Source organism: Myiozetetes cayanensis, unplaced genomic scaffold (genome assembly GCF_022539395.1).
Source record: "Myiozetetes cayanensis isolate MyiCay16 unplaced genomic scaffold, myiCay2020 scf6-25, whole genome shotgun sequence".
NCBI classification, from domain to species: domain Eukaryota; kingdom Metazoa; phylum Chordata; class Aves; order Passeriformes; family Tyrannidae; genus Myiozetetes; species Myiozetetes cayanensis.
In genome coordinates this window covers 27,876,578-28,164,935 of record NW_026087853.1, presented here as the reverse complement: position 1 = coordinate 28,164,935, position 288,358 = coordinate 27,876,578, and the positions used below count along the sequence as shown (strand labels likewise).

Sequence of the window (288,358 nt, the reverse complement as noted above, 5' to 3'; positions counted from 1 at the left end):
CTACCAGAGGCACCAGGCCCTGAATATTCAGTAATGCTAAAGCAGTATGTTGCATGAGCTCTGTGTTGTGAGCATTATTTATAATTCACTTGTGAGTCAATTGTTTGCAGCATTTTCTGGAGGTAAGTAGGGTTTTCAACCTTTAAAAGTAGATGGTAACAATAGGCCTAAATATTATCTTACATACGTATATAGATGAGTACCTACCACACAGCTGCAGTTATAGCCATCTGAACAGAAGCAAACAGCTGCATCAGCATGGTGCAGATCAGTTGATCACAGTGGTTTCAAATGTCAGGTGGTACATGAAGTTTTATTTCTTTTCTCATCAATTTTGGCCATTTCATCACATAGCACTGAAGGCATATCTGCCAAGTTTTGAGCGACTGGTTCATGGCTACTTATTGTTTTGCACCACTCTCCAGTCGTTCAGCCATGTACTGATCCAGTTGTTAAAATTATTAGAGAGATACCTCTGCCCGAATTTAGGTGCAAATAAGACCATATGCCAAAGCCAATACTATGCATTTTTATTTAACAGTAAATGTGAGGTAAGAGATAGAGAGAAATAGGAAAAGGGGCAAGGGGTGGAGAAAGAGAGTGACAGAGAGACAAAGTAGAAAAGTACCACTCTGTAGATTCCAACAGCACCCTACTGATCCTCTTCTTGTGAGGGTTCCAGTTTTGTCAAAGTAATGGTTTCAGTCTGGATCCATCGAGGGAAGCTCAGGGTGGTGAGGGAAGGCCCATTAAACAGAGTCCATAGGGGTTTTATTATGCTTAGGCTATGTGGGAATGCCCTGGTACCCACTCTGGGACAGGGAGTTTTACACTGGATGATGTAAAACTGGACACCTTCTAAGACTTTACAGCTGCCTGTTATGTCGCAGTTGAGTCCATTATGACCCACTATGGCCCATCAGCAGAGATGAATACTTTGAGCCCTTCTGTGAATGTTTAGTACTGCACTGGAGAAGAGTTATCATAGCTGAATCATTTGTGTAAGTTCAAAAAAACACTACCCCACCTCACAGGATTTGCCCCTTTCAGTATCTTATTCAACACTCATCTTGTAGCTCCCTGTGTCAGGTGTGCCTGCCCTCAGCACCTGGGTGGTTACTTGGCACATCGTCATCTTGCACCTGGATTGTTTGAGCCATCAGCATTCTTTGCACAGTTTGCTACAGTAGACAAAAAAATATTTTTTTATATATATGTATATATGTATATATGCTTGAAAACAGATTCTTTCCCCCAGTACTCTATTGAGCACCTTAAAGTGAATTTCTTGAAATACCTGACTCTTTGAGGAGATGTGTAACTTCAAGGCCTTAGAGTACTGTGCTGGTTTCAAGATAAACTGGCAGGAGAAATGAACCCAACTGAAAAGAGATTATAAATCAGAATTACAATTTAATAAAAATAATACAGTGAATACAATTGTACAGATGAACAATTGGTTTTAACCCACAAAACCCCAGATACATAACCTGGCACCCTGGGGCATGAACAGAATGGTGTCCATTGCCCCCTGTTCTGAGCCCCACGTGGTGCCCCTGAGTCCAAAAGTAAAGGAGAGGAAAAACCTGTTGGTGCGAGGGATGGTCACAGTCTGGTTGAGAGTGATGGTCACAGTCCAGTTGAGGTTCTAGTTCTTCTCTGGATCCCATGAGTGGTACCAGCAGTCTCAAGACCCTAAGATTATATACACTCAGGTTCAGGCAGAAATGCCCAGCACCTCCCCAGGTCAGGGTGTTCCACAGTGGGTGATTGGGAGTCATGGGTGTGAGGACAGGAACCTCCTCCTGTCTCCCAAGCCTCTTAACACCCAGCTTATAGCCTGAGGGGTCAGATGCGCTCTGGGCAGCTGCTGGTCTATTGCTAACTGTTTCTGGGAAATGGCATAGAGGCTGTAGAATACACAGTTTGGGTTACATCCACACAGCGATGAACTGGTCCCAGCTGTTCTAACTAGGACAAATAGTTACAAGGTTTTCATTCATAACAAGGCCTGCCACCCACAACTTTATTCTTGTTTTTCAGCACCAGGCAGGTAATGAACAAAATTCTTTTCACAGTTTGATTTAACATAAGGTTGAAAAAATATATTTTAATAATTTACAAGGCTTACGGTACAAAAAGACTATCACAAAGGCATCCTGAGGGGATCTAAATTAGTCTTAACCTCTAGAAATAATTTCTAGCCACCTAACTCATCCCAATGTGATTATCTGTTTCTGTGGAACATTTCATGTTATTAAGACATTTTTTAAGGTTTATTCCTACATGAGGATACATTTTGGGATGAAGATAGAAATGTCTAAACTGGTTCTTTTTGTCACACTAAGTTACCATCACAAAAACACTCTAGGGAAGATAACTTCTAAGTAACACAGTCTAGGTTTGGACTAAAATCAGCCTGGTTCTAATCAAAATCTCCAATCTGAGACTAATTATACATGAATGGGATCATCCTTGCATTTTGCGGAACCAAAATCTGACTCAGACCATGAAAAATCAATATCAATTGTAGGTCTAGCCAGCTGGACATTAGACAGATTAAATGACAGAAAATATTCTCAGAGGAATTCTTAGGGAAGAGAATTATGAGTTATCTTAATTTTTACCTTCTAATTGTTGCAGCAAAACCTGAAAATACTTGTTTCAACAACCATTCTTGACCCAAGTCCTCTTATTTCAGGAGAATACTGGAATGCTGTAAGTGTCAGGACGGATAACACCTTCACATGTATGCTGCTCACTGACCTCAAACTGCATGAATAAAAGGCCAAGAGAAATTGTGGTGGAATAAGATGCAGTGTTTTAGTAAGGAATACATGATTTATATTTTTTGGCATTATGCCACTCTGTTCAGAATTAAGGGATGGATTATTGTGGATTTGTTTTCTTTCAGGAATTAGGGCTGGCCCTGGCTTAGCTTCAGTACTGCAGAGGTATTAACTGCAATGCATTTCTGTCTTACAGTTTCATCCCATTTAGCCATTGTGACTTTGGAGTGACTTCCAAAGCAATCCAATCAGAATGAGTTGGCAGATTAATGTTAACTTTCATGTCAGGACTGAAGGCAATGCAAAATGAAAATGCTAAAAGAGGAGGCATTGCACCAGCCCTACTGTAGCTAAAAATAAAACCTAACTGTCTCATGTGAGCTAATGAGCCTTTGTTTAATTTACAAATGGGTAAAGCATTAATAAACTGCCTTTCTGTGTATTAAGCACTCTCAAATATTTAAATAATTTGATTCTATATCCTCTGGGCTGCCCTTAATTCATGTAAAAATTTGGATTATCACAGAAGTTTCCTTGGCAGACACCTAGTTTGTGGTAAATTCTATATTGCAGTTCCTCAGGAACAATACTGGAAAGATTAGAAGAGATTCACTATTTCACCTTTTGTTTGGACAATGGCTCAATTTGTGATTTTCTCCTTGCAAATAATCATTATGGAGTAGGTTGATACATTTTATGAATCAGAGGCCAAGGTGGGAGTTTGGAACAGTATAAATTACGCACATCCCAATACAACTGGAATATTTACTCTAATCGAAACATTAAAAATCACTGATCAGTTCAGTTCTTTGGCAGAACTGTGTTACAACTAATAAGAGCCTGTATTGTCATATGTGACTCAAGCTTTTAGTCTAACACATCCTCCTCAGTCTAATAACTTAATTTCCATCTCAGTCTAAAAATACTTCTTTCTTCTCACCTGACTTGTAGTAGATGTGGAGATGGATACGTTTTGGTCTCATGACTTTTGAATGCTGAACATGATTAAGCCTAGTTTTGGATTTATTGTTTCATAATTTCTGTTCTCCAGGAATGCAAACAATGAAAAAACACGCGGTACTCTTGGATTTCTGGTTGGACATCTTCAGCTGACTGGCTTAAGTGATATATGGCAAACAGTAAGCCTGAAACATGTTTTTCAGCCATAGTTGGTGGCTTTGGAGAGCCATTTCTTCAGTAGAACTTGTAAATCTTAGATTAAAAAAATAGTTAAAACTCAGTGATATAATTATACCCACATATATATATATCTTAGTCAGTATGTTCTTAACATTAACACAGTATATAACACCAGCATTACAGTACTGATCAGCACTAGCTCAAATTTTTTCTTCTCAGATCTGTAAATAAACCTTGTGAGTTCTTTATCATAATCAAATAAAACTAAGTTTGTTGTTTTTCTTGTAACATCAAAGATATTTTCTTTTCATCGTTACATTTTTTCTGTTTTATTGTTACCCGTTTTCCTATATGTTAGAACACAATTTAAAAAAATGGTCTTTCTATCTTTGTCCATACGATTTTTAATAACCCCTTGCTTTAATATGTAAATACACTTCTCTCAGTACTGTATGTGTTCCAAGATTCAAATATATTCTTTTATTCACAGCAGAATGGAAGTATTTGCATTTTTACATGCCCACTCATTTTGCTTCTTTTAAGTTGAGAAATGCAGGACAGAAAAAAACCCTAAATAATAAAAATGTCAGACAATGGAATTTTGGACAAATTGGAAAAAATATTGCTCTGATAATTTCTCATTCTCATGTACTCACATAGATGCTTTATTAAAAATATAGTGACACATTAAACAGCAAATAATATTAATATTTCTATAGACTCTTGCAGCTGTATTAAACATAGAGAAAACCTGTGTAGTCAAGTGGATGGACTTCAAGACAGAGACTGTGGGAGGCAGTTCCCTTCTACTGTAAGAGAAGGTCCCAGAGGGACCTGGAAAAGCTGGAGAAATGAGTGCATGGGAACTTCATGAGGTTCAACAAGACCAAGTGAGAGATGCTGCACCTGTATTGGGGAAACCCCTTGGATCAGTACAGGCTGGGGAATAAACAGATCAAGAGCAGCCCTGCCAAGAAGGACTCGGAGGTCAGTGGTGGATGAGAGGCTGGACATGAGCTGCCAATGTGTGCTTGCAGCCCAGAAAGCCAATCGTGTCCTGGACTGCATCCAAAGCAGCGTGACCAGCAGGTCATGGAAGGGGATCTTGCCCCTCTACTCTGCTCTGCTGAGACCCCACCTGGAGTACTGCATCCAGATCTGGGAATCCCAACATAAGGACATGAACCTGCTGGAGGAAGTTCACAGGAGGGCCACAGAGATAATTAGAGGGATGGAGCACTTCTCCTATGAGGAAAGCCAGAGAGAACTGGGATTGTTCAGCCTAAAGAAAAGCAGGCTCTGGGGAGAGCTTGTTAAAGCTTTCCAGTATCTAAAAGGGCCTATAAGAGAGCTGGAGAGGGACTTTTTACAAGGGCATGCGGTGACTGGACAAGGGGTAATGGCTCTAAACTGAAGAAGGGTAGGTTTAAATTAGATATAAAGAAGAAGCTTTTTACAGTGAGGATGGTAAAACAGAGAAACAGGTTGCCCAGGGAAGTAGTGGGTGCCTCATGCCTGCAAGTTTTTAAGGCCAGGTTGGATGGGGCTCTGAGCAACCTGGATCTAGTGAAAGGTGTTCCTGCCCACAGTAGGGAGCTTGGACTAGATGACCTTTAAAAGGTCCCTTCCCAGTCAAACTATTCTATGATTCTATAATAGGCACTAGAAAACACAAAGCTAGACTTCTCCATACTTACCATATGCAATTATTCTAATGAGAACAATCTAGGTTAACAATATTGTTAACAAAATGTCATCTGCAAATGTTACTGACATTTTTAAGAAGGTCAAACTATGAGAAAAATTTAGAAGTGCTGTCCCTAAGACCAGTTAAATTTCAAGAAAGAAGTCACTACATGCAGTTTGTTAAATATGAACTACAAAATGCATTTGCCCTACTTCCACTCTTGGCTTCTTTGATTCTTTCTTTTTTGCACAGTGCTTTACTCTGGAGGTGGTTGCTGTTAGCTATGGATTCACATGGGATGTCAAGGTGGTGGATGACTCCTGCTGCAGCATTTCAGCTGATGCCAGCAGAACTTGGACAAGCACAGTGATGCAGTTCTTATATAATACCTCAGGGTTAAAAGCTGAGTTTTCTCCCATTTCCAGCAGCACTCAGCTTACATTTCTTCTTCTGCATTGTCATAGAATACTGGATGTCAAACTTGACACTAAGGAAGTACTGAATAATAGCCACTTAATACTAAGGAACCTCAAACCTACTTAATCTTTAGGTAATATAAGCTGGACAAACCAATTGCATCTCTGGAATATTTTTCTGACATTTTTTCAATTACTTTTTCTTTTTCTCTAAGTTTCACCAGCTATGTACAATGGTGACATTTATAGTGAAAAATTAACTTATTCAAACGCCATACTCCATAATACGTGTTCACAACTCAGACATCAGAATTATTGCCAGCCCATGACACTGAAGTTTTACTTGTATAATGGAAATCACTCATTGGAAAAGTTTTCTTTCATCAACATAAAATGAAGAATAATATGTAGGACACCTTCCACAAGCCTAATATAATTTTGGAATAAGGAATAGCAAATTTCCTGGAAAAATAATTTTCTTGCCTTCAAGGTTTTTCATAGACCATCACTGCTTATACATACTGCTTATATATCTGATCCGTTTGAATTTCATAAGAATTTATTATTAACATATAGCAACATACATGTAGATTTCTGTCAGGTTCCAGCAATAAAGGAAGTGGTTTGCCAGTAAAAGTCACCCAGACACCTCCTGGGCCCATTTTAGGCATTTTTACCTACATGGTTGTGGAATGCAAGATTCCTATGGTATGGTTCCTATATAAGGGACTGTTAGCATATAACAGCTAACATTACTTTTACAATTAGAGCTGGTGATCTTAAAGGTCTTTTCCAGCCTACATGTTTCTATGATTAAACTGACCTAGAACAAGAACGAAGCCTGGACGAAACAGCAAAGCCACTCATAACTCACAGTGTAGTATTTCTTTGAACATTATTTTTTTCCCAATTCAAATAAAAACACCTTCTGCTTAAAATGATCCTATTGTTTGGCAGATCAGTTCATGTCATAAGCAAAGAGATTGCAGTGTGTTGTTCAAATTATATAAGGAGAATACAGAAAATAAAAGCATCGGTTTAGCTAGTGGTAGCGGTATATGTTACAGATTCTTCTTTACCCATAATTTCTCCAAGAAAATGAAAGACCTTCGCAAAATTGACTCCCTTATGCTCACAAAACCTGTTGTGATCTGACTAGGGCAAAATAGAGTAAGACGTGTTTTCAACCTTTCAGCTGAGCTAGCCCCAGGCTTGCTGATATGGTTCTTCTGCCCAGTACAAAGTTATAGCTGACACAGAGCTATCAAATAACATTTGAAAACAGTATAGCTGTGGTACTTTGGTTCTGCATCCAGGCTGATAGCTCAGACTGTAAACCAGCTTGATTAACTCAGTTATGGCATGGCACCAAAGTCAGCTACATTACTGAACAATCTGGAGTTGCAAATCTCTCCTATGACACAGTATGGGAGAGATCATAATAAATAATAAATACCAAAATGATCATAAAATAATATAAATAAATAATAAATAATAAATAAATAATAAAATAATACAAATAAATAATAAATAAATAGATAAATAATAAATTAAAGACATCTAAAATAATAAATTAATAAATAATAAATAACAAAGCAAATAATTTTGTTTTCTTCAGGAGAAAATAAAAAATAAAATAATCTGTCAAACTTTAGATAAAAAAAGTTACATTCTGCAGCAAGAGAATTAAAATATAGACTTGTAATAATTACACTTGAAAAATACGTTCATCATTTCCTCTTATGGGCTAATGTTATTCAGATATCTTAGTTGACTTTCAGTTGCTCATGCTCCATTTCATGTTCACTCGCTTTCAGTGTATGACTTGGAAATCTGCAGCAGGAATGATTATTTTTCTTAATTGTAAGTTTATCCTTGCAGCTATGGAAATAAAGTGTATATATTTTTCCAGAAATTCTTTTAAAAATAGAAAATATGCAGATTCCCTAACACCTCTAAAGTTAATAACGTTGTTTTATTTTTTTTTCTTTTCTATTTTCAGTCCAAAATTCTTCTGTGGAGTAACCTTTTTAGATCACTAGCAAGTTAAATCTCGGATAAGGCTAATCCTTGATTTGATATTTTTGCAGAGGTTATATAGTGGACTCCACTTTAACTGAATGCTAGTTGTCCAGAAAATCCTGACAACAGCTGATTTTTCAGACTAAATCCATTTTCTGTATAGCATCTAAACCCAGAAGAATGTATTTTTTTAATTCACTATTTATGGTCATTCATAACAAGCTCCTTTCATCTTCTAACAGTTTTCTCCATCCTCTTACAACCGTAATTTTTAAGTGCTGCAGGTGTGCGTGGGATGTTGAAAGGAAATGAAATACAATAATTGTCTAAAGGAGCTTATAGCTGAGGCTATGGGCTTGAAAATGGTTCTGCACCTTCTCATTTTCTATCTGTAACAATCCCAGAAACTGTGATACTGAACTACATCTGATTCCATATCATACAAAGCAGCAAGAATTTCGCTTGAAGAGGAACAAACTCCTATCTCTTGAAGGAATTCAATTACTGAAGTGAAACAGCAAAAGAAAACTGAGAGTAGGCAGTAATGAACAGCACATGGGACATAGAGTAGCAAGCACTTCAGTTTCCAAGTGGGATTAACTTTACTAATGCTGATTGGTAGGCACGTGTTCTCTAGTGAAATTGTCAGTCCAGATTTAGGAATTAAGGAATTTCTTGCACATAGAAAGTGTTGGGGTCCTATTTTTGGGCAGGCACTAGGAGAGTGCCAGTCTGTAAGAAAGACCAATGAAGAAAAATAAAAGGCTGCTCAGCAGCAACATTGTTACGGAAGTCAGAATGAAATTGCTTTCTGTAGTGTTGAGGAATTTGGATCTAAATTATTAATCCTAGTTTCTAATGGCCTTTCTCTGAAAAAACAGTCAGAAGAAAAGTTTGCCTTTTATACTGCATCCCAGTGAAAAGATTCCGATCCTCACTTACCTTGTGTGTCTGATTTGGAAGAGGAATTTGAAAACAGATCTTCCACCTCTTTAAAAAGATAAATACAAGTGAATTATTCAGAGATAATCTGACATCCCTTCCTCTGGCCGTAGGACATCTGAAATCTGCATTAATTGTTGGCATATAAGGATGTCTAGGACATTAGTCCCAACAGACAAGCCAATCAGCAGAATACCTAATTTCAGAATCTTCCGTGCTCACAATCGCAGTTGCTTGGAATTTCAGGATATGTACAGGATATTGGCACCCAGGATCTAGGCACTCCGCATTGGTAGAGTATTTTGATGGTGAGATAATTTGTGCTTTTCAGGTTAAGAAACAGCTAAGCAGGGCTTTCTGACGGTCTCACAGCTGGATTTGGACATGTAAAGTGGCAACCTAAATTTAGAGAGCTAAAGTGCCATCTAAATTCCATTGCAAAGCTATGTGGGAGAGGTAGGGAGCTAATCTTCTGTTAGTGAAGGATAGCTGTTTCCAAAGGCTTTGACCTAAGGAAAGCATGTGTTTTGAGTCACAGTGATTCAGTACTTGCTTATGTTCCTTGCTGGCTTGGGACTATGCTGGGCTAATCATGTGAAACAATTGTCTAGGTAGCCTGAAATGGATCACAAATGGGAGATCTGGTTACAGTCAGTTTAGTTTCTGAGTTTCTGTGCATCAATTTCTGCTTCCCAGTGTCTCCTTCCTTAAAGGAAGGACTACATGTCCTTTAAGGCATGTAGAAAATGAATAATGTTACCTATCTAAAATATGGTACCTTTCTTTTTGTGCCTTCTCTTATGTACTGCCTGAACATGAGAGTTGACTTTAACTCTGCACTTCTTTGCTAAAATCTACTTCAGAATTGCTCATCAAAGACAATGAATGAAAAGAATGATAAATAATATTAACCAAATGTATCCCTTTCTTTTTCTGTTACTAAAATGCTTTCCTTTTGAGAATTTCTGTATTAAATTCTAATCCTGCGAGAACATTCATCAATAAATTACAGTTAGCTAATAATTATACAAGTGAAATCTAATGGAAATATTCCCAGATATTTGGCTAAAAATGTAATCTATAAAAAAAATCTAATATAACTAGATAGTATTAATCTATAACTAATAAATAGTAATTTCACAGAATCACACAATATTCTGGGTTGAAAGGGGCCCACAAGGATCATCGAGTCCAACTCTTAAGTGAATGGCCCATATGGGGATCAAACCCATGATGTTGTTATCATTGTGCTCTGACCAACTTATTTGTAATAAAGAGGTAAATAGGATGAAATAGCTACAATTCTTGGCAGTATATACTGATTTGTAGAAACTCATTTATATTGCTGCAGCTTTCTACCGTTCAAAATTAATGGTACTATTTCACTGAATTTTCTACTAGTCTTTCTTCTGATGCAGTGGTGCAGTTTTTTCAACTCTGAAAACTTTTTCTAGAGCAGGGACTTTTCTTGTAAAAGAAAATTATAAACCTTTACACAACAGACGTGGATAGGCAGTAGACGACTGTGTTGGTATATGTATAGCAGGTAAACCTCTACTCAAAGGCTTACTCAGACAAGGAGAGTCATCCATGAATTGTTCCATACAGACAGAATCCCTCACAAGAAGCGGAGGCTACCATACACATTGCTGGTTTGTGTTTTTTTCTGTTCCCAGATACAGTTTAAATGTCATTCCTTTTCAACAATTTTTGTATGTGCTTATGGTTATGATATGTAATTGAAAAATAGCTTTGCAGAAAAGGACCTTGTGATCCTGGTGAACACCATGTGGAACACGAGCCAGCAATTCGTCCTTATGGCAAAGAAGGCAAATATTGTTCTGGGCTGCATTAGTAGGGGTGTTGCCAGCAGGTCGAGTGAGGTGCTTCTGTCTCTCTACTCAGCACAGGTGAGACCATCTCTGGAGTACTGTGTCCATTGTTGGGCTTTCCAGTAAAGAGAAAGCTGGACATGCTGGAGAGAGTCCAATGAAAGACCACAAAAATAGCTAAGGGACTGGAGCACCCTCTCCTATGAAGACAGGCTGAGGGAGGTGGTACTTTTCAGCCTAGAGAAGTGAAGGTGCAGGAGGATCAGTGTACGTAAATGCCTATAAGGATGCTCTAAAGAACAGGGAGACAGATTTTTTTTTTCAGTAGTGTCTGATGGCAGGACCAGGGGCAATGGGCACAAACTGAAACATAGGAGAGTCTGTCTGAACATCAAAAACTGCAAAGAACTGTCAGAAGTTGCTCAGAGAAGAGAAGTTGCCAATCTTGGAGACATTCAAAAATCATCTGAACATGGTCTTGGGCAATCAGTCCTAGGTGGACCTCATGAGGCATCCTGTAATTTTGTTATTTTGTGAACTCACAATACACCCAAAAAATAATTTCTCATTTAATATGATGCATGTTGCACCGGGCTTACTCTGCATCGACAGTTCTTATGTGTACTTGGGATTAATAGATTGAAAATCTTTATTACAGTATTCTGTATGAATATCTGAAATATAGTACACAGAGACATTTTTATTCAGACTAAAAAGAAATGTGGTTTTGGTTGTTATCAAGAATTTTAAAAATTATTGAAAAATTAGTTGAATGTTTAATTCCAATTTTTGTTACAATTGCACTATAATTTAGCCTTCTAAAATCTGTTTTGACCTGCATATACTTCATATAAGCATAAACTAACCATTTCTATTTTTGAGATACACTCTAGGGGTATTGCTAAATCTGACCACCATGAATAGTCATTAGTGAGAACTGTGATAATATATGTGATGGGACCATCCATCCTTTAGGTCTGGTCCAAAACTATTTACAAAATCAGGTATCAACTAGAATGAGGATTTTCTTTTAAATTCTTTAATGACATAAAAATACATCACACTGTACATCAGAACCTAAAATAGTAGCAAAGTATTTTTATTCAATATACAACTGGATGAAATGGTAAATATTTTAAGATGAAAGATTAATGGATTTGGAATATTGTATTGAAAATTCCTGTCATTGCTAGCCACATGAAGAATAATTTTTAACAGGGGGATAATTTTTTGCTCTAAATGGTAATTTTCTTCCTTTTCCTTTCCGTTTCCCTCTCCTTTCCCTTTCCATTTCTCTATTGCTCAGCAATATAGGTGCTACAACTGCTTTGCAGGAAAGAAGTAGAGAGATATCAGAAACAGTATTTCTCCCCTTCATGTATGCTTGCAGTATCTAATGGTATTGTAGCACTAATTTCCTCAATAGTGGTTCATTATCAGCACTTAACAACCCCTTCTGGCAATTAACTAATTATCCTGCCTTTGACTATGGTGAAAGGAAATGGCTATCAAGGGCATTGTTTGCTCAATTAACCAAAAGCAGTAGACACATTCTTAGTAATAATTGTAGAAGGAAGTCCCTCCAAAATGCAATCATCTTACTCAATTTTTTACAGGAGTTGTGCAGTCTGAAATGTTAAATTAAAGAAATTCAGAGGAGTTAACATGCAAGGTTGTGGGGTTTTTTATTTGTTTGTTTTCCAAAACAAGTGTTAGGACAAGATCATTCTTCTGTAAAATGCCAGTTCCTGGGCCTTGCCAAGGTTCATGGTATTTTCAGAGCACAAACCAATGCAGCCATGAGCAGGTCTGGCTGGTATGCTCTCAAGTGTTGTGGGAACTGGATGTAGCTCAGGGGGTGATTCTGCTTGGCCAGCTGCCTTTCCCCAGAAGAGCTGCCATGGCTTCTTCCACGTGGGCGGAGAGATGGATGGATGGGGATGTATGCCTCCTACAGAGGGCACAGCAACACCTCCATATGGCCCATGCAAAAAAGGCAAGACAAAGCTGGTTTCTCTCCTTACGAAAAAGATAGGGCTGTATCTCTCAGTCAAAATGTCTTTAGGTTTCAGCTACTCTAATCTGTGTAAGACTTGTAACAAAAAACCACCAAAAGCTCACCACTATAAAGCAGTTGCTGGCTAAAAGTTCTTCAGTGAAAGACGGCATATTGAGAAATAATTGGTGAAATAAAAGATATACCTTTTATTAAAATGACCAATGACATAATTTATAGTTTTTCATTTTCTTCAGAGGAAAAGATTATATTTCTTACATCTCATAATGTTAAATTAATTATCTAATAGGAACACGAGAGGTACAAACTTAATGGCAGTTCTTACCTTTTTCCCCATATTAATGATTTTTGTTTCTTTCTGTTGGCTCAGGCTGACTCCACACTTTGTCAGACAATCAAAATGCCACTGCAATGCAATGTGGGGTACTTTTTTTCCCATTTTATTTCCCTGCAGAAAATAATAATTTATACATTTGTAAATGACTCACAACTCTCAAAAAACATCTGAACAGTATCACTGGCTTTTCTTTCCTTTCTGTTAGTGGGAATGGAAAAAAAGCAACAATCCCCTCACCCCTCCCATCCCCGACTGTCGTTATTTACTGCCTAGGAACAAAAGCAGATTTTAGAAACCTGGAGATATGAATAACTGCCAATATTTCTACTCACTTTAGAAATAATAAAAACATAAATAGGCTAGAAGTTCAGCATTCTGGGACCTTGCATTGTAATAACAAAGTACCTAAGGAAAAAGAATGCCAGATTGATTTTTTTCCTCAGAAAGTAAATAGTGTTTGCAGCCTTTTAATGTAAAACTCTGTCTTCTCAGTGATCTCTCTTTAAACTCGATTACACTACTTATCTTTCTTACCATTCATGTAAACAAACAAACCCAAAATCCCCTTACATGTAGTTTCTAAATTCTTCAGGTTTCTCACCATTTTGTTTGATCTCCTAGCTCTGCATGAACAGGATTTATTTAACTTTTTGCAGTGGGCAAGGCTCTCTGGAAATATCCTTGTTGAATGAAATGCAAGGCATAAAATACACAAAGGTGGAGACATCTTACATTTGATTAATTTTATTAAAAATTACTCTTCACTGAAAAGTAAAAACTTTGTTAATGTCTAAAATCAAATATTTCTTTGATTTCATAGAAAACCTTCAATTAATTCTAATGAGTGATCAAGTCTTAAAGGTTTGTAGAAATGTTATCTCTTACATAGAGATATGTACATAGAGCACATTCTAATGTGTTTAAACCTGTAGTCACTGCTGTTTAGTGTCTCATTTTTCTTAAATAAATGTCTTAGTTATTATTAAATGTATGCAGCTGAGGTTAATTTGTTAAAACATATGATGTGAACCTGAATAACATTTCTGCTACCTACATAATGAGAGGAAAGTACTACACATTATTAAGATAACTATAAAGACCATATCAGTAGTTCAATATCCCTGTTTTCACCTTTCTTTGAATGCTTTGATTTAATGTGGAAGTACAGGCAATAACCCTAGCACATTACCTGATACATTAGAGCCTATTTGTTTACTAGCAATAAAATTATAAACCTGTCACTGTAATAGTTAATATGTTGCTTCCAACATAATGGGAAGTTTGGAATTTTTTATCACCCATCTTCATGAACTGCTAACCTGTTAAACAGGTTAATGGCGACCCAAAGAACTATTATAAATAACAGAGTAAGGAATTAACTGACAACAAATATTAATCTGCATAATATTTCAAAATCAACTGAATACCATGCCTGAAAGACCACTCCTACACTTCAGTTTAACTCTAGATTAAAAGCAGATGGATATGAATATCCATGTCTTGCAGATCCTATGGGCTCACCATCCTATGACTTTCTTATTTCTTCATGCTTTGACAATATCTATTATTTCTTGCAACTTTGGAGAAATAAAGCAAGCTTAAGTCACCAAAAAGCATCTAGATTCCATGCTTTTCTCAGTTAGAAACCATAACTAATGAACAAGAGTTTAGAAAATATTGTCTTCTATTGCTAGTGACCAAACTTCTGCAGGCAAAATAAAATGTTAATGTGTTATCCAAAGGAGGGAACAATTGACCAGATGATTAGCAATGAGAAAAATTATAATCTACCTATAAGAATGTGGTGGTTTGGACAACCACCAGAGAACTAGAACTCCAAATAAGTCACTCCCCTTTTGTTTTTCCTCCTCCCTCTCCACTCCAATAATGAAGGGGCAATACAGAGAAATATAAGGAAAAATAACAATTTATTAAGGGAAACAGCAGTAACTACAAACACACAGTGGAGAAAACAGTTTAAACCAAAAAGGCAAAGAAACGTTGCCTGGTGCCCCCGCGTCAAGACAAAGACAAAATGGCTCCCATACTGCACTATGCACTACACGGTCTCACCGGGACAAAGACCAGATGGTGGTGAGGCTTCCCCCTGAACCACACCACCAGAAAAACAAAGAAAAAGAATGTAGCAAAGGGTTTTCCATGGGACAACAGCAAGCAGTACCAGGGTACAGGCTCTCTCTTGGTGGGGCCAGTAAGTGGCAACAGTACCAGCAAAGCGGACACCCTGGCTGTGGTGTGGTGGTATTGAATATTCACTGCTGAGGCTCCTCCCTTACTTTGTAGCCATAACAAAGAATTAGATTATGCTTGTGGATAAAACAGTTTGTAGTAAACGAGAGATTTGTTTGTAGTAAAATATTCCATCTAGATGCCGTTCCCTGTGTTGTCTTAAAGCCCTTTTTAAAAAATCCTTTCAAATAAACAGGTTATGAATACAAGAAAAACTAAAGAAATGTACATTGCTGTACATTGTCTATGGTATAATATGAATTAAGACTTCACAGGACAAATTCATACATTCTTGCAAAACTCTCAAACTACATGTGCAGTATTCAATATGGAAATTTCTGCTGAAAAGTTTTATACATGTGAAAACCAAAGTTCAAAAGTATGAAATAACTATCACATGACAGTGAAATATTTTAAAATATATTTAACTAAATAAATATAAATATAAATTTAGCTTAAAGCAAAGATATAAGAGATTCCAAGCAGCTCCTGCTTGATTGAATTGAACTCTTGTATAATTAGCAGCAACAAAGAAAAATTCTCTGTCTATAACCTCCTCTATAATGCTGTGTTGTCAGAAAAGACATTTTGTCTGTGCTCTCCTCATACTCCAAATGGAGGATCATGTTCTGGCTTAACATAAAGATAGATGTAGTAACACATCATGCCTAAAGTAATATGCCGATTACACAGCAGATGGAGTCCAGTCCCTCAGACTAGTTGGAAAATGACCACAAAAGAAGTATTTCAGCATGAAAAGAGATCAATACAGCACAACAGCAGGAATTTTTATTCTTCCCAGTACATTCTTAGCAGACTTACTTCTTGTCAAAGGAAAAAAGCCCATTGCGATAATTATTTCTCTCTGGTCCACTGCAGACATGCCACTTGAAAATGTTCAGTAATATCACCACAACAAAACTTAGAAAGAGAACATTTGTGATTAATATTTTAAGAACAGCTTTTTCCATTTTAAAGCAAATAATTCATCTGTTCATTCTTCTGCAGAGTGCAGTTCTTTTTACCTTCCTTGTAGGGTTCCCTGATACCTAAGATGGAGATTTTCAAAAGCATTTCTTTGGAGGCCTACCTTCCTTTCTGCTGCAGTCAAGGGTAAAAGTCCTTTTGATTTTCACTAGGAGCAAAGAACTGTAAATTCTAGTTATAGTTTCTTCTTGCTATAGACTTTTGATTTCTGACATCATCATAAATTTTTAGAGTTTTTAAAAGAACTACTTTTTTAACAGTCATTCCACATATATGTGGAATATTTCCACAAAATAGTCTGCATATCAGTTTCATTGCTATTTCTAAATACAGAAGATATAACTTAAACATAAACCAAATTATTAATTATAATTAATTTTGAAATATCAGCATCATTAACTAGGCTAACCCCTCCTTTTTCAGTTTCTATGAAACTGTATGGTTGTTAGAATGAACATAGAAAATGTCTATGCCATTTTGTAGGACACTTCAGAATGGTAACATCCAGGCTGCACAGAAAATGGCTGATTTCCACTATAAACAAAAAAGGCATTAGCATTGCATAATAGCTCCAGGGCTGGTTTCAGCAGCATTATGTCACATAAGGATGAATGTGAGAATTGCAAGGTGATCTGGGGTGAAAAGCACAGTATGTTTCCTAAACTAGAAACAGTCAAAACCTATTGAGGCATCCTGAAAACACTTACTTTCAAAACCAGTCAGAAAATCAACATATCTCCTTAAAAGCCTTTGTAAATATTTAAGACCTTGGCAAGAGTATACCTATGCCCTTTGTACAGAAGGTTTTGTCTGGATTGCAAATTACTACTTAAGATACCTATTTTTCTGTCTAAATCTGCAGCACCCTTGGTGCTCACCCCTGTGTGTAGATGAAAGGCATCCTTTGACACTCAGTGCTGGCAATGTTTGTCAGTTCTGTGGCTCTGGCTTGAGGCTCTCAGATAGTCATGAGACAATCTGAGGGAGTAGCCAGAGGTTTGAAGTTAACAAAAAGTGACTGAGTTTATATTGAGGCCTATGTTAAATAAGGTTAGGTCATTTGGTTTAAGTAAGCACATTATTTATAAAGAATGCTGTTTTTAAAGTAAACATTTTTCATCAAAATACTTAGGTTAATGTCTCATTGTGTCACTCAATTTGTCCCTGAACTCAAAAAGGTTTGTAAGAGGTCAGTCAGAATTTTCACTTGGCATCTTTTTTTAACTTATTTTTCTTGTCTCTTGTCTTGCAGAGAACAAGAAAAGAACTTGGAAGACTTCTTTTGTAGCTACAGGAGGAAACTAAATGTGTACACTGACACTTAAAGCTATATAATGTTATTTAAACACTGAGAGATAATATATAGAAACACTAAATATTTGGCAAATTATTTGAGCAATCACTTTTGAGAAACCACAGCCTGTGTACATAGGCTTATAGACATAGCTAAAATTTATCTAATTATTTTTTTATCGAATTGTACCAGTGAATATCAGACTGCGAAAAAGGCAGCCCTTCCCCCCAAAAAAAAGAAATTATTATTTTAAGTGGCCTAGCAGTAGAGTTTGAAGGAAAATGTCATTTTCTTTTATTGTCAAGATACTAGCAAAGATCTATCTTCTTGGAGATAGATAGTATCAACTGTGTGACATACTGGGAGGTTATCTTGGAAAGAGACTTTTGAATGACGGCTGCTTGGTACTGAATGGAAAACTGGAAAATAAAGAACAAGGGGTATTGTCTCAAGATCAGTGTAGCTGAGTTCCAGGTACAAGTACCAAAGTGCCAATTCTGTGTTTTGTGCTTGGACTTCTTTTGATTAATATCTAAAAAGTATTTGGTATGAATGTTTATGTATGCAGTATTACATTATCAATTTTTTGTATGCAGCATTGCATACCATGCTCCTACTCAGTAACTATCAGCTGTGAACAACTGTTTCTGAAGCGGCTAATTCTGACAGGAATCACCAGATCTTCATGTTCCTCCAACATATATGATCCCACAGCCAGGAGAAAACCCAGGTGCAAGCTCTCAGAAGAAAAATAGACTGCTGTACTGTGTGGTCAGCCATGCAATGAATGGGACTCTCAGGAACAGCCCTTTTCACTGTGCCATTTATAGTTTCATGAATGCATAGGACGGATATTCATCCTGTGCTAGTTTATCAGTGGGACCACCTAGTTTTACTACACCCACAAAATTAATAGAGTAAATGTGACTGCATAGGATCCTTTCAAAATTTTTTAATTCTTTTAATTTTTTTCTTTATGCTTGAGATCTTTTTTACCTTGATCATTTACACAGTCATTACATGAATAAGTCATTGTAAGAAGGAGGAATTGCCCTACACTGCCTAAATATTTCTTAAAATGATCTATTTTTAACTTTTCTATACTGAAATTTTTCTGTAACTTTTCTGCACTGAAGTTTATTCCAGCACCTAAATTTTCCTCTTCTTCATTTTCTACTTCTTCACCCCAAAATAGTACACTGTAAACCATATACAGATAATTTCTGATATAATCAGAATTCTAAATTAATATCACCTACTTAACATCCTGCTATGACAAAATAGACGAGTAAATACGTTAGTGACTGATCTACAAACAGCTGCAAGTTAAGGGGAAGAAAAAAATTGGGGGAGAAAAAATGGAGCCTTTCAGTTTAAAGCAAAAAAAAAAAAAAAAGTTGGTTCTTTGGATAGCCCGGTATAAGAAGAGTAATTTCACTGACCTAAGAGAATGCTTAAAGTATTAGAGAAATAAAACTGACACTGGATGAAACTGTCTTTGAAAAGTCTTCCGATAAACTTCCCACTGAAGTGCTAAACATTATAGGCTACAAATTATTCTCTTGTATATGATTGCACTTGGTTAATTGTCAGAGTGTAGGTTAACTTACATTCACCTCCTAATTCCCTGTAGTGGCACTGCCAACTAATTTTTTTCACAGCATGACACCACTGCTTCATACCAGCTCCCTGATGTCCAAAATGGGAAGCAGAGAAGCAGATACACAGACCAAGAGGAACTGAGTTTAACCATGTGGTCTACCTTGTCTCAGTGCTTTTCTCTAATGAAGGACTGCAGCTACCTTGTTGAAAATGTACAAAGAAGGGTAAAGTACTGAATTAACTGTAAAATTTGCCATATTTTACACTACAGATTAGGAATAAAAATTTAATTCTACAACAGAGTCTAAGTGCATCTTAGATGAAGTATTTAGAAGCATGTCTTAGATGAAGTATTTAGTGGTCAGTATTTTTTTGTTCCTAAATACTCTGAGTTTGTTCTTCCATTTTCAGTAGTCTGATGAAGGCCATATGTGAATCTATTACTATTTATGGACTACTTATGAACTACTGCTTTGAATGAAAGCTATTCATAACTTATTCTTTATGCCACTTACTATCTGTCTTACCTCCAGATGTCAAAAATTACAGTGAAGGTATTTTCAGGGAAGCATGTTTGTATAAGCGTATGCAACTCTTTCTAATTCTACCAGCACTCTTGTGACCAGAAATGCATTTGTATATTTGCTCAACACAGACATTGAGGAATGTTGAGGGTGGACTGGGAGGGGGGACCACAGGCTAGAGAGCCTTTTCCTTTTACCTGTAGTCCTGGAGAGGGAAGGTGCTCCCCCCCTCCCCCCCACCATGTGGCAGCCTATGGCCCCCGCAGAGACCACAGGATGCGGCAGCAGCAGGCAGGGACAGCAGGCAGAGAGAGTTTATTGTTCTGGGTAACCACATAAATAGCTCTTGGGGGGATTACCAGGTGGCCATTAGAAGTTCAGGAGGTCTTACAAACAACCAATGACAATAAGAGGTTAACAACCAATAGGTGAGCTCTCAGTTATCTCTTAGACATTCCAAAGGTATAGGTAAGACTGAAGGAACCTTGGGAAGAAGAAAGGTTTACACAAAGAGTTACAAAGCCATTTTGGAAGCATGTTCACTTTAACAACATTAAAACTTCTGCCTTTTCTTATACACCAAAAGCACACTGCAACAAGACATGACTGTTAAAAAATGCTTGCCATGCCATGGATGTGGTACGTATGATTCACTAATCTTGTATTATATTTTTATGCATTAGTTATTTAACAATAGCAGCTGTGGCACTAAAAGGAATTAACATTCCATCATACCAGGTACTGCACCTGTTAGCAGCTGTCCAGATATCTTCAAAATAGGTGACGTATAAGTGCAACATATTTAACACAAGCTATATTCAGAACAATACTTCGAAAAATGTATGTACATGGACAATTTCTAGCAAAAAATGAGAGAAGCATGGATGAAAATCGTTGTGAAAATCCTACATGCTTTTGCTGGAAAAAAACCGTACATACCCTGCCAAGTGAAATAGGACACAGGTCTTTGAGTAGGTGCTGTTTTACCTACTGTTCTTCAACAATGAGAGGTAAATGATGCTCAAATTTGATGACCTGAAAGGGTGGTCAGGCATTGAAACAGGCTGCCAGGGAAGTGGTGGAGTCACCATCCCTGGAGTTAATTAAAAGACATGTACATGTGGCACATGGTTTAGTGGTGGACTTGGTAGGGCTGGATTAATGGTTGGACTCAATTTTCTTAGGGGTCTTTTCCAACTTAAATGATTCTATGATTCTGTGATAGCAGTATAAAGAACAACCCCAATAAAATCCATGAATTCAGTTATACTGAAAGTAAACTATTTTATGGTAATCAATTTTCAATTAAATATTCTGCATTGAGCCTGCTGCAATGGATGTCAGTTGTCATTTGTAAAGAGAAATCAATATTTCATCAAATATTTCTAGAAAATGTCATGCAAAATGCTACTATAAAATTCTCAACGCTGCAACCAGACTGTGGAGCATGTTACGGGGATTCCAAAGCAATGCTCAAACAGAACAATGGAACAAACTGACAGACACTGTCAAAATAAAAATAAACTAAATCTCCATGTTTTTTGACAACTTTCCTAAGAAATAGATACACCAAGGCTGAGCTGAATCTAAAAATGGGTTTATGGTATTTAAACGATACAGTTATGAGCAGTTAAACATCTGACACTTTGGAGTCCTGTTAAAAAAACCCAAAAAACAGTATCTCAGAAATTGTATAGTACAGTTACCTAAGAGTTCAGAAGTACAAAATATCAGCTAGATTTATAGACTGGTGAAACATCACCTGTTTCAGTGATATACACTATTATCAGAAAACAAGACTAGAAGGAATATTTTGCAGAACAGCTGATATCCAGATTTGACTGGCAGAATAGAAAGAAGAAAAGCAGATATTAAGTTGTAACATTCTTTACCACGGACCTGTAACTGCATCATCTGTGAAATTGTTCCCAGATGCTCTGTAGTAACAGGGACCTGTTACCCTGTTACCTATCAGGTGTCCAGTGATAGGACCCAAGGGAATTGCCCAAAGCTGTGTCTGGGAAGGTTTAGGTTGGATAATAGAGAAAAGTTCTTCATCCAGAGGGTGGTTGGGCACTGGAACAGGCTCCCCAGGGAAGTGGACACAGCACCAAGCCTGACAGAACTCAAACAGCATTTGGACAATGCTCTCAGGTAAATAGGGTGATTCTTGATGCTGTCCTGTGCAGGACCAGAAGCTGGACTTTGATTGATCCCTGCGGGTGCCTTCCAACTCAGGATATTCTATGATTCTTTTCAGATGGATAAAAGGATACCAGAGGAGAAGGTAATACCAGCTGTGACTAGGTACAACAAGTAAGGTCTGTCAATATCTACTTTTAGAGTTTCTTAAGAAAGGTCTCAGTATGGCAAATCGTGCTAAAATGTACGCTATGCCTATGGCTGGGGCAAAACAGTAAGCCAACCTCTGTTTAAAAAAACCTTCAAGTTTGCCAATCTAAAGGGTGAATTACTTCTTTAATGAAACAGTGGAAAGTACTGAGAAACATCCCAGAGAATGGGAGTAACTCAGTGGAACAGAGCAGCTCTAAAATTTAAATCACTTTCTTATTCTTATAAATATTATTCCTTGGTCAGAAGGAGTGACTTTTTTTGCTGTTTTAATTTCCTACTGATGCATAAGAAATGCTGTAAAAATGGAGTTCTGCATAGTGTGGGTCTTACCTATTACATGTTGAGCCTCTGCAGATTGAAGGAAATGCTTCGGGGATGATGCTGAGAATCTGGAAATATATTTAGAGCTCACATATGTTTTTAGTTTATCCAAATGTAGCAAAGGAATTAAGCCTGCATCTCTTAATTTTGAGAGTTAGATGATATATTGAAACCTCATGAAACCATGGAAAAAACCATGCTGGGAAGAACTCAGATCAGGCAGTCTCAGTATCTACCCTGACCCAAGTTAACCATGATTAATTTACCTTTATGACTACCAGAGCCTTATAAAAGACAACCTTCTCAATACATCAAGTGAAAATGCTGTAAGTAAGTCTCCCAAGTCACCTGGAATAGCTAGTTTATCTCTGCCGTAGTTGCCAGGCAACCGTCACAATCTTACAGTTACTAAAAATTGTCTGACTGGAGTTGACCTTACTTTTATGCTATGGTTACCCCTACAGCCTTCCCCAAAATAACAAAATTCTGTCAATTTGCCAGAAACAAATTTCTGTCATTACACTGAAATTTTGCAGCCCATTAGTCCATATTGCCTTTAGGTATCCCATTGGGATGAGCTGCTAAAGCAACTGATTTATTTCAGTTAGAAGCAAGATTTTTGTCTTTTAGCATATGTTCATTTCTTTCTTAATTTCTTTTAAATGAATATTCATATTGATTCTAAGGATGAAGTCCTAGGGACCTATTCTGCACTGCAGTCTTAGCCAAAACCTCAATTAGACCAGATAGTAATGTATTCTATTTTTAAGAATGCAGTATGTGGCCTTTGTGGCCTTAGAGCAACAAAATGCATGTCACTAATTACAGGGTGTCACTGTCAATAGACAGATCGGTATCAGTGCCAAACTGATAATCAAGAAATTACATGTCAATTAAATCACATTAGCTTTTAATTTATTTAGTATTCATTGCTTATATTGCAAAAGAGGCATCAAAATGTAACTGTTTTACAAAATGTCATGGTTTTACCCCAGACAACAGCTAAGTACCACAGAGTTGCTCTCTCCCTCCTCCCACCCCCTGGTGGGACAGGGAGGAGAATCAGAAAAGGTAAAATCTATGGGCTGATATAAGAGCACTTTAATAATTTAAATAAAGTAAATAAAGATAATAGTAATAAGCATAATGAAAAGGAGAGGGACAGAGAGGAATAAATCCCGAGAGAAACAAGTGACGCACTATAAAATTTCTCGCTACCTGTTGACTGATGCCCAGTTCGTTTCTGTGCATCAGTTGGCATGTTCCAGCCAATTCCACCTCAGTTTATATAACTGGCATGATGTTTTGTGATATGGAATATTCTTTGGGCCAGTTCTGGTTAGCTGTCCTGGCTCTGATAGTCTCAGTCACTTGAACTGCAGAACTGCAAAATGGTTAATATGGGCATGTTGAGTGCTGTTCATTAATTTTCCTTCAAGCTAACTAATTTTTAAAGAGTTTTACAAAGCTATATGATTAGCCAGTGAGTTATCAATCTTATGCATATGTTTAAGATTAGCAGATTTAGAGAGACCTGCAGGATTTTAACATATCAAATCACATGGGTATTTTGTTTAAATGGCAGCTGCTGTTTTTAATATCTGAGTGCTTTCAATGATGATATCAGCAGAGCAAGCAACTAATGCATCTGGTAAGACTGTACATTCAAAGATGAATGCTGTCTGGAAGTAGGACAACAGCAGAATGTAAGTAGATATGCTAGAGCGTGTAATGTCAGTGGCTGGAAGCTATTTGGATAGCAAATGCTGCAAGTTTTATGAATGGCTGTCAGGAGCCAATCAGATAAAATAAGCCTTACATAAGCCAAAGAGAAGCTTGGGAACCAACTTGTAAAATATTTTCTGCTCCCTCCTTTAGGATCACATGGCAGATCTAGATCTAGATCTGAATCCAGATGGGATTGATCTTGGTAGAGGAATAGAGGATCTCCCTGAATTAATTTCTGATCCTAGAAAAGCATATCTTTCTGAGATAAAAATAGATACATTCACGAATATAATGATGGAGAAGCTATCTTGACATATCATTCCAGTAACTAGATGTCCATATTTCTAAAAATGAAACCAAACCTACTTTGAAAATACCTATTTTCAATTTTCAGTCTTTGGATCCTTTCACATCTTTCTAGGCTAGCTTGAGTACACATTCTGTACTGTATTCTAGATTTTTACACCCTTGATCAAATTATACTCTAACTTTCTTGAAGTTAGTGTGAACACATATTTCTTAAAACTTTTTCCTACCAGGAATGTTTTTCTACCCTTTATATCATATTTGTGGTAAAGCTTTAGACATTAAGAAAATAGTTATGGCAGGTAACTGTTGTTATCAGAATGCCTCCAGGATGAATAGTTGTGGCTTTGCTGCTTACTTATGCTCTGCAGAAAGAAACAGGAGATCAATTACTTGAATAGTGGACTCCAAAGAGTCCAAATCCCCATTTTTCATCTAAACTCTCTATCTTTACCACAACATTTTTTTTTTTATTTGAAAATTTTCAAATATATGAGAATTTATAACTATTTGACTACTGGAATCTTATCTTATTTCTATTTTCTTTATGTCTAAGGATATTTGGTCAGGTGTGATTTCATCACCAAGCCCTTAGCATCAATAGACCTAATAAGTCTGACACTAGTGAATGAATAAATACATATTTGTGGACATCCCCTGTTCTAATTTCATGCAGCTGAAATTGTGGGTTTGCTCATCTGCTGCTCATATGCACCAATAGTGCCCTCTGCAGTGTTATAATGTAGCTGTGATGTGCATTATGATAATAAAAGTACAGAAGAAAAGAGTGGCAGAGCTCTGAATGTTAAGCAGCCAAAGTGTGAGAAGAATATGCAACACAATAATACAGTAACCAGAAGTGTTTATTTGATTCCCGTAGACTTTAAATCGACAGTGTGTGCAATATGATTGCAGTCTGACTTTGAATGAAGGTCTTTACTCATGCAAGCTGCTGCACTGACATCAGCTGTCAAAATAACTGTAAATTAGAAAGTTGATGCTGCATTATAATGGTTGCATGACATTGTGTGCATGAATGTGTGCTTGTGACTAAAGGGATTCAGCAGCCAGTAATGACCTTCTAAAGCCCATTCAAACTATAAATGCTCTTGATTTTGTGACAGTGTTATTCTTACTCTCTGTTTTGATCATCCTGTCATCATCTCAGCAATTGATTTAATTTACTCCACCAGCTTTATCCTGCTTAACCACAGTAATCCCAAACCTTCTTACTCCTACATACCTTTCTTCCATTCCTAATAAAGTTTTGCTGAATGCATGTGCTGAATATTTTTGCCACTAATTGTTTCTCATCAAAATTCTAAAATTGAAACTCTCACCTTTACAATATCAGCAGTGGAGAAGCACTCAGTGAAAGACCCCATAAATTCTAGCCTTATACCTGAGATACCAATGATAAGAGGCAACATATCTACTTGGTACCAACTCACACTGCTCAGCTTCTAAACTCTCATTCCTGGTGTCAGATTTTTCTTCCTGGATCTTCCTGTGTCATCTCTTCTCCAGTAACTTGTCCTAATCAAGGCTGGGAATGGGGAATGCACAAAACTAACAAGTCTGTTCCATACAAATAGATTCAAATTTGTAGGCTTTTATGTTTTAAAATTTTCTTCAGCCACCTATGGCAAATGTTTCGCATAATCTTCTCATTGGCAATAACTGAGAAGAAATCTCTAACACAGACCTGTTTTGTTTGGATAATAAAATGACAAGAGAAGTGAAATTTCAGATTAGAAAAGGCTTTGCAGAATATAAGAGATCGTACATGAGTGATGTTCAAAAGAAAAGACTTGGAAGACATTCTGCATTGGAGAGGCTAGTTCAGAATGAAGTAACTTGCTTATCAAGATCATTTACATATTTACATGTTTTTACATAGTGTTGTTATGAGGTCTTGGACATCCAAACAATCTGTTTACTACTATTGTGATTTTGTCTAAGCCATAATATCAAAAGGCAGAAATAGTTATTCACTTCTGAATATAGTACAGGGTTAATAGTGGTTATCTGGGAAGTAGTAATTTTATAGTGGTTCCAATTCCCTAGATCATTTAGAAATAAACAGAGATGATTTTTGATCTAGCTGATTGTATGATTAAGATAAGAAATAAAATGCACATAAATATTTGACAAATTATCCAGAACAATCTAAGAAATTAATTAGCTCCATATGACAGAAAAAAAAAAAAAAAGCATATTTCTGTTGTCAGCTGATCAGGCTAATCAAAATAACTTATTTGTCCTTAAAAGAGCTAGCACATTATTCCCAGAAGGATGAAAATTTGTGAAACATGCTTGCATTCCTTGGGAAAAAACCAAAACAAACCCCAAAACCAAACAACAACAACAACAAAACCAAACCAAAACAAAAACAAACAAGCAAACAAACAAAAAAAACCACCTAGCAGTGAATGTAGGAGAATGAGTTCCGTATTTTGTTTGGGTAAGAGGTTTTGTTTGAGCAGACCTTTCACACATGGCTGAATCCTGATGCCCCTATGCAGGCTTAAAATTTAGCTCTCACTCACAGGTCACATCCCATAGGACAGTATCCTACAGCTACCAGACAGTTTGTAATGACAATAACTTGTAGCAAATCCAAGTATTTGGAACATTTCACTAGACTGAGCATTTAAAATGGACTTTCCCTTTCTGAATATATACCTTTAGACTTTAATAGCTATTCTAATACTTACATTTCTCTATTTAGAATTGATTTTCTAAAAAGGCAATGATTTGGGAAAAAAAACCAGACAAACACCAAAAATCCCACTTTGTGAGACTACAAACAGAAGACCCTGAGATGATGGGGAATATTATAGTTTCTAGCCAAGTGAGTTGCCTCAGGCCTTGGCCATAGGATTTCTTTTGTATTGGACATAGGCTTTTCTCGGATTTTGGCCTAATTCTACATTATCAGCGTTTTTATTAAGCTGTAATATGTTCTAAGGCTAGTGAGAAAATCAACTTTCTGTCCCTATGTGAAAAAAACCCCCAAACCAGAAATCTCCAGACTGCCCTAAAATCCCTGTTAATAAGTTTAATGCCTAAAAATATTTTTGGTTTGACAAAATTAAAATATGCCTGCTCCAAGGGCTCTCTCCTGCACACTACTCATCAAGCTTTATTTACAGCTCCTGTTTTGTACATCGAGTGTAAATAGCCACTGGTAGACAAACTGGTAGATAAACCCGACAGCTGCATCAGAAGCTGCAGGGAAGGTCTGGTCAAAATACAATAATTTCCCTTGAAATTTTTCTGCTTATCTGAAGTTACACCTCTGATCAAACCAAGGGCATGTCAATGGATAATTTTGTTGATTTTCATTGAACACGAGTCAGCAGTGCGCTCCTGTGGTGATGGGGCTGTCTTTGTACCAGGCACAGGGAGGGACTACAGACAACAGGTCAGCCAAGTGGCTGCTCACTGCTGCTTGCTTGGTACCCAGGTGACCACTTCTGATGTATCCAGTCCAGGCTGAGACCTCAGAACAAATACATGGACCAACTGGAGGAATATCTCCAGAGGACTCACCAAGATGACAAGAGAGGATGTAAAGCATGCACTTGGACAAGGAGCTAAAGGAGCTTGAGGGAAAAGGCTGAGGGAAGAAGCTGCAATCTTCCTAAGGCTGTCTAAAGGAGAGTTGAAGAGATCCTGCAACCGAAAACAAGTCTGGGGTTTGGGTTATTAGTAAAAGAACTAGTACTTCCTTTCTGTGTTTTCTCAAATTTCAGAAGTATAAATAAATACAAAAAAGTAGATTATATATAATAAAAGATTGCCTGTCTTCATATTCTTAAATTTACTAAGCAGCACTGGTAATGAGCCAACAGCAGTCAGGCATCAGAGGCTGAAGGTCCTTTCTAATTAACTGACATTTGCTCATTTAGCTCACATTCCTGTCAGATACGACATAATGGGACAGATGGTTAAACTGAAAGATTGCTTTGGAAAGGACAATTTGCACTAGAAGTCACCTCAAGGTGGAGAGTATGGCCAGTGCTGCACTGCTGTTGGTGACAGAGCAGGAGTTAAGGAAGAGGAATGACTTAAACATACATGAAATAACTCTATGTCTGCTGATTTAGTTTTAACTCTCTGGTTCTCTACTTTAGGTATGTAGGACCATTTCAGTTTTGTCTCCTGTTATTAACAGTCTCTGAATTATTGTTGATACAATTCTTTGCAGCTTTCAGTTGACAGTCATTTATCTGCTTCAGCAAATATAACTCCCTTGTCTATACTTTCTAAGATCCAACTTATTGCCACCTATATTTAGTTAAAATGCCCTGTCACATATGCATAAAGCATAGAATGGAAGCTGTGAGCTGCTGGTGTCACTTATACGTCCATAACACTATGATTCACTGGCAAAGGTGCAGTTTCCTTATATTTCTTCTAGGTGAGGGCTATGAATTTATCTTCTGACAATATCCCTTTACTTAATTTTTTACTATCCTGTCTCATCCCTAAGGCACAGTATCTAAATTTGCACCTACCTATATTTGCTATGAAAATATCATCTGACACTGTGGCCCATTTTCTGCAGTAAAACTCTGCTGTTTCTGATGGAAATTAGACAGTAAGGCCTTCCAGTCAAGGTCTACCTTGTTCTACCTATTTGTAACTCACTAAGTGAAATAAAACTCCATTCCATTACTTCAATATGACTAGAAGAATTAATATATGAATTATATGTAACTTCTTAAGCTGGAGATTGCCGAGATATTAGAAGGAAATGCATCTACCTGTAATCTTCATCCAATAAAAAGCACTTCTGATGGCATCATCATCTAAGAATGTATTGGGATGGGGCTAGAAATAATGGTACTGGATGAATCCTTCATCTCTTTTCTGTAGCAGAGAAAGTCTTCCATTAAATGTTAGCTTTGATCACATCTGATGGAGAAGAGCAAGTGAGCAGCCTGATTTCTTGAGGTCTTTTAGGATACAGTAGATTTATACTATTTTATCTTCTCTAACATATTTGTACTGAAAAAATAATCAAGTTCTGGTTGATTTTTATCTGCAATAAATCTTGATCAATCTGAACCTGCATGACTTTTTAATGCCTCACATACTTTGAATTAGAGTGCTATTCTTTATTACTTTGACCTTTTAAATATTCAGCAACTGACCTGAGTGACCACTTTTGCTTTTCTCTGTTTACAGCTTCACTGACTTCCCTGGTCATTAGCCAAAGTAAGCAAAGGAAAAAATAAACAAACCTTGCAAAATTAAAATTAGATCCAAAATAAAAGCACAAAACTACTCCTGAAGTAGTTTCAGGCTGAGGCTGGATGTCATGTGTCAGAAAGTCTCAAATACTAACAATAAGCAGTGAAATGTCAGCTTCAAAACTGAACTAAACAGCCAGAAATTTATCTTCACTGCAGATTTAACTCTAAATATACTTTCAATATTGTCACCACGTGCAAATACCATCTCCATCTTATAAGATAACAATGAGCTGTGGGCTGTCTTATGTACCATGCACAAGTGTAATTCCTTTCTTTATGCAATTGTGTTCTAACTTCAAACTGATGGATCTGAGAGAAACATATATTACAACTTAATACAAACCACTACCTTGTAGTATGATACTGGCTTTTGTGAACACATACTGTTTCATTCAAATGCCATAGCTTTTCTGTACTTTCACACAATTTATAAAATAATTCAACTTACACCAGTGCAAACCCCAAGAGAGTAGAACCCCCAGGAGACTTACTGCCTTACACAGTTGAGTACTGTGCAGGAGCCAATGCCAGTTGACTTAATCAGGAAAACTTGATTGTAGATAAGCCATGATAAATATACAGTAACAATGTATATTAAAAACTTATTCCCTTCTCAAAATATCTAAAGATATTAAGGAAATTAAATCTGAGAAATTCATGGTGAGAAAATAGAAGAGTCTTTATCTCATACACTAACTGAGTCGGCCCTCTTGTGTATAGTCCCACTGAATGCACAGAAGAAAGAACAGTAAAAACTGAGGTAGTAGAGAGAAATAACAGGATGGAGACAATGGAAAATAACATCTAAACACATCTGTGCTATTTCAAGAAGCAGTATTATGTCTTGGTTGTTTGTTCATTCTTTCAGTTTTCCACAGAACTTTGTTTTCTAAGGCATATAACCATATATATGGCACCATCTAGTGGTCCCATAAAAATTTACTTAAATTTTGACCATCTTGAACTGTGTGTAAGTAGTTTTTAGGGACATGTAATGAGTTACTTGGGCATAGAAATCCGATTAGTGAAACCTTGAAATTTTAGTCAAAGCTGTCACAAAAGTTTCATCACTAATGAAAAATCACAACAATGTGTTAGAATCTTCTAATGTAATTATAATTCTTATAAGAATCTATCATATTCTGGCACTCTAGTCTTGGATATCTGAATAGATGTGTATGCAATGAGGATGCAGCATTTTTCTTTGAGGTGGAATTCCAAGTCCAAATAAATATCAAAGCTAAAGGAGAAGTCTACTACTCAGATTCTCATTTGACGTTCAGTTCTTTGATTTCTGCTGCAGTGAACATTGATTCTATTACACATATAGTACAATACATTAGAGATGGCAGCTTATGTTATCGGTTACTGGTTTCTGGGTTCATAGGACTTTCCTTACTTCTCCTCAGGTCTCCCACCTTTGAAGACTAGATTAATGCTTTAGAGTGGGAAGGTATTGGATTTCTCCCCCAAAATTTTTTCAGATCTGCCCCAAACTGAGTTGATTTGCAGGTCTGTAGATCTGTCCTCAGTCACTGAGTAGTTAGTGTACTTTTAAAATCATCCAGTTTTGATGCTGCATTTCCTACGTCAGCCCTTCCTCAATCTCACCTCTCTTCTCAGGTGGGAAGTGAAGATCTATTAGATAATTCTGTGTTTTACCATCTTTGTATATATATAGCACAAGCTAGATTACTGTTTTACTACAAAACACTGCTCTTTTTTTGGACTTGTAGGATTGCCTTTCTGTATTACGCAGAACAAGATGCATGAAAGTAAGAATGTGTTTGTACATTCTTGCAGTAGTAGATGAGGTTACAAGAAAATTTTCAAGCTATACAATAATGATCTGCAATAGATTTCATTGTCTCTGCAAAGTTCTACCTTTTAACTATTTTCATGGATGAAAATTACTCTCTGCTTTGAGTTGCATTAAGTCTGTGAGCCTTCTCCAAATCTTCAGAAAGCAAATGTATTATTCCTTGTTATTTTCTTACTTTTCTGGTCCATTTGTGGGGTTTACATGAAGGTGCCTGAAATAATGATGTTATCTATGGTCCTAAACAATTAGCAAGTGCCCTTCACAGCAAGGAAAAGTTTCTGAGCTGAATTTTTAAAAACATGTATAGCTATTATGTAACTCCTAGAAACTCTGCTAGAATGGTGAAAGCAACCTGTATGAAAAGGAAGCTTATAAATTCCTGGCTTTAGAAGGGCAGTTCACACTGACTGACACAGCAATAGACTAAGATTAAGATTACCTTCAGTAATAAAAAGATAGATTACTTAAACCTATGAAGAGTTAAGCAAGATTGCCTCAGTATTTCTGCTGCATGTGTACATGGACTGGTGCAGACAGTCCCAGTCTCACTCTGCTTGTTCTTTGGAGCAAGTTACCTTCAGGTTCATGTGATGTGCTACATTTACACTACTCTACTGCTTCTATCTAGCTTGGAGGTAGCTAATTTGGACATATCTTTACTTTGTCCTAAGCTATGAAGCAAGTATATTCTAAATGTCCCTATCTGAGTGAAGTACAGTAAGTGGATTCATCAGTCATGCTTGAAATAACAAAGATTGTAAATACCTGCTTTCTTTTCTGAAGAAAAAAAAAAAGAAATTTTACTCTGCTTTTTCTCATGTTTGCAGTCCCTACTAGTTTACAATTGACTCTAAATGTAATTACTGTACAACAATTTTTCTATAGAATTCCTATAGTATGAATATATCATGAAATGCACTCTGGCCAGATAAATAGTTGCTTACTGATTTCTAGATCTTTCTAAATTTGATCTCTAATTAAGATAATTTTCTTATCACTACATAGCTATACATTGTTTTCACAACACAATGATCAATAAAATTAAAAATAACCGTATGTAAAACCGTTCTAAAAATCAGCCTCTGTGTAGTGAGTCAAGCCTGCATTCTCCCCTTATTTAAAGCATCTTGAAACTAAAACAGCTGCTGTTGGTTTTGTTGCTACATCAGATTTAGCTTGGGCAAGGACATGGTAATGAGAGCTGACAAATGGGAATTCTCAGATTCAGAAACTTCTAGAAATACCCTGGATGGGAGAATGTAAATTATAGTGATCTGCAAACAGATGGCCAGATAGCCGGGCTGGAAAATGAGACTTCTTTCTGCCAGCAACAAATATTCATGACTTTGCCAAAGAGGCAATTGAAAAGAATGTTGAAACAAATCCAGTGGTGGCAAAATGTACAAGGTACAGGCCTCAGAAGTCTTTATGAATACTTAATTTTAGAAGGATATGAATACAGAATATCCCCATATGAAACCACAGGCGTAAAAATCAGACTGCAGAGTAGTGACAGTTAAGGAATTGAACTTTCCAAATGAAATATCGGTCTAATTCTTGCATATATCCAGTCTTACTAAAATTTTCCTTACTTGTCTGGAGAGAGTTTCAAGGAATACAATACTCGAAATTATTTTGCTAAGATACTTGAGATTATCCTTTCAAATCCCGATAACAATATATATTGGTTCCTTACAGCAGCTCTGCTCAAACTTTTAGAAATCATCTGAGAAAGCCTCATGTAAAGCTAGTGGTCAGTGAAGCTACAGGAATATATGATTTTCTCAGTTGTCAGATTGTGAGTCTAGGGAGATGGATGCATTAGGCTCTCACGAGTTCAGGATGCCGCCCTCTGCAGTGCTTTGTTTCTTTTTATCTGTCCTGCTGCCTAGTGCTATTCACAATGATCTTATAAAGATTGTGAAAGAGAGAAAGACTATCAGGGACTAGCCAGTGTAAAATGCCAAAAAGAAAAAGTAGGCTACATTCTCCAAAGAGTTAGTTATTTCTCCAATTCAATATTCACAAGCCTGAATCCCCTTTGTGAATGTCACTCCCAAAGCAACTCATCCTTTTATCCTCACCAAAAATTGATGCAAAGGAAAGAAAAGAAGGAAATAATTTTGCCTTTTTTCCCCCCTGAAAAGTCAGTAGTTAAAATAGTTAGAATATAGTTCATTGCCATGAAAGTGACTCAGAGCAGACAGTGCAATATGAGCATTCAGACCAGCAACTGTTAGCAAGTCCTTTCAGCTCTCAATTAAACTGGCTTTACTGGCAATGTGAGTAGGAGAGAGTCATCTTAGAGAGCAGCTAAGTCCTTAGTGAATGCAAACTGCAATTGAATACTGGACTTTGACATTTAATAGGCATCCAGAAGTCTAATGCCACCACCCTTTAATGTTAAACAGCAGGGACTTCTCCCACCCTGTAGAAACTTTGGAATTTACTAGCATGAGCTGGATAAAATTCAAGGAGAATTACTTTTGCAAAAACTTCAATAAGACTCGGAAAAGTTGTTTTGTCACCATAGATCTCATTAAAGATACAATATTAATTGAATTCTCTCTAATATCAAGAAAATTTTTTGGTTTTCCCATCACTCTTCCTTTACAAAGCAACATTTTGCATTTTGATCTCATTGTCACCTGTACAAAGTTTACGTTTATTAACTCATAAAATATTACATTTTTTTCCATCTACTGAAAACAGGATTTACCATTTAACATAAGATTTAATTGTCTTTATAGGGGTATAAACTAATATACAAATGAAAGCTCCTACACTTACCATACTGTCCTGCATGTGCCAGTGTGATACTTCTTAGATTAACACTAATTTTGGGTAGTGTTTAGCATGGTGGGAACACTGATATCAGTCCTAGCTCATCTTTCAGTCATTGAGCTGAGGTCTTAGATACTTCCACCTACCTAGAATTTAGGTTGCTTCTGTATTTACCCAGACTAAAAATAAAAGATGGCTAGTCTGTGGTAAGTGGGAGCTTGGGCATCTAGAGGGTGAGACCTTGTTATAAGAGACAGTGAACTTTTGGCTTGCCTATGCATGGGCAGTATCAGCTTTGTAAAATGTCAACAGACACTGTAGTGAGCTCCAGAACAGACCAATAGAAAGTTAGGTATAGATTGCTTATGGCTCATATAGACTGGGAAAGAAGAGAAACTGCACTTCTCATAGCTGACACCATGTCCTGTGAGGAGTTAACACCGGACAGCTCAGCCTCTTTAAAGAGGCTGAACTTTGACTATGTATGTATTTGTTCTTAACTCTTCCTTATCAAGGGTTAGAAGCTTATTTTCTGCAGGAGACAAACCAAGAAAAGGTGCCTGAGGACGCAGATGCACCTATCAGCAGAGATAAAGCTATTTTTCCTTTGTTCTTATGTATGCCAGGCAGAGGTCTTAAGATGACCTCTTTGACTTTGAAAGGAATGGGAACTTGACAACTTTGTGTTTGCAAGCATGCAAGTCTCACTCAGGAAGCTGCCATTATCTAATGAGAGACAAGGCTGTCTCTGAGCTGTGAGATGTGCTGCCAGTGTTTAGACATGCAGATTTTCAGTCCAGATTGTGAAAAGAAGACCCAAATAATGAACCCTAGACAATGCGGTTTTTTAGCAAAGAAGAAAAAAAAAAGAAATGTTATAGATATTATGTTTTTAAGGTATATCTGACAAAGCTTGGAGAATTTCCAAAGTATATTATTCATTCAGAGGTAGTTTCAAGGAAAAGAAAAAATAAAAAATCTGTATTTAACAGTTAATTCCTGTTTTTATCAGCAAGGGACAACTTTATAACCTAATTATGCAAAACATATTTTCAGAAATCATCCTCTATTTAATTAATAAACAGAATAATGTTCTACCCAGGCAGATGAATTACGTTCACGGAAAGATAACTTCCCACCTGAAAACTGGAATGTAAAAGTTCAAAATTGTTCATTACAGAACTAGGACTTCAAATGTCATACTTTCCTTTCTCACAAATACCAATTTTACAGGTGCTGGTGGTTGTGGTAAAACATCTAACTACATTATACTTTTTTCTTTTTTTTGTGATGTGGTATACCAAATTCTTCATTACTTTAACACTTATCAGAAACACCAGAGCAGGTACATTCAACCAGTAAGAAGTAGGTAAACAGGGCTATCAACTAGGAACTCTGTTCAACATTTTTATTTGTGGCATATGTGCTGTGGTTTAGGCACAATTCTATCTTTGGTGCTTGAGCAGTCAGCTGAACGTTCACACATATGTAATGCTATTTCTGGGATTATGAACCTTACAATAAAACTGAAAAATGGTTGTTTTAGAGAGTGAATCATTGTAAGTGAAGATTTCTTTTTACTTGCATGTAGTGCTGAAACCTGAGGAATAAAAACTGCCAGGCTGATTTGAAGCCTTGTTTATATCAGTAAAAATGTGAAGCTACAAGGATCGCTAACAATAACCAAATGAATGACTGGAATGACCAAATCCCCTAATCCTCAGGAGTTACAGTCCTAAATTCTGTATGGGAGTTCTAGGATAGTCCCAGCTGGCAGCTCAACCCTACCCAGCTACTTACTCTTTCCCAGTAACAGGGGGGAGAGAACTGGAAAAGTGAGAAAAATTGTGCATTGAGATTAAAACAGTTTAATAGGTAAAACAAAAGCTGGGTATGCAAGAAAAGTAAAATAAGAATTCTTTCACCACTTCCCATGTGCAGGTAAATGTTCAGCCATCCCCAGGAAAGCAGAGCCTCATCACATATAACAGTTTGAAGAAAAACACCACATCTATGAATGCTTCCACTTACTCCTTCTTTCCCCCAGGTCTTATTGTTGAGCATGATATTGTATAATATGAAATATCCCTTTCATCAGTTGGGATCAGCTGTCCCAGCTGTGTTCCCTTGTAACTTCATGTGCTTCCTCAGCCTGCTTTCTGGTGGAGAGGTGTGAGAAACAGAAAAAATCTTGATACTGTGCAAGCACTGCTCAGCAGTGGCTAAAGCATTCCTAAGTTACCAATGCTCTTTTAATCATAGATCAGAAACACAGTTCCCATACTATGAAGAAAAATATCTCTATCTTAGCCAAAAGCAGTACAGAGGTACAGAAATTATATAATAACATAATTATTTTTTGACAGACATACTCAAGGTTTTACAGCAGTGAATCAAAACTAATGATATAAAATTACAAACACCTGCTTGGACTTTCTAACCAAATGTAGCATGACTGCCTGAGAGAAGGGAGATGAAGGGAGGAGCGGTGAGTCTCCGGCTCCATGCTGGTATGTTTCCAGACCTCCTTTGTCTACCAGCAGGAGGATGAGGGAAAATAAAGCCAGGGAGTGGGATAAATTTTCTCATTATTGAGGCTAATAAGATCATATAATCTCTATAGACCAGGCCGCGCCTGGGGGGGCTGCTGTACCATCGTTGTGATTTTCATGTCTCTCTGCAGCTGCCTTAGGCAGCTGCTGTCTTAGCTACTTAGCCTGGACCTACAGCTGCACCTTGCCTTGGCAGATGTGCTCCATACAAGTCATATGCCAGGTTTAGGAATTTCATATGGGAGTGGTCTCATTGTTAATAATATTTTTGAGTTATAATACAAGTTTAAAAAACTGAATTATTTTGAACGATTATTTTGAATTAAAAAAGTTAACTTGTTTATAGAATATAGAATATCCCAATAACACTGTGGATACTACAAAAAGATAAGTGTTCATAGTTGTTAATTCTCTGTTAAGGAGCACTCAGGTTCCCACTTGCCAGCCTGACTTGACAGGGAGTCACTACAAGTGTGCTGCTTTCTCAGACCTGAGGTCAGAGGTGTTGCCGAGAGGGTACCACTACTTGTCAAGAGTGCAGACTACTCTCCATTGCCCCTCTGTAATTGGGGACATGAATGACACTGCAAGCTGGAACCTGGGCAGAGTCAAGACTACAAAGCCCTGGGAGTACAAGCATAAAATATTGGTGCCCAAGATATCTTTTTTTTTAATTTTTTTTATTTTACCAGTTAGAGGAAAGTGTGCAGCCAGAAATAGATGTATAATGCAATTTAACTTTTTGCTTTGTGGCTGGTGTTGTCATGAGGGTTTTGGCTTTTATGGCAATGGGAGATTCTGTGATGACTATAGCCTGTTAGGGAGGGATGAGATCCACTTGTCTAGAAGAGGAAAGGGAATCTTTCACATCAGGGTGGCCAACATGGTGAGGTGGGCTTTCAACTGAAGGACCAGGGGGACAGGGTTCGAAGTGGCAATGCTCATGACATTGCAACCAACCCAGGAATAAGTCAGACAAACAAGAGCACGTGTTCCTTAGCTACCTCCCAACATGAAACCCAGAAGACCAACCATCTCGAGCATATGCATACATGCACATACAGAACTATAGCTCTACACTCAGCCAGAAAGCTATGATCTCATACAAATAACTGAAACACAGTGGGACAACTCACTTGACCAGAGGGTCAGGATATATGGCTATACTGTTTCATAAAGACAGGGAGAGAAGAAGCTCCATGTTAGAAAGGACCCTGAATGTACATTTGTTGAAAAAACAACTAAGCAGTTCACCTGCCATCCATCAGGTTCCTAGAATTCATAGAGGACTGCTTCCTCATACAAATGTCAGATGCGCTAACTAGAAAAGAGGTCTGGACTTGCTACTCACAAACCAAGAAAATCTGCTTTGTAATATCTTGGTTAGTGATAGTTTTGGCTGTAGTGATCACAACAATGTGGAGCTTGGGATCCTGCTGAGCACGCTGAAGGCTTGTACTAAGACAAAAGTTTTAGATTTTAGAAGAGCAAATACCAACTCACTTGGAGCTCATACAGGAGGGGTTCCATGGGAAGCTTTCATGGAGGATAAAGGAACTAGTGTGCTGGGATTTTTTCAAGAACCTCTTCTGGAAACATAAACCCAGTTCATTCTCTTTAAAAGTCACGGAAGTAGGTGGAGCAAATGACCTCCTTGGCTTAATTGTGAGCTTCTGAGTCTTCTCGAAACCAAAAGAGAATCATATCAGAGGTGGACAAGCAGATGAATACTGTTGAAAACTACAAAGGCATTTTTGATCTTTCTGAATAGTTATGGATAGTCCTGTTCTCCTTAACTCTCTCCCCACTAAAGTAATTCTCAGTTATTATGATAATAATACTAAAGAAAAAAACGTGTTTTTTCTTTAAAACATGCTAAAGAAAAAAAGTTCCCAAAGCAATACAGATAAATACAGAGTCTGGGTTCAGATAGTATGAAACGGGGACTACACAAGCACTTAAATAAACAGATAAGACTACAAGTGGCTAAATCTGACTGGAAACTTTTCTTACACATTTTTCTTGTTATAATTTCACTATCTCAAAACACTGATGAAAGATCTACAGCTGAACATAGTGTTATGAATTAGTTCAGTAACTGTTCCTGTTTCACTGTGAGTGCTGAAGCCTTCAACACATTTCCTGGCAATTAACATTTTATGCAGAGCCATGAAGAAACAGCTGTTGAAGAACCAACAGCCTTTCTAAAAGTCAGCACCTTTTGCCTGTCTTTATGAAACCACTGGAATATAGAGTGACAATATTGCTGCAAGAATTATGTCCCTGTGTAATATTTGACGGGGGCGTCTGGCCATTACAGGAACGAAACTGATAACAGATGCAATAGCAATCTTCACCACTGCTCTTGGGTATGGTTCAATCATCTATTTCCATTTGGCAAATAAGTCTCCTTCAGGGCAAGTAGTCTTTTAATAATATTTTCCCTTTGAATTTTCTCCAGAGTTACTTGATCTAAGATATTGTTTTTGCAGCAGTGTGTACAGACTGGAGATTCCTTCTTGCTTTCTACCATGAATCTTCTCAGTCCCCCTCTGACAAAGTTGCAAAGACAGCCTCTTCATGCATGAAACCTGTGCATCCATATAAATGTTCCCATTGGCAAACGCTGAAATGTGATACTGTCTCAACAATATGGTCATGTGAAGCAGGAAAAAAGTGCAGCACTTCAATCAAAAGCTCTGCTCTGCACTCTCTCTGTGTTTATCAGATTTTTATTGGCCAACCTTAGTAACAACAGCAATCTTGAAACTGGGTTTTATTCCATCATTTGCTTATTTTGAACACAGTGAACAATTCTGACAGAGTGATCCTGCTGACAGCAAATGGCCTGAAAACATGTGACAGAACTACATATGAAAAGAGGAACCCTAGCCCATTCTGGAGTGCACCCACCAGTGATGTTACCTATTACCACCACAGTAATGTAACTACATCAGTAAAAGGAGGCTGATTTTGACATCAACTGATACTAAGTAGTGCTTGGGAGGACATACAATCAAAGAGAACAGACTTTGGAATTACTTGGAACATTTAATAGGCAATATGTTCTTCAGTTGTGACTATGAAACTCTGCAGTATTTTTCATCAAACTACAGAGCCCTCCAACCACGAGTCTCTTCTTGGAAGAGTCACTTTCCTCCAATCTGAGGCACACAAAAGTTTGATACATGTTTTACAACAAACCTAAGAACTACCTCTATTAAAGCAAGCCTTGCATGAAAAAAACGCCTCCACCTATTCATCTACACAGCTGGAATTAGAAGCATATGTTATGGGATATACAAATATATGGCTGGAGTTTAATGATTTTAATGAAAAGAAGAGATACATCTGGTTTTGGAAGGAGTCCGTGTTAATTCCTCTATTCCACTAAAAGCAGTGACAGAAATGAGATATTCACCATTTCCAAATGAAGGCCTAATTTCACATGAATGAAACCATTTCACAGGCTTGGTTTTCCTGATTCCTGCCACAACATAGATTTATTATATGTCCCAGAATCATTCTCTGTGTTTCCTCAGCCCTGCCTGGTTCAGGCAGTCATCCTGGGGCACATTTGCAGCAGCAGAGGTGAGCTGTGCAGCAAAATATCCTCCAGAGTAGCCGTGTCCTTCAAAGAATGTATTGTCATCATCATTCTTTGTCATAAGAAGGTAAATAGCACTTAAAAACTTTCTAGTGGAGATTTAGGTTATATTCATGTTACAGAGATCTGTAATAGATATTTTTTTTCTTTAAACACAAAGGCATCTCTCATGTTTCACTACATTTCAGAGTATAAGCTGAGATATTTTAACCCATAATAGCAAACTTAAATACAGTATCAGTGGGTTGTAGACCTCTTATTCCCAGGATTTCTTCATGCATATTAGCACTCTGAGCTTGACTGCTGCTTCATTTTGTACATCTGGACCCGTGCAATAGGTCACTGAGTTAGTTTCATGATATGTAAATATCCACTCTTATTTGGCAGCCAGACTAGGTTTTAATAAACACCACTTTTTTGGAACCTAGCATAACTGAAATGCGCACCTACCACAAGATTACTAATAGTCAGAATAAGCAGCTTAGAAAGCACAGAGTAAATAAGCTCTGTAATTGGAAATGTTATGTGTTCTGCTGGAAGAAAATGTGATTTTACCAATTACTTCAGTGTTATTGAACAGATTTCATTCCACAGGCCAGACAATATCTTTGCAGAACAAGTGTGCAGTAATAGATAAGTGACAGTAGAAGATGATGCCAAATTGTACATAGAAAAGCTTCAGGACAGAGCCAATTTCTGCTGTGTGCAATGGCTCCAATTCTCAAGAATAGTCATATATAATACACACACAAGATAAGGTTAAACACTGATACAGTTTTTTTCAGAGTTGAGCAAAGTGTTATGCATAAAATAGGCACATATTTGCATAAAACAAATTACTAAAAATAGTTACAATAACAGGAGCTTTGCTTTTAGTATTTTATCATAGCATAACTGAGCTGCTGTTTAATTCCAGAAAAAAGGCAGGTTTTAAGGGGTTTTTTGTTTTGTTTTAAATTAAGACACTAACGCATCTTTTATTATTTGGTTTTGTTCAATATTTAATCCGCATTGTTTTCCAGTTGTACTGGAGATATATCAACTTACAGGTCAAAACACTAACTTCAGAGATTTATTTTATTGCTCCTGGGCTTACAATCTTTATTTTATTTTACATTGGGTCTCCACCAAACACAGCTTGAAATGGATGAAAATTGAATAGAACTTCTTGTGACAAGTCTCTTGCTAAACATGCAAAAGCGTAATACAGTGAAGATGTCAGAATTTGTTTCTGATACCAAAATTACGTCTGAAGTGCCTTCTGAAAATAACATTCACTGACTTAAAACTTTTGGACAGAATTATATTCATGGACTTCACTTACCATCAAATCCTCTTAATGAATGGCCCATTACAGGATGGGGATGGTCACCTCACAAACAGGGACAGAGACAAGGCAGAAGTGTTTAACGCTTTCTTTGCCTCTGTCTTCAACACAAGTCATGAAGCAATGAAGATGGTGAAGGGTCTTGAGGGGAAGCCATATGAGGAACAGCTGAGGTCACTTAATCTGTTCAGCCTGGAGAAGAGGAGACTGAGGAGAGACTGTTGCAATCTGCAATTTCCTTGTGAGAGGAAGAGGAGGGGTAGACACTGATCTGTCGTGACCAGTGACAGAACCCAAGGTATGAACCTAGCATGAAGCTGAGTCAGGGGAGGCTTAGGTTGGATATTAGAAAAAAGATTCTTCACCCAGAGGGTGGTTGGGCACTGGAACAGGCTTCCCAGGGAAGTGGTCACAGCACCAAACCTGTCAGAGTTCAAGAAACATTTGGACAATACTCTCAGGCACATGGTGTGACTCTTGGGGATTGTCCTGTGCAGGTCCAGGAGTTGGACTCAATGATCCTTGTGGGTCCCTTTTGTTTTGAATCATAGAATTAACTGGGTTGGAAGAGACCTCAGAGATCATCAAGTCCAACCCATAATCCAACCCTACTGTGATTACTAGATCATGGCACTCAATGCCACATCCAGCCTCATCTTATAAACCTCCAGGGACAGTGAATCCACCACCTCTCTGGGCAGGCCATTCCAATACCTGATCACTCTCTCTGTAAAGAACTTCTAATATCCAACCTAAACCTCCCCTGGCAGAGCTTAAGCCCATGCCCTCTTGTCCTACTGCTGATTGCCTGGGAGAAGAGACCAACCCCCACCTTCCAACTTAGTATATTCTGTGATTCTGTGAATACTAATCATATTACTTTGGAATGAACCAGGAGCTTTGGGATGTTGCATAAGGTTGGGGATGTTGCAGAATTCATTTTGCTAAAATTCTGGTAAAATTTTAGACACCTAACAAAGATCTTTAAATTAGGAAGTTGTTGTCTCTAGGATTCTTTTAAAGTAGTAAGTAAGACCTCTGCTCTGAATTATCTTCTGGAGGACTCAGAGCCATTTTACTACAGCTGCACTGTGGAACAGGCAGAATCCAGTTCCTTTGCTATTAAAATCAGAGAGATGGCTGTAGTTCAAGACTTCCACCTTTCAGGTTCCAGATGTGGCCCTGTCACGCACTTTAACCTGAGCTAGACAATCCTCCCGCTGTTTTCACATAACTTCTAGTTCCTGTTCAAGGGCAGTAACCATACAAGCATCCTGAATTAAATACCAGTTTTCCACCTTTTATTATACATGGTTTTCCACTTGGCAGATACATGAAATGTATGTAGGCTTTTTCAGCCAAAAAAGCTTCCCCATGAATTGAAATGGATTCAGAGGATGATGACATTGGCTAGCAAAGATTATGAATGTTTGGAAGACTACTGTTGTCAGTAGTTGTCCCACATCACCACGCACTATTGCTTTAATGACCTTTTTTTCCAAGAGACCAAAAGAAAGTAATGATTTCTGTGCTAAATTTACAAGACTTATGTTGCTATAGATGTAAGATATTAAACTCACAATGAATTCATCCAGAACTATTAAATCACTTTTAAGGCTGTAAAACACAGTCCCTGGTAAACTATCATTGCTAAGGTTCTTATTGCCTTTTATGGTATATCCTAATGCAGTATATAATGTGTAGAATAAAGGTTTCCCTTTTTCCCTTATGTATTTTGAATAATTATTCTTTACATGAAAATATTTTCTTTCATCTCCAAACCACCATTTATTCTGTTGCCAAGGAAGGTTTTCTTTAGAGTACAATAATAATAATAATAGGAATCTATAATATTGTGTTTCTGAAAGCTCTAATAAATTACCTATCACTTTCATAGAACTGTGATACATGACTGATGGTTGGTAGAATAGCTGTACTATCTTTTTTACATTTCTCATAAGGGTAAGAAGGCCAAACATTGCCACAGGTAAGGGAAATATGGTTTACTTTTAAATTGTCAGATAGTTTTCTAATTTAAATCCAAAGATAGTATAACAATTTTCAAACCCACGAAAACCTCAATGTCTTTTCCATAAGTTACTTTTACAGTGGGAGCTATAACAACAAAAAGATGTTGGTACCTAATGTGACCACTTAAATGCTTACTGTCAAACTCGACAGACTAAACTGAGATGCAGTAGTTTTCATGTCCTCTTATTTCTGCCACAGGGCTTGCCTCTGCACAACTACTCCTTGCCAAACACAAGTAACTGCAGCTACAATTCTCATCTAACCTATTATGGTGAAAATATAGTACATTTCACCTGTGGCACTTGAAGAGCATTCCTGAGAATCATCTGTCCAATAAATATGAAAGAGAATGGCATTCTTTTACCCATAGCTTAATCCTCAACATTCGTATTGCGATGCAGAAATTCCAGCCCCCTTTTTTTTCTTCTCTCTTGTCAGAGAGGGCTTGATTCAACATCAGCCTTCAAGCAGAAAGGTGACTTTCCTGCCAGGCTAGAAAAATCTAAAGGAGCACAATCTCTCTTGCTTGAAGACTTTCCATTTTGTACAAAATAAATATCACTGACACAGGAACAGAACCAAGTATGAAAGTGTTACTACTCTGCTGGAGCTCTAAGGTTACAAAAGCCTCCTCGTAGTGCTTTTTCCACAGATAATCAAAAGGATTTTAAATGTCAAATTTTTATGTTCTCATAGAATATAAATTAGAGTTTTTAACATTTTAAACTGAGAAAAACTGAAGATGACTAGGCCACATGGGAAAGCATTTTAAAAAATGTCCAGCTTGATTCCAGATAACTTAGTGGCTTCCCAGGTCACAGAAAACTCTGTGTAGTTCTTGCTGGTCCTGAGGGAGTTCCTCCTGCCTCAACTTACCAGTCTGCTCTCTGCTTACCCCCACAGCAGTAGGATCTTCTCTTGGTCTTCACTTCTTTAGGCAGGACAAGTTCAATTTCTGCTACCTCTCCATCATATGCTAAGAAGTTGTTTTCATCCTGGATAAAAATAGAAAACATCAAAGGAGATCAAGAGACAGTCTGAGAACTTTTGTTACATATTCCTTCTGTCCCTTGTGCTTTGGGGAATATTTTGCAAGTTGTCATATTCTTATCACTATAGACCTACATTTTAGAGATGATAAATGGACAACTTGCTCTTAGATTATCTCTATAACAAAGCTACTAATGCACAAGAGGGCAGTGTGTCACAGGGAAATCTAGCAGTGGAGTTATAAAGTACACTGCTGCTGGTTTTGGCATAAAGATTATTTGGGGCTGATATACCAGCTCAGTTATTTTAAATCCAGTAATTGAGCCAATTTAATGAGCCCAGGGAACTAAGAAAATTAATCATGTTTTCCTACAATTTTCCAGACTTTACATCTTTATTGACTATACAAGCTTTTTATATACTATTTCACACTAATGCATATAGGGAATTCTGCCAGAAGTGACAATATTACAGTGCTGCTGTAAGCTGCAGCCAAAGGGTGATAATGGCAACGATTGACTCGGCAGCAAGTGCTGGCTCTGATACTCCAAGGTCACCTTTCAGTTGCAGCAGACAAACTTCCAAAAGCTGGTGTTTCATCACCCTAAGGATTCTAGAATAGAGTTTTTCCTCCTGTGTTATTTCAGGAGATGTAAGGTAGATTTGTGATGAATATGCAGATAGAGTATTTTAACTTATCTAGATATGAAATAAATTTTCATTGTGCCTGGGATTCAATATGCAAAAATAATTTAGGTCCTACTGCATTTCGAAGTCTCCTAAGACATCAAACTATGTAATTATCACCATCTAGTCTACACAGTGTTCTGTTTTACATTGGAAACATGACTGTAGTGTAGTAATGCATTGTTAATATGTCTGAGTTTATGGTATGTAAGAGCTGGGACCCACCATGAATGTGTTTGTGCTGCAGGTCTGGAGAACAATATTTGAATGCTGTCTTAGTTCATTATCTTAAAGGCCCTTGTAAACTCTTTAGCCACAGAATAAACCATCAAAGTACATCAAAATTCCTCATTGTGTCTGAAAGTCACTACTGAGTCCAGTAACCGGGATATTTCAGGTCAACATACCAGTGCATTAAAACTGCAGTGAAAGAAAGCCTATAAAGTGTCTTCTCAAAATGTTGGCTCACACCAACACTGTTATTCAGTGTACATTTTAATTACAACTGACTAAAAGGAATGAGTGTGCAAAGAAAACATGCAGCCTATATAAGAAAACCTTTATAGGAACCAATATTACAGAAGTGTAGAGCACTGATATGCTGGTAGAAGAAGAAAAGACAAAAAATAACCTATGAAACATCACTAATTTGCTTTTAAAGTATCTTCTTCCCAAGCTTCTCTCTTCATTGCATGTGGAGTCCTGACAAAAAAATAATGCTCTTACTGTTGTGCATAACGTTCATTATATGAACTCTTCAGTGCTTCAGAAGAGTAATTTTGTACTCTTCAAATTTTCCCTTAGCAAAAGAATATTGTGCCCTGACAATGAGGAGGGGGAAGGAAAAGCAAAGTCTGAATTTGTTCTGCTGTGTCTTAGGTGTTCGTGTTTCTGGTCCCTCTTTCAAAAACAGACTGGAGGCAGTACAGCCACAAGACATCCTCAGCAACTTTGGTAAGGATATCTTGTGAAACACTAATTTAAAAATATGCTTGAAAACATATTTGAAAGTATGTTCTTCAGCAAGAAAAAATCACTGAAATTGCCATCTTTCCTTCCACACAACCCTTTCCAGAGGATATATCCTCCACACCATAAAGTAATTTGTAAGATGCAATCACTCAAGTGCATATTGTTCATTTGATATCATAGTGTCTTGCAAAATAGACAGAATAAACCATCCAGCAAATAGATATGCTTAAAATGAGAATTAGGTTGCATTCTTAGATACCATGAAGCTGAAAAAACTATTGTCTTAAATTTCCTACTTCATTCCCAGGGGCTGGAAAATTTCTAACCTGGGCTGAAAAACCACTTTAGCTATATGAATGGAGTCAGTCTCTGAATACTTAGAAATATAACTCAGCCACCAGTTGAAACACAAGCCAGGTAATGCTGAGGTATTTTAAATGGAACTTTTTAAAAAATTTTAAATTAAAATTTTCATTTCTGTATGCTTTTAATTAATTAATTACATGCTGTTCATTTGCAAATATTTTCAAATGTGATATTGTGAATTTATTTTTTTTGTGGATACTCCTTTGCCCAAGAGGTAATTAGAACTCTCACTCAAATCACATTATCTACCATACAGTGCAAAACTGTCATCTTCATATCATACTTCCAGTATAGGTTCCTCTAAATAGTCTCCACTTGGGATACTCTGGGTAATTTGAATTGCAGTTTTTCAGTGCTTCATTTCTTTATCTTCAGAGAAACTGCTTTGAATTCAGTCTTAAGTTTATTTCTGGTGTGTGAGACCATAAATGTTTCTCATAAATCTAAAACACTATCATTTCTAAATTTTCAAGATTTATTCTCAAGTTGACAGAAAACTCAATCAAAACCCATACCCAAGCTTTTTCTTCCATCTCATAATTTGTGTTCAAACCTGGATGCAAATATAGCAGCATTTATCTTGGCTTAACCTACTCAATTTTAATAGGGACAAAACTATGACATCAAATCATGTGCTCATTGTGCAAAAATAATCAATACAAAATGTAATCTTTTGTGTATTAGTAGCAAATGCTCCATGTAACTGTAATGTAAATGTCAGTCAGCTAGAGGGCATGAAAATGCTGTTACACTGTAATTGGATATAAGCTTGAGCACGTTTCTATGGTTGCAAGTGGAATTTTCTTCTTTTTGCACACATACATTATAAATCACTTGTTGTTGGATAACTAAGACATCTCATTTTTAATGAAATTTTAAAATATTTTCAAAAACATAGTGAAATATCTATAATTTTAATTGTGTAAGTAATTTTAGAAAATATGTGTTCTCAATGCAATTTTTTTATTGTAGGACTAAAAATCCTCTGACATTAAATATTTCAGTAATGCTGACGTACTCCTCTCCAGCTCCTAGGTTCCACTTACAGTCTTCCTCCTCACAGTTATCTGCATTGATAGCCCCAAGGCATTAGGCCAGTGGCAATCTCAAAATAGTGAAAAGTGTGTGGGATCTCTGAGGAATCAGCATGTGCTGAGATTGTCCCAGTAACTCACTTGTGAGACATTTGACTCAGTGTCAGATGAAGTCTTCTTCTGTTCTGTTTCATGAAGGTTCCTGATGGAATTGCACTGAAACTTACCATTACCTACCTGTGCCTTTTAACAAGGAAACAGTTTCTGAGTCACCTGTAGTTCAGATGTAGTGCACTCGTACCAGCTAGAGCAGATTGTCTCCCTGGGTAGCCAAAATAGCTCTTCAGCCTTGGATCTGACTTTACCATCATGATTCTTCATTACCTGAAAGAAAACTGTTCTCAGACTTAGCCTTCATTTCTTTGGAGTTTTTCAGTCATATCCAAATGGCTAGTATCATTTGAGTTTTCTGATCAATCTTCCTTTGATTTTGTGCTGTACTTGGTGCAAAGATTTCATAGAGCTTCTTGAAAGTCTTATAACGCATAAACATTGCATGGATATACATACACAAATCTTTTTTTCAAAAGTAGACAATGTTATATTTACTGCAAGAAGCTGTTCAGGAAAACAGAAAAATTATTCCAATTTTGTTTTTACAATCTGTATTCTACAAAAAGCAGAATAGCCCTGGTTAAAAATGATATGTCCAAAACTGGTATTTCAGTGCCTCTGCACAGGTTGCCTTGCCCTGTGAGCAATGAAAAAACAACAGCTAAAGAGATGCAGAGTATTCCATGTTTCTTTCCCCAAACTGAGCAGTTCCTAGTGAACATGATGAGAATTCAGGTTGGGGCAATACTAGTAGAAAAGTTCTGCAGAGCTCACTTTCACTCAACCTTCATCTATTTACAAAGCAATGCAGTGTTGGCTGCTTGTATTGTATCATTCCTGGGGTCTTTGTATTCAGAACTGACAAACAGAAAATGCCTCAATCACATAGCACAGGCAGTTCACTAACAGAGGATTTAATGAAAAGCTTACTTGGTCTATGAAACCACCTCAGCAATCATGTCCTCAATAGCCAGCAGTCCATGAAAATGGCAAGATGCATGAATTTCTCAATAAGGTTACCAGGCAGAAATGTAGATCTCTCTGCTCTGGACATCATTCTTCCGTAAGAGACAATGTGGGGGGTTTTTGCACCTTCTTCCAATATAGTTTCATCGGTGCAACAATATTTCAAAATCCTGCCCCGCTGCTCATTTTCTTTTTCTTCAATATTTTGTGGCTACGCTTATTTAATGTGGAGGTACAGAGAACTGCACAACTCCTACAGTTTCTCCCACAGCTTTATCTTCTCTTGTATTTATTCAGTTCACAGCTCTTTAAGTGAAACTGGAAAACCTACTGTGAGACTAAAGACAGTCAACTGTGACAATGAAAACAAAAAGTCAGGGCATGTTTTATTGAAGCTCATCTTGTTACTTTTTAACGAACTGTAGTTTTGTTTTCTATGCACCCTGATACAAATGCTTATTGAAAACAATATTTAAAAGATTAGTGTAGTTTATTAGCATTAGTACTCATTTCCACAAATATGTGTTATTGTGTTTTACAAGGAAAATTGAGTTACCAAAAAGGATTTTGCAATTAGTCAAAATGAAAAAGTCATGTGTCAATTTGCAAAGAATCCTGTCCAGGTCCTAAAGTATATTCTGTTATCCACATTGCCCTGCACAGGAGAGAGGAATAATTACTTTTTTGACTTTGTCTTCTAACAATGTGAGTAGTACAGGATATGCTTAGGATAAAAAGCATTTTGGTGGCCACAAAATGCCAATGTAAAACTCAGTCCTACAGTTAGAAAGGTCCAGTAAATTACCTGTTGATTATTACTGTCCACACATCCTTCTCCTGAATACAAGAAAACTCTCCAGTGTGGAAACGATATGGGATTTTATCAGAAGAGATGCTCAGACACTGAAATGGGACTGAACAAAAGAGACACACCTTTATTCGTCGTCATATATTCATATTCAGGTACAATTCCTGTGCTAATGTATGAGCATGGACAAGTACTTTGTCACTGGAACATATCACAGAGCAGGATAATTTGTTCTAAAAAAAAAAAAAAAAAAAAAAAAACCACCACCAAAAAATCAGGTAACTAAAAGCTGATGAAAGGAATGGAAATTGTATAAACTCCCATAATTTCAGCTGGAAATGCATTGAATGAAGAGAGAATTGTGGCTAGGAAAGAAGGCCATCATTCACATATATTTGTTTTACATTGTATACATATTTTATTTTTATTATTGGTTTATATTTAAAAGAATCAGTAATGTGCTTTCAGAAAAAAAAGTCAATTAAATCTTCTGAATATTCTATTGCAGAAAACAAAATGAGAAACTGGTCAGGGGATAGCTTTTGAATTTCAAAAATAGCTCATGAATTTGCAAATGCGCCTGCTTAGTGCAGATAGCAGCAACACCTCCTCAGACATTATGCTCTATAATGCACTTCGACATGGTTACTTGAGAGGTAGTAAATGAACTGCAGTCCTTGTCCCCTATGTTTGATCAAAAGCAAACAGTCACAACTGTGCCAGGATTAATTCACAAAAAAAGGCACGGAGAAAACTAATGCAAGCGTATTGAGTCTCTAAAAGGATACTAGAACCTTTCTAGGACAGCAGCCTCTGCATAGCAAGTAATCCAGAGGCTGGAAACCAATTTAATGAAATAGGAAGCATCTATCATTTGAACCAGCTGGGCTGCGGTGTGCTGGCACAAGAACATTTTCAATTTGAACAGCTATTAGCGGGATGTCAAAATAGACTTTATTTCAGAATCTTCAGGACTTATGACTGTATTTTACAATAAAAAGTACAGTTAGAAGTTGAATCTTTCTCCATACAGAAAAAGATTAATAGCCTTATTCAGCTAGCCTTTTGCTTTACTCGTTATGTTTGGATTAAGTATTAAAATAGAGAGCTTCTGAACTATAGCTCCCAAATAGAACAGAAAAATCTCAGATGTGTCTCCCACCAGCTTCAGTGAGAGCTGTATGTAGTCCAAGTCCAAGTCCTTCCCAAATAGTATTGATTTTCACAGTACTTACTAGGATATTATTTCCCATGTTAGTGGTAAACTAAAAAACACCCCATGTTATGAGTTTTAAGTTCATTAAGTTAATTTTCACTTACATCTGAAGTGCCTGTACAGCAATGCACATAATTTGAGAAACAAGCAAGAGGAGCTGGAAGCCATCGTGCAGCAGGAAAGCTGCGACATAGTTGCCGTCACAGAAACGTAGTGGGATGACTTGCATAGCTGGAATGCTGCAATGGATGGCTACAAGCTCTTCAGAAGAGTTGGGCAAGGTAGGAGAGGTGGAGGCGTGGCTCTTGACTCTCTAGAACTTGAGGTCAGTGACGATAAGGTTGAGTGCGTATGGGTCAGAATCAGGGGGAAGGCCAACAAGACTGATATCCTGGTGGCAGTCTGTTATAGACCACCCAACCAGGATGAACTGGGTGATGAATTATTCTACAAGCAGCTGGTAGAGGTTTCAGAATTGCCAGCCCTTGTTCTTGTGGGTGACTGCTAGATGTCTGCTGGAAACTTAACAGAGCAGAAAAAGTAGTCTAGGAGATTCCTAGAGTGTATGGAGAATAATTTCCTGTTGCAGCTGATAAATGAACCTACCAGGGTAGAGTCCCATTAGATCTGTTGTTTACAACACCTCTGCCCTGGACTTCTGGATGGCAGACTTTGGCCTATTTAGGATTCAAGAATCACATTCCCCAAGGAAATCTTTATCTGCCTGAGCCCTGCAGCCATCTTCTCTCATTCTTCACCCACCATGTCTGAGAGGGTAAAAAGATGGATTTAAGTTTCATAGAGTTAGGTCTGCAATACTATCAGGACTGGAATTAAGCCAGAGATCTGTGGAGAAAAGTTGGTGACATGACTACAAATACAGAATCATAAACCTAAGAGAGTCAGTTACGAGTACATAAACAGTACGTAAACAGACTGCACATAAACAGACTGGCCCTTCCTAACTCTCAAAAGCCTGATGTTGCAAATTTAGGTTCTATCTACACATACAGATACAGACACGTACACATTATCTACATGTTTATATCAAACTTGAACATTTGCAAAAGCATCTCAAAAACACAGACCCAAAGGTATTTGTCCTGCTTTACTCTGCATTGATGCCGCCCCACCATGAATACTGTATGCAGTTTTGGTCACCACAGTATAAGAAAGATATTAATCTATTGGAGAGTGTCCAAAGGAGGGCAACAAAGATGGTGAAGGGCCTTGAGGGGAAGACGTATGGGGAGTGCCTGAGGTGACTTGATCTGTTCAGCCTGGAGAAGAGGAGACTAAGGAGAGACTTCACTGCAGTTACAACTTCCTTGTGAGGGGAAGAGGAGGGGGCAGGCACTGATCTCTTCTCTGTGGTGACCAGTGGCAGGAGCCAAGGGAATGGCCTGAAGTTTTGTCAAGGGAACAGGCTCCCCAGGGAAGTGGTCAAGGCACCAAGCCTGACAGAGTTCAAGAAGCATTTCGATGATACTCTCAGGCACATGATGTGACTCTTGGGGATGGTCCTGTGGCAGGGCTAAGGCTTGGACTTGGTGATCTCTGTGGATTCCTTCCAATTCAGCATATTCGGTGGTTCTGTGTTTCTCTATTAAAAAAAATTACAATTTGTTTACTGGTATACGCATCTTTCATCTATTTTAACATAGGTGATATCACAATGTCACATCCAATTAAAACTGCAGTGTGAATTCAATCAGAGAGAATGTGACGGTGTATAAAAATCAGGCCTGTTGAAGATGAGTCTTGCTTTTAAAAAATGCATACTGAGATCCCCCCCCAAAAAACAAATGTGATCAGAAGCTGGCTTGAATCTCCTGCCTAAATGCTACCTACAAATCTTACCATTAATATCAAGGACTACAGTGAAAATATTCAAGCAATTGAATGGGAAAAACCTAAAAGAAACTGAGAGAGCAAGCAAGAAAAATTGTCATATTTTTTGTGTTATATTTAACAGTTGAACTATATCCTACAGGGATGTATTCTTTCATTTCTGTCAGAATTTGCTTCTTGATCTATAACATATAAAATGCAATTTTATATAGTATACAAATGCAGTTTTCTTCTGCTTCTGCACAGTCAGCTGGGACGATGAAGCTCAGTTAATCAAGGTATCTTAAGCTAAATTCTCCACTCATATACATTAGTGCAAACACAGTCACTCACTGAAGATAATACAGATGTGTTTTTAATCATCGACACAGTTAATTAAAACCTGTGGGCTTAGTCCTATAAACCTGGAGGTGATTTATGCTGACTGATTTGAATTACTGCCTTCTCCTAAAAAGCAGGATCTGCTTTATGAAAACAGCAGGTTACCACTGACAAGTAAAAATCTAGAATCCATGAACTCTATAAGTATTATTTGACAAAATTATCCACTATCAGCTACAGAGCTGTATCAGGCAGAAATGTAACCCCTTAAGTATATTTCCAAAAATAGCTTTAAAGTTATCTTGTTAAATTTGAACATAATTGGTGGAAAGGACACTTTTTTCCCCCCCTCTTGATTCTTTTATATATTCTAACAGAAAGAGGAGAAATAGATTTCAGCAAAGGTACCTACTGTTCCAATCACTTGCAAAACAGTAGGAGTTATTTTAATGGACATGATTTAAACTAGACCTTTACCAAGCACGACCTTCTATTTAAAACTGAAAAATATAATGAAGTAATTCTGTTAAAATATAATGAAGTAAAATGTGTAAAATAAGAGCACAAAGTTCAAATATTTGAACTTAAGAATAATTTTTAAAGCAATATTTTATCAGGCAATTAATCTTGTTTTACTCAGAAAATGAAAAAAAACAATCGCAGCCACTGAATCACTCATTTCTAAACACTTTTGGTTATTTAAAATAAAGCTAAAGCAATTGAATTTAATCTTTTGGCATTCACTAATTCCCCTTACTTTCATTCACAGGAGTTAAAGATATGGTGCAGCTGATCATAGGTCAGAACCACATGTTTCATTGCAGGGTTAATCGGTTTCAAACAGGTATATAACTACAGGTATATATTGGATCATTGACTAGTTTTAAAACTTGATACAAAACACTGTAGGAACTAAATGCACAAGATGTAGATTGATGGTTGTCAGACTTAGTTAAAATAATCAACAAACAATTACTCATTAAAACGCATATGTGTGATTTAAGTAATCTGAACCATATTAAAAAAATAAAGAAATAATCCTAGTATTGATTGGAATGTTGTCTATTTAATTTCATTTTAAATAACAAAATTTAAGATTTTGTCTATTTACTTTAGAAAGTGACTAAGGCTGACCACACAGTATCAGATGTTCGGAAAGAAGTTAGATTCTTTGGCTAAAGGTCAAATACATAATAAGCAAAGCAAAGGAAATTTTCCTAATCTGCAAATCTTCAACTCCTGAAGTCCTGACGATGTGATAAAGATCCTCACCTTATCTGTAAGGTGAGATAAAAAAATTGAAAAAATTGGCATCAGAAAATCTTGTAGATCAAAATGTCTAGTTTACTATTTTCGACCCACTAGGTATCATCAGGCACCATTAAGCACAAATTCAAACATGTTCTGGAGCCATGTAACGCATCCCACTGCACATAAGGTAAGATAAAGGAATTTAATATGAATGTATAACCTTAAATCTTATATTTTTCTTTTGCTCTTCATATGTGGAGACAGAATGCAAAATACTAATTAATCAAAAACTCCTACATGTAGTGTAGAAAAAAGCAGCCTAGCAATTTCTTTCTGATAATTTTTACAATTGAAGATTTTACATTCGTGCTCACTATTATGTGCCAACAAAATAAGGAAAGTAGAGAAAAATAACATGCTAATGCTGCTAGGTGAGGAGTCAAGTCCATGTTTTATACTTCTGCAATGTAGCTGTTCAGTTACAATCACAAAGAACTTATGAAGTCAGTTTTGATTAAGGGCAACTGCCAACTTCAGACCCTGCTTACGATGTTCAGTGACATAGTCCAAGATTATTCAGAAGTGTGACAAGCCAGTCAATTTTACTTTTTCCCCCCTCATCTTTGATCTTTATATTTTTCATTCCTCCTCATTTTCAAGGAGCCTTAGAGAGATGTATTTCAGAATAACTTCAATAGATTTTTTTACTGTGCCCTGTACTGAAATGACATTTTGTAGCAGTCTTCAAGGAAAGGTCACTTACAATCTAATTTAATTCATGATGTAATGAGTACATTTTGGGAGCCAGTACAAGGATAATGATGATGTGAAATCCAGTTTGATTGAGTCTATTTAAGTGAACAGCTAATAGAAAAGAGATCAGGAGTCTTGGAACCATTAATGGATATTGAGATATCTGCCTCAAGAGAAATAAATCATAGCTCCATCATTTCTGTTTTTCAGAACTCTTATTAATGCCCATTCAACTGTATTTACACTATTTAGAAATATTATCTATTGTCTAACTTAAATCTCCTTTCCTGCAGTTGTAACACCATTGCTTCCTAAGCTATTATGAAACACTTTAATCCTTTGTTCTTTGTATTATCTTCTTATATATTTGAAAGTCATCATCATGTATTCTCTGATTTTCTTTGCTACAATAAATGCAAGGAAGAGTTCAGACTCTTCCCTTTGCTTACATTTTGCAGATTATTTTTGTTGCCGTTCAGTTCCAAGCTTCTCTCTGCTCATGTTGGACCTCTCTTTGTGCAAAAGAGAACAAGAATGCAAGCAATATCGAAAAGTATTACTTTTCCATAACAAAAGTAGCAAAAAGATTTTGGGACTTTGCAAACAATAATTTTATTTGCTGGGAAAACTAAAGAATATGAAAAAACCCAGTAGGAACTTTACAGTTTGTTTTGTAGTGAAAGAGTTGATGAAGAGGAGAATGTTGGGGAATGAAGGATGTCAAAATCATATTAAGCAAAAGAGATAAGAATAAGGATAATGTGGCAGCAGACGCTAGCACTGAGAGTTGGAATGTTGCATAGACTTGAGTGAAAGGAACTGCCCCAGAAAAACTGAATTATTACCAGAGCAAGGAAATTGGTCAACTAAGATATCAGAAAAAAAGAACGAGCAAAACAGGTAATAAATTTGCCAATAGAACTACTTTGGGAGAAAATTGCATATATTTGAAAAAATTTGTTACTTTGTGCAGAAAAAAAAATAAATTTGTTCAAATGTAAGAAATACTCCAAATGTTTTTATTTCACATTTTTTGTTATGGTAAAGCTTTGGCTATGATGCTTCCTAGCCATATATTCTTCCGCTGGTCAAAAATCTGGGGCAGTTTTTTAAAACACAAATCTCACCTTTGCTTCATTAAAAAACAAACTTTCACAGCAAGCTCAAGAAAAAACATTTGATGAAGGCAACATGGCTCTTTGGATGAGTGTTAGAAAAGTGTTAGTATCTTAAGCAAAATTCCCTGTTCAGTATTTCAGGTTCTTCTATATGGCTACAATCAAAAATGCAAAAGCTGGACAGCTTCACTAGCCTTTGTTCTTTTGGCTAACCAGACAACCTGCATGCTCATGAAGGCTTCTTTGGATCAAAACAATCTTATCACAGAAATATTCCTGCCTCCTCTTGTACATTTACCAAGCTGCTGGTCTTTCAATTTGCTGACATAGAAGATAAATCTTTCCCAAAAGTACACAACCAGGCAGTAATTGGTTTCTAATAATAGAACAAACCACAGAGGTTTTTTGCTGCTTAGCCTTGCTTTACAGGAGACAGCAGAAAGTTAGCCACCTGATAAATCACAGAAGTTTAGGCTGGAAAAGACCTCTGATATCATCATGTCCAACCATTAACCCATCAGAACCACGTTCACCACTAAACCATGCCCCCAGGAGCCACATCCACACATTTTTTGAACACTTCCAGGTATGGTGATTCCACTGCTTCTCTGGGCAGCCTGTTCCAATTCCTGCCCACCCTTTTCAGTGAAAATTTTTCTCTAATATTAGATCTGAACTGCCCTGGTGCAATTTGAGTCCATTTCCTCTTATCCTGTCACTTGTTACCTGAGAGATTATTCCTGACCTTGCTACAGCCTCCTTGCAGGTAGTTGTAGAGAGCAACAAGGTCCCCCCTGAGCCTCCTTTTCTCCAGGCTGAACAACCCCAGCTCCCTCAGCTGCTCCGCATAAGACCCTTCATCGGCTTTTTTACCCTTCTCTGGACACACTCCAACATGAAAATGTCCTTCTTGTAAATATATATCCAAAGTACTGTAAAAGGAGTAATAGTTAAAAAATATGATGAAAGCCATAAGGGTATGGTTGTCTATGCTCTAACATAGTGTTGGGGTTTTTTCAGTCACAGTATGACAATGATGTCAGGGATAAAAACCCTCTGCAACTAGTTCACGCAGTATTTTTCAGTTTGCAGCTTGGTCAGATGTGTTTTCTACAGCATTCAAGAACTCAGATTCATTTCTAAAAAAACAGTTGAATAATGTAAATATTTTCCATTCCAGTACACGCATTTCTTGGAATCAGAGCTGAAATTCAAAGATCTATTCTAAACATCAGGCAAGTATCAGCTAATGCAGTATATACTTCAAGACATCAAAGAAGTAAGGAATAATTATTTTTCTTTTTATTAACAAGGAAGTTGACCCACTCCTAATTTTCCACATTGTACTTTCTTCCAGTTCTCTTCCCACCTTTAATAGTATCCCCTCCAAGCCCCCTTTTTACATCAAGACTACTTGATGTAGATACCTATTAGGATTTCTACATCTCTCTTGTATACACCAGTGTCAGAGCTATCCAGTATTTACTAGTCACATGCAGTAAAAGGACCAATATGGTCATGAGTATTTTTTTCCTGCATCACCAAGAGTTCTCTAATGACTTCTTCTAGCTCTGAAATGAAGCTGTACGTCATCAAAGTGCAAGAACCAGAATAAAGGAAAGACAACTTTCTCATCTGCAGGAGAGCTTCCTTTGTCCTGTGACTAGTATAGTGACTTAGAGTAGAAAAAATATTTGAATTTTCCTGTATCTCTATATGGACAACACAGAACAGGAAAAAACCCCAAACAACCTCTTCCTTCCCTTAGAGCAAAGCAGGGGAGCTACAGCTTAGAATGAGACCTAAGCCAGAGGTAGTTTCAGCCCAGAATCATGATGTTTTGCTGAATAATAGCCACTGTCCTCCTGGAAAGAACAGGAGGAAGAATTATGGTAGGTGTTACTGTTCTCATCATAACACCATTTATTGCATAATACTGAAGGCATCAACAAATAATACTGATGTAAAAACAAGAGCATCTAATATTGCCACTTAAACAGATTCATGTGACCAGCATGATTAGCTTTATGTATAACAAAAGGAGCCAGCATAACCTAGGATACAGTAAACCAATATCCAGGTCTTTCTTGCCAATATCCTGTCTTTTGCTCACAGTGAGATCTCAGCAATCACAGAATTAGTGTCAGAACTTTCTATTGTTTGCTATGTTAGTGCTTGCTGGAAGTTAAACTCTATTACCATGCTTCTCTCTTCACCAAAACGATAAAAAAATCTCTGAACCTCTCTGAGCCTCCAAGGTCAAAATAGAAATTCTGAGCACACCAGTCCTAACTTTTTGAAATCTTTAGATGTTCAGGGTACAATCATATCCTGTTATAAGCAGGAAAATAGCTTAGGGACTTCTGGTTAAATTGTTCTCTTTGTCTTTCGCAATGAATCTTGCATTATTTCAATAATAGTAAGTCTAGCAAAACATAAAATAAATGGATAGAAATTGTGCTAAATTTATTTTTGTCTAGTTTTGACAGGGGCAGAGTTCTTTCCCTTTTTTTTCCTTCCTTATTCCTATCTCCTCCTTTTCTTTTGTGAGATACTTAGATGTCATTGAATATTCAATAAATACTACATTCACCTAGAGTGCTTTTTATTACAATTTTCAAGTTCTGCCATTTATATAGATAAAATATAATATCTCTTTTTTATTCCCATTTTTAACCTGTTTCACTCCCAAATATCAGTAGTTGTGAATCCAAGGTTCTTTTGAAATTTGTTATTTTGCATGTTCTTTCAAGAGATAATACCAACTCCTTTTAAACTCCTTTTTACCAATTTGTGTTAGTTGACTGCCTTGTTTGTCAGAAATTTTGCAATACTGTCAGATAAAGTTCATTATAACTTTCCTGGTCCTTGGCATTTGTCCAGGTTTTGGCTAGGACAGAGCTTCTTTTCTTCCTAGTAGCTGGAGCAGTGCTGTGTTTTGGAGTCAGTATGAGAATAACGTTGATAACACACCGATGTTTTAGTTGTTGCAAAGTAGTGCTTATTGTGCCTAAGTCAAGGACTTTTCAGTTTCCCAGGCTCTGCCATGGAGGAGCTGCACAAGAAGCCGAGGGAGCATAGCCGGGACAACTGACCCGAAGTGGCCAAAGGGGCATTCCACACACTATGCCCAGTGCATAAACTGGGGAGTTACCTGAAAAGGGGACAGTTGCAGCCTGGGTACAGGTTTGGTATTGGTGAGCAAGTGGTGAGCAATTGTATTGTTCATCACTTGCCTTCCATTTTACTTCCTTTTCTCCCTATTATTATTATTATTACTACTAATATTTTTATTATTTTTCATTCTTAAACTGTTCTTATCACAACCCAAGAGTTGTTTTTTTTTTCCTTTCCTGATTCTCTTCCCCATCCCACTAGGGGTGGCGGAGAAGGGGAAGTGAGCAAGTGGTTGTGTGGTATTTAGTTGCCAGCTGGGGATAAACCATAACAGCATTGTATTCCTATATTATTTCTAGGAATCAAATTTTTAAAAATAAGCTACAATTCAAAGTTTCAAAATTCAGGTTAGTTTTTGGCTTTACTTTTTTTTTTTTTTCTTTTTTTAGAGAGGGTGCAGGAGGAGGGGAGATGCTCTTTTTGTTTGCTTGTTTTTAGTCTGTTGGTTTTTTTTTTGTCCAGGCAAATTAACACCCCTTTGTGTAATTTTTCTTAGCATGTGTATATAGAAACATAAATGCCATATATATATTTCTAAAGTTAGAGAAAATATCAGTGCAATTACTTGGGTAATTAAAGAAAACAGTTCACACAGCAGTTTGGATTGGATTCTCAGTTGAAGGTCAGAATTCTCACCTTTTTAAACTTCATTCTGCACGTTCTAATAAATCTGTCAGAATACCCGTATGCTCCCTTCAGTGCTGAACAGAAGTTGAATTTAACTGAGAGCAGGTAATCAATAGCAGTTATGTACTGTAACAGGGTGAGAAGGCACATTATTTGTGAAGGATGTTTAGAGAAAGCCTGACCAGCTACCTCAGCTTTAAGAACAATTAATAAAATATAGTAGTTCAGAAACATATCTGAAATAGAAAATTAAATTCTGATGGAGAAACTGCTCTATTTTTTCTACATTTTTTAATTAGTAATGCATTAACTCCATACTAGTATTCCTATATTGCATGTAAAGAGTAAAACAACTTATCCAAAAGCATGAAAGGATTTTAGAGCTTTTTTCAATTAAACTTAATATCACTATAATAGGCAAGAAAAGATTTAATAGATGAATACATTAATAACACAGGCCATTGTTAAGGATTTATTACCACATAGACAAATAACCTACTGTTTCAGAAATAATTTTCTTAGACAATCTTTTAATTTTTGACAGTTTCCTAGTTTAGGTGACCTCATCATTCATCTTACTGAGATACAAATAAAAAACTGGGATACAGGATACAAAACTCTATAGAAAATAGAGGATTTTTATGTGAAAAATGAGTCACATTGTAGAGTCATATTGCAAATTAGAGATATAATGTACTGGGGTATGTTTTTACTGTTGCATGTGCACATGCAATAGAATTTCTACTTACTCATTTTGTGCATTTGTAAATTGTTTTCCTTTCCATACAAATCCATGAACAAGTAGTAGCTGGGTGTGAATGAGACTTGTACAAGTTCACAGTCAATTCCAAACTCCAGGGACAGTGCTAGAGAGATAAATATTTACATAAAAAATGATGTTATTTTCACTGAAAAATGTGAATACACCAGGGAGATGGGGATAAAAACCTGTCTAAACAAAAACAAAACTAACCTCCCAAATAGAGGCTCCCTCATGCCAATGTCACTGCAGCATTGTTTGTTGGTAAATCAATAAAGATGCCATTTACTGGAAAGTGAAACTAAGTACCATGCCTGCAGAGATTAATGATCGTGAAAAATTGAACCAGTGCATGCAGTGCTAAGTATGAACTCCATCATGACCAAAAGGGATTTTGACAAAAATTTGAATTTTTAATTCCTCTGATTTTTAAGTTGACATTGGAATTCTACCTTTAATAACCATTACAATTAATAAAGTAGATTTCTTCATGTCTCTTCCTCAGATGCTCCAGAAAGTTTGGGACTCCCCTTTTTACTCTTACAACAACTACCTTTGGTAATCTCTCATCGTTCAGAACTTAATCCTAGATCAGAAGGACCTATTCTTTTATTCTTCTTGCATTTCTTGCCTACACTTCTGAAACCATTCTAAGGTGCTCTCAGAAATAATCTATTTCTTGGGTTCTACTTCCTGTAGTTCACACTTTGAGACATAAAGAAGATTAACTTTTCAACCTTTTCAAACTTTTCAAAGGAGCTCTAAATAACACAGTTTATCATACTGGGCAGGTAAGTCTCAATCTTTTTTCTCTCTCAACACTGAAAAAAATGTGCTTTGCCACTTATTCCACCTTCTCTTTTCCCTGGTATCTCAAAAGGGCCTTGAAGTATGTGGCTCTCTGCCACCCTACATGGCCAGGTTTTGTTCTTTCAGAGGAAAACGAAGCGAAAGCAAAAGAGAAGGAACGCTTGTTATCTAACTCAAGGTATGTATCCAAGCTAATGTTTCACTCCACAAACTGAAATTTCAGATCCAGGGGTGGCCAAGGGTATCCTTGACCATAAATCAGTTTTAACTATCAGGCTAAGAACACCTACAGCAATAATAAATTTTACTAGGGAATCCCTACTATATTTATAGTTTACAACGTTTAAGAGACCAAATCAATAAACTGAAAGTTATTTTCTATATCATTGAATGAACTCGCAACATTACATAAGACACCATTGCAAAATTCCTTGTACTTTAGTAAAATAATCCTTCAAGGCAGAGCTAGTGTTAAATGCACCATTTATTTTTTAATTACTACAACACACACAGAAGATTGACAAAACATCTTTAATACGCAGAGAATAGCAGCAAAAACAAACAATTAAGCACACACTGCAATAAATAAAAACATTTCAGAGAATTTCTCTCAAAACAAGTGTGGTTGCTGAACACGAGTGCCTACAGGCACAAGAAGCAATGAGATTAAAATACTCTTTTTCAAATAGAGTTTGAAAAAATCTGAAAATGTGTAATATTTGTTGAAGAGGAAGAAACTTGTACTAATTCTGACACACATATGCCTGAGGGTATATATTGTTACACAATGACAAATACTGGGATGATAAATTAGTACCATGAAAAATGAGAAGGAATTTTATCTAATGCAAGTAAAAACATAGTAAAGAATATATATAATTTCTTGCAAAGTTTTCCCCTTTCCCTGACAAGTCATCAAGAAAATAATGAGTTTCTTCAGCATTTCCTCTCAAATGAATGGTGTTCTACCATGCAGTTGGCTTAACTAATTTTCAACGTCTGATAAATAATAAACTTCTAAAACATCCCTTGCACACTCTCAGAATTTTAAGCATAGTTGTACGTCCTTTCAATACCAGCAATTAAGAATTATTTTTTTCTCTACGGAAACAGTTAATGTAGGACATTAAAAGTCACTATGGCAGTATGTGCTATGTTTGCTAGTCAAGAGATTAAAATTCTTTTCTGAATCTCTTCTAGGATCCTATTGCCTACACAACAGAAAACAAATAAGGCACAGTATTATTATTGCTCATATTAATTGTCAACATTAAAATGAATTATAAGAAATTTTATTTTCCTTTTAGCTTTTGTAAATAGCCCAGTTAGCTCACTAAGTGTCTTTTGACAGTAGAAATGGCTTCTCCTCATGTTATTCTTTTGTTTGTGTTTTTTTTTTTTTTTTTAGTTCAGCAAACTTCCTGAACAGAATGCTTTTAATGTCATTCCTCAAAACCTTTCTGAGAGGGTCTTGAAAAACCCACAGAAATACTGGGCTTACATGAGCAAATAGTTTACTGCAGCAAAAGCAGCTAAGTGTTTATTTTGATTAAATTTCTGGCACTAATGTCTAGAAAGAATATACATAACTCAGGAAAAGTGCTCTCTGGACTTTTAGAGAACAGATACATCATATTAAGGGGAAATTCAGAAAAGGGAGAAAAAGAATAATGCAAACTACTTTATTTGCAATAACTAAAGTGACAAGCGTTAAGGTGTGGCTGTATGACTTGTGCCATACTGTGTCAGGCAATCTTAACTCATTAGTCAAGCTATAAAAACTGATCATGTAGATTCTCTTAGACTTACATTTGTGAAATAAACCACATTTACTTAAAGCACAAAGAATGGGTATCCATTAAAGTAATTTAAGCAAGTTTGCTTAATGGCTAAGCCTGAACCCAGGTAATTGTCAAAATGCAACGGATGAACTCATTACAACCTGGTATCTGAATTACATCTGATAATGTGCCTAAAAAATTCTTCAAGGGATCAGCTGGAGGCAATAAGATAAAAACTACTGGACTTGCATTTTCTTACTGGAAGATATCCTTTTTCATTCAAACATGATGACATTTTTATAATGAGTAGTTATTGCCTGGATATGTCTAGCAATAAGTATTTTCATATACCAATGTGATTTTACTCACTTGCTCCATTAAATATGTTGTTAATACTGGACTCTACGTATGTTCTTGTTGTCATGAGAAGACATGGTGTAGTTGCATGTTTTCTTTGTTTTGACATATGGTTTCTGAAAGGTTTTCCTGGACAGCACACTATTTTCTGTACATACCATTCAGAAAGTGCCTTAATGTCTTGTGCTCCAGCTTGTAAAAAATCTCAAAGCTGAAGCTGAGGCACAAAAATTACCTAGGGACTCTGTGATTATATAAACAACCCTTACTTATCATCAATTCCTAGAAACCCTTTGCTTTGTGCTTTCTAAGGATTCCAGCCAACCCTCCTCTTCATTCTCTCCAATTCAAAAAAATAAAAGACCTTATTACTTCCAGTTCCAAAGAATTTCCATCATTGTTTTACACTGACTTTCTTAGCAAGAAAAATCCTGAAGCTATTTTATTTGGAGAGATTTCTAGATTCCCCTGACACAAGTCAGTCATTTGCAGTCTAACTTGGGGACTCACTGCCTGTCTAGCAAAATGCTACTCTGTTGATTTACAATCCTTGGAATGTCGAAAGTATGACAGATTTTAATAGAAGTTATTATAAGATAGGAATTAATATTTACCAGTATAAAGAATTTGATTAGAACTTGATAACATTACATTGGTTTGACAAGTCATTGCAGTTCATAGCATGAGCTGTCAGTCACGAAACCCACTATGATGTACTTCAGATAGAAACTATGCTGTATAATAACAAAATTGAGATAAAGGCTTATTCCAGATTTGAAGGCAGCATATACAGGAAGTTTTCATTTAACCTCACTACAGAACAAGGAATCTTAGCAGAGGCAGTGAAATATTAAACTGCCAACACTGAAAAGATCTTTTGTTTGGAAGGGATAGCCAAGTAACAGCTTCTTGTATTTTCTGACCAGTTAGAATGAAGATTAGGTCATCTGTTTGCCATTCATTTGGGTTAAACTAAGCTCTATTACATTAGCATTTGATTAGGAATGGAAAAGTTGCTAACAGGTTAGACATGAAACTTGAAAATGGTTGAGTTAAAGCCATTATGAGCATACCTAAAAATGAAACCCTATGCTGCTCGCTAGAGACAGCTAAACTGTTTGGTGTTAAAAAACAAAGTCTGCCTACTTTTCTGTTTGTAAATTCTCTTAAACGTCCGAAGATCATACACTCTACATGAATGCCTTGCTTATATCTTTCATGACATCCTTTTACGTCTTGAAGTGGTTGAGTTCTGTTGTCCTTTGAAGGTCAAGGTGGCCCAGCCTACCCTCCTTTCTTTAGCATAACTTTTTGGTCTCTCTGTGCCTCCTGTGTTCACTGCATGACTCTCCTACTGGGTGACATCCATGGGCAATGGTAAGTCTTATTTCTAAAAGTACTCTCATCCTGTTTATACTATGTTGTTCTTTTGTAATATTCACTTCAACTGAGAATCAAATGCTCAATTTCTAAATTCCAAATGCAGGGACGGAAAATACTTTGAAGAGTGTTTTAAGTTCATTCTGCTGAGATAAGAAAACTGCTCAAGTTTGGCTACCCAAAATACTGTTTGAAGTATGAATTCCTATAGTAAATATCATTGCATAACATGAGTATTTATGATGTTTTATTAGGATTTATCTTCTTTTCCTTGAATTACTTTTTCCATACTTTTAGGATGGGGGGGGGATGTTGCAAAAGGGCAGTTTAATGAAAGCTGACACTCACAAGGCACTCTGCATGACTCTGGCACAGAGATGCTTTTGTCCTTACACTAAACCAGAGAATGTCAGAGAACTGTTTGAGCACAAGGCAATAGACAATTTTTCCAGTTGCTGAAGCCTGTGACAAAGGGCATACATACATAGTGTTCCCCCAGATATCTTAAACTGGGCTCTTTTATTGCATTGATACAAAAGCATTCAGCCTGAAAACTGACAGCTTCTTGCAGTGCTTGTAAAATCCAAATAGAGTAGCAATGAGATTTTATTGCTGCCTTTGCTCAGCTTTCCTCTGGTGCCTGTCTTTCTCTAGATATGTTTTGCAACAACAGATTGATCTTTGCAGATGGCATATACTGTACGTGATGAAAGATTCTATATTGCTAGAGCAGGAAGAAAAAAAAGTCTTTGTGAGTGTGCTGGTGGCTAATATGGGGCTGTGTTTTGGATTTGTGCTGAATACAGGGTTGATAATATAGAGATGATTTTGTTATTGCTGAGCAGGGTTTAGACAGAGCCAAGGCCTTTTCTGCTTCTGATACTGCCACACTGGTAAGGGGGCTGGGGCGCATGGGAAATTGCAAGGAGACACAGCCAAGACAGGTGACCCCAGCTGACCACAGGGGCATCTGACATCACGTGGTGTCACACTCAGCATATAAAGGTGGAGGAAGAAGGAGGGAGGAGAGGACATTCAGTGATGGTGTTTGTCTTCCCAAGCCACTGACAGGCATGCTGGAAACAAATCAAGAAACTAAAAATATTTCCATTATAATCCTGACATTTTCTATTAGGAACAAAGAATCTGGGGTTTATATTCTCAGAGCTCCATTCTATTTCTGCCTGTTAATTTACTGTAAATTACTTATTTCCATGCCTTAGTTTATATCTGTATGAAAGAAATTTGGTATTTCTCTTTGAATTCTTGTTACAAGAGAGTGAAACCCCCACATTCAAGATAAATACCTTCTATTATTTATTACAGCTTCACTACAGACTTTGGAGGAAAGCCTCTAGCAAGAATAAGGAAGAAACACCTAGGTTGGTGATCTAGCACTATGAGATTTCACATATTGTGAAACCTTCTCCCAAATCTTTTCAGACATGCTGAAACATCTTCATTATAACTTTGCCCTTGTGATGTGACGTACGCTTATTTTACCTGCAGTGCATGTCTACATCTTCATCTACAAACAGCAACAATCTGCAGTCAGTAAATAACACAACAGGAGCTGTTCAAACCCCAAAGGGTAAGAACTAAAGATAGTACTTCATGTTGGCCTTGAAAATACTGAGAGTTCAGCTGTGTAGCCACCCATTATGAGGAGATACTTTCAAGTGAGCAATAATAGAAAACCATTATTCTGAAAACTGTACAAAAGTGGGAACTAGGAAAGACAGTTGGGGTAGTAAGGAATTCATAAATAACTCTGCATGTGTACTGCGCCAGACAGAGATGGAGGAACAGATTCTATGAAACATACCCAGTCAGTGAACATGAACTCACCTTCCCACCTACTTTTCCTCTTTCAGTGCCATCGCAGAGATTGCCATATAGAATACTTAAAGAAAAAATATTTTAATCCAACACCTACTAAGTTGAGGTAATTAGCAAGAGCTAACCATTAATGATGGGATCCTCATGAAAGGATGCCAAGAGTTATGAAACCTTGCCTGGCAGATAAATGGTACCTTTCTCAGTCATCTGTCTTACAAAAGATCCTATATGTACAGTTATTATTTCAGTCAGTCACCGGTAGCTCTGCAATTGTTCATGGCCTCAGTGAAAAATAATACATGTCATACAGTTTCAGTGCTCTGACTTCTAACAGTCCTGTTTTCAGCTTGTCTGAAATGCTGTGCAACTGCACATGGGGAAGTAACAGAAAAGGACAGGTAAGATAAAGGGCACTCACATTTCTCTCCGTGTAGGTTTAAACTCCCTCAGAACTGTCTTGAAGAAATTTTGCTATAATGTGCTGCTAAAATTGCAGATGGTTCTCTAACCTACTAGTGAGAAAGCACTAATGGTCTGCTGGCTTTAGGTAGGATAATTTTCTACACAGTAGCCAGTATGGATCCATGTTTTGAATTTGTGCTGGAAACAGTGCTGGTAATAGAGGGATGTTTCAGTTATTCCTGAGCAGAGCTTGCACAGTGTCAAGGCCTTTTCTGCTTCTCACCCCACCTATAAAGAGGTTGAGGGTACACAAGAAACTGGGATGGGACATAACTGAGACAACTGACTCCAGCTGACCAGAGGGATACCCTATACCATAAGGCATCATACTCAGTTTATAAAGCTCGATGAAGAAGAAAGTAGGGCAGACACACATTTCAAGTTATGGCAGCGTTCTCTCAAGTAACAGTTGTATGTGTCCTCTTCCCTGGGAGTGCCTCAACACAAGGCTCTCTCAGAAGTTACCTCATCACCTCTTCTGACTTGCTCACCTGGTGATGCAGAAGTCTCCAACTCATCCTGCATCTTGCCCACCCTCACCTCAGGTTTAGGCACTGTCGACTGGCATTATGCTTATTATTGCTTACACTTCCTTATTCCTAAAAAACAGTATTAGAAAGCTTTCAGCTGAACGAAAGTCTCTTACAAACCTCAAAAAAAAATTGATTGCATCAATTTATCATTAAAGACAAATGCCTTTTTTATCAGAATAACCCTACTTATGGATCTAACAGCCTTCTCTTCTATGTCTTCTTCTTCTATGTTTTCTCACAGAAACAAATAAATGTTTCCAGATGCTGTATTTCATAAAACTGGTAAAAGTTTTGGAAAGAAGGATTCTCATTAAAATCTTAATAATTCCTACAAGTAAATGCACTTTCTGTAGAAGTCCTATTTTTCTGATCATGCCAATCCAAAGAAAGCTTTCCCAGATCTCTTCCTTCTGAAATAGGAAAAAGCCCTGATTTGGCTGAAAGCCAGCATGTGGATTATTACTTAGTTGCACATGTTGAAGATTTCCTTTTTGACATAGTATGCAACACAATCGACATTTTCTGGTTAAATTTTACCACACTTTATTTCTATTCTACCCAGAAAAGAACACTTTACACAGATGCAAACTCTGTCTTCCCATCTTCAGCAGCAACAGTACCCTTTTAGATACTAGAAACCTGTGAAATTGTTCAAAATATCAATTCGAATTTTGTTAGGTATCTATTCTCTCCACTTCTAAAGCAACTTGACTTGTCTAGTTTACAAGCTTACTTTTATACCCTGAATACTTTGGCCTGAACGCTGAAGATCTGTCATAATACTACGACTCCATGTAACAGATCTTTAGACTCAGTCTATTGTTGCTCAGCCATCGTAAAAAAAAAATAATGAATTACTTTTTGGGCCTGTAATCCCATGTGAACTCCTGCCAAAGCTAGCCACGTTAATTATTGTTTAAGAAAGGTTACCACAATTCGGACTGCATGAGGTGACAGCTGACAAAAAGACGTAAATGGCTCAAATAAAAAAAGTAAAAAGGAAACATATATCAGATACCATGCAGTGCTTCCAGATGATGCACAAAACAAGTCGCAATAATGTCCTATGAATTGGACACTGTGGTTTTGGAATGATTAGAAAAATCATTGTTTATGTAAGTTCATGTCATTACCCCACTGGTAATTGACCACTTCCATAAGGGACTACTTTTGAAATAAATTAAAGCAATTTTTAATCTGAGATATAGCAATCCTTCATGAGTACTGGACAGGACTACTGACCTGCTCACTACCTGAAGCAGTGCATGGATTCACTGTGGCTTGCAGCTGAAGGCGTCAGGCATCTTAGGTTTTTTTGTCAGTCAAATATTATGCCTTCAGGAATACGGCAGCAACAATATTCTCCAACACTAAACATACCAGTGTATCTCTTGCTTAGAAATCCTAACATATTGAATCAGATATTGAATCAGCAACCATTCATGCTTGAGCTTCATCCATGACTCAAAGATGACAAACTCCCATCATCTTTTCCATAAATTATACACAGCAGCAAATTAGGGTGATAATGATTTATGAAAATCATAACATCAATAAAACAATGACATCACAGTGAAATTGATCTAAAAAAAAGTTCAGAAAATGAACCAAAAATGTTATCATTCTGTCTTATAGGATAAATGTACAATAACAATGGAAAAGAACTGCCAAACAGTTATGTTCAACCTACAACAAAATGCTGTCTGATCAAATTAGTTTCTGATCCACCAGAGATCTATTTATTTTAATGAAATGTTCATAAAGTTTGGGCATTAGGCATATATGGCATTCAACACTGATGGATAACATGCATTCTAGCAAAACTTACCTAGTATCTACAGTAATTTAACTAGTTGGTAATATTTGTCAATGAGACATTTTTGAGGTTAGGAACACAGGAATCACATTAAAGTATGAAAAAAGAGATGGCAGCAAAGTCAGTTCATATCAGATAAGATTATTCCGCAAGTAGACCTCATACAAATCTAAGGGATTGCCTCTTTATTTATAGAAGAATTCTACCTTTTATTCTCGCAGGGAAATTAAAAATGCTTGTGCTTTGATAAAAAATTATCAATAAAATTAGATGGCCAAAAGAAAACATTAACAACTTGAGAATAAGTATTTCATAGCAAATTGAAAATAAATTAAAATAATTCTTTTTAACCTATACAGCCTTTAGGTAGGGTGCTAACTTTAATCTGTGTTAATTATTGCCTGGAATTTGCTTGGACATGCAATGCTTCAACCTAGTTTCCACTACTTCTTTTTTAATTACAGTATTCTAGAGAAAATTTTCATCATTACAGTGAAAACTAATCTTTATTCAGTTTTGCTAGAATGTAACATAATTCTGCTAGAATGAAAAATGTCATTTACAAATAAATATTTTGAATAGAAAACTCAGTCCAAGGACAGTTTTGTTTTCATCACAGTTGAAGTATTTAATGACAAAAATCAGGGTTTCCAGTAGTGACTCAAGAGAGCAGGTCCCACTTTTTTTTTTCACCCAGGATGGCACAAAATTTCTACATCTTTGAGAACTTTCAAGGAATTGGTTACAATATATACCAGCAAGTATTACAATTCTGGCAAATCACAGCAAAATCTACCTACCTTTAAGATCAATTTTTAGAGTACATTTTTGTTAATATATCACATAATGCACAACTTTTGCTAGACACAAAAGTAGCCTTTTAAGACAGTTTGCTGTACAGCAGTCAAGTCTAATAATACATTATTTTTATTCTGTTCAGAACTTTAAAAAGATAAAGAAACTACTAATATTCTTACAATTTACAAATACATTCTTTCATATGAAACATTAACCTGAATCATAGTATATGTTATGTACATGACTATCTAATGATACTACGTTGTATACACTACAAGCTAAGTTCCAGAAGGAAATTGCAATGCTTAAGATTTACCTTTGGATAAACATTTATACACCTTGATTTTTTTCTAAAAACTACCAAATCTTGTAGTTTAATGAACAGCAAGAACAAAGTAAACAGACAAACCACTTTTCCTTAATTCAAGAACACTAAGTCACTTAGAATTCTCATAGTAAATGGCTTTTGATGGTTGGATTAAAGTCCTGAGTTATGACAAAAAACAATACACCTAACTGGAGCATACAAAAAAATAAAAAATGCTGAAGAACTGTCAGTGGGACTAAAGCAATGTTTTAGTACAAACGGTCTGGAACTTAGCAGTGCAACTGTGGCCTTGTCCTGTCCAGCTGATATTCATGTAAACACTTGAAAATCTATGCCTTTCCATTTGAATTTAGACAGCTAATTCTTTTCAAGTCTATCTGACCTGGGTTCTAGACATTTCTTCTAATTATTTGCAAGCTTAGAAGACCAGCTAGATGGCAGCAGTTCCAAACCTACTCGTTTTTCCTCTCAAGACTTGTGAGGTTAGCAGCAGAATATAGGTAAAAAAAGACTGGAAAATATGATGACAGAAGTTAGCTATGTGGTCAAAAATGTACTCCCTCACTGATTTCTAATCAAAATTTTTTTTTTCTTTAATTGCCTAACATTTTGTACCTAGCAGAAGTTTAATTTCTCATGAGGTACTGTTTTCCTGGTTAATTTGCAGAAATACCCATAGTCATTACAACAGTGTTCAAACATTTCCAGGGTATTAATTATACATAACTCAACAGTGTTCAAAACTTGTGTAGTTAATGAACCTGTTCTGATTTATAATAGAAGTGGCCAAATTCCATTTCACTTGATAGTTCTAGATTTGGTAACAAGTGGAGCTGGTGCTAAATAGATCTAAATGATCATATGGTACTACACAGATGACCCATTCTCTCAATACCCAGTGTGAAATTAAATAAAAAGCTTCATACAAACCCGTTTAAATTACAGGAAAAAAACCCCAGATGTAAAATTTGAATGCAATCAGCTAAGTTTGAATGAGAATATTTTCCTAAAACCAAGCATATTTTTACAAAAAGGGTATTTCCAAGAGATTTTCAGTTATTTCAGCTTGCAGTAACTAAAACATTCTCAAGTACTACAGTAGCTTTTATCTCTCTTACAAGCACTGCTTTGAGGATTTCAGACTGTTATGTGTCATTAATAATGCAAAAATCTTATTCTACAATGAATACAGTACATTCATACAATGCCAGCTTTTCTGGTAAGACACAAAAATGAAGAGCAGCCATTTTCAGAAGATGAAGACTGTATCTTCTGCCAGGATTTCTTTTCTAGCTTACCAGTTTTAAAAAAGAAAAAACAGCATCTTTTTTTCCTTTTTTCTTTTTTTTTTTTTTTTTTCATTCTCAAAGCATATTAGGACATCCTAAAAATTTCAAGAAAACAGCTATGAAGGAAAAGAGTAATCTACTTATTTTTGTAAGAGAATACTGTGCATATATTGCATATAATGAATACAGAACAAAGTAGAGTCACTCTTCCAGTGACAGCACACTGGAAGCTGAGACCCAATCTAGAAGTTGATTCTAATGTACCAAGACATGCTTTTTGAAAGCCTCTATATTAAAAGTCAGACAACTAGCTAACACAAATGTATTTCTAATCAGACAAATCTCTGAATTGTTCCAAAAAAACCTCTTACTGTAGAATTTATGAAAAACAGATGTCTTGAAAATAGTGCATTCTCATTTTCCCAGGCCTTTAGCCACAGAATCACAGGTAAAAATAAATGTTATTTTATAACAGATTGCTAAATTCTAGATCATGTCTGAGGCACAGCTATGTGCGTATAGATGTAAAACTTACTTTTTCCTCAATTTTGAAACCTCAAGCATACATTCTTTAGGTTTCAGTATACAATTCAAATAATCAGTCTGGAAGGGAAAATTGAAACATGTAAAATGCCGATACGAATGAAACTCAGATATGCACTTCTGAATGCTGGTGCACACACAACACTTCCTACACTGTATAGAAGAAACAAGTTTTTCTGTTTTCCAGAACAAAGCAGTCTATTCTCCACTATAGCTACAACCCCAGGTGCTTAATTCCAACATTCACATTCTGCTGATGCTACATAAAATGAAGAAAATTATACCTCTTCTTTGGATTTTATTTTCACAAGCATGTTCACAATCAGTTCAGTAATTTTGTACAACCAGGGAAGAATATTACTATTTTAATCCTGATCAGGTTGTCATTTGGTCCAGTTCCCCTGCTTTCACTCCTGTAACAACTGAAATACAGGTAGAAAGTACTGCAGGACTTTGTAGCAATATTACAAAAGAGGAAAACAAGTAAGTCAGAAAGGCAGAAATGCAACACTTCTTCCTGCACAGAAACTGAAAGAACGCATCTCCACTGAACTGGAAGGAAAGAGCACACAGAAGAGTGGATCTCCTGTAAAAGTTGCTGTATGTAGTCTTTTCAGTTTCTCTTGGGAAGATTTCAACTTTGGGCAGTATCTCAGCATTTGTGCTTCATGGCAAGCTGAAAAAGACAGAAAAAATTAATTAAAGAAATATCACATGTAATGATAGCTATATCAAGCTGCGACTAGTCTGATTGAGAAGTTTGTAAACCAAATTCTCCAAAAGATGTATGAAATCCGTAACTTCTTTGCACACAGATAGGCAGTCATTCGCTTTACTGTGACACGTAAGCAAAGCTGCTGTGCTTAGGAGGCAGGATTTATCTGCTTTCATAGCTGTGTTTCCCAGTGTTCCATTATTTTTCTGTCTGTGAGGAAGGCTAGAGCAAGACACCAGAATGGTAATTTTGACCTAAGGATCTTGATTGTTAGCTACAATCAGAAATTCTACACAAGTAAGTGAAAACACCTATTCAGGAGGTGCCACTACATATTGATGAAAAACAAAGAACTGATTGCCCTTCCAACTCTGTGATTACCTAGTATTTCCATTGCAAATAATTAAAAAATGGACTTAATTTGGGAATGAGAGGAAGAAGAAAGATGAATTGAGTTAAATCCTGTATAAAATCTGTAGACAAACTGACTTTGCAAGCCAAGTAGAGAGCTTAGGTGTAAGTTGCATATAATAAAAAATTGCCATCTGTAGATAACAGCATGCTAACAAAACCGAATGAGTGAACCCTCTAGGTAGTCACCTAGAAAACAGAACTGGTAGAGGAAGTTAAAACGTCCTCATCTGCTGTTTCAACCAGTGAAATGCTAGAAAAATTACTCTGATGCCATGCATCTTCTACCACTCTCCATTATGTGTTTTGGATCTTAAAATAACCTGTCATATAGCTGAAGTGGAATCACGGAATCATAGAATCACTCAGCTTGGAAAAGACCTCTAAGATCATTGAGTCCAGTCATTAACCTAACACTTCCAAGTCCACCACTAACCCATGTCTCTAAGTCATAGACCTATGTTGCTTATCACAGGGGATTACCAGCAATTTCACTGTACTGCTGCATAAAGTATGAGGAATGGTACCAAACAGTAGTGGGAAGATAGATTTGAAATATGCCTTAGGAAGGTGAAGACAGGTAGTTTCGATTCAAGTGGAAATGCAGCAAACCTCATATCTAGGCACAAAGGAAGGTATTAATCAGAAATTTGCCAAGTGAGAAGCTGTCAAGGAAAACAGCAAGGTGTTTGTAAACAGTGACTGAATGAAATTCTTTCTAGAGCTTTCCCTTCTCAAAACAGTGTGTCACTCTAACCTACTGAGAATCTTTTCCTGACAGAATCTTACCTTATGTGCAGTTTCTGCAAACTGCTGAGCACTGTTTTTCAGCTCCTCTGTCTTTTCTTCTGCACGACCTAGCCTTTCACCACGCTCATTCAAGGCCTGGCTTGCCTTCTGTACTGCACTTGTCACACTGTCTGCTGCTGAATGGAGTATACTATTTCCTGCAATATCAAAAGAAACCATCAGATAACTCCAGTATATATACACTTGTAAAAATACAATTAATTTAATAATGTTCTAGAGCTGATGTGCCATCTGCTAGCTTATGATCTAGCTGCATTTCGGATAATGGGATAAGTTGCTGTTTTCTCATTCAAGCTGTATTATTGGTAAATTACAAACAAGTACTACAAAGCAACATAATACGTAGGGAATATATGGAAAAAGTGGACATAACTTAGGTATGTATTATCTTTTAAGGCTTATACTCATACATCATTTCATCAGGAAGCTATTCTACTAGAGCAATGAAACTGTTCACAAGTGCACACAGTTTCTTCACAACACAGATTAACTTTCTTTGGAAGTTGCACTGTTTCTCTAGAGAATAACTGAGTAACACTGCAGGAATTGTCTGTACGAAATCCATTTTTTTCCATATTATAATTATTTTAATAGTATATCATTTACAAGTTAACCCCAGACACTACTGTTATTTTATGCTGCTCTAATCTATCTACCTTTAACTCACAGACATGGTTCCTATGACAATATACTTTACTTAAATGTATTTCAAGTCCCATCAAGGTTCAATACCTTCTAAGTTAAACTTTAGCTTTACCATTCAAATTAACTTTGCATATCCTTTAATCTTTCCAGTGAAAGGACAAGTGAAAATTCAGCTTTTCACAATACATTAGCCTGGTATCTTTCAGAGGCTTTAAAACTTAATCTAACTTACAGGGAATGTGTTATCTAGAAACTTGTTGTCTAGACATACACATAGGCACTGCAAGAGTAAGTAAATCAAAACAGGTAACAATATTAACCACTAGACACACTGTTACTGTCAGTTTTCTAAACAGCTTTAAATATTATAATAGCACAGAGCCTTTAGAATCATAGAATAATCAAGGTTGGAAGAAACCTTGAAGATCATCAAGTGCAATCATCAAACCAGCACTACCACTGCAACTCCTAAACCACTAAACCACATCACTCACCACCAGATCCAGACACCTCTTAAACACCTCCAAGAATGCTGGCTTCACCACCTCCCTGGGCAACCTGTTCCAATGCCTGACCACTTTAACAGTAAAAACATTTTTTCTAATATCTAATCTGAATCTCCCCTGTCTCAGCTTAAGGCAATTTCCTCTGGTCCTCTCACTGTAGACACGGGAGAAGAGATCAGGCTTGACCTCACTACAACCTCCTTTCAAGTAGTTGTAGAGAGCAATGAGGTCTCCCCTGAGCCTCCTCTTCCCGAGACTAAACAAACCCAGCCCCTCAGCAGTTCCTCATAAGACGTTTTCTTTCACCAGCCTTGTTGCCCTTCACTGACACACTCCACAACTCAATGGCCTTTTAAATTGAGGGGCCCAGAACTGAACACAGTTCTCAGGGTGTGGCCTCACCAGTGCTGAGTAGAGAGGCATAATCACTTCCCTAGTCCTGCTGGCTACACTGTTCATGATACAGGCCAACATGCCACTGGCCTTCTTGGTCACCTGGGCACACTGCTGGCTTGTACTGAGCTGGCTGTCAACCAGCACTGCCACCTTCTTTCTGCTGAACAGCTCCCCCAGCCTGTAGCGCTGCATGGGGTTCCTGTGACCCCATGTGCAGGACTCAGCACTTCCCCTTATTGAACCTCATGCAGTCATCCTAAAGCCACTGACCAGATTTATCCAGATCCCTCTGCAGAACCTTCCTACCCTAGAGCAGATCAACACTCCCACCCAACTTAGTGCTGTCTGCAAATTTACTGAGGGTACACTGAATCCACATCCAAACCACCAATAAAGATATTAAACAGTCTACTGTTTAATATGACATACAAAGACAAGTGAAAATAAACACAAACTTATTGCTTTTATCACTAATCTGAGAAGTGTGTCTACTACAAAAATATTGCAGGTTAAAAAAGCAAACCCAAACGTTAATCTGAAGGACTATTTTGCTATTAGGCTGTTGTGGTTTAGCCCCAGCCAGCAACCATGCACAACCAATGCAGCCACTTGCTCACTACCCCACCAGCAGGATCAGAGAGGGAATGGGAAGGGTAAAAACTAGAAAACTAGTTTAATATGGAAAAGCAAAAGCTGTGTATACAAGTGAAGTAAAACAAGGAATTAATTTACTGCTTACCATGGGCAGACAGATGTTCAGTCATCCCCAGGAGAGCAGGGCCCCATCACATGTAATGGTTACTTGGGAAGACAAACACCACCCCACTTTCCTCCTTCTTCCCCCCACTTTATACACTGAGCATGATGTCATATGGTCTGGAATATCCCTGTGGTCAGCTGGGGTCACTTGTTCTGGTTGTGTTTCCTTCCAGCTTCCTATGCACCCCCAACTTCCTTGCCAGTCTGGCAGTATGAGAAGCAGAAAAGACCTTAGCTCTGTGTAAGCCCTGTTCAGCAATAACAAAAACACTTCTACATTATCAACCCTGTGCTCAGTATAAATCCAAAACACAGCTCCATAGTAGCCACTGTGAAGAAAATGATCCCAGCCAAAACCAGTACACACTTTCATTAGAAAAAAGAAGAACAAAAGACCCATTCAGACCCACAAATAATAATCCTTTCCTTAGAAACAGCAAACAAACAATGAATAGTGAAACTGAAGGTTGCCCTGAGTAGCCTGTGGAATAACAGTACAAGCTGTACATGCAGGAATTCCTGAGATAAAGAAAATTGCCTTTAAACTTTATTAAACTAAAACATAACCATCATTAAACTACGAAGGTGAGGGAGGGACTCAAGAACCTACACACAGTGACTCACAGATGATGAGTCAATCTGAAATAAAAAAGCACCCTGACCTTGTATATACCGATATTGTTACATTTTTCACATCAGCGATTAAAAATAATGGATGTATAGAATGTGGAAGAGATACAGGTTTGGGTTGTTTTTCTGTTGTTGCATGGAACAAAGAGGCTGGATTTAGAAAAGGAATATAACAGCTGGCATTAACGTTGAGGAGATTATTATCTAACAATACTGTGATCTGGAACTTTGCAGAGACAGAAATTAATCTTTTCAAGTGGCCTGTCTTCAGACACTGAGTTTGATAATAAAACTAAACAACATAATGTATTGTACACTTTCTTACTTTAAAATTTTTCAGTCAATTGCTATTTTGTTCATAATTTGGTTGTTTAAAGGCAGGTTCTTTTAGGAGATTACTTTGGCTTCTGTTCAGGCAGCTTTTCCAATAAACACATGTTCTGGGCAACACTGCACTGGAAATAGTTTCCCTTTTTTGGTGGTGTGATCTAATGACCTTAGCCTCTTGTACAGTGTTAGTTTTCCAGGATAAGATTTTTAAAAACTCCCAGTACTGAATTAACTCTGTTGTTGCTTTACAAGATCACAAAGCTTTTGCTGAGTACAAGGGAAATAGGCTACATGGAGAGCCTTATAAAACTAAGTATCTTTCTAAGTCTTAGGATGTGCTGGGAAGTAGAATTTAACACATTTCTGACCTTCTGTCAATGTCAATAGGAAACAGAACAAAAATATTCTCTGTACTCCTGAAAATATTTGTGGATTTGTAGTAGAAGATTGGTATCTATTTCTTCACATTATTTTCAGCAGAGAAGAACAAACTTGAAAGTATGGCACAATGATAGTAATTGTTTTTCTCTCTAGTTAACACAACATTGTGTTCTCTACAGGTAATATATGCTGTATTTTCCTATGGGCAGTGACTTGCAGAAGCTGCTATTCTGAGACTGTTCTGAAGAATTGCTTTTGGACAATTTTTTCAAGTGCAATGTCCATAAAACAATAAAAAAATCCATTCTAACCTATGAGCAACACAGAAACCTACATGTCAGTAGTCCATGGAATTTCATCAGTGTATTTCTAGAGCATGTGTAGGTGGTCGCTGGTATGACTGATTATGCCTCATCCTTATATTAGTATCACTGCAAGAATAGCAACATTTTACTGGATGTATTAGACAATCGTTCCTATTAATAAATCATCTACAACCTGCAAAACTTTTAAGCTGTTGTTCAGGAGGTTAACTCCTGTGATTCAAAATATTCTGAAAACTTTTCCCTATGTTCATGGAATTTTTATGGATTTCAGTAAAGCTTTCAATACTGTCTCTCATGGTATCCTTCTGGACAAAATGTCCAGCACACAGCTGGATAAACATTTAATGCAACAGATGAGCAACTGGCTCACAGGTCAGGTGCAAAGGGTAATAGTGAACAGGGTAACATCAGGCTGGTGATCTATCACTAGTGAGGTTCCACAGGGCTCCATTTTCAATGTCTTCATAAATGACTTTGATGTAGGACTTGAATGTAAAATAAGTAAGTTTGCAGATGATACTAAACTGGGAGAAGCTGTTGATTCACTTGAAAGCAGAGAGGCCCTGCAGAAAGACCTACCCATCACCAATCATATGTTTAACAAAGACAAGAGCCAGATCCTGCTTGGGGTGGGGCAACCCTGGATGTATGTATAGACTAGGGAACAAGACGCTGCAGAGCAGCATTGTGGAAAGGTCCTGGTCAATGTCAATTGAATCGGAGTCAGCAGTGCCCTGGCAGCCAGGAATGCCAACCGTGTCCGGGGGGCATCAGGCAAAGCATCACCAGTTGGTCAGGGTAGGGGATTGTCTCGCACTGCTCTGCACTGGGGCAGCATCACCTTGAATATTGTGTGCAGTTTTGGGCACCACAATATAAGAAAGACATTAGTCTATTAGAGAACATCCAAAGGAGGGCAACAAAGATGAAGGGCCTTGAGGGAAAGCTGTATGGGGAGCGGCTGAGGTAATTTGGTCTGTTCAACCTGGAGGAGACTGAGGGGAGACCTCATATTAGTCTACAGCTTCCTCCTGAGAGGAAGCAAAGGGGCAGGCACTGATCTCTTCTCTGTGGTGTTCAGTGACAGAACCTGACAGAATGGCATGAAGCTGTGCCAGGAGAGATTTAGGTTGGATATTAGATAAAGGTTCTTCACCAGAGGGTAGCTGGGCACTGGAACAGGCTTTCCAGGGAAGTAGTCACAGCACCAAGACTGACAAGAGTTCAGGAAGCATTTGTACAACACTCTCAGGCACTTGGTGTGGCTCTTGGGGATGGTCCTATGCAGGGCCAGGAGCTGGACTTTGATGATCCTTGTGGGTCCCCTTCCAACTCAGGATATTCTAAAATTTTAGCTGTATCAGCGTGTCCTAGTTACAGGGGCCAGTTTATGTGGGTATAACCAAAAGTGTATTCCATGCCCTCTATGCAATTTCTGATGGACTGTTACTAATGGATCATTTGAAGCAGCTGCCCAGGGCACACCTGACACCTCATGCTACAAGTTGGGCAGGAGAGTGTTTCTTTGTCTTCACATCAATGACTCAACTGTGATAACTCCTCTCCAGGGAGGCATTAGCACCTTCACACCCAGCCTGAAGGGTCATCTCTGCTAATGGGCCATACTGGACTGGCATAATAGGCAGATGCAATGTCGTAGACCATCAAAGACTCCAAAAATATCCCATGACTAGAGTTAAATCACCCTCTGTGAAACACCCCATCCTGGAGGAGGTACTGGACCTTCCCACTTGAACCTGAGTATATACAATCTAGGAGTTTCGGGACTTCTGGTACCACTTGTTGGATCCAGAGGAGGACCAGAACTTCAACAGTACTGGGACTGCCACTCTTAACAAGACTGTAGTTATTACTTTAATAAAACTGTGATCACCATCTGCACCAACAGGTTTCCTTCTCCTTTTACTTTGCCCCAAGGGGAACCACATGGTGCTCAGCACAGGAGCTAATGAACACCGTTCTGTTCTTGTCCCAGGGTGTGGGGTTATACATCTATCTTTGGGGGTTAAAATCACTTTTTCTCTGTATCACTGTATTTATTGTAATCTTTTTAGTAAACTGTAACTCTGACTTGTAATCTCTCTTGATCTGGGTTTTTTTCTCCCGTCCGATTACTTTTAAACCAACACACAGAGGGTCTTGCATCCCATGCAACCAGGTGACATTGCTTTAGGACTTGTTATCATGCACTGTGAAAAGTACATCCTTTAGCCACCGTACACAATACCTGAAAGATACAGGAATACTATGATCAGTCAAGCATGCAAAGAAACTAATTGGTCTCTAGAAATGCCATTATTTAGATTGCATGATTTGTTTTATCACACATTCATAAAAGGTTCATCGCATTCTCTATTTGCCATATCAAATATGTTTCAGTTCAATGCAGGGATGTATCTCTACATTAATGATAAGACTCTACAGTGACTAATTTGTAAATGCAAGCATTCATTTTTTAATTGTAAATGCATTAATAAAATATTTAACAACTACCTACTTCTGAGAAGGAAATAAATGTAATTAGGTTTGATAATTAAAAAGCTCTATCTATGACATTAATTTTTTTTTAATAATTTTTGGAAATTAGATATTTATGGATCACAGTTAAATGCATAGAACTGGATCTGTGTCACTGAATAAATATTGAAAGCTTTATGACAATCAGTGCAAGTTCATTAACAAAATCATCTACATCTCAACATAATTATTCTATTTGCCTACATGAATTATGACTGAACTATGAAAGACTGTTATTTTAGCATTTTGGTAGGTTCTCTCTCTGACAGAGACAATATTTGTTATGTTAGACCTGAAAATACTGTGGCTTAAGCAGCAGGCAACTGAGAGGGAAGAAATCCTCTAGTGTGAACTGCTACGTGGGAATCTGTACTTGTTCCAGCTAAGTACATACCTCCACCAGCAGTGCTGATCAACAGCTTGTGGGTAATCAGTCTGCAGACCATGAATACCCCTGACATAGGCTTCCCTAAATCTCCCTAAATCTACTGAGTACACACACAGGTACACTGCAAAATTCCTCTCCATATTCAAAGATGAGTGCTGGGATTTGCCCTACTGAAAAACTACCATGACCATATAAAAAAAAAAAAAAAATCACATGATTCCTACATTACTTTGGACTCACAACAGTTAGAACAAGTCCCAATAAGTCTCAATCCTAAGCGACAGCTACTAATGCTTGCCAATAGTAACATATCTTATGTCCACATTATTATTATTCAATTTTAATTTCACTTTAATCAACCGACCTACACATATGAACTATACTGAAGCCAGAATCACAAAATCACAGAATCCATCAGGTTGGAAATGACCTCTGAGACCATCAAGTCCAACCCATGACCCAACACCACCCTGTCAACTAGACCATGGCAATAAGTGCCATGTGCAGCCCATTCCAATGTCTGATCTCTCTCTCTGTAAAGAACTTCTTTCTACAGTCTAACCTAAACCTCCCCTGGCAGAGTTTAAGCCCATGCCCTCTTGTCCTACTGCTGATTGCCTGGGAGAAAAGACCAACACCCACCTGGCTACAACCTCCTTTCATATCCTTGTAGAGAGTGATGGGGTCACCCCTGAGCCCCCTCTTCTCCAGGCTAAACAGTCCCAGCTCCCTCAGCAGCTCCTCACAGGCCTGTGCTCCAGTCCCTTCATCAGCCTCATTGTCCTTCTCTGGACACTCTCCAGCACCTCACTGTTCTTCCTAAACTGAGAGGCCCAGAACTGGACACAGCACTCAAGGTGTAGCCTAACTAGTGCTGAGTACAGGGGCAGAATTACTGCCCTGGTCCTGCTAGCCACACTATTCCTGATACAGACCAGGATGCCATTGGCCTTCTTGGCCACCTGGGCACACCGCTGCTTTTAACCTGTTAAATGCTGTAAATATTTTGTTTAAGAAGTTGGTAATTTTATTCAGCAAATAATGAATTAAAGTGATCACTGCTTGTCCTGATTTTGGCCAATTATAGGGTTAATTTTTTGCAGTAGCCATGAGGGGGCGGAGCCTGGAGCCATATGGACTAGTGTTATTTGATATCATCTTTTATCATTGCCAGGGGCAGGGAAAAGGGACTGTCTTGCTTCCAGGAAGAAAGGATGTTTCTTTCCACAGTAAGACAGAGGGGGTCTGTCCGCCATTGTTTTTCATTGCCCTGGGCTTAGTGAGTATTTTGCATGCAAATCACCCTCTCTTTGTAAACTTTTGTTATTAATACTGTTTTTGTTAATTTTAGTTTTCTTATCTCTTTGCTGTTTTCAGTAAATTGTTCGTATTTCAACCCACAATCTTTGCCTTTTGCGCTTGCAACTGGAGGCGGAGGGGAAGCGAGTGCACTAAATTGGGGAATACTATTCCTAAACCATGACACTGCTATAAAAGACAAAATACCAGGCTAAATAGATTTGAGGCTGATCTGTTTTGAATGTTCATTACGTTTCAGAGAAAACTCCTGAAGACGTTAACAAAAATCAATGGACATTTAAGAAAATTACAAGAACCAGTAGATGCTTTCAAAAAAGTTTTAAAGCAAGGTAAATATATAGGGATATTTATTTAGTATATTTTCCAAGTCTCCAACTATTTGGGCCTTTGGGGATTTCTTGAGACAAAGGATATCTTTACACATATCATCTTGATTGAATTATTTTCATAAACTTCTCTAAGAAAAGAATTGTCCCTACTGGTCGAAGTATTATCTCCAACATATCAAATATATGCATCTGAATGATCATTGCTGTTTTAACTCCACGATTTTAACACATCCAAAACAGAAACACAGAAATTAAAGAAAAACAACTAGCATGAAACACAGCAGACAAACCGAAACCCACAACAAAATAAGTTAATTACCTTAAGGGTCCAACAGTTCAGTATTTTTATCACTTAGCAAGCAAAGTGCATTAACATTTCTCAGTGTGGCTTGCAAAATCTTAGATCTAGAAAGAGCTGTATTACCAAAAAAGAACCCTTGTTTTAGTTCTGCAAGGGATTATAAAAATCTCTTCTACAGACAGTTAAGTAGGACAAGCTTTCTTGTGTTATCTCTGATGCTAGTGACCTTTTATTTTAAATAGTGACATTAAATACCATAAGGGGCCATTAGAGTAAAACAAAAAAGAATTTTTCATTGATGAGATATCTTGATAATGAGAATACCTCCTGATCTACTGAGATTTTCTGGTTTTTTTCACTACTCATAGCAATGATATCAAGTAAATTATTCATACTTTTGAACAGCTAAACTAATGATTGATTCAAATTCCAAGCAGTAAAATTAGAAAAATGAATTTAACATATCTTTGCTTCATTTTATTATAGGAATTTTTCTCTGACCATTACTTTGCTCAAAATGTTTTTAATCTTTGGCGGGGGCGGGGGGGGGGGCAAGGACTGTGGTTTATGTTGTTACTTTTACTGTGTTGTCAGCAAATATATACTTTTTAAGCAAATATCTTCTTATAGATAAATCCTGACAAAATCAGAATTACATAACATTCAACAGTGATGGTTACTATTAGATGGAGGGGTTGAATTAGATGATCTCCAGAGGTCCTTCCACACCTAACAATTCTGTGATTCTGTCATTAGTGTTCATATTACTGACAAATAGTTACAGTCAAGATTATTACCCCAAATACAGGCCAAATTAACAGAAATTTGCATCTTTTGGAAAAACTTCGTATCTGACGATGCAAGATAGAAAAGACTTTCTATGTAATGGCTTTGAAAATCTTGCAGGAAGAAAGCCTGATTTGTTCTCTAAAAAAAATGTCATTTTCTTGGAGATTATAAAACCAGTAAAGTCTAAAAATCTTACTGGGCATTGATATTTAACCATTACAATAATTTTGGGTCAAAGAGGCTTACTCTGGAAAAGTTCTAGAATTCATCAGGACCTCAAGCAATACCACTATTATAGCCAATATGGCAAGAAGCCGAATGTGCAACTAAAACAAAGAACAGCAGCTATGTACCACAGCAAGCTTCTGTTTGAAAATGAGATGCCAAAATTAAAATTAATCTTAAATGCTGTTCCTCTGGGATCACAAGTGAGAGCTATGAGAGTTGTGAACACTGAAAAAGCTTGCAAGATTTGCTGATTTTGATCAGCTGACTGGTAAAATCACTGGAAATGGGATAACTCCTATATCAATTTTTATTGAAATTGATGCCATCCTATAAAGAAAAAGTATGAGGTTTTTTTGGTTGAAATCTTCCAGCCATTTCTGCCAGTAGGCAAAATGCTGTGTTTACTACACTTCTTCATGACCGCAAACTGAAATATCCAACCAAATTCTACTCAAAATCAGAATATTTTTTCAGTAGGGAGTACTCAGAAAGACCAAACCGATTTTATAAAGGAATCAAAAAACCCAAAACCAAACAGCGACTACTATAAAGAGTTAAATTTAATAATTAAAAAAAAAAATCTATTTTGAATGAAAGTCTATGGTGCGAATGATGCAAAACCACTCACTCACCACCCAACACTCACCACTGGTTTAAGGCTCAGCTAGTCCCTGATCAGTGGCTACCTTGGGAAAAGGTAGTTTCCCCTCCAGTTTTATTGCCAAGCATACTGTGATATGGCATGGAGTCAATTTTGGTCAGCTTCCCTGTTTGCGTTCCCTCCCATCCCATTCTCTGGGACTAGGCAGAATGAGAAACCACGAAGGTATTGATGCTATGTAAGCATTCCTCACCTAAAACACTGATGTGTTATCAACATGGTTTTGGTCACAAATCTGAAGTATAACACTATATTGGCTGCTATAAAGAAAAATCAGCTCCATCCAAGCCAAAACTAATACAAAGCCTAATACACTTTTTCCCTGTTAAGGCAATCCAAAGGGTTTACGTGTCTCCTGATGCAATTCTGTTGTTTTGTTTCAAACTGAATTCACCAAAAGTATTGAAATTTCTTTCAGGGTAGGTGGAAGAATTAAGTAGCAACATATCCTGAAGATGAAACACAGGATTTTTCTAAACATAGGTACTTCTTATATACATTGAGTCAATATTATTGACTGAGCTTCTGAATAAGTAGTGTTAATTATTACTGGGAAACATAATGCATTAACCTGCTACGATGGAGGCATGGAACACAGTGTATTTGTCAACAGATTCATACTTCTTAATCAGGTGACTTCAAAAATTCTGTGTTTGCTATTTTAAGCAGCATATTTAAAATCACCAACTTTTACTACCACATAGGTTGAAATAAAGCTGTGACTCACGAGTAAGAATGAAGACTGAGTAAGAACTGGTCAAGGTCAGGATGAAGTCAGTCAAGAGGAATAGTTTGAACACATCAAATGAAAAATGGAGTGTCTGGCCTGACTGATTGTCTATGCCAAAGGAGCTGCCCTCAGGGTAATCCCGCAGCTATACATTTAAGGGCAATATTTAGCAGCATCTCCATCACCCAGGACTATGTTTATGTCTCAGTGTTTGATCAGACAGGAATTCAACTGCCTAGAAATGGATTTTTTTTTTTTTTTCACCCAAAGAAAAGGGTAAAGAGGAAGTTAAAAGTTTCACTAATCTGAAAGTTATCCCTAATCTGTCAAGGTTCAGGTGACTCCCAAATATTAGGTATACTCAGCAATCAAAATAATACATTTTGTTAGAAGAAAGAATTATGCCACAAAACAAAAAAAAAAAAATTAACAGCTGCTCATTACTGCAACACTGTGCTGAAGACAGGAAGGTAAATCTCTTCCCCTGCTAAAATTGTTACAAAAACTGCTCACAACAAGGAACATCTGTGTCCGGAATGATCCCCCAGAAACACCGCAATAATAATAAAGGACTAAGCGAACTCTAGGCATCTAACTCGGGAAGCTTAGGTATTTCAAAATCAACATATTTCAACCGGTGAAGTTCCAACTGATGGTGGCATTTCACACACTCATAAGCTGCCTCTCCTTGCTGAGCACATTTGTTTTGTTAAAATCGTCATTACCAGAGAGTTACAGTTCCTCAGCTAACACTAGCCCAAGGCCTTCTACCACTTCTGTAACATAACAGCTGATTCTAAAGATCCATGACACAAGCACGTTCTTCCCCTCCTTCTTTATCCTTCTCACCACCCTGCCAACTAAATGTTAGACATGCTTTCACATACTTTGGTGCTATGCTGACAGCCTCATTTAAGAACTCTTTTGAATAAAAGAAGGGCTGCTAAAAAGATCCAAGCAGAAAAAAGATTTCTGACCTCTCTTAGCCATGTGAAAGCCTTATTAAACAGCTCAAGATAATAAGTAGAAAATCACAGAAACAGTAATTCTTTGACTGTAATCCTAGAAGATAATACTTTCTTACAAGTTAATGAATTCCTAAATCATATGAATGGAACGTTCTCTAGATATTTTCAGTATTTAAATTATCATCCAGAAAGGATGACTAAATGATCTGAAAGACTGAACATTCATAAAAAGTAGAATCTTTACTGGATTTATTAATTTAGTTATAACTTTGAATACTTGAACCTGAACATCAGCTTCTCAATTTATCTTTCAAGGATAACTTAATTCCCAACTTAAATTTGAACCATAAAATCTAGAAGTCTCCTAGCTCCTCCTGGACAGAAGGATTTCAGTAGACTCTCACCTTCTTTGAAAGTAAACAAAATGCGTCTATAAGTCTTTGCACCTGAATCTGGAAAGTTCATGGCCTTTAAAAGAAGAATTAATTACCAAGTCTGGTAACTGTTGTGATGCAGGTGGTATACATTCTGTACTTAATTTTGCTTTTATCAATCATGCAACATTAAGAATCCCTGTACTCCCAAGTGACAGATCAATGGTTCCACCTTAATAAAAATCTGATTCTGTCTAGGAGAGTAACACAGATTTCAGAGTAAGAAGTGATCTAAAATTAAGACTGATTGCATTAGTTTCCTCTGTATTGATGTGGTAGGCAATTTCTTCTCAAACAACTGGATCTTTTAATAACCATTAATACCAATAGTAACCAAGAACAGCTGTAAATATAAAAATGCAGGCAAATATTGCATATTATTTTGACACAGAAAGACTTCTGGATTAAAAATTCATCTAATCTGATATTTTGTCCAAAGCACAAAAGACAGAAAAAAAGTAAAAACCCCAGCAGATTGTAATCTCTCTTTAAATCTCAGATTTGGCTCCATACTTTTCAGTCTTCCTGATTTGCAACATCTGAAACAAAGCTATAATAATAATAATTCTAGTAATATAGAATATATGCAGCATGTTCTAATATAACTATAGTTTGTCACTTCATTGCTTCTGAATGTTATTTACATCTGCATACATTTATTTTTATATATCTGCAATCTTGTACTTCTAAGGCCAAAAAAAGGCAAATTTATCATTCCTTGCTCTCGTATGAAGAAAAAGCGTATTTTATTACTGCTATGAGCTAAGTAATACCTATACCCCTGTGTTAAACAGATGTTTCCAAGTTATTTCTAACAATAACAAACAATACCTTGTGAATCATAACATTATACTTTTAAAAAGGTCCTACCAATTATAGAGCATGTAGGAGGCAAAACGATAATCCTAATTGTTCAGCACCTTCATCAGCAAGCAACAAAACCAGATAAGCCTTATTGACAATAGAGACCAGTTTCTTCCTGTGCTCTCATTAGCTATGTCAGCTCCTTAGATTTACATGGTACATTTTAAGTGGGGAAAAAAAATAAAGATCAATCTAGTGGGTAACAGCCACTTTTTGTTTTAGCCTTGGGTTTATCCTATTTACCATAAAGAAAGCTAAAAAAGAAAATGACATGCTCTTCCTGTATTGGCTGACTGGAGAATATGTCTATATTTCAGATTCCTGCAATGACTGCAGCCTATGTAGCCATTCCAGATGTGGACAGCTAGCTATCCAGGTTTTGCAAATAATAGTCACAGCTGCACTCAGAAGAGGCTGCAATGTCTACCTGAGGACCTGAGTAAATGCTCTCATTTCAAGACTGTAATAACTAGATTATGGATAGTACTCTACTTACTAGCAGAATTGTGCTTGACTCGTCTACATGAGCTTTTTTGTCACAACTTTGTGAAAATGTTCTAAATAAGAAACTGATGGAATAAAATTTCTCCACTTTTGCACCACTACTAAGCATGAACCATGTAGAACAATCATCCAGGTGCTCAAGAAACAAATAACTTTGAGCTGAAGTTCACTGAAGAAGAGTCAGTTATGGTCCTGGAGGAGGGATAAGGAAAATCTGAAAGATACTACTGACCTTAATTTATCAGGAATGCAAGGATATGCTACTAAAAACCTGTCCAAGTTAGACAAGCAATGACTTTCCTAAATGGTAGCCTTGAGTCAACACCTGGGAGAACTTTACCCTCTGTATTTTCCTGCCCAAATCTATAGTCATCTTTAAAACATTATTTTAGCACTAGCCCTTTAAAGAAGGAAAGAGGGAAGAAGCAAACGAAGAAAGAATGGTGTTTATATAGGTGTGCAAATGGAGGGTATGTACTGGTAATGAAGAAAAATTTCTAACAGAATGACAAGATGAGACAAACGTCTCTACAAAATCTCTTCATAGCCTGATAGCAGCACAGGTTCTATCAGAATTAGCCAGGATAACTGGTCTTTCAGTGGCTTGGATCAGCTTCTAACCTTCAATAATGGGAAAGTTAAGTGATCTTGGGAATTATCATTTCAGATTTGATTCTTCTCTGGGAATCAGCTCAGTGCATCCAGACCAAGCCTCTTCTCCTCTCAAGATGTTCTACAGCTGCATAGATGCAATGCAATAAAGTCTACAGCAAGTTAAGGTGATGTAGATCCAATCTGTTTTGCCTTTTGTGAGTGAGTGTAAATACTGTGAAGAGAAAGACAGAAAATCAATAAACTATCTAGTTAGAAAATTACTATCATGCCACAGTGGGCATTCTGAAACAATCCTTTTCTAAGTAATTCTGAATAGCAAAAAAATCCAACACTCCGGCGTAAGATATCATCAAGACTACATACTGTGTTCTATTTCTTAGTATTTTACATTACACAATAACGCTAATCCATTAATTGCAACTAAATTTTATGGGTTATTTTTCAAATGGCTAAGTAGTCTGGAAGACATTTACCTCTTTATCTGCTACCTAGACTGATGGTCTACAATTTTGTATTTTAAATTCACTCTTCCATGTTAGAAATCTAAACAGTTTAGAAACCTGGAAAGGTCAACCATATTCATAGTTTGAACTGTGAAAACATAAATCAGGAGGAAAACAAGTTTTTCTCAGTTTTGTTTGCCCCTCTATTATTGAAAGGAGGCAGTCTGAGCAGTTCTTTCCCACTGAGTTTTCAAATCCACTACAATTTAGAAGACCAAAAATGTCAACACTAATGAAATTCCTGTTATTTATGACATACTACAACATACTAAGTTTAGAATGATGTTTGGAATGAAAATAATGCTGGACAAAAAGTATAAAATAATTCATACTTTCTATGTACTTCATTCAGATGTACAGTAATGTCATTGCCTTATGACTTTGATAGGGACTGATAATGAAAACAACGTATAGAGGATTTTTATCCAAAAGATCAAGAAATGATTTATTAGACAGGTCAAGTCCTATCCTTTCTGACAGACACTGGACAGAAAAAAAGTTAAAAAAGATAACAAAAAGATAACTGAAAAAAACGTCCAGCAATCCTTTAAGCACCAGATAGTTCTGAGCAACTCAATTCAAATGAGTTAGTGGCTCCGTGAATTACAAACAAGATGAGGTCAAATGATTGGAGAACTGTCATTAACAAAAAACTGTTATTTAATGATTCATTTGAGTTTTCTTGTCTTGAGCAGCTTAAGAATTTTATGCCAAACTTATTTTCAAGGGTCTAAGAAGCTCAGAAATATTGAGAATGGATCTGGATTCACACAAATTGTGTTCCAGAGAGGTATTTCGAATAGTTATTACTATTGATGCACCACTTGTATTCACTTTGCAGACTGGGAAAAATGCTGCACTAAATGAAGTAACAGTGAACTGAAGAGGAAACATAAGAAATACTGGGTTGCAGGAAAAGAAGGATTTTAGTTTTTGAAACAGCTGGGCATTCAGGTGGTGAATTCTCCCTTTTAGAGATTTCATTTGCTATCATCCAAGGCTGCTTTTTTATTTATTTTTTTTTTCCTTTTTTAAAAGAAATAGAAAAGCAATTCTGCTTTACATTTCTAATAGTTCTGCGGTCATTATGAAGATGGACAATCACCTTTCCACATCAAAAGTCAACTAGATCAAAGAAAGTTTGATATAGGACAAAGAAACTCTGGCTGGTCTTGCATGGTTACACACAAAGGTGACCAGAAGATAACTTTCACCAATCAGTTAATGCACAGCAGCACAAAACAGAATCAGCATCCATCTCATTTTAAGAAAGAACTGATGAATTCCAAAATGCTGTAAAATATATATTTGAACCAAATCTGTTTTATCCATACAGAAACATATCTGTATATGTATAAAAATATTGAGTATGTGTAAATCAGACTTATACTTTCAAAATGTATTAAAAACACTGAACTAATTAAGTTAGGCAAGATGAAACAGTAGAAGGTACCTCAGTAAAACAAATCAAGGTAAAACTGGTAGTGAATAGCTTTGCCACTATGATCACAAATTACATTCAAGATAAATTCCACCTCTAGGTAAGAAGCAATTTGGTAAGTCCTTGAGGTGGGGTTACAGGACTAACAAACTGAATATGTCATAACTCAGGTGTACTAAAACCAATCAATCAGTAAAGAAGGAAAACATTAACTTTTACTCAGCTTACTTATCAGCAACTTTCTTTAGGGAAGCACAGCAAGTATCAGCTACCTGCAGTGAATATTTAAAAGATGTTGCAAACTTCTTGTTGGTATCATTATTAGTTTATGAGTCCAGGCAGTTGTATTTCATCATAACTACAGTAACTTCATAGCTGGAGGATGTGATCTCTAGTGTTCATTCACTGTAAAGCAACATGGGACCCGGGCAAGTTTTCCTTGCCACAGGTATCACTGTGACACTGTGCTTCCTCCTGGAATCAGATTCATAGCATGACTGACATGCAGAAACTGACTTCTCTATTAAGTTTATTTTTACAGGCCATTCACTTTCATCCACTAAAGCACTTTTTCAAGCAGAACTCTAATGCACCAAATCCGACAGTGCAGTAACTTTCAAGCCACAATAAACAATACATTCAGTTTAAATGCAATTTGCTAGGAAAAAAATTACCATGGCAGAAACATAGTGAAACAAAACACACAGAAATGTATGGCTTAAAGGTGCTGGAATGCACTACAAATAGGACAGTAGTTCAGCAGAACTGCATTATAAACCAACTGTATTTTATTTACAGAGGAGAAAAGTAAATAGAATTGCCACAAGGGATCAGACTAGGGGTCTGTCTGGCTGCATGCATTAACACCTTTTCAAAGGAACTGCAACAGGCAAACTAGAGATAACTACACAAAGTCATCTTCTAAGCCTCAATAATTACTAGTTGTTAATCAGAAGGACAAGAGAATAACAGATTACTTCAAATCTTTACTCATTAAGAAAAATTATTATAGTCATATCTTTAGATAGCTAATATTTTAAGGTTTTGTTTTGTTTTTTTTTTTTACATAAACAACACACTGAAGCAAAGATTTTCATAGGACAAGGGTTTCTTTTAAAAAAAAGGATGTTACCTATAGTTTTTTAAGCCAACTATATTTACACACTTTGGTTCCTTCTAGACTTCAACATCACTATATGTGACGCCTTCCTGCCTACAAACTACAGTATTGAAGTTTAAAGTTTATTCAAAATTTACTGAAATTAGAAATTAATAAATAAAGTCTGGAGAATGTATAGCACAAGGGTTATGAGTCGAATGGAAAGGTCACAAATGTCTTTTAAAAAACCTTTTCTTCTCCCATTAATGTTCCTAAATACTGGCATTGATACCAGGGCAGGATGTTACTGTTTACTGCATATTGGTTATAAATGAAGAGAATATCTAATTAGGATAAATTTCATATTACCATAACCTTTACCTGCTTTCCAAACTGAGGAATTTATTCAAACTTGAAAACTTTAAATTCTAATTAATACATTTATAAATTAATGCTAACTTAAGTAATATTTTCAATAATATTTATACTTAATGAAAGTCTAACCAACCAGGAACTTTCAGTATCAGTAATTATAACAAAGCACAAAACTCCAATTTGGCTCTGTAAATATCAAAATCAAACAACTTGATGCAAAAGAAAGAATTCCCACTATTATGGCAAACAGCAATTTTGTGCATCTTGAAGATAACACCTCACTTAGACCTTCATTTTTCAGAAGAGGCAAACAAATATGTTGCTTAATGCTTTCTACATTATCTTATCTCAGTTATACACATCAAAAAAGGAACAAACCTTTATAATGTCCCTTCTCATTTTAGGTACCCCTATAGATTTTACAAGAACATAATGTACTTTTTTTTCTTACAAGATTTCCATTTTAGAAAGTTAATTTAGAGCTCTGATTATATCCAATATCTCTATGGAAAAAGCATTTAACTACTGTTATCCATTGTGATCTTAACACCTGGCTTTTATGCTTAAGATAACTAAAATACATCCAGTTAAATAAAAAAAAAAAATTGCAAAGCAGAATAATCTTGACATGAATATACAGTGCACAAAAACAAGCATCTGAAATGGTCCTTAGCAGCAGAAAATTAATTTCTAATATTTCAATCTCTAGACTGACAATAACTTCTTTTTTTGGTCAAATTCATTTGCACCAGAATTAATTTACAAGTGAAAGTCTGTAAGAATAGTAAGTTCAATTACACACTTTTTTCAGTGTCTATCAGGTAAGAACTGAAAGGAACAACCAACTACCAGGTATTTGACAGGACAGAGGGGAGCAATTGTCTTTCTTCCCATCCAAACTCATAGAATCACAGAATGGCCTGGGTTGGAAGGGACATTAAGGATCATCTAGTTCCAACTCCCCTGCCACAGAGAGAGATGCCACCCACTAGATCAGGGTGCTCAGAGCAATTTCTAACACAAGTTTTCATTCATCTCCTTTAGTCAGTCATTAATCTTGCTCAGTATGGTAAGCAACACTACATGCTAACCAGGTCTCATATGTGGTAAGCCAAAATGAGTCAACACTGTATGGGAAAAGTACTCATTACCATTCTTGCACTGGTAGTACATTCTTGGAGGAATAAAGAATGTTCCATTAATAACTCCTGCTAGCTGTCCTACAGAAAAGGTTACAGAGGCAAAGATGTCATCAAAGAACACTTTGATTAATTCAGCAGAAGAATGGTTAAAAACCAAAGCATATAGACAGGACAAAAACCCAAATGCATTTCTAATATGCATCTAAAGGTGGCAGTAACTGTTTGTTCTTTATTATAGGCCCAGAATTAATCTTTGAAGAGCTTGAAATGCTGTATCTCAAGGTGCTATTCAGAACTGAGAGTCAAATCCATCCTCAATTCCAGCTTACTGTTATGTCAATCAAATTGTTCTAATGAACACAACTTCTAAGTGACAGAATTTCTGCATACTGGCCATCTCCAACTTTGCTTTTCATATTACTGACATAAAAGCAACACAACCCAATTAACATGGCCACCAAATAACAACGTAACACAAAGATACTCCAAATTAGACATATTCCAGTATCACAATCTATATGTTATAAAGATACAAAAGGGGAAAATATTTTCTACCTCAGTCAAAAAAGTGCTCTAGCCCCAAATGCCTTTCTTTCCTCTCTAACATCCATAATGCACATAAGCTATGGAGAAGGTTCACCTAAATTCTAAACAAAAGACAAGCTTGAAAGATTTAGTACAAGGAATTAGTGGGAGGAATCTTACAGTATCCTTTAACTTTAAGTTGTTCTTTGTTCTCAGAAGTAGCACCCACACCTTCAATCGGTTCTCATTATTGCTGTAATTACTGATGTCATTAATCAAGTTATAGAAAATAGTCTAGCCTATTTAACTTTGTAGACAATATCCTTACATGATACTCAAATGAAAATAAGGAAAAAAGTGATTCTGAAGAAGAAGAATCAGAGGCAGGGCTCTGGCCTGTAGGGGAAAGTGCATGTGTGTGTGTGAGGAGGTAAAAGGAGGAAGGGCATGAAGAGGGTCTGCAGTTCCACAGGAACACCTTTATTTACTTTCAGCTAAGCACTGCCTGCAGAAATGGGAGCAGCATGAATTTCACTTTCTTCACTCTTACCCTTTAGGAAGGAATAAGGCTCAATAAGATAAGTAAGCTTGCAAGCAAACCCTTTAAGTTCTTTTATCTTCAGTTCCACTTGGGAAGAAGTGTTCTTTGGTGGCATTTTTTTTTATTTTTGAAAATATGCATTAGCTAGAAGATTTACATTACATACATGATGTGCATATCTATATAGTTACTTACACAAGCATGTGGGTGTATGCACATATATATATTGTAAAAATGTATTTTTAAAAAATTTGTAGTGTATCCAGAGTTAAACAGGCTAACTATCCAAAAAAAAAAAACAAAAACCAAACCAAACCACTACTTTTCACATTCCCCAGAAAGTTCACAAGACTATTACTTAAAACATAAATGCTACGTTGGTAGAGGGGATGAAGTGACAAGCCTCTTCTGAAATCTGACCACACTAAGATTTAAATATGATTTCAATATACTGCTTTGACTGGTTAGCAAAATACTCCAACAAAACAGTGACAACAAAAAAAACCCAAGCTGCAAATTCTCAACTGAATTTAATAAATTTCAAGCTATATTCTCAGGTATATGTTCTTTGGTTTGCTTAGCTACAGTTGGACCTTACTTTCTTCAGTGAGGATGAATTTGAGATCGACAACACATTTCACTGTATTTTCCATAAAAATCCTCACAATATTGCAGGTTTTGGACTAAATGGGTTTTGAGTTGGCTCAGTGAGGTTGACACACAGCAAGTGACTGAAATTTAGGGTCAACTATTACTTGGTTTACAATTGTTACAGTTTCTGTCAAATTTAAACCTACTCACAGAGAGTGTAATTCCCAGTGTGAGGAAAAAGTTGGCAGTGTAAAGAACAGCAAGAAGCACTGTATCCATGAGAAAATTTATTAGTCCCTATACCATGTCCACACTCTGTCCACACACCATGTCTGTGTACACACACAGACCGGATCTGTGCACAGTCAGAACGACATGAAAGGAATTTGGAAATGGTCACCATCTGGTATCAGAGGATTACTGAATACTCCCATTTTATCTAGGAAGTTGTAAAAAGGAGAATGTGGTAGGGCCTAATGTATGTTAAAAAAGCAGAAGTTAAGCAGATGTTTACGAACCTCAGTGGCAATGAGGTGTTTTTTTTTCACTATGATGACACTTGCTTAGGCTAAAGTTAATAACTGGGTCAGTTGAACCAGGAACTCAACTTTGAACAGGTCAAGCTTAGGAAAATAATACAAGTTCAGAGGTGAAATGTGTGCTGCTCCATTAGTAACAACTTATTCACAGGAAGGATGCAAGTGAACAACACGAGAAAACAGATGACAAACAGGAGATTTTCTGTATGAAATGGAAAAATTGTAAAGTATATCTTCTCCCATCACTGCTCTTCCCTCTTCACCACCCCACCATAAAGGAAACAAAGGAAATCCTATTAATGTGGAAATGGAAAGAATGAGAGAGGAAGCATACAAGAAATTTTGTACAATTTTTCTTTGTTTGAGAAGACACTAAAAGAAAATTATGATTGACAAAGTTACTTTTAGTAAAGTAAAAAAAATTAGTATACAAAGATACTAACATCACTGTCAGTAGCTAAAATGAAAGCATCAAACTGGATATGGTTTCCCTGTTCTTCAAGTTTACCTTTGATGTTTTAGAGGAGAGGGATTCAAGACAAAATAACAATGAGAAAAAAAGAACATATAAAGGTCTTTGCATGAAATAATAGTTCTGATAATAATGTACAGGTATGAATTCTAGATTTATGAGAGGTGAATTACAAGAAAAAAAAAATGAGTAGGGCTCTCTATATTTATAACTGATGTCTACTGGGGGAAAGAAACAACAATTAAAAGAAACCTGAATTCAGCTTGCACTTCTCTTTTACAGTTTGGAGGCTCACTGATAAAAACAAATTTTTATTCCAGTTGTGAAGAACAGAGAAGGTGTAAAAGTTTTAAAAGTATTCTACTTTAGAGCACACAAAAGAAGACTGTTTTCAGAAATTTCAGACTAAAGGAATAACTAAACAATTTTATTTTCTTAAAGAATACTTAGTGAAATATGTGAAAATCCTCCTCCCAAAATACTTTTTGTTACTCAGGAAGTAGATTGTAAATACTGATTTCACATATTGACCAAACTCTTTTTACCTAAGCAGACATTTTTTAGTCTGGTTCAGTTTTTAGAATTTGGAAATGCTCCTAAACATATGTGACTCAAGAAACTGTTGTGGTTTAAGTCCAGCTGGAAATTAAGCACCGTGCAGCCACTCACTCAACTCCTCTCTCTCTCTGCCACCCCAGTAGAATGGGGAGGAGAATCAAAGTAAAAATTTGTAGGTTGAGTAATCAAAGGAAAAGTAAAAAACAACAATCATGGTAAATATTAATAATAATGAAAACAAGAAGGGAAAGAAAAAAACAATCAAACACGTGATGCACAATGCAATCTCTCACCAGTTGCTGACCACTGCCAGACCCCACTTCCCAAACCCAGACTGACCCCCTTCCAGGCAACTCCCCTGGTTTATATACTGGGCATGACATTCTATGGTGTGGAATATGTCTTTGATCAGTTCGGGTCGCCTGTCCCAGGTGTTCTCCCTCACAGTTTTTGCATACCTCCTCACTGGCAGAGCATGAGACAAGAATAAAAATGTCCTTGACTTATGATAAACACTACTCAGCAAAGAGCAAAACATCAGTGTGTTATCAACGCTGTTCTCATTCCAAATCCAAAACGCAGCACTGTAACAGTTACTGAGAAGAAATCTATTCTAGCTGAAACCAGGACACAAAGGTAATAAAACTCTAAACTGAATGATTTATGTCAAGATGAAAGTAAATGCCAAAACATCCATAGGAATTTTAGTAATAAGCACTTTTTTTACAACCTGTGAGGAACCAGTAATGCAGAAGAGGCTTGTAGTAGATGTTTCAGACCACATAAAAATGTTTTTGGATGAACAAAAGCAGAGAGACAAATCAAAATCAAAGTTCCTTAAAAAGAGGGAGGCAAACAACTTCTCAAAAGGTGGGCAGGCGATATTGCCTCTAAAACTGAAAACCAGGGAAGCAAAGATAACAGAAGAGTGTGAAGTGGTGTCTGATGGAGAAATGCTAAAGCCTAGAAGTTTAGTGCTAAGTTAACATTTTCAGAACCATAATTTCAAGATGTCATTAGGCTACAAGCTTATTTGAACACAGAATAAATCACATGCAAATCATTTCACGTTCACCTGTACAAAGTATTCCAGCTTCAACTGACTTACCTCCCATAATTTTAGATTGGCAGTTGATAAATTCTGGTTTCTTATCTGTAAGGTATCGCTGACAAGTGTGATGTAGAACCTGAAAGAATGTGCATTTTTCTGAAGCTGTGCTTGCTACCCACTGGTCAAAAGCATTTTCAAATAGTAAATCGAATTCTGGGGAATCCTAGAAGAAAAAAAACCCACACTGCTATTATTCCAGTTTTATAAATGATTAGGAGAAAGATATAGAGTTATTCCTTTTTAAAATGCATTATATTGGAAAAAGCAGAAAGATCATGCAAATCAAAACCAGCCTGGTGTTACTGTATATTTTTGGATGAAAAACACACAAACAGAAAGTAAGTTTTGTTCTTGCTGTTATCTTTAATGAGGAATACTCAGCTATGACAAACATACTTGAAAACAAATATACTTTAGATGAAAAAAAAATCAAAATGAAAATCTTTTGAAAAACCCTTGTTATCTACAGATATATAGTTACCTGTGTCTTTTATATTATGCAAGCATTTATGCCTCTCAACACAAAATCTACTTTCACACTATTATAGAAGATGTGGTTCTGCTCTCAATGCTCCACTAAACAAATAAGCTAAGCAAATAAGCTAAGCAAATAACAAGTCCTAGTTACTGTATTTAATGCATTATCACGAAGTGTTGCAAAGGTCTAAGAACAATGTGAACAAAAGACCATTCCCAGAACATATCAAAACGCTGCTCTATACCATCAACTGCCAAAACAAATGGATTTTATGCAAGAAGTAGTGCTATATATTTAGCAATATTTGCTAAACATCGTTTTGTAATCCAACCTAGTAAATGCTGTTTTTTTTTTTTAATTGATGACAGTAGGAATTCATAGGAAGACAAGTTTGAAAGGAACATTTCTAAGCTTAAGAACTTGACAGAATTTATAATCCATTATGTACACAGATGCACAGTAGATGCCGTAAAAGGGTCTAAAACTCATTTCCCTTACCTATTTCTGATTGCTCTCGTTTTCATAGTCCCTTTACCCAGAGAAAATATAATTCCATTCCTTGCATTTCATAAGGCAGTGGCCGAGGGCCTTCCTTTTTTGTACAAAAGACAGAATTTGTACAAATCTGTCACAGGTTGTAACAGAATTTGGTGCAGCATGGTTAAGATGCTTAGGTGGCTGATCAGAGCACAGCTTTGAAGAAACCAAGGGAGTTAGTCACAAAAACATTTTGCTCTACAAGGAACACAGTAAGTCACTTTGTGATCACACAGTATGAGGCACATTTCTAACTGCTACTTATGTTGTTTTACTACTGGAGAATTGTATTCATAAGCTTATTGCATATTAGTATGACTTTGTCTTGAGACAGTTTAAAGTGGGCTGTATATTCCAAATTAAAGGAACAGTTCCAGAACTATTTATTGTGGGATTGTTTTGTTTTATTTTATTTTTGGTAGTTTTTTGTTTAAATCAGCATTCACTTGCCATTAGCAGCTAAAGGACACTACCACCCTTTGTACCAAAAGATAAGAAATGCAGAAGTATCTGAGGAGAGGACTGTCCTGGAAAAAATGCAACGTTTGCAATATTACACAAACTTGAATCTCCTCTGTCTTTATGTCTACCTATTGCTTTATCTCACAAAACAGCTGCATGCCAAAGTAGACCCCAAGAAGCTTATAGCTGAAGCAAAGGCAAACAGGGCTCTTATTTTTCTTTTTAAAAAGAGGAAAGTAGGAAGAAAAGTATGGAAAGACAGTAAGAAAAAAAAACGTACAACTGAGTTTTAGCCTCCTCTCATCTTTCTCATTAAAATTGATTTCACATATCCCATTGAGTTATTCCTGCATTGAGAATTTGCATTTAAATCTGTATCTTTCCACATGCCTTTTGAATAGTGAAAGAACTGATTCACAAATCAGTTACCTACGAGCTCATTCTCTAGAACTGTTAAAACTCACCCGATTAGGGTCTATACCGTTGACCTGGCGAAGCTGCTCGAGCATCCACTGTGTTCTCCTGACAAAGGATGTAGAGCCTTCAAATTGCTTCACCTTTGTTATAGATGCTTGAGCTGGTTTCTTATTCGTCACTGAACATATAAAAAAACATATAAATGAAATCAGCTTTATGATCCAGGAAGGTGCTGTTTACTTCACTTATAACTAGCTTGTTTGCTGGTGTATCTTCTGTAATGTCCCACGAAGTAAATACATGTCACCGATTCTGACAGTAAAACATATTCTCTTTCCTGCACAACATACTGAAAAGCTCATTCCTTATTGTGTCCCACTCAAAACTGGATTTCTTTTAGCCACTATCAGTGTAAGTTACCAATATCCTGTAAAAAACCCCAGAACTACAACATTTGCATTCTTAAAATCACAGAATCAAAGAATGGCTTGGGTTGGAAGGAACCTCAAAACTCATCTTGTTCCAACCTCTCTGCCATGGACAGACACCTGTCACCAGATCAGGTTGTTCAGAGCTCCACCCAACCTGTCCTCAAACACCTTCAGGGATGGGACATCCACAACCTGTTCCACTGCCTTTCAATCCTAGTAAAGACTTCTTTCTTCTTAATATCTATTCTAAACCTCCTTTCCTTCAGCTCAAAGCCACTACCCCTTGTCCGTGCTCTCATCACTAGTCCCTGTCCGTCTTTACTGCAGGCTCCCTTCAGGTACTAGAAGGCCGCAATGATGTCAACCTGAGGCCTTTTTTTTCCAGGTTGACGAAACCCAGTTCTCTCCACCTTCCCTCACAGCAGAGATCTTCCATCAATTACCCTACCGTTCTTTTTATCCCATGCCAATTAGATTAAGTTTCTCATATCCAGCCTCTTATTTCTTTCTCTTATTCTCACTTTAGAAAACACAGAAACCCCCCAAAACATATCACCTGTAAGTATATGTACCTTTTAAAAAAATCTGTTACTTTAGACTGAATTTCATGTTATTGACTGGGGAAAAAAAAAGAAAAAAACCCCATATTTTCCCAGTCTTTTCACAAAATGGCATATGTAGGTCATGCTTGTATAACATCACCATCATCTATGACATCGAATTCCCAGGCAACAGACAGAGGTATAGGTACATTGAGAAAGGAAATCCACCAGGTCAGACAGTAGTCTGTGAAAAATACAGCTATAATCATTAAGGAAATAAAGTTTGCTTGATGCCCCAACCCCCAAATATCAGGTGCCACAAACAACCACCATAAATAAGAATGATCCTATTAATTATAAACAAAATGTATGTTAAAAACCACAAAGCCATGGAAGACTGCTCTGCTTTTGGAAAAGAATAAAAAAGGCAATATAAATGCTCAAATTATTGTATCATTAAGTCAGAATCAGGTTTTCAAAGAGTACTTAAACATTAAAACTAACTTTTTAACAGCAGAAAACTTGACTTCCTGTATTAGATGTTTTCTTTAAACAAATATCCTTTTAACGTCCATGGAAGTTTTATAAGCAGTTTTAGACACTTTCTGTAGTCAAATGTGTATTTTGTTTACGTATTACTTACATGTTGCTGTATGTTAAGTCACTTCCAAACACATTTCCACTTTCTGTGAAGGAATAATTTGTATAATCATTGTACTGCATAATCTACTAAAGCTGGTGTGTCATCTTTTTTTCTACTTAAAATCCTTCCAAAAATAACTTTATCCATATGGTCTGCCAAATAGAGTATTATTGGAAAAGTCACTTTTCTCTGCTTTTACATGCTGGCAGTTACAGAAGGTTTTTAAAATAATCAAGACTTGAAAAGTAAGTTTGCTTATTTTTGTGCACCCCATTTACTCAAATAACTAGGAAAAGTAAGAGGCTTCCCACTCAGAAGATGCTTACTGCGTGCATTTCTGCACACAGGGGCATAGTTAAACAGTAAGTAAACACTGATGTAATACCATATCATTCCATAAAGTTAAAAAGTTAATATTGAACCTTAAGATGAAAATTTTAAAACACACAAATCAGTGTTTTGATGTTAAAATGTACTTTGGAATAGATTGGCAAATGCAGATTAATATGAAAAGCTCTTTTCAGTATCTCAGATTTAAACATTTTCAGTTCCATGTGTGTCTGTGAAAGTCCAAACACCCTTATCAGAACTAAACTTGATAAACAGAAAATTAATTTCTAAGGACATTTTAATAGGTAAAGAAGATTGGAAAATGATATACTAGCCTACCACATGGCACATCGTTGTTTTTCAGAAGTTAATTTGGAACAGAAAGCATAGCTGGACTCAATATATTGATCAGACTATTGACAAGACTGTAGTAAACAAATTGCCAGAAGTCTTCTCATTGGCAGTTGAAGTACTGAGAGTCAAACTGGTGCATGGGCAGTATGGGATTTAGAATTTTACGATAAATAGTACAGAACACAGAAGATCAATGCAGTATCAGAAAGATAGTAGCAAAATTTGACCAGATTAACTACTGAACTGCAAAGAGTACATATTACTAAGAAGTGAGATTAGTATGCATGAGCAGTCTACAAGTTTATATGTTTATCTTCCCAAAATTCACCCTTAACAATGTGTGTTCACATCTTTTTTGTCAACTCCAGTGATCACTTTGAAACACTTTATAGCATTCCACTAGACCAAGTTTCACATATCTTCTACAAAGCAGTACTAATTGAAGGCTATTTAACACTAGCTGAACTGTAATGGTCTGTGGATTTTTCCAAGCAAAACAGACAATAATCTACTGCTGATTGGGCCATGTATTAAAAAGAAAAAATTGTGCATACTATACTTAAGCCACATATATAATTAACACTAGAAGCATTGCAAAAAAAGCATTCAACTTTAGCAAGTACTAGACAAAACAATTGTGTGATCAAATGCTATTTTTTTTCTCCTCGGAATCTCATGGGTAACCAATTATGAAATGTAGAGCCTTGAACTTTAATTACAACAAACTTCTCATTGCTCTGAAGCCTTCTACATCACATACATTCTAGTACTCTTGAAAACAGGGGTCATCACATCTTTCAAGGTGAAAATATCAAATTTTACAGATATGACAGTTGAACAATAAACATCTAATCTCAACATCTCCATATATGGGTTGGTTTGACATCTCCGAAATCTACTTTTCCAAACTTCTCTATATAGCACTTTTAATAATCAATGAACAGCAACTTTGCTTTCATCAGGAGTCATTAGTGCTCTGTACTTCAGTGAAAGAAGATCACATTAAGTTTCTAAACTTTGGCAACTCCTAAAAATGCCTCTTATTGATAACTATAAAAACATCTTGATTAAATGATTGTTTCTATATCATCCACCAAACTAAATCTCCAATCTGGGAGAGGCCAAAAGGACAACTCTTCTGTAGAGGAGCTTATAAGGATCTAGGGTGTGTTAGTCATCTTAGGTAGAAATTCAGTCTTGAGTTGAATGATGCAATCCTCTTGGAAAATGGCAGTTCCTCCTTCAGATCTCACACTCATAATTATTGTGCACAGCCAAACAGATCTAGTTGCAGTTCATCTTTTGTGTTTTGGCATTTTAGGAAACAGCTAGCATTTCTACAGCATTCAGAAAAACAGCTACCCACGATCCCACCAAACATTCTTGAAAACCTTCACTTAGTCCATGACAGCTTGACAGTAGTATGGCAATCATTACAACTCTGAAAAACCCTTTGGCAGCTGGGAAAACCATCCTCACTAGCTGCTCATTATATTGCCTTAAAAACTAGAGCACTTCACCAGCCGCTCAGTGAGTGTGTGTGGGTGTAACCTTGCAAACATGTAACCACACTGAGTGGGTGTAACCTTGCAAACATGGAAAAAGTATTTTCTAAAACCTGGAAAAATGTGAAAGCAATTACATACTCCTAGTCACATTCCTTCTCTGACAAATCATTTGGGTGTTTTTGCTAAAATCCTCCACAATCACTGTCTACTTTACTAAAGGACAATATTTAAGTTAAGTTTCAATTTTAGGTGGGTTTTTTGTTTGCTTTTTTTTTTTTTTAAACCATAACATCATGCCTTCAAACTAAGAAGGTTCAGTACTGTAGAAAAAACCCGTTTATTTGGAATGCATCAAAAGGTGGTAGGTCAATATGGTATTTCTGTGTGTCATTAGATGGAAAGAAATAAGCTTTTTTTTTGTAAGCAACAGACAGTTGGTTACAAAAGTAAGAAAGAATGTGTGAGAAATCAGCTACAGCAATTTATAACTGAAGATGCTGTGAAGTTTGGCTTAGTGACTTTTGTGGACTTTCTGGGTTTTTTTTATGTGGTTTTTGTTTGTTTGTTTTTCAACATTACATTAACATAAAACCAAAACTTGCTGAGTCAGAAACAGTACTAGTTCTTCTGGGATTGAAGACATTGAGGAACTTGAGCACAGGTCCTGTGAGGAAAGGCTGAGGGAGCTGGGGTTGTTTAGTCTGGAGAAGAGGAGGCTCAGGGGTGACCTCATCACTCTCTACAACTCCTGAAAGGAGGTTGTAGCCAGGTGGGGGTTGGTCTCTTCTCCCAGGCAATCAGCAGTAGGACAAGAGGGCAGGGGCTTAAGCTCTGTCAAGGCAGGTTTAGGTTGGATATTAGAAAGAAGTTCTTTACAGAGAGAGTGATCAGGCATTGGAATGGCCTGCCCAGAGGATTCACCGTCCCTGGAGGTTTTTAAGATGAGGCTGGATGTGGCACTGAGTACCATGATCTAGTAATCACAGTGGGGTTGGATCAAGGGTTGGGACTGGATGATCTCTGAGGTCTCTTCCAACCCAGTTAATTCTATGATTCTATGATTATTAACCATTTTGCATCATAAATGAAAGCAAGTTACAGTATTAAGTTTTAAAGAGGTCTGAGAGGCATGGATGCATTTAAGTGAAATACTCCTGTTTCAAAAACAGATCAGAGAATACAAAGCAGAAACAGATCAGAATTATCTTTAGAAAATGCTGTGACAGAGTCAGGAAAGTTATTCTTCTCATCATTTGGAACACATGGAAACAGAGGTATTTGAATTCCAGACCTCATTTAGAATCCAGTCCCACATGCTTGTCTAGCACCTTAAGCATCAAATCAGTACAGCTCTTTATACACAGAGGGTGGTATTTAAAGTCATAAGCTGCCATGCGGTCACAGTTCCATCTCATCTGCAGCCCAGAATGTATTTTATTTATTTCTTCAGTCCTCTAAAATAACTTTATTCAAATGAAAAACATAAAATAATACAAAATGGTTAATCCTTTAAATACCTACACCACAATAGCTGGCCTTGAGAAACACTCTGAAAAGCTTTAAACCAATCCACTATGGGTTTTTATTTATTTTTCTTTAAATTTGGATCTGTGCATTTAATAACTCAAACTCTAGGTAATTAGGAACTTTATGTCAAATGGCTTAACTGCCCCACAAACTTTCTAGCAATATTGTGGATGTATTTCTAGAGTGCTGAATGATTGAAATAAATATTGAAGGGAGAAATTAAAAAGCACAGTCTTGAAGCAGGCCGTGACTGCTGCAACTCTTCATATTATAACAAGAATTTACTTTATCAGGGCAATATGCAGATTAATAAATTAAATAGTCTTATTGCTTTTGTGTCACAAGCCCTTGAACAAACAAATTAACAAAAACCAGAAAGAAAAAGCAAATAGTGCAAGTTAAGTAAGATAAATTAAAAAACCACTTTCACCTATGAAATTTTTCAGTTGTGAAAGTCAGACATTGTTCCTGAGTAGGCCTGCAGAAGTCTATTGAAAGCATTGGCTGCCTGCACAGTTTGATCCACAAGTATTTATCAATTAAATGTTACAGCATGATCTATCTGTATATCAAAACTTACACAACGGATACTCATCCCTCAATTCACAAGTAAACAGTTATGCTAAGTTCTCCAAACTGGCTCTTAATAATTAATGATGGGAAAAATCCTTAGAATGCACTCAAAGGCAGTGTAAAGTCTTTTGGAAAAAGGTCTCTGATGAAGGAAATGTTGAACTCAATTTCATGGCAGTGTGATGTGATTTCATGGCCACTGTGCCTAGAATTTAATCATTCCTATCTTCTTTTATATTTTAATCCTATGCTACCGTAAAGCAAAACTCTTCACATTGAGACTAAGTCTAAAACCAGCCAGGAATTCCCTAAAGAGCTTTTGATTCAGACAGAATAAAAAGAGCAAACTTAAAAGCAGCAGCACATTTTAATTAAAAATATTGTTTAAAGCCAACAGTTTTTATTAGGAAATAGCTAAAATAATGTATTAGAATTTGTGACAGAATTTTTCTTTTTTTTTAAGCCAGTTTTTAGGGGAAAAAGTAGGTTATGAACAGGCTGTGGCAGAGTTACTCCTCTATACTTTCCGGTTTTCAAGAGTTACCTATCGAAAAGCTGTCTTTTCCCTCTAGACTTCTGTTTGCACAATTACATCTAAGTCTCACTCTGCAAGTCCCTTCACTTCCGGCCACTAAGGAAGCAACTATTTCTTAAACTTGCAAATAGCTCATTAACTAAAATTCTGACAGTCACATAACACGATCCTGGTAAGATATGGGTACCAGTTAGGCTGATTATATCATAGAATCATAGACTCGTCTGAGTTGGAAGGGACCTTAAAGATCATCTAATTACAATCCCCCCCCGCCATGGGCAGTGACACTTAAGGATCTGAAGTTTCTGACATTAAAAAGATAGTGATGTTTTTGTTCCTTTGTCCAATTCCTACTCAATTCTGCAACATGTTTAACTTTTTGATTCAGAAGAGAAAGCACAAGTAACTTGTGGAAATGTCCCAAAGGTTTGAATAAACCCAAGAAATATTTCTTTCTTGCAGACATCAAAGTGCAAAGGCTGAAAGAAACAACATTAAGATATCCACAAGGACTGACCCCTATTTGCTGTTTTCACCTATGTAACTCCAAAGCAAGAGTCAAGAAAAGAAGATTTATCTCTGTTCCTCTAACATTACAAGCCTTTCCTTCTTTCACTAGAACAACTTTTCAAAAATCTTACCCTCCCTGTTTTCTTCCCAGAACAAGGAAATGAGGACTAGGCAGGGGAAATGACACTAAATAACACATCTCCTCAGCCCCTATGATAGTAGAAGCTTGTATTACTTTGTTTTGCAAGGCTCCAAGTAATTGAAACTACTACTGTTCAGGCCGCATGGTCCCACATGCAAAATATGGTCCCGGTGAGCAGTTTCTAGAATTTCCCACAATGACTTTCCAGTAATCAGAAAAATGAAGCTGAGAATTAAGATGGAAGAAATATATACATTTTGCCTTATTTAGGTATTAAGGAATAAGGACCGGATACATGAAACTGTTTTAGTATACCATGTGAATTTCAGGAAAACTGTTTCTAGTCTACTTCACATGATGGTTGTGAGTTTTGCTGTCTATTAATTCCATCCTTGAGTTTGAGCACCAAAACTTGTTTCATGTTTTCCAGAGCAGTTTCAACTTACACTGATATAATCTGCAGTCTGAATTAATTCTCAAACTCTGAGCCTTCCCACTCTGATTGTCCAACTACTGCCTCCTGCATACCTGATGCTCTTAGACATCAACTATCTATAATACAAAGATGCTCTGAGAAGTCTGTGCTAATAAGAACTCTATTTTGCCACTTTCAGGATTAATTTTAGGCACAAAGGAAAAATATATTTGCAGCAGAAGACAGCTAGCCTTACTGAAAATAATAATTAAAAAAAAAAAAACAGCTAAAATTGGGGCAGGTTTAAATTCCTGTTTGCTGGTCAATGTTTGTTAGGTGTTAAAATGTTGAAAAGTTGAGGTTTGACTTTTAGAATTGCATTTCCTACTTTTGCCCATATCTCCTCTTTCCTTCATTTGACAGTGCTGCTTTCTCACCATCTGGGATCTAAGAAGCTGAAAGTAGGGAGAAGCAGCACAGTTCCACCTTCTCCACTTGCCAAATAGGACATGAGGATGTTAAGTGGCCCTATGTACACAGCAGTGTAACCAAAAATTAATTCCTTCTGTTCCTTTAGACACAGTGTCATGGTTTTGCTCTGGGTCAATTTGCTCTCACACCCCCTACACAATTACTGTAAGTTGAGAGAAGGTTTATGCAGACAAAAGAGACTGGATTTGGGGAAAATAGTATGCATATTTATTACTAACAAGCTAAAACTAAAAAAACTATATCTACAACAATTTTACTTAAGTAAAAGTACTATGTATTTACAGAAATACTTTTCCTCCCTTTATATCAGTCCAAGGAGGAGAAGTAGTTTCTTTCTCCATTTCTCGGAGCTCCAGGTCTCTTCAATAACTCTGCAGCACTCTCGTTGCAGCTGGAACTCTTTCTCTTTTTCTCTCTTGCTCTGTGTTGGCCTCCAGGGCTGGGCCTACCCACCTCCTGGGCTAAGACCAGAGGCTGGGGGTTACCCAGGCCCTGAAGGTCTTCTCTTCCATGGACTTGCAAGGGGACACTTGCCTACCATGGATTTTCTTCCACGGAGTTACAGGGGATAATGGCTTATGAGTCCACCCCTGTTTCCCTATGGAGGTCCCTCTCCATGGCAGAACAGTCCTTGATAGACCTCTCCGGCATGGGTCTAGCATGGATCCCACATGTGGATCCCAACATCCCTACCCGAGCCGTTATTTGCTCTAGCTTAGGTCTCGTCTCTCTCAGAGTCACAAATCTTCAGCACTAGCAGCATGGATCTCTCACTGAGATCCCAAGCTTACCCAAGCTGTCTACTCCAGTGTAAGCCTCGTTCCTTCAGGGTCATAAATCTTCAACAGGACTCTGCCTCATTTCAGTCCCTCTTATGAAGTCTTGGTTCTCTGGTACATCCACAAGCTCCTCTGTGAGCCACATAGGGGGTCTCCTCACCCCAACAATCTTCTACAGGTGGTAGGGATTACTTTTCAGTCTTTTCCCTGCTGAAGGGAGAGAGCGAAGTGGGGGAGAAACAGCCCTCCCTCTTTCAAACTTCTCTCTCCTCCAGCTGCTAGCTTTGACCTTGGAAGTCCCTTATCTCTCTGCCAGAATTCCTTCTGCAGCTTTTCTGTCCAAGTAGTCAGTCTTCTAAAGTTGGTTTTTTTTTTCCTTCATTCTCTTACAAGAGAGAAGGGGGGCTTCAATGCCACACCTGCCCCTGGCCCAGGGCCGAGGAAGGAGGGGGCCTTGACCCACCTCGGGGCCCGCTGCCGCCTCTCCTACGTGGCTGCTGCTCTTAATATCAACTATGTCACTAGCCTTCTCTTCCGTTTTCTTAAATATGTAATTAGCAAAGGTGTTACTGAGAGTTTTGATTGGCCTTTTTGTCCGGAAATCCACCTGGACAAAACCATCCTCAACCCCAGGCGCTGACCGGTTGGGCAAAACCACGAAACACAGCATAATGTTTTGACATCAAACTGGAAACCAAGAAAAGAGAATCTTTCAGATACAACTCAGGTAAACTACTCATAAGTCTAAACACATATTGATTTTCCCACAGCCCTTCCCAACAATTCAAACAACAATTTGAATCATCTGTCATGCTTAAATCAGCATCTAGTGCATCAAGGTCTGTAACAAGCTGCAGGCCTCACTTTCACTGCTTCAGGATAAAAATGCATGAAATACATATCATTTAATAATGTATATTCATACACTTCTCAATATATATTAAATTTTATTTAATTTTTTTCAACATACATGTTATCTTTATCTGTTAAATAGTAAAGCAAAAATCAAATATAAAAAAAAATCAGTTACCCTAGATATTCAGTTTAAGATATATGGTAAATCTTTCCAAGATGAAAGACTAGACAAAAGAGTTTTCTGGTGCCTTCAATTGAAAAAAAAACCCCAAAATTAAAAAATTCCTAGAGTTGCAATGAAAAAACTTTTTTTATGGTGTCATATGCATGACCAAAAAGTGTTATAAGCCTGAACTGAGAACCTGTATGCTTTCCAAACATACCACTGACTGCAGTAATAACAAACTGCTGCTCATAAGAAGACTGCCTTGCCTTTTGGTTTGCACCTAGTGATATCTGCTTTTCACAGAACCATGTATATACCTGTCCCTAAAAACAGGTTTTATGACTATTCAAACACTTAACCCCCATCATACTACACACTTTGCAGTCCTTACAGACAGGCTTCTCTTTCATTCCTATCAAATTTGTAAAGCTCAAAATATATAAGTTTTGCAGTTACAAATTAACATTGCTTAAATTGTTCTTCAAATACTACAGTGATATGGTTTAAGTTATTGATATCAAAGCAACTGCTTTTTGTATTGGTAGTTATACAGACAGATGCAGTTAACAGTGGCAAGAGTGGCAGACTTCATTTTACAGCCAGAGAGAAAGCTTCTACTTCACTGCAAATATCTGGAAAGGGATCTTATTAAACACATATTCACTTCCAGAATGATGACTGAACTTCCAGGTTTTGTTTGAATTGCCTTGTACTACTCTATATTGCAAAGCAGCCAACTTTCAAACTTTCCCCACCTCCTTTTTCCTGCATACAGTCAGCTGCATTTGAAGACTCTTTAGATATTTCTAATCAAATACAGTAGATTTGCCAATTGTTGTTTTTAGTTAAAACCTAGCTGAGAGGACAGGATGCTCCGACAGATCTACCAAAGCACTGTTACTGTAGAGGAAGATAATAGGTATTCCAGCCAGGTCTCAGGGAAGAAGGATGACTTTCTCACAACCCAGAAGACTAAAATTCTCATTAGGGACATCTTAGTCAAGTGCAGAGCTCCTTCTGACCCTGGCCTAGAGCATTTTGTATTAGTAGTTTACCTTGTCGTGGTATGATAGAGCCTCATCTCTTAACTGGAAGCTATTTGGTAACTGAGAATTTCAGTCCACTGTAGCACATGCCATTCTGTTAGTCTGGATCATCTACAGGTTCAATCTTCTTTGCTCTCTTTTCGTTAAAAGGAAGGCAGTATCCTACACAGACTTTGCTTAAGAGGATACTTTAAATCACTTTGTAAGCATTTATGCACATTTCAGAAAATCTTACTTCAATGTAGTTTAGAAATCAAGGCTCAAGACACAGACCACAGTGAACATCCATGTGGATGTCCTTTTATCAAATTCTGGTCACTTCAGCACCTGTAACTATGGGGAACCAGTTAAAATTAATACCACAAAAGTACTTGTAAACTTAAGTGGAATTTGGCGTAATTCCCATACAAGTCAACAGATGTGCATCCGCATGCAGAGAGTACACTAGGAATTACCTCACTGGCCTGAAAACAATGTTTGAGCTTCACAGCAAGTGTCCTGAGAGGCAGGAAGAGGTTCTGGAAAATTAAAGTTTGAATTTGTTACTCAGTAACTCATACAAAAAGCATGGTATTAACAAATAGTGCTCCTTTTCTAAGCTTGCCTAGATAATTTGACAGACTTCAGGTTCTGGAACAAATTGCCCAATGACTTTTAAGATCCTACAGTCTAAGAGGATTCCGTTGTAACAGGGTAGAGGGTTTACTGGAGCTTTCAAAGTGACTTGGAAAACTGTGTTTTCTTGATTTTGCACTGAATCAATGACCTAAAATATAGCAGACAAGACCGATACTAAAGAAAATACTTTGCATGCTGCAAAAGATGTAAGAAAGGACTCTATTACATCTGTTCAAGACAAAATCCCTAGCTTTTGCTATACAACAGCCTAAATCAGAACAGCAGTGGGCAAATTATTCCATACTCTTATGACTGAAACTGTCGGACACAATTCTACTAAACCTTCCACATTCACATGGGGTGTAATAACACCTAAATCTCAATACAAGCAACTAAAAAGGCTGGTAGACCTTGACCACTTGACACTATGAAGAAATTAAGGAACACACATACCCACACAAACCAACAAACACCCCAGAAATATATCAGTGGGGAAGTACAGGGGGGGGGATAAAAGGAGAGGTCAAGAAGGAAGGAAAAATTTAACTGAAGCCAATTACTTAAATCCCATCCATTCAGCAACAACGAAAGCCAATACCACAACATATGAAATATTCTGTCCACAGTATATAGCCCACAATACATTTAATCAGCAGATGCCCCATGCCTAGCCTTTCTTGCATCTTATTGCTGCAAGTGTAATAATTACTATGAAGGGATGTTTTCACATGATGATGGGTTTTGCTGTCTGAATTATTTTTAATAACTAAACAATTAAGACGAAATACAGCAAGCAATACATAGATTTCAGGTAGCACTTAGCCTGAGATGTAAGAGTAGGGAAAAAAAAAAAACCTCTGAAGTATATTCTGATTTTTTTCTGAACTTCATTTAAGTTCATAAAAATAAGGCTACCAGAACTAACACTATTAGATCTGGGAGAGTGCTCATGTTATGTATCTTACACAAATCCAGTAATCTACATATCAGCAGTTCTCATTTCTATCCTAGGCATCCAGTAGGACTGTCCAGAGAGTAATCTTTTTTATTTCATATAAAACAATTCAGGAATGAAAAGCCTCCCTGAACAGTACTTTTAAAAGGTACTCAACAAAAGAAAGGTCCATCAAGGAATATTTTGTGGTGGGAGAGAATTGTGCACAAGTAGGTCTCACTTTGATATGCGATTAGAGGACAGCTGAAGGACTTTTCTAACAGCTTCCATCTCTCAGACCACAGACTATACAACTAGCAGAAAATTAAGGTGAAAGTCACCTCTGCAAATTGGAAGCTTACCTCCCCACATTTCTTCAAAACTTTACACAACAGGCTAACGTTCCAAAGTCATGTGGAGAACTGATTTATTATGATGTACTTAAACATCCAAGTATTTTGAAAAGGTACAGACTGCTCAACTGAACAAAATATGAATATCTAAAATCATAGATACAAGACATCACAATAAAATTAATTACATGGAAATATCCAGTATGTTGTCAGAAAAGCCAAAAGCTACTGTGACAAATGCATGGCTGTCTGCAGTTTTCTTCCATGAAATCTCAGCAAGTCAATTACAACATAGACTTTTTTTTTTTTAAGTGTCTGTATTTGTGCTTTCCCAGAACTAACTATAAGAAACTTCAGACAAATTCTTGGCAGTTCTGTTTCTCAAGGATTTTACTGATTTCATAGATCTTGAGTAGGTTCACTAAATTTACTAGATTTAAGATTAACATTGTAAGTGCATGACAATAGCTTTCTTTTCCAGTTTGAATTATTTTCCATTTGAAGAACACATAGTGACTTGTGTATCTTGAAATGTATAGCTTCTTATTTTACAGGACTAATTATTGCTTTTTGTAGGCATATTTCTTACAGGAATATACTCTAGGTAATCCTTTTAGGCACCAAATTTTCTGTCCAGTAATGTAGGAAGGTATGCTCTTCTCTTTATTCATAACTCAAATAAAATTTGGCTTCAGATTTAATCTCTCAGCTGTGAAGCCATGAATCACAGAACTCTTAGGGTTAGAAGGGACCTCTGGAGACTATCTAGTCCAGTCCCCCTGCCAAGGCAGGGTCACCGAGAACAGGTTACATAGGAATATGTCCAGGTGGATTTTGAATGTCTCCTGAGAAGGAGACTCCACAACTTCCCTGGGCAGCCTGTTCCAGTGCTCTGCCACCCTCAATGCAAAGAAGTCCTTCCTCATATTGAAGTGAAACTTCCTATGTTTTAGTTTGTGGCCACTGTTCCTTGTCCAGTTGCTGTGCACCACTAAAAGGAGTCTGGCACTATCCTCTTGGCACCTGCCTTTGAGATATTTGTATATACAAATAAGATCCCCTCTTGATCTTCTCTTCTCCAGACTAAACAGGCCCAGCTGCTGCAGCATCTCCTTGTAAGAGAGATGCTCCAGACCCCTCACATTTCCATGGCCCTCTGCTGGACCATCTCCAGTATCTCCTTGTCTTTCTTCTACTGAGGAGCCCCAAACTGGACACAGCACTTCACATGTGGCTCACTAGGGCCAAGCGGGAGGGTCACTTCCCTTGACCTTCTGGCCACATTCTTGCCAGTGCACCCCAGATACCATTGGCCCTCCTGGCTGCAAGGGCACTGCTGGCTCATCGACATCTTGCACATTTTAAATAGAAAATAGTATCTTAAAAGGCCTTTAATCATTTATATGCTAATGTATCATTATTTCTTCAATTTGCACTGCTTATAATTTTTCTTTGTGAAAGTTTTTCCTCTGAAAATTACTCTGAAAACTAGTCTATGCTGCCTGTGTTACAAAAGGGGTTTTCTTCATGTATTTATCTTAGAGTAGAAAAAGTAAAAGCCTCAACCTTATTTCTTTACACATTATTATTTCTTTGTCACCTTAGAGACATGTTATTAGATATAATTGGAAACAACTGTTTCTAGTAATTGCAACGATCACTAGCATTTTATCTTTACTAAACATCAAGATCATGATTTCCTTTACATTTTTATCAAACAGGAACAATCCTAAAAGCTGTGTAATGTGAATATGTTTCACAGTAGTATTTTTATATTCTACATCTGAAAGAATTCACTTTTTGCTCCTCTGCAGATTGCTAATAGTTCAGTTGGGATATGTCTATGTTTGACCTGCCTGAGGAGACAACTGTTTCCAAAGAAAAACAGAACAGAGGAAATAGGCCGCTGGCTGAAGTACAAAGACCACCTAAAAAGATTTTTAAAAAAGCCTCTTACACTTTTGTTATTTTACATACTACTGGTCCCTATATTGCTCCCTTTTGTACTTTCTGCTAAAGGAAATAAAAATCCCCAAAACCTAAAAAAACCCAAAGCAATCAACCAAAAAACCCTAAGCAAACGACAATCAACAATTTTTTTCTCCTCTTTAGCTTGGCTTGTAACAAAAGTACTTTTCAGGTTAACAGATGCTTGCTAAAGCCTTCCAAACACTGTGATCCTGTGATCCTACCAAAATGGATACAGAGCAGAGAAGGAAAACTAGCACACCCAAAGGCCGTGAAAGAATTTTTGACACATTAAGTCAAACACTAAGAAGCCAGTCCTAAAGGCACAGCTGAAATGTGATATGAAGCCAAAAGAGAAAATAGATTTCAATTTGGAAACATCTTAAAGTTTCATTTTTTGTTCCAGGTCAATACTGAAGTGTTATTTAACAAGACTGTATAGACTGAACTAATTTTGTTCATCTGGAAATGCTGACAACAGAAGCTACTGCAAACGTACGTTCCAATTTCACTCTACCAAGTACCAATTATCAAGTCACAAAGCTCACAATAAACAAAAGACAAAAAAAAAAAAATCATTAAAACAAAGGGCCCCCCAAAAGCAGATATCTCATTGATACCATAAGCTAAATAGAAATCCAAAGAACCAATTAAAAAATGAAGTCAGAACTTCCAAAATGATGTTTATACTATGTATCAGAGGTGACCGTTCAATTTACAATAAATAGGAGACATTTAGTAGTATAGCACCCAAATGCTGTATCCTAAATTTCTTTAACTGCCAAAGGCAATTTTGGTATTGGCTAGCAGATTTTACTGATATGTCTTTTTTTTCTGAAAGATTAAAACCAGTGACATTGTCTCTCTTCCAATATGATGCAGTTGCAAAAGTCCTTCTCCTCCTTCACAGGGCAAGAAATTAGCCACTATTTTCAACATTTCCAATATACAGACTAAAATGCAAGACCTTCATTTATTTAGAGGTTGGTAGATGGAACTAGGAAATAATTAGTGAAGTGTAGACCTCAAGAGCTACATAGAAGACATCAGCATCCATGTTCTATGAACTGACTTGGCCTTTGGAAAAGGTATCAATCATCCCTACACAGGGCCAGCTAAGTTGACAACTCAGATCCTCTCAGTTACGTTTTATGGACCGGGAATGCATACTAACACCTGGTTTGAAACTGATCAGCAGATTAGAGTTTGAATAGTATCTTAGCTAAGCTTAGTCTGCTGTGGTACACTTTGTGAAAAACAGAAAAGACAAAACTTCTTTCTCAGGAAAGTATAAAATGCATCAAAACTGTTAGACGTTTACCCCATATATCTGCTTTGCAAAACCAAACAAGAAAACCCAACTCAAAACAACAACAACAACAAAAAGCCACCAAGTCAGAAACAAATCCATGTCTGTTAAAAGCACTGCTTGTTTGGTTTGTTTGGTTTTTTTTTTTAAACTACCTGAACAATAGGATTTTATCTGTCCAAGTAGGTAAGTATGAATTATTTGGCTGAAAGTGTGTGTTTTGCATGACTGCTTCAGACCAATTTCCTAGCAGAAAAGAGCTAGTGAAAGTACAAATGACTTGACAATACACAGGTAAGGAAATTCACACTGAGAAAAGAGTACTTTCTTTGAAGCAATATCCATAATGTTCTGCAAAACAGTACAATGATAACAGTCTTTGAGAAGTGAAAACCAATTATTTTCCTTTGCAAATTGTGTGTATTAGTAATGCATTTATATCTATAGCCAAATTAAAAACAGGTGAAAGGAAAAACAAAAAGGCCCCCACATCCTGATTTCTTCTTCCTTCAAAGTTAAGACTAAAGGTATTTTGAAGCAGACAAATGCAAGTTTGAAAGATCCTGAAAGGAGAAAAAAACCCCAAAGAACAGGTATGAAACATGTAGAAAGTATAGATCACAGAGATCAAGAATCTTAAATATTTATTTCCACTATCTAGCAACAGTTTTATACGTAGGACACTCAATAATTTGAATTTGTGACATCAGACGTGTCCCCTTAGCTTCCAGTCATGCTGTGATTGTTGGTATGAGAGCTATAATGGGTGGAGCTACCTGCTATATTGGTGGGAGGTCATGCAGATGACATTAGTACTACTGCAATCAAACTAAAAAAGCTATTCCACACACCAGGAGAGGAAAAATACAATGTTACAATAGTGCAAAAAAGCCCTAAACCATGGTAGCATCTGTAGGACAGATAATTCTCCAAACTAGGAGAAATACAGCAGGATCGCTTTAAAGATGGGAGGGGAAGAAAAGGCACTAAGAAAGATCTGGGTATGAAGAAATGCTGAAAAATCCCCAACAATCTGAACATAAAGAGAACTGATACTACAAGTAGCATTGTAACACCTTGCAATTTTGTTCCTACTAATGTCACTACGTATTCATTGCACAATTCAATGAGAGAGATTTATTTTAAAGTGGATGAACTGCTCATTACATCTCCCTGTACTTAATTCTTCTGCTGATTTTTAGCTTTTGGGTGGTAAAAACTGACGTGCAGACCAGCATACAATCAATCTAATTTGGTAGCTGGCAAGACTGTTAGGATGTAAAAAAACCCACAACAAATATCAGCAAGTTTTCTAAAACTATATATTTGAATTTATGATCTCTAAACACAAGCACATTTAAAGACATGCACAAGCTGCAAACTAAAATCTGACAGTGCAGCTTTCTTGTCTCATGACCTTTTATCATCTCATGACTGATTTTTTCAGTCCTTCAAAGTGCATTGGAGGTAACAGAGTGGATAATATATACCATACTAGATGTTTTCCAAGAAACTCCAAAAACACACTTGATATGTAAAATGCATTTGGTTTCTTTCAGTCCAACATCAGAAGGGTCAAATAAAACCAGATGAAAATAATTATTCTAACTTGTTTAAAGCAAAACACCCTGAATGAGGCTACTTATTTTTTGTGCCTACAGTAATCTGTCCAGAAAGCTCAGCTTGTGGTGTAAGTCATGAGAAAATGGGTAAATTGCATTCACTTTCATACATCTGTCGCCACACTTAAGCTAAAGCAGAATGCATTAGGTCCACCCATTCTACAGCAAGGTACAGAAACATGCCAAATAAAACCATGTCCAAACAATAGTTACAGAACAAACACATAACAGCCATCACTGAAAAGCAAAGTAAGATTTAAATATCAACTTTAATAAATAAGAATTTATTGTGGGATTTCCTCATGAGATAGATTACCGTGGGAAGTTAAAATCAAGGGCAACTTCCTTCACAGTATGATATTGTTACAATCTTGCCACACTACACTGTTCTATCATAAATGACTTGATTATCTTTTCTAAAATTTAGCAGAGATACTTTTGGCAACACTTATCAGGAGCAAGGATAAAACCAGCTTAGTTTTTTCTTAATAGAACTTGATAGAAGATATATCTAAACTCAATCTTCAGGGGAAAAAAAAAGTGTCCACTGGTATACATGACAGCCTTAGAAAGCACCCAGCATATTCAGAAAGAGATTCCATCTGAATCTAAAATTTTGCTTTTCCTTCAGAAAAGTTTTTGTTGCTTCTATCAATTCCATCATAAAGCTTTAAAGAAGTTCCTGTACAGAGTACTAAGATTACCAAAACATTCCTGATTTAGTGACAGACCGCAATTACTTCATCTAAACATGCTGGAGTTCCTTCACTGCTGCCTGCTCATTTATACAATTCAGAAGCACAAAATTGAATCAGACCTCTCAAGGTCGTCTAGACAAACCCCTGATCAAAGTGGGGCAAACATTACCATTTAGCGAGGGGAACGGCAAAATTCATTTAAACAAAGTGCAAAACTTCACTTTCCTATGGTGATTTTTTTTTGTTTTGTTTTCCATTTTAACTGATTGAAGTTTCCCTGATTGTGACTTGTCACCTTTGCCTTCTAGCTTTCTACTGTATGCACCTAAGAAGGATCCAGTTTTACCTTCTCCTACAACCATGAAATACTTAGGGAGTGGAAGGCTGGAAACATAACCTTCCCCCAACCCCAGCCTTATCTTCTCTTTTGATCTCTTCTAAACAAATCCCCCTTTCCTCAGTCTCTCCTCCTACCACAGCTGAAGCTTCTTATGTAACTTATTTGACTTGTTCTGGACTCTCAAGTTTTATAGTATGGACCTTAAACTAGGAGACTGAAAACAGGTTTCCAGATGCAGTCCCATATGCCCTGCAGAGAAGTGTAAAAATTCCTGTTGATCTGCAGGCTATGCTCCTCTAATGAAGCTCAACATGCAGTTCATCTTTGCTGCTGCAAGGGTGGGTCACTGACCCCTGTCCAGCCTGTGTTTCCCACAAGGCTGCTCCAGACTTAACCAGGCAGCTCTCAAGGCCACACAGTGGATTATACCAGCCCAGGTGCAGGACTTCATGCTTGTTTTGGCTGAACATCATGAAGCCCTTCCTGTCATCCCATTCCCACATCTAATAAGACTCTAATAAGGAGTTCTAAAAAGCTGACTCTATCTCTCTCCCCTCCAGTTCGGTATCACTTGCAAACCTGAGATAAGTGCAGCACATCGTGTTGTCCTGGTCACAGAAAAGGACATGAACTAGGACTGGCTCCAGGATCAGCTTCTGCACCCACCATGCTACCAGCAGCTATCCAGTCAGACTTCAAACCACTAAGGAGACACAGAATCACATCTTTGAGCCCTATAGTTCTCCCAGCTCTTCCCATCACATCACAGTCCATCTCTCCCAAGCAAATTACCCTATCTGCCTGGGAGGATGGCAAGGTATAAACACTGAAAGCTGTGCTACACTTCTACATGACTATATTACCACATGATAAATGAGTGACATTAGATTTACTTGGGGATTTATAAATTCCATTACAAGCATCAATGCATTGCTTTACTGCTGTAATATAGAACAGTGAGCTACAGATATTCTTTCTTTTGTTGTCAGTTTTATGTAACACATAATTTTTACCCTAATCAATATTCTGCTTTAACATTACTTAATTATTCAAAGCCCAGGGTCTAACACTTAAAATCAGACCAATTCTGTAATGCCAAACATAATGTTTAAGGGCCTAGCACTGAGCAGATTTGCAAATTAAATTTCATTTGCAACTTTCAACTTAAGTAATTTTTACATAAGCTTATAGTGAAAACCTGAATAAACTCTAAAAATACACAGAAGTTACTTATTACTCAGAAGTACCTTTGTTATTCAATTTAACTGCCCTATTACTTGGTGTCAACATTTACTTTAGATCAAATTCTATATTCTTGACATTTACATCAGTCATTTTTACTATGCTGACCACTTAGTAAAAACTGCAAGCACTTTAAAGTGGGGGAATTAAGAAAAAAACCCACTGTATTTTTACAAAATTACCCATTCTTTCACATCTCTCCATTCAAAATTAAACTCATATCAAGAAACAGAAGAATCTCCAAACACCAAGACTAACAACTGGAATTTCATCATATACAAAACAAGTGATATTATTCCTGTATGCAATTTACTACTATGCAAATTACATGCATTTTTGTATTTGTACTTGTCTTTCTAAACAACTTTTTTTGTTGGTTGGTTATGAGTTCTTGTAGTTTCTTTCTTATTCTCTGCTTTACATACCCCTAAACCAGAAAATTTCCATCCTGAAACAAAAACTCTTCTGTCTCATCTGATGTTCTATGTATAGTAGAGCATTTGTTTGATTTTTCTGTCCTCTAATACACAGTATTAAAATAATCTATCATTCTAAGCCTCATTGCTTGCAAATTTGCTGTTAATAGCTTGCTTCTTCTTACTGCACAGTTCACAGCCAAGAATCACCATGAGTGTTGGCTTGTCTGCTACCTAGTCTAAGGGCTATCCTGTAATTACCCTGTCAGAGTTCTCCATAAATACTCATTGACAAAACCAGTTAAATGGTGCAGCAAACAAGAAAATCTGTTATGCTTACAGTAAATTGCTTAGTTTAAATGTATCAATGTGCTCCTCATGGGATTGAAACTATATTCAAATTTGTTTTTTAAGACATGATCAGAATAGCCTTGAACATCAACTACAGTAGTGGCAATAATAACTCCATAGTTTAAGTTTCCTTAAACCTTTACCCTTTGTGAAATAAAATTCTTTCAAAGTTTGCCAAATGTCTTCAGCATATTAAACCCTTATAGTAGTAGCTACAGAGACCAGTAGCTAGCCATGTTCTTCTCAAAAGACAATAGTTGGCCTTTTTAAAATATAAAAGTCCAATATAAAATTTTATAAAAATTATAATAAAATACAGTTGCATTTCCTAAATTATTAATAGCTGCAGACAAACAGAAAAAGTGGGACTGTGTCCTGAGTGATACATTTGCAAAGCAAATCAGTATCACTGCAACACATGCACTTGTATTTTAAGCTGAGGAAATTCAAAAAGTAAATTCTAAACACTGATCACAAGTTGCAACAAAGCACTTCCCCTAAGATATTCCCTAAACTATTTCTGCTTATGCTACAAAAATTTACAATATGTTTTAGAAGATACTTAAAGATTTTATCACATCCTCTTTGTTGTGAATCTCTATACGTGAGAAATACATGCAAGAGTACAAGTGTATAAAGTTAATTATTTTTTGTTCCAGATTTTTAGATTCTTCCAATAGTCTAAAAATAGTCTTTCCAATGATACTGCTGTAAATTGTCACTACTTTCTTCAACTCCTATTAGTAATACTATATATTATTATTGCAGAAGGACAACAATGAAAGTTCAGCCAACACAAGAGAAGAAATAACTTCATTGTCACTAGTGATTCCAGTTGGTGTTTTCTTTGATTTTTTAAGAATCCTTGTATTTAAAAAAAAAAAAAAATCCTGGAGAACACTGTAACAAGACAGTTACAGCATTACAACCAACGTATTTGTTTTTTAATGCCTAAATGTTACTTGAAGAGTTGAACCAGGACTTATTTCAGAGAATCACAACTTTATGTGAAAGCCAAAGAATGTCTATTTCCATTAAACAGATTTTTGACTGTTCTTTTCTCCCCCTTTCCCCAACCATCTCTATTTAGATGGGTTTGGGGGTTTTTTTCTGCATTTTTAACCAGGATACATATTTTTCAAACTATAAAAAATGCATCTCTTATCTTCTTGAAATGCATCATCTTCTGTATTCTCAGTATAACATGGTTTTATGTTTTTTCTGAATATAGAGAATTTAAAACTTAATCATCTGTGCTTTCTTTCCCCCCGCCTCCTCTCCCCCCACCACAGTTAGAGAACTTAGTAGGATTGCATAGACACAATCAGAGGCTTCTTTTCTCAGTGCAACTGTATTAAGACCACTCTCATCTACATAAAAAAAAATCCTTCTTGTCTTAACTAATATTCTTGTATAATACCTTTTTCTCATGCAGATACAATTTTACAGATTCAAGAGTGATTTTTCTAGCTTCTAGTTTGGAAGCTAGCTATACTGCTGAATCTTTTGTGAACAATTCATTATTGGTACCACAGCAACAAATCCATATAACTCCACTCAAAACCTTCAAGTTTAGAAGCAAAACCAGAAATACTAACCCCAATAAACAAATCAAAACGTTTGTAAAGACTGTGCTATCATTAATTTTAAAAGGAATCATTGACCATTTCAACAAAATATATTATCTAATACTAAAAAGGAAAGAAATACAAAATGGAAAGAAGATGAAATAATCATCATCTGACAAAGATGGACTTAAGGTGGCTAAAGGAAAATGCTGAGCAGTGAAAAGGACACTGTGGAAGTCTAGAGCATAATGGTATAAGCAATTGAAAGTCTCTTATTTCAAATCAAAGTTTATTTACTTTACTGGGCTCAGCTCTACGCAGTTTCAGGAAGTGGGGATGGGAGATTCAGGACTGCTGCCCATATATCACTTTCTTGATGCATAACTGAACTGCACGTTTGTATTACATGCCATTACTGTCTGCATAGTTCAGACCTGTTACACTTCACTTTCCTATCAGAGCACTGTGACAGGGTTATGACAATCTTCCTAAGTCAAGATAAAAGGAGAACAGACAAGGAGCTTTGTCACAATCTATTCTCCCTTAATGGTTCTCTTCCACACCATTTCACAGCCAACCACGTCCAGACATCAAGAGATAACTGGATCAGAGCTTCACCTCTCTGCCTAATGTTTCAGGAGAAAAAGAACTCCAAGCCACTGTCTTATATACATGGCCTAAAGCTAATAGGTTTTGGTTTTTTGTATAAATTGTGGTTCACTTGTGCCATGCAGTCAAACTCTGTCCTGCTTCAATAATAAATAACTGATTGGTTCAGACTGGAAGAAATCACTAAATTGTATTAGAAACTGGTTTTATAATTAGGGTTTACATTTTGCAATGGGTTCTCCAATGCTAGGAATCAATTTTTGTACAAAAACGCTCTAAACAATTATTCACTTGAATGTTTTGTTTTTTTTCAGAGAAGCACACATTTTAGAAAGATAGAAGTTATTCAAAACAAGTAAAATGTCATATATTCTATAGCTGGCTTCTATCTCTGTCCTCTACCTGCCAAGAAAGCAGCGTGCTTCCGTACCTTTTCCTTCTAGAAAACGCAGTATTTACTGAATTCCTTTGAAATTAAAAAATTAAACAATTATTTCTAAAGAATTTCTATTACAGAGGGGGGGAAAAATTAACTATTTTTCCACAGAAGAAGTAAAAAAAAAACCTCACAAATCAGCCTCTGCAAAGACAAACCCTCCTCAATAAACCTTTATTTTGCATAACAGAACTTTGATGAGCAAATAAAATAAAAAAGTAAAATATAAAGTGTTTGAAACCAAAATGCAAAAATCTAGGTACTTAAAAAAACCCCACCACACTGGGTTTGCTTCACACTATAAATTTGCTTTCACAACTTCAAACAATTTACAATAACAGCATATTGTTAACAGCTACAATAACTTCTTCACTCTGACTGTGCCTCCCACTCAAAGATGGAAAATCAGTTGGAAATTTCATTTCCCAGGACTTTGTAAAAAATAAAAATGGAAAAGAAAAAAGTAGCAAGGGAGATAATACATTATGTAAGTTGCTTTGGATTGAAATTTAAGAGAAATTTCCTAGAAACACAAGTTGAAAAAAGAGTTACCAGTATTCAATAACTTAATTATGTAAGTACAAATTAATAGTGGTAGTTAGACACAGGGAGCCCCTGGTGGTCTAGTGGTAAAGGCGCCGCGCTATCACCGCAGAGACCCGGGTTCGATTCCCGGTCAGGGCCACTCCCAGGCAGGTGGAGCTCGTTAGCCCTTGAAGGCAACCCACCTACGTCCTAAGGACCTCACTGCCACTGTCCAAGCCTCGCACTGGCCCCGGCAGATGAACCTTAGGATTAAAGGGTGGGCTCAGTTCCGCGCACACTGTGTCTCACCTAAAAAATCCAATGCGCAGGCTGGAAGGTGGAAAGACCTTCCCCGGATCTTCGCTCGCGAAGACTGGCCATTATTATTAGTTAGACACAGCACTTGAAAGGGAGAGGGAGGGGGAAGGAAGGAAAAAAAATCCACCACCCAACCTTACAGTCTAATTCTCCTACTGAGAAACCTTGCATTGTTTCATAGTTGGCCATTTCCATTACCTTTTCCATCTAGTAGTTATTCCTAGTTAGTGACCTGTTGCAAATACAACCATTTCAGTTTATGTTTGCTCAGAACAGCATTCTGCTGCTAGGTAAGATACTCTACCAAAACCATAATTATTTGGCTTCACCCCAAAATACATAAAGAAAAGATCAAGGTAGAACCCCTCGTTTTAAGAGGTTTAACCCCCTGTTCCATCTTTTCACATGATCAGTTGAGAAATCAAAAGAGTTAATGTTAAAATTACTCCTAAAAACCATTACAGCATTGCTATTTTGAGTTCTCCCCTACCTGGCACTTTATCACTTGCTTTTCAAGAAACAACAACTTGTCTTTCAAAGCATAAGTCTCTGTTCATGACACAATAAATGGGACATCAAATACTGGGAACCACTGAAACACAGTAATTAGTACCTATCCTTTGATCTGCCTAACTACTGCAAGAGCTACTGATAACGTTTGCTGCAAAATCTCCCATGGCACCAGAGAGAAACACTCAGTGAACTCTTCTGTCCTTCTCCCAAGCTTGAAAATACCAGAATGGTTTGATCTTACATGAACTAAAATCTTAAATCACAAGATTACCTACCAACCTAAAAAAAGTGTCTGCTCTAGAGAGCTATGTACAAGCAGTACACTGCTGCATCAGCTGGTTTAACACTTCTTAAGCAAGCACATCTGCATTCCAGTTCTTGGTTTCCACAGACTTACTCTATCACAGTTGTAAAGAATACCGTATTTGAAACTGAAGAAATGAGCACTACCCTAGCAAATTTAGATGGAATAGGGGCAGGTATTCAAGTACTTAATTATTTGGCACTGCTAGAAGTGCAGGGGTGTGTCCCTATTAGCATATCAGGACAGAAAATGATGGTAATGAGGTCTTCAAAAGGCTCTTTAGAAGTCAATTTAGCCTTGTCAGAGATTTATTGAATGTGGTATAATTGCAAAGACTGCCAACACAAGAAATTGAATGTGATCCAGAATAGCTGTAGAATCTACAGTATCAGGGAAAGAAAGTAAAGACATGTGGACTGAAAGGATGCAAGGACTAAAATTACAGGGGAAGAGAGCAGAGCAGCCGTATCCCATTCAAAGGTCTTAATGTCTTGCTCTTCCTAGTCAAACTCAACAGCATGATGCACAAAAAGTACAGTACTGATGAACAGACTGCTTAAAGAAGCATCTTAAGAGCTTAAAAATGCTCAAAGATTTCTGTACAGTACCATGGGGAAAGGAAGGTCTTTTGATTTTAATCACACTTTCAAGGGACATCTGCTTCAGTTGTATTTTATGTGCCGACTCAGACCAGATTATTCCCAGATTAGCAGGTATTGAATATGATCAGCAAGACTGCAAGAAAATAACTAGGATCAGATAACTTTAAAGCAAGTAATTAAACCACCTCAATTTATCTTAAGGAGAGCTGAAAGGCATCATGAGCCAAGTGATGTTTCACAGTTACAACACTCACACACATCAGGTATTTAAGAAGTTATTTAAAAAAAGGGTAGAAACATTTCCACCCTTCTGTGTTGGTCAAATTATCCAGACACTTTTAAAATTTCATTTCAAAAAGACCTTGCAGAAAGGTCATCGGTGTACCTTCCTACCCACTGGAACACACACACATTAGAATCATACTTCCATAAAAACCCAGGAAAAAGGATGCTACTCTGATGCAATACTTCTGCTTTAGAAGGAAGCAGTCCTTTACTTATATCCAACCCCAATATACCTTCAAGTATTAGAATATAATAAGAAAAATAATTCCATACATTCTCCCCAACTTACCTAATGTTGTCAATCAGAATCAACATTTCTACTGTGAAAGATGGATATATTATACAGCTGTTTTTGCAATAAATATTGTGTTAATTGTAATAAACATAAAAACGAAGTAGTAGTAAGTCTTCAATAAATGGTAAAAAAACCCCAACAGTATGAAGAAATAAATCACATATTTCAGATAAATCTAGTAGGAATGAATGCCTTAAGTCAGATACCATCTTTACAATGGGCTAGCCATCCTTGAGGCTTGAGAGACTGAGCTAGAATAGTTATTTGGGTTGTGACCTACAACTCTGTTGCTGAGAATGCTGTGCTGCTTGCTAACATCTGCTTCGGGTAATGGGCTGTCATGTCACTACTGCATGTATTTCTTAGCATATATAACCAATTCATCAAGGGGAGTCTACACAAATTACTGTTCGAGTATTTGTGTAACACCAGTAGCTGGTATTTAGGAAAACCCTTGCATATTACCTCAGCCTTGTGAATTTCACTTTGTTCCTGTTTTGATTATTTAAATAATAATATATAATAAATAATGGCCCGTCTTCACGAGTGAAGATCCAGGGAAGGTCTTTACACCTTCCAGCCTGCGCATTGGATTTTTTAGGTGAGACACAGTGTGCGCGGAACTGAGCCCACCCTTTAATCCTAAGGTTCATCTGCCGGGGCCAAGCGAGCTTGGACGGTGGCAGTGAGGTCCTTAGGACGTAGGTGGGTTGCCTTTAAGGGCTAACGAGCTCCACCTGCCCGGGAGTGGCCCTGACCTACTTTTAATAGATGCCTAACTTTCTTATGAAGACCTCACTTGGCATCCATAAGCTTAAATATGCTTGGCATAAACGCATGGAATCTTTGTTCAGGATTTGTACAAGCACTAAACAAGAATGGCAGTGCAGAGAGAGCAGAGAGCACGGGCAGAAGTTTGGTACCTCTATGGCATAAATCAGGTACTCCTGTCAGCTGTCTCCTTTCCTTGCCTTGGCTTTCACTATCTCCCATGCTGTGGCTTTCAAAGTCATACAGAACCAGACTGCAAAGTGAGCAGGAGAGAAAAGAACACAGGAGTAGAAAAATATTTTTCAGTTGAATCAGGTCCTGACCTAGGTCAGTAATATGGCTGCACAAACTGCAGTGCCACTGGAGAGGGAGAGAATGGCAACTCCCTAAACAGCCACCAAAACAATAAAAATAAAGACTTACGCTGAAGGACTTGCTTCGCAGACTCCTTTCAGACCTGTGTTACTTAAATTCTTATTTTGTGTGGGTTTTGTTTCTGCTTTGTTTTGTTTGTTTGAAAGAAAAAGTTAAAACAACCAAAACTCAGCAGCTTGAGAAAGAAGCCATGAAGTTGACAAAAGCTAGGCCACAGTAAGTCACAGGAAGAAAACAGATCATACTGACTAGCTTAAAACAGGTTTTTGACCTGTTTCCTATACTTTTCAAGATAGTATGTATGATTTGAACTCTATCCTATGGAATTTATTAATTTAAATATTTTACCTAGTGACTTTATCTGAAATTATAACAGCTTAATATATGAGATTAAAAAAGTGGTCTCTTTCTTTCAGTAAATACTTAAGTTTGAGCTATCACCAAACAACTCAATTCCTTCATTTTTACAAATGCAATTGCAGAGTAACCCTTACTGCCCTAGGACCCTATCCACTTTCCAATTCACCAAACAATGTAACAACAATATGCTATCATTACAAAAAATAGCATGTGATTTTTGTTCACATGTAATAGCTATTCTATCTTTTACAGCTAGGTTAATCAGAAACTATTCTCCTTAACAAAAACACTGACAACAGGGCATTAAAGTACACCTTCCAATGGCAGCACTACCAGTTAGGACTTGGTTATAACTGTTACAAAAAATTACAAAATGAAATAAATATAAAAGTTTATAACCATCAGAACAATAAACACCAATGGATAGGGCATCCGCAACTTCTCTGGGTTTCCAAATCTTAAAACACAATATATGAGTATACTTTTAAAAAATTCTACCTAAGTATCTGTCATCTACTGCAGATCAATTATTTTAACATAATCAAACATGAGTATTATTTCAGCATTTTCTTTATAAACCAAGTCAACCTCCAGAAAGCTGAAAATGGAACAAATTTGAGAAACAGCCTTGACTTATGTTAAGGTTTCCTCAGATACATCCTCCTCTTTTCCACCTGGAAGTCTTTCCTAAATGTAAGATGAAAACATTTTAATATTTTCAGGTTTCCCTGCACAATTTGTTGCTCTGGTAAGACTATGAGTCTGAGCAACATACCAGGATCCTGAGAAAACACCTGTACAGTGTGTGCAGTGGCTGTGCACTTACAGATCATCTAACACACTTCAGGACCTGCACTGTGTGTTCCTTCCTCCATATTTGTCTTGAAATCCCATGTATAAACACAGGAATTCTGCTTAAGAATGCTTGGAGTCCTCTTCAATACAACAAAAATCTCACTCAAATACTCCTTCACTGCAAAAGATAAAGACCTATCAGAGTTGCATATACTTCTCTTGATGAAGCAAACAAACATGGATTCAAAAGCCCATGGCCTGGAATAATACTAGCTATTTCAAGTATCTGGAGTAGATAGATAAATAATGACACTTGGCTGAGTTACCCTCCACCGCTGCTTGTAGCTGGTCAAGGAAAATCAACTATCTCAACATCTACTTAAAGTTCCTGTAATTCCTTAGCCTTCCACATACATAGTTCAGACCAATTTTTCCATTTAAAAAGTCTCAGAAAGGGTTATATCTTGAGATATTAGAAAATCTACAATATTATAGGCAGTATTTTGCTAGAGGGTAGCTTTATAAGATTTTCCATGAAAAAGCAAGAAATTCTAATATCCAGCATTAAAGATAATTAGGTTTTTAATAGATGATTTTTAAATCAGAATTTCATACTGTACCTACTACCACTGTTGTCAGATTAGTCACTTTAAGGCTTTCTTTTGCCCATACAGTTAGTTTTAAAAGGAATCCCAGACTTCATTCTTTCACTCTATGAGATCAGCCTTAAATTTAATTTTAGAGACTATACAACAAATTCATAGTGGATTCTTGGTGTATTAGTGATGATGAACTTTAAATCTGAACCTAGGATAATTCACAAGGCTACACAAATTGCAGTTGTACATCACCAGACTGCAATAAGTTCCTCTTGCCGTGGTTTTTAACCCTATTTGTAATTATGCTTTTATAAAGAATACATAATGAAAAGGATTTAATAACACAAGAAGTAGCTGCACCTTGAAAGCTTACACAAATGCTATCAGCAGAGATCCTATGGAATATGGAACATGTAATACAGACCAGATATAGCCAAGAGCAATTATCACATGGACGACCCTGTAGAGTTAAATACAACAATGCATAAGAAGAAAATTTACATTTTTATTACTGCATTATGACAATGCTATTCTGTAGAGTGAGGTTTTACAGATTACACAAGTGACCTTCTTGATGAATAATTTAATATTATGGGACCAGAGACATTTTTAACACGATGAAGGTTCCAGGTAACAGAATTTAGGACTTGGGGTTTGGTTTTCTAGTGTTTCCATATAATCTATAACTGAAAGTATACAGTTCTGAAATCATAGTCAAATAGGAATCAGAATAGCAGGTTCTAACAGCATAACCACCTTTCAGTTTTCAAAGGATGACTTTCCAGACAATATGTCAGAGTGCACTCAATAACCAAGCGTTTGGGTGCAGAAGTCCAGTATTCTTGGAACTAGGAATTACTGCTGGGAAAATGTAAATTTCTTTTCTCCTGGAGTGCATCAAGCCATTAATATGAAAAAGAGGTCAAAGTTTCCTAGAACAAAAATACAAATGTCTTATCTAAAAAAAAAAAACCCACCTAGTAAGTGTGTGATTATTCCTTTTAGCATTCCAGTGGAACACCAATAACCAAATTTAAACACAGTCCAACAGCAGGTACAGTACAACAGATACCTAATTAACTGTGTCATGATTTTAACCATGTTCTGTACAAATGCCAACACTGTATATAGGATATAAAATAAAGTAAAACTTTTTTCAACTGGATATGGTAGCATCCACCTAATTTTATAGATCATCTACACTGTCTGTCAGCAGGATACACTGTCTGCAGAAAAACTATAGCTCTTTTCTCTATTTCCACCCTTCCTTGCCTGGATTATGCTTCCTGACATCTCACCAACTTCCTTGTACAGTGCCTGCCAAACAACTAACACACTGCATCTGGAAGAAAGCAACACTAATTCTTTAGAAGTTATCAACTGCACATCAAACATTTACTGGCACAACACAAAAGATCGGGGAAGAGAACAAAGTCATTTTAGAACATTCTCTGCATTTCAGAGCAACAAAACTATCCCAAAGGTGCACATGTGAAAAGGGTATGATCTCACACTGCCCTTTCTTTCAGAGAACATCCAATTTTTTAGAGATGTCCATACTAATCACCTTTTACTGCTCAAATACTATGACCCCTTCCAGATTCTAGGCCTTATCAGTACAGGATTTGCACCTATTGATACACATTAGTTTAGTACATCAACCTCCTTTTACATGTGTCAGTCTGCTTGTTCAGTTCATTACAGTCAACACCAAAGGGAATGGAAGATAATGTATTTCTTCTGCTGTTTTTTTCTTTTTATACTGTATTACACTGGTGAAGAAAATCCTGCAGATCCTTATGATATTTGAAATAACCAGAAATAGTATCTTGACACCTTCCTTAATCAAATTTTGAATGTTCTGTAGCCATCATCATTTCCAGTGAATGATTTTCTTTGTGATGCATATTAATTTACTTTGTGACTATATTAACTTATGCCTGCTACTCCCTTAATCCAGATTCCATTTCAAAACAGTAACTATGACTACCAATAGCTAAAATACAAAATCTATGAACACATGCCCCAGAGGTTCTGAGCCTCATTTGCTTGTGGCTGATGATACGGCACTTAAAGATGTGCCCAGAGAGCAGATGCAAGCAGAGGAGTTGCACAGCTGCATCCTTGTGATGGAGGCTGCACATCATGCTGAGCACAGCTTGCAGAGTCTGGCATCAGTTGTCCCTTGAGACTCCCTGTCAACTGTACCTCATAAAGATCCTGCTTCCATTTGCTTTAAAAAACGAGACAAAGTACTGGTCAACGTTTTGGGTAACAAGAAAATACCTTTGGAAAGGTAATCCTGCAATCAGCTACATTATGATTTTGAGGGTTCTTGTAAGAAATCTTTTGGTACTCACAATTCAGTGAGATAAAACTAATTTCTACACAAGTTGCAGCCACATCAGTGTCAAAGAATGAACCTGCAAATTTAGACAAGAATTCTTAGTTTTATACTAGAAACATTAGAAGTGGGCAGTTTACCCCTTTTCTTTACAGTACTAATTACCCCTTTTGCAAGCTTATAGTCACTTAGCAACCTGGTGGTAACTGCCTTTGTTTCAAGAATATTGATAACTATATTACAAAACTACTGGTTCAGTAAAAATAACATCTTAAAATAAAGGACATGTCAATCAAGTTATTCCTATTCTAGGAAATTCTGTGTACTCTGAGTCAGATTGCTTTGACAGATAAAAGCACATAGTCACGACATAGCTTAACAAAGTCGCATGTGCATATATTATTTTAAGTTTTGAGAATTTGTTGAATATCTATTCTTTCCAATCCTTTAAATATTTGTAATATGCTCAAAATGAAAAAAAACCCCATGCTTTAAAAAAAAAATTCTACAATTAGGAAAATAATTTTAATATCAGCCCTTGAACTTGTCTGAATTGTCTGCTTAGGCAGCACTATAACGCTCAATGAATTTGCATTTCTTTTATTTTATTTTCTATATACATACAGATGTTTGACAAGCTGTGTTATTAACATGTCACACTATCAGAGATAAAGCATTCTACGAGAAAAAAATAAGGTACTATATTACTAAATTTTTATCTGCACTCTTTTGCAAGGAATCCTGTAAGACAACTTATAACAAATAGAGGAACTAGATCAAAGGCTAATTTTAAGACATATGAAGATGTATATGTTGAGATAAATTTGTATTCCTCTCTCCTGTGTTTACTGAAGCCTCAACACATGGACAATGTAGTAGACTATATTTTATATGTATACATGATAGTATTTATGGAAGAAAAAAAAAAAAAGAGGTGAAGAGTCTCTAAATTCTCTCTCCATTGAGATTCATATGCAAAAGAGAATGAAGCTTGAACAACAGTGAAGCCAAAAAACTCTCCTTGAAGGAAGGAGTAATACACTTCAGCAGGTGGAAAGGAAGCCAGAGCACAGGTAGCTAACTAGCAGAGAAGTTTACAGCTGAATCCCAAATACTTAAAAGAATGCGAAACACTTATTTCCAGTGCTCCGTTCCCACAAACGTGTTCTAATGAGCACTCATTCACAGCCAAAAATGCAGATCTACAAGACTGCTCTAGTAATCATTATTTATTTGCTATTCTGTGAGCTTCTTACTCTTTCCAAATAGTTTTAAAACCAAGCTCTATGACCGAAAAAATAAAAAAAAAAAAACTAAAACAAACACAAACAACAAAACCACAAACAAAAACCAAAAAATCAAACCAACCAACCAACCAAAACCACACACAATCCCCCCCCAAAAAAAAACCCACAAAAAACCCCAAAACAATTTCTCTGCCCTTCTGCCATGTGCAGAAGCTTCCTGCGCAGAGCTGACAAGCAACTGCCAGGACTGCTTTAATCAAGTATCAGCTGAATGATACCTTTTGATCTCCCAACAGACAATCATTAACAAAGCATGGAGTTTACAAAACCCAAAAGAAACAAACCATCCAACTGGACAAGCAGACAAAGCATACAGGGAGAATAAGAAATAGGAATTATGCACTCCAAGAGATTCCTCCTGAGCCTGGAATGAAGCCAAGTGATAGGATATCAAATTTTCACAGAAATGGCATAGCGGAAGCCTGGGTTTACAACTGCTGCAGGATTCTAGAAACAAAAGGAAAGGGAATGAGAAAAACAAAGCAAAACAAAAATATGGTCCAAAAGAGCAGATGAGATATTGAGAATTAAAGACCTTGACTGCAAGATGGAAAAGCCAGACAAGTGGACTCCTTAAAGAGAACAAGAAGATAAAAGGGAATAATCACATGAGTTTAACAGACAATCAGCAACATTACTAGTCTGTTTTAGGAACAGAAGAAGTTGGTATAAGTAATGGTTGACAAAAGAGGAACAGTGTTATGTTTTATTTGTTTCAAAAAAGGGTAGATTCTTGCATAGAACTGGACAGCTGGAAACTGAGTTAAGCAGAAATAGCGGCAAGTGGACAATGGCTTGTTACTAGTGAATATTCACATTCAGGAAGGAAGTGCGCAAAATTAAAACAAGAATTAACTTCAAGTGAAGCAACTATGTTTGTGACTGAAATTTCTCCAAGAAGCAATACCAATGTATGAATAACACAATTCATTAACTATAAAGAAAAAGTAATATTTTAAAAATAGAAGTTATAAACAGAAACCTTGCAAAGTAAAACTTCCACAAATCAGAAGATTAAAAGAAGCTGTCCACAACAGATTTGCTTTAAAATAGGAGCTACTTACAGAAAGAGGGAACTTCAAACTTTTTTCCCATTGTGTAAAGACATTTTAAATATTCAAAAATGGTAAAGCCACCACAACACCAAGTTGATTCCCCAAAATCACGCAGGTGGTTTTTAAAGAGAAAAAAGAGCAAATGGAAAGAATGAATATTTGAACAGGTCCACAGTGAAGCAGAGGTGAGAACAGTCTTTATGAAACCCCTTAAAAAAATTACCAAGACTGAGTTGAAACAGCATGAAAACCTAGTTATGGATAAACACAGTAAAAAAAGTACAGCTGTAGAAAGTCACAAATACAAGTAATTCTTAGGAGATTTTCTTCACATCACTAAATTTTGAGTACACAGTAGTAGTATACCTCTGGTCATTCAAGTCTTTGAGACTGTGCTACTTATCTAAATGAATGGTTAAAACTATTCTTGACAAGATTTCTACCATTGAGGTTGCTGCTCTTAATCCTTCCAGCAGACTGCCTGAAAGACACCAGTACCTCACTACACACTACATTTTTAAAATATATTATTTAACAAGTAAAGGTTGGACTAGGTGATCTGTCAAGGCCCCTTCCAACCTGGGTTGTTCTGTCATTCTCTGATTAGCGTAACACAAGGACTGAAAGATGAGTAAACAAAGGAAATTTTTGTCATATTTAAAAGGCTGTTAGAGCCTTTAATAAAATGTTATTTCTCATCACCTGGATCACAAACCTCCACAGCCACAAGAAGTTAGTGATTAAGTGCTTTAGTCCTCACAGTATGTCAGTATAGACTGAAAGTCCTATCTTGCAAAATAGCAAGATCATGCTCCAATACATCACTGGAGTCAAGAGAAGTATGTAGTTCTACCAGCTTGTGTAGCTGCAGGCGTTGATTCTTGCCATTCTGCTCTTCCCCTCCTGACCCTTCTCCCCGGCCAGAACAAAAGCTATTTGACCTGAGCACAAAAATGTTTTATTATGCTATATCAGGTTTTAGCTAGAACACAAACAAACCTCACCTTTGGTTAAAAATAATACAAACCCAGATCAGTCACAGAACACTTCCCTTGATGTGTTCAAGAAACAACGGGACATGACATTTAGTGCTATGGTTTAGCTGACAAGGATCTTAAAAAGTTTTTTCCAACCTAAATGATTACGTGATTCAATACTTCAAGGTAACACATCCAAAGGTAAACTTGCTTACTTTTTTTTATCTCTGGGGGCAAGGAAGAAACAGGTGACAAGAGGATTTTTAATCTTAAAACTACAAAAAAAAAACCCACTAACAAAAAAAAAACCTAATTAAAAAAAATATTTGGGACTCCAAACAAAGAAAACATTAATATTTCATGGCTTTATCAGTCAAGTGGTTTTCAGTTTAGAATCTTTCTAATGCCATTGTACAAACACTCCCTTTTTCCAGTTCCTAACAAATTTCAAAGCATCTCTCCAAGTCCTTTCCAATTTTGTGTTCCCTTAGTTAAGGACAACTTCTGTTCTTTTGCTTCCCAACTACTTTTCATTACAGACTGAACCCTGGGCAAACAACCAGCACTCCCTCAGACAGTACAGCTGAAGGATGGTTTGCATGTATTGGTATGCTAAACTTATGTGGGCTAAACCTAAAAAAAACTATTCTTAAAAGAAACCATAATATGTGAGTACAAAACAAACGCAAAATAAATCATTCCAGAACTTTTAGAAGTGTTCTCTACCTAGCTGTTTTCCCTTTTTAAGTAAATTCAATAAATTTCAGCTGTCTAAAATCTTGTCATTATTTTAGAGAACTTTAGATATTCCCAGACACTTGAACTGTCAAGTTTTCTTTAGGAATATGTCATTAATGTGAGTAAACAAATATAATAACTGGAGGTTGAAAGCTTTTGTTTATTTCAGCTTCCAATTTTCACCTCACTCAGAAAAAGTATATTTTGTGTAAATGCTTTAAATACGCTTTGTAAACACTTCTATTGCTACAAATAAAAGGATATTCTTTTAACAATTCTTCTCTCTTCCAAGTCATTGATTGACTCACAGAAAACCACTACTGTGTTCCACAGAGGGACACAAGACAGAGATTTAGGAAAACTAACACAGCAGGGGCTGGTATCATATTTGTCCATGAAAAGCATTTACTAGTTATTTCATCCAGCAAGAAGTTTATGTTGCAGCTTCCCTTCCAGCTGAGCCTGTGCTCTGCGGGCATGTCCAAGGAGACAAATATGAAAGGAGAACTAGACGCTTAATTTTCCAGTAACTGTTTAAATTAGAGGCTAAAACTGCCTAAAGAATTTCACTGCCTAAAGAATACGTTCCACAGTATTATAAAGTTATCTCAGACCCAGACCCTAAAAATTTTACCTAAATGAAGTTTTCCTTAAAACACTAATGTTGGAGAATTGGTGTGGTTTTAACTTGGTCATTCCCTGAGGCTACTGAAAGTTGCTGTGTGCTGCTGAGCTCTAACAGAACAGAAGAGCAGCTCACAGGGTGTGTCAGACTTTCTCTATGAAGTTATTCCAACTAAACAGTTACTAGAGATTGTTTTAACTTGGACAAATGTGTAGGCTCCTCCCTGATACAAGGCCAACAAAACTTTGCATAGTTTATATTCTCTCAGCCTCCCCACCCTTCATATGTTGTTTTTTCCTTCTTGTTAGGATATGCATTATCAGGGCACAAAAGCCAAGTTACGTAAAAATCTCAAGGCAAATAGACTGGAGAAAAAACAATGCCTGCTGTAAACGCAGAGCAATTGTTTACTGAAGCACATATACATGCCTACAGGAGATCATGAGCTTCTTTTTATTGCTACAGTCTGAAATCTTCGGATATTATACCAGTGAAGGAAGATTGGACAGAATTAGTTCATTAATTAATTCCCTCCCTACTGTGTTTTATAGGTATGTCTTGCTACTTAATCAGTGTCTGAGCTCCTGTGGTAGTTTGGATAATCTGAGGGATAAAGACAAAACACACCAGAAGAATCAAGCATCCGTTCTGACCTGTTCTTTTCCTATTTAACTTGCTTTAAAAGGATTTTTTACAGATTGCAGTTCCAAACAAAAAATATTTAGAGATCAGGACTGTATTATTCATCTTTTTCTTTGTCAAGGCAACAATATAACCTACCTAATGATAGACAAGCTTGATGTAGTATTCTAATTGGTTTAGCAATTCCTTTGTTAAGTACTTCTTATGTGCTGCTGTGCACTGGAAATCATTTGATAGTACAGTCTTTAAAGGTCAGATGTATGGTGAAAACTTACAGGATTTGACTCATACAGCTTGGAGTACTACAAAAGGATAAGATTTTAATCTGATGTTTATCTACTAAAAGAGTCTGTAATACAGTAAGCACTGGTCAGAGAGAAACAGAACTCCTGATTTTCTTCACAAGATGATATTGCTTCTAAGAGCAGATCTAAACAGCAATCGACAGAAATACTTTCTGAAATACAATGGCAAGGGAACAATCCAGATGTTTTCTGCCCAGTATGATTCAAGTTCAACAATCCATATTGCAGTGAGTCAGGGTATTACGCATACTACACTCCAGCATCATGAAAACTAAGAAAACTGTTCAAAATGAATCCTAGCTTCAGAGAAAAATGCACTGGTTTTAACTGTTATGGTTAAACAAGAATAGCTTCTGCCAAAGCTAGCAATTAGGGGATACTCACACAGGTCTTACATGCATGGTTGCTGTACTTCAACTTGAAGGAAGAGCTATCATGCAAATTTGTTATGTACAGCCTTACTTCTAGCTCTGCATTTTTATCACAAGATAGCAACAAACACTGCCAAAAGCCTCACTTGGAAAAAGAATGAACAAACCCTTTCCAAAGACACCATGACATTCAAACACTTCAACCTGGCATTAAACTTGATGCAAGCATCTGCCATGTTCTGGGCAAAATGTGGCACTGAAATACACTGTACTCACTGATGTAAGGTACTCTTTAAGAACACAAACCTACCCAGCACAAGTAATTACAAATTGAAAAAGCTCTCCAGAGCCCCCATCCTCTTCTGTACCTGGAGATAGGAAAGGGAGTCTTCAACATAACTACTTTATGTAAGCCTTCACAGTAATTTTTGCATACTTCCATGTAAAAAGGCTACAAAGTCCAACCTCATCAAGCTTTCTTTATGATGAATGGGGCAACTAACAGCTCCCACTGTAGAACTTCCAATGCACAGCTTCACAATCAACTTGTTCATGCATAAAAACTTACTGCATCAAAACAGGCTTTGTATTTATAAATATTAAACCTATTACTTTTAACTACTGCAAATTTACATCTTACTAAATAAACAGATCTGATACCTCACTTTTCCCATCAAGTTTTCTACAGTTTTGTTTTGCTCCCATTTTTTCCTTTTTAATTTCTCCAAGATGATCTCATTTGAGATATGGGAAACTTTTCTAAGGAGTTCTTATGTGGTGGAGGGAAAAGCAATTCCAAAAGATCAAGTCTGAATAAAACTGAAGGCAACATTAATAACAAAAGTTCTTTGGATTGACACATCATTTTAATAAAACTCAAAGTGATCACAGAGTCACAGAATCATTTAGGTTGGAAAAGACCTGAGATCATTGAGTCCAATCTTTGACCAAACACCACCTTGTCAACTAAACCATAGCACCAAGTGCCACATCCAGTTTTTTCTTGAACACCACCAGGGATGGTGACTCCAGCACCAACCGGGGCAGCCCATTCCAACGTTTAACAACCTCTTCTGTGAAGAAATTCCTCCTGATGTCCAGTCCGAAGCTCCCCTGGCATAGTTATGTTCTCTTGTCCCGTTGCTAGTTGCCTGGGAGAAGAGGTCAACACCCACTTCGTTACAACCTCCATTCAGGTAGTTGTAGAGAGCAACATCACTCCTGAGTCTCCTTCTCTCCAGGCTAAACAACCCCATCTCTCTCATCTACTCCTCAGAGCACTTACTCTCTAGACCCTTCACCAACTTTGTTGCCCTTTTCTGAACACACTTCAGCACCGCCATGTCTTCCTTGTAGTGAGGGGCTCAGAACTAGAAGGAGGACTCATGGTGTGGCCTCACCAGTGTCGAGTACAGGGGGACAATCACTTCCCTGGTCCTGCTGGCCACACTATTGCTGATACAAGCCAGGATGCCACTGGCCTTTTTGGCCACCTGGTCACACTGCTGGCTCACGTTTAGCCAGCTGTCAATCAACACCTCCAGATCCTTTCCCCCTGGGCAATTTTCCAGCCACTCTTCCCCCAGCCTGTAGGAGGGCACAGGGTTGTTGTGACCCAAGTGCATAACCCAGCACTTGGCCTGGCTGAGCCTCATACCATTGGCCTCAATCAGTTGATCCAGCCTGTCCAGGTCCCTCTGCAGAGCCTTCCTACCCTCCAGTAAATCAGTACTACTGCCCAACTTAGTGATGTCTGTGCACTTACTAAGGATGCACTCGATCCCCTCATTCAGAACGTTATAAATAAAGATATTAATCAGGACTGGATCCAATACTGAGCACCCCAGGGAACTCCACTGATGCACAATAGACTATTAAGCTTTAACAACCTGCTACAATTTTATTCTGAAGAGAAAAAAAAAAGAGCTGAACAACAGACACATAACTGCACACCTTCAGCTTGCAATTCTTATGCTATTTCCTGCATGTAAATTAGATCAAGTACTGTATTGGGAAGATGCAGAGGAGCACACATACATTCTTTCTCCACCTTAAGAAGAAGAAAAAAACCCAAACAAAACCCAAACACACTAATCTTAGACTAATGCTTTCAAATGTGTAATTCTGCAGCTTTGCTGTAGCAAGATGCCCTCCTAAACAAGATTCTTGTGAGAAAGACTGGTTACATTAAGTTGGACAACTCAGTCAGGAGGAATCAGACCATCAAGACATATTAAGGGTATTATTCTGGACACGATCAATAAATGCAAGCTACCCTCCAATCCAGTTCATCACTTGCCCTATTCTACTTCAATAAATAGAGAAAAATCAATAATGAAGAACAGAAGTTTAATCTGGCTTCTACTCAAGAGCCACCAATTTTGTTTTTCAAAGACCTTTAACATGACTTCAGATTTTTAAATTTTTCCTACATAATGGCAATTATTATCATTACAAGCAAGTGATATTTGGCCTTCTAAAACTTCTTGTGGGAACCACAGAGTTAAAATATCAGAAATACCTAACAAAGACAAAGCACGTTCTGACAAAGATAGGAAAAGAGGCCTGGTTAAGAAGTGTATTCAGTATCACAATCATTTATTAGACATAGATGAAGGCAATTATATTTTGAAAATTTAATATGAGTACTGCACACAAAATGATCATCCTAGCAAATTCACTGAGCTGTGATGCACCAGAGAGGCTGGTGAGACAAGTATTACCTTTGTCTGTGCTGCCAGTCTTCCAAGCTGCCACATGGGATATGCCTGAGCCCAACCAGTTACATTCAGCATTACTGGAAACAATATCTACAGCCCTGGGGGGAGCAGCTAAGAGTAGATGGAAGCTATATACGTTTGTGTACATTTAATATATATTTCTTTAGACACATGGAGTACACTACGTGAATGTAACCATGTTATTATGCAACAATTCAAAAAACAGCAGTGCTCTCCTTTATCCAACTTAGGGACAGTTTGGAACAGTGAATATAGGTCATTGAGCACACAGCAAGAGAAGCTGGACATTCATTTGCCCTACAGATACCCTAACAATTAAATCTTCACCTTAAAGAAGACATGACCAAGATGAGACAGTGAGGAAAGAGAAGTTTGTTTGGCTTTTTTTTTTAGCTCCCTGTTCTGGAAAAAAAAAAAAAAATATTTGAATTTTCACCGCAAAACAATACAAAGCTTGTTGCTTCAAACAAAATGCAAAAACCCCAGCTAACCCAAAGCAACCCACATGCAAGACTAGAGGCTCCTATTAAAGAAGATAATGTCCAAAATGTCTTTTATTTTTTATTTCCCATAGAACAAAAAAAACCTCAAGGTCGTAACAGGCCTTAGTTCACTCCACAGAAAGGCTGATGATAATACTATGCCTCTGTATAGATAAATTTTTATTTCCTTAATTTTAAAACAATAAAATTTATATAATTTTAAAAATTTTAACCAAAACCTTTTAATTAATTTTTAGGTAGCTATTTCAAAAGGGGATGTAAAGGTAGAGGAAGAATCACAGAACTCGTCCCAGCTCCTGTGAGGGTTAATCAAGGTTCAGAGAAACCCTGGTAAAGACAAGGTAGGGGTGATCAAGAGTCCTAATGCTTTTAGAAAGGATTTTAACTCCACTCAGGTTGACTTCCAAAGCGATGCTAATAAGGAGAAAATTGTACCCACCCATGAAAGGTCATAATCATTCTTGCGTATTTGATGTTGTAAACACACTTTCCAACTGAGAATTGACATTATGAAGAAATTGCCTTTATAGTAATCCTTACAATCAGTAAGCATGGTGGGTTTTTTGCACAGCATTTAATAAAATTTTTGAATTTGATACCACTACTGGAAATAACTTCGCTAGCTACAAATATGAGCACCAGTCTAAAACATACCCAGTGGTAAAGAAAATAGAGTAATCTGCCCCATACAGAACCCCAAGAAGGCATTATCTCATTAAGTAGAACAGATAAGCCCTGGAATGATCAAATAATTTTTTTTTAAATTAATGGAGCAAAGCCAAGAAGAAAGTGGAATGAGGCTATTCCACCATCCAAACATTGAAAAGTTTCAAGGTAAAAAGCATACCAGATGAGTAAAGCTGATTTTTCAAGACTGCACCATGGGTAGAAGGACAGAGTATTCAAATGTCTTCTATGAGTTTCAATTATCAACTAAGTTTTATACAGACAGTTCACAACCACAAAATTGTTTCACAGTTTTTTAAATTGAAAAATACCAAGAAATGAAAATGGACATGTGGACATGATGCAGCATATATGAAACAGCATATGAAGGTCATATACACAATATTTGTGTATATTTACTTACTTACTGGTGGTAAAACAATTACTGTATGAAGACTGAATAAAAATAAAATAATTTAGTATGATTACACTTTACACAGGTATACACCAACACAGAATGTAAGCATATCAAAAGGCACCCAGAAGTAGAATGGGGGGAAAAATAACAGGAGTTTATTCCTAAGAAAATAGTAAAATTATTGATATTTCTCCTCTCTGTGTTGAAGCAAGTCTAGAAAAAAATTAACCTATGTAATACTGTATTTTTAAAAAAATTAAATATGTGTATATATATATATATACACACACAAGTAAACTCAAGTGATCTCTCAGAGCATCTTGTTATCCTAAAGGCAAAACCAGTCACCTTAAATGGCATTCCTGGCATGCTTCCATAGCTTCTTTCCAAATGGCAAACTATATAACTTCTTATAGCTAGTTATTGCAATGACTTGCTATTCTTATTATTTAAAAAAGGTTCTCCTCCTAGCATCTTCATCACTGTACTTTATTTTTCACAATTGTAATCCTAGTTGTAATGGCTTCACGGGAATAAAAGTCAACCGAAGCTGTTTGTGTTTCTCATGTCTAGACATTCTAGAGCACACATCTGCATGAGACCAGCTGCATGAGCAATGGTAAAAAACTTCAGTGAGCACTTGCAAGGCAGTCAGAGGCATCAGTCCATGGAAATCCAGGAATAAACAAACAGAAGTTGCCATTAGACTGGAACTACAGAATGTTACATCAGTGTAACTCCACTCACTACCAAATTGTATGACTTTGACTTAGTCAACATGAATGAAAAATTTGCACAGTATCTGTGCAAGTTTTATCCCTGAGTAACTTGAAGCAAAAGCAGACAATGACTCTGCACAACCAGAAGGTTTTAGGGATCACTAGCCAACTGAAGAAAATCTCCAACATATCTTAACTTTGACATTAATAAAGCTAATAAAGAAGGATAAGAATTTTTTTTTTCTACATTTTCTGCATTGTAGAGTCCTCTCCCTTGAATTCTGGAATAGTTTCTCTGCTGGACATCAGGAAGTTTTATCAGGTATTTTCAGTTAAAATGCTAAGTGTTAGGCAGAGAATTGGTGATGGTAGCCACACTTTTTATACCAATGGTTAACATTCAAGGAACTCATCCAAGATATAGGAATACTTAACATTTGTCTTCCAAGGGACAGAATATGAGCCTTTATGTTAAAGCCAACATCTGCAATAGGCAGTATTAAGTATACGTACCAGAAGTTTTTTGCTGTGACTGAACATCCCAATCTAGTCCTAGATGTTAAGCTTGCAGTGCCAATTTGGGTGTGTGGGGCCAGGGAAAGCAGCACAACTGGTCTGCAGCTGCCTTCAAGTGGCTGATCAGGTTGCAGAAGACTAGACCACCCTTCAGTATGTGTGTTCTTCTGGGCTGATCGAATCTCTCATGTCAATCATGTCCTATTTTGCATAAATAATTAAATATTCAATGAAGACTCTCACATCTAGGCGGGTCAGCTGAAGGTGAGTATCATGAACGCTGAAGTATCATTCTCACTCCTTAATACAGCATTTACACAGAGGAAAAATACCATCGTCACCCACTATCCCCTCCCCAAAAAATACTGAGTAATACATTAATACACCCTATGGGCAGACAAATACAACATTCTCCATGAAAGTAGGTGGAAAATGAAATTTACTATGGTTTCTCATGTCCTGAACAGGAAACATGAGAATTGTCTGCATTACAAGCTCCCGAAAATTGGATGTTTTCTTCAAGAAGAAAATACAGAAAATAAATTGGTAGATTGTCACCTCATTATAGTAGCAGAACTCAAATAGAAAATAAGAGCACACTAGGAGAAAACTGAATTCCTTTGATATCAAGTTCCTTCTCACTACTTTCCAATTTTCGGTTCAGCCACCATGCTGAAAATTCAATTGCACTTAACCTGTCCTTGAATTCACCATGAAATTACAGCCAATTTCTGGTAGCCACATCAAGTGACCTTAAAAGGAGCAAGAGATATAGGTCATTCCTGGGTAACATTCTATTCCACGAACAGCCAGTACAGGAGGAACAATAAATTTGTAATTGGAAAAACAACTTCATGGTACCATGGACTCTACAGCCAAAAAAAAAAAATCAAGAGTACAAAAGCTCATGTTGGAAGTGTAACTGAGTAGTGTGGTAAGATATCAGCTGTAAGTGCATAAATGAGGATAGTCACAGAACTATTTAAGCTCATAAACCAAGTCTCTGTCTCTCTGTAAAAACAGAAGTGTGGGGAAATCAAACCAAACCACAAAGGTTTATCATGGTAAATGCAAACAGCTTTCTAAGTTATTGACTATCTTTTGAACAAGTCTGTGATACAGTCAATAAAGTTAACTTTTAAAGACAGCAAAGCCCCCAACACACTCTCCCCAGCATGTGCATCTTATTTTTGTGTATTATTTCTTATGATTTCTTGGCATTTCCTTTTGGCTTTTCTGCCACCATCCTTGACAGATTGTACTTCTGCATAAAAGCCACTCAAAAAAACCCTGAACTGACAATAGGCTAAATGAATTTGGAGACGGTAAAGAAAGAACACTATTAAAGTCATAATAGTGGGGAAAAGAGGGGAATAGTTTCACTTCCAGCTTTAAAGAACTTGAGCTTTATGCTCTAATCCCAAGCATTTCAGTAGGACTACAAAGATTGGTGCAACCTTATCTTACAGTTCTATGACACACAGGAATTCAAGATCTAGAGGAACCATCTGGTTCGCTCAGTTCACTGCAAATGCAACAGATATTTAACCCTGAAAGGTCAATACCACATCCATGTGTACAAACTGGAACACTTCCAATGCACTACAATATAAAAAACCCTTTTAAATAATAGAAGTTACTTAAAAAATGTAATGCTAGGGTATCAAAGGAAATAACACAGAACTGTGCACAAGCAAGTAGGCCAACGGCCTATATTTCCCAAGTGACCTTTTAAGTATTTTATACTTAACTCAGAATTCTAAATAAGGCTAGGAACTATTTTAAACAATTATGTTTCAATTATATAAGACAATGATGACAAAATTAAAACTTAGATCTGATCCAATAACTATCACTAGGTCTGCTAGTGTGGAGGAGGTGATAAATACCCACTTTCAGCTTTGAATTTCTTGTCTTTTCTCTGTGTTAAGTCTTCTGCATTAAAAAAAAAAAAATCCTAGTTTTCGTTTTCTCTGTTCCGCCTACAGCCACCCCACCTCTGTTTCCCATCTGTCTACTCATTTCTTGCTGTTCTTCAACTAAATAACTTCCCAAAGATCTGTCTTGGCTCTGTTTGCCTGTTTAACTTGGCCAGCCCCTCCACTACAGCAGGCTAGAAGGCTGCAGGTAACCCAGCTGCTTCGTTTCCACCAGTCTGTCAAGCAGGTTTGTTATAGCTTTCTTAACTTTATGTGTCTCCACTTTGAGATTACAAGCTTTAGGTATACCACTTTGGAGCATTAATGAATATTTCTTTCTAACCAATTCAGTATTTAATAAAGTAAAAGTAAAGTAAAGTAAAAAAAATACAGTACATACTTCAAATACCAATTTTAAGGAAGAATCTGCCTTATTCTTCCATCTTGCTCTGTTCAGTATTTGATGCTTTTAGTGCTTCACTATCCTATTTCTGAGGCTTAAGGGCTGCTCAGCACCTCTATCCATGCTTACAAAAATGCAAATAAACAACAATTATGATAGCATGTATTTTCAATTCAACACTGAAAACACTGAATTTTGATTACAACAATTCATACAATTTTTCAGTTACAAACTGAGCAGTAAGTAAAAGTAGCTATCACAATGGCTGATGTTTTATTTCCTGTATCATGCTTTGAATAAAATTACAACTAGACAAGATATTTTATATCCTCGAATATTTATATCCCTTAAGGAGCCAGTTTCTACATGTATTCTTTCAACCTAGAAATTCAGTTCTAAAGAGTAAATTATCAAACCCCGTTTAGCAAAGGCCAAATTGAATTAGTCCAAGGAAACTACGAACACAGAGATATTCCAGTCACTATGTTTACCTAATACATAGCAAACCTGGAAAAAATGGGACAAGAGTCAAAGGCCAATAAAGGTGTTTCCATGAAAGATGTTGCAACACTCGGCATTAAAGTATGAGTTTCTTGAAATGTAAACACAAATCCAGAGCTAGCCACCATTGTGTCTGCTTCATTGTACTGAATCACATCAAAAAAGGAAGGTCATCAAACATATTCTGTTATCCCAAGATAGACTGCTTGGGGCAAAACTGTCACACCCACATTAACTTACTCTAACTGAAGTGAACCTTCTTCTTCATCTCTAACATAACTTCTTGCTTCACAGCCATCAGGAATAGCAAAAAATCAGTTTATCCTTGTCACAGTTTCTTTTAAACACAGTAGCAGAAACAGTTGCTCCCTAATGTTTGGTTCTGTGCCTTTGATGATTCCCAAGTAAATAACTAATCGCACTTGACCCTATTGAATTGCATCATCTTTCTAAACAGACTGTTTGGAATTCTGGCACCAAACACAAACATAGCCAGGCAGTTCTCTCCCTAGTCACTTGGTTGCCTACTGAAATTACCACTCATACTGTACTTTTCATAATATAATCTATAAACATAAACAAAAAACCTGGTCTCAGATCCATGAAAAACCCCACTAACAGTGAGCCACATGTGAGGGTTCTTGCAATACCACTATGAAGCTTTTCAGTGCCTGCCACACAGTAGTTTTATTTAGATCCTGAATGCTTCTCTTTATCATCAGTGACAAACTCTGCTCAAGTCAGGACATTTGCTGTTTCTTCCTTACTCATAATACGCTATCCTGCTGCAGAAAAACAATAGATGCATTCAAGATCATTCAATGTCTTAAAATCCATGATAGCTACTACACATCAATATGGGGTGCAGGAGATGGAGAAGGGCTAAATTCTCCAGAACGGAAATTAAAAACAACCAAACAAAAACCAACAAAACCCAAAACAAACAAAAACCACAAACAAAAACCAAAACAACCCCCCCACACACACACATACACCCCATCTATTGAATAGAGGTAGACTAGTGAAAATTATAAGCACACATCACATCTCTAACCTTCAACCATGAACAAGGGTATCAAACACCTGTGTATTCCAAAACTTACTGCACAAATCCAGAACATGATTTAATGGAAGACAACTTAGAAAAAAAAATTGGACTGACATTTAAAAAATTGAATTTTGAAAGGAAGAAGTGAGTTTTGCTTCAAAAGGTTAGTGATTTGAACATTTCTTTAAGAGACAGGAGACCTAGATTGAGTTTTCGCTACAACTTGAGAGGATTGAAACCTGCAATCCTTACATCCAACAGAGTACCTCAACCACAAGTCTAGGGAATAGCCTAAGTGAATCAATTTTCAAACCCTTCCTTGAACCTCTGTATGTGGGAAGAATGGCTGAGGTCACTTGGTTTGTTCAGCCTAAAAAATAGGACACTCAGGGGAGACCTCATTGTGGTCCACGGCTTCCTCATGAGGTGAAGCAAAGGGTCATGCACTGATCTCTTCTCTCTGGTGACCACTGACAGGACCCAAGGGAATGGTGTCAAATTGTGTTAGGGAAGGTTTAAGTTGGATATCAGGAGGAGGTTTTTTACTCAGAAGGTGTTAAAGCCCTGGAACAGGCCCCCAGGAGAACTGGTCACAGCACCAAAACTGCCAGAGTTCAAGAAGCATTAGGAAATGCTATCAGACTGTGCCATTTTTGGGGTAACCCTGTGCAGGGCCAGGGGTTGGATTCAATGATCCCTGTGACTCTTTTCCAACTCAGGATATTCTATGATCCTATGACGACAAGCAGAACACTCAGCTGAATATGAAAAGTCTTCTGTTTTGTGTCACTGACCTCAATATGTACTTGCATATTCTCTGCAGCTTGTATTTTAACATAAGCATTTGCATATATGCAGACAAATAACATCTCATTCGATAAATGTACATTTTGTGAGCAGTGTGTGATGTGTTAGTCATAGGGTCACTGGGGTTTACTTCCTATGCTTTGAAAGTTTTAACATAGTTTAAAAAAATAAAATTTTAAAGAGTCTATGAAGCACTATCCTTCATTTAGTCCAAAAATAATTGCAGTCTTCTGAGATTCATAGAGCGCTTCTTCCTCTGACCACTAGTTGTACTTCCAGCAAGATGCACACACTCAAAGGGAGCAACTGACATGCCTAAAATCCTAAGTAACTAAATCACCATAGAATACCAAAGGTATTCACACATGCTCAGTTGTCAGACATTGAAACATGGCATATAAAAAACTGTATGCCATTTTAATATCCTGAAAAGTTCATCCTTCTAAGAAATATCTTAATTTCAATATGGAAAGACTGTTACCAAATACTCTATTTGTTCATGCTTTGCAGCTATGCTGTGAGAGAACACTTAGTCTTTTTTTAAACAATGAAACCACCTGTTCAATTTATTATACTGTATAAATATTAATAGCCTTGAGCATGTGGTTCTGCAAAATGAAAGCTATAAGTGCTATAATTCTCTGATTACATTTATTAAGATTTGAATCACCCAGTTCTTTATAGCTACAGATGACATCCAATCCATTAAACTAAGATAAGCCTAAACAGATCACTAGATACCCAAGTCATTAATCTTACCTGACAGGCAGATGTATGTTAAATATTCACCCTGACCCCCAGTAGCTAGGAAAGGAATCTTTTTTTTTGTCCTTCTTTTCACTTGAACGGCTCCCAGCATCCTTTCATCATGAGGGGCAAAAATTTCTTTGCTGATTGCAGATTTGGCATTCATTGTAGATCACAGGTATAGCAGACTGCTGCTCTAAAATAAAACCATAGACATAAAACAATATTAGAAACTCTGAAGTATGTGAAAGTCCAGTTAACTTACATGAGCATTAAAAGCCCTGAGTTTCAAATAAAGGTTTTAATGATTCAAAGAATTTAGAAGGTCATTTCACATTCTTAGAGGCAGAATTTTCAAATTATTCAAGCATCTTCACTGAAGTTGCTCTCCACATTTAAGTTTACTTAAACTAACTAGGCTTATTTTGGGCAGAAGCCATTCACACTAGAACTACGATTCGTTGCAAAATCTTCTCAGAGAAACACCCTGCAACTTCATGCAGCATAAAAGTTTCGTTAATTCCCCCTCTGACAACTGGAGAAAAATTCAGATTATGTCCCACACAGAGAGGGAAAACACTGCAAGGGCATAGGGAAGGAGCGCTGTGGTTGTGCTGGCAGACAAGTCACATTCACAGAAGCTATAGAAAACTTCAGATATGGTAAGACTGTTCCAGATATGGTAAGACTGTTCCAAGCACTGCTCTTGGTGACAGTACTTGACTGTACAGTACACAGCTCTGGCACCTCTTGCTTTGGCACCTCTTGCTAAAACACCTCATCCCCTCAATTCCTCTGTAATTACAAACTGGGCACCTGCACAGGAAACAATGTCAGAGAAACCATCAGGGTTAAGGCACACAAAACCACACCTCTACTTTTCTGCTAAGTTATCTTGACCCAGGTCAATTCCTCAGTGTGTTTCATAAGGAAACAACACAGTCAACTTAGGAGAGACACTTGGAGAGAAAAAAATTACTGTAGAGAACAGGGAGGGAAGGAGGAGGGAAGCTGCTTATTCATGTGCGTCCCGCAAAATAAAGTTCAATCTGACCACAGCTAAAAGAGAGAAAACTGAGAGGGCATATTAATAGGTTCTTTGTGTAAATAGCACCACAGCTGTAACTCCAGTTAGTTCTGCATTGAAATATTACACTACGTACACAGGCCACACTCATGGAAATCGTTAAATGCCACCTTTATTGTTCAAATATAATGACACTCCAATACATATACATTAAATTCTACATTTCTGTATTAAAGGCTTTCAAGCCAAGATATCTTTTCAACATCCTTTGCTTTCTTAGTATGAGTAAGATCATCTTAAGGTCTGAACTACTGAATCCAGTAATTCGGCCTGTGAGATTATTTGATATTTGCCACAATTTTAAATAAACATAAATAAATTGCAGACAAATTAGATTATGAAATCAAGAGAGTCACGGATTTATTATTTTTATTGTGCATACTACCAGAAAAGTACTTAACACTTTCAGTCTCAACATTTTGTTGTCACTATTTATGATATTCACTTATTTTTTAAAAAATGGGATGGGGGGGGGAAAGCTATATTCATTGATATGTGACACAACACAACTTAATTAAAACCAAATTCACCACCTACTAATTTTGGGAAACAGTACCTGAGCCAAAATAATCTGTAACAGTATACCTCAGTTATCTACCAAAGAGGTATTTGAATTCTGACATTTTAGCATGAGGTAACTTTACATACACCTTTACAGAAATCAACTGCATTTAAAAATTGGCCCCATTAAAAGAAAAATCCAGACCGATTTCAAAGGAAGAAAAGAATGAGCAGCTCCTGACAGGGTAACTCCTGACATGTAAATTAACCTGTCCTTTAATAACAAATACATTGAATAAAAAGAGAAGTAAAAGAATAAATTTACCTGATAGTTATTTAGAAAAGGTTGTTTTTGCATTCATTATACCCTACTTCTCTCCACTTCTGTATTATAGAAATATTTGAAGAATAACTTGTACCAGCATGTGAACTGCTAGCATATTCCAACTAGTTTTTGAGTTGAATTTTTTTTTTTTTTAAATTCAAGACCACTGTATATGACAATGGATTTAAATACACAAACTTCCTCCTGACTGAGATAGAGACTGATAATTTTCACAATAATAACTTCAATTCCAGACCTTCCTATGCTTAGAAAATTTTCAATAAATAGTTTTTGGAAAACACATATAAATGCTGTCAGGTAAAAATACACTCCAGTGACATTCTACTGAAAAAGTGCTCTCCAGATTGCAATGACCTGATACTGTTAAATCCAAGTTGCTGAATAGATGTTTTCAGACATTTTCTTAATGTTCATGCACTGCGAGATAAAGTGTAACTCCAAAGATATACTCAGTGATGTAAAGACTTCCTGGATTAAGAGAGAATGAAAGTTTTCACTACCTACAGTATCAGAAAATGTTACTGGTTTATAACTTCAAAACTTACATATTGTTTTTCAAGGTTCACTTTAAGGATATTAAAAGTAAGATGTCTCACTGCATTTGATAAGACTGCTGAACAACAGGCAAGTCAAACAAACAAGAGACACTATCCAAATACAGTTTCATAGATTTTCCAAATAATTTTACTGTATTTGTGCACTGCAACTTACAGCATGAAACTAGAATGTCAACCACATATGCAATAACTAAAATAAATGCAAACCTAGGAGATTTCATAACTCTCTCTATATACACTCATCCCTATCTCTTATGCAAGTGCTTTTATGCACAATCAACATGCAAATAAAACTTTAAAGTCTAGTTCAACATGGTATGCAAGACAAATTAAAACTCCTGTTTCATGCAGGCACAGAAGATAAAACATAGAACAATCCAACATTGCAGTTTACTGCTTCATGCTGTCACAGGCTTTATGGTTAAGCTGATTTTATATATGTCAACCAGAAGCTGTACACCGACACACACAGTAGATACCAAACATTGTAACTGGAACCTCCAACTAAAGCATGCACTGACTGCACCTTGGAGGTTGTGATCCTTCTGTTCCTGTACTTTGGTTTACAACAGCTTCAGATAGCATATTCAAGCAATTAATCTAACACAATGTGTACTTGACACGACTGCCAAATCTAATGTGAAAACTCACGCTAACACAAACCAGAAAAGCCTATTTATTTAAAGAAGAAAACAACCAATTGTGCCTGTGTACAAACAGACTTCTGAGATTGAGATGTCATTGTAGGTTGGATGAAGTAATTTTTCATAGGTCAAAAAATCAGCAGCTGAATTTGAATAAGCAACCTTCTCCCTATTTAGTAATGGATCTGTGCAAAAGACCATTGCTTAAATACGTAAAACATTCCACTATTCCTCTTTTTCACAGGGTGACATAATACAATCTTTCTCAGTTTTACTAAAAAAAAAAAAAATAAAATGGAAGACTTGCTCAAGGAATACAAATAAGTCTCAATTTTTCACATTCTCCAACAAAACCCCTACTCCCACAAAAAATCCTCACTGCCTGTACATGCACAACTTCATGTAGTATACACATACTTCTTTACACAGTAATATTTTTTCTTGGCGCACGTTCCAGGACAAATTCATCAGCAGTTTCCACTGACGGCCCATATAAACTCACATACTGGAACACAAACTTTTTCCCCTGTACTTAAATAAAAAACGACTTAAAGAAGAGACTTTTACTGGAGGATCTCTGAGCACTGCGTGACAATGCATTGTTTACAACATTTACCTCTTTGAAGCAAGAGGGATATACAGGTTCCAATAAATGTAAGAGTCCTTAAAGAGAGACTGCACTTCCCACTTCATGTTCTTTGTCCTACATATTTAATTCCACTCAAGTTATTACAAATTTTCCTCCTGTGATTTTTCAGTCCATCTGCCACAACATTATGGAACAGGACATCAGCATTTACACTGTGCGCCCAGCGCACAACAGAAACACCGAGAGCGAATCTTCCTGTGCGGCTTTGAAAAAGTGCCTGCAATGCGCTGCTCATTTGCATCTTCTCACATCTTTCTTTACTACAGTTCTTCTCCATCACATTTCTATCACTAAAAACTACTCCTATGAACAGCTGACTATTCCTCTGGAAGTGTATGAGAGGACAGCAATTAAAGGCAATTTCTTAAAAAAAATTTTAAATAAAACCAGAAGAATTAAACTGAATCCCTCATGGATCCCATACATTCAGTAACAAAAGATTGGACTGTTTTCTCATCAGCCTGAATCTCAGACTGCTTCCAGGCAGAAAGCCAGCAAGTGGCTAACTTACATCCACTTTATATCCACATATTTTACAGGACTCTATGCAAATAAGTGGAAAAAAGGAGATTTACAGTATCGTTGGTAAGGTATATGTATACAGAAGGAACTAGGGAAACTAATCCTCAGCAAGTTAGAAAGGAGAAATGAAATACAAAGCAAGAGAAGGAAGAGCATGTTATGTTTTCCAAAAGAAGACAAAATGTTCAGTATGTTAAACCTTGCTGTTTTCAAGGATCTTTAGTTTAATCACAAACAGGGATGGGCTCACAGGACAGGCTTACCACTGAAATGCTGCCTGAAGTGTGAAATCATCTGAGCAATCAACTATTGTTGGATGCAATTGTAACTCTAGCAAGCACTCAAATCTGCTTTTAATAAAGCCACTGTCCTGAAAGAGGACATCTACTTTAGGAAATCATTGCAGGACACTGTTGCCAAAAAGTAAAGCTTTTGCTATTGTGATAATTGTCTGCTTTTTACTTGCTGGAAGTGTTTAAACTACTTCAATCATTACTGGTCATCAAAATTCTGTATTTGCTGTTATCTCAAACAAATAGCTAGTACAACTCTGGAAAAAGCACAGAATCATTCAAAAACCAAGGCAACTAAGTTCTCTTACTTCCTACCAAAATAGGTTCATGACTTTTAAGGGAATTTACTGGAAAAAAAACCCAATCATGCTCCAGAGTTATTTGTAGACAGTCACATTTCCAATTTATTTTTCCAAATAAACTTTCAACTATGACTAGATCATTTGAATAACATATTAATTTTAAAAATATGAAAATTATAAACTCGTAACTATATTTGTAGCAATTTAAAATAGAAATAAGAAACATGGTTTTACTTGTGTATGTAATTACAAAGCAAACTGCCCAGTCAAGATGAACTGGACATAGGCAGACTTCAGAGAGCAGTGGTTCCTAAATTCAAAACTTGAATCTTTCATGCAGTGAAGTGACTTTTTGCTTTCTTGTAAGTGGAGCCTACAGAGGTTTTATATTGCAACCCACCTAATTCAAGACCAACACCTGGCAGAATTTACTGTAAATTACAAATACAAGCCTTCTTAACTTTGTCATTAAAAGCTATTCTTTGGTCACGGAAATTTAGCAGCATTGTTTACTGAACCCTTGAAGCAGCCTGGTTTGAATCTCCCAAAAACTCCTAGAATAAGCAAAAAGCACAGGAAAGAATATACTGGATATCGTACTGTGTGGTCTGAGAACACGTGATGCTTTTAGTCAACGAAAAAAAAGAATAGAAGAGAGGAGAAGCACACAGTAATAACATCTTACAGTCACAAAGAAGTAGTAAGTGCCTAAGTATTATGTTTGACACGTTTCTTCACCTGAGGCAGGTGGATTTGCCAGGAAGGTGATTAGAATTCTGTGCAAGTTATGCAGTCCTATAGACCTAAAGAGATATAGAGCTCTGAACGGAATATGTATTTATAAAGCAGCAATTAAAAAATGGATTAAAAAAAAGGAGGGTATCTTTCAGTTTATATCATCATACACAATACTTTAAAAAAATCAAAGTTCATTTAAAAGTTTTGTATACCTTCCTCCATCACACTCCAAACCCCTAAACATCTACTTACAATGAAAGTTTATCAGCGACATCACAGAAATCCCACAAGTGGGTAAATGAGAACCAGACCCACTTTCATCTAGAAGACAGAGCAGTTGTTTTCAGTCCTGCACTCTGCTCTGCTGAATTAGAGATATACATACAGCATCATGGTAACCAATATCATTACTTCCAAGCCAAATGGCAGCAAAAGACAAAGATGCAGTATCACTTGATTCTTTTGACATTGTGCCCTCAAATGGTATAGAAAATTAAGCAGGAGGTGGTCAAGAAGGCACCATCTATATTGATGGATGAGTTACTGCATAAAGCTTTCATATAGCTTTCTCTTGTTCTGAAAAGAAAACAATTCCAGATCTTGCAGCTAATGTCCAAATAATCAGTATCACAGATCCTGGCTCACAAAGGGATGCAATTCTGAAGTGAACCTAGAGTCCTGTAATATGGGAAAATCCAACTCAAATATAAGACATAACATGTCTGTACTGTGATTCTGTGTGTGAATGCCTGCAGACTGTTTGTAGATTACTTTAAACATGCAAGAAAACAATTAGATATTCAAGGAACTGCTGCATATGTTTTCATAGCATTCTGGATCAAGATTATACTCATAAGAAATTAATAAAAGAATCATGCAGGGATCAGCGGACACTGATTCTGTAAGCATTTTCGTAACTGCCAAAAGCAGCAGCATTCCATAAACGTGCCTTCCTCTGGACCTGGTATGGAGAGCTGGGTGTGTTTCTGGGAGTTGCCCAAGGGAGGGAAAAGCATCTCAACAGAAGGTGATACAGCACTGTTCTGGTCTTTCTAAGTAAAAAGCAGCAGTTGAGGACCCATCCAAAGAGGTTCTCATTGTAATGGTCTCGAAATCTGAAAGTCATCATTATTTGAGAATACATGAATTTGAAAATAAATATGGAGAACACCACATTAAGCAGCACCACCCAAGCAACTATTTACCAAAAGCTGATCAAGAACTACTTGGGAAGACTGTTGCTGGAGTTATCCTTTTCAAATGAGAACATTTGGAATCTCAGAGAGATTCAGAGAGAAACTTAAGAACTTCCAGATGTTATAACAAAGCCCCAAGAGACCAGATTTGCATTTGTGGAAAGTTATTTATTTATTTATCAGGACACTGGGACATTTATATGAGTAAGAACTACTATTTCTACATAGCAACATGAAAAAATCAGTCTTAAGAAGTCAGCTTAACTCTTACGACCTTTTAGATGTGGTTATATCTTATGACCAGTTATTATATCCACCCTTAAGATTTTCATTTGCAGTAGGAACAGTTTCTTCTGCCATTCCTCACAGATTTCTTCCTCCCGTCACTTCTGCTCTCCAGACTGTTCCCCATTGGCCTACATCTTTTTTGAAATGCCATCCTCAAATCTGGACTCATAGCTTCATTTATGGCACCAGAGTCAACTTAAAGAATATTCATGACAAGGAGCAGCCCATGTCCCCCAGGGAAAGGGAAACTAGTTTTAAAGACTGTAGTTTGAAACATGCAGAATTCCTTTCAGTAGTCTGTGCTGTTTCACAATTAACTTATGACCACCTTAAGCATTTGTACTCACAGAAGTTACTTATTTCCCTTTGTACTTTTCTTCCTTATGATAGCACCAGTGCTTCTGTGGTAGCCCTGTGAACTAGACAAGAGAATTAACCCAGTTTTAATCTAGTTTGAAAAAAAATAGTGATTTGTTTTTGGTTTTATTCAGATCAACTCCTTGACGCAGTGCACCCCAACAGCTGTGTATCAGCACATGGGAAGGAAGACCACAGGGTAAGATTAGGGCTGCCTTAGGCACCAGCAGTGTTAGTTTATAAGGATTGTAAAACTGTGGTTTAAAGACAGAACCTGAAATGCCAGGAACTTTCATCAAATATTGAAATCAGCTGACTGAAGGCATGGCATGGAGCCAATCTACACAAAATTTTTCAAAATCAAAACTTGCAACAAAGAACCAAACTGCATAAAAAGTGGCAAAACAGGAGTTCATATGGGGCAGCTCCTTAGTAAGAACAAATGTGTCTCAAGACAATAGAAAATTTCTTGGTATACCAACTCCATTATTTGTTGGATTAAATAAAGGGGTAGCAAAAGGGCAGGCAGGAAGTTAGGCTCTGTTATACTGCAACCAGAATCTGTTGCATATAGGAATGTACAATAATATGATATAATATGTTATTACTGCACTATAGCCCATGTAAGTGTAACATCCTAAGTCATGTCAGATACTCTGGCAAGACACATCACAGAAATCTAATTTTGCCTTATTAAGTACTGATCACTGAAAAAACACATTAAAAGGAATCAACTTTGTCCAGTAAGTATAAATAGATTTTTTTCAATCACTCCAAATGCCTGAGCAGAATAACTTACTAGTAACATTCATAATGCTTTTAAGAAAGAAATATATGTGGCTCTGGGGATATCAAAATCTCTGTAAGAGCAGACACGCCTCTATAAAATATTACACGAATGCTCTTCTTGAGGGAAAACAAGAACTACGTAAAAGTAGTAAACCATCTGTTGGCAGCATCCTGATATTTTGCAGCAGTTAACTAAATACAATTTTCTTTTTGGCAAATAACAGAAGCTGAAAGCATTTCTGACATGCTGCATAGTTCTTCCTAGAAATCCCCAAACAGTTACAAGCAACACCCACTTCAAAATGGGCAAGTTCCATAAAGCTTGCAAAATCGCAGAGTTCTGTAAACTTAAGAAATTATATTAAAAAAAAATAAAATAAAAATATCTGCTCCAGTGTTTTATTTAAGGGATGTTATCATCTCAGGAATTATTAAAAATGCTATCCATATCTTCTGGCCTCTTCTAGTTTGATTGCTTAGCTCTGCTCTCCTGACAGAATTCAGGGGGGAAAAAAAGCCAAAGAGACCTTGTACTCTTGAAGTTTTTTGGGGTTTTGTCCCTTTTTTTTTTTTTTTTTTTTTTAATGAATGACTTGTTTTTCAGTCTCTGAGAAAAATCTGAGGTAACCTATAAAAGGAAACTACTGGCTTTTTCCTCTCTTTCAATGCTTTCATAGTAATTTACAATCAGTGATAAAAGTATTTTATTTTAACAGCTAGAAAATTCTCATCAAACATGGAGATGGTGGGGAGAAATCTTGTCAAGTGATAGGCCTCTTGGGAACAAGATAGTCTTCTTTCAAAATGTATATTAAAAAACAAACAAACAAACAAAAAAACCCCACAAAAACCACAAAATGAACATACAGACAAATAAACAATCAACACACTTCTCCCGCTGCACTCTTTTTAGAGCACAGGCAGGGACTTCTGGAGGATGTGAAAGCTTTCATCAGGTTTATGAATCTGGACAAACCATTCAGTTTTAGATTAACATCTCCTACAGATCAGTATGGTGTGATACCTGCAAAAACACACAGTAACAACGTGATACTGATACAATACGGGGCAAGAGAAGGTGGACCAAGGAGTGACACCTAAGTTTGTCTAAGAAACATCCTGTCCAAGGAGTGGGGACAGGATAGCATAACACAGCACAAAGACCCTGTACCATTTATTTCATACATTTAGGAGTGATCTTATGCTTTCTGCACACAAAACTTACATTTCACATATCAAAGTAGGAGGGCTGTTTAAAAAAAAAACAAAAAACAACAAACCATGACAAAACATACAATTTACATCTTCCATTAGACAAACCTCAGATTGATACCACCTCAATCAATATATCAGATATCCTTCTAGTCTTAATCTTACTATGAATAAATTTCATTGTCTCTAAACAGTGAGCAAAGCTATGGACCCTGAAATAACATTATCTCTCACTATATCTTCACAATCTTACACAGACATAATTGTAGCACCAAATGCACACTGATTTTAGAAGTGTGTATTTTCAAATTGAGTAATAATCTCAGTTTCCCCCTATCAAATTCATAAGTATAATAATTGACAATGTCCACAGAAATGAATCCTCTGCAACAGTTCTGTGCAAAAATCAACTTAATACATCTCACATCTAGTGCTGAGCTGTAAACACTGATATTACAAATAAAATGAATACCCAACCTTCAAACTGTTTACTGGCAAAAACCATCTAAAAATACAAAAAGGTATTTCTCATCGCCATACCCCTAGATAAAACAGCATCCAACTGAAAGAACAAGCACATATCCCATACAGAATTATGTTTTTTATTCCAAAAATACTTTCTGCATGAACAAAAGGAAGAAATATTTTGCATCTTTAAGACATTTGAATAAATAATAATGGCCAGTCTTCGCGAGCGAAGATCCGGGGAAGGTCTTTCCACCTTCCAGCCTGCGCATTGGATTTTTTAGGTGAGACACAGTGTGCGCGGAACTGAGCCCACCCTTTAATCCTAAGGTTCATCTGCCGGGGCCAAGCGAGCTTGGACGGTGGCAGCGAGGTCCTTAGGACGTAGGTGGGTTGCCTTTAAGGGCTAACGAGCCCCACCTGCCCGGGAGTGGCCCTGACCGGGAATCGAACCCGGGTCTCCGCGGTGATAGCGCCGCGCCCTTAACCACTGGACCACCAGGGGCTCCTATACATTTGAATACAAGGTAAGGAAAAACAACTGCCAGTCACACATTCCTGGTTGTGGTGTGCACCTCAGAAAAGGAATTACTGTAGATACAAACATTTACCTCAAATGTAACATTATTTTTCTAGAATAAACAACATCATGAAAATCCTCCACCTGTGCAAAACCAAATCACCACACTATGCAACATTAGCAACCCACACAACTGCTCAAGGACAGAAACAGTCAGTTACAGGTAGGAAAACTGTTTCACAAATAAATAAATCTAGTCCTGTCCTCAGCCAAAAGAAGCTTTTCAGCAGCAGTTTATGCCAGTTTAACGGTGGGACGCTACCAAATAAAGAGGTCAACATCCTTCATCTCCCAGTATTTTGATGATTCATTAGAACACTCATCCTATACTAAAATTTGCAGCTGCACATCATTAGTATCAACACAATGAGACTGGTGGGAGGAATATGCACTACTTTTGGCAGTAATCTACAGTTCACTGTGTTAATTCATTCTTGAAACCTTACCCTCATCTCTGCACATTCCTTTAGAAACAAGGCTGAAAATTACATTCTTAAATTTTATTATTTTTGAATCCTAAATTCATGTCTCAGAGTCAATAATAGCATGTGCTCTGTTACAATGAACCTGTAAACTCTTTTCCACAGCTTTCATCTTTTTCTTTCTTTATTCAACAGGAAAACTCTACTAACCCTAAGACCACACTGTATTCAAAACTATTAAACTACTTTGCCTTTTAACTACATAAGTAGTTAAAAGCAATTAGGTCCAGTCAGTAATTAACTGCGCACATACAGCATCCAGAGAACTTTACAAGTATATCTTACGTTAAACCAAGTGATATCTTTGCTATAGGCTTTTCCTTTCATATATTCCACAGATATAGAAAAACAACAAAGCGTAAAATTCATAAAAGTATTGGTAGCATTATCTCCAGGCCTGTAACTCCTCAAAACTACCTACCTACAAAATCAGTTACATTAAAAGATAAAAGGTTAATTTAATAATATGAATGATGCAAATCAAACTTCACTTTACCCTTTACTTTTCATTTCACACAGTCACTATGTAAATAAACATTACTTCAGAACCTGATACTTGTTCATTCATTAGACTAAACCACTATAAAATTTACTTCAAACATGTTCATTTCATAGTGGCTAATAAGATTATGAAAGAAGCTCAAGAACTTACACAGGTGGCTTAAACTCACAATACACATTTACAACTTCCACCATCTAAGGATATGCTTGCATTTTGAAGATATATAAAGACTTAGTAAGACAAAAAAGGTACTTTGAGAAAATTACATTAAGGCTTATTTCTGTGCCTGGTTGATCCACATTGAAAACAGCACTCTGCCAAAATCAAGTGCATAATAAAGAAAAAGCTCACTGCAAATGCCTTAAAAGACTAGCTATCTAGATAGCAACCATGAGCACGGTTATAAGGAAGATAAAGGTGAAACCAAAGCATGTTTGTCAAAAGAGTATAGCTACAGTCATGAACCTTGAGAGTAATCCCAGCTTCCAGGGAATAAGGGAAGGGAGACGGAGAAGATCTGCTGAAATACCAGTAAAAAGTGAGTACAATACCTCCAAGTGCAAGAGGCCCTTGATTTAGAAGCACTTGGCAGGTGACAGTTATGAACTATTCTTCCACAAGAGATTAAAAAAAAAAAAAAAAGGGAAACAAACAGTATAAATTATGATAAAAAGGGGAGGGGAAAGCCCCACTTCTCAAAGTGCTATGATGACATCAGAAGGGAAATAAACACAAGCCTCCCCTCATGCACTGAGGAAGTTGTTTCATCACAGAAGGCAGATTGGTCAAGCCCAATTTACCCCCTTGGCTCATCCCACTCTCCTTCTTGTCCTTCATGTGCCTGGAAATGGCTTCCTCTGACAAAACACAAGAGCCTGGTATGATTTCTTACAATCAGAGCAGGAGAGGGTGAAATAACAGGGTAAGTATTCTGTCTTTCTAATTACTTACACTGTTGCCTTCACACTGTTTCTCAACTGTGACCCTCTGCATGCCCTAAAAGAACCTCACTGGTGACTTTGTTTCTCTACACTTTTTGGCAGAAAGACGCAGACCAATAAGGAAAAAAAAAACAAAACAAACAGTTAAAAAGGTTAGATCTTTAAAACTTACCCTGCAGAAATCAGAATTACTTGCTGCAGCCTTGCAGATACGGTCGAGTATATGTACAAGAGAAGCATAATATGCTCTGGTCTGATGCTTCTGAATTGCATTTTAAAATGAGAATACTTTCTACAAAACATTGAACCAACTCTACTTCTGTTACACACCGATACAATGTTGCAATTCCTGTGATTGGCATTCATTCTTAGCGTTTATTCTGTGAACAAGAAGTGAAACAGCTAATGATGGTGACAGTTCAGTGCCTCTCTACAGTTCTTACACTATTTTGTTTCTTAAATAATAATTTGCCATTTCTAGGTAAAAGGACTGCAAAGTGGAGAACTTCACTGAGAGTTATCCTTAATCAGTGACTTCAAAGTGAAAAAGTAAACCCATTGTTTCAAGGCTATTGACATAAAACAGATTCTAGTCCACAGTGTCTCTTCTAGGCATGTAAAAGGATACACGCCCTCACTTCCTTGCCTTGCATTCCAGGTACAAGAATAAACTCATTTTTAGTTCTCCTTCAACCTGACCCCCAGGCTGAGACTATGTGAAAAGGTACATCTCACCCATCTGAGTGCAATCATAGGTGCTTGGAGTCAGGAAAGAGGCTCCTCCTAAGGACATGAGCAAAACATACCAGCTGCAAGATTCAAACCCAGACACTTCATTCTCCTCTGTCAACGGATATGAAATGGGGTTGCAGAAGAAGGTGGCACCATCCCTGATTAGGTTTCATATATCCAAGAGGTTACCTGCAGAAAAGCTGTTGCCTCTCCAACAACGGACTGAACTTACAAAATGCCAAACTCTGATTTTCAGAGCCTAAGATGCTTTTTTTTTTTTTTTTTTTTTTTTAAACGGGCAGTGTCTAAACAAGACAAAGCTATTGCTTCAGGAGCTGAATTGCTTGTTTCTTTTACTGAAGAAACATGTGCCAGCAGAGGCCAAGCCTCCGCTCAGAAGTACTGCTCCACAAAGGTCATACCACGGAGTGAGGTCAGGGTGTGGTGAAATCCAGGACTGGGCTTTACCAAGCTGGACTACAACTATGCCAGGGGCTGGCTAGACAAGGGGATGACTCAGAAAGAAGTGGAAAGCAGTTCAGTGACACACTCTTGTGCCCTAATGGTGACACAGTCTTGTGTCTAAAGAAAAAAGTAATTTGTTCATGCTTCTAAAGTCTTGGGAGAAGCCTCCTTCCTCAATTTCTGTGCAGCTGCCTCTAAGACATACTAATGTAAATAAAACAAACTTTGAAAATTAAAACTTGCATAGAAAATCAGACCCCAAAGAGGAAATAAGACCATGGGAGGGCCTATGACTAATAGCTGGAGTACAGGACACCACTGCTCAGTGAGATTGTTAGATAGAGAATCTTAAAGTGGGAATATATCCTAGAGACATGGAGACAGGGTCACTGACTAGCACGGTAACAAAACATCTCAGAAAGTACATGGGATATGGCAGCTGAGATACAAAAAAATTTAGATTCTTTTAAGGGACTGAGACTGGATCAATTTCCATATAAATCAAATTTATAGAATTTTATAAAGTGTCAGAACGGAAAGCTCAAGTGCAAGATGATTATGCTAACACAACTGCATACACTTCTGACAACAAAATTAGTTATTGTTCTCACCATAAGAACTACAGTACCAAACCTAGAGAATACAGATACAACATCCTTGCTAGACAGTATTAAGGAACTTACAACTCCTACAAAAGTTAGAAAGAATGAACCGAAGCATTTAGTCACTCCAATCTCTTCTTCCTAATAAATCATAATTTAGTTAGATAAATAAACTAATACTTCACTAATAAAACCTCAGAAAAAGAAGTGCAGAAGAGAACAGCTTCATTTTCAACAATTTTCCATCTTCCAGTGCCACAATAATGATTTTCAAGCATAGTCTTTATTCTCTCTAGTTGCATTCAGATTCCTAACTTTTAGTAGTACAGAAAGTTTTGTCCAAGTCCCTACAATCCACTTAATGAGGAATAAAAAGATCTGCTCCCCTGGGAGAGTTTCTAGTATCATAAAGGCTCAGAAGTAGGTTTCCATGTGCAAGTGTGTAAAAAGAAGGCAAGTTTTACCAACTTCACAATATATTTTTTCTTTTTGGGAATAACAGCAAAAAATCCTTAAGTCTCATGGTGATCTCATTGCGCTGAGACCAGCACAGTTCCCAAACCCATGAGTCATTCCAATCCCAGCAAAAAAATTGCTGGGGAGACAGATGTTTTGTTTATGAATTAATTCCTTCACTACGTCTCGCTCATAAAAAAAAAAATATTCAGGCTTCATTTTGAATGCAAAAGATAAAGTATGACAGTCATGCTCCTGCACTACTTTTTTCTAAATACTATTTTGTTAAAACTGAAATGGCAATGGATATTGGTGATGCCCGAATAACTTGTTTAGGAAGAACTCTATCTTGCCAACGAAGACTTAATTTCCTGGTTATAAAGTGTAAAAGTGTGTAACTTCTAAATATTCAGGTTTCTGGCTTTAAAGTTTACTTCCATATCTCTTATGCTACAAAAACTACTATTTGTTTCTTGTGACATAAAATTAAACTAAGGCCCAGGTACTATAACAGATAATGAAATTGAAAGGAATAAAACTTCAAGCATTATTCAGTTTGACATCAAACCTTGAAACAGTAGATTGTTTTCATTTAGACAGTTTTGTTAGTCAACTAATTTTTAAAAAAAGTCTCATTACACACTCTAATAACATCAGTGGAGTTAGGCTACCTTAAGAGAAGTAACCATTACTGTTACAGAGGCTCTTTCCTCTGTAAATAAAAGATTTATTTTTGCCTACCCCTAAAATGCCCAGAATCCCAGTATCAACCAGTTCAAAAGAGGTAAGTTTACTCATGATGTGCACTTGTGTTCTCCTCCCCCACCCTCTGTAATCACAGTATCCTCCTTTGCACTTGGCTCATTGTTTTCTAACATAATACTTCCTCCTTCCCATCCGGCTTTCTTCTGTAACACTACTCTAAGGTGTATCTAATTTGTATTCCAGTGAAGAAAACTTGGCACTTCAAACCATTAATGGAAGCTAAGTATTCACACCCTAGTGAAGTCCACAGAACTGGAAACCAGTTCCAAATTCACTGTCAGAAACTCCTCTCTTTGAATTATTTTATTTAATCCTGAATATATTACATTTTTCTTTCATTTAAGGGGATCTCTGGTCTTTATTCAATGACCTAGATATTGTTCAATCCTGCAGAAAAAAAGACCCTTCTCACAGTTCTCACACCTCTTCATGCAGGAAGAGACATGCATCCATGCAGCTGAAATGTTAACAATCTGGAAAAATCCTATAGCAACTGACCAACAAATGTATGCCTTTAGTCATCTGAGCTACAGATGTAGCCCAAACTAAGGTTATTTAACTCTGAGAAACAGATGTAGCTTGATGTTGTGGTTTTGCTCTCACACCCCCCACACAATTACTATTAGTTGAGAGAAGGTTTATGCAGACAAAAGAGAGTTGATTGGAGAAAATAACATGAACATTTATTACTAGCAAAATAAAACTAAAGAACTATATCTACAACAATTCTACTTAAGTAAAAGTGCTATGTATTTACAGAAATACCTCTCCCCCCTTTTATCAGTTCAAGGAGGAGAAGCAGTCTCATTCTCCATTCTTGGAGCTCCAGGTCTTTTCAATAACTCTGCAGCATTCTAAAGTTCTTCTGTTATCTCAGGACAACAACTCCTTTTCGTCACAGTTAGAACTCTTTCTCTTTCTCTCTTTTTTCTATGTCAGTCTCAGGCAGGGCTGGGCATACCCCCCTCTTGGGCTAAGACCGGAGGCTGGGGGGTTACCCAGGCCCTGAAGGTCTTCTCTTCCATGGACTGCAAGGGGACACTTGCCTACCATGGATCTTCACCACAGGGTCCCAGGGGATAATGGCTTTTGAGTCCACCCGTGTTCCCTGTGAGGTCCCTCCCCCTGGGAGAACAGTCCTTGATAGACCTCTCCGACGTGGGTCTAGCATGGATTCCTCACTTGGATCCCAACATCTTACCCAAGCTGTTCTCGCTCCAGCCTAAGTCTCTTTCTCAGGGTCACAAATCTTTAGCAGCAGCATGGATCCCACACACAGATCCCAATATCCCACCCAGGTCGTCTCGCTCCAGCGTAGGTTTTCCTCAGAGTCACAAATTTTCAATAGGACTCTGCCTCATCTCAGGTCTCTCATAATGTCTCAGTTTCTTTATGCATCTACTTACTCCAGTGTAGGCTCTTCCACGAGCAGCATGGGGGTCTCCTCACCCCAACAAACTTTCATAGATCACAGGGTTTTATTTTTCAGTCTTTTTCCCTGCTGAAGGGAGAGAGAGAAAGTGAGAGAGGGGGGAGAAGCAGACCCCCTTCGAACTTCTCTCCCCTGCTGCAGCTTTGGCCTTGAACACTTAGTTATCTCTCCGCCAGAATTCTTCTGCAGCGGTTTTCGTCCAAGCAGTCAGTCCTCTAAAGTTTTTTCCTTTACTCTCTTACATGAGAGAAGGGGGACTTCAGTCCCACACCTGACCCCGGTCCAGGGCCAGGGGAGAAGGGAGGTCTGGCCCCCACCTGGGGCCTGCTGCCTCTCCTACATGGTTACTTAATTTCAACTGCTACTAATTTTCAACTGCACCATAGCCTTCTCTTCCATTTTTCTTAAATATGTAATTAGTAAAGGCATTACTAAACTTTTGATTGGCCTTTTTCTCTGGAAATCCATCTGGACAAAACGATCCTCAGCCCTAGGGGCTGGCTGGTGGGCAAAACCACAACACTTGAGCTGGTTATATAAGACTTTAGCACCACTGTATGATGCATGTAACTAATTCCTTAGTAAACTGTATGTTTATTTTTATATGAAAAATAATTAAAAAGCTATAATCATCACCTCCCTGCCATCCTTGATCTTCTACTTTTGCATCAAAGCCATCAACGTACTACTGGGTAAAATTCAGGCCTATTAGGGGCATTGTCAGCTGACAAAAAAACAAAACTACAGAATATAACAGCTAGAGATCACATCAATCCATGTACAATACCCCAATATATCCATCAGCTCGTAACTGCTGGGTTCAGAAAAGTGATTCTGTCACATTCCCACTGCATTCTTCCTAATAAGTTTGAGATCAATCTAGTTTCTGAGCTAGGAGAAACAATATTAGGATTACCTCACTTTCTGTCTATCTTAAATAACAAATCAGCAAACAAATTTCTCCCAAAAGAAGCAAATGGTTGTGGTATATGAAAGAAAAGATTTTCACCAAACCATTTGCTTTACCTTACACTCGTAATAAGATTAATATATAGCACTACTAACTTCCTTCCTTTATGTACAGCCAACAGCAAAAAACAGGTCTTATTATGCCACAAAATAAAATCAGTGTGGGTAATGTCTCAGACTTTCTGTTGTTCCTGTAAGCTATATGATCTTTAGCACATGAATTAGATGAACAAAGTTTTTCATATACTAATTCCTATTTAGCATAAAGGAGAAAGAAAAGACATAGATGGACAAGGGACTGGTGGAAGTAATCTGCTTTTCTCAGACACGTTTTAAATGTAGGCTACAATTCAGCAAGAAGACATCTGCAAACAAGCAATGACAAGTTGTTATTTCCATAACACTCAATCTGACCAAAAAAGAAAACTATGTTGAAAGTATCAGTGGGGGTACACGAGCAGAAATATTAAAATTCTTCTCATAAGAAAAGTTCACTATAAGCATGTTGAAGAAATAGCTAGCCACATTTTTTGAAAGCTACATTTTATGGTGTCAAAAAAGATTGCCAGTTAATTCATAATCTTTCTGTGCTAGAAAATATCTTCAGTCTAGTCTTCTGCACAACCACCTACCATAGGTATTTTAAACTGTTCTATTAGGTATTTTAAACTGTTTTATTAGTCATTTTAATTTTATAGCTAAAATCTTAGTTAATAAGCAGATATATGGCTAAATGCAGTATTGGTTTAGAAAGTTCAGCTATAGCTCAACTCCATCTCAGGGATACCCCCAGCACTACACACAGTTATTCCAAGCGTCATTAGGACAGGGAAAGGGAAAAACAAAGGAATCAAACATACAAAACTGATTTTTACTTGCTTTCAGAGGGTTTTAAGTAATGGACTGGAAAGCATGAGGGAGACTACCGTGGAAGCTACCAGCAGAGGACCAGCAAAGCAGTGAGAGCAGAGAAACACAAGGAAGGAAACAGTCAGGAACACCTAATCATTGCTTGCACACAGTAATATCTCCCATTCAGCAGCAGTAGCCAGCTGGAGCTATTTTTCTTCTTCAAATAAAAGGTAATTATGCAAGAGACTGCCCAGCTCAGCAGTGGGAAAGAAGACAGCATGCATCTGAAAAGCTATACCACTGAATCCAAAAGTCTGTGCTTATTTGTGGTTAGCAAGGGCAGCGAGGACTTCAGAACTGCAGATCTTCAGAGGAAGGGCTGCAAAACTTCTGCAGAATGACAGCAGTAGCCTGATTTGACTTTGACCTAGAAAAACTACACCATCTCCCTTAGTCACCATGCCTCCTGTAGGCAAGCCTCAATGCACAGAGCCAAAGTGACTAATGACATTCTTCAAAACACTCACCAGCATTGCAAGAACATACTTAGTCCTGCCAACAAGTTCTGAGCTGAGATTTAGTGGGAAAGAAAAATGATACAAGCAATTCTAATCTAATTAAAATTAAAAAAATTAATTTTAATCACATTAAAAAAAACGTTTCAGTGACACTGGCAAGAAATCCAAACTTGACTGGAGGCAAGGACCTGCCAAGCCTTACCAGTTCTTCCACTCTAAGTCAAGATAACAAGATAACTACTTCAACAACAGTGTGATAATTAAAGAGCCCAACACATCGTACCTGTGTCAATAAAAATTCCTGATTTTTCAAATACAGTAGGTCATGTATAATAGAACTAACTGATTAGACACTGCCAAAGTGCATAAATGCATTAAAAACTAGTAATGAAATTAGTAATCTGACATTTCAAAACCAGAAACTATTGTCCACGTGTTGATGTATTAGTTTGAACAGCATTAGAAGAAATACAGATCTAAATCTTCTAAATCCAAATTTAAAACTGAAAAAGGTAAGACCTTTCTATTTAGCAGTTGATAATCCTGTCATCTAATATTTGACAGATTAAACCACTAGATATCTGTCCATCCAGAAGATGATTATTTATTTGTGCTGGTTTCAGAATATCCAGCTCATGTTTCACAGACAGACATGTCCTGTTTGCGCCATGCTTAATTATGTTGCTCCACCAAGCATTCCTCCCTTACTTGAGCATTCCATATTGCACACCAGGTTCATGCCCGTGCTTGTGACACATAAGCATGAGGTAACTGAAGGGCTTAGGCGTAGGATAAAGGTATGCAACAGACTCATAAGTCACATGCATCCACGTTAGGAGAGCTCAGCACTGTAGCAGCAAACCATAGGTAGTACGATGGACAAATGATAAATGGTGATGCTGACAAGTGTTTTAAGACAGACTCCTTTGCAGCTCCTGAAGAGATCACAGACACATAAAAGCAATGCAAAGGGCTTAATACAATTTACAAGGAATTGGACAAAGTCTGTGTCTATTTAAAAGTGGATTTGAAAACTGTCATTTATACTCAAGTTGTCATTTTAACTCAACTAAAAATCCCCAATGAGAGCCATCAAGCATTCCCAAAGGAGAACAGAGACATGGTTAGAACCTATTCATAAAGACGGATCAGGTGAAGCAATAAATGAAAGTAGTCAGTCTTCAGTGACAGTTGAAATCAAATGAAAACCCTAAGATTCCAGCTCATTCTGAATTTCTCCTTATGCTTATTAATTTTTTCAAACACAAATTGCCTTTAGGTACAGAGTTAGCTTGCTTGCCCTGTATCAAGGAAGCTCCAGACAGAAAAAACCAGTTTTCCTTCTTTTACAAAATTAGGCTTAGACTGAACAGAATTTCTGGGATGACAAAATGCTTGCTAAGCACTGCCAAAAGACAAACAGCTATGTAACTTCCTTTCAGTTTCTTGTGAATTACTGAGTGTGTGAATTAGTTACCTTGAAGAACAGCAAAGGAAACTCATCAAAAGGCATCCTTAAATTGTATGAAAATGCAAGGTGCCAGTTACCACCTTCTAGCACAATCACACAAAACAAAGAGGCCATCTCTGAGCAGAGAGCACACTGTTTCCTTTAAATCAAAGCAGCAAAAGATATGATGAATTTCACTGACTAACAGTAGCATTTCAGGCTAACAAATGGTTTAATAATACAAAGTGCTCCAAAATACAATTAAAAACAAAAAAAAAATTGAATGGTCAACCTTAAAGTAATGAGTGGTAGTTCTGTTCCAGGTACATAAACAGATGCAAACTGAAAGCATACCGAAATAAAACACTGGATTTGGAAGCTCACATTCATAAATAGTATCCTTCTGCTGTCCCACATAAGTTTCCCTCTTCCCATTTTTTTTTTCTGAAGCAGCATTTCCACATATGATGACATAGGAGTTAACATGCTTTGTCTCCAGCTATTAAACCAACAAGGAAAAAAAAGGGGTAAAAAGGGAAAAAGAAAACCCATATGCAAAGGTCAGATTTCCAAGCTGTTCACACTTGGGTGTAATGACAGCATCCATAGGGAAAGATTGCCTTTCTCTTCCTGCTCTGTTTCAAAATGGCCTTTGATTACTTTCATATACTTGTTTTGCTAAATTGGAAATAGCTAGGAACTGGTGGAAAATGGCCAGCAAATGGACCTTCTTCAGTCACTCAAAAAAGTAGAAAAGAGGATCCATTTCTCTTACCAGTATCTGCAGATGTACAGTATCTGCACTACCAGTGAAGCCTAGAATTTAGGGTTGCCCATAGAAATAATGTGCATTAGGCAGCTACCACTGGTATTATGCAAGTTTCAGTGTGACAACAATGCCCTTCTTCTAAAACTCAAACCACTAAATAGGATTGACGCCTACTGACTTGCAGATTAAAAGAAACTGTTTTTAATGAAGCATTTGATTGCCTTAAGAGATGGCATTTTTAGAGAACCATTTCCTGGCACTCTCACTGTTGCACACGTTAACAGAAGATCTCAGAAGTCTTCTACAAGAGGAACCACTACCTCCACCTCAGAAAGGAAAAAAAAAATAAAATCATCCAACCAAATTTATCAATATAGTAATAACTCTTGTGTCTGCCAGGAACTGTCTGTCTCTTACTGCAATGTATGCTTTCATTATGCAGTTCAAGAAAAAAAAGTTTGCCTTCATGCTAGATCAGCACCAACACCCTTTAAAATTATTATGACAATCCGGGCACAAAATGAAAATACTTCTTTTTTTTCAGCACAGTACTGCATGCTGTTCAACTCCTCTACTCCCAACTCAGTTGAGCTGTAACTCCTGTCCTGTGCTTACTGCTTCAATATACTTTTGAGGAATGTCTCAAACAATTCAAATTCGCAGATTTTATCCCACAATGTGGATACACAAAAGTGATACTGATTTTAGCAGACTATAGGAGATTAAATAACTTATCAAATTCCCAATTTATGGATCTTCAGTATGTAATTTTGGGTTTGTTTTTTTTTGGGGGGGGGAAGAGGGGGCAGCACTATGCAGGTGATACAGAAGAAAAGGAATTAGAAAGGAAGTGTTGGATCTGAAAGCCATAACCTTGGAATATTACCCACTCTGATCCACATAAGGTTGCATTTATTGGCTTTTTTCGTGTGTTCCCTGAAGGAGGAGTAACAAAGAAATGACCAACTGCCGTTTCTTACCTAAACTTAGTATCAAATATCAACACTAACCAGATCTTTGAGCCTGTGTCTTCCAGTTCAAATATAGTGGTAGACTGCAGTTGTTAGTATTTCAGCTTTGTTTGAACAACAACGTTTCGATGTGAGAGAGATCTAGGACAGTTTTATAGCTTTAATAAAATGCCCTCCTTGCTATTACTTAACAACACATTTTCAACGAGAATAGTAATTACCTCATTTTCTTTACGTCTTTTTAAGGACAGGGAGGGGGGAAACCTACAACACCGCAATCACACAACTGAAGGTGGTGGTACAATCCCAGTATAATTTCAAAATATGAATGAAGGGGTTGTAGGTAAAAGGCAGAACAACACTCGCAACTTCAAATTACCCAAGCTTCACGAATAGACACGTGGTTACGTGGTTCCACATATCTTAGGGTTTTAAATCAACACTGAACAGTTTACTTGAAATTAAGACGTTATTCTGGCTATTTCCTCTGTAACTGATGATGATCAATTTCATTTTCCCTTCAAGCCTATGTAATTTTTTATTCATTCTCATATTTGTCAACACTCCAAACAAATTAAGACTAGACTTCAGCCCTATTCCCTGACTACACTATCATTCCACCAGAGAATTACAGGATTTTTTTTTCAAACCCAGTCAGCATGGCCTCTGAAGCTCTAACAAGAAGGTTGCACCTCTCTTGTGTTGCAAAGATGATGCTAACTATGTTTCACATACAGAGAGAAAGAACTAGGTCCTTCAAACATCACCAGGTTTTCTCTGCCTTCTGTTAGGAGAGCTCACTCTTCTCAAGATCTTATTTCTCAGTAGTCAACAAGCCAGATCGTACAGTTGTGTTCACACTAAGGAGATGTGTTTTCAGTGCACCAGCACATTTGCTGCCCAGTCAGTTTACTCTGAGATCTGTCAGCTTTCCTAAAATACGTACAAATGTTAGTTGAGTATTCAAATGTATGCAGTATTCCTTCTAGCTTTTGCAAATATATGTAACTGCTTTAAAGTGTTTGACACCCAGTAAGCCCAAGGTACAAACACCTGAGGAGGGCATAAATAGAAACTCAAATTGCTACTCACCTCATTATTGCCCAAAGTTCCTGTTCTTCTATAACAAAAGCAGGTAGCCTTGTTAAATAAGTTATGTAAATTAGATTCAAGATCAAACCCAAATGTTTACTGTCCTTTATTTGTCTTTCCTGCTATACAGTAGAACTATTTACTGCTCTGAGGTCTTTTCTCAACTGTAATAGGAACAATTCAGATCTAGTATTTCCTGGCACACAGCTCTAGATCTGTCTTCACCAGAAACACAATTCCCTCTTTATTCATTTCTGAAAGGAAAGAAAAATGGTTTAACTTGGGGGTGTAAGCCCTGTTACAATACAGTGGAAAGGATAAGAAGTGTGAGAATGTACACTGAAGTCAGAAGGAAAGTATTTTTAAACAGATTTGCATCAACTAGAGTCTTGTTCTAGGATTGTTAAAATCTTATTCAGATCACTGTTACTAATACTCTCCCCTGTGATCAACACTCTTCACTGCAATAAACATGGCATTCTACACCTTGTTAAACATCCAGGTTTCATACTTTTTTGCTGGTAGCTTCGCACTTTTCTTTCTTTGAAATCTTCTTTTAATATTAATCTTTCATACTGATCATGCTGTAACCTGAGTAAGCATCCTGCTGCAACTACAGTCTTTTTAACCACTCATACCTATGAAAAATTTGGTAAAGGGAGATAAAAGAAAGACAATCCAAATACATGACACCAGGACAAGGAGAAGGAAAACTGAGAAGAAGGAAAGAAGATAAGAGAAGAAAAGGAAGCAAAGTCCTACTAAGTTGTATGAAGACAAGTGTGCAACTGGGCAGACTTAAAAGAAAGCAGAAATGTCTTCCTTTAAGAGGAAGAAAACCCGAAAGTGTCATACATTCAAGAGAGTCTGAGAGTTTTGTGATGTACACAAGTATCTTTAAAGTTAATGAGGTTCTGTGCTCATTATGTTCAACAACTGGAGAAATCCCTGAGAGAAATCTTCAGGACAGGTAGTTAAAAGCCTCACAGATAATTACTTGTATTTAACAGCTCTTCCCAGAGCTCTCCCATTATGCAAGGAGGATTCAGCCATGCATTTTATCATAGATATTATCACTAATAAAATACATTAAACACAGTATAAATAAAAGACAAAAGCAAAGAAATCCAATCAATCACAAAATTTCCCATACTCTACAGAGAAAACAAGGCAGTCCATTCGATTTTGTACACATTCACTTTGCAAATAACATTTTCCTCCCAACTCTGGTAAGTACTAACTATTATGTTACCCTTAACACTAACTTTTTGACATTTGAATACAGAAAGTTTTAGTCTTTAATCAGACTTACAGAATTCATCCATCTTTGTCCGCACCTCAGGTCAAAGTAGGACCTGAAATTTCATAACTGGTTCTCAAGACATAGCAAAAAGAAAAACAACAAACAGACCAAAACTCAAAGGTCTGAATTCAAGCCTTGGCAGATACGAGAAATATTAAAATGTTTGGGCTTTTTCTTAAAAGCAAGTTATGTGCAATGTGTGCAGTATGTATTTGAGGAGTGACACTGAGCCAAAATATAAACTGAAAGATGATATTCAGCATGACAGATACATGAGGCCACCGATGAAACACAACACATACAGATAGGCAGGGAAGTTTCAAAAAAGGAGAACCACTAAACAACATCCTTAACAGGGTCTTACCCTAAATGGGTATCCACATATGCTTTCTTCTGGCCATTCACTGTTAAGGTAGCTGAACCTTGTCTTCCACAAGTTCAGATGTTTTTATCAAGATTCCAATAGCACTGAATGCTTTTTAAGAAGTGGGATACTATCAGGATTGCAATACTTAAAAGTCTTTACTATTCCTGTCTGCATGTTACAAAGTTTTCAAAAAAAAGGAAAAAAAAAAAAGTAGTCAACTACAGTTTAAAAGTTACTATGCCAAAATACTCGGGGGGGGATGGTGGGGAAGGGAGGTGGAGAGGGGAGGGAAGCTCAGAGGTTTTTTGCCTTCAAAAAATAAGAATTAGCATTCCTCCATTTGTCTGAAGAAAGAAAGAAGCATTCTATTTGCAAAGTATATATGTGTTATGGGCTACAGGATCTATTAGTATTTGAACACCTTCTGTCTCTCCAAGAAAATTTCATACAGGAAGGATTTCAAGAACAGACAGGCAATCCTGGAAAAATCAGCATCTATAATAAAGGAGCCATGAGTGTAGGCACACAGCACATGATAAAAATATTGTTCTTACAACTTCTTAAATGGCTTTCATCTAATTTTTGCAAGGATATTAACTTGTCAAAGGCTACATCATTTTAAGAGCTGCTTCTAAATCCTCACAACAGAGAAAGATTCTGAGACTGAGAAAGAAAGAGCTAAGTGTGTTCTGTGCTTTTAGCTACTATGCCTAGGGATGTTTCTTTCTTCGAAGAGGAATCTTTTGTATGGTCATCTGCACAGCAAGTAAAGAAAGCAATAGATGTTTTTCCAGATAAGGATATCTATGGGTATAGCCCTAATAACCAGATGCATACTTTGAAATCTTTGCAGCTCATTATTTTTAGTTGCCCACTCATCTTAACAATTCTAGCATTATTTATATACTTGAGAGACTATTTTATTACCATAGAAAAGAACAATTTCATAGGAACCCCAAACATAATTGAAAGATTTCCATCTGGAATCAATCAAGGATTGTTACACAGATAATCCCACACTGAAATCAATTGCTCCTTCCAATGAAAGATTAAAAGATAACTACCAGATGTATTCTCATGCCTTTGAACATGCACTGCTCAAATTTTACACTTTATTAAATACAGTATTAAAGTACATATATTAGACTTGCCAGCACCATAATCTTGAGGCAAACAACCACCCACCACCTCAAATTTGTCTTTTTCTATTTTTAAGGACCCCTTAGAACTGGCAGAGCATTAGCTTCTTTTGGTCCACTACAGCCTAAGAAGCAACCATTTAGTTTTCTATCTAATATAATTGTGGTGTCCTTATTCTATATGCATTTCTTCCAGCCTTTTATTGTAAGATTTCCTGATACAAGTTATCCAGCCCTGTTAATTTATAAGCATTTATTTATAACAGCTATTATTTACTCAATGTGTATGCCACAGAGTGTAGTAACATATCTGGAAAAATCCAGAACTTATTAGTGGCATTTACAGAACACTTACTTTTATCCCTAATCATCAATAACTTCAATGTTTCATTTAAAATATTCAACTCTCACAGAACAATAAGGAAACACTGTGAGAGGGGAGAAAAAGGAAAGCAGAGAGAGATGGAAGCTACAAAGTAGGACAGAGAATCATGGAATGGCTTGGCCTGGAAGGGACCTTAAAGATTATCCAGTTCCAACTCCTCTGCCATCGACAGGGATTCACTAGACCAGGTTCAGAATCTCATCCAGCCTGGCCTTGAACATTTCCAGGTATGAGGCATTCACAACTTCTCTGGACAACCAGTGCCTCACCACTTAAAAGTAACGAATTTCTTCCTAATATCTTATCTAACTACTGCTTCAGTTTAAAGCCATTCTCCCTTGTCCTGTCACTCTCCATCTTTCTTGTAGACTCCTCTCAGGTACTGGAAGGCTGCAATTAGGTCACCCCAAAACCTTCTCTTTTCCAGGATGAACAATCCCAATTTTCTCAGCCTTTCCTCGTAGGACAGGTGCTTCATCCTTCTAATCATCTTGGCAGCCCTCATCTGGACACACTCCAGCAGGTCAATGTCCCTCCTGTCCTGAGGACCCCAGAGGTGGATGCAGTACTCCAGGTGGGGTCATGCCAGAGCAGAGTAGAGGGGCAGAATCCCTCCCTCAACCTGCTGGACATGGTTCTTGTGATGCAGCCCAGAGCACAGCTGGCTTTCTGGGCTGCAAGTGCACATTGCTGGCTCAAGTCCAGCCTCTCATCAGCCAGCATCCCTCAGTCCTGCTCAGCAGGGCTGCTCTCCATCTGTTCATGCCCCAGGCTGTATCGATATTGGGGGGCTGCCCTCACCCAGGTGCAGCACCTTGCCCTTGGTCTAATTAAACCCCATGAGATTCCCATGGACCCACCTCAATCTTGCCCAGGTCCCTCTGGATGGTATCCCATCCTTCAGGTGTGTCAACCACACCACTCAGCTTGGAGGCATCTGCAAATTTGCTGAGAGTGCACTCGATCCCTATGTCTTAAATGAAGATGTAAATAACACTGGTCCCAATATAGACCCGAGAGTGACACCACTTGTCACTGATGTCCACTGGGGCTCTGAGGCATTGACCACTACGCTCTGAATGCGACCATCCAACCAATTCCTTATCCATCCAACAGTCCAACTCATAAAGTTCATCTCTCTCCAGTTTAGAGAAAAGGATGTTGTGAGGGATTGTGTCAAAGGCTTTAGAGAGGTCCATAAATGACATCTGTAACCCTTCTTGTCCACTGACGGAGTCACCCCATCACAGAAGGCCAGTAAGCTGGTCAAGCAGGACTTGCCCTTGATGAAGCCATGCTGCCTGTCCCACATCACCTTCCTGTTCTCCTTGTGCCTCAGCAGAGCCTCCAGAAGGATCTGTTCTATGACCCTCCCAGGCACAGAGGTGAGACTGACAGATCAGTAGTTCCCAGGGTTCTCCTTTCCACCCTTTTTGAAGGTGGGTGAAACGTTTCCCCTTTTCCAGTCACCTGGGTCACATCTTACTCTCCCACAAAGTTACCTTGTTTCTAAGACAAGCTAGAAATGTATGACTATTTAGATAAGGAAAGAATACATGAGGAAAGGTGAGAACTCACCTATAAGTGAAGGAAGTCAATCTCTAGTCAAAGCTTTTTGTCCACAAATGCCAAAGTTAACGTTTAAGGTGATGCACAGCAGTGAAATACGCACATATGAAGTCCCTTAAGAAGTCCAAGGGCACTGTTAAATGAGGTTTGAAAAAGAGCAGCCTCATGATTAAAAGACACATACAAAGGTCAAGAAGATGAGAAATAATGAGAAATGCTGAAAAAACAGGCAAAATTATAAAGGCAGAAAACAAAGAGTGATATTAGAGAGATTAGAGACAGCTGAGACCTTGTCCAAGGAGGACAGCTGAACCAGTGCTACTGGTTCATTAATCAGATAAACACCTCCAATAGCTTACACAGCTCAGATGACTACTAACCTCCATGTTTCAGTGGTACTTAACTCTCATTTCCATCTCAGATACGTTTCTAGAGTGACTGCTGCACTTTCCGGGAGTCATGTAATATCTCTTTTCCATTTTCAGAAAAGTTTATTCAGAATAGCTTACTACAATACATTATACACAGTTTGGTTTCTGCTTTTCTGATCCCTACTACCCCCTCCTCAGGATAGCTCGCTGAATGAAATAAAAAGGATTTTCCTCTTATTGCAAGCAAAATTACGTACTTACCCCTCCATCAGAAGAACAAGGTTCCCTTTCAAAGTTGTAACAGACATCAACTGCCAACCCTATCTCATACCAACCTTTTGGAAAGGGAGAAAGGGCAAATGATTAAATGAAAATGAAAAAATAAATATGAGTACTCACATCAAAACTAGGCACATCTTCAAGTTCAGACAAGCCTATATTGTAAAAACATTAAATAAATCCACATAGTGGGGAGTATATACAGAAAAATAACCCAGGATTTAGTGCTTTGTCACCAGCAGGACGTGAGCAAATGCACTCATGTAACTGGCTACCAAACCAGGTCCCTACGAAATACCCAGACACTACACTTTCACAAGGGTGGCTTTTATTGCTCCACCTGTGAAATTTCATTTCCTTCTGTGCAGAGACATGCACAGACTATGTGCAGGGTACATGCATGAACTATGTCAGACTCCAGAGGAAGTCGACAGGTGCACAACAAAAGAGATAGAAAAACAGTCTGCATACATCACTGCCTGTTTCACTTTAGAAACCTAAGTATAAGGTTTGTTATAAACTGGAAAGGGGAAGAAGTTTGTGTTACTCACTGGGCAAGATTCTCCATGGCATAAATCCACAAATTCTAATACTAAGGGTACTTCAAATGCACACTGAGTTGATTACAAGTCTTTCATCAAATTGCTTAAAAGTCTGATACACTGGTAATCTATAAAAAAGGAACTAGAAATGCATTGTTATCACAGTTTTACCTTAAACTATGACCTTATACAACCCACTTAAGGTCATTTCCTTCAGCAGCAAATGAGGGTTCACCACACCCAGCTCAGGGATGTATTGGAGAGTTCAGCATCTGCTAAGCACTTGTGGGACAACGAGGTCTGTGTTACAGAGTTGCACAACTGCATTCCTCAGCTTGACCACTGCTCAGAGAGGGCTGTAAGGAAGCCTCACTTAGCACTCAAAGCGGTACCGGGGTTACTGGTAAAGACAATCCATTCCTGCACTTTTCACTGTAACTTAAATGGAATACAACGATCAAAAAAAAAAAAAAAAATCAAACTGCACAGTTAGCTTTTGAATAAAAAGACTAGTTTCACACAAAACCCCAGTCTTTTAAAGTCATAATTTGAAGGTATCAGCTACTACTGTTTGAAACAAACAACTAATCACAAGTTATTTCAGCATTGTGACTATACCCTGCCTCACAAGCTTCCATAGGGGACAAATTTAAAATAAACAAGTGTCTGATACTACTGGAGAATTCCCAGTTTTATTTACACAAACATCCAGAAAACCAAGTCAGCTCTCTAATAAACTAGTGGCGAGGAACAGAAAGCAGAGGTGCAAACACGTTCTCATTATTGCCCTAATAGGAGTGCAGAAGGACAACAGGATCAGGCCTTGTCTCAGCCCAGACCTGCCCACTTTCACAAGTAAGCAGTCATTTCTGTAAGAAGGAATTAAAATATTTACACAGAAGTAACTAGAAGTTGGACTTAGAGATATGTGGAACCATCATAAGCACTTCTACTCTTACACCAAAACATTACTGTCTCTTTCACAAGAAAAACCACCCAAAAAACCCCCACCAGTTTAAGGCAGTGTTGTTTTATATGACTAAATCCACTGTGTGTATGTACACACATTATATGCAAATTAGATATACATACATGTTTTTCTTTCATGGAAAAAGGTAAACAGAATCAAGACATTTCTTAGCTGGTAGATGTTATCTTTGAAGTTTCCTTTTTAGGAGATTAAGATGTGCAATTTTTACAAAAAAAAAAAAATATTTAAAAGTTACCAAAGTCTAAAAGATTTTAATAGCCTACTTCTTGTCCCCTAAAATGAAACATTGTCTAGCAACTGAACAGAACTTTAAACTATCAGTTTATGTAATTCTTTTGAGGATCTGAAGGTGTCCTTTACATAGCTCACATCTACTACATTCCTTAATCAAGGTATACACATATTGGTTTCTTAATCCTTTAGGGGCAGGCGTATTAACCTTTGGTCAGATAAGTACCCTGAGTTCAATCATTTGACACACAGGATTTATTTTTATTTTAAGATGTTAAATGTCATATTTGAGATTCCATCACATCATCAAATTAAGTTACAGGTCCTAACTTCATCCTGAGAAACTTCACAGATAATCAATAGTCTTACCTTCACAAAGCCTTCTCAAGAGACATCCCCATGCAACTAATCCCCTGGGCTGAGGACAAGAACCATCCACAATTCAGTATCACCCTGGTCAATTGGGGCACACATGGACAGTCATGTGCCATGATGAGCTGTAACCCAACAGACACAGCCAGCTTCAGCTAACGTGGTACAGTCACAAAATTGTATTGCCTTACTCCCAACTCACATAAAATCTATTTCTGTTCATACTTTTTAATACTGCTTACTGAAGTAATGTCATTACTATTTTGTGAAACACTACAATGCTGCATTTCATGCCCTCAGGGCTTCAAACTCCTTCCGCTGACTATACAGGAAACATGGACACCTCAGGTCACAGGATAATCACATTCCTAAAGTAGGCAGTGTCGACTCACAAGAGTCAATGCAAGGACTGACATACAGGACTAGTTTGAAGCCTAGACTGAATCACAAATGCAATCTGTGTCTAACTGCAGGTTAATTAACAATTTTGCAAGATACAACCAATCACCTAAGAAAAATCCTTAATCTTAGATTTGGGTATTTCAAGAATAGATTATATACTGTAAGTACAACCTTAGTATCTAAGAAACTTAGAGTAAGCTTCACTTAAGTCCCACAGTTACATATTAAAGAGATGTTTGAAGTCTAAATAAATGCATAGGAAATAGGAAAGGAAAGCAACTCCACAAGATAAAGCATACCTAGTTGCTCTGTTCAAGACCCAGTGAACTCAACTACAGCCTTTAGTTTCCACTGGAGTTAAATAAAGCCTGAATCTTCAAAATATACACTTAAATCAAGAATTTTTGTATGTGTATTTCAGGTCCTGATAAATTGAAAGTGATCCAAATACCTTAACTTAGAGCAACCTCAGTCTGATATCATAGCCAAACTATTTTGTCATCCAGAAAAAAATATTTAAAACACGTAAATATTCACTCTTGGTTACGTTTTTCAAATACAGATCATACTACATTACCAGTGGTGTGAGAAGCATCCAGCACTTCATATGCTGTTGAATCACTTTGCTCCTCTGATAGTCACTTCTGAACAGCTGCAAATGCACACAGGCTACGGTAAAAATTGATGTTTTCAAAATTTAAATGAACAACTGACACATTATTTCAATTCTCTAAAGTTGAGAGTTTTACTAAAATCAGTCAAGAATAATTGTTGCCCAAAGAACATACTGAAAGTGAACTTTCATACTGATCAAAACAAAAATAAATACCTTGGGCTCAATATAAGATGGTTCTGAAAAGGTTCTCATTTAAGAAGGCTCAAAAAAACATGTTAGGAAAACTTCAGTTCTAGTAATGAACTCAATTACACCTGTTAATACCTCTTTGACCTCACTCAGCTGTCTCCTTACAAAACAAAGTCTCCTCTCTTTGATATCCCCTCATTACTAGTAAGCCTCTTTGTTTACAAGGAGCAATTTCCTTTCTACATTTCTCAAAACAAATGATAGAATATAGTGTGTGGGAATGGACCCTCAAGGATCAGAGTAAACCTCCTGGTCCTGCACAGACTACCTCAAGGATCACACCATATGCCTGAAAGCACTGTTCAAAACCCATTAATTTTAACACTGTTTTTCCTCTGAAAAAATGGTGTAATAAAACTGAAAAAAGGACTTCCAGAGGTCCCATCCAACCTCAATTGTTCAATAATTCTGTGTTGTTCTGGGTTTTTTGTGTTTTTAAAGTCAGACTGCTTTGTTTAGGCAAACACTTCAGGATAGATACAGATTTTAAAATTACAAAACTAATTTGTGAATTCTAAGTTTCAATATCCACCTTTAAATCTGTCCTTAAGAGATTAAGGGCAGCTGAATACAAATTCTTTTGTTGGTCCTGCCCTATAGAAAAACACCAGGCACTTTTTCTGTCTCTTTGCATCTTGTAACTTTCATTTAATGAAAAAAAGGTGTCAAAGGTCAGAGATACAAAGCCCATCTGCTCTGGATGCCTATCAGGAAGGAACTGACAGCCAGGAGGAAGCCAGAAAGAAGCCCCTTTGCATTGCCAGATATGAACAGAGCACATCTCCCCTGAGCGTCTATCCTTTCTCCACTGCATGTTGTCTGAAATACTAAGGCCCCAACATGGAATGCTACAGAAGAACAAGTGTATGCTATTATGGGATAGAGTTAATTGTTAACCTATATTGAACAAATTCCCACTCTACAAAAGTCTTTGTCATGTTTATATTAAAGTAATAAATGTGCTAAGACTAGTCACTAACCTATGGGCATATCAGAGCATTTCAACACTTTATTACACTGTCAGGAGCCTGCCATAAAAGCTCAAGAAAATAAATGAACTAAGAGGAACTCACTCTAACAGTGTAATTTTAATCAGTCAATAAGTGATCATATTCTTTCCTTCTATATGTGATTAATGATGTTGAACTGAGCATTGTGTCCCTTTAAGTGAATACAGAAAGTTGATATGCTCAGATAATGGCCCACAAAGGCAAACAATTCAAGAGGAAGCTTGTGAACATCCCAGAACATCTATTAATTACCAAGAGGGAGTTTCCAAGTGTGGATTGCATATGGCCAATTGTTTGTTCTTCTCCTCCTCTTAAATACACTAGCAAGTGGAAAGGTAGAAATAAAACTGAATTACTTTTCAGTTTTGAACTTCAAAAATCCTGAAAAAAACCCTGTATGTAAACTTAGGGAATTACTATTTTGGTTCTGTAAGCAAGTAATTGCAAGATACAGAAGAGTGTCTCCTAAAACAGCCTGCATAAAGAGCACAGAACTACTTGTAAAAAAGAGACCCAAACCCAAAATGAATCAATAATAAACTTGTTGGCCAGCCCAATTATCAAGAAGAAACTAGAAGTATTTATTTTTTGAAGATGAATTGCAGGCAAGCACCAAATTTTGTCAAAGTGACACTTCCAATTTTACCTTATGGTGATGCTTCAAGCAAAAGGAATTGTTTCTGCAGTAGCAGAATTTCATTAATAATTTAACCATGTTTATTTTGGTTCAGTTTTACTGAAGTAGTAGGTGACTTTCTTATATTGGAATCTAACCCAAGACAAGTTCATTATTTATTAGGGATACAGGTTTAATTGAACTGGTTTATGCACAGACAAGAAAAACTCTACCTACCCAGAAACCTGCTTTGCAAAGTCTCTCCATCCTAAGTGTTTCATACATATATATGTTATTTTGGGGTTTTCCTATTAAATAGATATGGCTATAACTACATTATGTGTTTTACGCCACTTGTAAACTTCACATACATAAAAAACACATGCAAGCTCTAAGAAAAGATAATGAAGTGAAAACACCTGAAGTTTATTTAAAGGGCAAGAAAAAACAAGTTCAGCTTTCAGTACTGGATTTTAATTCATATCAGTCCATCACAGTAAAACTTTTAATAACTTGCGTTCAGAGCCACTGGTAAGAGTTCTGCATCGCTGAGCAATCTTATACACTCCCAATGCTCCTGTTTTATTAAGGAAATCAAAATGTTACAGAATAGAAATGTCTAAATCTTTTCCCCTGGGGCTAGTGACATTGCATTACCACTATCTACACAAGAAAGTCTGAGGCTGACAACATTAAACATACATATATATAAACCGAGGTCTTCCAAGCAACAGAAATCCAGTACAAGCGCTATCTTGTAAAGGACATAGCTCACTCTTCCAGGAACATTATGGTCCAAACTGCTCCCAGACCTTCAGCACAGCAGAAATCCTTTCCCAACACTACATGCCAAGAAAAACTATGAAAGGGAAAGTATGCTATCCCATTCGCAAAGGAATTGCTATCTTTTATACTTAGGACAAAGAAGCCCCATAGCATTGTCTGTGTCAAAGACCTCAGCAGAGGATGTCTGCCTAAGCTTAAGGTGAAACAAAAAGCAGCTTAACGTTCAACTATGAGCTCTAGAGCACCACAATTAACAGCACATGCCAAAAGTCAACTGAGTCGCCAACAACTGTATGTTGGAAAAAGAAAACAGACTACCAGGAATAGATTTTTGGGATGGAGAGAGGGTAATGGCAGTTCTGAAAGAGTTTGAACACAATTATTTTGTTAAATGGTCTCTTTTCGGCCTTCAGTTATCCAGTGAATACATTTCATGAGTTTATTTCTGCTACACATAACCTCAGAAATCCATTTGCCTCCTGAGAAACCATCATTCATTTCAGTGATAGCATGTTACCCAGAGGAGTTAAAAAGAGGTAGTAAGAGGCAATGTCCTTCCTCCCACTCCCCTAAAACCAGCCTAAAACAGCACAGCCTAAATGTTCCATGACATCATTTGGGCAGGAAAACCAATAGTCCCTTCTCTTGTTAACATATTTTTTGGTTTGAATTATTGTTACTATTTTCCTTTCCTGTTCTCCACGTTTAAGAAATTTGTTGAGGATTAAAAAAAAAAAGGTTTAGTAGTTCCGTATTAAAGATATGTATAACCAAAGAATGCTACACAAGAAGCAACCAGAAACAATCAGGCACTGTTTGTTAGTACTAATAAAATACTAGATTAATCCTAGTTTGAACATCCTGACTCAAAACAACAAGTAGACAACCCTAAAGCCTAAATTTAAACAAGCTTCTATACAGTTAACACAGCACTGCCTGATGCAGTCATATGCAAAAGTGTATTAATGAATACACTGGCATATCTGGCTACAATACAAACTAATGCCAAGGGGTTTTAGTTCATACGTTTTTCAAATCCCCAACATTGCTAGAGACCGTCAATCAAAGACTAGGCAAACGAGGCGTTCTCTTGAAGGCCTTGGAACACATGGAAGACTCAGTACACATGTTAGCTATAGCATTCCTGTCTGGTTAAAAACAGAAGACATGCTTGTCTTACCATCATGCTATCCAAATACGGGCTTCCAAAACTGCGATTAAAACACTTTCTTACAACCTTGGCAACATTAGCTTAACTATTCACTAAAGCAGACATTAAGTTACAAAGGAACAAGTGCACTATTATTTAGACAGCATGCCTCCCCCCAAAACAGACTATTACTATTTTCCAGTCAGCCTTTCACAGAATTTCATTCTTAATAGAAGACATCCCATATAGTTTTCTAAGCAGTATTTTTAAAAACAAGGTCTTTTTAAATTCTCTAAAACATACACTTTAATCTAGTAACAACAATACAAATACAGGAAGTATCTATTGATGAATCCATCTTATTCAAGAAGTGAACTTCTAGTATAAGCAGCCTGAATTAGTGCAAAGGAAAAATATTCAACACGAAGGGAAAAAAAAAATCTTCATACTGAGGATTTTGTAAATAGCATATGCCCCACATGCACATACGAGTGAGATGATCTGAACATCAATAACTCTGGAAGAAAAAAAACATAAAATACTTCTCTCTTGGGCCTTCTATAGCACATATTACTATATTATCATCTCACTTCCCTGATTCTAGATGTTCATATCCAGACCACATCTAGAGAGACAGTTTGAAACTTGGAGACAAATGAAGTGGAGATGAGTAATCAACATGTACAAGTTAACAGCAACCTCAGTCTCCACTCTTACTCAGATGTAAAAGACCCCCTACTTTCCACAGCATAATTCTTTCTAGGCTTTTTTTCCACCTGGAAATTTCTTCACCTTGGGAAGCTACCTCAAAATGTCATAGTATTTTTTATTTTCATTCTTTACCTTAGTGCATCTTTAAAGGTGCCATCCAACTTTTAAGGCATATTCTTATAAAAAACCAAGATCGTACAGAAGGGAAATTAGTGTGGCGTGACTACACCATAACTGCATTCCCCCAAGCAGAAATGAGCTAAAACATTTCACTGAAAGTAACTTTTTCAAGTAATTATCAAGCAGATTAGCATCAACCCCAGAGGGGATCATTCTTCCTAGGGGCAAGAAGCTGTAAATTTATATTCACAGAGGGTGAGGGGAAAAGAAAATTCCAGCTCACCATTACAATTACTTGCACTCAAACTACCACAAGTATTTCTTCTGTGTTTGTTACTTATAAAAAAACTACCATGTTTGGAGTTCTTAGGGCCTCATTAAAATAACTTACTACCATTACAGAAAAAAACAGAGTTAAAGGGTGCTTGGAAACTACAGCATTGATTAGATGTCATTATCAAAAGAGAAACAAGATACCTTATTGCCATCTTCCAGTATTTCAGGATGGAAAAAGATAAGGTCCTGTCTGCCTCAGTAACAGGCAGAGTTCCCAGATGATCCTCATCACAAGAGCAACAATTCTGAAAACTCTTAGGAGAGATGTCATGGTCTATGAAGCCTGTTCAAGCAATGAAAAGCAGTAACACTAGCTCTGACTCACTAAAGGAAAACAGCCAAGTTGAAGACCTCCTCAAAGTCAGTTTATATTTATAAAAAGAGAAATTTGTAAACTGATGTAATTCCTAAAACTTAAGCTCTGGTTGACAAGGGGCACAATATGATGAAAGAAAAATAACACATTTCTCTAAATAATAGTAAATATTTCCTTGAACTTCAGACTTCGTCAGTATCAGCACAACACAAGTGGATAAAGACGACAGCTATTGCAGGTTTTACTTTTCCATTAGCAAAGCTGGTTCAAACAGAAGGCGGGGATGGTGGTGGTGGTCGTTTCACTGGACTACCAAGGTTACTCCTGAAACATCGTGTTGGAAGGGGACTGGTAGAGCTGCTTAGCGCCTGTTCTGTGCTGCTCTGAATTCACGGCCCGCCCAGCGGCTCCCGGCAGCGCGGACTGTGGGGCCGGTGTCCAAGCAAACCCTGCTGTCGAGAGGGCTGCAGGGCCGGGACACCCCGCCGCTCCGCTGCCGCCGCTCCGACGGTGCGGGCAGGGGCTGCGCTGCCGGACACACCGCCCGCCCCGGCTGAGCTCCGCGGCTCCGGCGGCGACTGCCCCCGCCCGCGGCACGGGAACGGGAACGGCCGCCTCACCCCGAGAGTGCAGAGCTGCCTCGGTCCGGTACCCCCAGGCAGCCCAGGCACTCCCGGCGTCGGGTCGGGGCGGAGGACGCCACCGCTGAGTTAATCGTTAACTCGCTGCCCCGCTCGTCGGAGAGCTCCTCCCGCGGGCGCCGTGGCAGCCGGCAGCGCCAACGGGGCGGGCGCGGCGCAGCACCGAGGGAGCCGGTGGGCACACCACCCCCGCCCACCCCACGGCCACCGCGACCCGCAGCAAGCGACTGCCGCCCCCACACCCACCTTTCTGCAGGCTCCGCTTGGCTCCTCTCCCTCTTGTCGCCGCAGTGCCGCGGGCGGTGCGCGGAGACCCGCGCGGAGCGGAGCACCGTGCGCTCCTCTGCCCTGCCGTGCCCAGCCCCGCCGTGCCGTGCCCCGCGGCCGCGGCAGCCGCGCTGCCAGCGCCGAGGCGGCAGGGCGGGCCCAAGTGGGGCTGCGCCAATCGGGGCCGCCCGCGGGCCGCCCCCCGCCCCCGCCGCCACCGTCCCGGGTCGCCCGCGAACCGCCGGCGCGGCGCGGCGCGGCGGGTGGTGCAGGGGAGAAGCGGCAGCAGCAGTAGCAGCGCGGGCAGGAAGCTGGTTTGGGAGGCAGGAGGAAATAAGCACGTTGACACGGAGTTTGGGATCGCTGGAGGGAGGGAACAACCAAATCCCAAACGCTGCCTATCGTGGGCTGCGTCGCTTCCGCGGGGCCGCGGCGGAGCCGGGCTGGCGACGGCAGCAGCGCAGGAGCGGCGGGGCCGGAGGGAGGCCAGCCAGAGCCTCTGGAGCGGGCGGAGACGCCCGGAGCCTGGATTTAAAGCTTAGACGAGCAAACCTCCAAAATTAATGCATAAAGCGTCCTTTTAGCTCTCTCACGAGTTTTGCAGCGCGAAACGTGCTGAGAACGGAAACACGTTCACACCTTGGCACAGAAAGCACACGGGGCGGGAGTCGGGTCTTGCTCTTCCTACTGGCCCGCGGGTAAAGCACTGCCAAAGCACGGAGAGCCTGGGATCGGTCAGGTGTGGCATGGCTGCTCGATCCCCCAGTGAATTCCCTGAAAGGCATTATCTTCTGTTAAAAGCTTCAGCCTTCGAATAAATGACAGCGGGCTGTGACTCCACACCCGGAGAGTAGGACTGGAAACAAATGCTGCTTCTGTACTTTCTACACTGAGTGTCAGTGAGGTGCCCAGAGCCTGAGCCACATTGCTGGAATTGCTTTGTGTTCACTGTGGCAGCGCTGGGAATGTAATGCTTGGAAACAATAAGCTAGTTAGTAAGAAAATAAACATTCCTAACATAGCAAAATATGTTTGTACTTTATTTTACAATGTTTAACTTGTAACACTGAGGTTTTGTATGATTGTCAACATGAAATGTAGTTGGTCTGATTTCTGTTAGTTAAAATATAAGCTGATTGTTCACTTGGGGTGTGTGTATTTTGATTCTGTGGTTTAATCTTACGTTGTTGATGTTACATAGCAGCAGTTCACTACAGCCTCAGTTTTTCAAACCATCACACTCAGTTGTATTGCTGTGCATTTAGATCTGTCTTGGAAAACTCTGAAGTCCATTTAATGACTTATATTACTTTCAATAAATTTTGCATGGATATCATGGAAACAGGCCAGTCTTCAGATATACAATGTCTTTCCGTTGTATATCTGAAGAAATTCAACCCCAGTGGCCCTCAGTTGGCCTTGTACATTAAAAACAAATTTTCAAATCAAAGCAACTTTTTTGTGTAAGTCTAGTTGCCGGTAGAGTTCGGTGTCTCCAGCATCCATGGACTTCAGGCCAGATGTACAGCCATGAACACAAAGAAGGGAGAACAGGCCACAGTCATGAAAGGCGAAGTTGGAAAAAAGGTTACTTTTTTCTTTTTCTGATGATTCTGAGCACTGAGACTTTCAAAGAGTACATCACGATGGTTTTTAGAAAGATAAACTAGGGAACATCCAGATATGTGATTCATTTTTATCTACCGTCTAAATACCAAGTCTTTTAAAATGTCATTTTCTAATTTTTCTGCAGCCATACAAACTAGTAACGCTGAAGTTGCAATAGTTATTTGATTACCTGATTCCAGAAACCAAAGAAAGAAAAGCTGAATATACATTCAGGAAAACTAATAATGAGACTTTTCAGCTCTTCAGCCTTTCAACCCTTTTTCGGTTCTCTTTCTCATGTGTTTTGGTGGGCTTTGGGGTTTGGGTTTTTTTGGGTGTTTTGTTTTTGTTAATTTGTTTTTTCTCTTGTTTTGCATTTTTGGGTTTTTTTTCCCCTGGTAGGTTCTCACAATGTATGTAATACATAGGCAATGTGTTTTAGATAAGAGATTGAAGTCCAGCTTTTATTTTTGCAGCTACTCAAACCTTTCAAATGTGTCTTATTTTTGCTTCCATCATCTTTTGAACTGATAGTATTTAATTTTGGTAACTAGATCGTTGCTACTAGAAATGCTAAGTTGGATTGGTGGGCTTGGGTTTGTATTTAAGCATATAGCCTGTCATTTCTAATGACATGTAGTGTTCCTGTAAATGTCATCTTCTTTAATGTCCTTGGGCTTGTCAGGCTGAGTGGCCTGCTTGTTCTTGGCCATTGTTCTCCTGCTACTACTGGATAAATTTATTAGTTAGACAGATTTAGCACATCAAAACTGTCCAGCAGACTTCAGCCTTCATGCCAAATGGGTCTAGGAAAGCAAGTGGGTTTACACATGGAAATAGCCCTAGACAACACAAAAAAGATCTGTCAGTCAACCATGTAAAAGTATTTGAGTGCCTAAGGGGTCCAGTTAGTTGAATACATTTGAAAGATTAATGCCCACAGCAGTATGCCACACTTCTTCACCATCTTCATAGTAGAACAGGACATGTGTTTGTTTCTATCCTGCTCCAATTCATAGTCTATTATCTCAGTACAAACAAACCTCACCTCTAACCTAAACGTTCCTTGCAGCAATCTCTGGCCAGGAGGCAGAGCATAAACCAGTGAAGTGATATTGTCTTAAACCATTTTAAATAATTACACCAAAGCACATCTCTGAGAACCATAGTGTTTGCACTACTGAGACCTGAGAAACAAACTGAGTTTGCCTGTATGTCCTGTAAGGTGGCATCAGGAGGGAGGTCCAGATTCAGAGAGGTTCACTTGCCATCAATTCCACCGGAATAGAGGTCAAATAGAGATACTGGTGGTTATCTGGGTTTAAGACTCTGAGTATTCAAAAGCAAAACTTATTGTTTCCTCCAGGAACACAAAAGGCTAGGAAAATGGCTTGTGTGCAAGATACTTAAAATTACATTTAGATAATAAACTGCTTCTGAGAAATGTGACCTCAAATTTTAGGCTTAAGAAATGTCATGCAGGCCTGGAGAGCAGGAAATATGACTGTTACAGTTGTGCAGTGAAACCACCAGAACATCACTGATAAACAACTTGATAAGGGATTAATGAGCTGGATGTCTACAGTCCCTCATAGCACTAATAGTGCAGGATACATGAAGTATTATATAGGGAATAATTTTTGAACATAATATATGAAGATATGTAGAATAAGCTGAATGTGCAAGGCTAATGGCAAGCCTGACATTCATGCTTAGTGCATAGCTAAAGTCATTAAGCAATTTAAGTGCTTCACACTTGCAAGGCAGAGATAATGACTTGTAAGAAAGCTGCACTATGCAAAGTATAGAGAGGGATACTGTGTCCTGTGCTTTTGGACTTCTCAGTCTGCAGTGCTATAGGAGCCAAAACTGTGTTCTGATGTCACCTGCATACACTGCTCCTCTAGCTAATTATTCTAGCCCTCAGATCACAAAACCCCTCATGGCCAATCCAAGTCTGTGATTAAAAGTAAGGGGAGTCAGGGGACTGGTTGGGTGGTGGGGGCAGTCTCTAGAGCAACCAGTGTTGCTGTTGGCTGGTGGGAAAGCAGCCAGTCTTGAAGAGTCAAAAAGGTGGTGTCGCGGGGGGGTTCTAATCCCCCGAGAACAGACCCTTGGGCACACTTTGTATAGGAGACAGGCACACAGTGGTGACCCACAAAATGGCATTTATTGAAACAAGATGTCAGTTTATATACAGAGGAGTATAGAAGAGTCTGGAACAAAGGAGGGATTCTTGATAGGAACATCAAATCCTAAGGGTCAGTGATAAGGGAAATGGAGGGATTGGCCACAAGGGATATGTCCAGCCATATAGGGAGAGTTGGGAGCTAGGGAGTAAGGGAAGGAGTGGTCTGGGGTACAAACAGGGGAATTCCACAGTGGTTTGTGAGGCTGCGTTCTGTGGCTGGGTCTCAGGCAGCCCCTCACAGCTGCAGTTGTTCTTCCTCTGAGGCTTCCTTGCAGCTTTTCTGCATCTCTCTCCATTCTCTGTAGGCTCCTGTTGGTCCACCTCCGACAAGGTGGGCTCTGTGGAGAGCTGATGGCAGGCAGGGTAAGACCTTGTCCAACATAGGTAAAAGTAGAAACTACTCATCTGTGAGAAATGCATGTATACTACAGAAATACATCACGTCCCCAGTGTGTCATCTGAAGAACCATAACTCTGATTTTTCTTTTTGCTTTAGAGTGAAATAAACTGTATTGCTTTTTCAAATAATGAAAGAATGCATCCATATGTACGAAGGTAAATGGACAGATTTGCATGTGTATTTTTGTAAAAAGTACTAATAAATTTTTAACATAAAAGTATACTTCCCATCACCCTTTCTGAGTTCTATTTTCTTCTGGAAGTTCTCAATATTAGCAAGTGTTGCTTAACAAAAAGAAATTTGGTACAAGCTGTTCCACAGAACTAATATGATTTACTAATGTTTGCAAGAAAAGCATTATGTATCTATGCATTGCAAAACTGATGTCTATATTTATAGATAGAGACGTTTTGGTGATAGTAAGGTCAATTTAACAAATTGCTTCTACCCCTTTCTTACCCATGAAGGGAGCATTCAAGAATACTGCACTTCTTTCAGCAGAAAGTATTGGCAGGCAGCAGAGGAGGCATTCCTTCTCTCTTATCTTTGGGGCTTTTCCTTTCCCACATGAAAAGACACCTCTCCCCACCTCCTCCTCCACTCCAAATACCTTCTTGAAAATATTCCTTCTATGCGGTTGAAAAACAACCAAATGGGTTGAGCCTGGAAAGCAAGCCAGACTGAGAAAAAAAACACCTGATAGAAAACAGAGTGGATATGGCATATTCCACAGCAGGATCTGTAGGAAACGTAAAGCAAAGCAGGTATTTCATTGTGGACCTCTCATCTTACAACACCTTAAAACAAGAGCAGAAATTTTCAATACTTCAAAATATCAATAAAAGTCTAGTATGAGAAGGATACTGTTCTACGATCGAAAGATGGCTTTATCTTTCTTTAAAACAGACAAAATGAAGCACCACAAAAAGCTAAATAATACTTCCCCATAATTTTTCTGTTCACTCTGTTTCTTCAATGATATCTTCTGACGTTTATTCATTTCCTGTTTACATTAAAAGCAGTATCTCTAACTGCAAACTCAGGCCTCCTCTAAGCCTGCCAATTGAAAATTAAAGTGTTTCATTATGTATGAGCACTGTCCAAAAGAAATAGCCCTTAATTCAAAGCTAATTAAGATAACATCAAGTTATGTGGAGACATAAATAGATATATGTTTGTATCTATGTGTGGAAAATCCCTGATTACTGGGATAGATTAGAACTGTCCTACTTCCTACAATGAAGGTACTGGAGCTTGTCACAGAACATGCATGGACCAGTTTAAAAATAACTATGTAAGAATGAGATAAGGAATGATCTTCATTGACCAGTGATATCTCAGAAAGCTTGCAGAGACACAGGAAGGCTGAGGAGGGGAGGTGGGGGCACAAGTGAGCCTCAGAGATCTTGGAAATGTTTGTGATATCTTCTTAATTTTTTTTAAAATATATACAGTGGGTTAGGCAGCGGTGGAAGCTTTAAAGGGGTTTGATTAGTGTATGCTTATAGGACTTGGAAGTCCCTATCATTTTATAAGATCTGGTTGGCCTAGTCAATAATTACATGTTTCTTTTGAATAGCAGATAAAATCTATGCAAAGTGTTAGTGATTATCAAGGGAGCGACAACACATGCTGCCTGGCCTAGCAAAGTATATGACCTGACCACAGAAATTCTACTGTGATTTGTAATATGCTATGGGGAATGCAACGTAGAATTATATATGATTTGCACACCATGCCTTACTGGTTATCATCACTTCATTGTTAGTATCATGGCAATGTGAAGACTAGTGTTGAACATCATAGGTCTGAGTATGACATTCAAGGAGTTTAGAAAGGTTAGAAACATGATTTCATGACAGTTAATTTAAAAATTTTTGCAATGGAGAATTATTTGCTTTAGTGTCAAGAGTAATTAGAAAGTTTGCAGCAATTATTTGAAAAATGCCGTTCATGATAAAGGGGAGAAAAAGCAAACAGCACTGGATAATTTACTGTGATGCCTGTACAAAGCACTTGCATAATGTTTTATTGGCTCTATAGTATTCTTTCCTAAATCATGTCCCTCACTAGATAATACAAATAAGTTCTTTTCTTAGAAACAAGTTTATTTTTCTATTCAACTTGCAGCTGTGAATAAAAAAAAAAAAAAAAAAAAAAAAAAGGAAAAACTGATTGATTTGAGAAAGTTTATTCTTCCAGAAAACCATTCAGTTTATTTTTTATTATTACAGTGATTATGGACCCTAATTTTGTTTAAGGTCTAAACCATTGTGTAGTTTTATATTTGAAATATAAAATGTACATTAAATATATTTTCCTTATATTAATATTATTTTTGAAACAACTTGATGATAATGAGCAGTAGTTTTAAAGACCATACACAGAGATAACTGAAGATACACTATGTAAAGGAGGAGGAATCGAAAATAAATTTTTGAAAACTGTAGTCTTTTTATCAATATATGATGTTTTCGCACTTGTTTATAAAGATGCAAAATTTTCAAAGGCTCCTCAATCTGATTTTTATTTTTTTATATGCAAATGATAAAATTAAGTTCAAATGACCTTGCCTTTCAGTTGGCTCTGAAAGCTAGCTGAATGTTTTTGCTTGTGTGTACAACTGTCTGGATTAATAGCTAATATACACATATATATAAACGTACACATATATATACATACACATACATATACACACACTCTAAATTCCAATTCAAAAAGAAAATCGTTAGCCAGAATCTTACATTCAGTTTAAAGTCCTATGAGAGAGTCAAGGCTGCAAACAGAAATCTTTAGAGATTGGCTATAACAAAGGAATCCATATTTTAGAACCCACTGTAACTGAAAAGAAGTATCTCACACTTCATATCTGATTACTACTCAGAAATACAACAGTACTCTGTACTTCCTAGTTGTGAGAATAACAGATATAAGTGCTGGTATAAGTAGAGCCCTGGATGAGAGCTGTGGATAACATATGCCCCAGGGTAATCATAGATATCTTTGAAGATGTAAAGAGTGTTTTTAGTGAAAATCCACAGGTAATGACAGTTTAAATTCAACATTCTAAATCAATAAGCAGAGTTATTCCAACTTTTGACAAATGGCACGCATAACAGTCTATGAAGTCTACTCTAGATTTTCAAGTGAAGAAGTGAAGCCCGAAGATACCAGAAACTCCATCTCAGACCTGAAGAACCATTTTAAATCCATAAATTAATATACATGAGAAAAAAATGTAAAATTAGAAGTAATTTTTAAAAGAGGGGGCATGATTGTGATGCGACTGTTAGGTTTGAAACAGGAAAGACTTTGTTATGCAAATGGGATTCTATATTGTTTCTTGTCCGTAACTTTTACTTTCTGCAAACTAAAGGAGGAAAAAAACCTAGTAAAACATTCTCTGTCTATGAAAGAAAAGAGATTATATGAAAACCAATCAATCTCTTGAATAAATTCTGTTCTCAAAGCACACTGAGTTGTGTTAGCAGAAATGTTTCCTGTGAGATATTTAAATTAATGATATAAAAAATATTAGAACTGCCTTTTCTTTAGTATTTTTTCACAAATTCTCTTGTTAATTAAAAGAAATGATGAATACAGTTAATGGATAAAATCTAGAATTTGTTTCCAATAAAACAATCCCTCCCACATCCTCAAACACCAACTCCAGATTTAGTAGCCTATCTCTAACTTGCAGCTAACACTGGATTCTGTTAACTGTTCTACATTTGGGTCCTACTATAGTAGATGATAACTAAGAAAAGAAAATCTGTGTAGAAAATGAGAGCATCCGATAAAAAAATGACTGTACATAGAATTCATTTCTATTCCATTTCTAGGCCATTTAGTTGTCACCTGGCACATTGTCGTCATGTGTTTTGTTTCACTACCATGCTATTTTTAATCTGCATATCACTGGCAAACAGTTAGCATAAGTTCTCTCCTTTATGGGCACTTTAGTGTCTAAATAAACAGCACTAAAATGAGCTTTCATTGACACCATCTTGTCTAAGTGAAAAAAGTGTTGGTTATTTGTTGTATTTGTTTGCTTTTGTGTCTAAAAGTAAACTTTTTTAAGATAGAAAATAAAAGCAAGAAAATATTCAAGTTATGCAACTCCTGTCTCTTAAGACTTGATTCCCTAAATGGGGAAGTAGAAGAAAGTAGTCAGGCAAAAATGCCTAAAATGAAAAGGATATTTAAGGAAAACCATTAAATGATACACTTGTTAATATCCAAACACTAGCTTTTGAAATTAGTGTTCTGTGAGTGAGAATATTACTGCAGCTACCTTGAGTTTTTCCATTGCATGATCCATGTTAATGATAAATATTCTGAAGGGTGTGCTGGCCCTACTCTGAAATGTGCACTCTGACTTTGCTCGGTTCTTGTAGCTGCCTAATTTCAATGAAGTTACTTCTTGTTTAAACTTGTATTCATCTCGTATTCGTCTCAAATTTATTTTTATCCATTTTCCTTTCATTAAAATGAATACTTTCCTTGTGTAGTGGTAAAAAATTCTGTCTACGACTGGAAAAAACATTTTTTTTTCAGCTGCCTTTTTCATGTATATATACAGGGTTTAAAAAAAAAAAAACCCCAAAACTCTCCTACTGCTTACAGTCTGTAAACCGTATCTTTGCTTTTCAACTGCTGTCTTTTATCTGGATGTGTTTAATATTCTTCTGTGCAACAGTGCAGATGCAAGTACTTATAATGATAAAGCCTTGTCTCCAAGAAGCACATTACACTGCAGTAATACATAGAATGACATACAGATAACTACACTGTGTCCTTTAAGAGGTTAAGACAGTTTAAATTAAGTAAATTGAAAACTTCACAGATTTCTCTATAGAAATGTTTTCAGAACATTTTATTTCAAAATACTGATTTGTGATTTTGTTCTCAGGTGTTAATACTGAGAACTCTGAGTCAGCAAACTATAGCTAGAACGAGTGCTTAATGTAACAGAAAGCTAAATTAAACTAGGGAAAAGTGTTTCAGAGAGAAAGGATTGTTTTAGTACCTGGGACCACACATCCATGTTCATTTAAAAGGGATCCCTATGCCCTCAGATCACCAAGTGGTGCAGATTTGAATAGGACCAGGTATGAATGCAGAAAGCACATACTGTGGCATTTATATCTGTGAGCATGCAGGAGCTATTCCAGATTGCCTGGTGTTTTTCCTCTGCTTATCTGCATGGCACATTGAGGAGGTTTTTGGCAGCTACTTCCTAGGCTCTCCTGTTTCTTAGCTCAGCCCTGCAAAAATAGCCCCTGATAAAGAACCACATCACTATCAAGGCACCATTACATTTCAACCCAGTTATTTGTGTGCTCTTTAGAGACTTTCTGGTCTGCAACCTGAGAGCAGCTGGACTTTGGGAATGTAGCTGTGCAGCCACTGAACACCTTCGAGCTCTCCAAAAATAGCAGAGTGGTAGGCTGGGAGCAGAGCTGGCAGTGAAGCTGATGCATCTGGCTGCCCAGTGTCTCTCTCATAAACATTCAGACACCAACACCAGGTAGTGTCTGGACGCTGAGGACGATACTGGCTGAGCAGTGTCGTTGGGTCATCAGTGAAGGGACAGCTTCTAGAGGAATGAGTCAATACCCATGCACAAAAATCTGTGCTGAGTTCACCCATTAACTGATAAGGTAGACAGCTGACATTTCTGGAATCAGCCCACTGTTTCTTATCATCTGACGTAATGTAACGGGGTGAGTTCGAAGGATGTCGAGATTGAAAACCAAGACACTGCTGAGAGCTCAACAATAAACCCAATATTTATTACAAAAGTGGTCAACTAAATGGGAACCCGAGAGACAGGAAAGGAGAAGAGTGAACTAAGCCCTCAGTGAAACCCCCACTCACCCAGGTGTGTTTTATGAGGTTGTCTTACCAACCCCAGAATAACCAGAATTCCCCATAGCAGAGGCTTCATCCTCGAAGGGTCAGCAGACTCACAAGATCGCGGGCGTCCCTGCAGAAGGCAACGTTGTCCTTCATGTGAAGCTTGAGAGCCCTGAGCAAGGAGCCACCTACATTTTTATCCAATTAGCCCGAGACGCCTCCCTGGGCTGGTGTGGCAGCACCGCCCAGCCAGAGGCCTTCGGTCCCTCCCCCTCTTATGTGAGTGCATCCCTTCAGCGCGTGCAGGAGAACTTGGGGATTCCCCTCTAACCTGCGCTGTTTCACTCAAGGGGTCTTATCTCTTTGGGTCTGGGGGCTTTACTTCATCCTCTCCTCTTCAGTTTCTCCTTCAAATGTCCTCTACAGACAATGAGTCAATCACAGAACACTAATTAAAATAGTTTATACAAGAAACTGTCTCTCCAAGGACGAAGCTCCTGTTTATCAGTAAACTTGGCAGGTAAAGAACAAAACTTTTGCAGGTGGCTGGGCCAAACACAGACCAAAAAATATCAACAATCCCTGATACACATAGTAATCCAGGAGGTGATATTCCTTGTTCAAAAGCTCTTGCCCGTAATCTCTGTGAGTGATGGATATAGAAGGATCCTCTCTTGTGTTTTCTTTTCCCAGTTGTATCTGATGCTACCTGTAGCGTCTGTTCTTTTTAATTCTCAGCTCTTCACCAATCAGCACCCAGAAGAGAGGTATCACTTACTCCTCAAAAACTAACTAGTTTAACCCAAATGTTATGGTGTTTTTTATATACTGCCAAGCTTTCTTGAAGGAACGCTCTTGAAGAACTACTCATCCTGACAGTCCAAAGCAAAGAAACATTAAAATCGCTCAATATTTATTGGGCTTTCTATGCTCAAGATGTTAGTTAAGTCAGTAAATTTTGCTATAAATCTATAATAAAAAGAAGTCTTCATTTAATATTTATTCAGATTGTGGTGATAAGAAGATTTTCAATACATAAGGATTGGTTAAAAAACCCCAAGATGTCCCTACAGCTTTGAGACTGTAATTAGATTTTGCAAAAATCAAAACCGATCAACTAATTGTTGAAAATTGAAAGCAAGCTGGAAAAAGTCTATATTGAATTGACTTATTAGATATTAAGTATTAGAACAAGCATGCTCTCTTAAGTTAAAATTATGGAAGTCCTTTACATGAGTGATACAGATATTGATGTCAGTGCTTTTGGACAATCAATAGAAGAAATAAGAAAAAAATCCCAACCTATTGATTTTTATGTAATTTTTATTTACAGAACTTCGCAGACAGGCTATAGCAACAAAGGATGATAGGTGTATTTCCTTAAAAATATAGTGTCACTTCATAGTGTGCACAAAATATTTTAAAAAATACAGAGTGAAGAGTGTGAAGACTTCAAGGTAGGTAGTTATTTTTAGGTAAAAACCCCACAGAAGAAACACATAACACTGAAAAGAACTGAAAATTACTCCCAAAAATATATTTTTAGCAATGTCATTTCAAGGAGAAACAACTTAAAATAGAAACAAAGAAGTCATGTTTTTAACGGTTGGGAACTGACATTTTGGTTTTTGACAGTTCACTTAGGAATAAAAATTGTACATACAGAATAAAAATTATTATGTAATGTGATTTTCATTTTAAAAAGCATATAAAAATCATGATTAAAATTATACTTCTGCTTCCTTAGATGCCACATTGCAGGCATTTGATTCTCATCTGAGGAGTAATTCCATTAGAACTCAATTTTGCTGACTGGGGTGAAAAAATACTTCTTCACATTACATCATATATGAAATAATTTCCAATATTAAAAATATGGTTTGTTTAATGTACATACAAGAGTACTAAGTCTGTGTTTTGCTTTTTTTTCTGGAAATGTAGAAACATGCAAATAAAACACACTGTTTATCTGATCAAATGAAGGATGATACAGAAACTTAGACTCAGTTTTCATTGGTAGACAAGTCTAACAATAGATTACTTTACATTATACTAAGATCACAAAACAATAAGCTAAAATTCCATACTCAGATAATGAAAAACATTTTGAATCAGAACTGTATTTTTACAACGTCTTCACAGGCTATTGTGTCTGACACAAAAGTAATTTCAGTATGTGGTCATACTTTGAATATATTTCTTGTGTTGCCTTAGATGATGATAGGGAGCAATCGAGGTGTATTTTTATTTACAGTGAGGAAGTTTAGATGCTGGTCTTTTAAGTATCTGAACTTCACACTGAAGATTCAGGTTTCTGAAGGAGAGAGGATGCTTATGCTAGATATTCCATTAGAGAAGTAGGAAAGACTGAGAAGTGTATAGGCGAATGGGAAAGGCCTGCTTTTTTTATTCTTGCTCTAAGAAAATCTGCTAATTTGTTGTGTCTAGTGAGAATAAACAGTAAGATCTCCCCAAGTTCCTTGCTGACTCTCTTACCATATTGGAAATTAGCATGAATATCTGAAATCAGTGTCCATACCTGAAACAGAAATACTTTGCATGCTTCCCTTTCTTAGGCCAGCTTTCTCATCACATGGATGACTTACTACTTGGGAATTTTTCAACTGTTATGCATTTTTCATACTTCCATACTACCCAGATTTTCTTCTACATGTGACATCCCTCTCCATATGGCAAGAGTCCCACTGCAGTCAAACAGTGGGGAGAAGCCATGAGAGACATTGCTGAAGTAGTTCTCTCAACATGTCCCCAACACACTGTTCTGCTTTTGGAAAAAAAATATGGGTGAGTTCTTCCTTGAAGAATTTGTTGCCAAATTTGGAGATGTGTCTTAGCCATTTTGGAAGTGAGAAAGAGAGAAGAGAGATTTTGAGAGAAGCATGAAAAGGCTTGTGGGATTGGCAAGGGAACAGAGAAACAATAGGAAGTTGTCTAGAACACATTCTGACACCAGCCTATGCAACATCTTCATCAAACATTAGGGTCCTTGGATGTATTTTTTATCTGCAGTCTCTGCATAGAGCAGATTGCTGCTGTACAGTTCAGGTTTTGGTGAAAGCTGGAGAGAAAGTATGGTGGTTGATCAAGATATCTGTGGGAACAGTAGACATATGATGGAGGCGTTCATAGCTTGAGGGAACAAAAAAGGCACGTGCACATCAGTCAGTTGTTAGATACCAGAAACTGGGGTTTGCCTCAGAAAGGAGTGGACTGCTTTTCATTCAGTTCTTGTGTCTTTTCTGATGCATGTAAGGACATCTGGGGTGGAAATGGAAAGAGAGGGGAGGGTCATGAGTAAGTCATAAGCCTTTGGGGATATTTCTGCAGAAAGCAGGTATTGTCAGAGGGATACTACTAACACTAAGGAGATAGACTAATAACCGTATTTAAACCTCTGAAACTTTGGTAGAATAAGACATAGCTTTTGAAGAAGATGGCAAAATTATCATTGATTTCACTAAAACAGATTTCCTCTTAATACTCCAGACTATTTGCAGAAATAAGCTAAGCAATCTCTTCTCCACTCTCCCAAACTGAGTGTTTATAGAATGGCATGGGTGGAGAGTCTGTTCACAGCAATTATCTCTGCTTCAGGAACAAGAACCACAATTCCTCACTCTCACTTTGCTAAGTGCTATAATTATCTCACAGTACGTGGTGACTAATTCAAAGCCGAGCACTCCTAGAGGCTGCCCAAGTAATATTTTAGGTGTATTTTTAGACTGCATGTTTTTTTTCGTTGGAAACAAAATTAATGAAATTCTGGTAGTTCTTACTACCTAACTTTAATACACACTCTGGATACAAATGCAGTAGCATTTGATTCCAGCTTGTCTATGAAAAATGCTTTATCCTGGCTGTATAAGCGGTAATTTCTATAATCAGTAAGGGTACTTTGTATTTCAGTCATATATTAATCTGAAGAATTCAGAAGCATGTTGCTAATAAGTCTCTGCTTAGAGCCTCTGTGAGAACAGATAGTATGGCTGTTTCCTAAGGAGCTTAGATTAAGGCATAAAGATAGAAAATGGGAAGAGAAATTAGAATTCCTTGAGTCGACCAGTAAACAATCCTTTTCCCTTTGTATACTTTGCAGACAGTAGAGGTGTGAAATACTAGCCTAAAAGGTAGTATTTCTTTCTAAATCCAACTAAAGCACAAATAACATTTTGTAACAAAAATCTGAAGAATTTACGGTGTACAACACAGCATAGCAGGTCAAAAATATCCTTCCACAGTTTCTAAAAACATCAGTGTAATATTTTCTTGTGACAGAAACAGAACCTTTACTTTCCCAGCATATATATATATATTTTTTCCCCAGAGTATTTGTAGGAGTTTGATATCCCTCTGTGAATACAAAGGAGCCAGAGTTTTTTGTTGAATGCAAGTTGCAGGCATGCAGCCTTTAGCAGTTTACACTCTACTGAGAGCAAAATCATAAATCTCATACTTCTTGAGAACACTTACTCTTCCCTGACCCAGAAGCAGGCCTTCTATGGTCAGAAGAAATTTATATCCAGATTTTGAAGCCCTGATAAGAACCCATTTCAGACTATAGAAATAGCTTTTTACGTATCAGTTTTTTCTAGGTGCTCTGACATCATCTGATAGATTCACTGCTTCTAGGGTTGTTCTTTTAGGAAAAAGAACAGTCATCTTGATATTCAGTCTCTTATAAACAGGCTTAAGAGTAATGCACTATAAGTAAAAAATAAACACAAATCTTTTTCATATACTATAGGAAAATATGAGAAGATAACTTTTGGAAGATGGTTCCATTTATATCTGTTAAACATAAAATTATACTTTTAAACTTGCAGCTTCACTGATCTTCTAGAATCCAAAAGAGAAAGGGTCATACAAATGCCCTGGTTTTCATGCTACTCTTCTGCCTGCGCTTTCAGCCACTGCAAGGATTAGACAGATGTTTGCACTGACCCTGTGGAACATTCCTTATATTTCAATTTTCAGTTCCCACATGAAAAGCCGAGTGAAGCACATAATAAGAAAACTCACAATAAGAAAATGCAAAACTAATAAATTATTCCAAGGCTAATGGTATACAAAACTGGAAAAATCACAAAAATTTGAAAAGGAAATTAGATTTACTTTTTAAATTTCATTTTAATGGTGTAATGAAAAAGTGTGGGGCTAACAGAAATTAAGTTTTCTTTCTTAATATCTGTAAGTAATTCTGTAAAGGCACATGTTATTGTGCAGGATTAAATTACTTACTTTTGAGATAATCATATTTCATTTCCTTTCCATGAAATTAAAATATTTTTTGTATGCCAATTCTTATGAAGCCCAGAGTCTGAATCACAAGTGATAGGAAAGACTTTCTATGAGTTATTGTAGTGTGAATCTTCAAACACTCTAAAGTACTGTAAAGCTCAACACAGTGACATACAGCTACTTATTTTACCTAGCATTTATTTTAGCTACTGTGCTCTGGAGGAGCTTACAAGCCAGGTAAAAGGCTCTATCATGATACAATATCATCTGGAAGTATATACATTTGTGCATATAGTATATCTATCATGTTTTGATATATCTATGATGTTTTATATTGTAGATATAGTGTATGTATGTCTATAGAAATATACAGGGAACACATCAGACTGCCTAGAAAATTAATTTAATTAAATAAAGTAAATTAAAATTAAATCCAGACATGATTAAATCATCATGGTCGGGGATTTCTCTTCCATGGTTCCCAAATAGGACTGGAAAGAACCACATATGTAATACAGTTTGTCTTCTAACAATAGCCTATCAGGCAGCAACATTTTATTTCAGAGCTCTGCAACTGCTTCACAAACCTGCTCCACACAGCCCCAGATGCTTCTGTATATCTCATCTGTACATGCTGCTGGCAGTAGTTTTGCATAGCAGCTTAGCTTGGATTTGCAGAGACCAATCCACATACTTTTTCACAAACTGATAAAGGAAATTTGGTTCTCAGTCTCAGACATTTCATAATGACATGCTAGTTGTTTTTTCCATGCTCTTTCCATACCTTTTGCTTTTCGGATATGTAGGGGAAATATAGAAATTGAGTGGCTTGTAGTATAAACCTTAGCTTTTAAGCTTTCAAACTGTTTTTTTCCACTGCCTCCAATATCTGCAAATGTGCAAAAGGAATACTAACTGTTGTATTTATTTAAGTCTGATTCATTTCAAGTAAGCAGCACAGATATGAAGCAAGCAAGCAGATAAGTATTGACCTGAAGCTACATAGCTACCTACTTGGACATCTGTGAGTGTAGTTTAATACCCATGTCTGGAAAATTGCAGGCTTATGCTTGCAAGCACACAAAGGAACCCAGCATATTAAGTTGTGCAAAATCTTAAAAATTTACGTGAAGAAAAGCAAAAAGTGCATTCTGTATGGACCTTATAAAGTTATTTTATGCCTGAAAACACATTAGATAATTGAATTTTAAGAACAAGCAAGTAGGCTGTAAGATATGTAAGATTCATATTTCTATAGCAGAAAAATATTTCATACATGGAGGAGACCGGAAAATTATGTGCAGATAAAACACCTAATAGCACAAGTCCTTATGCAAAGTAATCTCTTCATGGACAAGGATCTCAGCTGGTATTCATTTGATATATTTCCAGTTGAAAATTATCTAGGTGTCAGTCACAAGCATTTTTGAATGATTAACCCCTCAAAGCCTGTTATACTCAGAAAAGGTGTAATATACAACCCTATTTTATCCAATATTAATTTTCTCAAGACTTTCTAAGCAGATTTTTGTAATTTCAAAAGCATGAAAATTTTTCTTACCCACTCATTTCTCTTCTTCACCTGTCAGATTCACAAACTCCATCTGGAATTTGAAAAAAGCAAGCTGTTCATTCCCTCCACTCCCCTTTTTAATGAGGGCTCTGCAGACAGACTTAAGCTGACAATGTGGATGATGCAGAAGAAAAGCCACAGACCAGCTCACTCATTCTCCCATAACTGTATTGATGCTATAACACAGAAGCGAAAAGAAAAAAGTCTTTGTCATTAATGTAAGTATACCAGACTCCACAGCATCCAAGAATGTAGATTCAGAGTAATAGGACATTACTCTTTAAAATGTTATTTTTCCTGGCCATAACCTCTTCAGATTGGTTTGTTTGTGGATCTCATTTTATCACTTTCTCAAGACACCTACAAGTAATGAACCATGAATGAATATATTATGTATTTATTCTGCATCAAGAAGAAGATGTCTCTGTACAGATTCAACAACAATATAAGAAAGAGTGCTTTAGGAGACTAGAAAGTCTGTCTTCCTGGAAACGGATACCCTTTTTCGTTTGCCTATATAGCATTGTTGGAACATTTATCTGACTATTGAGCTCTACTGTGAGGAGGAATACTGCATTCAGTATTAAACTGTGAAAAAAAATTATCTGATTTATGAAATCACAAAATAAATAGGAAAGAAAAGATAGCTGTCATCCTAAATGACAAGCTTATAGCAGCTAGACTCTTTTGGGAAACTGCAAAACATCAGTTACCTCCCACATATGTGACTGCAGTTCTAACATCAAAAAAAACAGACATTAAAACCATGTAAATACAACCAACTCTCTGAGATACAACAAGTATTAACAGTTTCACATTCATTCATTTGAAAGCATATTGGAAAAATAAATCCAATCTGCACTGACATCTGTTGTTTTACAGTTTTTCAGTTAATGCGTTACAGCTAGAAAGTGGATTAACTTTCCTGTCTGAAAATTGTAAATATTCTATTAGTTATTAGAGAAAGCTGTAGCAGAATAGTTTACCTGGGTTAGCTAAGAGGCAATTAGGGGCTACTCTTTACTGTATTTAGTGTATATTTGTGGGCAGAATGTACATCATGGATCATTTTTAAGATGAGACTGGATGTGGCACTTAGTGCCATGCTCTAGTAACCATGGCAGTGTTGGATCAAGGGTTGGACTTGGTGATTTCGGAGGTCTTTTCCAGCCTGGTTGGTTCTATGATATAACAAATGTCTGACCACGACAAAAACAATTAATTAAAAAAAAATTCATAATGAAATTCTGTAGTCAGTCTGTAATTCCATAATGTGAACAGAGGTGATTTACATACTATAAGCACAGAGAGGCAGGTAAGAGGAGTAATTGGAAATGTAATAGGTTATTATTTGACTCATATCAGTAAGTAACAAGCAAATCGTTAACATATATTTTATTTTCCCATTTTCTTGATATATACACTACTGGATGGGGAAGGAATTAATACAGCTTCATTAAATGTCAGCTATTCCTGTCCCTGTACATGACACAAGCGTTTAAACTCAACAGGGGGAAGAGTGCCACCTTTTGAACTACCATGTGGTAAACCACACATGTTGGGTGGTTTTGTTAAAAAAAAAAAAAAAAAAGAAAAAAAGGAATGTCATGATCTGCTGAGACTTGACTGTAAAATTGAAGCTTTTTTCACTTCAAATTGAGAAAGAGAAATATTCCTATTAAAATTACTTTACGTAGGAAACAAGTTTTTTCCTTAGGAAAATGGACCAGAAACAGCCCCTCCTGCCCAGAAAAAAAAAAATTCCAAGTATAACAGAAAAAAAAGTAATTCTCAGCATGTTGTGTTTTTGTTTTTTCCCCAACACTAGATGATCTTTTCATTATGTACTTTCATTTATTTTCCTCTTTTTTTTTGGGAAAATGTATGTATGTACATGTAGCCACTTATTTTTTTAGTTTAATACCACCACCTCCTGAAAGTGTTGTCTGTAGAGTTTCATTTTTAAGCCTGTTTCCTCAGTCTCTTTGTTATACAGAAGAGAAAGGGGCCTAAAACAGAAATTTTGAAAAATTTGGCTACTGTCTAAAACTGCTTCTTTGTATTATTAAATTTGGCAATAATATATAATGTATGCATCACTGGTCTGTGAACTAGAAAGATGCTGAAACCAATTGTTTTTTATCCTTTGATGTCATATCAACTCCTTTTCAGTGGATGCAAACAGTTTTCATTTATGTGGACTTCCATATCATCTTTCATGAACAATGATGAATATATTATTAGCTAACTTCTAACAGCCATTAAGTAGTAATTTAGTAATTAATAAGTTGTAAATTGCTAATATTGCTAATAGTTCTTTGCAGATTTCTTCCACAGCATTTCGCCTATTACACAGACTAAAATAGTTCATAAAAAGGACATTTTAAGAAATTATTTGCCATTAGTTTCAGTGTGCCATTCCATTCTCAAGTCCCATGGCAATTAACATTTGTGGAAGGCAATAATAGACTAATAGATTAAATCGGGTTCTGAAGATATTTCTTTTCGTTATATTTAATGTCTAAGGTGTCAACCCCCTTCGAGGGATTAAACTTGATTTGTTCAGACAAAAAATTATTCTAATATTCCATATAATGTAAGGGTTTATTTCACCCTTAAATGAACAGTTGAACAGCTTTGTCATACTACAAATGACCTTTTTCAGCTTACATCTTATTATGATAGGTATTAGTAAAGGATAAAAACCAAAGGAAAAAAACTATTTGCAAACTCCTGTGTTAGATATTTATTATAAATGAACATTTTAAATTAATCATTTGGATTCCATTACCCAAGGAAATAGTTTTACTTCAGAAATATTTAAATAAAATCTGATTTGCTACAGAAATTAATAACATGAATTTATAAATATTTATACTTTCATTCCAGGAGACATTATAAATTTAAATGCGGTTGGCACAATTTTAAAAATAGTTTTATAACTAATCTTCCTTCCTTGTAAACACAGAAATGCCACTCTTTAAGTGTAATATCAAGCGCATTCAAAAATCTTTATTTTGAAATCTTTTTTCTTATACACTCATAATGTTACTGTTTAAAAAAGGTCAAGACTTGTTTTCTGTAGTTGCAGCTCATCTAGCAATGTAAGATCAACCCAAAGTTATCTGTGTTTTAAAAAATCCTTTGTCAAATGGTTAGAATTCAGCAAAGCTAAAGAATATGCACAAGTTTTTCTTTCTGACCCCATCTTTCTTTTAAAAAAGTGGAAAAAATCTAGTCAGTTCAAGAAATACTGCAATTTCACTTACTTTTGTCTAACTGCCAGGAGAACAAATTTTCATTATTCTCACCCAAAAATAAATGCAAAATTTAATACAAAAATTTCAAAGCCATTAGCTTTTTTGTGAGATAAGGCTGAATTAGCAAAGAGCCATACATGTAATTTATTCTTCCCACTATGCATTCAACCACCTTTTCATGTGTCAAGGCACAAGCAGGATGGACACAACTGTCAAGATATGACAAGAAGGTCGCTACTTATTTCAGAGTGGTTGTGTGGATGAAAGATGGTTCTACCGGGAGGAATGAACTGGTTTTGTTCAGCCTGGAGAAGAGAAAGCCTCTGGAGAGACCCTACAGCTGCCTACAAATCCCTAATAGGATGATGGAGAGAAGAAGCAATCAGACTCTTCTTGGAGGTGTGCAGCAATGCAATGAGAGGGCACAGGCACAGACTTGAACATGAAAAACTTCAGTCAGATACAAAGAAACCTTTTTACCAAGAGAATCAGGTTGGCCCCAGAGGCTGTAGAATTCCCAGCCTTCAAGGTGTTCAGGACCTTATTGCACTTAGCTTAGAGAAACCTGGTAAAATTAGACCTGCTTTGAGGAGGGGCTTGAGACAGATGCTAATGGAGGTGCCTTTCAACCAAAATTATTCTGTGATTTGATGTGAGAAATGGACAAATGACAGCACTCAGGAGGATGGGGTGGAGGGTTGCTTCCCTACGTGGCAAGGAAACATCTGGATGAATGGGTTAGTTGTTCTGGTATCAGAGTGTTAGTGCTCATTCCAGCAGCTACCCATAAAAATATCAAATGGCTCATAAAAATTATAAGCATTTAAGCCCTGGAAGAACTAAACCATGCATGAACCAGACACAGTTTCATGAAATTATCATTATTTCTTTCTTTCAAAAAAATCTATTAAATTATGATTAATGAGAAATTATTGGGGATTTAATTTTACACAGTATGAAATGTGGTTCCTGTGATAGATTGGAAATCTTGTTTATATGAGAGTGGTAAAACATGGTGCTCTACTGACAGAAGGAGCAGGTGCCATTCTCTCTCCCAGCTTCATACATTATCAGAGAACAAGCTGTACAGGGAGGAGCTCACTACTCTTCTTAAAGGACCGTGCTGCATCTTTGAGCATCTTTTCCTCATAATGTATGCGTGATCATTGTTTTATATGAGGAGGACTTGTACTTCAGTTAGAAGATATTTTTATTTTTAGCCTTAGCCTGAAAGATAGTGAAAAGGGGCTCCAACAGCATGTAAGCAATTTTGTATATTTTGAAGTATTTTAAAAGTGGCTTTATTTATTAAAACACAGTCTTAAAACAGAGCCTATATAAAAAGGTAGAATAGTATGTCCTGGGTGACTTCTTAAAAATGGGAAAATGAAACCAAGTTTTTATTTGAAATCCTCTTTTAAAATCTCAAAAAAAATATCAGTCCTTCTGCCACTAATAAAAAACATTCTTAAAGAAGTACTTCACCTCCAGAAAGCCCCACAGCAAATAACATTCCTTATATAGCAGAATGAGCTATTATGCACCTAGCCCAGACTGACCCACATCTCAGTATGGAAGACCTAAGATAACACCTTTCTCTGTATGATCAGGTATAGATCCTAAGCTGGGAGTAGAGACGTCCCACAAAATCAGATGGTCCTATAATTATTTGTGGCAGAGGGCAGAAGACTACAGAGGAGACTTGACATACTCCTTTGCATATTTTTTCCACTTTTGGAGAACTCTGATGTGTGCTGCTTATTCATACGATATTTTCTGGGCTGTGGTGTTCCACACCGTATTTCACTTTTCAGAGCAGACAGCAGGAAGGATCCCAAATCCGTTTTACTGTGGAACTAGGTAGCTAGTTACCAGTTCTGTTCTTAAGTACAAAAGACAAGATCGAGCTATGTTGAAGTTCAACAGTATCTTTCTGTGTCTTCAATGCCACTGAAAATCTCAGTAGGTATCTGTAATATGTTATATTTTATTGAAATCAGGTTTTGGCACAGAAGAGTCAAAATATACTTTGTTTAATTTCTTCATGCAAGGTTTTACTCAATAAAGGAGATGATTAACAGTATGAAATTGCTGTCTGAAGGAAAATATTTCCCTTCCTAAAGGAAGCTTTATGCCAGATTCAAGTAGCAGAAGAAAAAAGTGAATGTTTCAGTTAGATAATTTTGTAGGTTGTGCATTGGGCTGTAGGAATTGTACTTTGCTGTTGGAGCTGGCACTGTTGTGTTATCAAAAAAGAAGAAAGGAAAAGGAAAGACAAGTTATTTCTCTCTAGATAGAAACAGTGACCTCTGTTTGGCAGTTACACAGAGTGCAAATTGACCTCAAGATACGTTCTAACTTCTACAACTGCCAGAAATAAGTAAAAAAAATAACATCATATTATTGCCCTCTCAACAATCCAGTAGGAGCTACTAGAAAGCAAACATTAGTTTTCATTTGATACCTATCTGTTGAAGAAATTTCACTGTATTTCATTAGTCACAGCATTGGATTCTGAACTGATATTTATTTCCCTTTTGTGTCATGAGCAAGCAGATGCCTAGGTTCATTAGCTGGCTAGGCTAGGTAACCTGCATATAACTGAGAAGGTTAAAAAAAAGATCTTAAATCCTACAGTATCACTGAATAGATGAGAGTCATGTAATCCAGGCTAAAGTGCAAGAAAGAAACCTGCAGCATAACAGAAACCTAGCTGTAAGACAGAAATAATATTATTGTATCTTACCTATTCTGATCTCTACAGCATTTAACTTGCCCATTTAACTTGCTAAGATAATCCTGCAACAAATAAATGCTGCTAATAAAAACTTGATCTGTCACTTATTTTAGAAAATATTTGAACCACAAGAGTAAGCTTATACTGCAATCCGATTCTGGCATATTTCAGGTGGGAATTTCTCAGCAGCCATTTCAGCAGTTACAGGTCACCACTTCCACCTAAAGAAGTCCTTCTCGCTCCTTACCTGTGTACTCCCTGCTCTCAAGGCTCAGTTGTGTCCAAAAATTGTTCATGTGTCAAAGTAGTGAATTGGATGCAGGATCTGATCTGACAGAAAATGATTCCTTCCTTTCTTCTTCTTTCCATTTTTTTCTGTGCAGATATCTCACACAGTACACTGTATAAGCATACCCAGTCATTTGTGCTGCTATAAGGGATGAGAGGAATGAGAATAGGAGTGTGTTTTTAGTGGTGGTCAGGAATGCTTTTTTGTATCTGTGCCAGTTTTATATTTGCTGAAAGTACTTATTGAACTACCTAGTTGACTCTTTAATAAATTTGATGTAAAATTTAACTAGTGCTTTTGCTCTATGCTGATATATATTTTCAGTGATATTTTGGTGAAAAGACTTATAAAAGTAACCAAAACTGATTAAATGTTATTAATATATTGCAACTACGTATGTACCATATGTTTTAATATACAGTAATACTCAGAGGAAATATATGACCCATAATTTACCCTGTTTTGAAATAGCAATTTCTTCCTAATTCTAGGAAAAAAAAAAACAATTTCCTTTGCTGTCTGATGCTACCTGCTGAACCTTCTCAAAAAATAACTGCTCCAGAGGTAAGTCTCTTACTCCTCTTATCAAGCATTCACCCTTCTCAGTTTCTCTTCTGTCAGCATCATTTTTTCACTTAAGAGTCTTGAATGGCTATTCCAGTTTCAGAGGTGCTCTTTTCTATGTAACGTGTCTTAATTCAGATGAAATCTTAACTTCTCATGGAAACAAACAAGGAAAAATGAAAAGACAAAACAGCTGTACTGTGGAAACTTACATCTAGCATTGCCAGTTCCTAAAGCTTTCTAAAGCTGATAAATTGGCTTACAAATCAGTTTGGGTTCCAGATGGGTTTCTCTCCTTGGTTTGTTGGTTGTTTATTTTTTCCTTTTTAATTTACCTTTTACAGGGTTGTACTCTGATGGTTTTCACCAAATTAAGGAGAACAAGATCCCTACTTTTTACTCCATAAAACCTGAGGTGCCAAAGTAACACAGATGTTAAGTGCTAGAGAGTTAAAAAAACCCCAAACCCACTAGGTAACATAGATGTCAAGGCAAATCACATAATTGCAATTCTGCTAACACATTGCCTTTATTATATCTGGGAAAAAACCTCTAAAATTGCCTGGTAACCAGCACAATGAATACAGAATTTCAGATACTATCTGTAGATTATAATTCTGCTATCTTGGTTGCTGTAGTTACAGTGCTGCAAATGGTGTCCATCGACTGCAGTTATGGTTATGCACTTAAATTTCAAAGTTTAGTTTAATTTAAAAAAAGTTTGATCAGGTCTGAAATATGGGAAAAATATCACCCTGGAATGGGGGAAAAAGTAAAAGTATTCCTTAGGTGAGAGTACTGAGTATCTTACAGGATATCTCAAGAGAGAAATGACATTCAAGAAGCATTTGGACAATGCTCTCAGGCACATGGTGTGACTCTTGGAGCTTCCCTGCGTGGAGCCAGGAGTTATACTCCCTGTGAGTCCCTCCAACTCAGGATATTCTATGAATCTATGATTCTATCATGGTCATGTGATAGAGAGCAAATTGCCAGAAGATATACAATAAACACAAGATGAGTTATTAGCATTACAGAAGGATTCTTTCTTTGAACTGAGTTGCTTTAAATTTTCCAGAGCTCCTATGCAGAGTGAAGGTGTAAAGTTGAGCAAGGACAAGAACACTGGTGCTCTAGTATTTGTAGTTGTTTCTTATTATCTGAATCTACTTTAACGGGCAATAAATGAAATTAATTTTCTCCAAGTCAGTCATTGGTAAGTGATGTCTCTGGTTTTATCTCATGTCACAATCTTTCTTATCTTGTTTTCTCCCCATACTGCTGAGTAGGGGGAGGAAGCGAGCAGCCAAGAGGGAGTTTGGCCTTTAGCCAAAGTTAACTCACCATGTTAAAACCAGTTGAACATAGTTTTCAAATTTTCTAAGAATTCTACTTGTGGAGACCATCTGACTCATCACCCATCCTTACAAAACCTTTGAACAAATGTATCAGAGCATTAGAAAAAAATCTCCAAATTGTTACAGAGCTACATAATTTTTTTTCCCTAGAGTATTTATTGATATACTAAATAAGTTGATTAATAAACTCTAATAAGAACTAAAAATGAAGATTCAAAGATTGATATCCTGCAATTTGCCCTTCCATACAGAATTTCTTTTGTAAAGACAATGGAAAGCTAGTTTTATGCATATGTATATAATGGTGAGAATTCACTCATGGTGTTATTGCACATACTTTTAATACATTTCTCCTCCATGAATAAATAAATGTTTTAGTTTAGAGAACTATGTTCAGTGCTGTACAGAAACTGCTTGAAGAGGAAGCTGAGTCAAAGAAAATTGCTTTGTGTATATTCTACTTTAGTTTCTGAGCATATAGAGATTCTTGAGAAAGAAGTTTTCTGTTGGCATGAAATACTGAAGATGATCTGAGGTACCAGAGGAAAATGATGGTTTATTTGCTGCTTGATGCTGCTTGATGATGCTTGATGCTTGCATGCAAACTAAATGAGATTATATTTGGAATAAATTATTAAAATCTGGTACTGCCTTCCCAATAAGGGAAGAGTTGACTTTTTTTTTTTTCAGAATAAGAAGTGAAGAAGAGAAACGGTAGTTACATTTCTAGAGAAAATTCATTTGTCTAGAAATTAAAGTAGCTGGATTCCTCTTTCTTTTGGACTTGGCATTGGAAAACATTTTGCAAAAAATAGCACTGGACATATCTATTGTATGACAGTAAATAAGTCACCTAACCTATCTGTGCTCCTCTAGAGAGTGGGATAAAAATTGTCTCGACATTTATTTCTAAAAACACATACATGAATTAATTGCTGTTATTAAAAACGTCTTTTGTGTGAGAATTGTGTGAAATTTGTAAGAAAATTTTTGTGTGAAGACTAATGACAGACTACAAATCTGCAAATAGGTGATAATGAAATTAAAGATCTGTCTTGTTCTTTAGCAGAATTCCTGTTTATTAGCATAATTTAAACAAAGCAAAGAACATACCCACAAAAAGCAATCAAGGAAACCTTTTCTTCATCATATTGGAATTATACTGCATGATCAATCCTTCTCCAAGGCTCATAGTTAGAGATGAGATACATGAATATTGAATTGTCTGGAGTAATTGTCTAGCATTGAACAAAAAAACACTGAGTAGAAGATCAAAGGAAAATAAGACATAGTACTTAGAAATTTGCAACTGTTACTAAATTTGTTACAGTGAGGTCCTCCAGCAATGGATTATGGGCTCTGGGGACAGTTCTATTCTGCCCATCACCTTTACAGCTACTGCTTCACACTGAAAAAGGATACGGAGGGAATTAGCAGATACTGACAGGACATGAGGCCTAGAAGCTGTTGATGATATTTTACACATATAACTACACCTGAAATCTAATCACAAGCTATCACACATGTGAAGAAATTAGTAAATGAGTAATCTGGTGCCACAACTGGCCCGTAGCAGCTTCAAGTAATAGAACACATTAGGATGATAAATGTTTCATCAAAGTTTGAAAGACTTCTTTGAGGTCTCTTAAAATATTTATCCTTCTGCTTATATCATCCTGATTTAGCTAATACTCTTGGTTCATAGATGTTATGAAAATGAGAGACTGAATACAGATTCTATAAGAACTGTGTAAGTATACAAGCATGCTTCTTTGAGGTCTAACTGCAGCACTTTAATTTTAATTTCTAAAATATTGCTGCATTCTTGTCTGTTAAAAGCAAATGTAGAAGCTGATGTCAGATCAAGTGTTTTCCTGATGTAAGTTGTAAATATAGTTTTGTTAACTCATTAGGAAACAGCTTGAGGAAGTTAGAGTAATTTAAAATGTAATTTCAATTATTTTTTTCCATAGGGTAGGTCTCTAAAAGAAACGATTAATCTGCACCAGTTAGTCCTGTTTATTGACTCAGAAAAGATTTATGCTTTATTTCCTGCAGGTTTGGTTTGCTCATATGCTGGAAGTAGGCTAGTGTGAGAAACACCACCCCTTTGGTGATGACTTTTGAAGAAAGTCTTTGTGGAAAATCTATTATATTACATAGAAACATTTCCACTCTAGGTCACTTTTCTTAATAGCAGAGACATGTTATTAGCCAATAAAAATATTTTTTAATATTTAGCAATGTACTGAAAGCAATGCACAAAAAAGTCACTAGGTTCCATGCTTTTAAATGTTCATTGAAATAAGAGATTAAAGTTCTCAAGCTCTAACATTAGCAACTTTTGCAATCAAGTCAAGCAAATCCATTTGTGGTCATTAATTTCACTTATCACCATTGAAATTTGAGGAAGCTGAATGTGACTTAAATATGAAATGTGTAGTGAAGTTATTGGTACTATTTTTCAGAGAGAAATTAGGAAGCCTGTCTAATTGGGCTCTGGCACAATGTTCAGAAATGGCTCTTAGATAGATCTCTACTTAAAGAAATTTCCAAGGGATGGAAAGAAAATCTGTTGTCCAAATTGCTACTTACAGCTACTGCTGCTGAGCTTGGGACTTTTGCTAACAACACAGCTTCCCAATATAAGATCCTCAGAAAAAGATCAAGTCTATATTTTTCTGACAAAGAGAAGTGAAAAGTTATATTTTGTGTCTCCAACTGATGGTCTCTTTCAGTTTTTCCAAAAGGTAATATTCAAAGATGCCTTGCAAATTCCTGAGAAACTGTATTGCAAAGAAATCTACATCTGTGACTGCATTGGCAATTCCTTGAATTAGGCTCTTTTCTGACATTCTTCTTTAGTTTTCTTTACCCACAGAAGTCCTTCCTTTTGATATAAATAAAAATAACATATTTATTGCAGAAGTATTAGGTTGATTTGATCAGATAAGGATCTGGTCCTTGAATGTGTACGACTGCAGACTTGACAAGCACAGGTCACAATGAGGACAGTAGATTTCTGTTGTGGGGCCCGTCATTGTGGCAGGTTCACATGCACTGCCAGCAAAACAGGACTGTGACTTCTCTCTGGTGTTTCTGAGGAGTAATAATAAAAAGTCAGTGAGCAGAAGGTGTCTAAACTGACATATAAAGGTTTAGCTATTTACATACCCAGGCTCCCATCATGCTTGTTCTTGTCTGTAGGTGCTGAGGGTAAATTTTTCAGTGTTTCACTACCAAACACTTCAGAGTCAAAGAGAATATTACCTTTATTTACCTCAGAGCAGAGAAAGACTCACAGAAAAGTAAAAGCTTTATACCTATTATATCCGGCTGTCTTCCAGAACATCTCCACTTCTTATACCAAAATGTGTCTCCAGACACCTGCAAAGTCATCAGTCCCTCATGTTTTCCTCACTGTCCCTCCCATCCCCTGGGTTTACTTTACCCTTACGTTTTACTTGACAGCATGTTTAGGGTGGGATGGTGGTTTAGTTTTTGTGTAAAACTTGAACTAACAAAGTGATTTTGTTAATTATTTCAAATTACATCTAACAATTATCAAGAAGTCTGAGCAGGTCAAAGCTTTAACTATGGAATTTTACTGGGGAATAATGGCACATCTAGGAAACTAAATTTGATATTTAAGCACTTGCAGTATGCAAGGTTGATATTAAGAAGAAATGTTTCACAGACCTTTTAAATAACAATATGTGAAGTTACAGGAAATTCTACTGCAAATTTCTTCGAAACGCAAATGGTCCTCTTAGCCTTAGAACCGATAATAATTTACAGAATATACTTTTCAAACTATAGGAATACAGAATATAGAATTTGCACTATATGGACATTGTAGAAGCAAAGATTCACCATATTTTGAGGCAACCTTGGTTCATTTTTCAATGGCTGAGACTTTTGCAAATGGTAAACAGACAAATTTTGTCTTGAAGCATGTTCAAGTTAAGATAGTACAGATACTGCGTGAGTGTTCAAACAAACATGATATGTCTCCTAACTTGAAAAAAAATACTTTCTGCTTCCTATATATTTCTGGTAATTTTTTAACTTAAAAATTAGGTGACATATATCATTGGGACTCTATCAAGAAAAGAATGCTCTTTAAAAAAACCCAATGGCTTGGTCTAGTCTAATACAAATGAACCACAAGAAATAGGCTGAAAGAACATTTATGCTGTAAATGAAATTATGAGAAAGATTTCTAACAGCCTTTTAAAACAGTTGCTCTATCAGAGATTAAAAACATTGTGCTTGTTAACTAGTTATGATTGAAGATCTCTGTGAGTATCATAGGTTATTTCCATGTTTCTTTTTCCCATGTGATTTTACTCACCATTTTGATAAATTAGATAAATGAATATAATTTACCTAAAAAGGTACAATATTATGGTAATTTTTCAGATTATATTTTTGAAAAATTCATCTTTCTTGGCCTGAATTTTGCTCCTTAAAAGTAAGTTGAAAAACCTATTCTTTCACTTTGGTGTAATTGCAATTACTATTTAATATTCAGGTAGTAGTTTGTACCCATTAGTCCTTAATAGCTGGGCAATCACTTTCCTGATTCGCATTCTTCCTGATAAACAGACAATTTGGCAAGCAAATTACATACCATTATGAAGTGGAAAAGTCTTATTAATGGTACAGAACAGTACATTGAACACTGGTTTATATTTTGCAAATAAAAGGTAAGTTAGATGTGGGATGAAGATCTTACCCAAGACTGTTTCTCCTTCCTAATGAAAGTTGAGAAACTACTTTATTGTGTTTTACTTGATGATCAGTTAGAGGAACTAATTCTTTCAGAAGCAATTAAATACTTGCAAGTATAGGAAGACAGTATCAGTACAGAGTCATTATTGATTAAGTCTCATCATTATGTGAAAGCCCAGCATTACTTTCCCAGCAAGTACCTAGTTAAGATATATCTTGATGTTAAATGAAGTCTCCCAAAGCATAAGGAAACAAAGTAGTAGAAAATACTAAAATAGAATTAGAAGTTGCATACTTTTGTGGTAGTTCACAGTACAGATTAGAATTAGTTTTCATTCAACTGCTTCACAGAATCAATTATTAGCACATCAGTAGCAAAATAATTATTTAAGCTGAGAATAGTTTCTTAATGTCAATAACTATTTTGCGCTGCTGAAAAAAAAATTTAACAGTGTAAGAGGAAAATGTACAGATGTAGAGAAATGCAAATCTATGTAAAAAAGGCTTACCTAAATGTTCTTCCCTTGACCCTGGCTTTTTCATGACGCACCCTTCTGTCAACACATTTATTTTCAGTCCCAACACTGTCATCTATTTCATGGGAATTTTCCTGCTGGGTTGAGGAAATACAGTTATTTCAAACTCATTACTACAGTACCATTTTATATAGGAGAAGGATTAGTCCCTCTGGGATTCTGTTTTTTGCTCTGGCTGTTTCTCATGCTTTTAGTTCCAATGTTGCTTCACTCCTCACAGGTTCACAAAGAGGGTTTTCTGTACCTGCCTGCACATTCAGCCCAGATGAGCTGTCAAGCCTGGAAGTGTATGCTTTTTTTGGTGGTGGGTAACTCAAGAGAAAATTTTGTAGTGGATAAATGTATTCATATTTTTGTGTATTATGCAAGAGGTTTAAGAGATGACTATACAAAAAAAAACCAGTTTGGGTTATTCATCATCCAGGTAACAGCAAAAGATAAGGATATGTAGCTGCTATCAGTTAGAGAAGAAAAAAAAAACAATTATTTTTTGTAAAGGATATTGTAAAAAGCCTCCTGCAGACCTTGTTTCATGTACACTCTGAACGTGAAAACACCACATGTTCTTTTCTACAATACTAAGAACAAGCAGGAAGTCCTCCACTGAGGGCTACTGCACAAGTGCATGGATGCTTTGAGCAACCCCATTGTAGTGGGGTTGGAACTTAATGATCTTTAAGGTTCCTTGATGATGTGCTGTGGCAGATGAACTGGGCCACTCCTGGACTTCTGTCTACCTGGTTCCTTTGAGATAAGATTGTTTGGAATTTCTCACACCTCTTGTCCAAAAGATTTAAGAATATTGATATATCATGGTGATTTTTTGGGACTTCCTGGAAAAAGAATTCTGTAGTGCTGTAGAAAGTGTAAATAGAAGTATGGGGGAAAAAAAGCAGATTTTCCTCTGGTAATAGCAAGAACTGTACTGCTATCATGCTTTCTTTAAATCGGGAAGATGCATTTGTCCTCATATGAAATGTTACTGTTAGAGTGACTGCTGTCCCTTTCAAAGATGTAAACTGAAGGCCATATAAAAGACCTCAAAGAAATCTCTGGAAACAACAGATGTGACTCAACTAACCTATATTTCAGCTCAAATGCTTTCTGCTTCAAAGGCTTGTGGGTGGATGCATATGGAAATATTATAAATATTAACAGTATACAAGGAATAATAGACAAGGTATTGATTTGATTCAGTATCACATAAATTCCCAGTGAATGATAGAAACAATCTGTATTTTGCAGTCCATGTTCAGGAATGGGAGACTGATTGACGAGTGCAATCATAGGACAGTGAAACTTAACATTCCCTTCCTTGCTTTTGTACTGGCAGTGGCACTTCATTAGGAGTGATTGTGATATAAAAGTCAGAAGGGCAATTTAAGAGAAAGTCAGAAGGATAAATTCGAGAGAAGCAGGAAGAAACTCAATGCAAACTTGCACATTAAATTAAAAATCAGTGTGGGTATGGAAAAGTGATTAAATAAAATTTTTAAGAAGGAAACCTAGTGGTATATTTTTAGACTTCTGGTTCAGTTCTATTGACTTTATTTTCTTTGTAAATCAATAACACCACTGTATAACAAATCAGGAAGAAGAGTCAAAAAAACCAATGCACAAGAAATCTTCCCTCGCATCAGGGACTGCATTCGCTGCTGCTGGAGTTTCACTCCTTTGATTAAAGGGTTAGCTAGGTCCTGTTATTTTTCTGCTGCTGTTGCTGTTTCTTAAATTAGGCTGACAGCTCAGTTCCCACATCTTTTCATGCTGAGAAGCTCAGTGAAATGGTCCAAAAAGTGCACTGCCCATGCAGTGGTAAAAAATGATGTATAACTACCTGATCTTAAAACCATGAATGAAATGGAATGTTGACTGTATTTCCACAGCCCAGAAAAGTCACCGAAGACAATTAAATAGAAAACCAACTATAGAGTCAAAAAATATCTGTGAAAAATAATTTCTGCAATTTAATGGGCATGAATAACAGGACTTCTGTCAATAACAAAAAAAAATTACATTAAAACACTTAAGCAAACTGTTCCCTGCTTTCCCCTTTAAAAACCTGTTCTGTGACTTGGACATCCCTAATGGAAGGCAAAAGTGCATTTTTCTGTGCAATTTCTACAATCCAGTGTCTGAAAGAATCAGCCTCTGAACTGTGTTACCATTAGCTTTCATCTACCATTCTCATTTTCAAAGAGGAACTCTCTTTCGTTGCTGTTTCTGTAGTAAGTGTACAGTACTCAGAATACCACATGAATTGGCAGTCTGTAAATAGCTCACAGACACTTTTCAAAACTAGACAACTATTAGCTAGCTTCATGTAATGCCCACCATGCTGAGGTGGTGACTGTCATTCTCACCTTTGCTGCTCCCATTTGCCTCTCATACAGACTGAAAACATGATCAGGAAGGAATAAGCATTGGTTATATAGTTATGCAGTGTCTGGCACACTCTGCAGTGTATGATTGTGACAGATGATGACACATAATGATTTCTCCTCCACATTGATTATGAGATGATGAATTCTCAAATGTTGGTCTTTCATAAAACCCCTAGAGGTGCTGTCTTAAGATCTGCATTATATTCTAGGTGGTATCTATCCTAGGTGCTGCTGAATGTCTTACAGATGGCAACCACAACACTGCTTTAAACATGCAATCATTCTGGACTGTTGTCTCAGATATCTGATGGATAAGGAGGGGAAAGTACTATGGTTCTTTAAAATGTTATTTCTATTCTCTCCTGTCACCTAGCTAATTCTAATTCAGTCCAGTCTTGCTTGGGCAACCTTTGCTGAGCAGAAACTGGCATTAATTTCCAGATTTTTTTAATCATTAATGTAATCTGAAAATAGCCCTGATGAAGCCCAATGGCTGGAACTGTATTGACATTGGCCCTCTACTTCCCTCTTCTGTTTAAATATGAGAATCTCAGTGGATTTGTTTTTCCATTTTCTCTGTGAGTTTGCTCTTCCAATGAACAAGTCATTTGCAGAATGCTATGTACGTCTGTGAACGTCTTATTTACCATCAGAGATGACATTGAATAAAACATAGTCTGTGGCATATTTCAGGTAGATCTGTTGTGTCACAATGTTACATTTCAATGGGATGTGAATTTAAAAATAAGACAATTTAATACGGACTAGAATGAAGTGTTCCTCTTAAAAGATAACTTATGAATCTCTGATTTTGTTCTGCTCTGCACTGCTGAAAAGTAGATATAAAAAATATGGGCTCAAATTTCTATCTTGGATATTCAAATACTCCATAACATTATCCTTGGTTCAATCCTATATTAATTCAGGCTTGCATATGAACTGAAGCTTATATCTTCTTATGTCCAGGTTATTATGGAATTGGACTTGACCCCAGAATGACGAATCTGCCTTCTGAGGTTTCCAGAGTCAGGGCTGATTCCCTGATTTAGGGTCATATAGGGAATATAATGTCAGGTCAGATGCTAATATAATGTTACAGAGTGAAGTTGATGAGTTATAAATATTATTTTGTTGCTTCTTTGCTTCATATTACTTCTACTTCTCACAGTGAAGTCCTAACAGTTTTATTTCCTGTAGTAAAAATTAGATAAGAAAAGTCACACAATATAGTTGAAATAGATTTCAAACTTCCTGAACTGAATAACTGGGATAAATGTAGTAGAAATATTCACAAAATCAGTTATTTCCACCTGAAAGATTTAGATATTGTTAAATCAACAGTTTACAATGGAAACAATGAAAAATCTCTATGTGAAATATTTTAATCAGATGATTTGTAGAACTTGTGACAAAATCTAGAAACTGATTCTCTGTAAAATTTGTTTCATCTGAGTGATCAAAACATTATAATTGTCTTCTAGTTTTGCTGTTGATTAGCTGCTGAACTCCCATGCTATTAAGAATGTTTGGCTCTTTCTGCAGTCTTCAGAATTGTCAGGAATGATGGAAGTGGTTTCACTGCTTACTTGCCTGGTGCATAATCTTGAGAAAAGGTAAGAATATTGCAAGTAGCAGCTTCCCAGAAAATTCTCCTGCATTTCTCCAGCATTTTACAGCTCAGATATTTCAAAACCAGGAATGGATCCTTTATACCTAGTAGTCCTTAAAATTATTTTTAATTCCATGAATGCAAACTTTGGCTTTTTTGAATCTTTTAAACTTTCAGCATCTACAATTGCTTGTGACAATTACACATTGTGTGAAGAACCTCTTCTTGTCATTTGGAGTGTTGCCATAGTTTCCCTCAAAGCCCCCAGTTACACCCTTTTTGTGCATATTGTATCCTTTATTAAATTAGCATTTTTTTCATTCTTTTCTTTTCATTTTCCCTTCTTCATACTTAAAAAATATATTTTTCCTTGTTCTTTCCAGCACTCATCTTTGACTCCTACTTAATCTTCTTTAGTATCTTTTTTCTCTATACCTCCTTTTTTCCTCCCTGCTAGTTGCTGTTATCAGTTTAATGTCTCTAGTAATTAACATACTTTATAATAGTGAAAATATTCATCTTCTTTCCTGGAAGAGTGGAAAAATTAAATCAATCCAGAGAAATAATGGGGGTCAAAATTACAGGCACTGGAGATTTGTGGTGCTGGTCCAGTCATTACTGATATTTTTTCCATATTTGCAGAGATGTCCCTCTTTGCAGCCAGAGATATTACCACCTTTTGAAACTCGGGTTATTTGGTATGCACGTACCTGTGTAAGATCTGACACAAGACTTGTCCTGAGTCCTTTTAACGGTAATTGAGTTACCAAACGCAATGTAATGTCCTGTATTTTGCTCATATTTTGAAGAAAATAGCCACACAACACCCTGATCGAAGTGACCACAGAGATTCAAGGCCTATGAAAAGTCTCTGAATTTGAAAAACTTTTCGTGATGGTTGGGGCTGGTCTGTTAGACCTACATTCAGCTTTCATTAACAAGGGCGTTGAATAGGTAAAGCACACTCAGTGGGCACTTAAAAAAAAATATAAAGAAAGTAGAGTAAATGATATTAAGAATCTGTGGTTCTGTGTTTCCTGAAGAAACACTTTACTGATCTATAGCAATTCCTGAATCAAAGTAAACTTAAATGCTTTAATAGGTGGTGAAAGGTGATTGGCACTTTCCCTAACTAAATTTAGTACTGCAGTAAGGAATGTTTTCGGTCAAATACAAACAATTTCATTAATATTAAAGATGAAAATATTCAGTAAAAGGCATTTTTTAGGCAGTATGAGTTTAAAGCATTTATAGTGTAATGTTCTCATACTACAGTGTAGCTATATACATCAGTAACCTCCAGTATCTCTGGCCCAGGAGGATGGTAGAAAATGTTGTTAATGCAGTCTGGTGCATTTTGAACAGGTCTTGGGGTCCATATTTTTATTCTAATTCATTTTTGCCCTCAACAGATAAAAATGTGAAGTTTCAAGGGCTGCTTTAAGATAACATGGGTAACACCTTTGATGGGCAATAGGAAACTAACTTAGAGGTAGAAGTTTACACTATAAGTATCTACATTTCATCAAATGAGTCTGCCATAAAATGTCTGTACCACTGTGAGGCTGTGGTCCTTCCTTTATATTTGTCACCATATCATCTCATTCGTCATTTTCTTGTCAGTCATTAAGTATTATCAGTGCAACATTTCACTTTCAACTTAAAACTGATAAGGCTGAATAGTTTGATATCAGCAGCAAAAATTATCACCTCACTATTCCCAAATATTTTGTGAATGTGTTGAACTATGCAAAAGAACTTGATCCTTTGAACTCCCAAGGTAATTCCTCAGAGTACAAGAACTTAAAGATAACTTCTACAGCTGACATAATTGAAATTTTTAGGGCAGCTTGCTGTCTGAGCTCTTTGGTCACAAGGACAGTCTTTTAGATTTGACGGATCGATTCTACCATTACAAAAGGATAAGTATTTTTAAAAGGAATAAGACTTTTCCTATGGTCTATTCTTTTGTGAATAATAAATGTCATGTTCATCTTCACAAACCTGTTCCTCAGTGAGTTTCTCATATAAAATATTTCCTTTTTAATTTGGGTCAGATCAACTAACTTTTAAATTTCAACAAACCTGGCTATAGTTAGGAATGGTGATTAAGCAATATTGAACATGATGCCAGACAATTCTTCATCTATTAGTTGTGATTCATCCAGGCATACTAGCATAAAGATGGCTTGTCTGCATTTGTACTAGTGTTTAAGTTTAACGGTGAAACAACAAAACTGCCTGATACTGATGCTGGTAAGAAAACTAAATCAGAATTGAATAACCCAAAATCAAAACACTGATATCAAAAAAGAGATGTCTTACTCTTTCCAACAAGTCTGAGAATAGTCTCTTCTTTGATAATATAGCTTAGATATTGAAGCAATAAATTCTTGGTGGATGTTTCCATGAACACCAGCTCAATTTGTTTCACTTGGTTACGTACAGTATAAAGCACTATAATGTGTGAAGATCTTCCTTAAAAAAATAATAATAAAGACATAAATCAAATGCTACAAGCTATGTGTGAAAATGGACAGTTGCCTACTTCTAGCAAAGAATAGCAAAGGACTATACCATTATTTTTTTATCATCCACTACTTAATGCTCTGAGCATCCTTTTGAGAAAATTTTGACATCAGATTCTCACTGGCATTTGTTCCCAAGGCAATTGTTAGAGACGCAGTTAAGTATACTGTTTGTTAATATTGAGTGTTTTTCCTTTTGCTTGTGTCTATCACTGTCACTGCAAATCAATACTCTTTAGAAAGCTATGTTTCTTTCTCATTTTAAGACACTGAAGTATATTTTCCAAATAGCTATATTCTACAGCTGCTTTATCAGGAATACCTCCAATGTTAGTGGAGCACACACAAATAATATAATTTCCATGTAAAAACTATGTGCCTTGAAAATGGTAGTTTAGGAAAGTTCTGGTTTTGACACTAGAAAAACATACCACCAAGTGCTACTTATGTGATCAGACAGTGACAGTAACAAATACTTAACGAAACAATTCTGATACCTCTTAACATTATGGTTTCTTTGCTGGCAGATCAGGAAGGCTACAAGGTCAGAGTATGAAAATTCACCAAAAAATTGTTTAATGAAAAACTTACCACATAAAATCTTGTTTTTATATTCAATTAATGGCAGTAAACTCCTAAAATTTTTTCTAGAAATATTTGTTAAATGGAACATTACATACAAATACTCCATATTTTCTATATTAAACTTTGAGAAGTAAGTGGTTTTTTATAAATATTTTTCTATGGTTCATGATCTTTGAAGCATAAAATCCTTAGTACATCATTTTTGGCTACTAAAAGGCTCGGAACACTGTTTAAGTCATAGAGAAGTTACTATATACTAATATTAATATTATGAACAAAAGTAAATTCCAGTCTATAGATCTACAAGGCAGATATTTATTTTAAAATGCCACATTAAGTGACATCAAACTGCTGAGTCATCACACACAACTCATCCTTATTTATCAGAAACCTACTGTAGGCAAATCTCTTTTCATGGGGTTTTCTCAGGGCAAAATTTTACCTTTTTTAATAGTTTATATGGGAAGGACTTATTTGTAATTTTAATGGGATTTTTTATACTGTATGGAAGTGGAGGCAGTGGGTAATGAAGAGAGGTGAGTTCTACAGCTTTGGGGGAAACCTGAGGCAATATTGTCTGTTTTTTAAACAAGGGCTGTAATGGCACAGGACATACCCAAGGTATTTGTCCCTGACCAGATTGACGGTTATAAATCCCATAAAATACATTCTTTACTGAGACTGTTAACACATTTAATATCTTTTTTACACAGTTATGACTTCAGAGGCAAATAAGGATGATTTTGTAACACAGTGAAATTGCACTAGAAACCTCATGTGGAGATTTTTCTTCATGGTGAAAGAAGACAACTCAGAACAGATGATGTTTTTAACTATTTACATGGAGGGAATATGTCTAGTATTTTTTTACCACCAAGATTTTAAATAGAAAGGAGTTAGTTGAATACAAAAAACTATTCTGATTGGCTGAAAGAACACACTACTAGATAGCTACTATAAAGAAAGCATCAGTTGGTCACTGAATGGAAAACAAGATGTGAAAACTGTCTTCGCAATGTTTTTTTTCCTTCAGTGAAGAAGGCAAAAATTTGTCAAGGATAGAAAGGGCACTTCGAAAAATCTGCAAATATTTTGGAATGCAACAGCCTTTTAATATAAGTTGCCTTCTTACCACAGCCAGTGCCTATGTTAGGACTGTTTTTGCATTTGTACACTTGTGGTATGGTATGGCTAGCAGAAGTACCAGATTTTATTAATTTTTTTTTCTTTTCTGAGAATTATGTGTATATAAGCTGTCATCTAAATGTTCACATTAGATTTTTATATCTAAGAATCTAAGAGAAGCCTTCAGTTTTGTCTTGGAGAATTGATAAAGTTAATGACAGTTAGGGTCTGAAGGATATGGTTCTCTCTCCTTACTGATCCCTACCTTAAAAGAATAGTTGCCACTCTGCTTGGCTCCTTGTTCACATGCTGCTGAAAGCGGTAGGCCATGCATGCTGCAGGAGACTGCCTTGGAGATAATGCTTCATCATCTGATAGTTGAGCTCATGCTGAAGAGGAAGGAGAGAAGGGAAGACATTGAAGGAACAATCAGGATGCTTGGTAGGACCAGTGGCAATTTTTAGCCCATGTGGACTCCAGACTGACAGAAGCTTGGGAGTGGGAGATTCTGGAGAGTTGGCAGGAAGCTTTCTGTCTCCATCCAGAGTTAATACTGTTTTGGCGGGTCAGCTGCAGATGAAACAGAAGAGAAAAAGAGAGTGGGATCCAACCACTAAAGAGTTGTTGCTAACCAAAAGTATTACAACTTTTAGCTGTTTATATAGGTTGGAACTTTTGAAGTCTTAACTTCTCATTAAAATGCACTTAGTTGTAATTGTTAAATTAATTTAAAAGACATTCCAAAGATTAAAAGGGCTCTTTCACAGAGCTAGTTACCCTCTAATGCCCCAGAGACTTTCTCAGGCTACACAGACAGACTTATTCTGATCATTTTCTGTTCCTAAATGGAGAGTTTTAGACTCTTTGCAAATTCCAGATAAGCCATCAAAAATCTGAGTGTCTGTGAGGAATAAATTTCTGTGAAGAGCAAATTATCTGTCATAGGAGAGGTAGCTGTAGCTAGGATTCAGGACATGGCACATCTAAAACCAGGTGACTGGAAGCACCTATTATGTGTTAAGAAGATAACCACACACCCAGTGTGTTTGTCTTTCATGCAACTAGTTTCATACACGGGGTTCAGACATTTCCCTCCTGAGAGGTATACCTTTATCTTTTGCTATGCTTTATTTGTCAAGTCTTTTATTTCTCTTCCTTTTCAATGTCTTCTGATGTTTTTAACTTTCAAAGGTTAAAACATTCCTTAATAATACCTTTCAGACTGTTATCCTACTTTTTAGAAATGTATAGAACTATTTCAAATGAAATTAGCTCCTAGAGAATCATTAACAATTACTTAGCCTTTCCACAGGGAGCAGTAAGGCTAGAGCAGCTGAATTAGTGATCCTACATATGACTTGGGCTGAGCAAACTATTTTTCTTAATATTATGCCAGCATTTCAAGTCCATCTAGCTTGATGTAAAATTCTGCATTTAAAAACTGCAACAGCCCTGAAAACACTTTATTGCTTAGATCCTTTCCTAACCACTCAAGGAACAATAAATGTAGACAAATCAACTGTTGACATAGAAAATTTTTTTCACAGCATTATTGTTTTTTAGTAGCTTAATTTTTATAAGCAAATACAGAAGAAGTAAGGCAACTAATTTAACTATCATTTGAGTTGCTGATGAGAATTAAGGTATTGTCATGGTTTATGCAGCACAGATGATTGGTTATACACAGAAAGCCCCCATCCATATATGTTTACACATACACAAGTCGCTATTTACATTTTCAGCTAGCAGATGTTTCTTTCTCAAGTAGATACTTTCCATTTTCAAATATTCACGAGAAAAAATTACTGTATTTGAATTGTGCTTAAAAGAGCAACACTGATAGAAATACTGATGGTCATATCAGTATTGCTTCTTGCATTTGGGATAATTAATTCTTAAGTCTAAAAACATTGCAGTGCAATAAATTTTGCTTTGTAATATAATCAACATTGTGTTTGCATTTACTCTACTTTTAGAAAAAAGAGAAAATTAACATCTTGGAGAAAACAAACACATCCTCTCCTTACCCTTGACTTCTAACATCTATAAAATGTCAAAGTGCAACTCTAAGATTGTCTACAGAGACTCCAGACCAGGTGTTGAAGAAGTGGATCCCATGGATTTTTCTGGAATTGGATCTACAGAGATGACTCAAAGCACCTTTGTTCCAAAGAAATAAGCCATGATGCTGGATACTTGATTTCAGAAAAAAATATCTACTGAACTAATTGAAAGTTCATTGCCTGAGGAAAAAAAGATTGTTATAGTTGCTTTTATTGAATATAGATTTTGTAAAATGGGTTGTAGCTAACAAACTTGAAATGAACTTTGAGATAAGACCAACATTCAATTATTACTTTTAAAATTTACGTTTCTTAAATTAAAATTTAAGAGAGTAGAAGCACACAAACATAGATCTTTTAAGAACCTGATAACTGTGCTAGTGATTGGCAGAAAGATCTCAATAGCCATACAATGATATGTATGATTTGTATATCAATTTCATATGTTTTGGATTGCATGTCTGAGAAATAAGAAGAATGAGAAGACATTTAGTATTAATATATACTATTGACATGTTGTTCAGTCTCTTTAGTGTGTTTCAAATAACTGTTTATTAGGCATCAGTGACTTAATGATCAGTTTGATTTTGAGTTTGCAGTCAGGACTTGGTTCCACTTGTCTGGTGCAGTCTTGAGCAACATAAAGGACTGTGTATTCAACTACTGTGTTAGGAAGGAAAAAAGTTTTAAATTATTTATATGCAGTAAGAGACTTTTCTCTTTATATTGCAGAACCAGAGGTTTGATCTGTGGTCTAGCTCTCAATTTTTAATTACACAGTAAAGAAGAAGCCAGTTTATTTAGCTCAAAGGCAAGGAAGTTAAGGTGACTTATTTAGTTTGTAATTACTTTCAGAGTAGAAGGTATTAAGTACTATAAAGCTTTTTTTGTAGTAGTAGTCAAAGTATTTACAGATTCAATGGCTGAAACTTGAATTCCTTAAAGCTGAACTGGAAAGAAAATTAAAATTACACAATTGCCGAGAATGGTGTAAAAAGTGTAAAAGGTGCATCATTTGAATAGAACCAACAGTCTACTTCTTCCTAAAATAGAAGTTTTAACTTTAAACAGTTGTACAAGCTGGACAAGTCACTACATAAAATTTGATGTTCTGTATTTCTCTGATCTCATTAAGTAAATAAAGATACTCTTTATGTCTTTAAAATCTATTAAATGCTCAAATCTTTCAGTTTAGGGAAAGGTAAAAATCATAAGAGACAATGAGAGAAAGTTATAGGAAGAAATCCAAAATAATGCACTATAAATAGGTAGGCAATTTTTATCTTGATACTTATTATTTTAAGGCAATATAGAGATCTGAATATTAAAATAATAATAGAGATTGCATTCAAATTGTTTAGAAGAAAGAAGACTATTAAATAAAGTGAAAGGAAACACAGGACCCTAGATACAAAGATGTTTGGTTGTGTCAGGCAGAAATGAGAGGTTTAGATGGGGAATGAAATAGTAGGGCAGTAACAGACCTGTAAAAAGCCACCTGTTGGAAAGGGTGGTACAGTCTGGACTGTCTTAACTGACAAGCCAATGGCTGTATAATGTAAGACATATGGATATACTCATAAGAATGTAGGAAATATAAGGAGGAATTCTCCTGCTGACCTCACTTAATTACTGGCATCTGTGCTTCCAACTGCTTACCTTGCTCTGGCAATTTAACAGCAGGATAATTTTACCTTATTAAGCTTGTCAGCTCTGACCTTCTAAGAAATGAAAGAAAGGTTTTCCTGGCTACAGTTTTAGCAGAGCTCTAAAAGATGAATTTATTAATAATACTTACCTCAGAGGCCCATCCTGGGGCCTAATTATTTTTTGCAAAACATGTAGAAATAGGTAAATTTAAAATCATATCTTTTAATTGAGAGGTAACTTGTAATTATAGATTTTGTTTTTGCAATGTGACAGCACATAAACTAGTATAATATGATGGAATTTTTTTCTATTATAACTGTTTTAAATCAAAGGAATCCCAAAGGGCGGTAGGGAACATTTCAGTTTCACATAATCTTACTTTTTCAAAAGATGGTATCAAAAGAAACAAGTTTGAATTCTCTTCTACCATGGTGCCATTTGTGAATATATGTCACACTTCATATCAACTTATCAACTAAAAAATTAGTCAGCACTCTAAGACTGTTTAGATATGAATATAAATCTCATCTCCAGCTATTGGCTGCTTTTGTCTTTATTCCCTTTAAATATAGGAACATTCTAATAAATATTTTAAAAAATATTGTATTTACCATGAAAGAATGCTACGAAAATCTGCTGTGCTTTCCTGCGCTCCTCTATATTTTGATTTAGATGAGGAAGAATTTTTATTTAGTAATCCGTTAAATGCATATGAAAGTGTAATTTTAATTAAAACCTGTGGCACTGATTAGGATACATACTTCAAATCTATCCATGAATAAACAGATAAATGTATCTAATAATGCCTTTCAGCTTTTTCTCCGTTTAAAAATGCCCACTCTTACAGTAACTTTCTAGTTCTTTTTCACTGTTTATGGAAATATTGTTGTGCTTATTCATCTTCTTTAGGTTGCCACACTATTTATACATTCTGCTAGACAATTTTAAAAAGGCCTCAAAAATGTCACAAGAACTTGCTGACTTAGTAAAAATACCCTCTACTTTAATTATGAAGGTTGTACTAGTAAGAAATAATCTTTTCAAGCTATTATATTATTTTAGAACTGAACATAACTGTCTAGTTTGTATTAATGGGAACTACAAAGGAGAAAGTTGTGAACTGATGTGGTCTGATCTTTCTGGTCAGGTCACAAATAGTGTGTGAATGTCCACAGTTACTTCCATCAGCTACTTATACCACTTGCCTTCCATGAGGGGCATGTCACGGAAAGAAAGGAAACTCTCTCCATTTTGATAGAACATAATGAAATTGTAATCCAGGAATTGAGAATGTCACCTTAAATTTGCACTAACCAAACTTCAAACCCAGTTCTCCGCAACAGACTACAATACTTGTCAGAAAAGGTCTGGTAAGAGTTGGACAAATCATTGCATATGCACAGGGAAGTTATGGCAGGAGGTTTAAGCAAGGGAAACCACAAATTCCCTTCAATATTTTTCATCAAGTCTTTCACAAGCCAAAGAAAATGACTTTGTCCACTGCTCTCCCCTGGGACTAATGATAGAGCTTGCTCCCATAGCTGTTGTAGTCTCATACACGAAGTGCCCTAACACTCTTGCAGATGAGGCTTTGGGCACTGCTCTACGCTCCCACCATATTGACTTCCATTGGCCCTCATGGTTAGTACAGGAGAATCTCATCTTTGCATCTCCATGCACGTGCAAGGTTTTTTTTTCCATGATAAAAATTTCATGCATCATCATCCAGGGAAGGTCTTTACACCTTCCAGCCTGCGCATTGGATTTTTTTAGGTGAGACACAGTGTGCGCGGAACTGAGCCCACCCTTTAATCCTAAGGTTCATCTGCTGGGGCCAAGCGAGCTTGGACGGTGGCAGCGAGGTCCTCAGGATGTAGATGGATTGCCTACAGGGCTAACGAGCTTCATCTGCCCGGGAATAAAAATTTATTCATGTAAATAAAGATATTCACAGGCATATGTTTTTCTATAGTCCAGTGCATCCCACAGATAAAAATCCCACCTCCTTTTTGATTCAGCAAACCATGGAGTCATAGAATCATAGAACAGTTAGGTTTGGAAGGGGACCTTGAAGATCACCTTGTTCCAACCCCTCTGCCATGGGCCGGGACACCTTCAACTAGACCAGGTTGCTCAGAGCCCCATCTAACCTGGACTTGAACACCTCCAGGCATTGGGCATCCACAGCTTCCTTGAGCAACCTGTTCCAGAACCTCACCACTGGAAATGTAGGTGTAATTGACTTCAGCAGCTTCACTCTCTTCTTCTTTGGTCTTGTTAACAGCACTTTCCTTCTTTGTAAAGTTTTCTTATTCTGTAGCTGCAGAGGTAACTGCACTAGACATCCTTGCTGACTTCAGTTTGGATGAAAAATACTCTATTTAAATATGTACACTCTGGATAATCCAGTTTATTCCAGACAATAAATTTTAATGAAGGCTACAAAATGCAATGAATACATATCTCAGGTAATAGAAGAAATGTTCACTTGCTACTTGTGCTACCGAAATTATTCAGAACAGAGCTTGCTTTATAAAACATCAATATTTCAAGTTGTTTGGGAAAACTTAAAAGTAAAATTTCATAAAGCACAAAAGGCAATGACAGTGAGAGGACAGAGCATTGTTTGTTTCTAGAATGCAGATTTCTTTTGAGTGATTTCACAAATCACTCCAATTTTTATTATATAGGTAATAATTGTTGCTAAATTGTCGTGTGAGTTGAAATTTGAGAAAATATTAATGGAAAATAGTTGTTATATCATTATTATAATAGAATCATAGAATCATAGAATCATAGAATCAGATGGGTTGGAAAGGACCTCTGAGATCATCAAGTCCAACCCTTGATCCACTACCACCACAGTTACTAGACTATGGCATCAAGTGCCACATCCAGCCTCTTCTTAAATACCTCCAATAATGGAGAATCCACCACTTCCCTGGGCAGCCCATTCCAATGCCTGATTACCCTCTCTGTAGAGAATTTCTTCCTAATATCTAACCAAAACCTCCCTGGTAGAGCTTGAGACCATGCCCTCTTGTCTTACTGATACTTGCCTGGGAGAAGAGACCAACCCCCACCTGGCTACAACCTCCTCGCAGGTAGTTGTAGAGAGTGATGAGGTCACCCCTGAGCCTCCTCTTCTCCAGGCTAAACAGCCCCAGCTCCTTCAACCTCTCCTCATAGGACTTGTGCTTGAATCCCTTCACCAGCCTGGTTGCTCTTCTCTGGACCTGCTCCAGCACCTCAATGTGTTTCTGGAACTGAAGGGCCCAGAACTGAACACAATACTCAAGGTGTGGCCTCACCAGTACTGAGTACAGGGGAAGGATCACTTCCCTGCTCCTGCTGGCCACACCATTCCTGATCCAGGTCAGGATGCCATTGGCCTTCTTGGCCACCTGGGCACACTGCTGGCTCATGTTCAGCTTAAAGGAATTAGCAGTTATAAATTATTGGTGTAAGGAATTATTGAAAAGCAGGACTTTAATTTCCAGACTTCACAGATTGACTTCAATAGGTAAATTTACAATGAAAAATATTTAGAAACAGAAGACTACTACAACTAGTTCATAATTGTTTTGATTATGCAGTATGATTGATTATATATGGCGTAAGAAATTGTGATTTTTGTTTCATACTATATGCTATAGAAAAGAAATTAAAAATATAAGTAATACAGTGTTCTCTGCAGAGTGGCACTATTTTTAGCTCTAAGTAAACAGAATGTGTTGCGCTACCCTAAGAAACTTTTTTATTTTCATTAAATGGTACTATAAAAACAATGGTTCCTGTAAGACAAACTGCTGAAGAATGCTGGGTTTTTCTGACCAAGTGCTCACAGTAGAACAATAACAAAGTTTGATTCAGCCTTTTGCTAGCTTGAAAAGATTATATGAGCATTTTTGTTTTTTCAGTTGCATAGCATTTTTAACAAGTGATCTGAGATTTTAAAAATCGTCTACTATACATCCACATGCTTTGAAAACATACTAGAGTATTGTAATAGAATATTAATGTAATTTTTTTGTTTAAATGAAGTTTTGGTGACATTGATTAATTCCCAAGACAACCAGAAAAGTTTCCTCTTTGCTGTTCTACTCACAAGGGCAAAACCCATTAGTTGTATGTATGTCTAAATCCTGTAATTTTAATAATCTGTAAAAGATTGCGGGTTTTGCAGTTTAGCAGATTATGTGCTCCTATGATGTTCTTCAATATCTGAAGAAATATTCTAACTTTTGAATTAATGAGATTTTGAAAGATGAGCAATAGCTTTTATTACTTGTTCTTTTTGACAGGCCCAGGCCTGTTAAACTGATCTGAATCGGTTCTTCACCTTTATTCTATGCATACAGCAAAATAAGGTGTTGTGTTTTCTTATAATATACAAAATCAATGGTAATATCCAATCATTTAAGCCAGTACAGATCCAGTAATAATAGTACAGAGGATAAGTTCTGATAGGTGAATTGCAAGAATGTACTGGTTTGCATAGCAGGGCTCTGGTAGTGGGGGCATGGGGGTTACATGGGAGGCTTCTCTGAGAAGCTGCTGGAAACTTCCCCTATGTCCAACAGAGACATTGCCAGCCAGCTCCAAGACAGACCTGTTGCTGATCAAGGCCAAGACCATCAGTGAGGGTAGCAATGCCTCTGTGATAACATACATAAGAAGAAATAAACCACTACTGAACAGATTATTAACAAATTTATAGCCACTTCCACTTGAAATTGTGTCCAGAGAAGAGAGGAGTGAGACTATGTGAGAGAAACAGCTCTGCAGACACCAAGTCAGTGAAGGAGAAGGAGGAGGTGCTCCGGGAGATGGAGATGAGATTCTTTTGCAGCCCATGGTAAAGACCATGGCAAGGAAGGCTGTACCCCTGTGGCCTGTGGAGGTCCATGGTGGAACAGATATCCACCTGTGGTCCACAAAAGAAAAGAGACCCATGATAGGACAGTTTGTAAAGAGCTGCAACACGTGGGACAGACTCACATTGGAAAAGTTTGTGGAGGATTGTGTCCCTTTGGAGGGACCACATCTTGAAGTAGCAGGAGAATGTTCCTCTCTGTGGAGGAAGCAGCGGCAGAAACAACACATGATGAACTGATTGTAGTAACAATTCCCCATCTCCATGTGCTGCTGCAGGGAGGTGAGGAGGTAGAGAATTGGGAATAAATTAGGCATGTGAAGGAGGGAGGGGTGGGGGAAGATGTTTTTAGGGTTTATTTTCTCATTATCCTGTTCTGATTTTGATTGTTAATAAACTCAACCAATTTCCCTAAGTCAAGTCTGTTTTGCCCATAATGCCCTTATCTCAACTCATGAGTCTTTCATTGCATTTTCTCTCCTCAATCTAGCTGAGGAGGGGAGTGACAGAACAGCTTTGATGGGTACCTGGCCTCCAGCCAAGGTCAAGCCACCACAAAGAGAAGGCAAAAATATATGTAGAATATACAGAGAAAATATATGTGCTTAGGATGCATTTTACAGGGAAGCTAAACACACTGTGGTCCAAAGCTTCTTAGCTAGGACTACTTTTCTGTCTATTAAAATCAACTGTACTGGATTTGAAATCATTACCTTCACTTGTTCCTTTAGAGTATCTCGCATACCTGATCTCAAATTTTGTCATGTGTGAATAGCAAAACACATTTGAAGTTTCTGTGATTGGAATGAAATGTTAGTTTACCTGATACTTATACTTAGCTGTATAAGTATCAGGTAAAGTAAATGCATATAGGCAGCAGTGGAAATGTTTAATAGATTATTTGGTCTGTATTTAAAGATAGGCACATACTTACACTGTTGTTGAATTGAACATAAAGATTGTATCAGCCTTAAAAAAATTAAAGGCAGATTGTTCCATGTGAAATACCTTGATTTTCTATAGTAAACAGTCCCAATTCAATAGTCTAGGAATAAAATGAAAAGCCCACAGGTCAAAAGAATTGTACATGTTAAAAGAATTTTTGCAAAAGTATATCTGTAAAGGTGATATTTTGAAAATTAGGAATCTGTTGTTCTACCTGGATAAACTCTAAGAATGCTTTCTTTTTTCCTTTTTAGGCATTTTCTTCTGTATTCTTTTTTCTACCATTGGCTTTGGCTTTTCAAGAGATGCTCTACTTTCCACTATGTATTCATCCTGACTGGAAGACCATTGCATATCAAGAAGTTAGTAATCCACATCAGTTAACCCAAAGTGTGTCCAGACCCCTGCTGTGCCATACTGTCCATCCAGAAGGCCCTCGGGACTGTGTGGTGTGGCACAAATCCCTTGGCCACAGGATGACCTCAGCCAGATGGTGAGTGCACCATCTGTGTGGCCTTGCCTTTAGCTAAAAGGACATCAAGAAGTTCTCCCGTGACCATCACTTCTGTTTGACTGTAGAAACAATAGATTGAGTCATTTCCTTGTAAGAAAATACAATAATATCTCAAATGATCAAAAGAGGAAAATCTCTTCTTTGGATTCTCTCTTTTGGAAAATCTCTCCAGGGTCTGTCTTGCATGTGGATTGTCAGCAATTAAGGGGATGTAAGATTTTATGTGCTATTCTTTTCTTATAGTTTTAATTCTAATAAATGGCATTTAAAATGATACCTTATAGGTCTGAGTGCCTTTCTTATGGAGATCATAATGAACCAGCATCTCCTGTTGCAGAACACTGTAAGACAATGATTCTATTTACTCTTTTTCCCCGAAGTTACCTTGAAGGATTAAACTACTGTCACAGTTTAACTCCAGCTGACAACTAAGTACCATATGGCTCCTCACTAACTCCCCACCCTCCTCACCCCAGGTGGGAAGGAGAATTGGAAATAACAGGTAAACTGTGTGAGCTAAGAACAAATTAATAATTGAAACAAAATATAAAATATAAAGTAGTAACTGTATACCACTACTGCAAATTTTAATGTAAATAAGAGAGAGGAATAAAGCCCAAGAGAAACAAGTGATGTACAATAGAATTGTTCACCACCCACTTACTGATGCCCATCCAGTCCCTGAGCAGCAATTGGTGGCTCTGAGCCACCTCCTTACAGTTTATACACCAGGCATGTTATTCAACGGTATGGAATATCCCTTCGGCTAGTTCAGATCAGCTGTCCTGGCCATTCTCCCTCCCAGCTTCTTGTGCACCTCTTCACTGGCAGAGCATGGGAAATTGAAAGTCTTTGATTTAGAGTAAGCACAACTTCACAACAACTAAAAACACCAGTGTGTTAATAACATTATTCTCCTACTGAACCCAAAAGACAGCACTGCACTGGCTACTAAAAAGAAGAATTAACTCTATCCCAGAGAAGCCACGACAACTATAAGGAATTATTTTAAAAGTAATACTTGGAAAATATTAAATTTCAAGGAATAACTTAACAGGTAGTTAAAGAGATAGATTAAAAGTCATAGCAAAAAATTTTTACTTCTGAATACTAGTAAGTCAGTAAGGAAGGAGATCCCAGACCACTCTTCCTGGAATAGGAACTAATTCAAGACTCAAGACACATAACTTACTCAAATAAGTACCATTTATTTCCATAAATAAAAGAAGAAAGCCATGTGATAAGACCCGACTATATTTCATATCTTCCCATCTAAGTGCTGTGACATACTGAGAAATGCCCAGGATTTGGGCTGTTCTCGTAAGAAGCTAACTCAGCCAAAGAGATTATTACAGCCTACTTCAGCTTTTCTAGTTGAGGGAACTGTGTCCAGACTCCCAGGAAGAGAAGATCTGGGCTTCTACACTTGTGCCAGTTGTGTGAAGGACTAGAAATTAATTCCTTCTCAGGTCAGCAATAAAGTCTATGGCATTCCTATTTCCCATGGGATTCTACTGTGAACTTGAAATTCTGTGTGAGGTCACAAGTTCTTCCCTGCCCCCAGGTACCTCTGAGAAGTTGTCTTTTCTTATTAATAGGCTGTCTAGGTTCTTGTTCCCTTATTTGCTCGATGACTTTGAGGGTCAAAAATGAGCAGAGAACATCTTTAAATGAAATGTAACTGTTCATAGCTGGCAACCTTTTAATAACATGTAGAGTGGATTTTGCATCCATATTTACACTCTTCTAGTGTCAAAAAAGGACAAAGCAGTCACAGCTGTTGCTATTTTTAGATCTGAGTCAGGCCTTGTAGAGCGTATTGTAGAGCTGAGACTGCCACAAACTGAGGAATAATTACCATCAAGCTCATGAAATTTTTACACAGAAGTAGCTGCATTATTTAGGACACTAATGTGGTTTCATGAAAAAAGTGATTATTGGTTATCGAATGCCAGAGACATCATCTGCTGTCTAACTCCAGGGATGCTGTTTATGTAGGAAATAATGAAAATTGTTACAAATATTTTAAATAAGTCTACAGTAAATATGTTTTTGTGTGCTTCAACTGCCTTTGTTTGAAGAAACTGGACTGGTCCCAAACAGAATAAATGTAATTTCTCCTTAATTATGGGGAATCATATTTCTTTCAGTTTTCTAGAGTGATTTGCATTGCAAAATTTATCCCATTATAACAAATTCTTCCACAACTCTGTTAGTATGCCAACCTGAGAAAAATATTGGGCTGCTCAATACGTGAGGCTGTATCAGCTGTAAGAAAAAAATTATAGCCACTCCCGCTTGAAAATTTTGGCCACTGGAAAGATGAAGAAAATATGTACTTCCTTGTAATGGTCCAAGCCAAGCTGTCAGCAGAAAGAAGCTTGCAGGGTTTGAGTGGCAAATGTTGGAAAACAGAGGCTGACAAACGTCCCGTGATCTAAGAAGCTGGACCCCTGTCACAAGATCTGTCAAAGTAAAACCTTACGGATTAAGCCGGCTCCAACAGAATCAAGAAAGGGCTTTTTGAGATTAAGTTATTAAACTATGTCTAAAATCCCTTAATTCTTTTGATCCTCCTTGAAGAAAAATTAGCCTGTTTGGAAACTATAGTAAAAACTTGTTTAACTTCCTAATTATCATAACCCATCCTCCCATTAACATGTCTGGCCCCTGAGGCTCTTAAAAATGTGTTTTCTGTCCAATAAAGGATTCCAGTTTTACCCCATACTGGGACCATGTTAGTTTTGTTTTTTAGACCACCACACTTCCTCATATTTTTGTGTGTTAAATTAACATCCAAAGCATAGCATAAGATTAAAAGTTTGAAAGAAATGTAGCTAATCCATGTGCTCTGTACCACGGTGCATGGTAGGAGAGGGAGAAAGAGATGGTGCAGGGTTCTTTCTTTACTTCAACAGGAAAGGTCTAACAAGAAATGGTACAAAAAAATAGCTGTTTTATTAAGATACAATCTGAATTTAGATCGTGAACAAATCTTATCTTGCTTCAGATGCTGGGAACCCCATATTCACATAGCATCAGATCAACCCTGAATGGCTTTCCCGTGACATGTTCCTTTAAGTATTATATAATTTTCACGCAAGAGAACAGCTCCATTCATAAAGGATGTTTGCATGAGGACCTCTTACTGCACTTTTAAACTAAAACAAGGTAATTTTTAAATAAAAGTAAGACCATGGACATTCAATTTATTCCATGAACTTAACAGTTAAATGGGACAAATGGAAAGTCACCATTTTATTTATGTCCTTACTTGAACTGGTAGTTAAGGCCCTGAGCAAACCCTATGAGGTGTGTGTAGTGAGCACACTTTCCAGGGAACTACTCCCAGTAGCCACCGTAAAGCTGCTGGATCAGGCTTCTGGGATGTGAAAACAAGTCATTGCATTGCTATAGCTTCAGCTTAAATGTCACAAAATGAACTTCTGCATTTTTAGTAAATCTGTGTCTAGGTGCGTACCTGACCCAGCTGCAAGTACTCTACTGCAGTTTCTGTTCTATATACTAGAAAGTTGATAGATTTTATTCTGGACCTTCCTTAGCTTTATTTAAAAAAAAAAAAAAAAAAATCTTCATTAACAATATTTGTAATCTAATGAGGAGAATGAATAATTATGATGTCAAGAAAATAAAAAATTATAATGCTTGCTAGGGCTGGTTGAAAATATTGCATTTGGAAAGATTTCTCTTTTACTAAACAGAAACCTTATTAGAAGTTGCTGATTTTTTAAACTAAAACATTCCTAGGGAACATGTCAATTCAGTTAAAGTCAGAAATAAATTAAGTTGATTGCTGTTGGAAACACATTTTGATTCCTGATTGGTTCTAACATCAATAACATCCTGACTTTCTTAAATTATACATTACTTTATTTTTATAGTGACCTGTGGGGGAGCCCAGCTGGTTCTGGGCTCTCAGTAAACTGAGATACCGAAGATGGAACTTTTTACACCTGGCAGAGGGTTAACCATGGACAGTAGGGACTGTGACACAGAGTGGGCTTCCTGTTAGGAATGTTAACCTATTGTGTTAAGACATGATGGCTGTGTGTCCAGTCATGAGTTGTTATGTTAGTGGTAAACCAATGGTGCGTATACATGTGTCACCTAGAACGGTATAAAGTAGCTACACTGTTGTAATAAAGTGAGCTGGTATCCTGAAACGATGTCATGTACCACCCCTACCCACAACAGTGACCCAACTGTGCACAATTTATTATTGCAGTGGCTTTTATTAGCATTGGGTAGCATTTACTAAATGTGGGTAGTGAAGCAGTTCATCGAGTATTTCCAGTTTTCCATCTCTTATTCATGAAGTATCCTACTATCTCTTTTTAATTTATCATTAAAATGATTTTTTTTCTTAATACTCCTCTAAGTCTATTAGTTTCCATTAAATAGTTCTGCAGTCTCACTGTAGCAAACCTGTGAAAAATCCCTGTTCTTCAGTAGAGGTGAATTTTTAATATGTTCAGATTTTTTCCTTTGTCCTCTTTAAATTTGGCAGGCAGGAATTGTTGACTGAAACTTACCTTCCACTCTGACTTACCTTTCACTCTGGCCTCTGATATTGTTTTAGATATCCAAACAAGAATGGCAGTGTTCTCGAGCCAAAAAAAATTAGTTAACATTGAACATTCTCAGTGCAGCTAGAATGCAGTGTACATCTTCTCTAATATTTAAAAAACATTTACTGGTGTCAGGTAAAGCATACATTAGAGATGATATGAAGTTGTACAGAATACAAAGAAGAAAAGGAGAAAAAGTGGAGCAGAGAGATGTGTTATTCATCTTCATGAAATGTATGCCCTGTAAAGCGTCCTGTGTTCTATAAAGCTGTATACAGTTTAACAGACAAGAGTTCCAAGGTGTCATTCAGCGAGTTTAAATGTACCGTTACTTGTTAAAAGGTGTTATAAAAGATGAGACCACAGTTCATCACTAACTGTTCATCAGATTACAGTATTAAAATGTCACATAAATAATAGACCCATAAAAATTTAAAATGGTCAATAATGATTTGGAGTAGCTGCAGATTCACCAGTAGAGCTGATTAAACCCCTGCCAAGCATTATTTTTATCACCCATTTCAGTGTGATAACACACCAGTTTTTAAATCTGCATGGTGAATCGTCAGGAAACTTTTCTGTTTGAAAAATAACATGGCGGAAAAAAAAAAAAAAAAGATAATTTCCTTGAAGTTGTTTACCATGAGATCTTACAAATAGTTCCAGAAAAGCAGAGAAAATTGGGATTTATTAAATTAGCTTTTCTGGAAAAAAAACCCTCATGTGTGCAACTTCAAAGCAGAAATATTATGTTTAGATTTGACGTAATACAACACTTCTGACCATGCACTGTTAATTCTGGCATTCTTTTTATCTGTTTCGTTAGTCTTAAGAAACCTTTGGATTCATTTAAGAGATTATTAACTTTCCTTTATTAAAAAGAGATTTTTCTCAAGTCCTCCTGGCTTTAGAAACTAATCTCAACTAAGTAACATTTAATCCTAAGAGCAACACTGAAAAATAAAAAAAATATTCAAAACCTTGAAAACTGACTTGGGATTTCTGGACGTTTGGTGCTGGCAATAGTGCTGATGCTCATATGTGGGTGAACAGTTAGGTCAGAGCTATTTTATGGACTTGCTACTAGGAGAGCTTTATACCACCTGGACAGTTTCTTTCTGCCAACTCCTCATTGACAGCACAACCTGACAGGACCAAAGGAATAAAGACTCATTCCTCATTTTAACCAATTTAACAAAAAACCTGGTCACATCTTTACTGAATGGAAAACTCCTCTGTGACACACTCCCTAGTAAAAAGTTGTTGTTTTGGTTTTTGTGTGTGTGTGTGGATTTTTGCTTGTTTGTTTGGGGTTTTTTGTTTGTTTTGTTTTTGTTTTTTTAAAATTAAATATTGGAATGTTGATAAAATGCAATGACATTTGCAATCTGTTGAGGGGTTTCTGTCTTTATGTTGCCTGAAGAAACAAAAGGTAACTGAACAATTTTGAAATTTGAGCTTTCTGTGAACTCTAAAAAAGAAATTACTACACTGAAGCTAATTCCAATAATCAGGATTAAAGAAGCTACTAGTGAATTAAACAAAAATGAAACTTTTGATAATTCTTGCTGTTTAATTGTTTAATTGTATTACTGACATAACACTATTATGAAAATTTCCATTCCAATTTTGTAGCAAAATGTATGGTTTATCTTTATCCTTGTGTTTTGTGTTTTATATTTTAGTCTCTAATAATTTTTTTAAACTGTAAATGGTGAAATCTGATGTCTATTTTAAAGATGAGTGAGTAAGATTGTCAGAAACCAAACCTATGGAGTTCTAGGATACCAGAAGCAGGGCAGTATCTCAGAAACTTTTTTCCTGAAGCCATTGAAGATTAAGTGATAATGCAGCCCTTTTGGACAAAGAAGGCCAGTAAGGCAGACTAATGAATCTTGACACATGGCAGAACGAAAAAAGAAAGAGTTATGAAGAGAGGAAAGAAAAATATTTAGGTATTTTGGAAGATACTGAGTAGAAATTGTTCTTTCTTTGTACCTCATGTTGAGCTGATGATCAGATGTTCTATAGCCACAGAAGATAGTCAGTCTGTTAAAAAATCCTCAAGAACTGTGAAGAAAATGCATATATATTGTTCTTGGGTTTGTTTACCTCTGTATAGCACATTGGTAAGAAAGAACACTCCAGGCCTACTTTCATATTATGATTCTAGCCTCCACATACAGAACTTCAAAATACCTGTATATCTGGACCAGCACACAATTAAGAAAGTCTCACTTACAGACTTGATGTTACCAGGATGAATCTGATCTGCAACTCAAAGTCCCTGTGCTTAACAAGGATTGCTCACAGCTAACTATGTTAAATAGGAGCTTCTGACTTCATGTGCCAAGAAAGGGCACAGCGAAGGCTGGGCTTTGTGAAAGGTGGAAAAGCTGAAAGCAGATGGAGTCCATCAGATGGAACACAAATTACACAGATGATTGACTAATTTGCTGAAAACTTTTCACTGAATAGTTTATTTTGATCCCTGTCAATTTTATCTTTCCTGAAAGACTGCTTTTGTCTACAGTTATGCTTAGTAACATTGACATTTAATCTTCTTTTGTAATGTTCTGGAAGTACATTACAGTCTCTGGAAGAGACTGAAAACTGTTTGCGTGGAAGAAACCATACTCTTCTACTAAAATCAAAAGTTAGTTTGCATGTGTTTTGACTTCTAATGAAAATTGTCCTCCAGAATAGGAAAAAAACCTGTATGTGAAATTGTCATATGCTAATGCAAAAGACATTTTCAATGACTTTTAAAAGTGAAGTACTATTTTCCTACTGCTACAAACTGTGATATTTTCCTCTGTCAAAGAAAAAGAAATCGTCAGTTAGAAAAGAATATTTTATGTCAAATTCATGTTTACAGAAGTAAAAAAGATGTATTCATCCAAGTTGCTATATAAAGGATTTATTCTGATCATACTTCATGAGCTTCTGGGATATTTGAAAGACTACCTTTCCTCGGCAATTGAAAATGAGAGATTCCTGTAAAAGAATTGACAAAATGAAGATGCAGGAAAGGACTCTGGGACACTCTATCTCAACTGGGTGCTTTCAGGAGGTATTTGGATATGCTAAGGTCACCTACCTGCGGTATGCACATATGTAAATAAAGTACTGGAGGATACACTGTTTTTCTACAGATTAAATCTATTTTACACTTACGACATGCTGGTCCATAAATGATTTTGCCTGGTAGCATTGGTGGTTAATTTATTGTCATCCTAGTTTCCAGTGGAAAGAGTTTAGAGTTTATGGACACCATTTTGTTGTTCAAGTGATAGGGAAATATCTGACAAAAGGAAAAGTGACAATCTTCATATTAAAGGTTTATAAATAAAAGAGTACTGAATGACTGAGATCTATTAAGCACATTATAGAAAAATGTAACAGATTATAAAGCATTTATAAGCATAAAAGTAGAAGGTTTTACAAATATTAAAAACCATGGGTCCTGACTGATTATATACTCAGCACTATAAATATTTGACTTAAATTGGCTCATGCATTAGTATTTTCAGTACCTTTAAATGACACTGTACTCTGCTAAGTTAGTGCGCATTTGAACCTTTTCTGGCTGAGAGATCTGTAAATGTGTATAGAACATTTTGCTTAACATGTTAGATGGTCCTTTACAGGGTATATATAGTACAAGGAATTGTTTTAGAATACACATCAGTATTGAGCTTGTTTTAAATCTAATAGAGGCTCAAAATGACTGGGACACTTTCTGACTATTTTCATTTTTCTAGCAGCTGCAATAAAAGTGTGGTTCAGTAAGTGTCTGTGAGACACAGGATTATTGTATTAATTATTGGCTTGGACCAACTCGAGTGCATGTGTGTGGGAGGAAGGGACAGGTTGAATTTCATGAAGGTGGAGTAGTGCCCTGTTCCATAACCCAGCCCCTTGGATCCTCCTTGGGCAGCCTTGGAAGCAGCTGTCAGTGACTGGCACACTGGGAGGACTGTTCCAAACCGTACCTGCTGGAGCCCCTGACCCAAACCATGCCTGCTGGAGCCCCTGACCCAGCCCCAGATTAGCTGGCACACTGGAATTCCTGCCTGGGGCAGGGGATGTGGCCACAGGGGGACCAAAGAAAATAAAACCAGCAACATGTCTTCCCTAAGTTTGTTTGAAACCTGCCAGCTGGACACATGGAAGATGGACTTGCTCAGAACCCCAAGTGGTAGCTACAATTTTCTCTTTTGCTCCCCTTCTTATTCTCCTTCTCTTAACCTCCTTTCTTAATATTTTGGATACCTTGACACCAGATAGGTTGGATTTTGCTCAGTTGTATGGATTAGCATGTGCTAAGTCAAGGCTTTGTGGAATACTTAAGTTTGGTTGAATGTTACCATTTAAACTTTTGCTAAGTACTCTTATTTTCTAAAGCTTACCAGTAAAAGTACCTCCTGGGATAATGTATGCAGCTTTTCTCTTGTACACTCTCTCTTAAGGTTTTTAAAAACCAAAAGCTCTTCTCATATATTCAGAGGGTCGATATTGTTGGAACCTTGTATATTTTTAAAGTACAACCCCTTCAGTGAGCTTGTAGCTCAGGTGTTGGGGTCTTACAGCTTTGGCTGTAGATGAGGAAAGTAAATATATTTGAATACAAGTCATTACTGTAATTACAAATGCAATTGAGACACTCTAATTATGATTACCATATGACACAGATTTCCATTGGTGATAATTTTTGGGAGTTGTTTTTATTGAATGAATATTAATAAACCATGATTTATTCTTGCAGAGATGATTAACTAGCAAACAGTTGTCTTTGGCACTGTTATTGTTCTGCTGCGTGATTTACAGTTAAAAGTCAAATGTATAACCTGCCTTCCCCACAGGTCTGGTTCTCAGTATGTACACATATCTAGATAAAAGAGAGGAAACTTTAGCAATGGCACTGAAGTAAAGTGATGCTTTCCAGTGGTTCTGGTGTTGTGTCTCATGGCACTCCTTACTTCCAGCAAAAATTCTTCATTGCATACTGATGTTCATAGGTTTACCAAGAGTGGCTTTGCCATTGCTGCATGAAGGAAGAGTTCCATGATTCCTTTGTTCTGCTTTCAATGCAGTTGATTAAACTGACAGACTAAATTTATAGATGCATATTGACAATAACTTGTTTCAATGAAGGAGCATTCCTTTCCTGATTAATTTACTTTGTACTAACTTTCATTATTACAATTTTATATCACTGTAGGTTAATAACAGAAATGAGTTGGACTTGTAATTGAAAATACATAATTTACCTAATTTCCTAGTATATAAAAAACTGATACAGTTTGATATAGTCCAATTCTTTTTCTCATTGAATTTCTTCTGAAATAACAACACAATTAGACCTCAGATATTAAGGAAGTTTAAAATGTAGAATTTCTGTAGAACACAGAATAGATTCAGGTATCACTGTCCTTCCTCTTAGGGAAGTTCCAAAAGACCTGAAAGAGTTACAGGCAGTTCATTTATGATAAAAATAATAAGGTCCGAGAGTGGAATGTCAAAACAAACAGTATAAAGAGGGCTGTGGTATATTATTCTGGTTATCTCTCATAGATTGGAAGATATAATACGTATTTAACCATAAATATTAATTTGCTAGGAAGTTCCAAATAAATCCAAAGAAGTTTGAGTACCTTAGAAAAGTCTTGGATTAAAATTTTATTGAAAAACAGCAGCGTTTCAGCTTGTACAAGTTTTATATAATTAATATTTCAATTAAAACTTTGGTTCTAAGAACAAATACTCCATTGCAAAAAAGTCCCAAGCTTTTCTGACAAAATAGGTAACAATCCTGAGGACTGAAGTCTAGCCTACAAATTCTTTCACAGAAGAACACTGTGAATGAGAATATATCACTCCATCCTTAGAAGGAATAGTAGCTTCTTTAGTAAGACTAAACAGACAATGCAAGTACTTGAGGATTTCAAGATTCAGAAATAATTTTTTAACTTGAGGAAAAAATCTGAACTAATTCCTTTCCCATTATTCTAATCAGTGATTTTGGGGGGATTGGAAAGGGGGGGAAAGGGCTTAGATTAATATATGTACAATATAGAAAGTTCTTCCAAAGTTAGGTTGCTACTATGGTATCATAATACCAGACTTCAAAATTCCTGATTTGCATAAAAAGATGGGAAGAGTTTCAGTCTGACAAAGTAATGTGAATGTGCTTTTTTTCTAGGGGTGATATTAATACATGCTTTGCCACAAATAGTAAAGACAATTATCTCAAACAAGTTAAAGAAAGAAATAAATAAATTAAGACTTGCAATTCTTTATATAAAACATGAAGAATTATATTATGCTGCAGAAAGACTAAAAAATAAAATTAAAAAAAAAACAGGACAGAAATAAATGATGAAATGCTTTTAGGAACACTTTGTACCAACAGATCTACTGATCCCTGTTGATACCTGTGAGAATTTACTCTGATGGACCTGGGAGTATGCTTTTGGGTTGCCTAGTCATGCTTTAGTTAGCCTAGCTTGCGAGACACCCCTGAAGGCTATAAGAAATGTCAGTGTATCTTTACTTTTCAATTGACATTATACCTAACAAACTCATGTATTTTCCAGAAATGTATATTGTTCCTGTAATGAAAATTCTGTTATTTGAAACAGAGACATATATAATGAAAAAAGTTATTTTGTTTCTTTTTAAGTTTTGGGGTTGTTGATTTTTTGTTTTGCTTCATATCATTTACTAAATGGGAAGAAAATTAGGACTGCTAGAAGACAGAACATCTAGACTTGTAATTCTCAATAAACAGTAAAATGGTTCTGAAGTGAATGTTCTCTCTAAGCTCAGCCTGGAGATTTGCATTTTTGAAGAGTCACTTTGGCTGTAAAATATGCATGTTCCTTTTCGCTGGAGAAATTATATATTCTTAATAGTCAGCATATATTTTCCCAGCACTCTCAGTATTTAGTACTCAGTCACTTTTCTGCTGAAATTAGATTCTGCATAATTTTACCCTCGGTGTTTCCTTTATTGGATTTGACCAATTTATCACTGTCTCTTCTCATTGTAGTGCAAAAAACTTTTAACTGCATATGGGTAGGCAGTGATTATCAGTCTATTCAGTAGCAACCACTAGGAGCAATGAGTACTAATTTAAGAAATAGAAAAGGTTACAGAATTTCTACTGAATTATTATTTTTGGCAAAAAACCATTTTTGAAAAAAATGTGTTCTCTACAGTAAGTCTACTGAAAGAGATATCTAGAAACTCTTTTAGGAAACCTTTTTACCAGAAAAAATGAAAACCATCAGGCAGACCCCAGATGACTTTTCCATGGTACTCTGGGCAGACTCCATCCATGGAGAGGTTTCTCCTTCCTCTGATAATGTGGTACCTTTTATTTTGTGTAACAAACAAAATCATATGTCTTCTCCTGACAGGCTGGAATGCCATCTCTGCCATAACAGCCACTAGCTCCCAGACAGACCAGCACAGGGAGTTCCAGCAGGCTCCCCATCAGCAGCTGCTCATGCTACTGGGGTTCTCAAACATTGAGTGCAAGACCCAATAGAGTAGGATTGGTTTGCTCAAGATCACTAACACCTTGAAAACAATGTATTCTACAAGTCTACAATTGTGAAATTTTCATTTTATAGGCCATTTTGTAAGAAATAAGTTTTCTCATGTTTTTTCCCCTTTTCCTGTTTTTTGTTTGCTTTGTTTGCTTGTGTTTCCTGTGATGGTATCATGGTACAACTCAATCGTTTTATGCAAATTTAAACTGTATCAACAAACGTTTAATAGCCTTTTTTCTCAGTACCCAAATAATTAGTTGAGCTAACTTTGAATAAAACTATTATAGGTACAAGACAATTGATATGCTTGCTCCTGTTAGAAAATTCTTTTGTTGGGTTAACTTTGGGTATATTCACTTTGATGTTTTCGTTTCACTGTTATCTTAGTGGTATGGATAAGTGTTTAGTACACTGGAATAAATAAGTGAAGTGGTACATTAGATTTTTACATGTTTCTGTAAATTTTAATGGTCCAAACAGTGTTCAGAGAGAAAATAAGAGAAAATAATTTGGGAAAAAACCCTGATTAACTTTTTCATATACACCTAAGGAAAACATAAACCCTACATGGAATCAAGTATTCTAGGCTGCTTAATTGGTTTTTATGCACAGGAGTTGTGCATTCAATTTAAATGAATCACATTGGCAGACTGATAGATTTATTTAGAAATGGGGGAAAGAACTTTGAAATATAACAACACAAAATGAGAGGATGTGAAAATTGTACGTGAGGGGTTTGGGTTTTTTTCAAACACCAGATAAGATTTTTGAAGTGTGTCAGTGGAAAAAAAGAATAAAAAGAATAAAAAGGACCTTCAGCAAGGGAAACGAATGCTTTAAATTGTAGAAGGATAAGATGAAACCATTAATGCAGAGTAATTCAGAATTCGTTAGACATGACAGACACTTACTAGTAATATTTGTCATTATTGTATCAGGAAATCTACTGGAAATGACTGTGCAATTATAGCACATCGTATTGTGAAAGATTTTACTAATAAAACAGCAGAAGAGCTTTGCAACGTGATGAAGTATTAGTCACTAACAAAGAATTAAGATCTGACCTATGTTTCTCCTATAAGATTTAGAGATTGTAGCTCACTCATAAGACTTCAAGGTGGACTGATATGTGCTGTAAAAAGTTTAAACTTTTGATATCCTCCCTCACTTCTATTTTCATTAAATACATTATCAAGAAATTAAATTTTGATATTGTTGTTGCTATTACTGTATAAGAAGAACAAAATAATGAAGCTTAGAGGATTTAGAGTTTGTGATTGTGGAAATCATGTAGCTACATTTGTAAATCTGTATAAATGGAGAAAGAAACAGTGTTCTCCACTGAGTATTTGCACTATGAACTTTCCTATCTCTGCAAGCTTTCTTGTTTTCTGCTTTAGCACAACCTCAAAGGAGCACAGAGACACAATGGCAGGTGGGGGACCCCAAGTATTGTCTTGTCCTGTCTCCTCCTAGGTCCACCATGGGAGCCATGCATGACTTATCCAATGCCCATTTCCATAAGCCCAGAGGAGAACATTTACCTTGGATCTCAAGGCACTTTCATACATTGGGGAGTATATCAATACCACAGTTCAATATTACAAAAGCCAGACTACTAAACTTCAGACTTAGGTCAAAGGTTCTTGATAATGTGGAAGAAAACAGTTTTTCAGTGTCAGAAGCAGAACCCATCCTCAACAAACATTTTAGAAGTTCAAAACACAAATCCCAAAAAAGCCCTTGACCTTGATATGAGTTTGACAAAGGTCTCCTTCCAGAATTCAAGTCCCACTTTTTATGTCTGCTCCTGATTAAGTGTACAGGAGTATTTATGTCTTATTTCTGTTTTCTGGAATTTGTAATTTTATTTTATTAATAAAATAAAAATAGAAAAGTATCACTGTTAATTTTAATATTTCATTGTTTAGCTGTACCAGTAGTTGTGCAGAAGACTATGCAGTCCAAATATGACCTGTGAAAAGGACTACATGCTTCACAGCATGCCGATGTGGTTGTTGTATTTGGCACAAAACAAATGCAAAACATATGCATCCAAATCAGTAAGTAAATGACGCAGGATGAATATTTGGAAGCCATATGAGTTGCATCGAATAGTATAAAGGATCCCAGATCCTCTCTCAATATTACAGGATCAACCATTACGACTTTATCTACTTGTTTATTATGGATTTTATTCAAAGAATGTCTGCATTTGTCAGGGCTTTTGCCCCAGCAGAAGGATTCCTAAATCAGGTAGTAATTGCAATGGATTTGGGTGAAAATAAACAACAAATAAACAAATAAACAAGCCCCCACAAAACCCTCCCAAAAACCAGAGTCATAAAGCAGTTTCAGAAAAGAAAGAAATTGTTGCTGGTAATTTGTCTTTAAGCATCTACCTGTTGCATGTTAAGGAAACTTCCCTGTCCAACCACCCAGGAGCCACTCTGGCAATCTCACAGCACCTGAGCTGGGACCACAGCCCCTTCACTGCTGCACAAGACATACACACAGTCAGACCAGGTTCCTTTCCTGCTCAACTCCAGGTTTCCCGTGGTAGAGTCTCAGATGTCCAGATCCTTAGAATAATTTAATCATGGTGCAACAACTAAATAATAAGATGACAGCTCGAGCTGGTGCTTCCAAGGACGGTTGCTGAACAAAGCAACCCCTGGGCTTTCATACCCTCGCAGTCTAAGCGTGGGAAAGTGTGGGGGTCTCAGCTTCTGCTGTCTCTGAGTGTCTGCTCCATCGCTGGGCTACAGATCTCCATGCTCTTTGTTATGCAAAGGGTCAGCAGGTCATGACCTCTTGCCTCGGGCTGCTGCCCCCCAGAGCTCAGCTTGCAGATCCAGTGCAGAGGCACACCCAGTGACATGCACTGAATATATTCCTCAACATGAGAATAAAAACTTGCTCCATAAGAATGGGAACTACACAGAATTTTTGGTATTCCTGGTGAAGGTGCATTCAGTAGAAAAGGGTGACAAATTAGAAGTCACATGACAGGGTGAAAACAGGCAATATATTCCTACTTAAGAGACTTAAAAGCACTTTGTTGCTTTGGGGTATGGCTCTGAGACCTCTGAAAAAACAGTGTTGTATAAATTCACTATCATGGCAGTGTTTGGGCTCAGTCTGTGGTCTTACACCTAGCTGTGTTCTAGAAGATATAACTATTTATTCTGGATATGCTGACAAATAAGTGCCTTCAGTAAAAGTGGACCTGTGCTGCATCTTAGGGACTTCGCTAAGGTAGTCCTCAAGATCAGGATCATATAGATGATAACCCTATAAGCATGGTCCCAGGCATGGCTAGAGGATACTACTCAGAGTAAGTGAGACTCCATGTATGTGTAAGAGGAATCGAGTAGGAGGGTTCAAGGTATATTCTACATATAACTCCTGCTTTCTGTCAAGTGAAAGGTAGACTTTGGAGTCTAGGTAGACTTTGGAGTGCCTAATTTTTCCATTCAGGACATAACATGGCATAACTTGTCCTTAGTAATTTATGTTGTCTTAATAACAAAAACCAAATTGTCCAATAGGTCTTTTTTTTGTTCCCTATCTGGTATGTTGTCTTTTGGTACTGCAGTTATCACTGTATTAAATAATTTACAACTTCATAAAATTTCTTTTCAGAATTGCTTGTATCTGTAGAACAGTAAGGGTAATTAATCACCGGCACAGTCATGTTCTTTATTACTTGGTGAATTTAATTAAAACTGGATTTCCTCCTAGAAGTAATGAAATAAGTTTTCAGGTCACACTTAGTCCTGATTTCCACTTCTGAAGCTCTTGTGCACTCTAGTGGGGGGAATTTTAAGTGTTTTGACAACACCTCAGACACCCTTATTGACTGGTGCCAATCAGAAAAAGTGTCAGGCTCCTTCAAGTGATTCACAAGTGTGACTAATGCGGAATTGTCACTGTCAGAATCACAGAATATTCTGAGTTGGAAGACATCCATGAGGATCTTTGAATCTGTCTCTTAATTGAATGGCCCATGATTGATGCTACTGTCAACTGAACGGTGAGTCAGACTGTAACACCAGTTTAAAACTTAATGTCCAGATGTGTATTTGACTCCTGAACTGTACTTCTTTCATTTCACATCTTATATTGTGAAATTAGACTTGAATTTATGAACATCAACTGACACCCTCAGAAGAAATGTAAACACTTAAATTTAGAAATATGAACTACCTCATTTATTCCAATCAGGGACTTAATATCTTGTTTACTAGCCAAGTTTAACTGTCCATCTGGTGTAAGCACCAATTACAAGTAAGCACATTTTATTTCACCTGCAAGAGTCCAAGTGATTTGATTTGATAGTCATTTATTCCCACTAGTTTCCATATACAATTACAGAGTGCTTGAGGTTGGAAGATATACTTGGAGATCCTAGAGTCCAACCCAACCAATTCAACCAGTGTAAGCTATAGCAGGTTGCCCAGGACTGTATACAGCTGAGTTTTGAACATATCCAAGGATGAAGACTCCGCAACACATGATAGTTGTTCCAATTCTGTAATCATTTCATTGGCTCTATGTGTATGTATTTTCTTCTGCAATGCCTTTGCCATTATCCTTCACAGCAACTGTCAATTTTTTATTAGAACTTTTGAAGAGAACACACTTTTGAGAGTGGTGTTCTCAGTCAGTAAATCATTTCTGTAGCCAAAAATGGTTCAAGGCATTGTTTTCAAACAATCTACACCTCTAATAATCTTGGACTACTTTCACAATGGATTGACCCTTAATTAAATGCCTCTATGAATTATTTCTGTACTTTCAGAGGAAGTTGAGATGGACTACTGGAATTTTGTAAATAATTAAGAAATTCATCTAAGTGTAGAAATCATGTAATTTCAGTTGTAGAACTCAAAAAATGTACAAGAATTTCCTGGCGTAGAATTTTCTAACTTGTGAGATTCAATTACACCAAAAATAACTTGCAATTTGAAAGGAAATTTTAAAAATCTTTAGTCTTCTGAAGCACAGATGTTTCTTTCATTTACTCACATGCAGAATCATAACGTATGCTCAGGAAGTACTTCACATAAGAAAGGAACTTCTAATTCAAAATCACACAGCTATCTGTAACTGCGTCGTTGTAGCTTCCAAGGACTTATTTTACTGTTCAGCTGAAACATGTATCATCTTTTTGTTTGTTTGTTAAAGTAAGGTGATGGGCTAGTTTTAAAAATATTTGTAATTTTTTAATCATCTCACAAGGAACTCAATCCTGAAGTATTCAAGGTCAAACTATTTCCTACTCTTCAGTGATATTTTCAATAGCTTTTACAGACAGTGTTGTGTCAGGAAATTTTACATTTGAAAGGCCAACTATCACTATACATTTTGAAAGATACTTTCCAAATTGCTGTTTCCAAGAAACCTTTCATTACCTCGCCTCACTAAAGCCCTTGTTATATAGTTTTTAATAAAAAATAAAACCCCAGCAAAATGCTTTGAAAGCAAATTCTTAACAGCATATGGTTTTCAAGTTCAAATTATGTAATTAAAAGCTTAAGTTTATTTTTTAATTTGGAATAAAGAAAATGGCTTATAATACAATTCTGAAATAATTTCTATAGTCATGCCAATTAGACCAACTTTCAAATATTTTGATTCTACTCTGAACTGAAATATTTGAATCTCACGTTTGGAATTTTTCTAATCCACATATGGAATTTTCTCTAATCCATAAATGCCATATGTATTCTTTATGTAGATGAAATCTTTTTTCTTAATGACTATTAGGAAGCTTTTTATATTGACCTTCCTTGGAGGCAGAGCATGGCTATTTGTCTTGTTGTCAGACAACAGTAACTGACAGGAAATACCAGTATAAAATACAACTGCTCATTTGAAAGAATAAGAATGAACCAAATTATATTCTGAAAAAGAGGGATAGATGGAAACTTCTCAGGTGTTCACAGTGCAAACACCAGTCATGTATGTTTTATGTTATATTACCAATAAAATCTGAAGGTGCTAGTGAATAAAACAGCATATAAATCCCCAGTGTCAGGCATGTAAATGAAGAACTGAATCCATTAGGGAGTGATTCTCCTGCATTCTTTCTTCACCACATCCCATGGACATAGGGAAAGGAAATATTGAAGGGATAGTATTCAAAGGAAGATGAGCATGAAGGATTCCAGAGACAAAGGGTGTCCTCTGTGTGCTGAGTTCCTCTGTCTAGATGTGCCTCTTCTTGAAGGTAGTGCAAGCCTATGAGATGCACCAAATAAATCTACAGTGAGGTGTGAGTCTGTTTGGTCTCCTGCAAACTCTCTTGCAACAGTGTTTGTACAACAGTCAGGTGTAAGAATTGAAATAGACCCGCTGTTCACCTTCCTCTGCTCACCTTATTATCTCTTCTCTTCAAAACCTACTGCAATTGTGCCTTCAAACAGAGTGCCACACAGGCTTTCATTGCAATCAGTAGTATGCTGTTGTTGGCAAGGCTCTGAAATTGGCACCTACTCTGCCATGGGACAAGAAGGTTTTATCCATACAGGAAATTTACCACCACAGATAATGGTGTCTTGAGGAATATGACTTACAGTTATGCAAAAAATATATATAAAATATATAAAGTTACAGTATTTCATTACCTTCTCTCATGCATTTAGTTCAGACTGAAACCATTCAGAATAAAGAGGATGAAAACTTGTCTCCTGACTATTAATTTACAGGAACTTACTCCATTCTCCTTCATCCTAACTTAGCTTCTTGGCTATAACGAAGAGCTATCAGCTATAAAATGCCTTAAAAAAGGTGAAGGAGAAAATAAAAATTGAAAACTGAAGCAGAAACTCCAACAATAGCAAATGATCTGACAGTTATTTATCCTCTATCTAGACTAGATTTAGAAAGGAAAAAAAATAGAACCTAATGATCTTTTAATCTAAGGGTTCTAAGGATCATGAAGGCCAAGGCTTTTCAATTTTTTACTTCATTGGCAAGTACATAAGTACATAAATATATCTTGAATAAACACTGCTATATATGGATTCTGTATTGAGTTATAGTGATGCAGACTTGGAATAACATATATGTGTTGCACCATTACACCAGTGTAAAACTGAAAATACAGTGAGGATTCTTTATGTAGACCCATAGCAACTTGATTTAACTCCATGAATATTGAAACCAGCATGTCTTTTCATACACTCAATTATGATTTTGTTAGATTTTTCCTTATGAGTACTGATGTTGCCATTGAAAGAACAGTACAGATCAAGCTGCCTTCTTATTCTGAAAGATGTTGTGTAATAACCAAATTCTCTTTGAAGACTGAGTTGATACCATAGTGGAATAATCACTCCAGTGATTATCTTTAACTGCTGTAAAGTGGACCTGCTGTTTTTTGGAAAGGAATTTCTACACATGATAAGTTTCCAGAATACTATGTAACTCTTAAGCCAAGGAATACTAATAGAAAAGTCAAAACCATATCTGTTAGAAATGGTTGACTAAAATAAAATTGTCCCAGTTTTCAAGAAGGGCAAGACAGAAGATCCTGGAAACTACAGGCCTGTACATCTCACTTCAGTGCCTGGTAAAATTATGGAGAAGATTACCCTGGTAAGTATTGAAAAACACTTGAAAGACAAGGCAGTTATCAGTCATAGCTTGTATGGCTTCATGAGAGGAAAGTCCTGCTTATCCAAACAGATTTCCTTTTATGACAAGGTAACCCACCTCACTGATCAAGGGAAACCAGTTGATGTCTTTTGGGATTTCAGTAAAACTTTCAATACTGTCTCTCACTGGATCCTTCTGGACAAAACATCCAGCCCACAACTGGATAAACACATCATGTCGGGGGTGAACAATTGCCTCACAGGTCGAGCACAGAGGGTAACAGTGAACAGGGTGACATCAGACTGGTGACTTGTCACTAGTGGGGTTCCACAGGGATCCATCTTGGGCCCTGTGCTCTTCAACATCTTCATAAATGACTCAGATGCAGGACTGGAAGGGATACTGAGATACTTGCAGATGACACAAAACTTGAGGAGTTGTTGACTCCCTTCAAGGCAGGGAGGCCCTGCAGAAAGACCTCAACAAATTAGAGGACTGGGTAATCACCAAACATATGAAGTTAAACAAGGGGAAGTGCCAGATTCTGAACCTGGGGTGGGGCAACCCTGGATGTACATATATTGGGAAATCAGTTCCTGGAAAGTAGTGCCACAGAAAGGGATCTGGGGATCCTCGTTGATGGTAAGTTGAACGTGAGTCAGCAGTGCCCTGGCAGCCAGGAGGGCCAACTGTGTCCTGGGGGGCATCAGGCAAAGCATCGCCAGCCGGTCGAGGGAGGGGATTGTCCTGCTCTGCTCTGCACTGGTATGGCCTCACCTTGAAAATGGTGTTCAGTTTTGGGCACTAAAATATAAGAAAGATATTAAGCTATTAGAGAGTGTCTAAAGGAAGGCAGTGAAGATGGTGAAGCTGTATGAGGAGTGGCTGAGGTTACTCGGTTTGTTCAGCCTGGAGAAGAGGAGACTGAGGGGAGATCTCATTGCAGTCTACAACCTCATTGTGCGAGGAAGCAGAGGGACAGGCACTGATCTCTTTTCTGTGGTGACTAGTGACAGGACCTGAGGGAATGGCCTGAAGTTGTCTCAGAGGAAGTTTAGGTTGGATATTAGAAAAAGGTTGTTCACCCAGGAGGTGGTTAGGTGCTAGAAGAGGCTACCCAGCATCAAGCCTGACAGAGTTCAAGAAGTGTTTGGGTGATACTCTCAAGGATGTGGTGTGACTCCTGCAGATGGTCCTGTGCAGGGTTAAGAGTTGGACTCGATGATCCTTGTGAATCCCTTCCAACTCAGTATATTCTGTGACATTATTAATTCCTGTGCATGAAGGACAGATATTTCCTAATTTTTTCATTTCCCCAAGGAAATACAATTTTTTTAATTCAAACAAACAAACCAACCAAACAAATTTATTTCAATTACTATTTTTCTTTTATTTCTGTTAAGATTCATGAAGTTGCCTCCTTGGTCTCTGGGATTATACAGCAAAAGAGAGAAATTAGAACAGGCTCTGATTTGGTTTCAATAAGACATGTTTACTTTGAATCACAGTGAACAGGGCCCAAACACTTTGATATGTTCTTTGTCTGTGTCCTTTGTCTTCTCCTCCCCCCAGCCCCATATTTTGACTTTTCCTTTATCTGAGAGCATCTGTGCAATGTTTGGTAGATGTGTTTCATATCAGCTCTGTACAGAAGATATTTTCTTGTCAATATCTTGATGAGAAAATAGTGCTTTTCTTCAGACTCTTACATACCATTCAGCTTTTATAAAACAACAGTAAAATAACAGAGAATTAGGCCTTAAGTCTATTGATGTAGGTAAGCAGACATGTAGGTGAGTAGATACGGATGAAATAAAAATTGGTGCCGACTTGAACTTGTGATTGGTTCAGATGAGACTCCTGAATAAATAAAGATTAAATAAAGGCTGCTGCACTTTTCTAAATTAAAAAGATATAAAAATTACTCCTCCTCTGAATTCTGGTTTTGTTTGAGATCAGAACATGGAATTGTAAGAGAGTGCTGAGCCATATTCCCAATTTGTTTCAAATCCAACTACTGCATTTAAAAAAACTCTTTTTGTGGAATTATAAACCTGTTCTCCAGTGCAAATATATCAGATCAATTTTAAAAACTGTTGAGTCTGGTCCATGAGCTTTGGTCTTCAGTATTAAAATATAAAAAAAAAAGGATGAACAAAAGAAGAAAATAGATTGGTCATCTTGTTCAATGTGAGAAAAATATTCATGATGAAATTGCCAGAGTGTAATTTGTAAGGCAGAATGGAGTAAAGAAAGCTTTTTGCCTAATGTAACCATTGAAAAAAGAATTCATTATCATATGCTCTGAATTGCCTTATTGACAAGGTTTATTTTGGTCTAATAAAAGAATAGGTTTGGAATATCAGAAAGCAAGAAAAATATGATGAATATGAGTAATTACATTTTATTCAGGTTAATTACTTTAACCTTGGTTGAATTGGTCTGAAAAATATAACATTGACACAAAAAATGAAGCTATTGAGGAATGTAGAAGTTCAGCAAATATAAGAAATTTTGACGAGAATGATAAACTCTTTTCTTAAAGGCAAATGTTTGGGTACAAATAACCCTCAACTCCTTCCATTCAGGTTTCTTGTTATTGCTTGGTTGTTTACTATATGCTTTCTGCTTAGATTTGTTACCTGAAAGAGAGACTGGCTATTTTCAGCAATGAGGTATTGGACATTATTACCAAACTTAAAAATTGGAACTGTTAATCAGATTACAAACCAGAATACTGCTCCAATATGCCTATGTGAACATGGTTGAAGCATTTCTTCTCGCGAGTAAGATTCACAGGTTTGGACTGTTTCATGTTCTTGTGAAAAGGACTGCTGACCTTCAAACTCAATATAAAGTACTTTTGTCTAAGTAACTTTTCAAAGATTTGACTTTTTCTCAATACCTGGGTTCCATGAGAAACATTTCCCATTTTTTTCAGCCTCTTGAGATTTGCAATTGTTAGCTGCTGTGCTTTTCATCATATCTTAATCAATGTATCTCATCAACTGAAGGAAGAAAAAAGAGATCTCTTCAGAAGAACCAAGGATCTCAAAATTGCAGCATGTGGTTGAGTTCATAATTTCGCACAGTGTAAATTTCCCCTGAGAAATTTCATTCAGAATATTACACTACAACACAAAAGATATATTTTCCATCTATTCAACTGCTATTAACACAGAAATCACTTGTGTCCTGGAAATGGACTCTTCTTCAATCAACTATATGAGTGGTGGACTGTATGAATGAGCTGTAACTGCATAGAGTCTTTAAGTAATCACGGATTGTAATTGGAAGATGAGGAAGCAATCCAGTTAACTTCAGGTAAGTTAAGGTTTGTATGAATGGCTTCTTTAACCAACAGAGAAAGTAGGTTAAGATGTTCATGTGTCAGAACTTCTAAATAGAGTGACTTTTATATAAATTAATAAGAAAAAAATTATCATGGAGAAAATATATGTGAACCCTCATTTTTGAGCAGGCTAACTCTAATAGCAAGCGCCTCAAAACAGAAGGTTATTAAATCTATCAAACTGAGAAAATGTGTTCTAGGAACACAAGAGTGACACGTGCAATTCTGTCATCCTATTCCAAATTCAAACTGAGGGACAACAGTGGGATAGCTGTACTTCATTACTTACTACAGCCATAAGTACATGGCATAATTTTTTGCCAAAAATAACTCTGAAAGCTGAGGAAGGTTCTCAGTGGGAACTGGGAGATGGTGCAGAGTACTGATTAGGAATAGAAATGATCTGGTACTGCTAATCTCCAGCGCTCAAGAGTCATGACTAAGTCTGCACAGAAATCATGAGACAGCCTAAAATAATCAGATACAAACAAACAGGCAAACAGTTTGTAGATGTGGATAGAATTTTAATTAGCCCCCTGCCTGGGTATCTTTCAGGTTCACTGAGGCCATGTATTCTAGCTTATCTTGGCAGCTGCAGAAGCTAGAAATACTTTTTTAAGTGAAAGCTTATGCTTTCATATAGGCAACAACTGCCTTGATGGGTTTAGACATAAGCAATACACAAACATTAAAAAAAAACCTACAAGAAATGCTGACACCTACCTGACCATCTACCTGGTCACACTGCATTCAGATGCCAGCTCTGGTGCCCTCCGGTGTTAATGCCAAGCTCAAACAGTCCCTGCAGTCCCAGGGAGCAGAGACCTAGACAGTCCCATGCTTCTGAGGGAGCCCCATCTGGGTCACCAAGTTACTTCTAGCAACTGCTTTCAACTATGTGGAAACCGTCCTTGGTTATGCTCTAGTTGGCAGGTGAAAATTACCAGGTGAGCTTGCCTCAGCAACTGGGAGGGTGGTTGTGCCCTCCTATGTACCCTGCCTACGAGAACTGCCACTCCATGCCCTGACTGCTCACCCTGGTCACTCATACTCTGGAGTCATTTATCTCTCTTGCAGTTGCTCTGGCAAAGCCCTTGCCACATCAGCCCCTCTAGTGAGAGCTGGTAGGTCCTACTGAGACTCTGATCTCTCACTCACATTTCCCTGAATCAATCTTTCTTTCTTTCTTTCTTTCTTTCGTTTCTTTTTCTTTCATTTTCTTTTTCTTTCGTTTTCTTTCTTTCTTTCTTTCTTTCTTTCTTTCTTTCTTTCTTTCTTTCTTTCTTTCTTTCTTTCTTTCTTTCTTTCTTTCTTTCTTTCTTTCTTTCTTTCTTTTTCTTTCTTTCTTTCTTTCTTTCTTTCTTTCTTTCCTTCTTTCTTTCTTTCTTTCTCTCTTTCTTTCTTTCTTTCTTTCTTTCTTTCTTTTCTTTCTTTCTTTCTTTCTTCTTTTCTTCTCTTAGTACTCAGGACCTAGTAAGGAGAATTAGCCCCCTCTTGTGGAAAAATGTCTTTTATTCTTCAAACTTTTATATTGTGAATGTAACTGTAGTGGAATACCTATACAAAAAAAATGGCAAAAAATCAGCGTAGAATAGTTTGACAGAAGTACGTATATAGTATATATATATATAGATATATATATATATACAGTTAATACTAACTCACTGCTCAAGTATTTTCTTGTATGTATGAGCAGGAATGAATTTCAGTGATGTTATTTTCAGTCCTTACCTTAAAGTGCTGCTGACTTCCTGGAGCTGGTAGAACAGTGGTGGTAATAAACCACCACTGTTCTTTTGAAAAGAATTCTGGTTATAGAAGAGATCGTTTGAAAAATTAAAAGGGAATGGGAGTAATGTTTTATGAAAATAATTAGGATGTTTATTTTGTGTTTATTATAAAATCTACTGATTAGGTGGAACTAAAGTTGACTTTTAAAACATTTCTGTCAATAACAGTAAAGAAAAAATATCTTTTGATGAAAACCATTGTATTACACTAAAATACACAGTGTAATATAATTTACTGTAAAGATATTTTATGTAATTTTCAGAGGAGTTAAACTAAATATATACTGCAGTTTGGCTGGTCCAAATCAGCAAGGCAGAACAATCTCATCTCCAGCTCATTCCTAATAGCAAATAGAGTGTACAGACCTTGTCAAAGTTCACTCTTTCTTAGATTGGTATTTGGAAAAACACCTTGTGGTGCTTTGTCTAACAGTCATCTGGTACAATAAGGATTTCAGATGCTGAAAACCAGCATCTGGACTTCAAGTTTTACAATTAAAGAATGTAATATGGAAGTATCATGCTAGGAGTTTACTTCAATGAGGAGCACAATTCTAATTGATTGCATTACATAATTAGCCATATTTGTCTAAGATGTAGTCTTGCAAAACTCAGTTGAAATGCTTCAAACATTTCATTAAAAAGCACCATGTAAAATGTAACAGATGGCTGTTAATTATACGAATTTAAATGTATTAATTTAAATAGCTCCTTAGAATGTTTTCTTCTTTGTGGATTTACAGAAATACATCCCTATTGAATAATTTGTGAGCTGATCAACTCTTAGACTGTTTTTGCATGGTAAGGTCATAATTTTGTTGAAATTAGAAGAGATTCCTTCTTTGTGTTTCTTTCAGCCTCAATCAATCTATTCTCAATATCAATATTTAGCATTTTTAATTGGTTTCTAAATTTAGTTTCACTGTAAATAATATGACTGACATGATTGGCAAATTATATTTGCTATTGTAATGATGGTTTTGTGTTGACAGCTCAAAGCTGTTCTGAGATCAGCTGATTTTTTTCATTATAGTGCCTCTATCAGGTTTCAAGGTTATAGAAGGCTTCTTGTTATTAATCCCCAAGTATACAGCCTTTTCTTTCAGTTCACATTGTAAATTTCTCTTTTGTCTCCAGCTCTAAAACTACCACAAATCAAACTCATACTTCACTCACATTGCAAAAGGTATTAAGATCTGTTTCAAAACAATTTTCTCTGTGACTGATGCTTTCTTTTACACCATAATCTATTCTGATTTCTCTTGGTTGAGATACTTACTAAACTTAACACTCACCTACGAATCTCATTTACCATACTTAGTTTGTAATGCCTTGTTATTCTAATTAAATTGCTAACATTACAGATACAGTCTTCAACAGAATTATACATTGCACAATGAGAAAAATTCCTCTGAGACACTCATGCAAAACTTCATTGAACTGAAGGAAATATTTCATAAGCAGAGCAGAAAAGAATATGTAGCCCAATTAAGACTACAAGAGAGGATTGATAAGGATTATGTGATAGATGATGATTTCATTTTCAGTGTGCAAACATATTGTATGTCAAAGAATATCTCTGTTTCCAGTAAAACATGGAACACAGGAACACACTTCTCCCTCCTAAACATTCATTTTGATCACATACTACCAATGACCTACACATTCTGTTGCATATAGAATAAGATCTCCAAAGTATCACAAGTCTCTTTTCCACGTTTACTTTAAACTTTTTTGTCTTTTTCTTTTTTCTTTTCTTCCTTTTCCTTTCCCTCTTTTTTTCCTCATAGTAGACAAATACCTAACATTATTAAGTGAGGGAAATGAAATTGCAGAGTTAAATGATGTTCATAAATGTGCATAGGCCTGGATTCTTCATTTATTTTGGAAAGCCTAGTACTTAGAAAGATCAGCATTTCATTAGATTTTTTTTTCTTTTTCATGTATTTTTACACTTTTAGAGTTCATTTCCGTAGCTACAACCTGGAAAGAGAAAAGCCCATCCCGCAGAGGACATGAGACATTATTTCAGAAAGGCGCCCATGCAGTCCCTCCAGTGGGCAAAGCTAAAGCTGCTAAAGCTTTAAAAATTGCTGGATTTGTTGCAAGAAATTATGCAAAAAATAAACAAGCCCCCCACTAACCTGTAAGCAAAGATGAGCTGGTAATTGGATATATTTTTATGTATTTAAATAATTAAAATTAGCATTTAAGTATTAATCTTCATGTAAATGTAGGAAACACACAATTATTTTCATAGACAATCTTTTTAGGGTTAAGAAATAACTGTGACAATATAAACCCCCCCTTACTCTGAGAAACAATGCACATATTCTAGTTAAACATAAAAAAATACTTTACTTATTCTGCTTTTACTCCTCATAAGATTAATATTTGATCGAAGAAAGTTTAGAGAATAAATAAAATTCATTTTTTAAAAAATCCCACAATATTTTAATATGGACCTGAAGACAATATTGTACTATTTTTGATTTATATTAGTTACATATCAAAGAAGGATTGGAAGAACCATGGTACTGTTTCCCAGAATAGAACAGGGATTCACTCTAGAGGAAACCATACAAATAAAAGAAATACAAATAATGTTGCATAATTAAAACTTATAACTTATAACTATAAACCAACTGTTTCAACTACTCCTATACACTATTATTGTTTGGAGTTACCTTATATGACAGTGATATTACAGTACTAATCAAAAATCTTCCACACAGATGGACAATTTGTGCATATCTGAAGGTGTGATATTTACTTTCTTTGTATTCTGACAGCTACCTGCATCATACATTATGATTATTCGGTATCTCAAAGCTGTTATCAGCCACTGCAGTTTACAGCAATTGTCGATTTTTGGTCTCTTAACTGTAATTCTCTTTTCCTCAAACAGTAAATGCAGCTAAACAAATCTGTTACATTCTTTGGTATTTTTGGTTTTTGGCAGAGCTGCTGAGTTATCTAAAAAAATAAATAAAGTCCTGAATCATAAAAATAAATGGGATGAAAAAATAAGAAAGAATGTTAAATACTTCATTTACAAAACAGGTGAATTAAAAAATGTTATGGGAAATTATTCCTTGTTTACCTAGCAATCTTCAAGTATGGTGCATTTCCCCCTCTTGATAATTTGAAGGGAATCTAAGGAAATGTTACCCTAGTACTTTTTTTCTATGACAGGATTCTGCACAACTGAATTGTGAAACAATCACTTCTCAATGGACAGGTTTGCTGGGAAAATTGTTTTGAATGGCAATCCAACCAGTGTCAGGGATGGGAAATGAATTGCCTCCTATTCTACTGCTATGAGACATAACATAGTGTAGGTTATATTATTTACAATGAATAACTGAGTATCTTTTGTAGCACATGCAGAATACTTGTCATTTTTTTCCTGCAATGAAGTCATGGACTTCAGTAGTCCAAGAGATTACACTGTTACCTCAAAAATGGCACAGAATAAGTAAAATAAAAAAAGTTGCTGCCCATAGTTGGTTTTGCAAGAAGTAGATGTCATCCTGCTGAACTAATATTTTTCACATAACAGTAGTAGTTTATGCTATTAAAACATGAAACTCATCGCTAGTGGGAGAAGTTGAAAATATTGCTGAACAAGGAAATGGATTTATTTCCTTATTTTGAAATGGAATCAGTGCTCAGTCACTGTCTATTGTAACAAAATGGCCCAGATGTGACCTCCAGGTTAGGGAGCATCTGCAGTGCTGTTTGCAAGAGGCTGGGAGGGTACACCAGAGAAAAGGAAGATCTATATATTCCTGGTTTTCCTATGTTTTTCCCTAAACATCTCTTACCAGACACTGCTGCAAAAAGATGCAGGACAAGGAGAACCTTTGTTTTGACCCTAGTCTTACCTTCATATTTTATCTGCTGTATGCTGTTAAATAACCATTTTAGAAAAAGTGTGTCTGGAAGAGCAGAGCTCATTTATTTTATCCCACTACAGGGAAGCTGACAGAATGGCTTTGTCTTCCTCCTAAATTAGATACGAACACCAAAAGATTATTGTATGCTTTGAAAGAGGGAAAATACAGGCAGCAAATTGACTGTGTCTCAAAAAGTTCAAATAGAGGACCTAGATTGCTATGTATACAAAAGTACACTGTGGCTGTTCAATACTTCTGATGCAGTGTACGTCACTGGGCATCAGAGGAAGTAAGAAGCTGATGTTTCTTTTCTCCTTGAAATGTCAGTTATTGAAAGACTTGCTCCTCTGTCATTTAACCTTTGGACATTTTTGTCGCTGATTTTATATGGGTACCTAAGTGAAAATAAGGATTTGTAAGAGTATTTATCCTAGTATGTAATATAATAGGTCTGTGAGTGCTAGGTGTTAGAATTTTTTAAATTTCAAATTAAATAGCATAAAAGCATGCTGCCCATTTCCTCTTTTTCTTCTCAAAGAGCTTATGGAAGATTCCTGAAGATTCCTGAAGATTTTAAAAACTGGTCTTGACAAGGCTCTGAGCAAACTGATCGCATATCAAAATTAGTCCAAATAATTGAAGTAGATTACTCCAGAGATGCCTTCCAACCTAAATTGTTCTGTTTCTTCTGCCTGAGATGTGTTTTCTCTTGAATGAAATGGTGCATACTATATGATTCTAGGTGATTCAATAGAATCACCTACCACCTTCTCCTGCATTCTTCCTTGTAGGAACTGATTTTTCTTTCTGGAATATGAGCATGAGCAGGAATAGTTGTCTTGCAGCAAAGGAAAGTAAGTAGTTTTGGTACAAGATATCATCTTCAACCACTGTTCATAGTCTGTTCAAAATAAGAGGAGCCCTGGAATGGCACAGAAAAGAATCTGACCAGGCTTATAACTCACCCTTAGATCATTTCACTTTTATGTATTGCCTGTGTTCATCTTTGTATCTTACTGTTCGCTGTTCTTGGGGCAATTGTAACATGAATTTTCATTCAGCTAGCAATAAAAACGGGCTTAAGTGCATTTTCAGATACAAGTTCATTACGTATGAGAGACAGGATGAAACAACCACTCATGAGAAATCAAGGAAAAAAAAGACTACCTGTTGTTTTAAGGAACAGATTATAGATGTAGCTACCTTAGATGGGGAACAGGCTTGATATTCAGAGTTGTGGCTCAGTCTTTCTCTATAAAGACAATGAGAGTTTTGAGTTTTAATGGAATTGAAGCTAATCCATAGAGAAGATTTTTGCTCTTCGACTAAAATCCTCATTTAAAGTCTTGCTGCAGTCTTATTTCTAATATGCTCTGTTCCTGATGCAATGCAGTACTGATCCATGCTGCCATCTAGTGCCTATGGGGGAAAGCAGCAGGCTGCTGAATTTATGATTTTTCATGTATGCTGAAAGAATAGCAATTTTTGAGTTCAGCTACTGTGAGGGCTTTCTTATTACCTCAGTTTTAACCTTGGAATTACCATTAAGGAAACTTGCCTTTTATAACACAAAAACCCTGTCAAGTATTCACAGGAAGGAGGTGGGGACAAGGGATAGAGACATGAGGGAGACAGGGAAGAGCAAAACAAGCGATAAACAAGGCTTCATGCAGTAACTTCATGCAGAGGAGAAAAAATACAGTGGTTACTGTTGCAGCTATCTTACTGTTCTGAGATTCAGAACAAGTGCAGTGGAGTGTCCATCTGAACCACCTTAAGCACAGGAAGGGATGAAAGTGAAAAATATCATGACCTTGAGAGGAATAGAAAAAGCGTAGAGAGAAAACATGAGAAAGAAGTGTTTGTGCACTCACTGAAGGGTTTGTGATTTAACTCTAAGCTCAGTATTGGCTAAATAATACAAATAATTAATGTTTTTCAATTAGTACTTTAATAAATATGCATATATTTATACAACTAAAATTAACTGAAGTCCTTAAAGACTGCTCAGTCAATTAGCCTCACATCTGCAAAATGACTAGATGTCCCAAAAGAGTCAAAAAGCTCAGCCATGGTAAAAAGACATTCATATGAGAGACTATTTAAAATAAGTAGTAAATGTAGTAAGGGTCTCCCAGAGAATGCTGCATATCAATGTAAGCATATCATAACTCAGTTTATTTAATTAAAATAGTTACAAGGAAAAGACTCTGAATTCTGATGACAGAATAGAAACATGGGTGCATGATTATTTTCCCTCCTTCAAAACACTTGAAGAGTTTTCAAAAAGATTACTATATATTTCCACGTACATTTTCATTTTAAATATAATTTTAAAGGACTTTTATGCTTCCCCAAAACAAAGAGCATAGTTTCAATAAAGCAATCTTTCAATGCACACACACCTGTAGAATCCCTCTTGACAATTTGCCGTTGACTAAAATTATTACTTAAACATTTGCAGTGTTTTTAGAAGTTGTCCTTACAGAAATGAAGAACAATAGTGATTTTTAATTGAAATTCTTGCTTCAATTGTAAAATATTTATTTTCAGATACTTACATCTAAAAATATGCTTGTAATCACTTATTTTACTGAAACTAAAATAATATGCAGACAAAGACACATATGGCATTCTAAGCAGTTTCAGAATATTCTAAAATTTGTAATTTCCCTTCACAGATAGGCAGCAGACAGACAATGCATACCATTAATAGAAACTTGTCTAAAGTTCTCAGGCAATATAGGAAAAAACAATATTGGAAAAGCCAATATTTTTTTTCAGAACGCAATTATACAGAGACAAAAAATGCATCATTGTCAATCATTCCATTAGGCAAGACTCTAAAATGTCAGTCTAAGGTTATAAATGTAGAGCATATTGCTTCAAATAAGCAGAAGAATATACTTCAATCTCGCCTTACTGATACAAAATATTTTGGTCTACCAAAATAAAATTGGTTTCAAATGGACAAAAATGTACCTACTGAGCTCTAAACATTATAGAAAGTTTAGCAGTATTCACAGAGAAATAAAGAAATAAAGGCATTTTCCTTAGACCTTTAAGAATTACTCTGGTGATGTTTGAGAATCTTCTTTGTTCTTTACACATTTTGGAAATATATCAACAAATAACTGTATATTTGATGTAATTTTCTTATCTATGCCATTTTTCAGGAGATGTAATGTATTCTGTATCTGCTTTCTATATCAGAGAAATGGGTCACAATTGTTTTAAGCTTTCCCCTCTAAAGACAATTGCTGTTTTATCAAACTGTACAGATCTCAATAAACCCCATAGAAACATAAGCTTGCTTATATTGTGAAATGTCATGAACCAGAATAGCGCTGGCTCTCACTGGGAATAGCCAGTGGTTCTAAAGAATAATGTGAAAACTTATGATGGTTTAGTCTGTTGAAAACTTTTAACATGCAAAGGACTCAATCGTCACTTTCCATCCTCTGACGTCATGCTTATATTAATAATTATATTAAATGGATACATAACAAATGTCTGGAAAAAAACATGCTGCAAAATAACATATTTACAGGTCCCCTCTCTGCGTGAGCTTGTTCTTACAGAAACTGTTACTGTTTCTGAGACCACTAGAGATTTGTTATTGTTGTGTAACTGTTCTTCCCTTTGACACTTTTTATCCTTCATACACAGAAGATAACCTTTATTGGTTTATCAGGGAATAAACATGACTAACAGCTTCGAGGAGCATCTGAATGCCAAGCAATGTCTAACTGAGACAAATTTAATTCATTATGGTTATAATTCTGATTACCTTTTTACACATTTATCTTATCAGTAAATAACAACCCAAACAAAACCTCCTAACTGCTGCCCCAGTATTAGCAAAGTTAGTTACCCAGCAAACATTGGCACCACTCATTTCTAAAAAGTCAGGGTAGCAATCAAATCCCCATGACTCTGCTTCTACCAACTGTTGGCATTCAAAATCATAAGCTGAATCATAAATATATTTAGCTTTCCATGTTGAACAATATTGTCACAAAAGTCTTGACAATGAATTTGTAATTAGCAGAGTTTTAACAGACGTTAAGAAAAGGTCATATGAATAATTTGCTTATAATCTGTGTTAGAACAATCAAAATGTAAAGACAGCATCATGATGATAAATTAGCTATGTAGCATGCATTTTAGATGGGAATGTAATTCTCAATAGCATAAATAGTAAAGAAAAAAAAAAAGATGCTTTTTCAGTTTTAGAAATGGACTGATACTTCTTAACGGGTATGAGTAAAGGTGCCAGAATTTGCCTGGAGTTAGAATCCTATACAGCTGTATTTATTTATTTCTTTTAAATTAAATCAAATCAGTTGACACTAATTGCAAGTCTATGGACTGCTGAAGGCATTATACAAAACACAGTAATAAAGTTTGAAAACTTATCTTCCTCAGAGACATATTTTCTCTAGACCTAATACTAAAGTCATTGCAAGATGTTTGGAATTTGGCCCCAATTTTGAGAGTGCTTGTTTCGTTCTCCTTTTGAAGACTTGTTTATCCCAGGCAGAGTGCAGTCAGTCTCCTAGTTCCTGATCCAAGATTACAGAATTCACTGAAACTTTCCCTTTTATGGAAGCTAGTGCTATTACTTTTCCTCAGATTTTAATATTATTGCTCATAAGATTATGACTAGTTTAGCTTTGATGATGGTTAGAGAACTTCTGCCTCCAAGTTAAGGTACAAGACAGTCTTCCTCAAATTCTGCTGACACTGGGTACCTGTGTTCCTCCTTTCTCTCATGTCTCACATTTTCTGGAGGGACTATCAGCATAACATTGCACAGTCCTGTTTGTCTTAATATTGTCTTCAAAGATTTCCTTTTCCCTCCTCTTTTATTTCTAGAAATCATTTCACTAGCAAGAATACATTGAAACAGCAAGTTTTAAGTAGGTATTGCAAAATCTTACAGACTTTCAAACTGTACTTGTATGCATGCATAGACATACCAGAGTCAAATGTATGACTTGTGTTGTATGTCTTACTGTACAATTGTTCTGGAACTTGTTTGGGATTCCCTTGGCATTACTTGAATTTTGGCAATTGTGCTCACTTTTATAGGGAGCAGCCACAAATTTAATCAAGGAATTAAAATGTATAGTTCTTTCAGCTAATTGCTAGTGAATGAATTACAGATCAGGAATAATTCACAAACCCTATTCCACGGATAAAGATAAATTCTACAAAATTGCAGTCAAATCACATATAATTCTGGAATGAAAAAAGAACTGAAACAAATCAGAGAACCAATTTGTTAGATTACTTTCTCCTCTTTCTAACACAACTGAAATTTGACTGTTGGAGGATTTAATATAGCACAGTAAACTGTGGTTCTTGGCATAGTGAAGGTATTTGCTTAACTTTTCTGCTTCTGAAAGTTACCTACATTGTCAAGGAAACAAGATAATGATCTGATCTGTATGACAGAAAGTTCAGGATGTCTCATCTCTCACTGTAGCTGACTACCTTTCAGCAGCATCCATTTGCTAGTCAGGCTAAAAATGCATAACATGACTGAAACATTATTTCCAAATGAAAGAACTCTCAATAAAACCAGCAAAAGGCTTACAGACCCATTTTAAACAACCACGCTAAGCTAAAGTGAGACTCCTTTTCTTTCTAAAAGTTCCCAATGGACAGAATACCCTTTGAATTCCATGATCATCTCACAGACCTTTGTATAGTAAGACATTTTTCACACAAGATGTCTAGCTATTTGGATACAATTCAAAAAGAGGCTTATGCTTCAAAGAGCAGGAAGGCTGACTTAAGCTTTAGATTAAATACCAAAATCTCTTATCCTTCCATATTTGTCATATGTTATAATCCTTGGAAGAGTGGCCTCCGCAATAATAGGAAAAGAACTCTAAAAATTGGCTTGACAGACTAACAAGCACATTATACATAAATGGTGGTTAGGGAACAGTTATGGGGATTTTAAATTTTATAAATGATAAATGCTCATTTATATTAAAATGTACATGAATTTCCAATGGGAATGTTCCCTGACATAAAAACCTTACTTCTGAGGACTGATTTATTCTCTAGCATATATGAACAAGAAACTCCCTGCTAGGTATTCACCAGGGCAAGGATGTATACTTTATGGATGCGTAATTCTAAACAGATTGATTCTCCTTCCAAATTTTGTCTTGCCAAAACAATGGCCAGTGATAATTTTCTGACTGCAGTTCAAGGGGATATTTAATACTATTTCTATGGTTTAGCTATAGGTGTGAGGGTTATCACAGTGTGATTAAGCTCTAGAATTTTTTCCTTCCTATTACCTGAATTAGTTTAGTTTCCATATTAAAACATTATTCCTTTAAAATAGATTTTTATTTTCTTGAAATGATCTATCATTTATTTTAATGAAAACATTTGAAATTGATTCACTTTTGGACATTCCTCTTTAAAAACCACACTGTAAAAATACTAATTATACAAGCTTGAACTCCATCTGATTCCCGTGTTAACTTCCATAATAAAACACTTTTCATATGTGTCACTGATGCATAAGGAACTGTTGCTTTTACAAAATATAAATAAATATAACTCTTTGAGGTATTGTCCAAAACAGGCACCTCTGCCTTAACACCTTCCTTCTAAACCCCAGAATTATGTTGCCTTGAAACTGACTTGCAGAATCAGCTGAGAAATCCTGGGAAATTCATCATCTCTGGGAAAAAGCAAGGTGTGTGCTCCCTCTTCCCAGCATCCTTACATGCCTTTGCCTTTCTATGTGAGTAAAGAGGATGCAGATGATTCAACCACTGAAGAAATGAGTCAGTGGTAGAAATGAACTTAAGTAAATGTAACTTTTATGTTTCTCTACTTAAGTATTTAGCTGTATAGAGGAAAATTTTAAAGCAACATTGTTTAGATGAAATTTCATCCTTACCATAATAGATCTACTTCACCATAGATTTTGAGATATGTGGAGGAAGTATTTTAAAACCAATTATATCCATTGCCATTATTTTTATAATTTCTAAAATGAAAATCAAATTATTGTATGCTTACAATAGATATTAAATACATATTGTACATAAATTTTCATGTGCTAGGATATACTGCATAGATGACCAACAGAAACTACAGAAAAACAATACGAGGGATGCACATTAGTAACAAACATCATTTATTTCACAATTAACACTCCATTTTTCCAGCAGTTTTTCTTTTGTCTTTTTTAGTATATTTTTATACACAATATGAAATACATTTTCATATGAATTTTGTTTTCATAAGTAACATCTCACTAGTACACCACAAAGAGGTGCTCTAAACCCACATTAGCTACTGAGAGCAACTCTACCAAAACCAGATAGAACTGCTGCAAGCTCGCCTCAAGGCAGGAGTTTCTGATTTTAGTACTCTGTTTTTTAAGAAAAAAATGTTTCTCATGGCAGTCACTGCGATAAAACTTGTGTCCAGCGGTTAAAACTTAAAATAATGAGATTCATAGCTGTCACCATATTAACAAGTCAGAGGAGATTTATTCCATGGAATAGATTTAGGTAGAATACTCAGCTATCCATCATCTTATTTTTCATAAATAATCTATTCAGTTGAATGTCTTTTTTCCCTGCAGTAATAACTATGTAGTGTGTGAATTGTTTGGCATGATTTTACAGAGGTTTCTGTCCTGACAACTGTGGTGCATGTGTTTAAAATACCATTTTTATGAATTATTCTGTTGACTACAGCTTCTTTACTTGCACATGTAAAGATGAGCATATATACAAGCCTCCATATAATCAGGACTGAAGAAATAAATTTCCCCAGAGATCTAATTTCTAAATCTCCCTTTAATCCAATTGAAATTAGTTTTGTAATCCTAGATTAGTTTTAACAATTTTTCTGAATCCCATCGCTATTCTGATGGTCAGAGAGGACAAGTGTGACTGAGGCACAGAACTCTGAACACTGCATTATTCCTTGTCTCTATCCCTTCACACTAAAATAAATGGGCATGGAACTTGATTGCAGTCTCTGCAAGAAGTATATGGCTTTGAGCTATTCAATCAAAAGAAGAGTCACCTGCTGTAATGGCATCATCTGGGGCATCTTCATGTAGGTCTCCATTACGTGGAGACCACTGAAAGTAAAAAATCTGAAATTCTGATTCTTCTGGAAAACTGAACCTATACATACCACTGAAGAAATATTTTTCCATTTTGATTTTGGGGAAATCTCAATCTGAATAGAGGTGGAAGTTTATAGATCAATTTTTTTTGGAAGTACAACTTGAACAGCCCCTTTTTTGTCATCATTTATTTCTGAATATAATTTAAAAAGTGATGTACATAATACAGAATATGTCCCCTTCTGATCTGTGCCCATTTTGTCTTATGTAAGCTAAAGTTTATTTCTTTACTGGATTATTACAGTTCTCCTTATGAACCTTTTTGCTTATGAAGAGGTATGTTTCATTGTCAATGCACTTGAATTTCAGCATTAAAATTTAGCTTTGTATTTGTATTCCAATGTGAAAATATTTGGATGCTTTGGATCATTTAAATTTTAAAGTTTTCAAAGGAGATTTGTATTTTGTTTCCATATTATTTATAGTGTAAAGAATCAATTCTGCATTTTGAAAGTCTGTTGTCTGCAGTAATCAATATTTATAAATGTGAAAGAAGGAAGGAGGGAAGGGAGGAAGGAAAGGAGGGAAGAAGGAAAGAAGGAAAGAAAAGAGAGAGAGAGAGAGAGAAAGAGAGAAAGACTTCCAAAATGATGCTCCTACCAGTATGACCTATATTTAATAAATGACTTTTCAACCCATTTTGATTTTTATATCAACAGGCACTACCTATCTTTAATTGAAATATTATTTGTGCCAGTCAAAGTCTGCATAGAAATATAATTGTTTTGAGAGCTATACGGCACTGGAACACAAAATTTGCTTTGGGACTGCTAGATAAGTAGGAAATTCAATCTGAATTCTTAAATCTAAAACATAAAGTCTTACTGTATAGGTTTTTCAACTACACACAGGATAGATGAAGTACAGTTATTTAAAGAGAATAGTAAGATCAGAGATACTGAAAAAAATTTTCAATTGAAAGAATATAAACATCAACCTTAGATATACATTTCAGACTGTACATTTGCCTCAAGTATATGAATGATCATACTGTGTTTGAATTTTTGCCTTGGTACCGTCATTGCGTCTCTTTTTAAGTGCATATTAAGTATTTTATTCCCTTATCTTTTATGTCTAGGTGCTTGCTAATTGAAGGTTCTTTAAAAGCTGCAGTGAATACTCTCTGACTACAGAAAGCTTAGGCTGCATTGCCCGAAGTTGCATTAAGCAGAGCCTCATCAGCATTCAGCACCACTGCCATAGCGTTAAGCCTGGAAGAAGTGGGAAAAATTACCTACTGAAACATAAGAAGAAAAGATGAAAAGAGACCAGTGAGAAGAAAGAAAAGCGCCTTATTTCTGTGCTGAAGCTTCTTTATCTAATGGATCCCCCTCCCAAGCAATGTTGCGAATGGCAGGTGATGTGTTCTGCAAATAGATCAGCAATGTCACTTCTTAAATTGCACTTTTTGGCATTCAGGTGTTAAAACCAGTCAGCTGGTAGCCAGGCTTTAAGCAAGGCTGTATTATAGAAAAAGAGTACATGTTAGATCATCTAGCAGCAATTACAGTAAAACACCTCTGGCTTGAGCCAGAATCACTGTTACTGTTGCTTCCTGCAGTGAATTCTGTCACTATCATATTTGCTTCCCTTTTCACTCCCAGGTGTCAGATATACTTGGCTAGGATTATTTCGCTGGGTTGAATTTGTTCCACAACTTCTCCAGAAACTGAGGTGACTGTTAGCTTTCTGACAGTTCTCAAACACTGAGATCTCAGTGAAAAATTGCAGTGATATATATCAAATTATATTTTAAAAGGTGTTGCAAAAGACATTAAATAAATTATGAGATACCTACTGTTAGACCTGCTCTAGTCACAGAAGTAATATTTTTCTTCTTCCCTTTTCTTCTTCTTTTTTTTTTCTTTTGCCATAATGATCACTGCAGCAAGCAGTAAATGCAATGAACCCCCCTGTTATCTATGATGGAGAGAATGCAGAAATTGATTTATGATATTATGATATTAATTTATGGTATTGTACTGTGCAAAGGTGCAGTCATAAAATATTACTAGTTTCAGAAGTCTATAGAAAGAAAGAAGGGAAGGAAGGAAGGAAGAAAGATTACAAAAAGATGGAAAAACCATGTTATACCCCTTCTCATGTATAAAAAGCATAAGAGAAATTCGTATGTGCACAGATACTGCAACAGAATATTCAGTTGTTATTTGCAGCTTGTATAATTCTTGCTCATCATATTAATTACCTAATATATTTGTATCCTACTGTTACTGCCACTTATTCTTTACTACTTGCATAATTCTGTGTGGTTTGTTTATTAATGTTCAGTCATAGTTTAAGTCTTAAGTTACTTCATGAATTATTTTCACAGGCTATCAAAGAACTGAGAAATGCTATGAGGAAAACCTACTTTTCTTCCATGAGGATTCAAGAGCTGGGGAACGGAGATTCTGTCTTGGGAGAAATATGGGGCAATGGTTGGTTGAAGCACAGTTAAAGTTGACTGGATTATGTGGAGTGGTTGGGTGGTGGTGAGAAGGTTTGCAGGTGCAACTGAGAGAGACTGAGGGAACGCAGGAAGGAAGTGGTTTGTTGAGGAAAATGGGAGCAAGGAATAATACAAATCTTCACATTAAATGGGGAAAGAAACAAGAAGTTCTCTAGGCCTTTTCTACTCTAGCCTTTCCCCTGTCCTTTAAGGTAAATCTTTGTCTTGGTTTCCTAGGTATAATGACAACTTTATGCTCTTGATGGCAAAGTGAAGAAGGCAGAGTTCCGTTGCTCCTACACATCTTCATTCAGTCAAGGACTGACATTACTTAGAAGGCAAAAGAACAACCTCATTGGTGCATCAAAACTACTTTTCATATCTGTAAGAAAAGTAGATTAGAATCCTTTGATTTCTCATTCTGTCAGCAGGCGTAAAAAGCTAGAGGAATCCACAGGCCAAGTCCTCACTAGGGAAAGTGGTTACCAGTCTCCCCAAAAATCCAAAGGAAATACACAATGTGTTGCAGGAGAATGAATTAGAAGATTTTTCTTAGTTCACTGATGTCTTTGAAGAGTCGTCTCAGATCTAGCAGCAGTTAAAAAGCCTTATTCCAATGCAAAGATCAAAGCTTATTCTGGAGCTTAGTGAACTTTACTTGTGATTTTCAACTTTCATTTAAATAACTGATGAAAACACCATAATTTTTCAATTTCCAGTTCATCCTATCAAAATCTAATTTTTTGTTTTGGCTCAGACTGTAGCCACTTACACTTTGATGAATGAAAATGACCATAGTCATAATGCTCTCAAACTTCCAACTGTAAACATACAGGAAACTTTTCCTTCCCTTTTCCCTTTCAGTAATAATCTTTCCCATCTGTATCAAAACCAGAGACCTGCTTTTTCAATAACTGTCAGTAATAAAAAGTATTTTCCTTCTGATCTGTGTTAATTTCATCCTTTGCAACAGTTCTCTGTTAGTAGAGCAACAGAAGAAGGGAATCCATGCAGAAGTGTAATCAGAGCCAAGACTAAAACATGTCTAGGTAAAAAAAAAAATCAAAAAAAATCCAGGTTTTCTCTAAACCGTACAAAATAGAAACAATTTTGTGACTCTTTTGAAAAGTGAATGTCCCATTGTTCCATATTCTGTGTCATGTTGGTTTAGTTGATTTTGTTGGTTTTGTTTTTGTTTGTTTGTTTTTTAATGGAAGTTTTATTTTCTCAGATACTGAAGTAACATTTATGTATTTTTCAAGTCAAGTAAAATCAAACGGTCATCTAATCAACCACATGAATGTGATTGCCTCAGGTTGGTTTGATTTTGTATTTCAATATCTAGCTCCCATATAAATATTTGTCTTTTCATTTTCTGCAAAAATTTATATGAAATTATTTTTAAAATTAGTTTAAGCTAGGTAAGGAATAAAAAAGAACTAAAATGTAAATTCAAAAAGATTTGGATTTTTGAGCTTAACATAGTTTCAACAGTTCATGGATGGAATATGATTTCTTGTGTGGTCTGGAGTCTTTTATGCATGGGACAACTACACGTGGATGATCTACACTTTAAAATCCTGACTCTGGAATGAAATTTCAGTATAGGAGCTGTGTGCAATGAGTACTGTTCATATTTAAAGTGGATAAAAAGGAAATCTAACCCAGTTTTTGATTCACAAAGAAACTTCATTTTACTTACTGGTAACAGGGATTCTTTCATCAGCAATGATATATATCCTTTCTTATGAGGTTGTTCTCTGATTGGCTGAATGTTACAAGAAGACCATTCCCCTAACCAGACTCAATGGTGCTTTTTTACACTATTACATTAAGTAATTTATTTCTACTGAATGAAGATTCTCTAAAGAAAATTATTAAATCTACATGCGTCATTTGATACAATAGAAATGAAATCCCAGCAGTAAAACACTTTCTTAGGAGCAATGTTTCTCAGTGTGCATCAGCCTTTACTTTCAGTAGGAGTTTGGAATCTCTCTGTCTACGTGTTTTTTTAAGAATAAGTTGCTACCGTCCTATGACAATGTCTTAAATTCATTCAACTTTTCCTATGAATTTTAAATTATAAAAACAACAAAACAAATTTATTTATTCTATATTATATATATATTATTTATTTAAAATATAATATATATTTATTAAATATAAACATTTATATAAAGATGTGACCTGTTAAATAACTGAGGATGACCAACATCTTTTCACTTCCATTAACTTGTGAATCTAACAAGATATTGATATTGACACCAATTACCAAAATTTCCACTCTTTATTCAGAACAAGTTTATCTTTCAACTAGTTTGAGCTAACTGAGGTGACAGGAAGGAAAACATGCCCTTTATAAAGCTGTTCCAGTCACATGAGTCAGTACACTGGAAATGGGACTAGTGTTTTTATCTAGCTCAGATAAAGAGGTAGAGTGAATCACTGAATCTCAAGTTATTGATATCAATATTAGAACTGACTACTACCACACTTTGAATCCTTGAGGACTACAGCTAACTTAGATTATTGCTTCCTGAATATGTCATTCAGGAATGCTGACAGGAAGGGGAAATGGACATTAGAGTCCAATCCTCCACAATGAAGCCATATTTTAGTGTGAAAGTCTGGCCTACAGAAGGACTTTCTTTCCAGACCAAGAAAGTATGACTTTCTATATGAGTTTTCTATTCTGATTATTTTCTTTTTTCACACTTATCAATAATGAACTTTACTATCTTCTGGGAAAGTACTAAACACAGGACTAACACCTGCTACTTGGTGAAAATACTATCCCTAATTCGTGCTACTAAGTGAGGTTTCTTTTTTCTTTACCTTTGTACAATCCCATAGATATGATTCAGTGTCTCTCTGAAAGCATTCATAAACAAAGAAAAAGGAAATCATATAGCTGTGTGTCAGATGCTGGCACCTGATGATGCACCATTTCAGCATTCAGCATAAAATAGTGTCTATTTTCAGTTAACTTGAACTTAATATGTACTGTGTGCTAGTCAGCAGCATGTTCTTTATAAAGCAAAGTAGCGTGGCAAAACATTATAACAATTTTAATAATTTCTAAAACAAAAAACCATGCTCTTTTCAGTTGCTGAAAATGAATGGCAAAAGACACATGAAAAAGGAGAAAGAGTTTAAGCATCCACGTTTTCCACTCCTGTCCAGTCATGCCTTGCCTTACAAGCTCCCAATAATCTCATTGAAATACAGGTATAGCCTGAGAACCTGCTCTTGGCTTTGAAGGTACAAGCACACTGCACTGTGTATCTTATACATGTGACTTCAAATGCAGATTATAAAAGGTAAGTGGCAATGCAGACTCATGTATCCAAGGAGAGGCCTGAACTCTCACAATAACTCAAGAGTACTAATATTTAAACAGAAATTTTAGATCACTACTGTGCGATAACATGAATTGTCAGGTTTCAAATACAAATGGTAATAGAAATACTGAAAAAATAGTAGGGCTATGAAGTTACAAGGTATGATAAACCCAAAATTTTTGAATACCTACATCTGTTTTAATTTGAATATGTTTTATGTTGAGACAATCAAGGCCTGTTGAACTGGACCACACCCAGGAAATGCTTGTATTGATGGTGTGCTCAATAAATGCTATTGTTTCTCACCTAAGACTGAAACCTCTTTTTGATTAAATGAACAGAATCTAGGATCTTATCTATTGAGGATTTAAGTCAGAGTGTTCTGATGTAGAAACAGGATAAGCAAAGTAAGAGGATACTCCAAATAATCTCCATTCCATTTAGATAAGATGCCATTGCTTCACTCCATTTTGTCATTTGCATAGGTAAGTCTGTTTGCTGCTAAAGGTTATTATAGATAGCAGTTGCATTATGTATCTGTACTTCATGAAAGGGGAAAAGGTTCTGAGTGATAATACATTAGATGTAGAAATTAAAAATTCCAGACAGGAGAATTCCAAAAGCTGGTTAATAATTTTGGTGTGGTTTTCTTATTTTCTTTCTTTCTTTCTTTCTTTTTTTTTTTTTTCCATTACAGTTTGTATTTGTAAAGGTTTTTTTTTTGTCTTATTTTTTTTCTCAAAGAAAAATCTTATGTGGCATACATATGGCAGATTATTTTGAAATATATTTTGAAATAACGGAGTGTAGATTTTCAGAAAGCCCCAGAACCTGTGTAAATCTGGGCAGAGTATGTCTCTCCTGAATGCAGAGATCCAGAGAAATTCTGAATTGATACAGAAAGCAACCAGTAAGTGCCAGGAACAGCACAATTGCAGTGGGGGTAAGCTTTGGATAAACAATTTTGCTTTTCAGAAGAGTCAATTAAATGTTGTGGAGTGTACAGCAGCTCACCTGCTCCAACACTCAAACCGGCACAGTTTCAGTGACAGAGGCATCTACCTCCACACTGCATTGCAGTAAAGAATGTAAACTTTAACTCAAAATGCGATTGAAGGGGCTGTGATCAAGTTGTGACTTGCCTAAACAAAAAGAATTTCCCTTCATTTTGCCAGTAGCAATAGCCAATGCTGTTATCCCTATAAGGCAAAGTTGTACATTACTCAGGGTTTACTTTCTGGGTGATTTAATTTTCCTTTTCTCAAGATAATTTCTATGGAAAAGATTATGGGAGAAACTGCAGAGCTACTCCTACTCTGTACCTTTCTTCTAATATAGTTCATTATCAACCTTGAAAAATGTTTGATGTAATAAATCAGTAATCTGCAGCAAAGGAGCTTGAGGAATGATATTTTCTACAGACTGATGCTCAAGGTTTTTTTTTTTTTAGGTTGAATTAGCTGACATTTCCTTTAATACTCAAAATTCTAAGTGTCCTTTTCCCATCAAAAGTAGCAAAATTCATATCCCATTATCCCATCCAGTTTTCAAGTTCAAGATTTTTTTTCCTCAAGCAATTATGCATTGGAAAAGCTACAAACTAGCTATGTGTAAAAGATTAGGAGTGGAGTACGTCATTAAAGACTCATTATGCCCATCATTCCAATGTAAGGTAAAACAATGTTTTGCCCTTCTGTTGATTCTTCTATTTTAACTTTCATTCTCTTATTTTGGAGAATGGTCTAGCATTGTACATTTCAAATATAAAATTGTTAATATGGAAGGTCAAAATTTAAAATGAAAAGGAATATACCATAGCCAAAAAGATTTGAGTAATGTAATTTTATTAATATTAGTTCATATCATCCTGTTCATCTGGGATGGTACATAGACCTCTAGGATTTATTATTAGTCATTAAAACTCATAGTATGGCATTCTCTTTTTATTGTCCTTTTACAACTTGTATAACATATTCAGCTTTTCTACATGACTTTAAAATCTGAATATTTGAATCCCAAAAACTTTAGTCCCTGGTGAGGTTCTAGGGAAACTTCCTTTCCCTGATGACATATGTGAGAAGCAGACTTCTCAACAGAAAAGGACTTTGATTAGCAGCTAAAATAAAAAAATAATTTAAAATATTCAAGCTCAAAGCCATCTGCAGGTTGATGGATATGGCATTATAAATAAAATGTCAGCAGATCCTGATTTAGGATAAAGCTGAGCATGCTGCAGCCAGGTGGGGGTCAGTCTCTTCTCCCAGGCAATCAGCAGTAGGACAAGAGGGCACGGGCTTAAGCTCTACCAGGGGAGGTTTAGGTTGGATATTAGAAAGAAGTTCTTTACAGAGAGAGTGATCAGGCATTGGAATGGCCTGCCCAGAGAAGTGGTGGATTTTCTGTATAGCAATGTCTGCATAATGAGATATTTTCCTCCTCTCTTGTGTAACTTGATACCAAGATCTGCCAATTGTCATGTTATGATTTTGCTTTGAGATAATTTGTTACATTTTTTTCTTTGCTTTGAAATCAACATAATAAGTTTGATACATATAAAACATTTATTTAATAATTTAATAATTGCAAAGAGATTTTCTCTTTGTTATTATTGCTCAACATTTTTAGGTATGGTTCTGTTTTGCACTGAATTCTGAGCATAATTCATCAGATGTAATAATTTACGTCTGTAAGAAATTAGACTTGTGAACACTTACTTTCTGAACATTGTCATAACTAGATTTCTGTAGAGTTACTTCTAATTTACATTCATCTAAATTATGTTTGTTGGCACATTTTCCTCACACAATTCACCAGGGACAACACAGAAATTAAGTCTAATTACTGATCTAAAAATTTTTATATTCAATCTTTTCATTTTCAAGTCTACTATTTTGCAGATATTTGGAAAAAAGTATAAAACACTATTTCTTTGAAAAAGTAGAACACCAGAGTTCTTTATAAGCTCCCATGACCTTTCATTCTGGAGTAGATTCCTGTAGGAGCCACTTCTGCTGGAGTGATTTGATTCTGCAGAATACTATAGTTCTTAAATAAGAGTATGAATAGCTTTTTAGTTACCTGTTTTTAATCAATAGAATTTTTTTTAGAAGAGTTTAATTTATCAACTAATGTCCCCATTTCTGTGTAGAAGTGTCAGAAAACCAAACTATATTTGTAGCTTTTATAGCCCCATAGCAACATTTGAAGATGTGTCATGAACAAAAGAACAGCTCATGGAACATTCTCAGGATGAACCAGTGCATCCACAATACAGTTTGCTCATGTAAGAAAAAAGGAGGAATGAAAAAATTGTCTCTTTTGTCTATCTACCATAGAAACACCTCTTTAAAAAAGTAAAGAAACAACATGGAATATCATCAAATTGCACTCACTAATTTTGCAAGTGACACAAAACTTGGGGGGTGTGTGGGGAGTGGACCAAGGCAGGGCTTCTGTTCGGAGGGACCTCATGAGGCTGGAGAAATGGACCAATAGGTACTTTAAGAAATTTAACAAAGGCAAATGCAGAATCCTGCACCTGAGAAGGAAGACCTCCTTGAGACAATGCAGGTAAGAGACTGACTAACTGGGACTCAACTCCAGGGCAAAGACCTTGGGGGCTTCAGGAACAAAGTGACCTAAACATGAACCAAGGCAGTTTCCTGGAAGAAGAGAAGGTAATCAGTATCTGAGGCTGTATTCACTGAAGTAGAGTCAGTATTTTGGGAAAAGTTATTATCTGCCCTATACATGACATTCCATAGCCCACACTTAGGTACTATGTGCAGTTTGCATCTCAGTTTACAAGAATACTTGAGTACAATTTCCAGGAAAAACACTGGTAAACTCCAGAAAACCACCAAGATAATTGGGGTGTGGAGTATATGCCCTGTGAGGAGGTGCAGGGGGAACTGGGGTTCCTTAGAAGAAGAAGTGGCTTGGGAGGGACCTGAGAGCAGCCTAACAATAAATCTGAGGAGGACACTGACCAGAAGGATGGATTTATTAGAGTTTATTTCCAGTAGGAGAATTGTAATGTGAAACCAATGAATTTGTATAGTAGGGTTTGTCTAATATAATATAATACACAGAAAATTGATTATAAAATTATTGTACTGTAAATCTTTGCTGAGTTTTAGGTAGCTGTAGTGTCTGAGGAGTGTTTGCTTTGTTCGTAATTTGGAACACCTAATTTTAATTTCTAAGGAGTCAATAGCAATCCAAAATAAGACTGAAAGAAACCTTAGTGAAACCTTTTCATGGATATAAAATAGTTTCTTATCTCTTTTCTCTGGAAGCTTTGAGCAAGCAACTATTTTCCAGCATAGGTATCAATACTTTTGAATAACTGAAAAAATAACTTAAACTAACAAAAAAAGAGATGCTTCCCATACTCACTGTGTTTTCATTTAATATTCTTGATGTTAATAAATTATTTCAATAGAATGTAATAATAGTAGATTTCTCTGTGACAGGAGCAAATTTTCATTTAAAGCAAGACCATCCATTATAATCAGAGACAGGGTACTTGAACTGAAGAGCACCACTCAGTTAAAATAAAAAATAATGAAAGTGTCATCTTTAATAGAAAATGTCATATGAATCCATGACAAGTGGTGCATATTCAAAATGTTTTCTCTAAGTCAGGTATGTAATTTTAGATTTTAGAACTTAAAAACCATTTTACTGCTTTTCAGTTGGCATGGGACACTACATCTATATTTTTAATTTTGTTTGAGACATTGGAATCCATAAAGCTACAACTGTATGTTTTATTTGATGATAGACAACCACTGAAACAAATATTCATTAAATCCACAAAGAGTAATTACAAATGGAATTGAGTAGACAGAACTTAAAGCTTTAATTTGATTCTAAGGACTTCTGCAACATAGAAAATTTAGAAAGGGCTTTGAGTTGTCTGTGACTATCAGTGTGACCCTGGGACTAAATATCAAAACCTTGGGCAATACAATAATAAAATAAGATAAAAAAGGTTTGTGACTCCATTATTTGGCGCAGATTTGTAAATGAAAAATTGCTTCTCAAGCAAGGAGGCTAGCGTAGTATTTTGCAACTATGTGCTCAGGATTATGGAAACAGTGTGATTTTGACAATAAAAAGTTTATAGAGAAATGAAAAATAGTACAAATACCTAGTCATCTTAAGCCTGTAGTGAAACAAAAAGGGTCAAAGTTTTTATTTTTATTTTTCTGTTGATCATATTATGCTACCTATTACTTATTTAATTCTTGCTATAAAGGATATGAATCACCAAAAATTATAAGAATACATATTTTTTTAATCTGGTTCATTCCCCAAACACATACAAGAGTATTTTGTTCTTCGTGAAAGTGCACCCCCCCCGTTAAATTAAATGCTGTGTTTTTTCTCAAACACCATCTACAACATTGTCACCTTTTTTTAACTTTAGAATAAAATTATACTATATATGATTAGTGATTAAAATATATTGACTGATGATGATTTAGGCCTTCTAGAAGCAAGTCTCCTCACCAAATATATACACCATATATTCCAGCATCTGTTGTTTTAATTCCAGAGCTGAGTAGGGAATATATAGCCTTTTTATTCAAAGAGAAAGCATTAAGAGGACATTTCAGAAAGACAGAGAGGGAGATAGCACCAGGACCCAACAGGACACATTAAAGCTTTCTACATAAAATGAAAAAAATGAAGTTGATTTACAGGTCACAAAATGGCATAATGTCTCATTGTAATCTATATTGGTAAACTAGAAAGTGACAAACATAGCTCAACGAAAATGCTAGGTCCTGGGCAGAACAGTCCATTAAACCCTGCAATACAACAGAATTGGTTAAAATGATATCTTAAGAGGATTGTAGAGAGAAAACAACCTAAACCCCAGAAATCTTCTGCATTTTATTAAAAATTTTAGAGCATATTGACAAGCTGAGGTTAGAAGAGGTAAATCAGATTTTATGATTTGGCTTTTTTAAAAAAAAACACAATTTTTTTTTAAAAAAGCAATCTTTAGTAAAGGTTTTCTTACAGAAGGTCGCTAGTTAAAGTGGAGAATGTTTACAAGGACTGAAATTCCAACATGAATAGAGATACAGAACAGCCACAGAAAGTTAAACTGGTAGTTGTAGACAAGAATAATCACAATAGACACCAGGAAGAGCTCCCAGTCCTTGCATCTGGACCCTATCAGTTAGAAAGCATGCATTCCTAATTCCATCTAATCAAGTTCTCTTCAAATATCTACTCCTCTGTACTGATACTAGATGTTACAGAATATGATATAAAAGCTACAGCTTGTTTAGCAAGAAAATTATAAAACATATTTTGCTTAAAAATGAGAGCAAAATAAAATATAGCCTGGACTAAAGACTGTCATAAGCCCATTTCTGAGTTGCTTCAAAATCTGATTCAAGTTCAGAAGGAGACCTTCAACAAGATGAGCTTAAATTTCAAATTAACAATGAGAAAATAACAATAAAAAAAAAAAGAGAATGGGAATCAGTCTGTTAGTGTGGTTCCCCCCCTAATTTGTTTTTTTTCCTCATCTTTCTGTATAGAGCTGATATTGAAAACTATTTTTTTTAGAAACAGGTTTGAAGTATAGTGTAAAGAATAAAAGAAAAAAATGTCAACCAAATAAGCTCTGTGTAATTGGGTCCAGATAGAGCAACTCTAAGGTTTCACTTTATTTTGCTTGTAGAAATAGAAGGCTATATAATTCCATCCACCCAGTGTGACAGTGCTCCATGGAAATGTGCAATTATATACTTATGATTGTCTATGCTGTTTATTTATAGATGTAAATCTCCGATTAAAAATATTTTTATTGAAAGCACCATAGATAAATGTATACAATATATGAAGTATAAAATAGAGACATTCCAATATTTAACATTGCAAAAATGTGGTATTAGAAACGTAGTCTTATTATTTCTACTAAGGTATGAGGATAAGATTTAGAATAAATTGAATATTTTATTTCAATTTTATGAATAAAGCTCAAAAGCTACCCTAAACCTGGATATCACTTAAGAGACTGCCACACTGAGAGTATAATCTCTGTTACAAAACCTCTCAATTTCTAATTTCCGTTTCCTAGAATTTCTGAAAAATTTAGTCTCTTCTCTGGGCACTGTTAGTGGGCATGCTGTTGATTCTATATCCTCCAGTCTGTGGGCTTCTCTGAAAAACCTGTGGAGAATCCAGGAACACATGAGTTCCACTGCAGCTAAGAAGGGATAAAATAATTTGTTGACACAGACATATTCACTGCTGCCGTGCTTTATACCTGATGTTGTAGCGTTTGGTGATGTTCCTTCTGCGTGTTCTACTTTCCTAACAGAGATTTGGATAACACTTTGAAAACTTGGGTCGGGTTATTTAGGAACATATTGGCAATTCTGTTGTCTAACAGCAAGGCCAAATCAAGGGGGTATTCACAACAAATGCAATACTCACAACCATCCTGGGCCTCAGGGGCAAGGGGCAAGTGAATCAATGTGACCATATCCTCAGGCACCACCAACACTTGACTAATAATGCAAGTTTGAGTGATGGGATGAAAAAAAATGAGATCTATGTGTCAGACTCTAAAAAAGATTCCCATTTTAATTTCCAACTGTCCTCATGCATTACAATGTTTTAACGTGCGTATCTTTAATCTTACCATATTTCCTTATATTTCAAAAATTATTAGTGTGTGATGTCATGTTTACAGCTAAAATCAAATAAAAATGCATCAATGACACATATTTTTGATTTTATGGTCTAACAGCTAGTGCACAGTCAACATGAAGTCAGAAACAAAATGTGTTTTGAACATATTCTGTAGGATCAAAGCAGCATTTAAATTACATATAAAAAATAGAATAAGCTGCTAATAAATGTAAATACTAAATTCTTTTGGTTTTATGCCACCCTATTTTAGAACCATAGTCTTGAACTGTGATTTAGATCTGTCCCTGTTCATCTCACCAAAATTTTCCTTTAGATAAATTTTGTCAGATTTGCTATCAATATAGTTCCTTCCCCCCCACCCCAGTTTAGCTTCTTATAATGTTTTGTCTGTTTGTTCATGTGAATAAGATATTACTGTATTTGGGCTTGGGAGAAATCCTATCAGCAATTATAAATCTTGGTTCTCTACTGTCCAAGGAAAGGACAAGGGCAGTGAACACAAACTGAAATAGAGTATATTCCATTTGAACATAAGAAAAACTTTCTTTATATTCTGTGTGGTCAAGCATGTATATGGAAACAGCCAAGATCTTTAGAGGTTCCTTCCAACTGAGCAGTGATTTTGTAGCTCCTGGTGTGGTGCCAGAGCTTGCTGTGTGTACAGTGAAGGATACTGGTTTTCATCAGTTTAATTCAGGTTAACATACACTCCATTAGCACTTTAATCTTAAAATTACTAAATTTTGTAAGTCATCTCTTTTTTAACCAGTATCTTTTTCTTAATTCCCAGTGAAGTATTTTAGAAGACCTTGTTAGAACTGCTAAGTGTCTGTTTTGTTTAAAAGTTACAGGTGAGTAAAACTCTTTCCATACCAAGGAACAAAGCACAATATTTGTATTAGAACCATAGAGAAAAATTTTCTAATCAACTTAAATACAGCAGCTTATTTATGTTTGACTGTTTGTATGCGGATACGAGTTACCACGAATAAATTTATTCCAGCCATGTTATCATCTCTGTCAAAAGAAGTGTCACTAATTTCAGCTGATCTTGGTAGTTAAGAACTAGAAAGATTTTAGTTGTAACTTCGGGATGTTCAGATACAATTGAAATGGTTTAATCAGCACATTTTCATGCTACTTAAAAAAATGTATTTTTAGAAAATACAATATAAATAAATATTGGTTGGATTTTTAACTTGACTGTTATTTATAAGTTACTGCATTTTGTAACATCCAGTTTCATTCATGTGGTGGACAGGAGAGATAGCCCTTGAATGTTATAGGAAACAATTTATGTCACCTGTGTCACAAGTGTGTTAATGACAGCCTGTTAAAGTGTTTGGCTCCAATGTCTAAGTCCAAATTCTAACTAAATAACTTCAAAAGTCTAACTGACTCTAAAGTCTAACCAAACTTCTCCAAGAAGGATTTATAAATGCTAACATTTCCAGAGGAGGAATGAAAACTTGTATGGCATGTGAACTGCAGATTATGCAGCCTCCAAGTAGGCCTGGACACGTTAGCCCTTAACAAACTTTACAGGGCAGTGCAGAATGTTACATTATTAATAACTGTATTTAAAGAACTATCAAAGTTAGTGGACACATGCTTGATTTAGAAAGCACTTTTTGGTATATACAGGTACAGTGTATCTTAACTATTTTCTATCTATATTTTCCTTTTGTTTTTGTAATGGTGGACATTTTGCAAAAAGGAGTTTTATTGTTTTGCCACACAGTTCTTCTCCAAAGCTGCAATTCTCAATGTCATTGCAACAGTTTGCCAAATAAATTATCAAAGTAAAGGATTATTAAACTTAATCATGAGGTTAAGAAAGAAGATCACAGAATCATAGAATCATCAAAGTAGGAAAAGACCTTCAAGATCGTCAAGTCCAAGCATCAAACCAGCACTTCTGCTGTAACTCCTAAACAACTAAACCATATAACCCAGTGGTTATCTGTAGTCTTTACTAACTTCAGTATTCCAGGCGGGTTAGTGATCAGTCATGGAACCGGTGGCTAAAATACAGTGAGTGGAAGGTTAAAGCTTTTTAAGACAATTGTTGTTAGAGTAAAATACAAAACCTTAACCACAGAAACTTCTTTTTTTATAAATTAAGTTCTGAAGATTTTCCATCTGCATCTTTAAGATGTGATTCCTGTAGGTGTTTCACAGTAATTTTTAGAATTGTAAAAATGTGTCTGACATGACTCTATGTTCTTTAATTTGCTTTGCTGCAAAATTTAGACTTTTTTTTCACATGCATTTCAATGAAGTTTCATCACTCAAGTGTATAGAAGAA

General features: G+C 36.7%; 1 protein-coding gene and 2 long non-coding RNA genes across 5 annotated transcripts; 1 reads left to right on the top strand and 2 right to left on the bottom strand.

Moving 5' to 3' along the window:
* Positions 1-69,626: 69,626 nt before the first annotated feature.
* STXBP6 (syntaxin binding protein 6) lies at positions 69,627-187,084 on the bottom strand. 3 transcript variants are annotated; one of them, XM_050334914.1, is made up of 6 exons: positions 186,931-187,084; positions 148,671-148,854; positions 100,300-100,430; positions 98,356-98,521; positions 74,799-74,956; positions 69,627-73,559 (listed from the first exon to the last, which is right to left on the bottom strand). In XM_050334914.1, exons 2-6 carry the CDS (start codon positions 148,822-148,824, stop codon positions 73,536-73,538), a joined length of 633 nt encoding a protein of 210 aa, XP_050190871.1. In that variant the 5' UTR covers positions 148,825-148,854; positions 186,931-187,084; the 3' UTR covers positions 69,627-73,535. The 3 variants fall into 3 exon arrangements, with proteins under 3 accessions (XP_050190871.1, XP_050190872.1, XP_050190873.1); XM_050334915.1 differs by having other exon boundaries at positions 148,671-148,849; positions 186,931-187,078; XM_050334916.1 differs by lacking the exon at positions 186,931-187,084 and adding an exon at positions 111,556-111,618 and having other exon boundaries at positions 148,671-148,818.
* A 3,664-nt stretch (positions 187,085-190,748) lies between these two features.
* LOC126650318 (uncharacterized) lies at positions 190,749-210,260 on the bottom strand. Its single transcript, XR_007631408.1, has 3 exons — positions 210,086-210,260; positions 203,830-204,017; positions 190,749-191,120 (listed from the first exon to the last, which is right to left on the bottom strand). It is a non-coding gene; the product is annotated as an uncharacterized LOC126650318 (long non-coding RNA).
* A 63,415-nt stretch (positions 210,261-273,675) lies between these two features.
* LOC126650319 (uncharacterized) lies at positions 273,676-275,968 on the top strand. Its single transcript, XR_007631409.1, has 2 exons — positions 273,676-273,931; positions 274,907-275,968. It is a non-coding gene; the product is annotated as an uncharacterized LOC126650319 (long non-coding RNA).
* The last annotated feature ends 12,390 nt before the right edge of the window (positions 275,969-288,358 follow it).

Excerpts from the sequence above, each read along its gene's own strand:
- STXBP6 (XM_050334914.1), bottom strand. The coding sequence starts at position 148,824 with ATGAATGCCAAATCTGCAATCAGCAAAGAAATTTTTGCCCCTCATGAT. Across the intron at positions 98,522-100,299 it reads ACGGTATAGACCCTAATCGG|GATTCCCCAGAATTCGATTT; the intron begins GTGAGTTTTAAC and ends TTTTTCTTCTAG. Across the intron at positions 73,560-74,798 it reads TTGCAGAAACTGCACATAAG|CTTGCCATGAAGCACAAATG; the intron begins GTAAGATTCTGT and ends TGTCTTTTTCAG.